Raw genomic sequence first — 288,358 nt, forward strand, 5'->3', positions numbered from 1 at the left:
TCCAGCACTGAATATCTAAATAATATCAACAGCCAGAAAATAAATGTAACAATTATTATCCAGCTGAAGCTAGATTTTTCTGCTGGTGCATCAGGAGCTGGATTAGTCCCAGGGTAGCGCAGAGGAAACAGGGGACAGAGACCTTTGCAGAGACTCGCATCCAGGTAGACAGAAGCGAGCCTGCTCAGCTGGAGCTCTGCAGTACCACCATGCCATCGAAATATGCTGGACCTCAACTTACACATACTGCACTTTCCAGCTGGGGAGATGCTTTATCTTAATCTCACTCTGAGTTCTATCGGAAGGCGCTGCCGGAGAGATGAGAAAGCCCGCGTTCGCGCTGCTGGAGGTGTGAGGCTGTGTTCCAAAGGCTGCAGCCCCTCTTTGCGAGAGGCGCGGAGCTGGGCTGGCCGCTGAGTGCGGGCTCCGCTCCGTGCCGGCGGCGGTGGGAGCGCTCTGGCCGCCGCGGCCCCTCCTCGCCGGGGCCAGCGGGCAGCCTGCCCACCCTGCCCCGGGAGCGCCTGCGGAGCGTCCTGAGAGGCTTAGTCACTTCTGTACTGTGCGTTCCCCACGCTGCGAAGCATTTTTTCCCGCAGCTGGGAAACACCAAGCTCTTCCCTCAGCTCGAGGTTAATCATCTGCTTTCAATTAACCTGTGACCTCCCACGCCCTGGGCGCTGTAGCTTTAACGCGGGCGCTGGGAACGGGACAGCAGTGCCAGGTCCGGCCTCGGAGCTGTCGCGGAGCCCTCGCTGCCGCCTGCCATGGAGAGCCGCAGCCTCCTCGCCGCCCTCCTGGCCACTGCCCTCACCGCCCTCCTGCCGCTTCCCGCCGCCTCCTCGGGCCACCGCAAGCTCCTGGTGTTCCTGCTCGACGGCTTTCGCTTCGACTACATTGATGACAGCGAGCTGAAGGGTCTGCCGGGCTTTCGGGACATTGTGAACATGGGGGTGAAGGTGGATTACATGACCCCAGACTTCCCTAGCCTCTCTTACCCAAATTACTACACACTGATGACAGGTGAGTACTTGTATTTCTGTGCTGTGATGCTCCTCAGAACTGCCAGCTCCCCGTGCCGAGGTGGCAGGCAGCTTCCTGTGACTTTTTCTTCCAAGTAAGATATAAAAATAACCAAAGTCGTGCTTTTAGCTGGGAGTTTAAGAGCACTGTGGCATTACAGCCCAGTATTGTTTCTCTGAAACATGTTCCAAATTTGGAAATGCCACCTGGAACTAATTTTTGAAGTTCCCTTTTGCTCATCCAAGATGTAGCCGTGTCCTACCTGCTGCCGCCTCAGCATCACGGCCAGCTGAGGCTCCCTGGTGTGAGCACGAACGAGGGGCTACTGCATATATATAGAACATAGAAACAACTGGGAATGCATGGAAAATAAATACAGAGACTGTTCAGGGGCTTTAATAAAATGCATGCGAACTGTGTGGCTACACAAAGAACTTATTTTCAGTCAGCAGGTCTGTTTTGATAAGTTTAGCATTACATTTCTTTTTAAACTGTTCTTCTCTTTTGTTAACTTTGCTCGAAGTCCTCATATCTGTAATAATTCAAAATAGCCAAATAAGAAAAACAGTCAGGATTTTTGCTTTTACTCCCCTGCAGTTTTTCAGAATGTTCAGGGGAGACTCTTAGAAAATTGAGACGACAGTCATAGTTTTCATTATGCTGACTTGCTTTTAATTTTATGTGGAGGGACACGATTACAGTGACACTAGGAAGGTGCAGAGAGTAGAGCTGGACTAATTCCTTCAGAGACAGACACCAAGGAAGCAAAAGTTAAGTATAAAAACACAACAAAACAGATCTCTTTTCTGGAGTTTCTACTTGGATTTTTCTCTGGAGTTATTGAATAAACGAGAGGTTCCACCTAATGAGGAGGAGTCAGAAAATCTTTTCTCTCCTAAGATATGTGGCATCTTCCACTATTCTTGGAACAATGCAGTGCCCAGTGATTCATATACTGCTTGCTGGGAAAGCAAATAGATGCCATTGTAAGACAAAAATCTGACATCAGTTGTGCCCAGCTTGTTTTGAAACTGCTTAACCTCTTCTCTCTCTCTACCAAGAGAAACTTTCCTCTTGCTCATCTCTGATCAGAGAAGAATATAAAACCATCACAGAGTTGGCTTTGATTCTTTTTCATTATTTGGTGCAAATATATGAATGCAGAATAAATGCTGTGACTGAAAATAGAGGGGTTCCACCCTAGGCCATGTTCTTTACTTGTACATAGACAAACTGACCTAACACTTCATAGGTGTGAAAAAATCTTTGGATGAACCTGTTAAAGAGAAGAAGAGTGAATGACATTTTGTTCCTAACCACATTTAGTCATCATTCCTACTAAGTGTGTATACCTAAAGTGAAGTCTGTAGTCCTCAGCCTTTTGAGGAGTTTTTGAAAACCTCATATTTTGTACTCACAAAGAAGGAGTTTTGTTTAGGTGATGAAACACCACTACTGGACTTTTCATACTTTTAGTAGAGTTCTGCACCTCAACCTGAAGCAATAAGACAGTCTGTGAGACTCAACTCTTCTTGCAAGTCTCACAGACTTTATGATAAGGATATCAAATCAAATACAATTGAATTGCAAATAGCAATTCACCTTCCCAACACATGAGTCACAGTAGTATTAAGTAGGTCAGGAACCAATGGAGGACTAAGTTTAGATGATGAGCATTGCCCAGAGGAAGATACAAGACTGGCCTTGAGCTGTTGAGGTGTTATTGAACCCCATGACTGTGTCTTGGCATGACAGCAGGGTAAATCCCATAGCTGCACTATTCTTACCCTTTGGGGTCATGGTGCCATTTCCAGTGAAAGGAGGTTTTATGGGGTGGTGGGGTTAGGAGTGCAGAGCATGTGGCAGATGTAATGTTAAGCTGTGTTCAGTCTGCATCCATTAAATTTGCAAAGCTGACACAGGTTTTGGAGAAAATTCAGCATGGGAGGGTGACACAAGAATCCTGCCATAGTGACCTGCTTAGGAAATGGCAAGCTGCTGTCTTCCTGGTGCTGCTGTAAGGGTATGGGAAAACTTTCCTCACATCTCACCAGCCATGCACCCCCTCTGCTGCAGCCAGACACAGCTGTAATGGTCTTATTGCCGTTTGTGACTGGGATGTCTGCGAGTTAAATGCTACCATAATTTCTTCTGGGAAATCAGGAACAAATTATTCTTCGTGTCTTGTCCTACACTGCTGTGTCAGGAGCTGCTAAGATAGTCAAATTTTAATTTCCAAAACGTTGTATTTACCTTTGTAGTATATTGGTATCTTTCAGCTAAATCAGTTTAAGAAATTGCGCATTCCCACCCCTTGCTTGTTCATTATTCATTCAGGAGCATTCATGGCTGCCAGGTCTTGGACAACATGTACATAAAAGTGTTGTAGTTCATGTGTATCTGGCTTGCCGCTATTCATTCTCACAAGCAAGGCCTTTCCCTTCTTCCTACTGCCTTTCACCCCACGTCCATGCAACCTTCACTCCAGAACGGTTGAGTTGTTACTAAATGAGATAAGTTCTCCCTCATTTCTGTGGCTTTGGAGGAGGACAGTGGACTCTGCCCCTCAGATACCATCACTGTTGGGACAGGTCAGTCTCCTCAGACATGGGCTCACCTCCTCCTCCTCCTGCCCAGACCCACAGGCAGAGGTTATGGAGATCAGCAGCATTGGCCCCAGTGCTTCTCAGTGCAGATGCCAAATAAATACAACTATAACTGTTGACCAAAAGCCACATATCTAAAAGCAATTAACATATGCCAATGAGAAGCACACCCCTTTCTGCTGAGGCGAGGTGCTGGGTGAAGCACTGACACAGCAGGACAAATAAGATCCAGCCTGGTGAAATCTTGGAAGGGAAGCATGGGAGGGAGGTGACTTGCTTGTGGTTGTCCAATGCTGCAGGGATATGGCAGAGCTCTTCATGGGTCCCACTCTCACTGCTGTTAACCTGTGAGAAGATATTTGTTGGAGCTTCCCCAGATCACACAGAAAGCCTCAGCCCAGAGCCTGCTTAGAGGTCTTTTCCTTTCCTGCACACCTACCACCACCATGAGAAAGAAAACCAGAGCATAGAAAAATGTAAAATCATCAAGTAATTCAGTTTGGGATGAAGCTCCAGTCTTTCTGCAAGCCAGAGCATGGCATCAGGACCTGTTATTTGCTTGAAGAAGCATCAAACAAAAGCCAAATCAGGGCTAGTACAAAGGGATCTTGCTGACAAGCAACCGGAGAAGCTGTTTTGTTACAAAAACCTGGTGCTGGGCAAGGTAGCTCAAGGATGTGCTAGCTTAAAATCCAACTCTTTGAAAAGCAGTCTTCTCTAGCAACTTCCTTTATGCTATGTTTCTTAGTATTGGCTTCTACTGTGGCAGAAAGGCTTGTTTTTAGGTGGTTGGGTTGCTTTCTGAGTTGCTGAACTGAATCCTACCTGGTGTCTGGGCTCTCCATGGTACAGTTACAATATTGCAACTGTTGCCCTGGAAAACATGACCTGAAGAATTAGGTAAAAGGAGATGCTGCAGCTGTGACACAGCTTTTTCAGGACTCTTTGTGGGCTTGTCAAAGGAGGGAAGAAAGAGTCCAAATACATCTATTCAAAAAGGCTCCCTTAATCATACCATATTTGTTTTGGAAAGGAAGGAATTAAGACCACAAGCCAGCTCGAGCTGTTATCCGGTGGGGAGTTTTTAATTTTTCCCTTTCCCTGCTGTGGCCTGGCTCTGCAGGGAGCTCTCATGCCAAGATCAGTGGAAAGTCTGAGGTCTCCCCTGTAGCCACTACAAGCAGGAGTTACTGCTTCAGAGCACTTCATGCCATATCTGTCAAGAAAAGCTGCTCATGGTCTGGTTGGGTCTTCCTTACCTGACAACCTACAGGTGTTGGAGGGGTGATAAAGCACTCCCTGCAGCCCAGCTTTCCTGGATTCTCCCCCAGCTGAGAGCACTCAGGGGTACCTCACATTTCCAGCCAGCATAAACATGAACAGACAGTATCACATCTGACACAAAAATCCAGAAAGGATTTATTTTCCAAGATTGTAACTAGAAATTAGGTCTTTCTGGCAGGTCTTCCATGTGGATCTGCCAGCTACCTGGTCAGCTGTGCAGCCCCACATCCAACAGTCATATTTCACTTCTCCATGGGAAGCAAAGGGAGCTCCTGATTGCAGAGATGGGTGGGGAACTATTTGGAGAGGAGCCAGTGAGGAGCCTCCATGTACCTCTTTGGACAGGACCTGATCTTAAATAAGTAGCAGAGGGGCCGTGAGGTCCCCTGAAGCTTGAGGGGTGGAGGAGAAGGTAGACTAGAGGACATTTCAATCTCCTGCACACGGAGTGAGGGCTGTGGCCTTTGCAGAGATGTCCCACGCTTGCTGTAACACAGTGATGACATGTTTGGGTCTTGTCTAAAATACAGGGGTGGTGTGTGTTTTCTCAGCCACTGCAGCCCATCCCTACGTATGCCATCACCTCCTCCTCTGAATAGCAGGAGGGAATGGGGCAATATGGCAGAGTTCCCACAGATAGGTGGGAGGTCCACTCTGCCAGACTGAATTTCACTCACCTTCCATATTTACATCTTCCCTTCACTCCTCACTCTTGATGTTGGCATACTTAACTGCTGAGGGCTTGGGTGGATGATGCCAAAGTCCAACAAACAGTCTACACCTGTTTGCCCCTGAGCACAGCAAATCAACATACACTGTGCCCCATTTATTCCATGTTTTCTGGGAGAAAATACCCTTTGGGCTCCAAACCCTGGAATCCTCTGGAGTCTGGCTGATGTGCACACATACTAGTATATTTACTATTTACTGCGAGAGGTTTCCTGATTAAAAGCACAGCAGCTCCAGGCTCCTCCCACTCAGCGCCTGAAGGAAGTCCAGTCTGGTGATGGTTCTAGTGGATGCCTCTTTTCTGCTGCACAGTTAATGGCATCCTGACTCCAGCCTGGTCCAGAAAAGGATGCTTACAACTTCTGTTCAGCAGTTAAGCAAGTTCTTAACTATGTAAGCGATACCTGCATGTTTTCTGAGGCATAAAAAATGGAAGGATAGGAGTACAAGAGGGAAGTTTATTACATATACATGACCTATCTCTACTTCACTGTCCAAGCTTTGAAAAGATCCAGAAGGACACAAAGTACATGATGAGTGACAAGGGAAAATGGCTTTTTTTTCTTTTTTGTCCTCTCAAACAGCTACAGATGTCAGCAGCAGATATTTAAAATGTTCTGTTTGTGAAATACAGCTCTGAAATCAAGTATCTTCCTTTTCTTGTATTCATTAGCTTTTAATTTCTAAAACTCTGTGTTAGGAAGCAAAAAGAGTATGAATAAGTCTGTGGTAATACTTTTAACTGGCAGGGAAAGGGTACTATCCCAGCAAGAATAGGCTGGAAAAGATAGTGGGAACCAGGAGGATTTTAATTTTCACATTCTTCCTCTCACTTTGTTTACTTCCCATCTGCAGAAAGGCTGTAATGCCAAGCACCAAGATTTTTCTCTTTCACACACCAAAATATTGCAGAAGTCTGTGTTTGCTTCCTACCAGTTAAAAAAATGGAAACACTTCTAAAGTGTAGAACAGAGTTTTTTCTAACACAAGTTCACAACACTACAAATTAAAATACAGAGTTTTTTCCTTCTTATTAGCTACAATCTCACAGCTCACAACTAGTGTACCTGCTACCAGCTATTAGTGAAGTAGATATTCACATCTCAAGGTATTTCTTAGCCCAGAGCTGAAGTCACTGCCAAAGGCTCATACTCTGTTTAATAGTGCAGGCAGCAGCTTTGTCCATTGTTCTGTCCAGTACTTGGAGCTTCTGTGCCCTTGAGCCACACCCAGATCTGGGGGTTCAGGGGTCCCAGAGTGATCCCTGAGCTCACCACAATTCAGGAGAGCAATCAACAGCTCAAAGTCCTGGCTCTACAGTGACACAAGACCTGACTTCCCACAAGAATGCATCTGCAAAACCTCAGCCAGATGATTTATTAGCTATTTTTGTGCACCCCACCTCTGGCCCCATGATGAAAGAACTCAAGAGTTTCAAGCTCTTACTAAATGAATCCTCTTTAGGGGAAAAAAATAATGTTGTGTATAGCAGAGATTTTTTTTTTTCCTGTGCTTTTGGATGCAATCCTCCTTGAATTGCAAAGTCTTGCCTGATGCAAGCTAAGGTGTTCATGCTTTGGCTCTGTCTGATTTTAGAGGTCATAGAAATTTGAAAAGATATTGTGAGCAAACTCCTTTGGAACATGAATTGTCCATGCACATCATGCAAGTACTACTTTTTCTTCGGGGTCTGCAGATGGCAGGGCCACTTTGCCCACGCCAGTGTTCCCCCCAGACTTCTCATGAGCTCTGGCATTCTCTGGGCTACTTAGGGTTTAGCACGTGGTCTGTGGTCTTTCTCATCAAAGCAGAGCAGGTGAGAGCCATCAGGGGAACAGTAGAGCAGGGCATATATCAAAGCTCAGTTTCTGGGGAGAGCAACCACTATATCTGCTCCAGAACAGGAATATGGTGCTGGTCCTATTTTCTTCATCCTTATGGGAGGCAGCATGAGCAGAGGGGAGCATTTCCCAAGGCAAGTCATCCATCTGTTTACATGGAAGAAATTAACTCTTCCTCAGATTGTATAGCCCTGTGGCAGCCTGTTTTATCATCTTCCTCCCTGACTCTTATTACTTTCCAGAGACTGGGGCCATCGTGGTGGGACATGAGAAGAAAGGTCTCACCATAGTGGCAAGGCATATATCTAATATTGCATAGCACATTTAGCTAAATGCATGTACTGATGTTCACCATCAGATTATGGTACCTTTGTTGCACTGGCTAAGACACACACTGTGGGTTCTCTGATAAATCTGATTTGCTCAGTGCAGAGATGGCAAATTCCCCAGAAGCACACACTCTGGCTTCTGGATCTCACACGCGGCCAGTGCAGGGTGCACAGCACTCAGCGTTGCTGTGCTGCTGCTGTGGGTGGCCAAGTGACTGTGTGCTTTGCTGGTTTTTTAAAATTTCGTCTTTGTTTTGCAGAGATTCATTTGAATGCTGATGAAAGTGCCTGGAAACATGGGAATGTGCTTTAGACAAATGCTGTATGTAGTGTCCAAGTAAGCTGTAGCACGCAGACTTGCAAATGCTTTTGCTGGCTCTCTTCCAGAAGGATACAGCAGTTATCATATTCTTGGGAACTATACCCTCTTTGTTTTCCTCTGTTGCTTGAGGAGGGAGTAATTTTTACTACAATTACAGTGAGTTTAAATAGTGACATCTGTATGCTGAAATTGCTTTCTGCCCTGTTTCTATTTTTGAGACTCCTAAGATAATGTTTGATTACAGAGGAAAGCTGCAGTAATGGAAGAATAATAAATTTGGAATGTTATGGTGACTCTCTAACACCACGCTGCTATTTTGAAAATGATTCAAAAGAAGCACATCAAAGGTAATTTTCTTAGGCTGGAGAAAACAAGTAAAAACAGGATATAAAGAAAAAGGGTTGGACAGGTAACCCAAAAGAAACTTGAGAAATGGCCTTAATTCTGTGAACAAATATCCTGGGGGAAAGGGGGCGGGGGCAGAAATGCCTGTTATTCTAGAGCTTTTCAATCTGGTAAGCAAGGCTCAGAATAGCCATGGTTGAAGATTAACAAAGGTCAAAAATAAAATTAGAGATCAGGCATACTTTTGAACAGTGTTTACTGATGACAAATATTGGGAAGAGCAACCCAAGGAAGAGATTAATTGGTTGATTATTGATGTCTTCCAAGAAGTTCTAGGGTCTTTCTGAGACACAGGCCTCAGGTAAGCAGACATGAATGCATTAAATTGTCATGTCTTCTGATCTGTTGCTCACCTGATCTTTTCTGATCCTGTGAACCACGGATGTCTGAAATGAAAACTGATGCCTTATAGTCTTCTGGGCCTCTCTTTCAATAGTAAAAAAAAAGGATTTGGAGTCCTTAGAAAATTGAGCTAATCTTATGTGGAGAACAGAACACTATCTTCTGTATCAGTTCAAACAGTTAATTAAACTTCCCAACAATACTACAGAGAACAACCTCCAATCTCTTCCTTAAAAATGTGGACAGACAGCAAACCTTTAAGTCCTATAGGATCAGTAGCAGCTAGAGCTCATTGATTCTTTGTGAAGACTACACTATACATCATACAGATCCCTAATACATAGATTTCACACTGACAGAGCTTCAGCACTGACCTGTAAGTTTCCCGGGCTGGCACAAATTGCCTGCTCCAGTTTATTAGGTTGATAGATGCTTAGGAACACATGGACTTTAAGAAGCTGAGGTTGTCCTGTCAATTGTAGGGCTGCAATTTTCATGCACTATAGAGTCTTCCTTCTGTCTCTTTTGAGACTTACAGAAAAGAGAGCACTTGGCAGCCTGAAGAGAGCAGATTACTGACCATCCAATCCACCAGTTCTCCTATATTAAACCTGTTTGGCTTAATGTGGTAAGTAGTGACTGCCACAAACTGGGACCACTTTTTTCCCTCTGGGAAGGAGGAAATGTTCTGCATAACTGAAATACTTTTTAGTAGGGAAGGAGAGTTCAAAATCCATTTCAAGATCACATGCACCCAAAGTATACAGAGTCCTCTGCTTGAAATGACGTCTTTTCAGAACACGAATACTAAGGTTATTTCAGTTCTGATCACCATGCTCAGGCTCAAAATAATCAGAGCCTGTTATCTGGATCCCTGCAATAACATGACTCACCAGCTAATGAGGACAGTGTCTATCACATGCTTTAGTCATTGCTTTTTAAGATATGTAAATAAGGAACTTCCAGTACAACTTATTCTTCAACATTTCTTTTCCCATTTCTGTTAATTCATCTTCAGAATAATTATTAAAATACAGCATCTTCTCTTCTGACAGTTACAAGAAGTAGAAGATCTCTCAATTATTATATACTAGTTTCTTGTAATATGAAGTTGCCCAAGGGTCTCTCAGACACAGTAAGAGGCCTGAACATATCTGATGAAATTATTGCTGTGCCCACAACCAAGAACAAAGCATGATCATTACAAGAAAAAAAGAGAAAAGCTAACAATAATGGAAAATAAAAATAACCTAAATGTGTTTGCCTAGTTTTCTCCTGCTTGCAGAAAAAACAATGTGCCCTATGGATAAAGGAAGAAGTGTAAGTTTCTCAATATTTTTCTAGATTGTGGTTGTATCACCTTCTGTTCACAGCTTGCTTTCCACAGCCCTCTGGTTGTGAGTACTGATGGGTACCTTAAAATGGCCTCAGACTTGGCAGGCATTGGATGTGTAGAAGGAGCCAGGTATCAGCCAAACATGTGGTGCTTGCAGGCTGCTGCTGACTTAGTTTGTGTGTGAGGCTGGGTTGAAATATTGAGCAGGACACAGGGTGCAAGGCATGTTTCTTCTGACCTCAGCTGTCTAAAATTTGGCTGCCTGAAGCTGAGAAAAGGCTGCAATCTTTCTCTACCAATAATTGAGAGTGTTTGCACCTCCATGTACCTGAGATGCCTGTCTTAGGGTGGCATGAACTGCTTTCTAGACATGACTCTTCTTATCCATTGATTGTGAAGGGAACACAGGAGCCTGACAAGCTTCAGCAACTAACTTATGGGTGTCTGAACTGGGGGATTTAGTAAGCAAACTGGAGCACCCCAGTGAAAGGTAAGAGTCAGGGAGATGTTCTGAACAAGAACATCTTCTTCAAGGTAAGAGAACCCAGAATTCAAGACAGGGCTTTTCAGCTGATTTGCTGGATGATCCAGTAGTAGCAATGGTGGTGCTGCCAGCATCCCTCTACTGAAGAATACCAATCTGATTGTGCTGCTTTCTTCTCCACTCTCAAAGGTCGCCACTGCGAGGTCCATCAGATGACTGGAAACTACATGTGGGACCAAAAGGCAAATGTATCTTTTGATATTGGTGTGAATAAAGAAAGTCTGCTGCCTCTCTGGTGGAATGGATCAGAGCCTTTGTGGGTCACAATGATGAAAGCTAAAAAGAACGTTTCCATGTACTACTGGCCAGGTTAGTATGTGAAAAATTGCTACAATGCAGCTTGACAACTGAGCACTACATATGCTGTAGGAATGGCTCTCTAATACAAATATAGATAGAAATACAAATAGAAATTTTATGTGCTTTACTAATCAGAATAGAAATTAATTAGATTTTCTTCAGTCATGATAATTTGCGTATGCTTAGAAAGGAGAACACTGAAGTGTCACTAGTGGCAGCTTTCCACTAAATGCTAGCTTCAGGAGGGTGCTGCCTTGAAGGGCATGCCCTCCTCCATCAACGGCTTGTTCCTCTTGCCCACCCGTAACTTCTGCTATGCTGAGTGGTTGCTCCATGAATGGTTCATGGTCCAAACAAAGTTAAACAGTAACCACCCTCCCCCAATGCTTCTTTGGTTTTAATCTGGAAATTAGTAGCTGAGAGCTGAAGATGATCTGCTCTGTGGGGACAAGAAAATACAGCTGAAAGCAAAGCATCCTTGTCCTCTGGTCATCCTTCATTGTCAATTCATCTGTGGTCCCAGTTGCTCTGAGTCTGAGCCATTCATTTGGAAAGACTTGGCCTTTCTGTTCCTCGTTTGTTAGACATTGGACCACGAGAATGACTAGGGATGTGTAATAACAAGTCCTTTTTAACAAACAGAAATATTGTATCCCCTTAGGGCTATGTCTTTAGGGACTCATATGGAAATAGATGTTCCAGCTGAGCAACCAGACCAAATCCCTTTCAAAGCATCCAGTTTCTCAACTTTTTTACCTTCTAACTGATACCTACGCTAAGCAGTCTACAGATATCCTCAATGTGCAAGAGTGGGCTGGAGGACCAGAGTTAGAAGAGCTGTACTGAATGCAGACAGTGCCAGCAGGGCAGTGGCAGCTGACTCACGCCATGGGCTCTTGGCCAGCTCGTCTCTGCATCCCAGTGAACATGTGCCTGGCCACAGTCGTTCCATGCAATGTGGCCAATGGTGTCCTGGCAAAAAGCCCACGATTCTAAGGAATGGAAGAAAGAGCAAACCAAGATGAAAAACATTGAAAAGCCATCCAGAGTGTTTCTACAGTACTGAAGAGCAAAAAGGTCTGAGGGTAACAATATTGCCTTTATGGACTCAGAGGCAAAGAGTTTACATCAGCCCTGGAAACATGCTGCTTCCTACTGAAGATGTCTCAAGTGATCTAACAGCAAGGCAAATAGTAGGATATAGAAATTATAAAAGAATGTAGAAATTCTTCTAAAAGTTTACAAAAATATCTCTTTTTGTAGACTATTCATTTTTAACTACTATTGTAATTGCTCTCAATAGGTATAATTACATACTGAGTAGATGTAACAGCCTATGGGAGAGCTGCTGAAATCCAAAAAAGCCAGTATCACTTTCCAGTTAAGTGCCTTTGGACTTTACCTAGCTCCTTCACGTTGCCCTTTGAGCAGTGTTTCCCAGGGAGAAAACACGAGGTGTATGTATATGTATCCCTATACATATACGTATACCCTTCACTCTGCCTGCTATTTCTAGCTGAAAATTGCAAAGAACAAAAGAGACCCTCTTTTCCCAGTGCTTATGCTCCCATGTGTATGCATTGAACTCTCTTATGACATGGAGGGGGAATTTTTGCATGATCTGGTATTTTAGCTGTGGACTGTGACATGTACCTCTGTCTGTCCTTAATTATTTATCTGTGATGGCTGACCTTTGGCAAAGCCATCAGTGCTTCAGTTCAGCAAAAGCTGAAGCCATGTTTATTTTAAGGGTACTCCAAATGCAACAGAATTTGTTACAGTTTCCCTATATGATTTTTTAATAACCATTTTCCTGTTCCATAGTAAGGACAAAATCCATTAAAAAATTCTCAATCTACCATTTTAAAGCTTAAATTCTTAACAAGCCATTTGAATGGGAAGCAATACCAAACAAAATGAAAATAAAAGTCCAAGACTTAATAATCATGGTGAGTAGAGGTCCCACAGACATTTGCACTGCATACGATCTGCTACTAGCTATTCGCTTTCCAGCTAAAAATACACTACTGCTTAGTAATGAATCTTGCAATTATGATAAAGATCCAAACAGGAAAAGTTTGGGAAACTCTTAATAAGAGCTGCAATATATAGCGAAATTCATCACACTGTTCTGGAAGATGCTATTTTGTCTTTAGCCAGCAGTAAAGACAAACAAAATCAATGAACCATAGCAGGAATGCACTGGAAATGTCAGAGTGCAGATTCCCAGGATTAACTTTCACCAGTGCCATTTCCTCCTCAGAGGTAGTTCCAAGCTTTGCAAAGTCTGAAACTGCAAAATCTGCTACATTTTCTTCCCTACATTCCTCTCTTGTGCGTAGTCACTGCCTAAACAAATACAATCCAGACCCCAGCACACCGGAATAGAGAACAGGAGAGCCCTCAGATGTGAACAACAATCCCACAGTTTTATCTGTGAGTCTAACATAAACCCAGCAAAGACAACTCATGGGCAGAACACATCTGGGATCTCTTGACTCTAGAAGCAGAGGAGCCAAACTGTCACCATGCTGGGGGTCCCAAACACCCCTTCTGCCAAAATATAAGGCCTTGGATTGTAGGGACGTTTTGCTCCCTTCTTCATGCTCTGCGTGGGGTGAAAGGCGTAGCCCCGCTCCCAGGTTGCCTGTCTGAAGCACTGCTGCTCCAGCAGGTGGAGAATGCCTGGAGGAGTGCAAGAGCATCCAGGCAGTACCACTGAGGTCAAAGCTTTGGAGTGGTCCTCACCCTCAGCCCAGTAAGTGGTGTCATCCCAGATGCTCAAGTTCCTTCATTTTCCAGCAGCCTATGCAACTACTTCAGCTGAAGTGCAGTGACAACTTTTCTAAACACAGAAATGAGAGGGGGGAAGAAAAAAGACTCTAAACTCAACTTTTGCCATTTAAACACAATATTTACCAGACCATACAGCTAGTCTGGAAAGTGTTCAAAATCTTCTGTTATGACATGAAGTGTCCAACTCTTAAATAAATGTTTAGAAATGTAATTTAAAGCTGGCAGAGATTCAGGTCTCCATGTCAGATAGATAAAGAGGGGCCCATATATCACTCTGAAAGAAGTCCTTACTCCTCCTCCAGTAGTTCAGGTTTTTAAATAAAGGTTTAGCATCATACAAAAGTATGCAAAGGTATCTAGCATTACATCTTAGTAAATACAGCTTAACTACTTGTAGTTTAACCAAGAAAAATTTAGCATTCCCTTTGGCTGGCTCCAAATCTGTTTAAATTTCCTTTCCCATAATATCTAAAAGAGAAAATTTACCATCTTGTCCTGGTCTTTACCAAAATGAAATTCAAATATTAAAGGGTCTTCATTGCCAGTATTTTGGACTTGTAACAAGGCTCAACATGAAAAACCCTAATTTAAGTTCTATTCATCATAGAGACTTAAAAAAAAAAAAAAAAAAGAAAAGTAAGCTCTTGGTATCAAAGCATCTTGAATTTCCAATGGTACTGTCAATGAACTGCACACTCAAAGACCACTATTTCATGGCCAAAATGATTTCTAATTATTGCTACCCTGTAGTCTTTTACATCATGCCCGTTACTTACTTGACAATTTAGAAATAGCAAAGATATCTCAGCAACTAAAATATCCCAGCTCCCCAAGAGGTTAATGTTCCCAGTTAAAATTATCTTGTGAGTAATTCTGAGGAGTGTTATTTGAGAAAATTACAATCTGATGTCAGTATCTGAAGAAAAATGAGGCAAAATGATCATATTAGTCACTGCCTATGAGCAGTCATCCACCTGAAGTAAAACACAAGGCATTTCTAATGACTTTCCAAATGCATTCTTAACTTCTTCCCTGGTTTTGTAGACAATCTTGAGCCAGACTCAAGTATGAAAGGAGAAATTTGCTCCAAAGTTCCAATTCAGTCCTGAAATACCAGCAAAGCCCACAGAGGACTACTGCATTGCCTCTAGCATGTGAGGTTGCTGAAAGCCCTTGTTTTGCTGCTGGTAGCACCTAAGACATCCTACAAAAGACTCTGAGAGAGGAGCTCTGTGCCCTCAGGGAAGAGGACTTCCTGGATATGACTTCAAGCCATTCACGGAATACATTTTTCTGATGATTTGGTTAAGTATCAGCTTGGACCCATCTCTGCTGCACAGTGTAATATCTTGGGGATGTTGTGTGCAGATGTACAGAAGTTTTATTGTGCGATGATCTAGACAGTCCTTGTCAAGTATTCTGCTGGCTGTTTATCCAGGCTGCAGACAACTGTCATGGTGGATCATGGTGGAGAGATGAACACTAGGGTATCTCCATGCAGAAAGTGGAAGATTAAGTCATGTGTTTGGGGCAATAGGGGAAGAATGAAAAATAAGCACCATCCCATAGTTTTAATAGAGATAAAAATTAGATAGAGGTTCAAGAGTAGGCAAATTCCTTTTTTACAGGAAAGTAAATCAGTTGACTACATTTGATGTTTATTATTGAAAATAATTAATCATAATGGATGGGATCCCTTGAAACATACAAAGCATGTGGAGACCTGGGAGCCGCTACCACAGGCAAAGAGACTGAATCTGTCATGTGCTATGGCCCTTTAACTTTTGGAAAGAATAATTTCCATCTGACTTATCTGGCTTTCTGCAAATCGGTGAAGATTTAAAAAATTTCCTAGGCCTAAACATTTAATTTTTTCTATTTTTTCATGGTACTCCTGAACCATCACATCAGAAGACTCCTAGCCAGCTTGGCCGGCAAGTAGTGTGCTTTTCCCTGTGTCCCAGTGTCACATCAGTGATGTGAGCTCATGGGAGCTGAGATGCAAGACTGACATACTGTATATTGAGTGTCCCAAATCTGTAAATCACCTCTGATAGTATCTCTGCTTGCTCTAGGCCCCTCTCTGTACTTACACCTCCTTCTCATGCCCCAAGTAACAAGTCAGCTTATGACAGCTCTTAATGCCCATCACTTTCCTCCCAAAGGAGAAGCAGAGGGACCCAGATATAGATAGATTCAGGCTTTGGCTTCGAGCTGCCTTTTTGACAGACTATGTTGCTGTATACAGAGGCCATTTTGCAAAAGGTGTTTTTTTTTGTTTTGATTCCTCCTTGTGCCCCAGGAATACATCAGAAAATGCCTAACTGTGATGGGAGGACTCTGGGGTTCTGGAGTGATAATTCAAATTAATCCAGTGTTTCTGGAAGCATACTTCTTTTAAATATTAATATTATTCAGCAACATAGTAACTGGAGAGCAAAAGGGCAAAGAAACCTCACAAAAACATGTTTTTCTATGTTCAGGGCCATGTTCTCCTGTAGGATTTGTCGCCATAAATTTTTAGGCCACAAAACAGACTTTATTTTGCAAGGAAGGCTGCAAGTTACCAAGAGAGTTAATTGGTTTACACTGTTTTAACAAGACCTCCTGGGAAACAGATATAATAGTGGAGAGCCAGTATCACATAGTAAAATAGAGGTTTATAGAGGATATTGCAACATAAGATACAGTGTGTCTAACTGGAAAGTATTTGCTGAACTTTCAGAGAACAATATATAAATCTACTATGTTGGAAGCCTGGAAATGAGGTTATATGGCCCCAGAAGTTAAAATATAAACAAGCTAGTGATTTAGGTGGAAATGGTCTGCCATTAGGGAATCACACATTTTATTGTGGGAAGGTCACACAGAGACCTTCCTTTTAGAAAGGGAAATAAAAGGATCCAATGCACCATTTCTTACAAGCACTTGTCAAACCAACCTCTCTCCCCTTTTCCTTTGCCAGCCACATGGTTCCCTGCAGGGAAGGCATAAGGTAAGCAATGTCACAGGGAATTTACAGACTTGAACTTGGACAGCAAGGTGTGTGGGTCTGTGATCAAGGTGAAATAGCAGAGCTTACCACATTTTTTGCTTGTAGGTTGCGAGGTTGAAATCCTTGGAGTCAGACCAAGTTACTGTCGTGAGTACTTCAGCGTCCCAACAGACAAAAACTTTGCAGATGCCATCAGCGATGCCCTTGAATCTCTGTGGTACGTCACTAGATTTTTTGCAGTGTGGGTTTTCCTCTTTCTGGGACAAGTTTATGGATTTACTATCAGGGAGATTTTCAGGATTGGCTTCCAGGTAGGAAGATGGGGGCCGAAACTGCTTTATAGTATTATCATAGAAACACCATAACAGAAATAGGTCCTTATATTAAGAATAGAGGGAAAGATGTGCTCCTCTGTTTCTGTGTAGGCTGCAACAAGGAGACATCCGGATTTATAATTTTTTTAAATAAACAACTTCAGGATGAGCCTATGCCTGTCTGTTCACTGACATGCAAGGAAAGGCTTTGAAATGCTTGTATTTAGAGAGGGAATTTGGAAATCCTGAAATTCAGTTCCAGTCCCTTGTTTATGAGACTGATGCTTTGGCTTTTTCTTCATTTTAGAACACCTCAAGCAAAATATTTTCAGAGTGGCCATTCCTTTTGTGCAAATGTGAGTATAGAATAGAGTAGAATAGAAGAGTTCAATTGGAAGGGATCTACAAAAACCATATAGTCCAACTGATGGGCATATATCTCTCAGACAACTCCTAGGAAAAATGTATGCTCCAGACCCAGCTTTCAAGTTCCACCGTCTCTCATCCAAAGAGTTACAAGAGACAATTCCACACAGGCTGTAAAATCAGGGAAGATAGCAGCACCACCTACATAACCAATGCCTTACCTTGGCTATAACTAAGCTCCTCCTTTTAAAACCTTGTTGATTCTATAATAAATTCGCTCCTAGGAAACCCTTCTACTTCAATACTTGCAACTGCCATACCAATTTGAATCTGAAAAGTTTTGTATTCAGATGCTGAAATAAAGGCTCCAAAATTATGAGAGTGCTGGTGGAAATGTTGCTCCCAGTTGGACACTGGGTCCTGCTGCACAGGTGCTCACAAAGAAGTGTTGTTTGCAGCATGGGCTTTGGGCTTAGACAGAAGGTGTATGAGACCACGTGAGAGGTTTTATCCTGAAATTATTTAGCTTAGATTTAAAGAAAGTTACCTGCATGTGACATAAGGAAGCCATATGTGCCATAGAAGGCTTTCCGGAGATTTTGCAATGTTTTTAATTCAGTTAATAAAAAAGGGAATGGAAGATAATAATACAGACACCAGCTCTTACTGTAGGAAGCTTTTTGGACTGGATCATTTTCGGATGGGTCAAGATATACTTGAAGCTTCCTGCCTCGTTTCTGTGAAGCACAGTGTATAAAACCACTCAGTGCTGTTTCTCAGCTTTGTAATTGTGAATACGGTTAAAAGTGTGACAGAAACTGTTAAAAGTACCAGCCTTTCAAGCTGTTATTTTGGGTAGCTAATTCAGTCCAAGCCGCAAGACTGCCTGTTGCTGTCTGCAGTGGAAAAGGCAAGGGACACAACAGTGTTGGTGGAACAACTTGCAAGAGGTGAAAGCTGATGATTTCAAGAAAAGTAAAAATACCTGCCATGAAGATGTCTGCCATAAATACCAGCTACAGACTTCTGAAGTGCCCAAATCCTACAGATCATCCCAGCACGGCAGGAGGTCCTGTCTCTGGTGTCTGTTTACACACCATCCCTGGTGAATTTCTTCCCGAGTTCTTTTTCTTTAAACTAAGTGCCCTGTCTCCAATAAGGCAGGAAAGAGGAAAAATGAATGATCTTAGATAAAATTAATAATCAGGTTTGGGTGTAAATACTGCAGGGACTTAAAGTAAGAAGGGAAGGTAGAGAATGAACAGATCAAAAATCTGTTAGGTTTTCCTTACTCTTTCTCTCATCCACCCTCTTTGTTTATTTCTTTAAGATTTAGAAGTAGAAGTTCCATGCTGCTGAGACTGCCCATAAGAAGTAAAGCCTCTGAAATGCTTTTATTGTAGGCATATTCGTTTAGCAGGATTTAGCATCTCTGAGTAGAAGAGTCTCGAGCTTGTCATCTATATCTTTTGCAAGTGCTTTTGACTTTTGAAGCTGTTTAAAGGCTGGCAAATGCAGTGTGTTTCCTTTCCACACCCTAGATAATTGGAAAAGCCCATTAGGCTGAGGCTGCCCTTACCTATATGTGAGAAAACAGCCTGTGGCAAGGGCAGTCTGTTGCCTGGAGCAATGCCTTGCTCAGTAGCCCTAATGGCAGCTATTAGTAGTTAAAGAACTGCACTTAGGCTCCCACCAAGCAAACCTTGCAGGGACTCCAGGGTAGATAAGTACCTAACTCATCAGGGAGCCACTGAGCTTCTCTTACAACTGAAGGAAATCATCCTTCAGCAATATTCTCCAGTCTCTTCAAACAGGTGCTTCAAGACCACTATTTGGACCAAGAATATTCAAAACAAATTCAAGCACCTCTTTTTGGCACGGGAAACTACACCCTTCCTTGCATCTTTTCAACAACTGTAACCTAAGGGCTGATGTAATCTACCTACCTTCCTGAAGAGGTGTATTCACGAAGACTGCATCGTGCTTGCAAAGTATGCTGGTAGAATATAAAATACTTTTTGGTATTGCCATCAGTGCTGTCCGGCTTTCTTCAGCAATATTTTCTAAGTCATTTATTTGTAAAGTTACTGGTGATGGAATAAGACAGGACTAACAGAAAGACAGAATGCTTCCCCCATGCAAACCATGATAAGGGTTTTCTTAGAAAACTTAGAAAACCCTTTTTTTCGTAGAAAACAAGCAAAAATGGAAACAAAGTCAAACTCCAGACGTGCTGTACCAAATCCTGCAAAGTCCTAAGCATGCTGCATTACTGAATTTGTCCCATTGACGTAACTAAATATTCTTCCTTACAGCACTGAGCCCTCGCTGAGAAAACTCACCATGGCCTAAATGAGATCACTTGTTTTATGCAAAAATCTCTTTCTTAGCTTCTATCTTGATCAAAATGATCATTTACTTACTGGTGAGAAGACATAAATTAGTTTAAGTAGCTCATAATACAGGCACTGCAGCAGAAGAGAACTGTTCCAGTAGGTTCAATGATTGTATATGCAATAGAGAAATTACAGGGTTAAATTTTAGAAAATCATTTATGCCTAATACAGATGGAGAGCGATGCTTCAAATGAAACTGGGGAGAGGGTAAGGCTGCTTTAAAATTATTTTAAAATCTTTTAGAGTGAGGAACCACACTGTTCTGCAGGGCCAGAAGTGGAGAAATTCCCACCACAGCAGGTACCTTCAGCTTCTCACAGGACTGCTCCTCTGAGGCCTTCTTCCAACTGAGAAATGCAAATGACAGACCCTAATACGTTCACTCAGTCTCTCACCTCTGTTTTGCCTCTTCTGTCCCACTCATTACACCAGACTACCCAGGTGTCTTTAATCAGAGATGCTGGACTAATAAATCTTTCTGTAGGGATCTTGATATGGATGAGCACATGTAATACAGATGGCATGCTCTGCCATATATTAAGTACAGCACAAAAAGACTGGGTTTGAACCTCATGAGTATAGGTTTGTGATTTTATCCACACAACATCTCTCAGGGAGATTTATAGTGAACAGTAAAGTAGTCATGAAAATGAAATTAAGCAGTGATGTGTGCGCTATCCCCACTAATTAGGCTGAGAGCAATCAGTGCAGTAAAGTGTGATCACCTAAACTTGTGCAATTCTGAGATTCTGCAATTCTTAGTTTCCCTTGTTCATGTTCCTGAATAAAAACCCGCTTCTAAAATCTCATCCCAGTTCATACTGCCTGGTATTTTGTAAGGCAGAGCACATCCTGAGTTGACCTCTGTGGTTTGGAAGACCTCACACAGGAGAAAGCCAGAAGTGCCAAACTTTAATTAAAGCATTTGACTGGTAATTCCCATAATCCTTTTAATAGGGGCATTCAGCACAGAAATCAGAATTTCTTTGTTATTAAAGCCTTCCTAATTCAAAGAGGTTAGTAGAGGACTGCCAGGCCAGCCTGAGCTTGTACATGGCAGTTTCCACCTGCTGCTTCTGATGGGAGTCTCAGCAAACTCTGGAGACTCTGGGTGAATAATGAGCCTAGCAGTGCAATAGGTGGTAGGACTGTACAGGCTGGAAGCAGAAAATGGGGTTTTGTGGCCCTGTATGGTAGTGAAGACAATGCCAACAGCCAGGAGGTCTTCATGTGTGTCAGCCTTTCACTCCTTGCCCTCTCTCCTGCACCCAGCAACAACAGTGCCGAGATGGCCGCGGTGTACTACGAGCGCATTGATGTGGAAGGCCACCACTATGGCCCTTCGTCCCAGCAGCGGAAGAATGCTCTGAAGGAAGTGGACAAAGCCTTGAGCAACATGATCTCACTCATCAAGGTGAGTGGCATCCATAAACTCAGCTCCAGGGTGCCTACAGAAAAGGCTTTAAAAACTGGTCTTTGTGGCACTGCTGAGAGTCTATTTAATACCTGTAACTGAATGCAGTGGCTGTAAATTTTTATTTCCTGAGAAACAGGCTACTGAGGTCATGTGGAAGTCAAGGCACCATTACCCTGATTATTATTGTCATTGATGGCATTATAACCCTCCTGGTGGATTTATACCAGTAGCCCCAGGAAGCCACAAACCAATATACATGTTTCTCTGTTTATGACTTGTGTTGCCAGCTGAACTTTATTGTAGGCAAAGGAATCAAAATTGTGTGTTTCCTAAGGTTTGTGGAATCAGACGATTAACTTTTATAGTGGTTTTTATGACAGTATCCAGAACTCTGTACTTTAAACTTAGTTTTAAAGAAGCATTATTGAAATGATTTTGCAGCGAGAAAATCTTTTGGGTAAATGGCAACTCTATGAATATTTCTGACAATGATAAATGCATGTTGGGGTTTTTATGTGTTTCAGTGAAGAGAGGAATATGTATCTTCAATTTCACTAAATATTAAAAGCTCTAATGCTAAGTGCTCATGTTTGGGTAAGAGAATGGTATCATAGCAAAATTGCTGTGTGGCCTTGTTTTGGAAAAACTCCGGCACGAACCTCTCAGACTCTTCTAGAGCAGCAAGTAAAAGTGGAGCACCATTACGTGTGGTGGCAAAGCACATTGCAGGGTGTTCATGGACGTGATCCTTCCGGTTAACTTCCACAGAATCAGTGGAGGTCAAAAGGTGATTTAAATTTTCCAGCAGGCACAGACAGTGCAAAGCTCTTACATGGCCCTAAAAGTTGTTGTGCGCTTTCTTCACAGAGCAAAGGCCTTCAGAATGATATCAATGTCCTCCTCTTCTCTGATCATGGGATGACAGACATCTCTTGGACAGATAAAGTGATTGAGCTGAAAAACCATATCAATATGAGTGATACCATACAAATGAAGGACCGAGGTCCTGTTGTGAGCCTCTGGCCAACTCCAGAGAAGCATGCAGAAGTGAGTACAGCCTAGTTGTACCTCTCAGCTTTGTGTTTTCTTAGTTTTTATGCCAATTGTGTCTTCTGTTTTCTCTAAACATCCAAATACTGCTCTCAGAGATGTGTGCAAAAATCAGCTCGTATCAGGAGTGAGACTTGGATCCTATGACACCCTTGTGATGCTGGTTTCCAAAGGAAAGTCACACCAGGAAAATTAAAAAGCATGAACTTTCATTGTTATATAGCAAGGACATGAGCTTTTAAGCCCCACCCCCATTAACTTCTGATAAATAGCTAAAAGATTTTAGCTCAAAATGCACTTTTACGATTTTATATGTATTAGTCAATTTACTGACACTCTAGCTAGGATTTTCAAATTATCTGAAGCAGGTTCAGGCACTCATATTCCAGTAAACTCCCACTGAGAAACCAACTCCATTAGACCAAAATTGCAAAAAATACTACTTTACAATACTTTCCTTGGAGGAAATTTTGATGGAGCATATTGGATTGAGTCAACTGTAAAAGCTCAATTCTAGAACTTCAGGGTTTTAAGGGATAAATTAAAACAACAGAGAAAAGGTTTGGAAATCACTTGGAAAAGAATGAAAACGTAATTTCTCTGACTAATAGAGTAGTACATTATAGTCTAACCAGAAACCAATGCATGAGAAGTCATTACTGCTGTCCTCAGAATATAGGTGAGTGAATGTACAAAATGGGAAAGCCATTCCCCAGACAAATAGTTTTGGTTTCTACATTATATTTTATACAGTTACAGTATATTATAGCTTGTGCAATTTTTTAAAAGAGAATATTTGCTGATCTTTGCACCCAAATGGTCTCTTCAGGAATTGTGTGTCTGTGATATTGTGAACATTTTAAATAAGTGCCAGAACTGAAAGCTGGCTTAGAGGCATGCATGAGCAATTCACTCACAAGTGCATCACAGGGGATCACAGCACTGATATGCTTAACTCAGAGCTCCCTGTTTTTGTAGGCCAGACCTTCAAACAAGGGCAAGTTGCAACTTCACACAGTCGTGGGGTTTCATCCCACAAAGCTCTTCAGCACATGCTTCTCTCTCATTAAACAGCCTAATATACCTAAGGAGAATAAAGTACAATGACTTATACTATGGTTTTGTTTCCTTCATTTCTTTTTAGGATTTCTTACTGGAGGGCTGCTTTTTAAGCAAAATAAAGTCAGTTTTCAGTTTCCCAATAGCTAGATTCTCTATTTCTAATGAATTTTAAGGAGCATGTTTATGAGTTGGAGATATTATAACATAGTGATTATCATCTCTAAGAATTACCCCATTTCAAAGTACTGGTGACCACTCTCTAGCCCCAGTCACAGTGGGAGGAATTGTGCCATCACACCCTGGTGCTGTCCTTATGGTCACTGCACATCAGTGCACATATCTGGCACACATATGCACACACAGGGGTGACTTAGCTGAAAGGCTAGCGAAAAACCTTTAATTCTGAGCTATTTATTCCTGAAGATTATTTATATTTAACTTGTTAAAGAACAATGTAGAGTCTGCAGACTCCAATAGCTACCTTCTCTTTGGCATATGAACGTCTTTTTCAGGCATTTAAAATCTATTTTCTGAATAATTTGGGGTGTAATGACATTTGTGTGATTATATTCCAGACAGTGTGATTAATATTAATAAACCACTTGCATGGCATTGTGCAGATTCAAAGCTGCAGGCTTTGGCTAATTAATCTCACATCAGATAACTAACGAAGCAGATAACTGAGCACTATCAATGTCTTGATAGAGATTGACTAGGTAAGTGCAAGAAACACAGGTGAGGTGACATTCATTCTGCACTCCAGAGCACAAAGAGGGAATGAGTGGCAGACACTTAAGATGATATTGGTTTTCCACATCTGTACACAGTCCACATGGTGCCTTTGAGTGTCTCACCACTTCACTCACTGCCTCCTGTGAATGTGTGGTTTCTCCTGGTCTGTTTCTGTAGGCCAGTACACTCACATGTATACATTTGTGAATGTGTGTATTATAAATACATATAATACATGAATTCATGCATTCCTATGCATTTATGATCTGAGTTTTCAGAGTCTCCTAAGCCACATAAGCAGGTTTTGTCCAGCCATGATCTTCAGACAGGTAAAGTCTTGGGTTTTAATGTGCTGATAATTAGCCATTACAGGGATTAGCCATCTTGCAAGTTCAGGTGTTTACATGTACCCATGAGTGTATTTATGATCTTTACAGCCATATGGTGTCCTAACATTCATCTGTTTTGCAGATATATCAAAAATTGAAAGCTGTGGAACACATGGATGTTTATAACATACAGGATATTCCAAACAGATTTTTCTACAAAAAAGGAAAATTTGTGTCTCCACTAACTCTCGTGGCTGAAGAAGGATGGTTCATAGTAGAGGTAAAGTATAGAAGCAAAATACTTAGACAGGAGTGTGAAAATGTACAATATATTGCTGATCATTGAGTTAAAGTCAATAGACTCACTACAAAACTGATGTCAAATTCTGCTGTGTGCTTAAAAGAACTTAAAGGTATTGCAGCTATACTAAAGGCAGACAGTTAAATAGTCGAGATGCCTCTTTTTTCTCTGTTGACATAAAGCAGTAGTTCTTGTTTTTCACATTCCAGTTTTGTTGCCTTACTCTTCTCCCCCTGCCATCTACTTCCATTTCAGGCACAAAAAGAGTGTTTCCATTTCAAGTCCTTTTTATCCCTCCACTCAGCAGTACCTTGTGGCAACTTTTCCTTCTGCCTGGCTTTCCTCCCATCAGACTGTCCTAAAAATGCCCCATTTCTCCCAAGCCCACCAGTCTCAAAAGGGTCAGACAGGAGATTTACTCCTCAGAGATGCCGAGTGCACACACCAAAAACCTGGGAACTTGTTTAGCAGAGAACCCAGGCATTAAGATTTTTTTATACTAACTTATTTTCTTGCTATAAATTGTTGTTATTTTGTGCTTTGTCACTACTGGGCACCACCACATTACAGATAGTAATTGCAGTTCAGCGCAGCTCAGAGGGTGAGATAACTTTGTATCTTCTAAGGAGGTAAACTGAGCAGTGGTGTTGAGTGATTTGCCCAAGGCCATACGTACCTTAAGTTGGCAACAGAACCACAAAGTCCTGGGTTTCTTTCATGTCCCACCATAGTCAGTGCACTTCATTGCTTTGCAGGTTATTGTAACCTAGCTGAGCATCTTCTTTCATGGCCTTCAGAGCTATTGCTCACCAAGCTTTACTCAGCACAGTCCACACTACCACATTTCTCACTACCCAACCTGAATTTAGCATAATAGTTTCTACAGCTAGATAAAAATGCACCTCTAAAAAAACTGTTGGCTTTTAAATACAGCTGGGTGAGTACCACATTTCTGATTGAAAAAAAAAAAAAGTAAAAAAAGCCAGAGTTAAGATTTAGACAGGTAAAATCAGAATCTGAAACATTTTCTCCAAAATTATTTAAAAAAATTACAACTAAACTCTTTTGTACAAAAGTTCAAAACAGAACATTTTTACATAATCTGTAGAAAATAAAAAAGCACTTAAAAATCATTGAAACTCTGACAAACCTTAATAACAGTGCAGCAAACACTGCTGCTATGATAATTATTTCTGTCTCTCTGCCCATTCCTTCCCATTGTTTCTGATTTTCAAGAATGTCCTCTCATTAATGCTGTCAGATTTTCCTTCTCTTTGGTACATTTTCATTATCTGTGAATGGGATATGAAAATGAAAGTTTCCTGTCATGGTTTTAAAGAAATGATTGAGCCTTCTATTATACTTCCTGCCCAAACCACTGAAGAGAGGATGTGCAGCTCTTCCCTGACATGCTCCCAGGGTATTTAACTCTCTCTTGGCTAGTGGATAGCTAAAAGCGGTTTGAAAAAGGGGATTTTGTTGGTGGTGGTTTTTGAAAGAGACAAAGGGGTTGTATCTGGAAAGCTGTTTTCCTTATCATGGAGCACAGGAACTAAAGGCCATCTACAGTTTGGTTAAAGCAGGGCGAGGAGGGATTTCACACTGTATCAAAGCTGATCTGCTCATATCACCCTGTTCCCTTCACATGACTGAGTGGCCCCCATTCTTTCGGCCTAAGATACCCTGGCTGCTCTTCTGGGCAACGATGTGTGCTAGCCCTCAGGACTGCAAGCTCACTCTGTACCCATCCCAGTGTACTTTCCCAGCATTTAGACATCACTTGAAGCACATTTCCTAAACATGCCCACTCAGGCAAAAGTCCATTGTCCACAGTCTCAGAAATGCCTGTTTCATTTTTGACAAGGATTGCTAGCCCAGGCTAGCAATGAGTACTCATGTCTGAGTACGAAAATTACATCTCAGACAAATTCTCCATCCCATTTGGACTTGCAAGGCCAGCATATTGGTGTGCTGCCAGTGCTCTGGCCCCAAAGAAGCCCCAGGAGCTTGTGGGGTTTGCTGTAAGGCACAGCCTGATGCTCCAGAAGAGCATTGCTGGGATGCTTGAACAGCCCTGTCCCTCAAGCTACTGCTGTTAGTGTCTCCATTTCCTGAGCTCTCACTTCAGCTGCAGTTATGAAAGTCAGCAGTATGTTTTCTGACTCAGCTGGCACCAAAGATGATGGAAATGACTGTGCCTTTGCACATTTGGTTGCGAGTAGGTGTTTCCTGATGTCTGGGTGGGTTATGGAAAGCACACTACCTCCTTCTGCATTTGATATTTCTGGAGAAGCAACTGTATCCAGGACATCTGCTAGGGCCATGGAGTGGTGTAGGTATGGCAACGTTATGATGCTGCCAAAGAACCATCACAAATTTAGTGTGACCACTTGTCTGAAGTATTCCTAATGCTGTACATGTTGCCTGATGGCAAGCAACACACTTAATCCCCAGGAATCACTGGAAGCTGCAGCATAAGGAAGTACTATGGTAGGAAGATGAGAAGTCTGCTCCTTGGCTTGCTCTGAGCAGGGAAATAGATGGGAACAGGAAAAAAAAATTGGTAGCTAAAATAGTTTCATTTAATCTGGAACAGATTACCCAGAGAAGCTGTGGAGTCACTCTCACTGGAAATGTTCAAGAACTGTCTGGATGCAATGTGATCTAGGACAATCCTGCTTGAGCAGGGAGGTTGGACCAGATGATCCACTGTGATCTCTTCCAAACTGACCCATTCTGTAGTATTCTGGAATTATCTGGTACACCTGTCGAGTATTACAATGAAGAAACAGGGGGTTCTCCTGGAAAATAATTAGAAGAGCTACACCTCTCAGTCATCACTTTTGCTGTCCTCAGTGCACAATCAATTTTCTTTCTTAAGGAAGAAGACAAAAACCAGACTAAATAAATGTTTATAAAAGGAAAGGGATCCTCAGTTAATCTGCTTCACCATCTGCAGATCTGCAGCAATATTTGCCCAAAGTGGGAATGTGGGAAACTCTTCTGGGGCATCTTCTGTCCTCCTGTGCCTGAGTGTGAAGGCCAGACCTGGACACTCTAGAGGACTGTCTGCAGCTCCTTCTCTGTAATTATCAGAGAAATTAATGTCATGGGTCTGATGAACTATCAGTTGATGTTCTTTGTTTAAGTGAAATTCCTGACATTGTTTTGGGGTAATGTGGAATGCCACATCTGTCTGCTGCTATCCCTAAGGAGCATGGGACAGGACAAACTCATGGACAGGTTGATCAGCTCCTAGGGACTGCTGCTCTGACAGATATGACACTGTCATAGGTAAGAACTGTTAATACAAAGCAGGAGGAAGGAAGGAAGGAATTTAAAACAGCATCTTAAGTGCAATATGGGCTAGAAAGAACAAGATTTATAACAACAAATTAATAAAGCAGAGATCCACTGAGCAAGGAAATAAAACAGAATCTAGGCCACAGAGAGTGTGACTGTCTCAGGTCAGAGCCAGTGTTCCTTGGAACAAACCTCATTGCTTTAATATGAAAACAAGTAGGGAGAAGAGATAATAATTAGAAAATATCTAGTAAGGGTGATATTTGTATTGTTAGGCTTACTAGCCAAATAGAGCAAAAATGACTTATTTTTCTAAGGTGTCAATGGCATGTGGGGCGGAACAACACCCCAGCAAACCCACTGGGAAGTGCATGGTGCTGGGTGGAAGAGCAGTGCTGCAGGCATGGAGAGAGGGATAGCACCTTGCTGACATGTATCACATATGACTGTGGTACTTTGTGCTTGTCTCCCAGCTGGGAGGTGGTTACTCACTGTGACAGCAAAGGCATGGGGCTTGGAGTGGTGTAGGTATGGCAATGCCCCTCCTGGGGATGAGCTCCTGTGCAGGTCACAGCACAGTGTGGAGGGCTGATGGGGTAGAACAGCACATGGAGACACAACAGAGCATCCCACAGTGCCCCAGCACAGCCCAGCAGGCAGGCACTAACCACTCTCTGCTGTTGTCACCCAGAGCAGGGACAAGCTGCCCTACTGGGAGAATGGGACGGGGAAGAAGGAGGCCTGGCAGAATGGCTGGCATGGCTACGACAATGAGCTCATGGACATGAGAGGCTTCTTCCTTGCATATGGACCAGGTACAATGCCATCATCCCTGGTGTTCTACTTCCCCTGCAGCCCCATGGTCCTCACCCCTGCATCCCTGCGGCCCCTGGCACATCAGGACCCTGATGTAGCACTCTGCGACACCCAAAAATTACAAATAGATGGCAGGATTTCCTCACTATGGAGGGTTTGTTGTACTGCACCTATTTTATACCTGAAGAAACAAGGCAGAGAGATGTGAAGGGATTTGGTCAGCCTCTCTCTGATGTCCCAGTGTAGTTACTATCTCTTTGCCCTGTTTTCCTAAATTTTGGCCTAAACTTTCAATTCTATCTGAAACACATGAATCCTGCTTTTGTTGGGGGATTCAGACTCACTATAGCACTTCCTTTGGGAAGGTTGCAGCATACCTCACGCACCTGTCTGATGGGCAGACACAAAACTCCTGATTTCCACTTCATCAGGCCCTTTAAACAGGGCAGAGCACCAGGCTGCAACTGCAGACAGGAGTGAAAAGCAGAATGTGCAACACAATTATGTCAGGCTATTATGTCTATCAAGCACATACAGTAAAGTAGCTCCTGTACCTAAAAATTCACCTATTTTTTTAGTTTTTAGTTTTTTTAGTTTAATTTAGTTTTTAGAATAAAATTGGTCTAGAAGTAAAAATAATGAATAAAATTGTTTAAAATATTTTTGCTGAACTACATTGTAAATTACATAGCATGCCACATTCTAGCCTGGTAAGTCCCAATAAAGGCAAAGGAACCCTTGCCCCCCAGCACCCCACATTCCAGGGACTGAGCCCAAGTTGCTTAATGCCAACTCCTCTCTTTTGCCTGCAGATTTCCGATCCAACTACCGAGCGCCTCCCATCAGATCTGTGGATGTTTACAACATCATGTGCCACTTGGCAGGAGTACAGCCAGTGCCCAACAATGGCTCCTGGTCCAGGGTGGAGTGCATGCTCCGAAACACAGCCCCCTTGGCACCATTCCCCCCGTGCAGCAGCTGTGTCCTGGCACTAGCTCTGCTCTCCCTGTTCACCAGGCAGATCTCCTTACTGTGATCCCTGAACAATGTCAGTCAGTGTCACCAGCAACTCCATCCTTCTCCGTTTGTTTTTTTAAAGTTCTTCTTTTGAATAATAGCTTCATTAATAGAGCGCTGTCCCCCACTCCTCCATTGTGCTCCACCAGGCATGAATCTGACCCATCCTGCATTTATGATGGTTTTAACATGAAGCCATGTTTTCTGCTGCTCCAAACACAACCAGGGACAATGCTGTCACTCACCTAGATTTACAGTGCTGGCAGAATCCTGGCTGGCTATTCATGAAGTTTTCTGGTGGGTGCACATGGGGATCTTTGAGCATCAAACACATCTCACGCCAGCATCTTTCACTGAGGAGCTCACCCTGGTTTGCCATACTGAGAAGTTCAGGAGTGGAGACCAACTTCTTTGCATTTAGCCGGGTTCATCCTGGTTCAGCCCTTCATCTCCAGCTCCACCAGCAGCAGAGCCCCATCTCCTTACAGCACCAGCCAAGCCCTGTCTATACAGACACAGCTTTCAAAGAGCCAAGAGCTTTGCTGAGGGACCATGATGCCGAGAGAGGTGGGTCAGCAGGAAAGCAGTGAGAACATCCTACTTCTCTCAGCCTTCCCTTTATTTTCACCGACATGAGTACTGGCTCTGCCCATTTCCAGGAACAGGCTTTCCTCACAAACCACAGCAGAGGGGAGGGTTGGGAAAGACAAATGTGAAAGAAATCCTTGACTTCAAAGCCAGTGGGAAAATTAATAGAAATCTGGACACACAAGGGTGAGGAGAGCATAGGATGAGGAAGCCTGGCATTTAACAGCCTCTCTGGTGTTATGTATCTTCCTGGTGAAGATAATATCATCTGATCACATTTTGATGTTTTATACCCAAAAGAATTTCTGAAGGCTTTTCAAGACTTACTGCTCTTCCACCAGCTTTTGCTCTCTATACCTCTGCCTGGTGATCAGCACATTTCCCTTTATTCTGCAGCAGGGAGAAAGGTCTACACTGATAGATCTCCCACTCTCCCAGCTAATCCTGGTGATTATTTCCACGATGGGCCATCAAGCACAAACAAAGTTATAACAGCAAAGTTAAATTAAACAGCAGGAGAGGATAGAGCTGTTGCCAGAGGTGCCTTCGGGAGTGCACAGCACTTTGTCTGATACAGCTTTGAACCAGGAGTTTTTAGCAAGAAATTGCCTTTGGAAGGATTGAGGTCCCTCCCCATGTAAAACAAACCTCTAGGACTTACTACTCTTGTGGATCCAGAGACAAGCACGATCTGGGTATGTGTGGTACAGTGCATTTAAGGGTGAATGATTACACTGTGGGGAAAAAAAAACAAACACCAAATTAAACTTGACAAAAGACTTCTGTAATAGCTGTAAAGATTTATGTAATGTATTTTTAAAGCTCAAGTGAACCATCAAATCAATTGGGAGAAAAATGGAAAAAATCAGGCTCTGTTATTAGACTGTTGAGTATAAAAGGCAATTTAGTGCTTTCGAAGCATTTGCAGTAGCTGTAAAACAAGCACCTATTGTTCAGAGTTCCCTGTTGCTCATTAATTGACCAGGCTCAATGAAATCACTGGAGCAGATTTTTAAAGAAAAAAGATAAAAATTTTAAAAAATCAGCATACAAGATAACCAAATTACCAAATTTTGCCTGAAAATCATCAGGATAGACACCATCAGTGCCTGCTAACACCTCCACAATGTTCCATTTTAAGTCTTATCAGCAAACAGAAGCCAAGGTCTTCTTAGAGAAGAAATGTTTCTAAAGGTATAAGGGTATATTCAGCTTCTCATACAAACAGAAATTGAAAATACCAAATTGGGTCCCTTGAGTTGTTCTGTGGATGGCCCATGACACACGAAACCAACACTGATCCTTGTGAGTACTTTGTGTAACTCATTTTTGTCAGTGTCCACATGCAAATACTGAAGGGTAAATCCAATTGCAATATGATTTGTTTGAACTTCATGCAAGCATTTTGTGTATGGTAAAAGTTACTTGGTCTGTAAAAGGAAAATTTGATGGCAGACCTTCAAGGAGTTCACTAGCTTCAGGAAAACTACAGCTCATTATTTTTCTTCCTCAGAAATGTCATACCTCTGAATCAGTTCACGTTCTCATTCAAAAATCAAGTGTCTTAACTCTTGCCTATTTTTCTGTATACTATGCAATGGAGGTGGGTGTATTTTAAAACCTATTTCTGAATGATGTTTTTATACAATGACTGATTGCGAATGAGTGAATAATTCTAAAAATGGTGTTAGAAAAAGCACTTCTTTGTAAATAGTGTAAGACTTTTGAAGAAAAAAAAAAGCCCAAAACCTTCCCTTCAACACTTTGCCTTTCTTGTCTAATTGCTGCATCAAAGTGTGATAAACAGTGTTTGAAGCTTGTGCTGGTTAATTATCAGAAAGACGAATGATAACATTGTTTAGAAATGGCAAAGTTGTCAGCATGTAAATTAAGGACATTAAATGCATCACACAAGATGATGTAGCTTCTATATGCAGTCCTTTTTTCCAGATGTATTTCATTTTTTAACCTTTTAAGCATCCATTCAGGAGCATGTCATTCCCACTAGGCAACGGACATGACAAAACATTTTGCACTTCTTAGAAGAGAAGAGGTGAGCCCTGGATGCTCTTTCCAGATCCACTTCTCTAAGCCCACTGTGTCAACATCAGATCAGCTGTTTGCACAGAAATTAAGAGCATTGTCACTGGTAAGAGGCTGCACTAGGCTCAGGCTCTCCAGAGGCCCGCTTTCCCACTGAGAGATGGTGCAAATGTCAACAAGACCTCAAAAACCAACACTACAGGCCTCAAGGACAAGGGGGCCCTACTCCACTCTAAGCTCCACAAACCAACAAGGTCCATGGAGGAGACTAATTTAATAGAAATAAGTCTCTAAGCCTATTCAGTAGAATTTATCTCCTTTTCCTTATGTTAACTGACCACAGAGCAGGGAGTGGTTGATGGAGGAGGACCAGTGTAGGTATGCCAATGAGTCCTTTGGTTCACAGCAGGACTCCCTCTGAACCAGTAGCACTGCCAAGGTCTGCCAGAGGTGCTCCCCTCATGTTCCATGAACATGGGTCCTCAGAAAAGGAAGGTACTGAGGGACTGCCTGCACAGGAATAAGAATCAGTCTGCTCCCCATGGCAGTGCCAAAAGTGGTAATTTCACAGCTAAACAAGCTGAGCCCTTTTTACCAATGACCTTGGGGGCCATGCAAATGTCATGGCTGGCTAAGGCTCAGCGGGTGAGCCCTCCAGCTTTCCTCCAGATGCAGCCTGCCTTGCCTGCACAGACTGCAGCCTTGTGGCGACACTTCCTCATTGGCACAGACACCGACCTGCACCCTTCACAAGTACAGAGACTTCGCAAATAAGGAGTGAATGAGAAGTTTTTGCCGTGCTGGTCATCTTCCTTGTCTCCTAACTAATACATCACAATATATCACAAAATCACAGAGTATTCTAAGTTAGAAGGAACCCACAAGGATCATCAAGTTCAGCTCCTGGCCCTTCACAGGACCATCCCCAAGAATCACGCCACGTGCCCAAGAGTATCGTCCAAAGGCTTCTTGAACTCTGTCAGGCTTGGTGCTGTGGCATCTGTCAGATATTAACCCATACACCTCAGGGCGAGGTGCAGGCCAAGTGAGCTCAGGCCACTGGGAAGTGAAAGGCATTGGAAACGTCACATTATCATATTTCCTGCCTGGTGTGTCCTCAGCCCGGCCAGGTGTCTGCCCTAGATGCGGGAATGTCTTGTGCAGCCACACCACCGCACCAAGGCTGCCGCATGCCCTCCGTGCTCCAGGAGCTCCACGTCTCTCCTGTACTGAGGAGCCCAGAAGGGGACACAGATGTTCCCACACGCTGCCTCTCCCCCTCGCTCCCCCGTTTCTGGCGCGGGCAGCCCGCCAGGCCGAGGCGCCGCGGCCGCAGCCCCTCAGGGCCCTCGGGCGGGAGAGCCCCGGGCCCGGCGCGGGTGCGCCCCCTGCCGGCCTGCCCGCAAACTGCACGCGGCACAAGAGCGAGCCTTGCCTTCAGTGAGGCGGGAGAGGACTGGGCCTTTGCCTTTTTTCTGCGTCTCTCATCGCAACTTTTCCTCTTTCTCCCCTCTAACTCTCCCGATACCCTTTGTGCTAGGGCCGATTCCTCACCCCAAACCCGCCGCCTTCATGTAGCACTCTGGGCAAGCTTCCCACCTGCTCCTGCTCCTGTTTCCTGTTCCTGTTTCCACAGCAGGATGAGTGGGCAGAGCAAGACCTTCACGTGTACGTGGCTCTAAATGATTCAAGAGAGGAACCAGCTGCATGTACTCCCCACTCTCAGGCTGCATCTCAAGCTGCCTGTGTTGTCATTACAGCCTGATCCCACTGGTGGGAAACAAAACAGATAAAAGCAGGATGGGGAGGGAGCAGGGGGAGTGACACACCTGTTGCTCTGCCTCTTGTGTCCACTTGCAGCTTGGCTGGAGGTTGAACGCAGAATCCTTGGGTCAGATGTCCCAGCAGTGGCACACTGTGAACTCTGAGCTTTTGTCAGAGCAGGGGAACTCCAACTAAAACAGTCACAGAGTGGGCTGAGGTGGGGGAAATTCAGTGCCCACTTTCCACACCAGCACAGATCAGGGCTTACCTGAGCTCCAGGGAGCTGATTTTGATCCTCCCTTGGTCGCAGCAAATGAGGCATTTTAGTGCCAGTATTGTACCAGCCTTCAGGAGCAAGGGGCACCAGTGCATGCATAGATGATGTTCCTCTGTCCATCACCAAGGGGCTGCAGGCAGCCAGCCCCAAAATGTCAGCATTCTCTGCTGGGAATTCATGTCCAACCAATTTTCTGTGGCTGCCACAGTGGGCATTGAGAGCTCTTGAGCAGCTTTCTGTTTTTCCCAATAAATTAATAATACACTAAAACATTACTCATCACTTAGATACATTGTTCGGTGAATATTAATTAAGCCTCAAAATTGGCTGGAGACACTGTCATTGCTTCCTTGCCAGATAGAAAAAGGGAGGCTGAGGTGGCGTCAGGTGTTGCAAAGGCTTTGGAACACAGGTCAGGCTTGCAGGGGGTCATCCACAATCCCTACTGAACAGTCACTCACCCTGCTGCTTTCACTGGGCTGCCTCCATTCAAAGGCTCCTGGCCACATAAATGTATATAACTGGGCCATGTGTCCATTAGAGGCAGTTTTAACCTTTCTTCACTGGTCCCACATGCTGCTCATCCTACATCATTAAAACAACCACTGCATTGGCATTCACTGTACCCTCTATTCAGGTTAGTTTTACCCTGCAAGGACATGACCATAGAAAATGACTCAGCATGAGCCTGCTTCTGATTTCTGAGAGGTGCCTCACACCCTCTACATGATCCCTGGGCAGAAGGAGGCTCTGACAAATTAAAAATGAATTTTTTGGGAAGGGCTTATTTGCTTCACAATGTATCCACCCATCCATCCATCTGTAAATTGCATTCTTCCTTGGTATTTTTTCCATGTACCCCCATGGTGGAGCTTTGGGATGCAAGACTTTGTTTCCTTGTTTTCCAGAGTAGGCAGCAGTGTGGTTTTCATCTTACAGCTCATTCACTGTCCATGAGAATGCAAGGGCTGAGAGAGGGGTAACCTTGCTGTCCTCAGCTGAGGAGATTCTGTAAAATAGAGGGAAAGCAGCCCTTGCCCATCCACAGAGGGATTCTCCAAGCACAGCTATAACAAGGAAGTAATTTTGGGTGTAAAAACTAACATTCTAAAGTAGCCTTCAAATAGCAGCTGTGAAAGAGGGAAAAAAAAAAATTTGAAGAGGGCATTCAAGTTTATGAGTTGGATTATACAAACTGCTTGCTTATATTGCTGCAGGGGCTGGGTGAAACATCCTAAAATATCCCTTTCTGCCTTAATCTCAAGTGGTTCCTTACAAGAACACTTCTGCCAAAGAAATAGATTACTATTTTTCCCCCCTCTAAACAGAATAAACTGGTGAGGGCAACAAGCTTTCTTTGTGTTTCATACAACTTCTTTCTTCAAGAAGAACAAATGGGATGAACAAACCCAGGTCCTACAAAGATGATACTTAATATCTATAATGTGGGGAGCTTTCCAGCAGAAGACAGACTCTGCTTTATGCAGAAATAGCTGAGTGCAGCCTGTAAAGGTCTAGCAATTAATCACGCGCTTGAAGAAATACAACACACTTATAGAGGCTGATTTTAAATGCTTGCTGCTCCAGTTTGGACAGTGACAAATTAAGGCCCCCACAAAAGCAGGTGTGACTCTTGAAGAAGCCCTCTGAGGGCAATTAAAAATGGGAAACCAGCTGGTAACTGTGCAGATGTGACAGCTGGGGCAGCTCAGGAAATTAATACAAAGGAGGAGGATGGAGGAATAAATGGTGTAGGAGCAGAGGCAATAAAAACAGGACCTGCTCTCCACAGGGGGTTGCTCCATGGCAGGTGAAGTGGGATGGGCAAAGTGGTGGCAGCCACATATCCCCATTGCACTGGAGAGCTGCCACACACAGGCTTCAAATGAATCCCTCACAGAAGGACCCCAAAAACTAGAGGAGCTGCTGCTTTGTGTGTCACACCATTTCCCCTGGTGCCCTGGGGTCGGCTGAATTCAAGGATGTCTGAAACAGATGGCCTGGGCACATCTGAAATTGTCTGTGGTACCCTGTGATGGAAAAGGCAAGGGATGAGATCAACAGTGGATTTTCCCAAATGAGCTTCAATGAGCTCAAATCCAACAGGTAATGTCCAGCCAGGTTTCACATAAAATGCTTCATTGTTCCTGGTCAGTTCACTGTCTCCAGTGTTCACTGTTCTGAATCAGTCAAGAAAATGGCTGTTTGTCCCATTGAAAATAAAGGAAAAAATTCAGATACATGACAGATTATAAGGAATTTTTAATTTTCCATTAGGGGTACCATTTAGGAAGTGTAGCAAAATTATAAATACCACCATGTAAACAAACAATGTATCAGTACAAACCAGAGCTACTCATCCCATTTGGAAAAAGATATCCCCATGATTGTCATCAGTTTCTCAGTGCTGTTCCTCACATCTACTCCTACCCTGCCTTTCTCCACACATCCAGTGTGTGTGAGGCATCATTGGGACAGAATTTCCCTTCTACCAAAGTGCAGGCTGGAGAACTGTTCCTATCAGTCTGTTATTCTAAAGTAATTTCTTGATAAAAATCTCTTTCCTGTTGTGAATTATATGGACTACTTCTCAGAAAAAGCTGTCAGCACAGATCACTATACTTTTTTGTTGGTTTTTTTTCCCCCTTGTCCATAGGAAAGGTGTACTCCTGTTAATATTAAGATTTGGCATCCTTCCAGGAAGCTGAGCAAAACAGCATTTCATTTGAGACTGCTGATAAAAGGGCAGTGTAGGCAGGGTCTTTACCAGTTTGAAACTCTAAATAAAAAGATCTCTCTAGTGAAGAGCTGCTTGGCCACTTGCCTGACTCTGTGAAGCTGAGTCTTCTCCACTCTTGAAAAAAAATCTTGTTTTGTTGGCCCTATTTCCAGCATAGTGTTGAAGCACAGGAAATTTTCTGTGTAAAAGGAGCTCTCCTTCTGTGTTCCCTTCCAACACTTGCTGATTGTCGCCAGTGTGGGTCGTGACAATCTAGCCAGAAAAACCAGTGAAAATCTAGCCAGAATGCCAAATAATAAGGCAGGTGGGCAGCTTCACTGTGAGAAAGTACCATCCACAGTACCTGTATGCTTGGGCACATGCAGTCATTGCAGCACAGAGATCCCCTCTGGCCTAACAGCTTTCATATGATAAATGCATCCTAAGACCAAATAAATTCTTTTATAACAAGCTCAGCACCCAGGGTCTCAGCCAGGGACAAGGGTGCCAGCTGGCCAGGAACAAACCCAGCCTCAAAAAGCAGGAATTTTTGGCCAAAAATCCTGCAAGGGTGGGAGAAAAGACGCAATCAGAGAGAGCCACGAACACAGCCTGAGGCTCTACTGAGCACACAAACAGCAGCCACAGGGTGGAGATGATCTCTGCCAGTACTTTTCCTCTGAAAGGATGGTAATGGGCTAATTTGGAACTGGCAATGGGTAAACAAAGAGAAGATACACGATGAATCTTACAGAATGGTCTGAACCTGTTCTTTATCCCCCTTCCAGTTCACCTGACAATCACAGCTAGAAAAGGAGAAGTCCTCAAATGATGTTTAAAAGGTTTCCTGTACCAGCATGGCAAACAGAGCCAGCAGCAAAACTTCTCTGTCTCCAAGAAGGGACATTAGTTTCTGGATCAACAAAGGTCCACCCATCTCCAGACAAATGTTTTAAATGCAGTGAAAGAGGTTTTCAAAGCTGTTTGTCATTCTGTAAAGCTTTAGTTTTCTGGGACTTTATTTTTCTTTACTTCTGTCTGAAAAATAAGTGGGTTTCTCATTTTGTTTTTATTCCTGTACAAACTTTTGATTTGGTGAAACTTGTCTGCTGCCTAACAGCAAAGCATGAGAGATAATTGTCTCTCAATATTGGGTTATAGATAACAATAAAACCATAAAGGCAATATATATTGCCTGCCTTAGGTTTGAGGACTTCTGAGTTGGTCCATCATGAATTAATAATAAATCTCCAGGGTCCACTGGCAACTACTTAGAAATAAAGCACTGTGGTTAGAAGACAGAATGACTTTCTTTGTAAGTAAGATGGACGTGGGGAGGAGAAGATAGGCCACTAATCCCATCTATACTAGATGGGACATAGCCCATGATGCCAGGGAGGGCTCTGGGGAGCTGCCAGCCTGCCAGGCACAGGAGCCATGGGACAGCAGAACAATAGAGCAGAGGAGCTTTTTAGGTTTCCTTTTCTACCTTGTGGGCTGGATGTGTTCTCCTCCTCCATGGGGCAAGGCAAGTGGAGAGGGCTCCAGTTGGGGTCCCTCTGTGAACTTGGCACCTCTGCCCCTCAGTCTGGTCACCAGGGTGGCCTTGTGCACTTGTATCATGACGGACAAAATGGTTCCTACCCCTCTCCTTCTCATGGTACCTGCCCTGATACTTCTGCCACAGATTTCATCTGACCTCTGCCTCAACCCAGAGTCCCCTGGGAATTTTCAGCACTCCTTTAGAAGGAAAGAAAAAAACATACTGTTTTGTCTAGGTTAAAAAAGAAGAGGGGGAGAAAAATAGGTGGTTACCATTTTACTGAGCTGTGCCAGGGTCATGCTTTAGGTGAGTTTTACAGCTGGACCAGTTACAAGTATCTTGAAGTCATCACCAGCTTGTGTCACAAAGAAGCACATGAAACTGCAGCAGCTGGATGCCCAACAGGACTTCTCTGTTCATGTTGGGCCTGAGCCAGAGGCCTGCACTAAACTGGACAGAGAAGAGCCCCTCCATCAGCACAGCCTCCTCACAATGGGGGTGAGTGGCAGCAAGGGGCTGGGGCCCCACAGCTCTTCAGGGAGGAAGCTGAGACTGGGGATTTGGTTCAAGGCTACTGAGCAAGGAACAATGGTGTGGAGACCTCACTGTGGAGGCAGGGATATTTACCATCTGCCATAACCAGAAAGTCAAATGTCCCTCTCTGCTGTCCTTGTCCCTGTCATTGCCCATAATCCTAAGGCACCTAGCCCAAAGGTTTGCACTTCTGAGTCCTTAAGTACGCAGTCTTGATGCCTGCTCCTGGCAGTCACTGCCCAGTGGTGTGTGCGCAGTGTGTGCATGGTGGAGACAGCAACAGCAGGCTCCAGGTACATGGCTCATAGGTGGGGTTTGCATCCCAACCTTTCCAGTGCACAAGCTGCTCTGTAAAGTTCATTACTTAGGTCCTCATTTTCTAAAAACCCAGCTAATAGGACCTAAAAAGGCTGTAGTGCTATGGCTCTGCTCCTGATGTGCATCCTCTGGTAGAGAGGTTTCATCAGCAAGTGGTGCAGCCCATCTGTGCTGAGACTGCAACTGGAACCACAGCAGGGTGCATGTGTGGATGCCCAGGACAGCCCTTCCTGGAGCACAGCCCTGCTTGCAGCTAAAGTGCCAGTGCTGGTGTACCTTTTGACTTCTGCATGAGGAAAGCCTACATCCTCAGAGGCCCCTGACTCTTGCTTGTCCTCTCACTACTGCTGCTACTTTGCAGCTTCCTGCTAGAGTGACCCTCTTTGGCACTTTCATGGCAACTGGCCTAATTTTACCAGCAACAAGCAGAGGGACAAGAGGAAAGAGATTGAGAGAACTCAAAACAAAAGGCTTCAGGTTTCCCTAAGCAACCAAGCAACCAAAGCATGTATTATTTTAGTGTATGCACAGTCATGTTGGTAAATTTATTTACTGTCTTTGCTTACTTTCACATAGCTGGCAGAACAGGGTTAGGTTTTATGTGCTTATTAGGATGAGAGATAAGAAAAAAGTTGTTAAATGGAAGTACCTGGGATTTCCTGTTCGCTGTCCCCATTCATCACTTCTGTGACAGCTGGGCTAAAAATACTTTGCTAAACATGAGAACCTACAGGCATACAAGGAAGTTGCTTATAAATGCAAGCTCAGCCATTTCCACACAAAACCACAGGCGGTTATCAAAGCCCCAGCATCAGTGACTGCTCAAAACCCTTCTCTCTTCAAGTACCAGCTACAGTGAACAGGAGTGTCAGAGCCATGGGCTCCTTCCCTACAGTTTAGGAAAGACTATTAAGTGAAGGCCATTTTCTTCATATACATTCTGCAAAGCACAGCTGAATAATTTGCTTTTTTAAGCATTTACCTGAGACCTTACTTGATGCCCAGAGGAAGACAGATGTGACCTGGTGTTCCAGTACACTTTGGGGCTTTGTGTCTCATCTTTGAGCCCTCAAATCACAGAGATGCTGGACAGAATAGCATTTAGTCTTTAAAAAAAAACAGGAGCAGCAGTCAAAAGGAGGAAAAGAACAGAAAGGACTAAAATATGGGTGTATATTTACATTCCAAAACATTTTTAAAATTAAAAACTGCAACAGCACGGCTTGAAGGGAAATGCTGACATGAGCACCTATCCTGAAGTTGACCACATTTTCTTCTCTAAGGTCTTTGTGATAAGAAGAGAAAGTAAAAAAGGGGAAGTAATGGAAAAGTAGGAGAAAGACTCTAAGAATGACATTTTTAGAGGGGAGGATGAGAAATGGGCCAGAAGACTGTTGTGTCAACTAACATGTAGTGGAAAAAAACCTCCAACCTGAAGAATAAAAGTCAAAAAGAAGCAGAAGATGAGGGGATTCAATAGAAGAAGGGTATTATAGAAAGTAAGTTGTGAGGAAAACAATAGACTAAAGAAACAGTTGAGAGGCTGATGGAGAAAAAAATCTGAAGATCTTTCAAGAGTTATCATATAGATGTAAGGTATCTGTAGGTACAGAGGGATGTAAATCTACTCAGTCCTCTCTGCAGAAAAGCGTGACCTAACAGCAAGAGTGTACTTCCTCAGCCAAGCAGTGGCCCTAGATATTTTCAGTATGTTACAGGCCATGTTTGACCAAAAAAATATCACTTGATCAAGATCTTCAGTTTACCTGTCAGCAGAGTAATTATAAAGAGAATTCAAGCCAGCCTTGCAAGCAAGTTTAAAGTGCAAGGTTTGGTAACTTTGGACAACAATAGTTTCTTTCTAGGCAATTAATGATTAGTCTACTTTAGCACCTAAAATACAAGCACACCGTAAGGATAGAAACAAAAACAAAGTGCTGTGTTAGGGGGAAACAGTGCTTGCAAACTTCTCCAGTAATACTGAAAAGGCCTTGAAAGTCTGAGTCTACCAAAACCAAAAACTGACTTTGCCTGTGCAAAGCACTAGGTCACTGCTGGCATAAAGTCCTAACCTAAACCTGTCTGGTTTTGGGATTTTTTGCCCCCATAATTCAAAATGCATTATTTCATGAAGATGAATTACAGTGGAAGCAGATGGATGAAGAGGTATGAGCTAAGACTAGGAACAACATGGTAGCAGTATGTGCCACTAGCAGCTGACAAGCCAAGGTGCTTAAGACAGCACCTACTTCCAAGAGATGCTGCTTTGTTTTTTACCTTATAAATGTTGCAAATTCCCATGGCTGACCTTGGCAAACAGCAGCTCTCATGGCACAGGTCTGGCAAATCTCCTGGACCCTAAATTTGCTCCAAATCCTCTTCCAGGTGATGGCAGAAGGTTGGAAAAGGACACTTGTGTGCTACATTGTTCACTTAGGCCTTTCCAATCAGCAGCTATCAGTTTTCTTGAAGAATGTGAAAAAAATTCCTTGCTAGAACCCTCTTCTTGGTATGCACCAAGTCCTCCTTTAGCTCATGAGGATGGAGAGGAGAGTAAAAGAGGGACCTGACACCTGTTGCCCTTGGCATCAGGAGGTCCTAATGGGTGCCTCATTTCCTGGAGCTTGGGTGCATCTCAGCTGGGCACTCACATTCAGTGGAGATCATACTTCCCCTGCAGCTGTCAACTTCATGTCCAGTCTAAGCCAGAAAAAAAATTTCTCCCTTGCACTCTTAATGGCCCAAAGAGTTTTTATAAAGCATAGGGGAACACAGCGAGCTGTTACAGTGTTTGTTTATCTGAGACTTCTGGTTTGCTGTGCAAGGTTTCCTAAGTGAGGGAGTGAAACAGAATGTTAAATGGAAATATAAGTATACTCTCTAAAAACCACCGATGAGTGCAAAGAATCCACTTAGAACATATAACCAAATGTTATTTAATATTTTAAAAAGTAACACAATCCAAAATGGATATTTCACACAACACTACATAAACAACATGAACACAATATTACCATATGGAGGGACTTTCAAATATAGACTTACAAAAATCCCTGTCCTTTTTTTTTCCTTTAAATTATTATACTAAGCATGACAAGTAATCATCATTTACAATATGGTACACTGACACAATAAAAACCATGTTACAAATGTGCTGTTATAAATCAGTAACGTTAGGGAAGACATTTCATGAACTGCAATTATTTCATATGAAATACTATACAATATAAACAGAACATCCATCTTGGATGACCTTTACAGCAACCAGAGACCAAGTAATTTTTAAATTTTTTTTTCAGTGCAAACACATTTATACAAGGCAGTCTTGGCTGCAAAACTCCCTTCTAACATACAGTAAGTCCCACTTGCATTTATTAACTCATTTAAACCTAATGCAACAGCCACATTCAGTCACTCACAGAAAATTACCTGCAGAATTATGATCCCTTTAAACTTAAAATCTCCTCCACACATAAAAGTAACATCTGTGCCAAATACTCCAAGGGCCCTTTCATACTTCTGGGTGGGTATCCTTTGGGTGGCTCTAACCGATAAACAACAGGAGGGCAGTGCACCACATGGAAAATCACCCTTCCGAGGTGGGGCACACTGGCGCTGTCACGGATCCCGGCTGGGTGGCTGTGCATTTCAGCAGGGATTCAGCCCAGGCTGCCCTTCCAGAGCCAGGTGTGTGGCCTTCTGCTCCTTCTCTGCGTTTAGTGTCTCAGGGTGGGGGGAGGAACACGGAAACCCTCAGCTCAGAACTGAGCTTCAATGGAGTTAACGACCCATTCCCATCTCTCTCAGATCCTCGGAGATCAGGGGAGTTATGCCAGATTGACACTTGCATAACTGAAACCAACGTTTAGAGCGCCACTATGAAAGAAGTGTGATAGTCCCGTTTTCTTCTAGCACCAGCTTGGCTTTTGGTGGGTCCACTGCATGTGTCTCATGCAGTAATGATGCACTTTACTTATGCTGGGGGGAACATTTTAGATATATAGCCTTTTTTTTTAAAGAATTTCGTAAAAAATAGAACTTTTCTCTCTAATACTGTACAGTTTTCTTCAGAAGAGCAAAGAGAATTGTAAACTGCGGATATGACACCAGATCAGGAGTGCTATTTGCTTTCTCTGTACAATTTGAACAACTGTGTTGGGAAAAGCACTACAAAATGTATTTGAAAAACAAATTTTTAATTAACATGACTGTTTCTAAAACCACTGCTGCCAGTATGACTGCAAACTTGTTTTTGGAACTGCTAATCCAAAAGTGTCTGCAGGGCCATAAAGTAGTTTCTTACTTAAACAAACTGAATGCATCAAAAGAATAATTTCAGAATATAAACATTAAACACTTTGGTAACTGTTAAACCTACTTCAGTAACTTTAAAAAAGCAACTAGTTAATAAGTTCCTCTACAGACTCTTAGCCTTTGCTTTTTCCAATGGGCCCAAACAAAAAGTAGGGTCAGTGAACTTTGCCTACCTCACAGGCAAGTGCTTCAAGACCCTCAGGCAAAAAGGTGTGATTTAAGTGCAAAGTGTTATCTGCGTTCATGATGGCCTCTGAATACTGGTTTGCTGGTTCTTTTTCCTAATGAAGACTACTGCTGGCAAGCACTTAGGCCACGGTTTTCATTAAAATATTTGTTTTCCAATACATTTTTTTTTTTAAGTTGAGTGAACGTTGTTTCACATATAACAGTCATTTTACAGTGGTCCTGGGAGTCAAATGGCTAATGATTTCTTCTAAATTTTAACTGAAATATTTAAAATGGCAAAAGTAGCTCAACTGATGATTGTATATTAATTTGCATCAGGATAATGGTACTAGGTTTGCTGAAAGGTGTTCATAAATCGGGATTTGTATATAATGCGATCTGCTTAGGTTCAACTGCCACTTTCTTCCTTTGGTTTTTGCAAAAGTCTTTCTTTCTTCCCTCTTGAAAGGTGGCTTGTTGCAGCTGGCTACTTTTCAAAAGCCAGATTAATTTTTCTTGGAAACTTGCCCATGTTCTTTGAACAATAGGCACATACCTCAAGTAGGGACCCTGATACTGCTCCCAGCAACGTAAATTAAAGGCTGTTGGTAATTTCTGTAGGAGCAAATGTTTTAGATGCACACAATCTAGAGACCAGAGTGCATATCATTAAAGGAAGAGCTGTTTTAACACCCTTGCCTGTTCAGAGAAACCATGACGTACTAATGTTGACAAAGATGGAGGCAGAATAGGGCCCCAAGTATCTGAAGGCTGCCAAGAAAATACCCAGAGTGTCTTCTGTTAAACCCCAAACTGTCAATCATATTTCACAGACTGTAGATGTTTCTAATTTGCTAAATTACAAATACATTTTCAAGTTCTACCAGGCAGAAATTTTAGCAGTAACTGGGGAGAGGATGGAAGGTTTCAGCCTCCCTTTCACTTTTATCCCAATTATGCAGCCTTGTCAAAGTCTTTAAGTGACTCATCTGAAAGCCATCTTTTTAACATTGTAGAAGGAAACTGTGGCAATGGAAACATGATGACTTCATATGCAAGCTTTGACACACAAGAGAACGCCATGACCTAATGCTTCAAAGTTTCTAACCTTGCTTTGTACAATACACTTTTCATGTTGCTGCATTTCATCAAATTCATGGAGGTAGTTATATGTGTAAAAAAAATTACCATAAAAGTAACATGTTGTATTATAATAATACATATTAAGTGTGCAAAATGCCGACAGATTTGTGTTGACCCTTTACAGTTGAACACAACACAGATTCAACCTAATCTAACTCTGTAAACCTTTAAATTGATACATTAGAAGAATGATAGATAAGCAACCACATAATACAAGGCTATGATTTCATCAAAGGATTAGGGTGACATAAAGCACTCAAGCTCCACTCTCGTGGTTTTGTTACCAGAACCTCAAGATGGAATTTTCTTATTTTCCATTGTTGATTTTAAAAGGAAAAAAAAAAAAATCAAGATTAGAACGTTTCTATGTGAAACTTCTGTTTACATTCCATATTCCAAGAGTCACATTAATATTGGTACAATGCCATGTCAACATTAATATGACATTTATATTGTCTGCTGGTCTCTGGGAACCTTAGGAAATAACATACTATACAGTTTATAGGTATGTACTGTCACATTTTGTTGGAATTACGTCTTCTGTACAACCAGCTGCCTGCACAAATTCTGATTAGCTTGTGACAAACAATTGTTTCCCCAAAGGTGAAACCTGTTTCTGCTCTTCACATTTTAATACTGCCATTAGTACTTCAGATCATCACTGTAAATTTTTTTACCATTTTGACATTTTTATTTACTGAATCGATACATACTACTGATGCCAGAGCTCCTCTCAGAAACCAAATCACAGTCAGCCACTGCATAGTATATGACAATTCCCCACAAAAACTCTGACTCTACAGTTTGCATGGAATAAGTACGGCTGGAGTTACATATTGAATAATAAGATGCATCATGCAAAGCATTATATGGTAATTAGAGCACATCTTGGAAGGTATGATAAGGCAGAAGGCTAAAGGCCAAGTGACTTTGATAACCAACCAAAAGCACAATAATTTCCTTTATGTGCACTGAAAGGTCTTATTGCTCCTATGAAATGGAAATCATACACTGAAATCAATGAAAACAGACCTGTGCATTGACTGGGTAATCTTGACAGAACTGGAAATCGATTGTGTCCAAAGTTAGAAAGCTGTTTTAGAAGTAAATGAACTATATCCAATGATGTAACATAAGGCTGAATCGTCAGTAAAGACTTCTGATGACAACAGAGAACGTAAGTGAGGCTCAAATGACTTTGTATACAGAGTAATAAATGTCACCAGAACCTGATGAAAATACTGGGTTTCAATATGTACAGTTGGGTTTCATACCTGTGTACGACAAGAGCTAGACAGGGCAAATAACCCTTTTCTGTGAAACAATTTGGGCTGTTGCACATTTTAGTATCTTTGTTATTCTTCCACCAGTTTGTCTATTCTGATAAAAAAGTCAGTTTGTTGCACTACCAGGTTGCACGAGTAACAGAGCAGAATGTGACCCTGTACCTAAAATTACTCTTGGAGTTTAACTATCTGTAGAATTTACTCTGCAGTAATTAGCATAGTACTAATTACATTGAAGTAACAGTTTAGGGAGAGCAATTAGGATGTACCATGTCTGCAGGACTCGGATTTCTACTGCAAACCAAGTGGACACATTGAATTTCTAGAAACTAAGTATGTCCATAAAATGCTAAATTGCAAATAACATCCACTGAATAAAAAGGCCAGAAGTTTATAATTCTCTAAATTTTGTTCTCTGATAATCATTACACTGTATGCTATTTTTAATAGCCTAATTTAGGCACTCTATTTAATAAGCTACATAAAATAGATTTATGTCCTTCCACTAGAAAGAAATCAATTCTTCAGGCCATACTTGTCATTTATATCATAAAGGATATTTTTGTTCAAAGAAATTAGTTATCCTGATTCCTATATTAATGGCAAGTTGCAATACCAGAAGTGACACGAGAATTAATTATCTTATTTTAAAATAAGTGAATTATATTGAATACATTTAATATATTTTGTGTCACTCCACAAATTGTGGCTCCATGACAGTTAACATCTTTCCCTTCCCTCCCCACTCCCCACTCTATGCAAAGGCCCACCTCCTCACCAGTGACTATGGAAGGTCAAGTAGCAAGTCTCATTAAGTAAACACCTCTCATGTTTTTGAAACAAATGGAGGAGCCACCTCCCTTCCCACCCTCCATATCTGGAAAAAAAGCAAATCAAAACAAACCTCAAACCTTTTACTTGCTTAACCAGGTATTTGCAAAATTGTGTCACAAAAATGCACAGTGAAAATGACTGATTAGTATTAATTCACATATAGAGCTGAGGTCGTGACTTGTCATGTTTGGCATTGTTTTTCCTCATGGTGATCCTGGCTGGTTACTTTCAGCAGTGGCTCAGTTTTCGAAGAAAAAAATGATGAACTCTGCAGCAGAGTTTGGCCTCTGACCAGGGGCATCACACATCTGTGGCATTTTTTTAAATGAAGTTGGCAACTGCATGGACATTGAAAATGCAGATTACACTTACAGTGTCTAGACTTTCATATATGTGCTCAGTTACAATTAAGTGAAGCAAAAAGTGTACATATTATCCCTACTGCTATTCTGTTGCTACAGAGCCGCAAATGTGAAAAGCAATACCTTGAAATAAATACTTCTTTGTTGCCCCTAGTCTACATAGCAGCACAGTTTAAGTGAACACTAAAACTGTGGTTGAGATGCTTGTTTTATTTTTCCCCAAAGATGTAAACATCAGTCCCAGTGTCGTAAACTTTGCTGTATAGGATGAGACAGACGATCTGAGGCAGGCTGACTATCAGACACTAGTGACAGAAGCTTGCAGGCAGTTACCAGGTTTCTGCAGTTTCTCAGCTTCACTCGTGGGTGGGTCTGCAGTGGCTCGGAAGTTGAACGTTGGTCCTGCACCACCATGTGCAGGGCTCAGAGCAGGGTTCTGACGTCTGTTGCTTTCAACAATACTTGAAGTGTTGGATGCCAGGCTCTCACGAGTACTGGAATGGAAAAGAAATATATATACACACTCATATATGACATGCCTATATATCTATTGACCAGACAGGAAAGGAGAACAGAGTGTTTTATAATAGGTTTCCTGTGTTTGTATGTAATGTCACGTCAATGAATCATTTAATTTTGACAGTACACATATGTTCCTCCAAAATGTGTCCCAGGTGCTCAGCAGTCATCATACCGTAACACAGGTATTGCACTAAGCACAGCTGAGACTGTCACACAAACTGTAAGCTGAACCAGTATCAAGCATCTGGATTTTTCACTCAAGGAAACAGTTTCCATCTTGCACTTGGAATGTGCTAGTTTTCCTGACTGGTGCAGTTTTGCACAAAACTAGCTTCATAAAATCAGCTCAGTGACTAGGCAGAGCTAGGACAGCAATCATATAACACAGCATACTCCACTGTCTCCTCTTCTACCTATGTTTTTGTACACAAAGTATTAAATAAAAGTTTTACTTTACATTAAATCCTCGATGCCTCTAAGTGCAACACTTCAATTTTGCTTTGCAGCTGAGATGATTGCAACTTACCAAGATAATGAGAAATCTTAACTGGCTGGTCTGTGATCTTGCCCTGGACAACAACTAGTGCTGCTATTTCATTCAGAAAACGGACAATGTTCCTTTAGTTCTAGTATATCATTTAACCACAAGAGTGACAGGACACTAAACACTTTTAAAGATTAAGCCTTTTAATGATACATCTAACTATGAATGCAGAGCAGCTTGTATTTTAGTCTACAGCTTTTAAAAAGCTCAGCCATGACATGCTAAGGCTACTTTTACCAGTACTGCTGGTTTTGTTGTCTTTACACTATTAAATCATTTTTCATCTCTAAATAATGTGTGCCTGTTCAGGAACAGATTTGTTTTCGAACATCCATGTGGCCCCCTGGTCATGTATCCTTCACCTGTACCCCTACTTCTTTGTAAAATGACATCACCACTTGCTATGGAGATGTTTAAAAAATACATCTAGAGGACTGAATCCAGTTATCAAATAAGCACTAAAAACAAGAATACTAATGACAAAAGTTTCATAGTCAGTTTAAAGTCAACCTAAATTTACCTGCTACTGAAAGGGGTAGCTCTTGCCTGCCTTGTGTGGATTTGACCCTGCCACATGTTTCTGTTGCTTCCCTGACTAAGCCTTGCAGGCAGCCAGACAGATCAGGGACCGCTCTCAGTTAAATACTAGCCCTAAAAAAAAAAAAGATTAGTGCTATCATCAAGGGAAGAGCAGGGATGCACAGCTTTAGATGTGGCAGGGGAGAAATGTGTCGATGCATGGCATAGGGGAAGGAAAAAACTTTTCCTAGTCACAGGGCAGATTTAAATAATCTTAAACTGACTGAGGCTGGAAAATCAATGAGCCTTTTAGGAAAACTCTCATAGATCTTTTAAACTGGTCAAAATGGATGGTACTGATATTCTTCTGCCAATGATTGTTTTAATTTCCATAGCTCCAAAGAGCTATGATGGGTGACACACATAGTAAATGATTCCTGTGAGCTGCAATGATGTATGGTGCACTTGTCTTGCTTATTTTTTAACTCCTCTCCCTCTGCTTTTTAATGAAAATAGATCTTAGTTTTCAGAGATGATTTAGTACTGTATTATTCTTTATGGGACCACCAATTCCAGATCTTCAGACATGCTCAACTGGTATTACAAACTGACCATTACAACATGTATACACAAAAATTGCATTGAAAATTTTGCATGCAGAGTAATGCCAAAAATAGCTTTCTTTAGGTAACAAAGGAGCAACAGTATTATAAAAGCCCTAAAAATAAAGGAATAAAATTAATCTTGACAGCTAGTATTTGCTATATATGACTTGCATAAAAGCAATGCATGAAATATTGAGGCTTTTTTTCCCAATGGTGATTAATATGTTCACACATTTTGCACACAAATACTTTGGAAGTCAAATGACCATTGCAAATCTCTTTAACTGCAGCCATTTCTTTCTGAATTTTTTTACTGTCCTTTTTTAAATTTATCAGACTTTAAAAACATATTTTACTTTTTTATAGTGTGAAATTGGTATTTGATTCCCCTAACAACATTGCATACTTCAGTTTGAATGGAAAGATACCACCCTACCCCAGGAAGCAGAGTTACATCATCAGTGGAGGTCAGAAGAATATACCTGAGGAACATTACCATATGCATGACCTGTTCTTATATTCTTCCCATGGCATCTGCTACAAGACACTGTCACACCTAGCTGAATCTTACCAGATAGATGCTGGATGGCTATTTTGTATTTCCTGGAAAAGGGCTGTGGAGTACATTTTTTATTATAAGGCAGGATAATAATAACATGGTACTTTTTAGCCAAAGTTGCTCATCTGTTTCCTTTTTGATTTAAACAAAGTGGTATAACATCACTAAATCCAGTATGCTCAATACATCCTATTCTCTTGCTAGCTAAATTTAACATAAAACAGAAATTTCAGCTTTTGTGTAAATAATTAGGGAAGAAAGTGTCTATGATTGCATTAATCAGAAACACAAGTTTGATATTCAGCTAGCATACAAAAGAGTATTCCAAGAACTGATTTTTAATCCAGTTGATATCTTATCCCGGAGGTGGCTCTCATGCTGTACTGAGTGAGACAGGCTGAGCAAGAAGCAAACACCACAACATGCTCCCCCACAAAAACTGACTCTAAGTATAGCACTTCAACTACTGGAAGAGATCACATTTTAAAAAGAAAAGTGCAAATAGTTTAATACAACAGTTCTATGTGAGAAAGATGTCAGGCATCTGCAGAACAATCAATAACAGAAAGCCTTCTCAAGCTTCTTTTTTAGAGTGGACTCAGTGTTAGAGGCATGATTTACTCAAATTATTTTTCAGGTTTTCTACTCAGAAAAAATATACATTCTCTAGAAGCCTGCTGTAGTTCGATACATCACTGCAAGCTGCATCAGGCTCACTAATTTCTGTCATGTCATTAACATAAGTGGGAGTAAACATCAAATCCAAAGGAATTTCATCCAGAGTGACAGGACTTCAACTGAAAATGAAATTTTCAACTGAAAATGAAATGAATAGTCCTGTGTAGAAAAAGGAAATCCTTCACATGCCTTTCTGAGAGCCTTTTCTATAGATGTAAAAAATATATATATATACTTCTGAGGAACAAGAACACCATTTACAAGGGAAAATAAAACAGTGACAGAAAAAACCAAAAAACCCCATTTTTTTCACATAATACAAAAATCAGTCTTGGAGGTTTTATTTTTAAATACAGGCAATAAATAATTTAAGCTTAAGTAGGCCACTCTAAGAAAACTACTACTGTAAATTATTTCTGTGTTCTTAAGAGTTATTGTTCTGAAGTCTGATGAGTTCCTATGCAGGCCAAACAAAACTGGTCATGCTCCATTCCATCAAGGACCTAGGACTGCCAAAAGTCAAACAGACAACGAAGAAGGCTGGCGTAAATGATTCCTAACCTGGAAATGAACTTGTGAATTCTCCAGGGCAGGGAATGCACCAACTCTCTCCTCCCTACACTTTTAAGACTTCTAGCACATTGAGGCTTCCACGATTCCTGATATCTCTGAAATAGTAATTACTAACCAGCACCACCACACATCAACATCTGGACTCTTTTCCCAAGTATCTTAGACAAGGCACCTCTCTCTCAGCAGTGTTAAGTCACACCTGAAGTTCAAACATCCTAAGCACTTTTAACTTGTATGGGGTGTAGCTACTCTAGTCTCACCAGTTTGAAATGGTGACTAGATACACTTTCAAAATTTTTGAAGAAAACAAACAGGAAGCCCGAACACAAAATAGTATAATTTGTTTTCCTTTTTGTCTGAGCCAAAGGTTATGCCACCTGGTCATGCCTAGTCTTTCCATTAGTTTGATGGATTAGGCTGATGGTATCTTAGAGGGAAAGGGAAGAGTATGCAGGAGCTCATCCCTTTTATTCTAAAGCAAATACAAATTTAATACAGAAAAAAAATGATACAGGGAGGCTTTCAGCAAACAGAAAATGAACTAACACAGAGTCAATGCCGCAAATGGTCACTGGTTTCTTACTGTATGGTGGGAAACTCACACATCTGAATAGAGGATTCCAGGGCTGTAGAAAAAACAGTCTGAAAATGTGTGCCTTTTTTTAATACAGCCCTACATTCTATCTCCAATATCACACACCCATAAAACCATAAATGGAACTTCCTAGTCTGTAAAGCTGCAATGAATGTGACAGTCCTACCGTGGAGAGTTGAACCCGCTGTCCACAGTAATGCTGCTGCTGTCCATGCTGTCCAGGCGGGCTGAGTGGGTGGCCCTCTGGTTGTTGCTATTTTCTGTTTCCTTTGGGGTGAGAAGAGTAAGGTTTTTCTCAAACTTTCGCTGTAGATCCCTTTCCTTTTCTCTCTCTAGGAGCCATTGCATCGTACCAACATCATCCCTGTTTTTTTCTTCCTCGGCATTTTTGTTGGTTCCTTCCTCTGAGTCATCATCATCAGATACGTTGTAGTAGTCAAAAGAGGCCTCCTGGTTCCCGGTTGTCTCTTGCTGTCTCTGAGAAACAGGCATGACTTGTGTGACTGAGGTTACCATCGCTTGTTCAAGTTTCTCACATCTGACAGGCAATGTGTCAGAGGGGGTTTTTTGATGGGGCTTTAGCAGAGGTGTATTAGACTTATGATAACTATTCACAGAAAGAGTGTTGTGCAGAGGCTTAAAGAGTGTATCCTTGCTGAATATTTCTTTCCTTTTATCAAGGCTGCTTGACTCAGTGCTATGGTGTTGAACCAGCCGCCCGTTAGCTATCACCTCTGGAGTTTGGCCAGCGATCACTGAACCACTGCTTGGGCCCTTTGGGGACTCCTCCTTGTGCACCCCAGGCTCCCTAGCAATATGTTGAGACTGTCTTTCTGTGGGAGCCATTTTTTTTAGCCCATCTGTCCCTGTTAGTGTATCATGATCCTCTTTATTCTTTCCCAGTGGTGATGGAGCAGTAAGCACAGTCTCACTGGATGTGTTGCACTGAAAATAGTCATCAACTGCAGATTTTGTTGTGCAGGAGTTGAGCTCACTATATGATGGCAAATTGTCTGTAGGCTTGCCTTGTTCCAATAGGCTACAAGAACTGGGGGTCTCTACACTGCCACCGGCTATTTCAGGGATGCAAGTCTCTTTGTAGCTTGCAGATGAAATCAGAGCCCTTTGATGACTGAGCGACTGAGATGGCCTTAAGGTACTATCATCAATGTAGGTTTGGCTAGTTGTTTGGTCATCTGGGCTACAACCTTCACCTATATCTTCAGGTGTGCCTAAAGTAGCTGAGCCCAGAGGTCCCTTGGAGTTATCCATGGATCTAGACCTTTCTTTAGCTTTACTGGACCGCTCATTCCTTGATCTTCTATCCTGTGTATGGCTGTGGCTCCGATGGACCTTGGAATGGGAGCTTCCCCTGGAAGGTTCAGGGAAAGGCATTTCAGTTCTTCTTTTGGCCAGTTCACCAGACACATCCCACTCTGGTGTCATGGGAAAGTGAGATTCAATCATGTTAGGATTGCTGTGCATTATATAATTATCTCCCTTGTGTTCTATTATAAAACAGCCTTCCCGTGGTGATCGAGTCAAGGGATCATAGAACTCATACTCCCTTTCAGCAGGTATATCCAAATGAGAACCATCTGATGGGTCTCCTTTGGATACCCGGGTCTTGCTGTGCGACCTCGATTTCCCATGAGATTTTCTGTGATTCCTACTCTTTTTACTTCGTCCACTGTGGTGAGCTGAAGACCCTGCTTTGCTTCGTTGAGCTTTTTCTTCTTCAAGTTTCTTCATTAGTGCAGTGTGTCTCATGACATTTTCCACAGTCAAGTCTGGATTAATGCGCCTAATAATCTCCATTTCTACCTCTCTAGGTATAGTGGTAGGGGTGTCCTCGTCCCTTAGCGGCCACTCCTCTGGAGGAAACTGGGCAGAGAAATTTGCCAACTGTTTGGTCTTATCCTTCTTAAAACTTAATCGGAATAATTTGAGTCCAAATTTCTTAGACTGCTTTTCTACATCCTTAGGCTTTGTGAGTGTCTCTGATTTATATGAAAAATTGACAGTACTTTTACTTTTCTCAGTAGGTGGGACCTGACATAATGAAGGAGGACAGTATGAGTCTTTACAGTCTTTTGCTGATTTCCTCTGTAGGGTAGATGCATGCATGCTGTGCATGTCTTCTCTGCAACAATGGCAGGAGTCGCAGTGGTTTTTGGGTAGTGTTCGGTCCCTGACACACCCCGAGGTGGAGGGAGTTATAGTTCCTTGCTGTGGAGAGGTACATTGAGACCTGTCAGGTATCCTCTCATCCAAATGGTACCATTTACTGTTAGTTCTTATGAGAGATGGTGTTATAAAGTAAGTCTGTGGGGTTACAATGAAATAACCATCCGGAGTTGGGTATATTTTCCTCTCCCGTACAAGCATATTCAAAGTATGTCGAAGGATTTCTGGACTGGGTGTTGGAACGCCTAGAAATAATAGTAAACACATATCAGGAAGTGCATAAAACTGTGTAGGACTCTCTGGTTTCCCCCCTCCCCAACAAAAAGCTAGTTTTTCCAATGTGCAAGCTGGAATATGCTGAACAAACAACTCCAGTAAAGCATTTTGTTAGGCATTCTCTTCTCTGTTTATTTCTCCACTTATCTCCTATACTTCAGACATATCAATTATTAATTAAATAGCAGGCCATTAATAAAGTGCTAAAAAAAAAAACCCAAGAGAATTTCGAGTCACTTCCAATGCGCAGGTGACCTTAAGCTACACGATGGAATCACTGAAAATCAGAGTGTCAAGGGAAATATTCTACTTTTATTCTTCTTCCAATGAAGTATTTATATCCAAATTCACCAGAACTATTCTTATAATGCCTTGTCACATATAAAGCAGTAGTTATTTGCTACTTTGGATGCCTAAGCAGTTTTTCCAACAGAATACTACACAGAAAAAGAAAAAAAAAAAAGCAGGTCCTCAAACTGTCCCTTTATCACAAACCTGATTTAACTGATTTGCTCTCCCATTAAAATATGTTTCCACTACATCAGCTGCTCCAAAACAGAGACATCCTGAATGATACAGTTCATCTTACCCAGCAAGTTTTTTCCATTAGGCTCGAAGTTACAGATTTTGCTCTCAAAAATTTGCTTCTCAGAGTTCCTTGTCCTTTAGGTGAGATGCAAAGGACACTAAGTGCATGTATGGCATACTGAGAGAGGGACAAGTATGACCACCCTACATCAATGGCATATGGTAGACTTGGCATTGCGAGCCAGATCCTTCCCATTACCAGTGCACCTGCTGGATTCAGTGGTGCTTGACCAAGTCTTCAGTACTTTATTAGATAAAACACTAAGTTGGCATGTTGTGTATAGAAGTTCCATCTAGAGCTAAGGAAAAACAACTTTAGTTCACAAATTAGTTTTAAAAAGTCTGTTTATGCTGAATAAAAAATTAAAATAATTCCATGTCATCAGTGGAAAAAGCTATCTTCAATCAATACATTTTGTTTCACTAAAATGTATTTTAATTCTGAGTACTGGTTTACATTGTTAGAACTATAGACTTTTTTGCAAAGGCTGGGATGATCTATTTTAAACATAAAAAGTTAATATTATTTATTCTGGGTCTTAGTTTTAAACAAAAGTAATTAAAAAAAAAAAAGAATCAGAGAGCAACTTAAGTTGGAAGATAACTCATGAATTCATCTGGTCAGCACTCAAATCCTGGCCAATTTAGATGAGGTTGGACAGGACCTTGTCAAGTCAAACTCAGTCTTGAAGAATAGAATTTCAGTGCATCCAAAAACATTTCAGTGAAGCATATGCTTTTTTACAAAAACACTTCATGGAGAAATCTCAGCTGGGATACCTGCCACAAACACAGTATTTCCAGGAGCACACAGCATCTGGTCACCAACTCTCCTCCAACACGTCAAAGGTTGGAGCCTGCAAGCTCACTGATGTCCTTGTGACAGCAACACCCATTAAAAGCAACAAGAAAAAGAATTTGTACTAATTCCTTAACTCATCCTCTTTCTTGCAACTGGGTTGGAGGCAACATATTCTTATGTCTGACTCAGAGTGTTGTTTGAACTTAGTGACAAGACCATACTACTCATATCCATTCCTAAAATCTTAAAATGGAAACAGCAAAGGGTTAGGAACAACATGGACATGAGTGAAAGCGGTTACAGCACAGAAAGCACCAAGGAGAAATACACAGGGACATGTGCTGGTTTTGACTGGGGTAGAGTTAATATAGTTCATGCACAGTCCATGGAGCTGAAATATTGGGGCCACTTTGGATGCAGGAAGTGAGAGGTCAATACAGGATATAATTTGAGAGCATAAATGAGAATGAAAATTAGGAAAAAAATATGGAGAATCAGGAGCTTGCATTTCCTCTCCTTTTCATGCAGGTGTCCACAATTTCTGTAATAATCTGAGCGAGAGTAACAAAGACCCCCAGAACCTCTAAATGAGTTAACATGCCGGAAACAGCAACAGGTGGGAAAAGATGAAATCCTGAGAGCTGGGGAAAAAAATGGACTATTTATCCTTAGCCCAGAATTCTGAATCTCTCTAGACTGAAGTAAACAATATGTGAGCTTCTTCTGGATTATGAGAAAAAGCAGGCTGCTGTCTGCATGAGCTTTTGATAGCACACAGGAACATCAAGAGTGGTTTCATTCCCTGTAATAATAACCAGTGGTCATCTAACTCTTCATTCCTGCAGTGGAGCTGCTGTATCTGCTTGGCCAATGCCACCCCTTTGACATGATGACTTGCATCATGACAAGAGGTGGATGACCGCAAAACTCAAGCTCATTTGTTTCTCCATCCTGTGCTGAATACACCCTTGCAGGGTCTAATCATGGTCCAGCTCAGGTGCACTTGGCTCTGCAGCAGCCAACCAACCTCTGTTCCTTCCTCTACATGAACAACCTGTCCCATCCACTGCACTTTTCAGAAGCTTGCAAGTAAAGACTTCAACATGTACTTACCTTTGTGAGAACCTAGTTCTTCATCCTTATTTTACTAAAAAGACTTTTAACATACTGTTTCAAAAATGTCACAACACAAATAAAAGGGATGAAAGTATTTCTCCTGGGAGCTTAAAGAAATGTTAGGGAAAGAGACTGAAATGGATGTACTGATGTTTAACAGCAATTTAGGCAGAAATCCACTGCAAATACATGGTAAAAATAATAATGCTTATTTTTCACCCAGTAAACCATAAGGGCTACAATGTATTGGGTGAGTGTTTAAACACTGGATGCACAGTAGTTACATTAATTGAGTAACTCCTGTGAATGGAGAATGTGCAGATAAACACCAAGGGAAAAAAAATTAGCATGCCAGGCAGTCAATGATGCTGTAAAGTTAATTGTGTCAGCCTTCTCTCTGGAGTTGAAGCCTATCATTTTTATCACTCCCAGCATACAGTCCGGGCTGTGGTTCACTAAGCTAGCAGTGATGACAGCAGATACAGATCTTGGAAGCTCAGCACTGTCAGCTAAGAGTAACTATGGGTTTTATTCCAAGTTCTTTTAGGTACTTATAAAAACAGAAACAGACCCAAACTCAGCTTAGGCTTTCCTCTGTGGCCAACAGGAGCAATGATATTAAAAAAGGAACAATGGGATCCAGAGTGAATACAGATTTCTTGGCTCCCTCAAGACTTTCCTCTTTAAAGCAATCTGCCCACATAATGTCTATACACGACCTACCCCCCTGCATTCAAAGGTCTCCTTATGGTCTCCCTTCCTCCATTAAATAAGAACAAGGGAAAAAACCCAGTGGCTTACAGATTCTAGCCCATAAAATATTGCATGACAGCAGTGGTGTTATTTAAGATTATGTAGTCGTTTAATAATTCAAAAGCAGAAACTGTCTGGACACTGAATCATCAGACATGTACATTTTCTGTATCTCAAGAGAGTCTACTATGCCATCCAGTGAGCTTCCAGACAGAAGATTATGTCTTGTTTGCTGCTCACAAAGCACACTGACCTAGAGTGAACTCAGTTAATGTAAGACACTTCTTTTAAGTGCTACACATATAATTCATATATTTAAAGAGTGAAGTTATAAAGGTGATTGTCAGAGGAATTTGCCAGCTTTCAGAAAACCGCTTGCTTCAAAAGCAACCTAGGAGAATACACAAGTATTTTCTACACCGAAATTCTGAATGTCTTAAAATTATTTAAACATGTATATGGACAAAATTGAGGAGGCAAAAAAAAAGACAAATATCCTTTTTAAAGGCAGGACAGACTAAGGCTTGATGTTGTCTTCTTCCAGGTTCATACAAATAAGAGGGTCTGGTTACCAAACAGAGAACAGGGGTTACATTCTTAGCTCCTTATACTGGATTTCAAAGATTTACATTTAATGTATGGGATTTAAACCATGGTCAATAAATTACAAAGTAGGGCTGTACAACCATTTCATTGTTTAAGTTAGAATAATGGAAGCACATGCAGGAGCAGCTCTCTTGCTTCTTTAAAAATCTGACAAATAACGAAAACCACAAATAAGATGTGCATTATCAATACAAACTTTTTGAATAAAATAAATTCATGAAAAATACATCTGAAGTAGTACTTAAATGGTGTTAAATCTGCTAAAATGATTTTCTCCTGAGCTGATGCTAAGGCTTAACAAGGGATAAAAGAAATACTCTGATTGGCTCATGAAATACTAGTTAAAGATGTGGAGTGGTTGCTATGTGATGTTATAAATAATTAGCATACCTTATTTCAGATAGAGCCATGGCCCAGATTCATGCCTGCACAATGGCTCAGCAAACTAGAGGGCTAGACAGCAACTGTAAGACCCTGCACTACAGAAAAGGTTTTATTATTCTTAGGCACATTTGAGAATAGCATCTGGGGTCTTAGGAAATTTATCTTCACCATGAAACTCAGTGAAGCATCTGTTCATTAAAGCACAAACAACACAGGCAGACAAGTGCTGCTACAAGAGGAGATACGGAGAGGTTATGTGATAATAACAGACACATCTACAGTGGCAATGCTCTTCTCTCCCTCAGAGCATCAGCACCTACTTAGGAAAAATAAACTATCAGAATATGAGAGGACATCAGGTATTTTACAGTAGCCACAAAGAATACAGATACTCAAAGTGCTACAGCTGATTTATTATAGGGGTTTGGGCAAAAGTGAAAAGTGTCATCATAAGAAGTTCTATTTATTGGAAAGGAGAAAATTTTTTGATAATCCTCATGCACTGAGAGAACATGTACACTTCCTATGTTAAATATGTCATGGGTGGGAGAGAAAGGCATTTCTCTAGAGAAGGAGAAAAAAATCGGGCAACAAAGGGTGCATTTTTTTTCCTTCAAATAATTTTCTCTACATTTTGGGAAGTGAGGTTATCTTTTTTTTTTTTTTAATCTCATGTGAGAAATTCACATGTTAATGGCTAGTGGGGAAAAAAAAAAAGGCAGCAAGAGACTATGTGCTAACTTGCCTCAGGCTTCGTCTGAGCAACGTCTACAAAATAATCCAGCCTATTGAATTATTTTTCATGTTTGGTTCTGTCTAACAAGAATAGCACAACACACCAAGTGAACTATAATCATGCTCCCAGGAAACTCAAGGGATGCCACCAATAAATTAGCATTTCGACCATGCAACAATGTTTATATAAAAATATTGATAAAATAATTGAAAAAATACTTGCAATTTATGAAATTCTTCTAGTACATAACATACATAAAAATGATAACTTGGGGGAAAAAAAAATCATCAAAATGAATTAAAAGAATTACCATATGAGCTGTGCCTTCTTTGAACTCTAACCCTTACAATTTTTACCACTATTTTCAAAATCAGCCTGATAAACAAAACTACAAATAGGGAGAGAAAGCCAGTATTTACAAAATATGCTTGCAGTATTTTTTTCAAAGTGCAATTATTAAATGTCAGATAGAATTGTTTATTCCAAACACAGCTCTCAATTAAGATTTATATTTTAAATTCTCAGAACTCAGTATCAGTTATAGCAAAAGACATGTAAATTTCAAGGCTTTAAGTAACTCTTGCTCTAAAATGTAAGCAAAAAAAATTCCAGACATCAAAACATGGCTATGGTTAGGCTGCCTAGATGAGACAGATGCATCAATAGCTTTCCTACTGAGGTATTTTTAATTAGCTACTTTTTTGCAGCTATAAAATAGGTACAATGGAGAAGTTTCTCAACTACTTTAGAGAACTGTAAACTCAGTCACAGGATAGGTGAACATCTTGCCCAGGATCACACAAAGCACAAATGAGAAAGTTCTGCTCTCCTGAGCAGTAAACCCTCTGCCCTGCACTTTAGTGCTTCAATGTAAAACGTCTCTACAAGATGCATTTTGCATGATTCACCCACTCCAGATACAGATGGCCAGAAGAGAAGCAGCATGTTCAAGAGTACATTCTTGTTATAGGATTCCCGTCTTGTGATATTACAGTATCTTTAACCCAAGACAATTTCCACTTACCATTTGATAAATATCAAATGCTGACAAGAATACCTTCTGAACAGTACACCAGCATTTGTGAACACAGCAAGTGTATCTATGGCTCTCCAGAACATTTAGTTTAGTTGTGGAGATGTCTTTTTTTGTGTGTTTTCCAAGCAAGGGGGTACAGAAGCAAAAGCCAGAACTGTGTCCAAGAAGGAGCTGAGGACTCCTGGAAAGCAGGCTGACATGGTCCTTTCACTTTAAATATAACCTCCCCCTGAAGCAGGCACATCATCGTAACTGGACTCTACGACTTGCATCAGGCCACACACTGAGAGCCTGTCCTAGGTGAAGGAAGCCATGGAGTTGTGTGGGAAACCTGGTCTTTAGGAGAGAGGTCTTTATGGAGACCTCCATGAGGTTACCTCTTCGGAGATTGGACAATGACACCTGAATTGGTTGAATGATGTCAACAGAACTCTTATGAGCGAGCTACAACTGGCTTGAAAGCCACAAGGTGAAATGAGTTTGGTCTGGCTATGACACATCATGCTTTGGTCTCCATAGCTACTAAAGAAGCCCTGTACTCCTTTAGCTATGATGATAAAAAAGGTTATTTTGTGAGAAAAATCACAAACAAGCTTATTCTGATACTCTCTGGAAAAAGAAACAAGACAATACTTTGTTATTTAGTACCCCAAGTAATTTTTATTACTTACATAAAGTCAAGAATTTGCCCTGCAAAATTCATTTCACATGAATGGTCTTATCAAAGAGAACTCAATTCTCTATATGTTTAAGAATAAAGAAAAAGTTCCAAAATTGGAACCCTAGTGTCTCCTTTTACTTTTGGTTAGAACATCAGGATTAGTCAATATTCCCGTGCAGAAGGTACTGGGGTTTCTTTAACTGCCCTTTTATAGACTTGCTCATCTGACCAATGATTTATTAATGACCAGTTACCTGGGAAGCAGGTGGTTAGGTGCTCCATTAATGCTTCTTGAGTGACTTGTTTTCGGGCAGAGTTCATTGCTGAGATGGCCAGGCAAAGGATTTCCCCAAGTGGAATAAACTGTGACTGAGTGATGGGAGACATGCTGATGGGTGATACATCACCTGTAAAAAGACAAAAGATGTGCAATGAAGCACTTTGTTTAAAAATCTGCTCATAGGACAAAAAGGAAGAGATACAGCTGGTGAAAATTCAGAGATCTCTAGTTTTTGTACTGAGCTGGGGATAAAACTCTTACAATGGAGACCCATCCGTCAGCTTATTTCAAAACTTAAGACACAGAGAACTTTGGGAAATGGGAGATATACACTATACATAGTTTCTCAAATGGTACAATAGACTCAGAAAAATGCCAATAAATTAGCACTTATGGTTGTAAAGCCTGCTGCTTAACATCCTACTAAGTAACTGCACAAACAAAATAGTTGCATATATTTCTCTGGATATAAAAGAGGAAAATCCATTCCCCTTTCAAAGTACAGATCACCCACCATTTCAATTTGATAAAGTATATTTTATTAATAGTAACAAAGACCAAAAAAAGTGTTGCTAAGTTAATGAATAACATTTTAACTCAGCTGATAAAGCACAGAACACTTTTCATAGGCTCAAAAACATCAAAATACAAAAGACTGACAACCTGAATAAACCTCTCCTCAATCTACGTGTCGAATGTCTTCGTACAAATTACATATTTTTTTGGAAGAAAAGTTTTAATGGTTTTCAGGACGCCTGAAATTTAAGTTGGTTATAACTTCTCTCATGTTGTCTTACAAACTGTTCATTAGCCTGTAGTTTAAAAAAAAATCATTAAAAGATCTTGAAGTTATGGGAGAAATTACAATTTTATAATACTAGCATGACTATATATATACAAGCACATTTTAACATGCTTTAGCCAAGTACATAAATCTTTGATTCTGCTCTGTAACTCTTCTTGAACTGGTAACAGCTCCCCAGTGATCTCAAAAAAGAGGAAAGCAACAGGCTAAAATATTTTCCTTGCCAGTGGAAAAGGAGTGATAAAGAGTAACAGACAGAACAAAGGGTGCTTAAGTATAAATCCTATTCTGGCCACAGGTCAGTCAATAGCCAGGGATTAAGAGCTACCTAAATGGCTTTGAAATGTCAGGAAAGTCAACTTATTTCTGCTGTCACAAAGCAACACCTTGTGATCAAATCATGAATCAAATTACTAGAAATTAATTCAAATTTTCATTCTTAATTCAGAAGATCTAATATTTGCCCCATTAATTCTATATTCCTATTATGTCTACTAAACAAGAGCAGCAGCTTATGAAATTGATTATCAAAATGCATTTACTCTGGCATTATACTCAGTGCTTTGGAGAGAAAAAATTGGTGAGAGTAGTAAACTGCATAGCTGTCTCAACGAGACTTATGAGCAATATTTTTCAATCACAAGCTCTACAATCTGCTCTACAACAGTGATACACATTACCCAAGACACAAGAATGATTTAAAACTACACATTCATGCTATGCTATATCCTGATTGCTTTTGCTTAATCAGGCCTGACCAGATCAATGCTGCATTCCCTTCCCAGGACGACAGCATTCTTCCAGCTTCAACAAAGTGAAGCCCAAGATCCTCCTCATTCTTATCTCACCATGGAATTATGACTTTAAAATATAACATTCTCTGGACATTTTTTACTCAAATACACCTGAAAGTGTATTTTCTAGAAGTATATTCCTGCCACATGCATTACAGACAACGGCAAAGAAGATGACACACAGCTTACAGGATAACATGAGAGATATGCTTCCATATGACTTGGGAGCAACACCATTTGTTCACTCATCATTTGAGTATGGATGAAGAACATCACAGTCATTATACTACTATTTACTAATAATTATATCTGCTTAAACTGTTCATTTATCTGTTTAAACTTGTTCACAGACAAGTCTTTGTAATCAGACAGACACAAGTTTACCAACTTTGATCACCAGTCACCATACACTTTGTACAGGGGATCAGTTTCTTTAAAGATTAATTTCATGTCTAAGAAAAATCAGAATTAAGGTAAAAATTATGCAGATTTAGCAAAGTAATTTAAGAAATTACCATCTTTAACACAAAGATTATGTGTCATGGGTATCCTTGTGAGAGCTACTGAATTGAGCTCAGTGCAATGTCAGACAGATTGGCATATATTGGCCAGAGTTGAAGTTTAATCTTATCAGGTTCATTGGACACTGAAATGGGCTCTCTGATGTCCTGGTTTTGCCTCGGATAGAGCAGCTTTAAGGGCATCCAGGTAAAGGGCAGTAACTTCTTAATTGTTTTATCTGTATCATTAAAGACCTGGCAATTTCTTAAACCTAAGCAGCCTGGCAGGAATATCCCTGTGCCTGTTCCCAGCCATGAACTCTCAGTGACACCTACACAGGTGCCAGGATGGGAAAGTAGGTGGAAGACCTCTTTCTTTCCCTTGCATGGGAATGATCCATTCACAGCAAGCCAGAATGATACTTAGGATGTAAAGAATGTACATACTGTACAGCTTCCTGAAGTGAGAAAGGGACTCAAGAAGTTTTATACTTGAAACTTCGTTCTGCAGCTTGTAGCTGCCCCCAGAGGGATGCCTGAACAAGAACTCAGAAAACAATTGATCTGCTCATGCCCAGGAGCAGCCCATCCCTCTCCCCTGACTGCCAAGAGCATGCAGAGATCCACCTCTGAGATCACTTCCAGTCGGGACTTCTTAACTTAAAACTGGCTAAGTGCAAGCGAAGAAATAATAAAATTTGCCTGATCTTAGTAACTTTGCACAATTCTTCCTTTTAAAGCAGGCCTTCAGCATGGAATTGCTTTCTAGGTTAGTGAGCAGAAAACATCCAGTCTGCACTGAATTTGACCTCTGCCTGCAGGACTCCTGTCACCAGGAACAAGCAAGGAATTCCCACTGAAATACTAACTGTACCTCACATAATTCCTCAATACAAAATATTCAGTATTGGTTCCTTAATATTAACACAATTTCTAGCACAGCATGTAAGAGTTAGTGTACCACAGTAACACACATCCTGCTTGCAAATATTTGGGAGCTTGACAACCATTTAATTAACTACAAACATTACTATAATTGCCCATAAAATCGTAATTTAAATGGCTTTAAATGAAATAGAAATGTTTAATAAATATTGGTTTATGTGAGGGCCTTTCTTGTTTGTTAGGGAATATCGTGAGTTAAGCCTTATTCTTTCCCACAGAGCGCTCTTCGACCTTCTTCATTATGACAAGGAAACTGTCGTTTCCCCTCTGCTGTGACAGAATGATCTCCATAGCTAGTTGTTCATAACTGTCTGCTGGAGATAGTTACCAGCTCTTGTTTAAAAAGGCTAGCACATATTTTGAGCAGACCTAGTGACAGAAAGTCAAACTCCCCTTACTCAGGGAAGCTCTAATTTGCCAGATTTTATCTTGACTGTCCTGTGGCTCTGGAATATCACATGCACTCTGTGATTATACTTAAGTCAACAAACTTCTTTGATGCACAGTAACAGCAAGTATCTTGCATCTATGAGATGATATAATATATTAACATCAATTACACACATAAGTACTGTTAGGCTGTTGAACAGAAGGTTTACTACAACTTCTTTAGGAAAGATCTGCTCGAAAAAAAAAAAAAAGCAAATATGCTTTTCCTAATTTTTTTGAAGACCACATCACTTACATAAAACATCTAGCATATGGCTCCTGTTAGCTCTAACTGATGCTTGTCTCAAGCAGCTTTGTTTTGAAATTAAATTACTAGCCTCAACTTTCATATGTTTGTGTTCCCAATTAAATGAAAACTGGAGCTCAGAGAAAAGTTTTCACCAGCTGACTGCATGTTTTGTTTAAATATTACATATATATATATATATACACACACATATAATAGCTTCAGCTCTGTTTCTGCAATGTCTTTCCAAACCCCTCTCTAAACAATTAAAAAAAAAAAATAAAAAAAGCTTTTTAAACTTCTTGTATTAAGTGACATCCAATTTTAAAGAATGTTTAAGCACATAAGAAACAGTGAACAGGAATTGTACTCATTAATGCCTTGGGGATTTGTATCACTAGCCTGGGGGGAAAAATTATTTTTATTACTTAGAACAAAAGATTATGTAGCCCATAAAATAAACACTTAGCTTTTACATAGCACTTTTCTTCAATGGTTTTCAAATACTCTGAAAAACTCAGAACCATAACTATCCTTAACATACAGATGAGAAATTGACGGTCTAACATGGCTGGGAATAAAAATTCTCACATCCTGAACCACCACCAGCCAGAACTTTTCCTGTGCCAGTGTATCAAGTGAGTCTGTCCTCTGCAAGTCTGGGTAACAACATTTTGTGAGAAAATGAGGCAGACTACATTCTGTACTACATATCAGCAATTAAACTATCAACTACATACTGATGACAGAATTTTTATTAGTAATTTTACTGCTGGAAAGAAGTGGCTTGGAAGTCAAACTCTTTGTCTCATGAAGTTTGCATAAAGATTACTTGAAAAATCACCTCTTGACTTACAAATGGAACCAATTCAGTAGAACCATTGTGAATGAATTAAAGAAATTACAGTGCAAAATCATAGTACATTACAATTTATACACCCTATTTCTCTGAAACAGGGAGAAGACCCCTGATTCACACTCTGCATCCTGTGAAGTACAGGAAGTCAAAGCCCAGTTTCACTTCTTCAGACTCTCAATACCTTTTTAATCTTTTGTTTGTTACAGCTCAAGACAACCGTTAAACATAATTTTTAGCCTGGTTTCCACAGAAAATGAGACTTGCACAATCACAGTCTGTGTCAGGGAGGTTGAGCCTCACTAGACAAGAGTAGTGATTCTAAAACAACTGTTTGCTACACTTTACATCTATACAGAGCTTCAGGCATAGCAACCTCTCACTAGATGGGACAGAATCCAGTCAAAAAGCATCTATCAAGGGAAATCTGACTCACTACTTTTGTTGCTTACAGAATGACATTATTAATCAGAAAACACTGAGCCAGAACACAGTAACTTCATGGCATCTCATGATTGTAGTGGTGGTTGCAACAGAAATCCCCTACAAAAATTTTCTTGCCAACATCCTATTCTGATCAACACTTGCCTATGATTTCACCCTGGGAGGAACTACAGAAAGGTCATTTTCAAACAAAACTATTGTTAATGGGCAAAGGAGGGCCTAGAATATTATAATTTTTTTCCCAATATACTGAAAGCAAAAAGTCTCTTCTAGAAAAAGTACACTTTCAGATTGACTTAATTAATGAAGCAACAGATGCTGAAGTACTTATATGTCTGGCCTGGGCTGCACAATTACCCCCTTTTTGCCCCAAACCCCAACTTGACTGAATTATACTAATTAAAGAATACTTACATAGATGTAGCAAACTTATTCTAATGTGAATTCACAACAAGGATATATGATTGCCATTTTAAGTTTGATGTTCCCATTTGATTGAACAAAAGGAGAAAAAAGGAAGAATATGCAGATTTCTCTGGTATTGACCAGACTACTATGAAATACCTTGAATCTGCACTAGCATGCTAACAAAGAAAAGATCACATTTCACTCGCAAAATCAGAAACAAAGAAAATTAGAAGTAATGTTGCTTGTGCTGTTTCCAGACACAGCCTAAATCCTCCTTTTAAGCTACATTTCCTGGAGTATTTTATGAAAAAAGCTGCAGGTTGTGTTTACTGGCCAGCTACACATATTAGAGGACTGGTAACAACAATAAAAAAATACATTAAAGATTTTTCCATTTATTCCTATTTAAGAGCAGCTTAAACAAAGGCTCAACAAATGCAGGAACGCATTCATTCACTAACCAGCAAGCTCCTTCTGCATATCTGAACTGCACACCCACCAAAATAAATAATGAACACTTCCAAGAATGTGACCATCCCAAATCTACACAGCCTAAAGAAAACATGTCAAACTTAGTATAACCAATATAGCAAACCTAAACAGAATTCTAATTCCTTACTAGTTACCAACTTCAACTGTGCAAACTGATCTTTTTAATCATTCAGACTCAGGTAAAATCATGATCTCCAGGTTCACCGCGTGGCACTAACTTTCAGAAACAGGTGCTAAATTACCCACAGTCAGCAGATTTGTCTTACATGTATTCATCCTGTGTATTTCCTGTGATTTAATTTTCCTTTTCTTTGTTCATGTCCTGTGGCCAGCTGCCTCCTGATCCAAAGTGATATCCCAGCACGTGTTACAACAATGATCGTAAAAAGTTTCTGCTGGAGCACGGAACTTTCCCAGAGGATTCAGTTGAGGAGATTTCTGTAGCGTTGCTTGTCCTGGGAAGGAGGTGCGGGGGGGGGACTGCGTTTTTTTAATATATTGTGTGCTTTAGAATGTGTTTCCCCAAACAATATTTTTCAAATGTGTTTTTAAATAAATGTTCATGTCTATATTCCTGGCACACAATATGTTAAAAAAGGGGGACTTACCTGAACCCCTATGGTCTGGTTCCATGCTCCAGTACAGTATCCAGAGAAGCTGTGATGTAACAACAATGTGCATATTGGGGCCTTATATCACTGTGGAAGCTGGCTGAATGCAGCATAGGTCAGTGCCACAGGACCTGAAAGAAGAAAAACAAAGCATGCTTTTAGGCATTAATATGCTAAACACCCACCTCTTAAAGCAGGAAATAGGGGTATACTTAAGAAAAAAATGCAGTTATCTAAGCAGGTCCACTGAAAGGAACATTATTTCACGCAATTCTCACATAAGCATGAGAAATAAATGGTTAAGAAATTACAGAGGAGGTGGAGAAGAATCTAAAAGGGACTACAAATATAACTCCCACACAGTGTTTTGAAAACATCTCTTTCTCTTTGCCCTGTTTTCATGGAATGGCTGAAATCACGTTCTAATACCACCCCCTGTTCCGAAGGCACTCACAGTCTTTGCAAAGCACCTCTCCACTGCAGTGCCTCAGGATTCTGCAGTGTCACTCCTCTTCTCCCTGGCTCTCTGCAAAGTGAAGTCATAGGAATGGATCAGCCAACCTGACTTCTCACTACCCTGCCCAGAATCCTTTGTGAACTGAAATGAGTCATCGCTCTGAAAAAATCCACAGCGCAATGTTCCAGGTTTCTCCCTGTGTCTGCGCTGGCTTCTTTGTCTTTGAAATGAAGTGCCTATGCTTCTGGAACAGTGCCCAGCTGCATTGTACAGGATAACAAGCCAGCCTTCTCATTAAGTGGACAAGAAAGCTATTTACATGCATTAGCAAAAGCAAGTTAAAGCTTTAACCCTCTAGTCAAGATAAAAAAAATCACCCCTAACATATCTTCTTGATGTAATGCACAACTCCCCCTATACACAGAAACATAAATGCACAGACATACATTGACATACAGATACTTACACAGCGCAGTATTTTCTTTATTCACTGTTTATCATGACACCAATTTTAGGTCTATTAATCAAAAAGAAAAATTTACTCTCTTTTGTCAGTCCTGAAGAACGCTGCAGACCTAAATGTAATAAGCAGCTCTGCTGTACACTAGATCAAAGTTTTGCTTCTGTGAACTATTAATCAAAAAAATTAGAAGCAGTGGACAAGTTCTTGTGAGCTTATTTTTCATTATCCCATTCACCATTTGGGCTTAAAACAAAGTGAGCCCTGAAACCATGCCAGACAGAAAATGTCAAACTGCTCCAAGTGCCGAGGGCCAGCAGAGCTGCTTCAGCTTCTGCTACCACTGACAAAGAAGGTAAGGCTCAGAACGAGGTCACTGTGTCAGGATCTCACTCCCAGGGCCGGATTTTCCTTTGCTTGGTGAGGATATGCTAAGGTAAAGCATCAGGAAGACACAGAAGAAATAGGAATAGTGTATGAGATGAGAGACAGCTGCTGCTGTTTCAGAGGAATATTTTTTGATTGTTCTGAGATTTAAATGTTTTAAAAGGAGGAAACATTTAAAATTGCCTTTACTGAAAAGTAACTATTTCTAGTCATGACCTAATCATCAAAATCAGACCAATATGCCAAAATGGAGGTGCAAAAAGAAAAAGTTTTGCAACAAAGCACTTTTTAAAAGGTTCCTACATTCCAAGCATTTTGAAATAGTTTGAAGCATCGAAGGCACATAATCCATAAAATTTTGAAACACAGAATTTTAGGACCCACCTGTTCTATGCTGGAACAGGCAGTTCTCCTACATGTTTCCCCAAATGAACACACCAGGTGCTCAGGACTGAATTAAATACGAAAGTCACCACCTCCCTGGCTCCACAACAACCCTGGCAGAGGAGGAGTCCAATCAAGCCTAAAACAGATCTGTGCGTTTCAAGAGGACAAGTGAATAGCTGGGTTATACAACTAACAATCATTTTTGGTTACAGGTCTGTGGTGGTTGTTAGGCAGCAAAGCCATATAGCAGATTAATTTACAAGTGTAAGGTTAACAGGATGCTTTGCCACACTGGCAGTTACACAGTAGCCATAATCTAAACATTAAAAGCTGGGGGCTTGCTAAACACAGTCAATTTTCGTTGGCCTGAAAGGCCTCCTTCCAGGAAATCTTCCTTCAGCTTTACAGTATTTTTGCCTTCCCTGGAGCTGCAGCATCAGCCACACCACCTCTAATGAATCCAACTTGGCATTTACAATGTTTTAGGTTCCCTAGGATTGTCCTTTGGAAATTCAGGTTGCCTGCTAAGTACATACCCATTTTACAGCAACAAAACCCCATGAAGAAAAATTTAAAAGTGAATTAGAACAAGCACTTACTGAAAGTAAAAACAACAGCTTCAATCTTCTTCCCCTTTACACCAGACAACCTTCATGCAAAGCTAAATGGGCTCATGCATGCAGCACTGTTTTCACAGACATGGACAAATTCTTGAGGCAGTAGTCTTGCAACTAATACCAAAGTTAAAACACTGGCAGAAGAAACCTAAAGATAATACTGCATTCTAGATATCTTTTCTCTCTAACAAATTTCTCTAGCACCTGAACCCATATTATATGCTCAGGACCAACTCAACTATTCTGAACAGACTAATACAACTACAAGCTCTTCCAGAGACAATTCCTCTTGCATGTGTGATGCCTACCAGGTACCTGGAATGCACCAAGCATGCACATGTGTCTAGGGTGCACAGACATTGTGTGTGCATTCACCTAGGCATGCCTTTGCTCAAATTCATCAGTTTACAGCACCATTACACAGCCCTTTAATCAGTATTAACAACAGCAAATACCTGATACCTTCAAGCATAGCAGAGAGCAAAAGTGAGAGACCAGCAGTAGGGAAAATATAAATGAGAATGTTTAGAAGAGCTGAAGTTGATGGACAAACCAGTGCTGCCTTCATCAGTGATGTTACAGCAGCGTGGCCTCACAAGAGGAAGTCCTAGCTTAAATACCACATGCACTCCCCAGCCAGGGCAGATACTCTGTTCCTCCATCCCACATCTCCCCCTGCAGAACAACAGAGGTTGGTACTAAAACAAAAGCTGCCTTACTGACAGTGTACAGTACAAACACACCACATATTTCTTTCTGTATAATTCCATGCATATTCATGTGCATCCAAGTGCACCAGTAGAAAATACAGTATAGCCTAACGCCAATCTCCATCACACACTGAGGAAGCAGATAAACTAAAAATCTCAATTTCTTTCTTTGCTCACACTCCTTTGTCAAACTTTACATTAGCTTGGATATATCCTTCAGTCCTCCCAAGTCCAAGTCAGGGCCTGGGATTCCTTTCCTTTGCCACAGCAACTTCCCGATCACTAAAGGGAAACTCAAGACAAGGCAAAGAATATGCTAAAATGGCACACACACACCCCCACACACATGATAACACATGACAGAAAACAAAAAACCTTTAAAAAGAACATGGTCAAAAGAAGCAAAGAAGGTTATCAAGGGTGCAATTCCATCTCGCCTGTACCAGCTACCCAAATTTCACAGGCTAAAATCAGCCATCAGCGCTCAGCAATCGTAGGGACCATAGTTATCTACCACAGGATCACAGAATATTCTGAGTTGGAAGGGACCCACAAGGATCAGCAAGTCAAACACTAGTAAATAGCTCATAAAGAGACCAAATCTGCAACCCTGGTGTTACTAGAAACATGTTCCAACCAACTGAGCATGCTGGTCATCATGATCACCTCTACAAGAACCTACTTCACAAAGCAGGAACCACCCAGACACTATACTAGCAGCACAACCCATGAACCCTGTGGCCTCAGAAGAAACTAGATTAAGGAACATCAGAAAGATACCAACTTACACTTCCATGTCCTTAGGAACTCTCTTAATACTAGAAATTTTGACATATTAGTGCTCCACTAACAACAACTTACTTGCAATATGCTAATAAGTTCCGCTTGACTTACCTGAACAAATCTCCTGGTTCTTTAAGAAATCACAAGAGGAAACATGATCAGGGTATTAAGTTCACTAAAATCCCAGCAAGTAATGCCCATCTCTTTTTGTGCTAATGTTGTCTAGGAGCTAAATATCTTTTCGCTTTATTTTTTTTTACTCCTGCTGCTTACACCCCTATTTATTACCAAAGAACACACCTCCCCTCCTTCAGATCTCATTCCACTGGCTTTTAAAAAAATCTCACTCTTCTAGTGTTCTTTTGTATGTCTGCCCTTCCTGTCCCTTTAATCCTGTTAGAGGACTCTTCTACATTTAACTTACGTAACTTTCCTTTAAAAGCAACAACCAGAATTCTGCACCATATTCTAGTGTTCCAGCTAACCTCCCACCTGCATTGGGTACCAGGAAATTAGAATTTCCTTACTTTTAATGGAAATAGCCTGCCTTATACCCTGCTTTTTCCCCCACAGCTGTATTTTATTGGTGGTTTGTTGTCACCCTACAACTGAGCAAGCAGTTTCAGTTATCCTTTTTATGCTGACCGCAAGAGAGTTTGAAGCAAATATTCCTAGTTTTGACTCCCAAGACCATGATCTTTAATAGCTCACTCTGTGGATATGATTAAGGATCTCTGATCATCCAATTCTTCTCAGCTGTTATCCATTTTCAAGCATCTCTGCTTACCACATTCTATAAAAGAATCTCAAAACCTAAGACAAAAAATAAACAACGCTTTAAGTGTCACCTAGTGCAGGACAGAATCACTACCCAGTGTGACACTTGCTCATACAACCACCCAGGAACCAGCATTTGAATGAAAACATCAAGTCTTAATGGAAGAACCAAGGCAACCAATGCAACTCCCTCCCCCAAAAATCCCACTAGGTAAAACAATTGTGTCTTTTTAGAATTCAACTACCAAATGAAGCTTTTTAAAATTATAGCTCACTAGAAAGTATGTGATATTTTAAACCACAGAGATTAATTGTCTAACATATTTTGTTGCTAGGACCACAAAATGAGAAGGGAGGAGGGTTTGGGGCTTTTTCATAGAAATCTGCTACTATCAAATTAATTTGACTAATGTTAATGCTATATTGTAATCAACCACACCAATATCACACCCCCTCAAAAACAAAGCCTGCCTGTTCTCTGGCAGCAAATGCAAGAAAAGATAGAAGCATTTAAAAAATCTGACACTAGAGGAGGTTTGGCAAGAGACAGTAGGCAAATGAGAAACAAAGGAAACAAAACCCAACAAACAAAGATAAACCTAGATGTTTTCTTATAGGGCAGAAATTTTAAAAACACATAGAAAAATACTCCTTTCCAAACACTGCTGAAAGCACAAAACATGGCTGTTGAAGGTCTTAACCACATGTTCTTCACTATCCTCTTCAGTTTAGCCAGAACACATTTGCAGTGTGGCTGGAGATGCTGCAGCAAACATTCAGCAATAATCTAGTCAGAAGAAAAAATTCTTGAAAGGTGAAGTGATAATTAGCAACACAACCCAAAGACACAGCACACTCTCTCTCATCTATATTGACTGCTGTAACCATTGAAAGATTTTCAGCCCAAAGACAGTACTGCCATGGTTACAGCTTTTCAAACCAATAGTGATGACTGGCAGATAACATGAGGTTAAAATAAGAACCTGCAACACTGAACACAAGTCCCATGGTACTGCAGCAGCCTTTAACAGCCCGGTTTTTCCTGGCTAGGAGAGAACTGATGAAAAGGCCAGGCATGGAATCAATTAAATTAGTGCCAAAGTGCTTTTAAAAAGAAAAGGTTAGATACTCCAAAGACTTAGCAGTTGAGAGTTTACTGGGTCATTTTTTTTCCCTGTGGTCAAAAGCAGTTTTCAATATGGCTGGAGTACCTTTAAGAAGATGTACTTTAAAGTGAAATTGAAATATTTTACACCTCAATACATGAAGAAGCTATACTAGTATATTCTGCCTCTAAGTTCTACCTGCATGAAGTAGATGCAATGACCCCTGCTTCCCACAGTGGTTCCAAATTCTTTCAAATTAGGTCCTTTGGTCTCTTCTGTGTGGGGATTAGCTGTGAGGATGGGAATAAAGGAAATGCCATGGCACAACAGTTCAGCAACACACCGAATCTGCTGCCTTCCTCATGCTCATCAGTCATCTTAGAGGAAGCATTAGAAATCCAACTGCACACATTACCACTAGTGTATACTGCACCTTAAAGGGAAATGCCCTTGTTCCAGACAGAAACAGTTCTTTTGAGGTCTTCAGGGACTGGCATATTTTGACTATTTATGCCAATGAGTATGGCTATCAGCAAACCCAGCAACTGAAACCTACCCCCCCAAATAAGTGGCAGTACCTGGAACCAGGGGTTCCCACAATTAAACAACTCACTGGATGAAATATTTCCATCCATTTCGCAAATTTTTTATTTTTGAATTTTACTGAGCGCTTATTTACAGGAAGTGGTAAACTAAAACCTAAACTAAGCTAAACCAAACCTAAAACGAAAATTAAAATACAACAGATGTTTTACTACTGTTAAAACAGTAATACCTCTCTACCTACTGCTCCATCACTTTTAAATGAAATTTCAGGAATCTGAAAATTGCCCTGTACCTGAGCCATAAAACCAAACACAGTATCTAAAAAGATAAAATTACCAATTTCACAGAGTAACCTCTCTTGCATGACTTCTTATGTACCTCCTCATTTACAGTCAGAAGTTTAGGCTTTTAATTTCCACTCCTGACTCATCTAACGCATTCACTACTGACTCCAGCAACATGCAGAGACCATGCTCCTAAAAAAGCACAAAACTTAACAAATTTAAGCACTATTTTGTCAGTGCTCACTGCACTGCTTTATACTACAGTGCTGATGTCACTATTCTGCAGAATTGCTCAGCTGTTTCACTCAGCTGTCGTTAGTCCCTCCTGAAATCCTCCTCAGCAGTCTTAATGAACCTGAACAACTGTGATCTGACAAGACAGGGTTACCACTTCATTATCCATTCCATCCTTCAGATTTTTAATATAGCTATTAAACCCCAAACATTTGGTATTGATTCCCAGCTGCACAAAGCACGATTAACCATTTAGAGGACCCAGAAGTGGCCATCCTTCTTTTTTCTCCTCTGTATACTAAACAGAGCTTGACAAGACTTTTCTTTTGGACTTTAACCAAGCATTTATAAAGCACTAGAGCGTGGAGTTCTTGTGCTCCCTGAGTGTCGCTATGACCCAGTTTTCTGAAAGATGAGAGCACATAAAAATAGTTGTCTCTTTGCCCTCTTATTCAGTATAGAGACCTAAACTAGGATATCAAGGCTAGATTCCTGAGATGACCTCAGCAGCTGATGATCTCACCTTTAACTGAACTAAACCAAAAGGCTAGCAAAAGGAGCATCAAGATAATTTCTTTAACAGATTTCACAAGTAACCAGAGGACACAGTGAGAAAAGATGTATCAAAAACTGTTGAGATCAAAGCATAGGGGTTACATAAACCCAAGCTCCGAATTACTACATCTTATGCCATAGCAAGATAGTTATTTTCTAATACACATTTAAAACAAAATAACTAATTTCTTGCATATTGTCATGATGTTGTAATTCCTTTCTCTTGGCCATAAGAAAAAAGGCCTTATAGTAACCATCATATTCTTTCAAAAAGCAACCTCCACAGGCAGCACTTTAACTCATCCAGATCTTATGGGCCTGAGGGTACCTCCCGCTTAACACAGGTAAAAAATGTCTCAGTCAGAACCAGAGCTTGAGAAGGCTCTCTGCTTCAAAAGCATTTCTGATTATTAGTAAACATGGCACTGCACATGGTGAAGGGGATGGTACATGCCCCTCTCTCACCTGGCCACCCCCTTTGTGAGGCTGGAACTGCTGCACAGACCAGCCCTCAGAAATATCTGCAGGGGATGCAAGTAATTCTGAATGCACTTTTTGAAACCCCTGTTGTTCTTCCTATCTAACTTGCAACAAGTTTTAAAGAGATTATATAGAGGCTACCTGAAGAAAAACCTAGGCTATAAAGGTTGAATTAGCAGCAGAAAAAGACAGGAGAGAAAAACAAGAAAAAATATAAGAAAGAAAGAACACAGGAAAGGTTAAAAGGAAATGTGAGGAAAGAGGTGATTTTGTTTGATTCTTGAAGCAGGCAATGTAGCATCTGAGGCATTACTTCTGAAAGAAGATTTGTTAAATGAATCTAAATGCTTAGCAGGGCTAAATGGAAGCAGAAATAACAACCAAATGATAAGAAATAAAACTAGTACCTCCAGCCTTAAGAAGGCCGGGGGAAAAAATAAGGATCTACAGAGTTGCTGTAATAAGCAAAGAAATGAACAAAGGACAGTTGTTTTGTGACAGCTGATCTGCATGTGCTCTGCATCCACTTGGTGCTTGCCTTTGTTTTGTTTTCTGGGCTGATCTTCAGCCCCTGTCACACAAAGGATTCAGTGAAAGCCTCCAATCAAAGTCTCAATTAAAAGCTCTAAAGAACAAACATATCTTTCGCTGCAGCCCCAAGGCTGAGCCCAGGTGCCAATGACCCAGCAAAGGCAGCATCCCCAGCAGAGTGCCAGGCTCCTGCCAAGGGTACCTGCATATTACTACACCACCTTGGAAAGAGCCCTCCTCCCCTCCCAGTGTCTGCAACAGGCAGAATATGGAAGAATTTTGTTCTAAAAAAACCATTTAGCTTCATAACCAAAAGACTGCTTCTAAGTTTTTATGACGAAAGATCAAAGCTAGGGGAAGGGTGGGAGCTTACAGGACAGTAAAGAAAGCTGAGGGTAAATCAGTAGTGTGCATGCTAATAAGACACACATACAACATCACTAAGGGAGTATGTTAATGTTTTGGGCAGTCTGAACAGAAACATGTGAAAGCAATTAAGCATGTCATCACCAATACTGTCTTTAGAAGTGTTCTGCTGCTTTATGAGCAGCTCTTCAAAATACACATGCACGTGTAGTTTCATACAAAGATGGTGTAATCCACAAGAACTTGGAAATGTGAGGCTACACAAAGGGTGTCCTGCATGATCTGCAATGCCTATGTATAATGCGTGTGAATATTTGCTTTAAACTGTGGTATTTCATTTCTGGTACTGCATTTAACTGAGCTATTCCAACACAGATTTGTTATGCAGTATCCAGTTTGATACATGATTGGAACATAATTTGGAGAACACATGTGTAACAGGATAAGATAGAAGCTGACCTCAGGGCTTTGGTCTAAAAGACTAATTTACTGTCAGAACTATCTTGGTGTAGCTATACCTAGGTAAATAGCCATTTATTCTGGAGTGTTTTCTTTAACCTGATTTAGCCTACACGACTTCCAGAAGTTTTATCAATGAGGTTGGTAGTACACACATAATCCTGCTAAATTCATCTGCATGACCTTTTGTATCATGCATAAAAAGGTGAAAGTTAAAAATTGAATTATCAATAGCAAAAATAAAATACTAATTGTTACAGGCAAGCATATGTCTTCCTGTTTTCCAATCATATGACCCCTAAAGCATTCAAAAACTGGATGCTTAAGCAAAGGAATTAACTTTTTACTAGTATTTTCTTTTTCTGGGTTCCGATACCGTCAGTCTTCAAGAGTATATAACCATTGACATTTAGAGTTGCAAGCACTATTTCTGTAAAATCTCCCTGTTATGGAAAAAGGCAGAGATAGTAAAGGAGCCAAATGTGGCTTCTATTGCCATATGTTGTTTCTAATATAATAGTCACAGCTTGAGTTTCAAAACTGATGTAGATTTTCATTTCCCTTTATCTCCATTGAGTGCTGCTGTACTATCAGTACTTCTTAAAATCAAGACTTACCAAGAAGCCTAATTTTAGGCACTCATTTCTGGAACATGGCACAAAAGCTCACACTCAAATGTAAAAAGAATCCAGGCATTGAAGATATCTGGAAATACCTGAAAGTCTTGGACACATCTCCTTCACAATTCAGTTTACAAACAAGAGCCTAAAAGTCTACTTTAGGGCACAGAGGTTTGAATGTGATTTACATATCTTGTGCCTTGTTCCTGACAAACATTATTCAATGGAAGTTTTGATGTAATTAATGTTTCCAAGAAAAGTTTGGGAGTTGCAAAATTATACTCTTAAGAGGCATACAGAGTAAGGAGTTCTTGCTTTTAGAGAATATATTACTGGTATTCTTCATATCTTTGGAGACTGAGCATACAAAAGCCTAGTGTATCTTCCCAGCGACAGTTTTCTTCCTGATAACATAACTTCTTTCAAGGGCAGAAATTACCTTGAAAACATAATCACCACATATTTTCCCCTCACACACAGCCTCTGATTGTCTCATTCATCACCTAGGTAGACAGACATTACGCAATTCTGTTTGCCAAATACTGCTCCTTAGGAAGCACTTGCAGAATATCAAAAATATATAAACTGACCCCCAGGCATCCAGAATGGGTCATCTTCAACTATGGCTTCTACCAACAGTGAAGTCACAGCACTGGCTTTCTGATATCACAGCATTCTCTGTAGCAACAGCCTATGAGGTCACAAATAAAGGATTATCACTTTGTTGCAGGATTAAGGGAACTAAGAAGCTGGTCTGTCAGAAGATGGGTTTTGCTCCCAATAATGGGCATTAGGAGAATGCTGAAAATAAATAGGTTGTAAATTGTCTTTGTCTGGCATGCACCGTTTTACCGATAATACTGTAAAATAAGGTATTGCTTTCATTAACAGCTCCTAGGTAATGGAATGAAATGCAGGCTACCTCCTGAGCTTTTACATGGGAGATGAATTCTGAAACAACTTTCATATCTTTGGAGTCCTCAGTCATTTTATTTTGCAAGTGTGGACATCACTCAGACCACTCTCCTCAAGTGGTCTGCTGGTTAGTTTATGCACAAGTGTTCAAAGCTATTAATAAGTTTCAGAAAGCGACTAGAAAAAGAATACAAAAGGAAGTCTGGAAATATCTGCTGGGGGAAGGAGGGGTGAAAGGAAGGATGATACCGGGTGGCAACAGACTTACTACATTATTCACAGCAATCCCATGATCCATGCAAGCTTGCACATGCAGACCTTTCCCATATTTTTGAAGTAATTACCCGCTTTTTTAGATGCCTGGAAACTCAGGCTGCCCGATGTCTGAAAACTAGCTACTATCCGCATATAGTCTTATCTCACATGTGCAGCAGGTCCAACACATCAGGTGTACTATGCATGCATAATTTATCCCTCAGGGACTGCCCCAGATTTTAAGATTAAGATCTAAAAATCCTAAAACAGCCTGGCTTGTAATTTTCAGTCTGACCTGTGATGCAACCAGCACAAGCAATTGTACAGTGTGAGAGTATCTTGCAACTTCAGGAAGATTTTTTACTTAGGCCCTGCTTTCAGCTTATGGGAGCTGGAGTGAGATATTGCCAGCATTATGAGTGTAGGCACTAATACCAATTTCCATTCTAAAGCTGGAAGAAAACACTGGACAGATTTTGCAGTAGCTGATCAAGGCTTCACCTGGAGTCTCACTCACCTGTCTGGAAAATTTATATTTCTATTTTGCAGCAGGACAGCTATTAAAAACGTTGAGAAGAAACAACACAGAAGGAGCGACGAGATGTTTCACAGTGTTTTAAATACGCTTTGAAATTTTGAAACCTATTTTAAAATGTTGTTTCTTTTGCCCTCCAGCACTAGCAACAAAGAACCTCAAAGGAAGTGCTTTGATAGACTAGACTTACTCGCTTTGCCACTAAGCTCTGCAGCTTTCTAGGGCTGTCAGGAGCGGCCGGGCTGAGCCATGCCGTGAGACACGAACCACCGCGTTCAGCCAGCGCCGGGAGCGCCCCGGCCGCCTCCGCGCCCCCGAAACGCTGCAGAGACGCTCAGCCTCCACCAGCACCGTCACTCGCTGCCGGCCCGCTGCAGGCAGCCCGCGCTAATGCCGAGCACCCGGGGCAAGACACCACCCGCGCCTCCCGGGGGAAGCGCGGCCCCGCAGCTACAACCCGCCCGCCGGCGAGGCGGGAGCGCAGCGCGGCCTCCCCGGCCCCGCGCTGCTGACGAAGCTTTTCTCGCTCAGTGAGGAGAGCAACCGAGCCGAACGGGGAAGGACCGCCCGGCCCGGCCCGGCAGCCCCCGGGAACGCGGAACCTGCGAGCGGCACCTCCGGCAGCGCCGAGGCGCGACAGCCCGTCCGCTGCCATGGCAACGCGGGGCCCGTTCCCTACCCCTCCCTTCCCGAAAAGCTGCCAACGCTTTAGGGCCCCGAAACAGGGAGAAAAAGCGATATGCGCCTAGGCGGAAGATGGGACGTTACTCCCACCTTTGCACATTTTCAACCAAAACCCAGCGCAGTGTTCTCTTCCAGCAAAGGCCACCCACGTCCCAGCCATTTTGGATGCATGAGCAACTCCCACAGGACGTGCACCCCTGTGTGCTGCTGCTGCTGCCTCAGGAACGGCCAAAATCCCAGAGAGGGAGAGCTCAGAAACAAAAATAAAAGAAGCGGGGTTTTGTGGATTGGTTTCTTTGGCCTGGAGGTCGTGGGCCATTGTGTTTTTGTATAAGGGTGTTGATTTCACATTATAGTAATGCAGATTTCCGTCACATTCATTCATCTGTGAGCACTCTGTCCTCACAAGAAACCCTGGGGTTGCTACTCCGAAAAAGCAGTACAGGCACGAAAAACCCTTTGCCTTCCTGAGAGCAGTGGTGTGATGGGACATGTGCTGCTAATGCCAGAAATAAATTGAACAGCTGCTGCAACTAAATCCACCTCCTGCTTCAAAAGTACTTCAAAATACCCATCAAGTATTTTATGCAACTTTTCATGATTGATCCAAGGTTTTTGTTGTTTTGTTTCTAGAGTTTAAGGAGGTCAAAGGACAAACAACAAAATACTCCTCTGTGGCTGCTATTGAGTAGAATTTGAACTTGTGTAAAAACTTCAGCTGATTAGCCAGCTACATTTAGAAGGAAGTTATTGTCTAAAAGGGCAACCATTAGAGAAATCTTTTTGCCCAAGAAGCAAAGAAAGACCTACTGCCTCTATTTTTAACGGATGCAGAAGGTTCTATGACCAAAATAGGGTTTGCCAAAACAGTGATCAGCACACATGCTGAAAACCACAGCTACAGAGCAAATCAGAAAGCTAAATCAAACCACCTTCTCCACCTCCCTTGGTTTCATCAAAAGCAAGCAGGAGAATTAGTTTATGAAGGCAAATCACAGGGTAACAATAGGTGCCTGCTGTGGATCCTGAAGGTGAATTTGAACTTGGCTCTGAACCTGAGGCTGAGGGCTCTCTTCACAAGTGTAAATGCGCATCTTGGTTTTTAGGGCCGGTGTATCTCATGGTCCTCAGGCATCAGCAACATGCACAGCCTAACCACACCTAGCTGATGGATATTTAGGAGAAAGCTAAAGCAGTATTACAGTCACAGTAATTCGGTGTTTGGGACACAGCTGGGCAAACACTGGTCAGACACAGGAGGTGTTTGCAGCATGCTGTGGTCAAGAATCAGCACCACGACCTCATCTTCCTCCAGTGCTCAGGCACAGAGGGAGCTGAGATCAGACTAGCAGCCAATTAATCACTCATTCAACATGAATTTCATTATTCCTCTCTTTATAAGCTCACTTATTGCTGTTTTAATTACTTAAGGAAGATGCAAAAAACCTTTTAATTCCAAACTTTGAGATACAAACCATTACTGCAGATAAGGTGAACTAAATAGAAACTTTCCACTTGAACAATGGATAAAAAAGATCAAGAAGGTAACTCAGCAGAGTAATATCAATTTTGAAAGGCAATTGACAACCCCTCCAAGCAAGACCAAGAACTACTTGATGGCAGCACAAGTGCTAGGATCTCCCTCACCCTGTAACTACATGCTGGAAATGCATACACAATATCCACAGGAACACTGACACTGCCCTTTCATAATAAATGAAGAGCTGAGTGGGAAAAAACAAACCAAACCAACCAAAAAACTCCTCTATAAGTCAAATTTCCCCATGCCAGGCAGTATAAAAAAGCAAGAGCAGGTGATTCCTATGATCATGCAACCTCTGGCATAGAGGAAATCCTAGGCCAAAATTCAGCATAGGAGCTACAATCCAAGACAGTGCAAAAAACCATATGACCATATTGTGTCTGAAACATTTTCTAGCCTGTAAATCAATTTAATGTAGAATTGCTTTGGCTTCTCTGCCAATAATCTCCAAGACCTTTACATGCTGGCAATTGTATTTCCTTCACTAATGCCACTGACATCCATTGCCTTCTCTACAAGTCAAATATGAGGAAATGGTTCTTTCGTGGATGACAACAGCTCAGTCTTGCATTTTAGAAGATCTGGAAGACTGGCACTGCCTGAAGGCCTTCACAGCCAAGCCCAGAAAGAGACAAGATGTTTCAGATACAATTGTTATCTGTAAGGCCATGGAAGCAATAAGATCACTTCCACTTGCAATCTTCAGCTTAACATATTCTTCAATTACTGCTATTTTAAAAATTCATTTGGAAAAAGAAAAAAAAAAAGGCTCATAATGATTTTATCAGTTTTGGTGATTGACTTTGGGCCCAACCACCTACCTTCAATTATTAAAGATTTATGATCCCCTTTTCCCTCAAGTACAGGAGGAAGAATTTGGCCATCAACCAGGAAGGACAAGCTGGAACTAACAGAAGTGTATCTGGATCAGATTCATGCTGCCCATGTGGGAAAGCTCACTGACCATTCACATAGTTTTTGTGGTCTGCCTTGAACACTGTGGTTCAGCAATTACTTACTTCACATTCACAAAGCTGCCCAGGTCAGAGAGCTTTGGCCTGCCTATACAGGCCTTAGTACATGTCATATCTTAGATGTACATTTGGCCCCCTTACAGTTCATTTATTTTGAAATTTAAGTATCTAGAAAACCTTACTGAATAGTTTAAATATAGCAAAATAGTATCTTCCATGCCAGAAATCTTTCATTTATAAGAGAGCAATAGGGTTAAATAGGAAATAAAAAGACGAAACATACTTGAAACACTCATGTCAGATGTATGATGGAAATCTTGTACTCATCTGTGCTAAAAACTGACAAGAAAATCTGGAAAATACTGTTGAATATCATAATTGCTACTTCAGATGGCCTGAGGAATCCATCACCACACTGGTGGTATCCTGTGGTATTTCTCCTTTGTTCACAGGAGAATGAAAGTCCTTGCACAGACAAGTCATCATTTGTCAAAGCATTCACCAAAGATGCCTAACTACATCAGAGCTACCAAACCTAAAGGCTATCCATTGCTCTCCTCATCCTGGCCAGGCCAGCCCACATTTATGCTTGATCTGCTCTCATGAGTTAGTTTAGGGAGCTAACCTAGCAGCCAGCTACTCCTGCCAAAAAAATAAAAATAAATTTAAAAAAATTATGACAAACTCTGACTGGATGCCCTGTCAAGACAGAGGAGGATCCTGTCTCAGGGCAAAGTAGGAAGGCAGTCTGTCACAGGCAGTGGAGAAGCAGGATCTCCTGCTCTGGGAGCCAGCAGTTATAGGAAAGAACTGCTCAGTTATCACAAAACTGCATGGTAATATGGCCACTCACCACTAAAATGACTGACACAGTCACCATCCTGACACCAGGTCCATGTGATAGCTAGAGTTTTCAAAGGGCTTTAAACAGGCTTACTAAATTCCATTCATTTTCATGGCATTCAGGTTAAGGTCTATCAGCACTGGCTTCAAATACAAAGGGCAAGTTTTGCAAAAGCAAGCTTTGTTTGTCATACCTGACAGACCATCAGGACCTGAACAAAGTAAGGACATGCAGCTGGAATAAACAAGGATATAAGTAGCAAACACACATTCCAAGAATATGTTTAAAAATAGTGCTGTTCTTACAGAGACAGCATGCACCCATTTTCATGAGTAGTTCCAAAGATCTGGTAAAAACCATCACCTTCAATAACTGAGCTTCCCAAGGAATATGGTCTATTAGACATCAGATACTGATCCTTCTAGTAGAAAATAACGTGCAGAACACAAGAAGGATCCTGCATTTCTCCATCCACTGCTAGAATACCTCCCCAAAACACAGATGACATAGTCACAATGAATGGCAGACATCCTACTGTGTAGAATACAATTCCACTGATATTAAAATGTATCAGAAAACCATACTTTTTTAAGTATTAATTTTAGAAAGAGGGAGAAATATTTTGACAAATGTCAGAACTTCCTGTTATGGCATTCCTACAAGAAGTGTTTCTTTCTCTCCCTTCAAATTGGTTCGTTCTAAAAGACTGCATTAGGTAGAGCAATATTTAAAACATTTAAACAGTCAAATTTGAAACAAACCATCCTGCTGAAATTAAGTGTTCAATGTGATCTAAAAATACTGGGTTTCAGATTTTCTTCTACATGAAATCTGTCTACTTTGGAGCTCTGTTTCAAATCAGGAAATAATTTCCTTAGAATCCCAAAACCTCCACAAAATAGAGCTCTACTACTCAACTGTATGCAAGCCTCAAATTTTATAAAACAAGTTTCAACATATGTCCTTACAAGAATATCCAGCATCATGTATTTCCTCATGTGAAACTTGAGATACTTAACACATTAGTTTAAAATGAAATCTTTCATTTAGTCTGAGCAGGATTGAAGCATTTTTGCCTTGTTCTGCATCTCAATCTGTGTTTTATTAATTTATCTTTTGAACACAACACTTGATTGACTTGCATGTGTTTATAAATATGTATGTACAACTCAGAGTAGGAAAGCAGCAACAGCATTACATCAGCCTCAACACCTGCACCATGTTGACTGAAGCAGAGAAGACTGTCTATTGTTTCTCTTTCTTATTAATGTCTGCCTTCCCAGCCTTAGGAACGCCTTACTGCTCTGCCAGTAACATAAATCATGCTGACTCTCTCTGACTTGCAATTTCCACTGTGACTGGAGAGGCAGATCTTAAAAGAAAAAAAAAGAAACAAACAAAACCTCAACCAAAACCAGTGAAAATATCTAACAAATATTCTTATGATTTTTATAATGACATTTGCCCCAAGTGTCCATTTGTGTGGAAAATGTTTAAATTGCTTCATTTAAAAAAGTCTACAGTCCTAAGGGAGCTTTTAGAATTATACACAAAACATTTTCATGCAGATGGAGGGCATTAAATACTTCATGCATGCAAGAAGAAAAAAAAGCTTTAAGAAATGTTTCAAGAAGAAAAGAAGAAAGCAGGAATATTTTAAGTCTGAGACAGAGATCTTGTTCATCACACTCACAGAGAAAACAAACTGAAAAGAAACCAAAAGGAAACAGCTGATATACTATAGAACAGATTCTCTCCAAAAACTTAGTCAGCATCTCAAGAATTCTTCTTCAATGCTAAAATGTAAACCTTAAAAAATACCTAATTTTGTACCACAGAAATTTACTACTTTTTAAGCTAAGCTATGCAGTTAGGCAGAACAAACACTAAGGTTTGTTCTAACAAACACCAAGTCAGCCAGCACTGGGGGAGACAGTCACCATACATCACCCAGAAAACAGCAGTTTCAGCAAACAGGAAATCCAGATTGGAACTGAGACCAAAACTGCTAGACATGATAGCAGTGAGTAATGGCACAGTCTTCTAAGAGGAAGAGTGGGAACAAAATCTGGTTTAAAAATGGATCACTTATGGAAAGGTTTGATGGTCACCTGCAGCACTTGCAAGAGGTGGGACTCAAAGAACCTCAGTGCATCTATCATCAGAACCAGGCCCCGACCAGAAGGCAACTGTGGGAAGGATGTTAGCTGGAAAAGCATCTGAATACCTGGAAGACAGGCTACAAAGGAGCAAGCATTAAGACAAACCCCTGCAGGGCAGCAAGATTGCTTTGAAAATGTTTGTTTTTAATTTCAATCTTGATTCTGAAGTGATAACATCATGCCACAAGCAAAGAAACCAGAATGGCGATGTTGTCTAGAGCATGATTTCATCCTCCCCACCTTGCAAGTTGCTTATCAGCTCAGGACACTGTCAAGCTTAGCAGCACGGGCTTGCTACTGGAAGAATGTGGAGCTAGCAGGGTTTTTCAGGTCAGGCTGGACCTGGTACAATGCTGCAGATTAAGCAACTTCAGTGAATGAAGTGAGAGTCTCGAGAGCAGCCAATTTGCTCCTGGGAATAAGATTGGAAGCACCTAACCAAGCATTTAGGTAGGAAGGGACTGCCAGCTCTCTGTTCGTTTCTACTTTGATGTTCAAGGGATCAGAAAGGGTAACCTTTCTGGAAATGAACAAATCATACTAAGCAAAGTATTCTGTATAACTCGTTTCTGAAGTATACAAAAATACCCTGGAAAAATGAGTTTTGGTTGCTGCATGGCAAAAGCTCCCAAATTGTTTTAAAGATCTGCTATGGTTTTGTCTTAAAGCTCATCAATGCTCAAAGCCCATGAAAAGCTGTCATTTCCTCACTGCTCACGAACATACCAAATAGCAATATTAAACAAGTATTGTGAAAAGGGGATCCAACTGGTGACAGGTTCTTGAAACCTGGACACAACATTTAGGCATTTGTCACTTCTGTTATCTTAGGCCTGAGCTCTCCTGTTAAGAGTAGATTATCTGCAAGTCTTTCTACTGCCTCTTATTGGAGCCCAGATCCATAAGAGCATAATTTAATATTCATTATCTATTACCAATATGTAAAAGAGACAAGTCCTGTGACATAATTCCTGCCTCACACAAAGTGAAGCACATAACACCAGCTGTTTCAAATGTCAATTTAATGATAAATAATGTCTCACAAAACAAGGTAGACATACCACTGGAAATGTCCCCATGCCTCTCTTGTATTGGATGCATCATTCTTGTAACCTTGCAACAGTCAGGGCTATTCATTAACCAGCTATTAGCTGAAAAAAATAAAATATCCATTAAAAAGTAGCACCAACTTTCTGAAAGTGCAGTAAACTGAGACACAGGTAAACTTTCAGAAGCAGAAAAGGATTTTAGCTAGAAACTTCATCCTGAACCTCTTCTTTATCTAACTGGATTTTTTTACTTTTGTAGAAAGCTGCCACAATAATCCAGGTAAATTCTGAGCATGTGAAAAGTTAAAAAAGAAAAAGGAAAAAAAAAAGGAAAAGAAAATTATGATCTTTCAGGAATACTCTGGATGCCACCATGAAACCTCTTCAGAAAGAGAATTCCTTATATTGGGAGTTAATTTTGTGCCACCTTCTATTCTAAACCAAAGGATGCACACAACAATATATGGGTGAAAGTGATTTAAGATGTGTTTCTAATAATGTTTGAATGAGGACCTGCTTCTGGAATTATTAAAATAAAAATTATTTCCATTTGTAAAAGCCATTATCCCTATTCTCTGACTAACCCCTTTGCACCCCTTTAAAAAGAGGGGAAAAAAGCCAAAGCAAAACCCAACCAAAAAAAAAAAAAAAAAGAGAAAACAATTTAAATGTTTTGATGTGACAAATGCCAGACTCCAAAGCTCATAAATGTACTTGAACAATGCATATGAAACTCTCATCCCAGTAGCTTGCATCTTCAAATAATTTCCTGAGCTCACTCAAGATGCAAGCACTTTAAATGTACAAACATGGAAATAACCTTCCAGCTCTTGTAAAGAAGATAATGAATGACAGTTAACTTTTTACTTTCAAGATGACTCTTAATCATTGCTCCTGTAATTTTACTTTCAGCCTCACCCTGTCCCAATCCTGGCATGTTCTGCTCCAGAACACACAGAGAGATCAGAAAAGCTGTGCTTAAGATTCAGAAAGAAGATAAAAAGTACAGGTGATTAGAAGTGTGCTCTATCCTGCCTGAAAGGATGGGGGGAGGGCTGATAGTGATGGGGGACAGCAAAAGAGCACACAAGAGCACATATGATATAATAAGAAAGGGAAAACGTTCTTCCAGAATGAGATGAAAAATGAAGGAAACAGGGGTAAAAGGGGAGCAGGAAGGGATCTAAACAGTTATGAAGAAAAAATAGAGACAGTTTTAAAACTCATGAGAGAAAAAACATCTACAGCTTTACGGAAATGGATGTAACTTTTAAACATTTAAGATAAAAGGCAAGCAAACAAAAGATTTAAAGTAAAAAGTGAGAGAGACCTATCCTGAGTGGGTTTCCAGTAGATGCTGACACCGTGCATTATGAAGCGCTGGATTTTAAAGGGGAAGGTGTCTCGAAAATTATTTTCCTTTCCTCCTCAAAGAAAACCAAGTCTATGACCAGGGCAAACCTACAAGTAAACAAGCATCAGCACCCTTGACTACCCAGACCAAAGAGACAGAACTAACAAGCTCTTCACCTGGCTATGGGAATGAAAGGATGGCCCTTTATGGATGGGACGTGGAAACCACTGCTAAATAGGCAGAGCATCCTGAACACATTTTCCAAGCATCTGTTTGGATACAGGCCTCTGATGATGGCCTGGAAGATGGCAGGACTGGAAGCAGGGTGGAAACCACAGCCTCCAAATGCTGCTCAGCGCTTCTAATCACAGGATAACCTGGTGGTGTGGAGAGGAAGAACTTCTACCCCAGTTTACAGCAGAAGTCAGAATTCCTCCCAGGCAGCAGAACCTTCACTTCATTCCCACAACCCGCTATCCAAAGCTAGTTCTCAAAAACTTTTTTGGGGGTTGGAGGTTTGGTCGTTTTTTGTTTGTTGGTTTGGAGGGGGTGGGTGAGATTTGGGGTTTGTAGGATTGTTTTGAGGGTTTTTTAATATTTTATTTTTCTTTCTTGGTCCACTTTCCACTTTTAGGGTACAATTAAGGTTCAAAGTCAAGACAGAAAGGGAACCAGCTCTGTGTCAGCAATCAGCTACAAATCCTGTTAATAGCTACCCATAATCTCTCCCAGTCTAGGCATGTAATCTACCTGAGAGGTAAATTAATTTTCCAGTGGTTGCCTCCATGGGTTACCAATCTCTATTGCTTGTTAAACATTTAGTTACACAGGCATAATGTCTCCTGAGAGAGAATACACAGCCAGGCATTACACTTCACCTCCATGAACCCCATTCTCTTCATAGCAGAGCTTGTACCTCCACACAAGGAATAAAAGCTTAGTTAGAAATGAGAAGCCCTATTTCCCCATGTACTAGGACATCCTTTACTTTACATATTTAAAGAAAAATACAACTGAGTACAAGCAGCCAGAATTAACCTCAAAAGGTTTTGGTGGGGTTTTTTTTCTTTCCTTCCAGTGTTTTTACTTGTTAACAAATCAAGCTAGTTTCACAGTCTGTAAGTGTCAATTCTCAGGAAAAAAAAGATCAGCAAGTTATAGTCACAGCTTTTAACAAGTTCTCAAAGTTCCATAATACCTCATAAAACAAGTAGCACTTACATCCCCACCACCCAGCACAGTGATCCATATTGAACATGTGCCACAATCACGAATGCAAACCATTTCCCTTACAGCACTGTTCAGTCAAGTCAAACTGACATGCAAGAATATGGTACTCCACATTTCCATTTTTCCCTTTTCCCATCCTTAGCGATGACAGGTATCAGGTCTGTAACCCAGCTTTGTCTTGAACAACCCTCAGGCAAACATTAAGGGGTCTTGCCTTGCAGACGTCATGAGGGATTTCACCTGCCACTATGGTAGGACGGTTCTGGTGATTCTGGTAGCCACAATGATTGGGAGGCAGATAGGCAATGTCCATTATTCTCCCAACATCTTGGGAAAACAGGGATTAACATCACATCACTAGAAAGATGTGGCCTAAATACTAAACAACATCCTACAGCCTCACTGCTGGCAGAACTACTCATTCCACAGTGGACAGGCCCTATCTTACCAACAGTTTTCTCTGTTTATACATACACACACATGCACACACAGGTTCTCATTATCAGACAATGGCTGAATGATCAAAGTTAGGAATCACTCCTATCTCTTTTTGCCTTGTTGATATTTCAAAAACAAAAATCAATTAAATTTAGGTATCATTTATAGAAATTGTTTTTAACGCAGCTGTTCCACACAGGGATTGGGAAGCTCTGCTGCAAAAAGAGGGAATAAATGCTCCCAGGCTCCCAAAGGATGATTTATTCCTCACTCCCCAAATTCAAAAGTGAGGTTTCTCTTGCACACAATAGTTAATAATCTGGATTCTTCTTTGCTGCACTATTATTTCACTGACAGAATTTACTGGCGATATAAAATGCAGGAGAGTATTTTATTCTGCATGTATTTTGCACCTCCATCTCTTTTGCATCTTACTTCTCTTTCAGTAGATAGAGTTTAAGGCTTTGCAGCATTTACAATGCTTTATTTTATGTGTCCAATACAATAGGTACCCAAGTGCAATAAAAAATAAATAATTACAATAAGAAAAGAAGGGCATTTTCTCCTCAGCTACACATCAGGCACCTGAATTTAGGTGAAGTCTCTGTGCTTGTAGAGTCAAGACTTGAATTGCTGGTCATGGACAGGTCACTGACAATACAAAAGGAGAGCCGTGTTGTGTTGGGATAGTGAGGAAGAGCCAAGTCCAAGACTCACCCAGCAGAGGTCAGGCTAAACCAAAACTTCATTGTCATTATGGGTCCTAAGAAATTGTCTCTTGGGTCCTTCCCACTATTTCCCCTCAGAACCAAACAACAAGTATTTTTACAATGTGACAGACACCTAAGAATTACTCTGAAAATCAATTTTAAACAGCAAAGACTTAAGTATGTTGGACAAAATACCATTGAAAAAGACTAAGACAAAAACATCTGACACAAAACATTTGAAGAAGTCAATATTATTGTTGGACAAAAATGTATTCATTAAATGAAATAAGAATGAAAATCCACTGTAGCAACATAAACAAAACATTGTGCATGCTCTCCAAGAGTAATTCAAATGAATTTTGTGCTGATACACAAAGCATAGTAAATGCTTCTAAAAATATACATTGATAAAAGTATTCATAATTACAAGGGGAATCATGAAGTGTCTCAAGAGTTTGGGAGTCATCTGTCCACAAAACTAAAACAAAAGCATCATGCATGTGATTTAGCACTCAGCACAAAAAGCAGAAAACAGAAAACACTTAAAACAAGACTCATGGAGATAGAATAAAGTAAGCCTCCATAATGTACTCATATGCATGACAAAGAATCTACATAGGCCCCTACAGCTTTCAATTAAAAATGTGAAAATACTACAAAAACCTAACAAAGGAGATGGAGTGTTCAGTATCCCAGTAAATTGCATTAAAACAAATAGTAGAGAGTGTACCAAAAAATGCACAGAAAAGCTAAAAAGTGCAGCATCATATATGTCTGTGTATTTGTGATATGTACACATACATGCAAACATGCATTACTTGTTAAATAAACTTTTCTTCTACAGTCAACATAAGTGTTGGGGGCAAGGTTCGAAGCATGTGAATGAGATTTTAGTACAGGTAAAATGTTCAGTAACATTTCTTACGACAGTTAATAGTAGAACATTGCAGATAATGCTAATTACACCCTGAATATTATTTGAATCAAGGGGTTTGACACATCATCCAACACTAAGTATGGCAAGCAGCAACACTGCATTTCACAGGGGAAGATCAGAGCTGTTACACATTCATTACCTTAAGGAAGCAAAATGCCCTAAGTTTGACCTAAGCAGTTGGTAGGCAGTGGGTTGTTTATGTTTAAAATGTCTAAGTTTACAATCCAAGGCAATGAATTTTACAGTCTTTCTTGTTGCAGCACAGACAGCCAGCACTCTAGGTTATGCTCTAGTCTCCTTTAGTTGCCGCTTACCAGAAAATGCCAAGATTGGTGGAAACAACTTTGGATTGCCTCTGGGCCTCTCCCCTTGCCCTGCTCTGTGGTCTCAGAAAGGTTTGATTACAACTGTCTCCCTGAAGCTGCAGCATGCAAAAGTCTGATCCCAGAATATACCTTCTTTCTTCCTAATAGTCACCCAACTCAGAGCTTGTGCACTGTCCTCTAAAGGCATCCCTAAAACTGCTTTATGGTCTCTGCACTGAGGACAGTTTACTTTCAAGCAGATCACAGGCCTTGAGATGCAGCTCTACTCCTCTTGTTCCACATTAAATGGACACATGCAGTCCAAACGTTTTCAATGACTGTATTTACTAGAAGTGGCTTGCAACCTGCCTGTATTGATATTTACACTTTGCTGAAGGGGTTGCTTTCAAGTCTCGGCTGCACAGAAAGTTTAAAAGAAAATGTCTTGCCTCAAGGGAAATACAGAGTTCCTAAATCACTGCTACATTATTATAGGACACAGTTTTATCCACATAACACATGCACACACCTTTCATCTCTGATTAAGAAAGAAAATATGGTCATATAAAAGGTACTGCAGGGATGCCAGAAATGGTTCTTTTCTAAAAGGAATCCTCATTAAACATGACTTCTTCAGCATGCAACTTCTGCAAGAATTGAAAAGACTACACCTGATATCCTAGAGAAGTAGCTTAGAGTGTTGTATTTATTAGTTCAACAAAAGTTTCAGCTGAGGATGAAATGAAATACAAATGACTAGTAAATACTACCATTACTCTTTAAATACCTCTTCTGCAAAGCCAGAATCAATTACAGAGATTGTAAAAGCTGGAACAGCCTCCCTCATTACCTGAAAACTACTAGAACTTGGGATGAAGTCAAAAGGGAGACACAATTCATGTCATGAAAACAAGACAGACATCACCAATGCTCCTCCAGACATGGCCCATTCATCTGTGCATCCTTCAGACAATTTTTCTTCTATCTGCTATGCCAGCCACCCTTGTTCCATCTTGCAGCTAGTGATTAATTACACTTCAGTGCAGCAATTCATCCAACTTGAACCTTTGAAACAGAAAGACACTGTAGGAATCTTATGCTTTCCTTTTTAAGTGCTTTCCTCTACTGGTAAAACTAAAATAAAGCCACATGGTATCAAAAGGTAGTATTTCTGACTGCCTTGTGGTACAGAGAAAAAACCCCAACGTGTTATGCATCTTCATATTAAGTACGTAGTTGTCATCACATCAATATTCAATGAATATTTTTTCAATGGAAACACTTTTCAAATTCAAACCTATAACACACGTGATACAAGCGACACTGATCTGCAGCAATGTGTGCTGATATTCCACTGATATTCCAGCTTAGCCCTTGCTGCACTTTGCCAACCATGGAAATGTCCAATTGCATTCTGCTTTTCCAATCCAGAACTCCTTGTACTGCTGCTATCACCACTTTGCTGTGTTCCTCCATGCTCGTTTTGACAGCTCATGTTAAAGACTAGCCAAAATGTGAGTCAGGTTTAGACAGGCCAATCACCTCACTCATACAAAGGCAATCTTTAAGCCTGCCTCAGTAAATGAAACTTACAGTTGTGAGAAAATAATGACAAGCATTCCCATAGGCTCATCTGAAACGTGGTGCTAGCTATGAGATGCAGCCGTGAATAATTCAAGCACAAGTCCACCTTGGGAGACAAAATACACAGGATTTGAGAACAGGGTGGTGTTTTCCCCTTCTGCTTTGTTTATTCTTGCCAATGTCACTACATACTTTCTTGGGTAATTCCATCAACAAGTCACAAAACTTGTGTTATATAACCAATAAAATCATCAATTTTTGCAACTAAAGAAAAAAAAGGCTAGATTTAACAAAATATTCTTCTCCATAAGAACATTAATGACAAAATGAGTAGTCCTTGAATTAGGAGTGCAATTTATTTTAGCGTGGGCGTCCAGCTTTTGCTTGAAGCCAGTGTGATTTGCATGTAGTACTCCCCAAGTAAATTAATAGAATTTACCTTGATTTTAAAAGCATTGTTTGAGCACAGATTCAACTCCTCTTGAAAGGAATGGTGTGGTCTCATAATGAAGAGAGTGGACTACAATCACCTGGGATCCCTTCCAATCTGGATTTTTCCCATGATCCTGATACTCAAGGTGTTCAGTCAGATGCCAGTCTGTACAGGCTATTGGGATGACTGGAGGCAGGGTCTGGGAGAGCCTGCACACTCCTATTGAATGTAATATAAGTTCCCATGCCAATCTTCTTATGCCTGTCATACAACACTCAACAGCAATCAGTATCAGTCTCAAATTTGCCAGTTTGGATATACCTGTATCCTATGACTCCTGCCATCACCTTGGATGTGTTAGCAACAGCTGTTCAAGTCACAGAAATATAAAATGTGGTCTTAATGCCATTAACTTATGTATATTTTGAATAGAATATTTATAATGAAGAATCAAAAGCCAGCTCTAAGTAGTGTTCTTGTTATCTTTCCTACTGCATTGTTAGATTTTGCTAGTGATGCTACAGAGTTTGTGCATGTTTGGGATTTTCTCCTTTGTTTTGCTGGCAAGACCAGGGAAGTCCCAGGGCTGAGACTGGTGGAGAGGCAGTGTTCCCAAGGACGGTACAATAGAGCAGTGTTTCCTAAAGTAGGTTATGTGAAGGACGAGCAGAAAGGCATCAGAGGGAGGGGTGACTGTGGAAAATATGGATGATGTCATCCTCAGCATGAGCAGATCTTTGAAAATACAGGGCAGTGATTTATTTTCCTGGTAGAAGATAAGGAGCTGTGCTTCCAAAAGTGGGGAAAGTGCAGACCTATCTCAATGTTTCCTTGTTTCACTGAATCCTTTTAACCAACTAGTTCTGGAAACATGGACAACTTGGTTATAAATGGCCATGTGCTCAGCCTTTGTCTTAAGCCTATGCCCAGATGACCCATTTTGCACATTTCAACCAAGAATAAAGTGACCTCATTTTCAAAAGTGCTGAGCACCAGCTGTTCCTATTGTGTTCACAAACCACACTATAGGTTCCTGTTTTCAAATTCTTGACCTCAAAAGAATTTTGAGGCAACAGAGTGGTTACATGTTCTTCCATTTGCCATATGCCTATTTATTTTAGTTCAAATGTAAAAGTCTGGGTCAGCTACTTTAAAATCCTGAATGCACTAAATAGGAACAAGTACTCTTGCCACTAGAACTTAAGTGCAACATAAGTGAGCCATCTGATCTTAAAAAAATATTTTTTGCATAGAAGAATGACTAGATTGAAAGTCAGAGTATTTTGACTTTCACTCCTGGTTTCTTTTTTATTTTGTTTCTTCCAATAAATGTCCTAAAAATGGGGGAACAATAGCAACCCAGATGCTACACCTGAATTAATATTTCTGGGATTACGTTTCTTTGGTATCTGCTACATGAAGTTAGGTCAAAAAATTCAAGATCATTTTGCTATAGCTTTTGGCTAGTGACTTTTCCCTAACAAACAGGTACTCTGTAGTTTCAAACTAAGTGGTTACTAAGTTGCCTAAGTAGTTTTAAACTATTACTTGAACATACCACTGTCATCTCCAGACAAAATATCACACTGCTTGTGCAAACACTAAATACAACTACCTTATCTTTCCCCCAAACCATAAAGCTTCAAATCAGCAACATCAACAAAACAACTTACACACAAATCACAAAACAAGTCATGCTGATGATCAGTGCACAATATCTGGTTTTGATTTTTAAATTAAGCTAGTTTTTAATAAAAACATAGCAAGAAAACCTCAAAACATATTGAACTTGCTATGATTTCTTGTTGACCTCTACTGAGAAGACACTGATTTGCATTGCATTGCACCCCAGCAAAATATTCTGACTATGTGTGAGGAAAGCACCACTGCTTTTGGGCATAAGTAAATGAAACCATATAGAGACAATGCATAAATGTACAAAACTTAGTAATAAAAAAACCCATAAATATTCTCTCTCTGAATACAGTATTTTAATATTCACAGTAACTTGAAGAGAAATTGATGGTACTCCCAAATCAAATAGATCTTGATACCTTGCTTATGTTAATTAGTCAGAGTTCTGCTTTGATTTGACTGTAAAATAAACTTGGTCTTGCTTATACTTTTAGCTCTGCCTGTGTTTTACAACAGCAGAAAGCAGAGTTGTGGGAAAGGAGCTTTCCTGAAAGCAGGGTCATTGGGTGGGGCCAAGCACCCAGAAGGGGGAGTGTGAGATAAAGGCAGGAGGGTTCAGAGTAAAGGCCAGGAGCAAAAATGTTTTGCTGCTGCACAGATGGACTCTCATGTCTGAGAAACAGAAGTAAAGCAGACATACTAGTAGCTCAAAATCAGCGGTTTGATATGCTTTTCCAAAATTTTCCTCATACTTGCTGACATTTTACAGGTCAAACTACCTACAAATGCCACAGGAAACTCTCTGAAAGTTGCTGGTAAAGTGCATAAGAGACGTAAAACTTTTATTTTATTTTGAAAATAATTCAGAATAGAAACTATCAGATCACCATGAGTCCTGAGATGTATGAAGGTGTTCGAGTAGACACCACAAGATAACAGTAAAGGAAACAAATAAAAATGGTCTCTTTATCTTGGTGACACAGTCTTTGAAATACAGCTTGTTTCCTTGGTGTGAGGAAGATTTGTCAGTGACCTTTTGAGAAAAAATGGCTACAAATCCTGCCAAAACCAGCTTATAAATCCCTTCACACATCAGTACTTTTGGCTTAATTTGTTCCATACTGCTGATGCTCTGAGAATCACCAGAAAGCACATCCCACCCTTGACCTCCAAAGCCAGACCACAGTATTTCCAAGTTTTGCACTAGTGGCAAGGCACAGAGATTTGCTACTGTCACAAGAAGAGCTGGCTGGTCGTGTTCGATGAACTATCCTAAGAAAAGCTATCAATTCCATATTAATTTGATCCTTAATGTTCTTCTATGTAAACTATAGCTGCAAACACAATGAGGTCATCTTCTATGATCATGAATGCATGACAAGCAACATAAGATTCCAACTTTCGTGATTCACACACTAAAAGAAAAAACTATGCAGCAAACATGATTTTCTTATCTACAAAAGCAGGTTATGTCTTTTCCTTTTTGAAGAACAAAACCAGTACAACAAACCCATCTACACCAAGAAATATCTGAGCATAACTATGATTTCCAGATCACTTTAAAGAAGCCACATATATACTCTTTATAAACTCTCACTGCTGCTCTGAACTGGTTTCAGGCAGCTTTTACAATTTTTCAACACAGCAGAAGCTATGATATATTCAACAAATTAGCTTGCACTACACCCATCCTTTCACAAAGGCTTGGTCAGACAGGCTTGGTGGCAGGCCATCAGCTCCTTGTGCAAGGGGTCTGAGAGTCCCACCACCCTACCCCTGACTATGTCACCCATACCCTTTTTGGCTGTGAAAGAGCTGACAAGAGGGTGTGCAGAGGATTTACACTCATGTAAGTATTTCTATACAAAAGACTTCCAAAAACTGCAAAGTTGAGATCCAAGTACTAAAGAGAAGGTTTAAATGCAACTACCAACATCACCAACCAACTACCAACATCAGTTCTTGCAATTAAACTCATTAGACTTTGGCCTTTTCCTTCTGACTACATTCGTGTCTTCAAAGATAAAGTAGTCAGGCCAAGAAAAATACCCAAAATGTTCACACACAAAATGCAGCTGCTTAGCATATGTCATTACCACACTGACTTCAAAAATACTGAGCAACTAAAACCTGCAAGCCACTTGGCTTTAGCTGGAGATAAATGCCTGTGATAAGAGAGGTATAATTGTTCAATGTAATATTGCAGCATGTTTTATATAAACATTTGCTAACACTGCACTTCATATATTTCATTTCAGAGTTGTAAAGTGCTGCTGAATATTCCAACTTTATTTATGGCCTGCTCCTGTAATATTTACACATCCAGTGTTCCCCTTGATGCCAAATTAAATACACTGTCCTAGCTTCAAAGTAGAAAGGAGCATTTATGCTTTACAACAGAGGGCATAGCCTACAGGTTTCTAGCAGTTACCCAGCTTATTCCTCTCCACTGCTGAAAGAGGAAAGGAGAAAATCAGAAAAGAATGTGTTAATTTGTGAAGAGAACATGAAATTGGGATTAAAGATAGCTTTTGCATTCAGTAAAATGCTTCGGGTTTAACCGTAATTTTTCTATAAGCTAACTATTAAGTAAATGAAAACATCTGAAACTGGGGCTCCCACAAAAGAGACATGTTTGTAGACTTCTTGGACAGTTTAGTTTCATAATGGAATGTGTGGTGTGACACTACTGTCTCTCTTAGCACTGCACTGCCAGTTCTTCTGCATCATAACTCTTGGACAGCCTCAAGCAAACTTGACAGAGAGGGGAGCAGCCTCAAAGGTCCTACGTTCCCACAAGTCTTGGTGACCCACCAAGAAGTGTACTGAGGAAAGACTGAAGCCAAAGCACAAACATTCAAAAAGACATCAAGCTATCTAGAAGGGAGAGATGAGAGAAAGGGATGGAAAACACAGCTCACAAAGACTTCTTGTTTTTTTGGTTTTTTTTTACTTTAATAGCTGGTTGTAACTACCTGGGAAAAGTCCTGCAGCCTCCACTCAAAGAAATCTCTTTGGATACTTCCGTTTTCTGCCTGCTTTTCTGCTGTAAAATCAAGGGGAGGGACTGCCATATTGCAATGACAGCAAGGCACAGGCCAGAATCATGGGAAGGAAAGGTAAGCTTTGTGATGTCAGACCAGTGACGTCAGCAAGGCATGATATCTCGCCACAAAACCTGGCATCCTGCCCTGATTTTAGGACAAGTAATTCTCAGCAGTAACCACTTCTGGCTCCAGCTCTTCCCCTTCTGTCATCTACATGCTTTTGACGTAAGTGCCTCAGGGTCTTCCCCTCCACTTGAGCACCAAGAGCTGCAGATCCACCCTTTCACCATTGTGCAGGGGATCACCAGCCTACACGCACATGGGAGACCACACTGAGGGCACCACTGCCACAGTAGTAACAGCACTCATTTCAATGATAGCTACTGCAAAGATAGGTATGGTATTACTCCATGTCAGCGTGGCAATCTTCCTTTAAATCAGACAATCAGGAATAAACCAACACTACTAATAAATGCAGCCTGCTGATTTTCATACTGCAAATGATCCGTGGTCTTCCCTGAGCATCATCAAGTGAAGTCCAATTTTGTTGCCTGGCTCTATCTACAGAAACCATTCTACTGTTGCCAGCAATGGACTCAACAGCCTTGCTTTTGCTCTCATGCTACAATAAACTAGCAATAACTCAGTTAAAAATCAATAGAATTGTACTGGTATACAAAGAAGAATCTGACCCCATAATCTATCAGGTCATTTTTAATGATCCCACAATTAGAGAAACCAAATTAAACATTTAACATTTGACCTTTGCTGCCGTTTCTAAATTGGCTAATGGAGATTAAAAGCACATACTTTTTTTCAAGAATTCACAAAAAAAAGGTTTCAAACCCAACCCTGCAAAGGACATTTGATATGTTTCATTGTGCACTAGAGTTTAAAATGCTTTTTTTTTTTTTTTTTTAATGTGGAATAGTAGCTTCAGACTCTAAAATTATGGACTTTGGAGGTACTCTGATTAAGCACCCACTAGACAGATTGGATCATGGACTGGAGTGGACAAAAGTCAGTGTCCTGTGAGAATCTCAGTGCTACTACGGTGTTTAAGAACACTTCTGCAAATAAAACAAGAAGTGACAAATTTAAAGACTGCTGAGAGGAAATTCTCCAATTTCTTTTTAAACTGAAGTCTATTATGAAAATTTTATCACTTTTTACTTTTTTATATCCCATATTGTCTACCATTTGCATTGTTTTTTCAATGTTTATATTTTACTCTTGCTAGGAAACACATCTCCAACATTAATTACAATTACTAATATCATGCACATCTAAATAAACACCTGCAGATGTACACAAAGCATAAACAAAATACACTCATATTGGTATAAAACCCAGCCTCCTCAAGTAAAATGTATTAAACAGATGTGCTCTGATGTTATATTAACATGTAATAGATAGAAATCTTCAGAAGAAGGGTGGAGATTAAAAAGAGAAGTTTTAAAAGGAAAGTACATGTAAATACATACGTATAAAGTAAAATTCAATATAACATGTATGAATTTATTATGGCACTCAGTACATGCAGCAAAGTTATTTTGTACATACACAGCAAAAAGATGATTCCTGTGAGCATCACTGAACGTGCATAGAGGATCTCTTATGAGGGCTGGACCATGTGCAGTGCATACACAGACAATCTCTGGAAGAATCACCACACAGTTATCTCCATCTGCTTCTACACAACATACCTGAAATTTATTTCAGAGAGCATATTTTTGTTATGCTTGTCTATGAACTGACAGGGCTTGGGAACATAATTTTGATGGATACTTCGGCAGCTCTCCAGAGAGACAACGGTGACTTGTATTCAGCTCTTGTCACAAATGGTGACTTGTACTCCACCAGTATTTTCAAAGGCAACCCACTGAGCACATGGATAGGGTTAGTTCAGGCTCATATGAAAATTCAGGTATGTGGATTTTGAAATTTATCCAGTCCAATTTATAAGCCTTCAGAGATGTTGAACATTTTGCTCCTGCAAAAAACTGCACTTTTATGGAGACACCCAATGTACCACAAGCTCAGAAAGCCATGGTGGAAAGTTATGGCCTTTAGCTATTAGCTGAAACAAGATTAATCCTGTGAGCCAGCCAACGCCTCCAAAAATAAGGAAAAGGGGTACCTTGGAGACATGAAACATTAGGACCCACTTCTGCATCCTTTTCTCAGGTCAATGCTGTCTTGAAACAGCAGTTCTGCTTTACCAGTAAGCAGAAGACTTGGAAACAACTAATGCCTTGGCACCAGATCCTGCTTGCAATTAGAATCAGGAGCTGACATTTTTGGAATGTCAAGAGTTGATATAACAAGAAATTCCTACTTAATGCAAAGCCTTTCATCTAGGAATGTGTCACCTTCAAGAAGAGACGGCTCACGAGGCTCAGAATTCAGAGGGAAAGGATAGGAAGGAACTAAGTGAAGAAAATTATGAGAAAGGAGTAAATGGAATTACAGAAATAATTAACAAATGCTTCTTTCATGACTTCAGAAGAGAATGTGTGATGACATGAATCCTATTAATATCCTAGTTACAGGAATCTGCAATGTATATGCTCTTTGGAAAGATGGGATTAATGTTGCCTCTTGACCTAACAGCTGATCTGCTGTTTTTCTACCATCAAAAAATACCAAGAACCTCAAAACCTCCCTCACGTGTGTGCATATTCCTCATTATTAGGAAAAGCAGCAAAAGAGGACAGGATGAAACCTAATGCTAGTTTAGTATTGACAATGCACACAACTCGGGGCTGCCACAGGGCAGCTCCCCTCATGCAAGGGAAGCAGTTGTCACTCCCCTACCACTGCCTGGTGTCAGAGTGTACCTGACAGCGAAACACAATGGGGACTGCCAAACAAATGGTATTCCTGCACCAACTGGCAAAGGATGGGAAGCATACTGGGGGGAGCACCACACACACTTGCTTTCTCTTTCCACTTCCTTAGATACCTGTTTGTGGTTATAGTTGGACACAGCAGAGTGGGCAAAACAGACCTGGGTCTTAATGGGCACAGCCACTCTTAGGTTGTTTTCCAGACACTCTTGTTGCTGGAAAAACATAATCCAAAACTGCTATTGAATGGCAACATAGACCAGAGCGGGTTTTAGATGTTATTTTTCTCCTTGCTGGTTCCCCATAGCAAAATAGCCCTCCCACAGTTATGCACAGCAATCACATACTTGCATCCATCCATTCAGGAGTACATAAGAGGTCAAATGCTCTGATCTGAAAAGCTGGGTTTGAAGCTAATTTGCTATTAGAGGTAAAGTGACACTTCCCATGAGTAACTGTGCTGTCAGACAATTTTGACACACCTAGTACTGACAAAGCTTGCTTTGACACCAACTCACTAGTAAAATTCAGTATCAACACCTTTTTGTATGCTTTCTCACCATTTGATCCACACCATCCTATTCAACTGCAACATTAATTAGTGAATGAATTATGATGACACAGCAATGTTGAGCTTTTTACCTCAACTCTTCTAACTTACCTTCTCATGATTTAACTCTAAATGCACAGTGAAACACTTCACTGTACTTAAGTACACTGCTGTGGGTGTGAAAAAGGCATCACTGCTAGGATGAAAAAGAATAACCATGAAAAGCCAAATGTACTGTACTGCAGAGCCTGTTGGTCTGTTTGGAACAGTCAGCACTGCGATGAAAACTGAACAAGATTATCATCTGGTAGGCAGAAAAAATGTTGTATCAGTTTTGAAATGAGCTCAGAGATATGCAAATGAAGGAGCAATAGTCTTGGTTTAAATACAGCCAGTTTAATGATTTAAATTGAAATCTAAGTCAAAACTGAAATCTAAGGGTGAGCTGGTAAAAGTGAAGCATCCTTCTTGTGACCAGAACACAATATCAGCCTTCTCTGGGAGAACAGCAACTCTGCCCACAACTCCTCTTTTTGTGCTCTGCCATCATGCCTGCCCTTGTTTCTGGTAAACCTGCCCCAGTTTCTCTAGCTGTCCAATCTGTGGCCCCAATTCAAAGGCAGACCTCAATTAAAAGGGAGCATTACTCAGCAGTTACAGCTACACCCTCCTCCACCTTTCCAATTCTCCTGTGTAGGCAAAGAATATGTGCAAGAGATATGGGTACATGCACAGTTCTTGGAAGGAGCACTGCTGTGTGTTAAGGTTTCCTACCTCAACAGTCAACTAAAACTTTGTGCACTTTTCCCACTAAAGGGCAGAGTCAGACCCTTGGGGCCTTAAGGTACATTCTCATGTAGAACCATTGGCACACGCACACAGAGCACAGGCTCACTAGGTATACAATTCATAAATGTACATAAATTATATTTTACTGTGCTGCACAACAGGCAATATGGCTGACCACATCTGGTGACAAGTTATTGTATGTGGCTCTAATATAAACAATACCTCACACAGCTACTCCAGCCTCTTGTGAAAAGAGGTAGATAAAAATGTGATTTTAAAGTGAGGTTTCTAAAACATGCCTGAATTTTACACCTATAGTTACTGAAGAATATTTCTGCATTTAAAATAATTACACAGACTGAACCTAAGATTGACTCAGAGGAAAATGCCTCATGATTTTAGCAAAAAACAAAAACCGCAAAATGTTTCATTTAGAGATGGCTACATATTTTTCCAACAAAACTAGAAGAAGTTGTTCAGAAACTGAGATTTCATTTAAAGCTGGAAGGAAAAAAGAATGCAGAAAACCATTTTTTGCTTCTCTGTTCTGTGAAAACATTTCAGTCAGATCCATTCCTATGCAGACATCCCATGCAAATACAATTTTAAGATTTCACTCTTGAAATTCAATGCTTATGGAACATTTCTATCTAAAGAGAAAGAAAAGTAACTACATCCATCTATAATGAAAGCAAAGACTAAAGATCTATTTGTAACATATTACAAACTCCTAGATATTCCCTGAAGATTGACTTCCTTTATTCATAATTTTTGACTGGACCAGTGCAATGGGAGGAGGTCAGTACATGGACAAACAGCCAGCCAATCTGCTCCCACCTGTGATCCCATCTCTCCATCTGTGAAACTGCCCTGAAAACACAGGCTGAGGGATCACTTGGGCCTTGGGTGAACTTTCCATGGCCACTGGTATTTGTCCTCCATCTCTCAAAGGAGATGTACTGCAAACATACCAAATTTACAAGTGGAGGTTGCAGCTGTTCCACACTTCATGTTAAAGCCAATAAACTTCTCCAAAGTTTCTGGACACTCTACTCACCTGGCCAGCAATGCAGTAATTGCACCTGAAAACACACAAATCTGAAGAAAACCTTGTAAAAAATATTTCCATTTCACTCTGTTTAAAAAAATATTTAGTTTAAGGCTTATACGTTGTGAAGCAGGCCACAGTATGGTCCAAGAATGCAAATTCTCATGAGAGCAGAATTTAGAATGTCCTATGAAAATGAAGAATGGTACTTCACTCTAAAATGCTGTGAAAATTTAAGAGGCAAAGTTAAGTGCCGCAATGAAATTTAGTACATCATCCTTACTGGCTTATAAGATAAACAGTCCAATTATAGCATTTACAACATTATCACACATGGTCAGAAGTTCATCTACAAATTAGGTCACAGGTCATCAACAGGAAATTCATAGGAAATTATGGAGGAAATGAAAAGAACACAAATGGGCAAGCAAACTAATTTATACAATCTAGGTTCTCCCAGCACAGCTTCCTGTGTTATGGTGAACTCAGCTTTCATACTGAACTTTGCCTTTTCCAGGCCACATTAAGTATTTCTGAACTGTCTATTATACTCCCCAAGCCTCAAAATGTGGAGGTCAGATTCACTAAAAAGAGCCATTCAGGCTTTTTTCTTTAAACAATATAGCTGGGAAAGGAAATAGTAACTAGAAAAGGTGTTTTGAGATCATTAAATGCAGGTTTATCACTATTGGCACCTCAACAATGGTTGTACAAGATCCTTCATTGACACAAATACCACAGTGAGGACAGATACCAACCAAACATAAGAAGACATTCTCATATTCCTTCAGTTCGAGCATCCCAGCCAAACTGCACCTGCACTCTTGATCATATTTGAGGAGATGACAAGTAGTATCTGGGAGCCTGTTCTACTCCCACATTAGACATGCTTTTCAAAATAAAATCTGGTCAGTAAGGCATAGGAAAAGAGAGCTACAGTTCATCTAGGTTATCTGGACAACTTTTGAAAAGAAAAACTGCTAAACAGAAGCAGTTAGTGCTTAATTGCTTAGAGCTGAAAGCACTGTACTGCCTATACCTTTAATGTATCATATAGAAACAAAAGTTAGGAGTAACTTCGCAAGACATGCAAAATGAAAGACTGGCAAGATGCCCCAGCTCCTTGCTCCTTTAGTTAAATAAAAAGACGTAGTACAAATGCGATCAACGTTTCCTTCAATCTTTTTCACAATACCCAAACACCCACACATGAAGTCCACAAAATAAAAGCAGTTCAAGGTCATTCTTACTCTGGTGCTTTCACACCCTATAAAATTCAATAAAAACACTGAGATCTGGTTTTTAAATATCACAACTTGAAATTTCTAGTGAACTGTGCATTTGTAGCTATCTTCTGCAGATAGTATTTCCCACTGAAGCAACAAGAAACACTCGTACACTTGAAAAATTATGGGAGTCACATAATCTACAAAAAACAGAACTATTTTTGGGTTGTGAGGAGTTGGTGGATAAGGTAGAAGCAATAACAGTACCAAATAACACTCATTCCACATAATTTACTGCTGGTATTATAAACAGGCTCTCTTTTTTGTCTTGCAGGAAGTGAGATGAAAAATTCTAAGAACACAGTGCTGATCTGGACACGGAATTTCACCTACAGAATGAGGACTGCTATGTTCACACACTGAACACACCTATTACTGGATGTCTGTTATTACCCACCATTACCAAATCAAAGCCTAGGTTGAGAAAGGATCCTTTTTTGTGATGGGCAATATTACATTATAAAACAAAGGAGAAGATTCTTCAATTGAACTGATTACAACAGAAGTGCAGAGAACTACAGAAACATTTAAAAGTACCCAAGAAAACAAAGTCAATGACTGATACAACTGGGAATACCTCCCTCATTTACTAACTTTCAAACCCAGTGATTTTAATCTCTCTTTGAGGGAAGGAAAAGGGAAAGTTGCTGTGCTCTTTATAATGAATTCAAGCCTGTTGAAAATCAAGTTTTCTTGTTCCGGTTTACCTTTTGCAGCCTGTTTAAAAGCTGCCAATACAGATCAGGATTCTGTCTAAACTAGACTGCTCTACCCACTCCATCATGCTGCACACCCAAATATACTTGCTGTAAAGCCAGGTCTTCCTTTTTCCCCGCCCCCCTCCACAGGCAATTTGAGCAAGATAATTCCAGCACCTATAAGTCATCCAAGAGTGAGATACAAAACAGCATCAGTAGTGCAGCCAACTCAATAAAATATGCTGAAAAAAGGAAGCTGGTAGCTATAAACAACTTTCATACCCTTTCATAGCTACAGGCAGTCACTCAGGAACAACAAATTCTGGTTTGGGAAACTTTTGCGACTTCAATATTCAAGCATTTTCTCTAGGACTACTCTGGTTGCTATAGGCCTCAATACCAAAAATTCTGCAAGAACAAGTACAGAAGCACAATTTTCTGAGACTCTTAGAAAAGCTTTGAACCCTTGTTTCTGGTTCCTGTTCAACTTAATTCATCTAGAAAAAAAGACCTATAAATGGAAGTTTTCAGTTTAAGTTCAGGCACTCGGGTCTCAGTTTTAACGGTCACTATCCTTTTTCCCTTTTCTGATAAAATTTTAACCCAGTGGTTAGACAGAACTGCATGAAGTATTAATTAGTTACTTCTTACAAGAGGCAATCTATATTTCTATGCTAAGATTTAGATCTACACCACTGAACCCATCAGATATCCAGTTTTGATAATTTAATGGCAGTTTTGTCATTTAAACTAATGGAAAGTATAATGTTTTTCAAGGGAAAAAACACAAATATAATTAATATTGTGTTATTTAGCAATTCTTGCACAAGCTCTAACTTAGCTGACAGTTTTTGGTCATGACTCCAATATAGTTTGGCCACTTCCAACTATGTAAAAGCATGCTCAAGGGGATCCAAAAGCAATAGTACTTGATTTTTTTTTCAGCACTGCTTTATTTGAGTCATGGCCCAGAATTTGGATGTTGATTCTGTTTTAATGCTATTCACAGAGATATTCTACAACCTGCTATGGGATATAAAGCAGAGTCATTCTAAAGGACCTTCCCAGAAAACTGAAAAGAAACCCTCAATTTTTGGTGGATTTCAACAACATGCTTAGCAAAACAGAATCTTTCTGGTCTTCTGATTGTACTTATGTGTCTTTAAACTGTGCAAACAATGTTACAAAGATGATAGTTTACTCCGAGATGAACCCTCCAGCATACAAATGAAGGCCTATTGTTGCTCACAACTGAGCAGGTCATCAAGCTAACCCAAGGTGATCTTCAGAATCCTCACTTTTCAGCCTCCTCCAACAAATAATGCATTTTACAAAGATGTGGCTCCTATTCAATTCCAAAATGGCAAGATATTCAACACCCTTCAGGTTTATCAAGTGTTGCCAACAGGGTATAGCTTCTACACCTGTGAAAGACTGGGAGCTACTTGTGATGAATCAGTACTGTGTTTGTTCTGAACCCCTGTCTAGTCTTGAAAGAGGAGCTTCCTGTATCTTCTATCATGATACCGAGTGTGCATACAGAAAAATTACTTCAATCACAGGACTACCAGAAAACACAACTAGAAATGTACTCAGATGCAGACTGACACTGCAATACAAATGTCAATGATGGCCTTTGGTGGCTTGATCCTGGAGCACCTCTGTGACCCCCAACCTGGCCAAAGGTCCAAGCAAACCAGCAGAGAGAACATGGAAATGCAACCAGGAACAACGGGCTAGGAAGGAAAAATAACCTGAAACTTAGCCCTGCAGAGATGAGCGCTCCAAACTGAGACAGAAACACAAGCTGGTCTAGGTAAGATAGGCACACACACAGTCTTCTCTTTCTTTCTTATGCTCATTCCTCTCTGAATTCACTTCTAATGCCATGAAGAAAAGAGAGGCTCTGGATCCTTACACTCATAGGTCACAACAGCCAGCAAGAGCAACAGGTACTCAAGTGCAGTTTGGTCAGCTGAAGGCACAAGCAGTGCTCAGGACAGTGCCCACAGCTTGGTCTAAAAGTGAACTCATGGGTATGCAGAAGATGTCTTGGTATCTGGTGGGCAAGGACCAGGCATACATGTGAAACAACACACACAAGCACAGCACTGTGTATGAGTTAATACTGCACATACAACTGCAGGGATGAAAACCAGGGCTCTACAGAAGCAGAGAAAAGATTGTCTTTTTGTATTCTTTTAGGCAAGAAACCAGGGAGAAAACAAAATTAAGTAGAAACTGTACAAAAATGATTGGTCCATGAACTTGAACCAAGTTTGTGGTCTGAAGACACAGCACACTTAGATCCTTCCCCCACATCAGGATGCAGTGAAAGTTCCTAATTCTCTGCCAAGGTAAGTGGATGCTACAGAGACCAAAAGGGATTGGAAAGACACAGTGAGCCCAACAGTAACCTCCCAAGCAATAAAGCAGGCACAGCCCCTGAACTAACTGAACAAAGTGACCCTCTTGAGGTTCACCAGTTCACCATAGACTGAAGCAAAGGAGATAGAGCAGGATCCAGGAGCTAAAACTGGTCCTACTAGCCGTTGACACCCACAAACTCTCAGTTTTTATTGTCCCAGTAATGGGTCTGGCCAAAAACAACACAAAACTACTCAGAATTCAGGGAGGAAAGGAGATTACATTAGTGTTAAGAAGATATATGGAAAGGTGTTTCTTAGTACCATAATTCAAAAAAAAAGTAGGTGATGCAATACTGATTATTCCATTAAATGTTAATTACAATTAAAATTAATTACAGCTGCTTTTAAGCTACAACATATTCCTTTAGATAAGTGAATTAACGGACAGGAGAACTGAATGAGATTCGTGTGTATCTGGCACTTCTCAATTATGTTAAATGGAGTTCTTCAGTTCATGTGTAACTATCTCCAAATATTACTCTGTAGATTTAGAGGTTCAATCTTAAAAAAAAAAAAAAAATACTTTGGACTCTCAAATTTGCTCAGATCACTCCCAAAATCCTTCTTACTGTTCAAGGAGCTTAAAGAGTTTGTCCTAGACTTTGCATCAAACATTCCTGAAAGAGAGGATGAGGTTATCTTTTCCTCCTACAAATTCTTATTTGCATACAGATACCATCAGTTGGATAGCAGGGTTACATACTTCTCTCCTTTCCCTTCTGCTTGAACTTGGTAATCAAACTCCAGTAACAGCAGGCAACACTGAGACTGAATATTACTCTTCAACTTTGAAGGACTGAAACCTCTGCAAGGAAAATGTAAAGCAAAGAGCAGTAAAATAACTGCACAGCTTTCAGAAGGTAACCTCCAAATGACCATCCTCTGGAATTAGTTTTTACCATTGCAGAAAGCTCTTCCTTTCTTCCACACATTCCTTCATGCTGTGTGTGTTAGACTGTTACCCTACACCACCTTCATCTCAAACTGACACGTTACCTCCAACACCAAAATTGTCAATTAAAGTAACTGAAGAAGGCTGCAGGAAAAAGTTTTCTTTCAAGAGTGTTACTCTGTTCCAGTAATATTTAATGGCTGGGTCAATCACAGGGTGCAGCTCCTCTCTCTGCTAAAACAAAATCCAGGACTTGCTTTTGTATTTAGAAGGAAAAAAGGGGAAAATAAGCAAGAAGCTTCCAATATTTGAAAAGCTATATATATTATTTCATTTAACTGTCTGGAGACCTCCTAAGTTGCATTAAGTTTTATCCTGCTTGGCAGCTATATATGATTTTCTTTTTCCCTTGAATTAAGCAGCAATAGATCAAAAACTTGAAGTATATTTCCCCCTTTTCAATAACAGATATTGTATACATGTATATGAATTGTATTGGATTCAAACTTTCAGTGTCTCTTTCCACACAAGGTCAAAGCTTTACATTGTTGTAATTTTCTTTTTCAGTTTTTTTTTCTCCAAGACAGTCTTCCACTGGGAAATTAATATTCTGCATGAACAATGAACTCCTTGCATGGCCTTTGAACCTAGTGGTTGCTAGGAGGCCTAAAGAAACCCTGGAGTACAGCCTATTTAATAGCACGTATCAAGAGATTATTCAGAAGCAAAAATGTGTGATTTTCTAAATTGTCTGCTTTTTTCCCTCCTTACTTCAATCTCCATTCATCTGTCAAACAATCTTTAGATTTCATATGAATTGCATCTGCATCAATTTTCTATAATTATGGGCAGTTTGTTCCCCGAGTATTGAAAATGTGACTGGCCAGCCACCAATGCTGCTTCAAATCAAGCAAATATCAAACTGCTCCTTACTCAGTTTTACTGAAAAGGGTGCTTAAAATCAGATGTGCTTCACCACTGTAACATGAGGTTTGCACTTCCATTATGAACATGGTTCTGCTTAGAGACTGTATTTTCCTCATACAAAACACCATAGCATCGACTGCAGCACCATTACTCAGTATTTCTCTGTGCTGAAAGAAATATATATAGCTCCTCCATGCTCAATTCAGGCATACTTGAATATTAACATTTCAAGCTTTTTAGCATCTTACTGCAGGTTGTTTGATCGTATGCATTTCCATATTTTCCCAAGCATAGTAATTGAGGCAAAACCCCAAGGTTTCTTTCCCACCCTCCACCTCCATTCCAAACAATGAGGCATTTAATTAAAAAGATAACCACAACAATGCTAATGGTGATGAGGTTAAATGGTTGGATAAACAGAATGCAGCCCTCTGAAAAGCCCATGTGTTTCAGGACACTTTCTTCCCTACAACATTCTGGGTGACAAAGAAAGTATTTGTATTCCTGATCCCCATAGTTTTTACACCAGTGGACTTCCTACAAATTTCCTGCATGGAAGAGAGTTCAGTTCAAATAGTGAGAAATGTTTAGACACAGTAGCTATTCTTTCCAAAACTAATATTTGGAAAGGCAGTGGACAAGGATCCTTTAAAAATAAATTAATGTGCCAACTATCCGTTATGAAAGAACAAATATATTTCCAGATAAAAGCCTACTAAGTTGTTGTTAGGGTTAAAAAAACCAACAACAACAAAAAAAACCCCAACAAAACCAACACATATTTGCTGATTTTATTTTTCAATATGCTCTTCCTTCAACAACTTTAGCAAATTAGTAAAACTTATGACATTTGTCCTTCATCTTCAGTTGTTGCAATTGAAATCAATGCCCTCTATATTCATAAACAAGTATTCTTGGTCTGGAGATTACTTTAAAACACCTATAGCAGATTAAAATTCTGTGCCCCCTCCTACCCCTCAAGGACACAGGTATCTGCCAAAAAATACAGGGTGACACATCTGATTCTGTGGATTGCTGGTGTTCAACTGTCTGGTTGGACTGTACCAATCTTACCAACATAAAGCTTTCACAGAGCACTTCGCTGAAGAATTAAAAACAAGCAAGAACCACACCACTTGGCACAAAATGCTCACGTGAGTTCCTTCTCCTTTAAATATGGGCTTTCACACTGAAAGAAAGGCCTAAAAAGTACTGACTTCAACAGAACTGACACAGAGTATCTTACACTGGGAATATCAGGACATTCACCCAGAACAACAAAAATCTTTGCCTTATTGTCAGATTCAGCTGTCCAGACACTTTGAACGGAACAAATCAACCACTCCACCACCATAACCATTCTCCTCTTCTTCAGCTGTTCAAGCATAAATTATCCTTGTTGTTTTCACTCACTATGTGACTTCCCAGGAACCAGAGCACCAATTATCAAAATGGCACTATATTCTTACACAGGCAGATTTTTCAATAAAATGCGTATTATTTCTCTTGTACTTGGGCATTAAAGAAAAAACAGTCACAAGACATTTTTTAAAACGTGAGAAACCAACCCTAGCTAAAGAGATACGTTTATTAAGGCCAGAGACAAGAAAGTGAGCATATGACTGAAAACCACAATCTTTGGCTCAATCTTTGCAGCAGAAATGGGGCGGGAGAAGACAGCAATACAGGGCTGGAGACGTTTTCAGTAATGCATTATAAATACCTTAGTTTTTTCCTTTAAAGGAATCTGCCTACTCAACCTAAATTGTGCCTCAGAGGGAGAAACGTGCCTTTGTGATAAATTAGAATTTGCCATCATAATAATGAAACGTTATGTCCTATCATCACAATAAACAGGCAGCAGAACAACAAAGGAGGTTTCCAGGATTTTCTGCTCCCGGCCCCCTCCCCATCGGCATTTTCCCAAGTCCTCTTTTGGGTGTTTATGAAATGCCTTAATTCCAAGGCCATTAAGATGCATTTCTGGATGGAGCAGATTCTACTAACAGTACTGAGGCTTTCCAAAATCTCACCAGCACTCTATCGGAGGCCAAGCCTCTCCCTGATGCCCGCCTTTCCCTGCGCTGTTTTTTGTTTTGTTTGTGCTTTCTCTTTCCCATGCACAAACATGTTGGTGCAGTGTCCATTATTTCCCTACAGCCCTCCTTGAAAGCCACCGACAAATGAATATACATGCACGAGTATGTTCCACCACATACACAGGTCTGATCTCCTTCTACACCTCAAAAAACAAATGCAAATGTGTTTACAGTCATTTTCACCACCACATGCCTTGCCATTGCAGAAACATGCAGCTGAAAGCCAGAGTCTGTAACAAGGCAACTGCGTTTGCAACCACAAGTAACCCTTTTCCTCGGAAAATGGGAAAACACGAAAGCCTGATGAGTTAACTAGAGTTAACTGCATTTAAAGAGGAATGTGTGCGAGAGCAGTAAATATCCAGCACATGCTTTTACGCACAAAAGGCGCAAAGGGCTCCATGCTCTGCACATCCAGTCATTTTTGTCTGCTCTTCCACAACAGAGATGCAGCCGTTTCTCTCATACATTTTATTTCACTCGACTAATAGATTTTAAACACCATATTGCGAGGACCCCGCTGTGAATCTTGCAGAGGTACAAAATGGTGGATGTATGCTATTTTTTTTTTTTTTTTTTGCATTATTCATAACAACTCAGCTTCCCGATCGCAGGCTCCCCTCCGTACCCACCAACACAGCCTTCCCGGCCAGACACACATCCCGAAGCAGCCTCGCAATAAAGCTCTCTCGCATACACAAATTATGTTACAAACCTGATGTCATGTAGCCCCGTGATGCCTGGGAAATAAAAGCTGGGGGGAAGTGCTTGTGCAGTCGGTAGTCCTTCTCGCTGCGGGACCTCATGCGGTCTGAGGCCCGGTCGGAGAAGTCGGAGCTAGGCCAGGCCCGCCGCAAGGTCGTACTCCGCGTCTTCTTCATCCTGAGGATGCCCGAGCCTACTCCTCCCGCCGCAGCATGGGTCAGGGGTGCGCGCTGCCGGGCATCAGCCTAGCGCGGGCACCGCCGGGGCGCAACCTGCGCGCATCTCGCCGCTCCCTCTTCTAGGGCGCCAGCCGCAGGTCCCTTCCTTTTTTTTTTTTTTCCCCCTCGAATGATCCAATTTTACACACGTCCCACAATGCATTACACTTCATTTGCAATCGGTCCGGCTTATAGCTCCCAGATTTGCGTGGAGGAAAGGCACGTTATGTGGCTTCTCAGGCAAAAAAAGGAATTGGGGGGAGGGGGGGGCTGAAGGGGGGCTGGGGACGAGAGATGTGCAGCGTGGGAGCTCGGGGGTCCCGAACAATGGCCCAATTCAGCCCGGCCGTGCTTAGCCAACTGTGAGCCCCGACACAAAAGGCCCAAACAAACGAGGAAAATCCCGCGGCCGCCGGCTGCGACCCCGACCGCGGCGCGCCCGGCACTGGGGAGGAGGCGGTAGCTCCCGGCGTGGCGGGAGGAGCGGCGGGAGGAGGAGGAGGGAGAGGAGAGGAGAGGAGGGAGGGCTCACAGACGCCTCTCGGCCGCGGGACGAGCGGATGCAGCCGCGACCCCCCCACCCACCCACCCCACCGCCGCCTCCTTCTTCCTCAGGCCCGCGGCGCCCGGGCGGCCGGCAGCGGCCCACGGCCCCCGGCAGCGCCGCGCCTCGCCATGGTCGGCGCCGACTCCCGCCCGCCTGTCCCCGGGGCTGGGTCGCCGCCGGGTCCGCGCTAGGGGCGGGCGGGGCGGGGGGGGGGGGCCCCGGGGGGGGCGCCGGGCGCTCCTCCCGCCTGCCCGCCCCGCCCGCCGCCTGCCCCCCGCCCCGCCGCGCCAAGACCAGCCGCTGCCGGAGCGCCGGGCGCCGCGCCGCCGCCCGGGCTCATGCTACTCCCGCCGGAGCCCTGCTAGTCCCGCCGGGCTCCGCGCTCCCCTGCGCGGCACCGGCTCGCGGGCGCCCGCGTACAAAGCCCCGTGTACGGCAGGGACCCGGCCCCCTCCCGCCCCGCCTCCTTTCCGTCCGTCCGTCCTTCTTTCCTTCCTGGCGGTGGCAGTGACGGCGGAGCGCCGGGGCCGGGTGCGCAGCGCTGGGCACCCCGCACCGCCGGGCTGCGGCCAGCGGGCCCGGAGAGCAGCGGGCAGGGCGGCCTTGCGGGAGAGAAACCAACCCTGTTGCCGGGTTGCCAACACCAACCCGGGTGCCGCTGCCGCCCCGGGCCAGCCGCGGGGCGAATGGACACAAGCGAGGGAAGGGCGCCGGGACAGATCTGCACCCCCGGGGCACCCCTGCGCAGAGCCTGCGGGATTCACCCACGCATCCTCCGCCGCCTTTCCCCATCGGCTCCTGAAGAACCGGCTCTCCCCAGGAGGGCCCGGTCAGTCACACCGCCACACTGAAAACCCACCACACTCCACAAGGGTATCCAGGACACCCGGGCTGCCCTCTTCACTGGCTGGAAGGAGGTTGCCCACCCTCTCACAGTGGCTCACGCGTCTACGCACAGGGCATCCCCTTGAGTGGGGCCTGGCCACCTGGGCATTTTATGAACTCAAATTAACCAGAACTGTGCAAAGGGACTAGGTTCCTCCTCTGCAAAACACCTCAGAGCACGCCTGGTGTCAGGTGCTGCCACCGTTGCCAATGGGGACAACTGCAATGCAGGGATGTGAAAATGTTGCTTTTGCAACTTTGTTAAATTACTTATAAATTTACATTTTGATAATTAATCCTTCTTAGAGTGGTTTGTATCACATTTCTAAGAGCTTTGAAGAACAGATTGTAATTTTGTAATTGGAAATTTTCAATAGTGGTGAACCAGTCAAAGGATGACCATCAGTGAATGAACTTAACATCAAAGCAAGTGGACCATGAGATATTATCCCTTAGCTGCCTTGCTGTATGGCTCCGAGTTAGTCACTTCAGCAGCCATCTCAGCCCATCTGGCTGTGCTACTGCCGGCAGCACACACACCGCAGAACTATTCAGGTGTTTGTATATGGCAGTGCCTTTCATAGGAGTAGAATATACATTAATGAAAATCAGCAAGAACGTTGAAAGCTAAACGCTGTGGGGTTCTTTCTCATTCAGTCTCATCTTTTTCCAACAGCGAAGAGCTAATAGGAAAGACATGTTTTCACTGATGCTTTGTATACTGGTAGCAACAGGAAAAAGTTAAGATGAGAAAAAAGATGGCCTAAAGCTCCTCTAATAAAAACACAAGATTTTCCATCATGAAACTTACTCATCTAGCAATTTACTCATCAACCTACGCAAAGCTTATAATAGAGCATGTTTTCACCCTCAGACCAGAAAAACCATAAGAACTTCTAGAATCGTTCCATTTTTCTCCCCGAAGGCTGAGGTTGGGGTAGATTGGTTAGCACTACCTAGCTAAGTCAAACCTAAAAAATGTACCTATTTTATCAGATGCAGAAGCAAATTAAATTCTATCTAGGAGCATAAATTCACATTGCACTATCTGAACGTTGAATGAATGATGGCTTTGCCCTTCCAGCAGTCAAGAAGCAGTTGAATATAGCTGGCCAGCTAACTTATTGCTGAACTCAACTTTTCTCCTAGTCTAGACACAGCCCTAGATATCAATCTGTTCCATTAAAAGAAGACATGAGACAAGAGACAGAGGAATCAGCAATGAGGAGGAAAAAATGAGGTCAAGAAGTAGAAAGACAGAACAAAGCAGGACACACACACAAACGCTCATGATAACAAACAAGGCCGCAGTGATCTTTACACTGGCTTTCTGTATAATTACCCACAACTAAAGTATTCTAACAAGTATCAAATAAAAAAAGATGGGATGGCTCTGCAACTGTCAGATAAAGCACGTCCCAATTCTTTTCAAGCAATTTGCTGTGCACTAATGAACTGGCAATAGTACACAGAAGTCTTTTGAGTGGCTTTAATTGACTTAATTTGTACACTTCCATGAATTGTCACAGGAGTAATACAGTACATACAATTAACACACGGTATCTTCCACTTGCCAGTTGTAGGAATTAGACTGGTTCATAGTTTTGGGTACAGATAATGATGTATTTTCATTGTGTGGTAATTTGAAATTAATAACAATTTGCTCCTACAACTATGAAAGGAGGAGGGAATGAAAAATAAGCACCTGTAGTGGTTTGACCATCTAGAAAGGTCAATTTTCCCTTCCCAAATGTGGGGAGATCTGTTTAAAAACAGTTCTGGAGGCCTTCTCTGAGTATTGAGATGTTGTTCCTGTGGTCAGGTAAAGTTACTTTTAAGTCCTCTCACAGTTATCTTGTTTGCTTTCAGCTTAAAGTCTTCTGACATGGTATCTGAAAAAGTACTCCTCTTTGAAGAGAGGAATTCAGAGCAAGTTTCCTCCTGCTCTTGAATTGTTTGAAGTCAAGTGTTGTTACTGGGATGAATCAAATATATAATTAAAGACCAAGTATAAGTTTTGGCTGTTTTCCTTGGAATAAGCTACAACTATGAGTTTAATTGATTTTTTTGCTTCAGTGGCCAAAATGAAATAAAACTATTTTCTTCATGTGATCTGAAAGCTCAAATTTAAGACACAAAAAAAGAAAGACAAACCCAAAATGAACAATCAAATCCACAACATTTTTTTCTGAGACATTTACGTTTACTTTTTTTTTTTTTTTAAATAAAGGAATATAAATTTCTGGATTCATATGGCTATGTCGAAGCAGAGAAAGGAAAAAAGAATTCTCAGCTATGGAAATTGTCTGGTAGAGCTTGCTAGAAGTAAGGAAAAATTCTTCTTCCAGGCAGGAATTGTACCAACGGAAATCTGAATTCTTGATAGCGATGAGAAAAATTGAGATGGCTTCAAAGCTTTTTGCTTGCAAGCTTTTTTGGTTTTTTTTGTTTTTTTTAAATTCATCCCTAATTGTTTGGAGAGGATTTTGGTTTGGGTTTTGGGTTTTTTTTTGGAGATTTTTTGTTTAACAAGGGAAAGATTAAACTCAGAAGCTTTTTATTGAGAATCAGATAAAGCAGTAATTTTTATAATTTGGTATTTAAAGTCCAACAGGAGCAATTTCTGTCTCGGATTACTAGAGGGAAAGATGACACTTTGATAAATAGACCATACAGATCTTGGGGAAAAAGACACTGAACTAAACCAAAATTAGGCATCCTGCCTCTCTCATAACCTAACAATTCCTTATCAGGAATTGGCAATATAACAGTAGTCATTTCAAAGGTATAGATTTAACACTATGAATTTCAAAAACGCAGCTTGGGTCCATATCAGACATTACAAAGGATTCTTATATGTTCAATCACAAACCTCCTTCAGTCCAAGTTCTTAAGAAGCCTGAAGTCTTTTGGAGAAACAATTCAAAATCTTTGCTTCTGAAAATCTGTTTAATCTTTTTAAAAGTGAGAAAACAAATATTACTAGGAATATCTATTAAATGTGATCTTCATAAACACTTATTAGCTGCTAAGTAGATCTGTTCCCATTTTGTAAAAAACACAGAAAAGGACATAACCAACTCAGAAGACTGTGGAAAATCAGTGGCAAATGCACTGTTAAAACTTTGGGATCTCAGCTCCCATTTCATAGGTTTATTTTTCCTTCTCTGAAAAATAACTATGTAGCAGAGTACAATATGGTGATCTGTATATATATATATGTTTCTTTCCATGTGTATGTGCATGCATGCTTGTGCATATATGGTAATTGCTCTCATGTAATGCGGTATTTCAAGTTTCAGCTGGGACTACTTTTTTTTTTCCTCCCTATGACAAACAAGTTTCCATAGGGACAGCAGCAGGCTTCAGTAAGAGGGTGGGCTGGTGTTACTGCCTTAGCTACTTCCTTGGCTTGGGGACTGACTGCATGAGGTTTTCCAAATTAAATAAGCACACAAGCCAAACACTGAAATAAAAAAGGCAAAATAATAGGACATACAAGGAGGAAAGCAATCCCCTCTGGACTAAGATGAGCTACACCTCTAAAAGAATTTTCTCTCAAACTATACATTCAAAGCCTGAGTTCTCCCTTACCCTGTCACTACCTTGCCTGTTGCACACAGCCTGAACTGGCTGCCACACGGAGGAAATTAGAAGGGCTTCACTTTATTACTGTCAGCTAAGCTGGTGCCTGACAAGCACCCAACACCACTGGGGGACCTAACACAAGATGCCAAGTGACACCCAGAGTTTTGTAGCATCACACCCTGCAGGTCTATGAGAGGGGTTCTTTCCTGATGCCCAGCTTCAGAAACAAACACTACAAATAACATTGGTAATAGTGGGACACACAGGAGACTTTGCACCAAGGAAAGCCACAGTCACCGACAATCAGGTAAAACAGGGAGCAGAGGGTCGTTCTGGAGCCAATGAAAACAAAACCATCACATTCTGTAACATCTTAAAAGCTGGAGATAGGATGCTGCAAGATTCTGTGAAGGAATCGCAGGGTCCTTGAAAGTAGGAGAGGGAGAGCAGAAAGGAATAAACAAAAAAATAAAGTGGGGAAAAAAGCCTGTAGTACAAGCAGTTGTAAAGCAGAGGAGGAGGAGGAAAAATGGAGTGTGAGAAGAGGTGGGAAAAATGTAATTATGAACTTGTGAAAAACCCCAAGCTCATGTATAACATCACAGACCTTGGTAATCTATGGGTTTATTAGATTTACAGCTCTGCATAAGAGTGTTCCTGAGAAAGTACATTGCCAGCATTTCTAACATTATAAATCCATGAAGGAGAAAGTTGTCCACTTCATAAAATCACCATTTTCATGTGTGGATTCTTGTATCTCTGTATTAACAATGGTGCAGAACTCAGACTCTAAAAGACATGCTTTTAAGCAATCCTTTACAGGTTAAGGAGGTCCAGCAATACACTGTAACCTTGTCTGTAGGAAGCACCGCTTTTCCCTTCCAAATATCTGTAATCAGATACACTAGCAAGAACAATCCAGAAAACTCACTCACACCCCTTCACATCAGTCCTTAGACTTCTGACACTAACACTATTAATCTGTCACCTCTCACTAGTACTTGTTACTCAAACATGCAAGAGAAGCCAAGTACTTGTAATCAATGCTTGTGGTCCAGGTCACAAAACGAGGCAGCATTTCTTGATGGATTTATTGGCAAGGGAAAAGCTGGGCTTGCCCAGACAACTCTCTTCTTGAAGAGAGCATTTGAGAAACTCCACCAGAAAAGGAAAGAAAAAAAAATCCCAAGGGCAAAGGTATAAGTGAAAAAAATTCCAAATACAAAAAAAGAAAAATGTTTCAAAGCCTATCACAAGCATGTCTTCAGTCTTGCTATCAGCTTGTGTTATACCATGGTAGTAATCCTGGCTTTCTTACAGCACCTCTTAAACTAGTTTCAGATCATATTTCTCTTAGTGTTATGCTTTGGGAATGTGTGATGACAGGAATGCAGCGCTGCTGCTGCGCACATGCTGTAGTTCACCGATTAATTTTTCTGTGTGCTGCCTTATGCGCTGTGGTATTTATTTTAACTTGCATGACTTTTAAGAAAAACCTGTCTGTGTAATGAGAAGAAAGGCTCCCCTGTTTTGGTTCATTTTTTCATGCCAGACCTTCTGATTGCATTTGTGCTTCCTCTGCACATAAGACAATTGATGCAGAAGGTTTTTCAATCTGGATACCCAAGTCTACCTAAAAGCCGGTGTACAAACAGGAACACTTGTAGGATACAGCTTTTGTTTTGAGGCATGCTTTCCCTCTCCTATTATCATTGACTCAAAGCAAGTTAGTTTAAATGGGTGAAAGCTGGGCTTGTAACTCCTCAGTGTACAAAACTAATGAGAGAGAGAGACAAGCTGCAAATCCTGCACAAATTTCCTCTCACATATAACAGAATTCTGGAACTTGGGGAAGTGGACTTACAGCAATTCAAATCACAGCTCAATTCACTCACCGGCTGTTCTTCCAAAGGATATAGTAGCAAAAGATATGCCAAAAATGTTGGCCTCAACTTTCTTGTTTTCCACTGGTGTCACATATCATTAGTACCCTGGTATTTAAGTAACATACTGATATATGGGGGCCAGCTGTACTGTAAGTTAGAATAACAGCCTAACCTTCTGCTTTGGGAGTTGAAACAATGGAGATCAAGAAGTGAACAGCCAGTGTAGATCCCACCAGCAGTAAAAGCCATCACAGATTATCCTTCTACGGACCAAGTCCCACACCTCTGTGTCTATTTACTCCCATTGCTCTGCAGAGCCTATGTTGCAAAGATGGCACCAAGCATGTGCAGGCCTTGTGCTCTTGTGCTACATCAACACAAAGAAGGAGATTCTTTGTGTCAGGTAGGTACTTTTTAATAAAAAAAATCATTAAGAAAAGAAAGCCCTTGGCAGTAAGAAGGGGGCAGTGTTTTGCATCTAGGATGGCTTGGATTGTCCTGCAAAGAGGACAATGAACATATTTGAAGGGCAGTCCTAAAAGCAGCATACCAAGGGAACTAAATCCCAGCAGCTGCTATAACACCACAGAACATTTGCTGAATAACGCAGTACTAAGGGCCCTCTCAAAATCCTTGCTTATACAGCTGTTCAGTATATTGAGTATATTTTATAGTTGCATATGTATAGCATGTACAAGAGGCAGAGACCTTTAAAACCTTAGAAAAATTGGGAGGCCTGAAAATAGGCTACTCCACCCTTTGTAAACAACTTCTTGCCATTCAGTTACTTCCATATGTGCATGAAGCTCTGCCTAAATTAAACAGGCTTTCAAAATACTGGTTTAGTACTGAAAATGTATGGTTTCTACCAATAAGTTTGAAGAAAATGTAAGCAAGACATAAACTTACAAGTGAAAAAGCACCAATTTCTCACCTCACAGTAAAGTAATTCAGTCACTTCTTGGATATTTTATTATAGTCTCACATTCAGAGGCTGCCACATTGGCACATACATTTGGGCATAAAAAAACTCTGGAGAGGAATTATAAGAACTGACAGAAATTAGATTACACTTTCCAGATACCTGACTCAAAAGCTTCTGGAAAATCAATGCAAAATCATCAGTCTGCTTGTTCTCTGGACCAGCTGTGAAGGTGCTACTCTTAGTTATTGGTTTTCAGTGGGATCCTGAAGCTTGTCCCTTCTCTTCTGATTCCACAGTAGCACCCATCAGAAGGAAAATTGCACCTACTCTGACTACCCCTGGTTACCACAGCTTGTTGCCATTCTCCACTTGGCTTTTGAAGCTCTGATATTACCCACCTGTGTGCAACCAGAGACAATTTCCCATTGCCCTGTTCAGATGAAGGTTTATGTAGGCACTACTTGCACTTGCCTCTCTGTAGAAGCTGTTCTTAGCACTTCTTCTGAATGCTGAGATTTTTGTATTCTAGTAGAGGAACAAGAAAAAGACATTTTATAGCATTGGGTCATAAACTTCTCCCACCACCTTGTAAGAAAGTTAAATTCTTTCTCAGGGGTCTAAGTGCAACAAAATAATTTTTGTCTTACTAAGTGACACCCTACACAACCGTAGCAATCTGCTAAAGCAAACATGTTAACCACGGGGAGCTCTGCTACTTTCTTTTTCTATAAATCTTTCTATAATGCTGTGCAGCTGTCAGTTGCTTTGTTATTAATTAATTTGGTTTTAAACACAAAGAGAGGCTTAAATCCAGGAGAGCACTGTTACTTCCCAGATTTCTGCAGGTCAGTCCTTTGACTCCTCTGTGGAGCTAAGCAGAAGGGAGCAGCACCCAAAGCCTTATCAAAATGTTTCTAACGCAACACTGAAGTGTCACATCATATACAAGAGCAATCTCTGGTGTGAATTTTTCAACCTATAACTTTCTGATCAGAGACAAGGATAAGAACAAGTGAAACATGTAGGTGTCATGAAGAAAAAAAAATCCCTTATGACAAAGGAGTATCATTGTGATAATCAAAATAAAATTGTGAAATTAGGAAAAGTAAATTAATATCAAAGTATAAAATTTAAGAAGAAAATTCCTTTCTAATTCTGAAGTGTACTCCTCACTTCTACCACAAAACCATACTTACATCCTTTAAAGCACATGAGTGGCAGTGGCATAGGATAAAATTTCTTTCAAAATGCTTTATGTATTACAACGAACTTTTGTAAGGCACAGAGAACCACTGACATTTAATATTTCCAGAAACCTAAAAATATCTTTCTCAAAAGAAACAAACATCTCAAGTGAGACCATTTACATGAAAGTAAAATTTCCTAGCATTAGAATTGTATTTGAAAGAATCATGTACAAAATTAAGAGCTAGAAACTCTAGTTTTCATTAAAACTGATCACTGTTGAGCTGAACTGAATAACTACACAAACCAACTGTGGTAAATCTTATTAGTTATGGTGATCATCTCAGAAACTTTAGCAAGGAGTCACCATGTTCCCATACATAAAAATTTCAAATGCTTTGTACCCCCAGCTGTTCCAGGAAACAACAAATACTCACGACAAACGTTTCATAGATTGCTGTACAAAGTAAACTCCAAATGCAAGGTGCTCAGTGACTTGCCTTTGATCTTTTTCTTAATGGAGGAGATGTTTAGTAACCTTTCCATCCCTCAGACAGTGTAAAGTAGATCAGGAAATCTGCCTTCACAACTGGCGGGGTTCAGATTTGTCAGAGCACGATGCTAATGTCAAATTGTTTTTGTCTTCCTCTCTGAAGATGGATCTTACTATTATCCCAGCTGATGGAACCAAGACAAAATAAACACAGACATTAGGACTGAAACAATGATAGACTATCTGAAAAGGCATTTAAGTGCCCACAGTCGTCCAAGGAGTAAAAAGTTATAAAAACAAGTACTTCTTTTTATTGCCCGTATCCCCATGTCATTGCCGAGGTACTTAAAAACCCACAAACCCTATGGATTTCTACCCACCGCATAGTAATTACTGAAATAACAAAGAATTGGAAAAAAGTATTTCCAAAGCCTGATGCTACTACTGAACTGCCAGTGAAAAAATTCTCACTAACACCCCTTAAGTCTATCCTCCTGCACTCCCTAATCTGAACACAAAAGGTTGGGTTTAAACACCCACCCCCCACACTGAGATTAAAACCGCCTGCAGTTTTCAGCTTCGGGCCAGCACTGACAATACTTTAAATCCTTGGCTACTGGCTTCGTGAAGACACAGCCTACAGTGAGTCCCCCAAAGTTCTTTGAAATGTTAAATACAAAGCAGGAGGAGGTCATAAAGGAAATATTCTTTACAAAAGGAATGGATATCATATGCAAGGTTTTCAAATACATTTCTCAGTTGCTTTACTTCCAGCCACCGTTTTCTCAATCCTGCATTGTATGAAGCTTTTGAAATAATATTCAGGAATTAAATAAAGCACACAAATTAGTGTTATAAACAGCTGCCAATATATGAATTTGCTACCTTTTAGCTCTCATAAATCTCTCCAATGAATATATTGTATCCAACTTCTTCTCTGAAAAAACGAATTATTTACCTAATAAATGGTCCTATAGCAATTACCAAAAGCTCAGTTATGTAAAAGTAACATATAGGTTTTATTGCATCATCTTCTGTAGCATCTGCCCAATTACTGCAATAGAAGCCAGTGTGGCTCCCTGCTGCCCTGGAAATCCAGCTATCTTTCTGCCAAGAGCCTTCTAGTGCACACAAAAGGAACAGGGATTGAGAAACCTGTTTTATCCCCTCTTATCCCATAAACTAACAAGCCTTTTTCTCCACTGCAGCTTTTCTCAACAAAACCAGGTAATTATGCAGGATGGGATTTTCAAGGTACGTAAAAGGAAAAAAATCAGTGAGTTTAGCATAGCAGCTTTGCCAAGTACTGTCACCTCAAACTCTGAGACTTGCATGCAGTGTGGGATGGCAGGCAAACACAATGATGCCCTGCCACTGACATAGGGCCCAGCTGTAAGCAATAAGCTTTGTGGTTCAAAACTCTTGGTAGGTGGTTACATTTTTCTGTCCACTTCCATTCTCCTGGAGGTAAACAGGATGGTAGGAGCCTTATTTCTGTCCCCTGTCTCACCCTGTGAGTGTCTCTCCTTTCTCATTTGGGTATCATAAACTCAATGAAAAAAATGAGTTTCACATTCATTTTTACAATCACTTTGAAGAACTTGTGTTTGGCTTGCTTGTCTCATAAGGTCTTATGAGCCCTATCCATACTAGCTTCTGACAAGATGTTCCACTAGACAGCCACAAAAACATCCCTGCCCAAATTTACAAACTGTGTACTTGAGGAGAAAAGTAACTGGTTGTCATAGTGATGTTCACAGTCTGAGAAGCCTTTGGACTTCAGTGTCATGAAAGGTACCAGGAGTTTAAAACCTCCAACTAGATCAACTAGATGAAGTGGTTCATGGAAGCAAGTACTCCAGCCAGCAGCAAATGTGTGCTTAAATCACTGGTGATCCTGAAAAACAGGCTGCTGCACTTCAAAGTTATTTAAGCTGTTTAATGTTGCGTTATTTGCAAATCGGTATAGCCCAGCTCACAGAAACTGTCACTGCCATGACTTATATGTATGTCTGACAAGCTGCTGTCCTCTACTTCTAGACATCAGTATAATATTGGGGTACCTTCACAGGAGGGCAAGCCTGTTCACTGAAATGTTCCAGCTACAAAAAAAAGACTGAAAGGTTATAGCAAGCTCAGGAACATCACATGCTTTTGGCAAGGTGAGATAGAGGAGGATGAAAGGCAAAGGAGGGTGAGCAGAATTATTGTTCCTTGATGATTAAACAAGCACAGAAACTATGATTACAGATCATAGACATCTTTTATAACATGCCAAACTAGTACACAGAGAAATGCCTCAGTAATTCAGTCATACAGGCAGTATTGGCTCTCCATAGTTTGAAAGAAGATGAGGGTCTTCTGAAACAGAGGCTCTGCCCTGACTCCCTGCTTTAGGCCAGTGAAGCAGAACAAAGCCTTTGAAGTATCTGGAGAACAGGCACTGCTGGATATAGCCCTGGCAGCCAAAAATGCTCCTTGCATTCAACCCTCACTCTTCATGGCAGGAATCAGCTCAAGATACCTAGTGATTCCTGCCTGTCTGTTGGACTCCTTACCCCTATAAAACAAGTAAGAACTTGCTGTAACCTGAACCTAGGCTTCAGCAAAGCATACAGCTAAAAAAGCATCCCTAAAGAAACCCTAGCAGGAAGGTCATTTATTGTTGAAGGAGATCAGGTCCATAAAGAGCTTCCTAGGAATGAGAAGCAATGATTCAACAGACACAGTTCAGTCTTGCCTTGCCTCACATTGCACATAGTACCAACTACCATCAGTCTGCCTTGTTTATCCAAGAGAAAGAGATAATATTTTGGTATTAAATGAAACTCCTGGTTCTCTATGTGCTCAACTAAAGTAACCAACCATGCATTACTTGCAAAAGAATGTTGGTGACTTAATAGTAATTGGGGTTTTTTAAAATCGCATCTTTCTGACAAGACTTGTCCATTTTAATGAGACCTATACCACTAACATTACGAAAGATTTTTTTTCATAATAGTATGAAATTGTATTCTTATTTCTGTGTTACCAGTCAAAGAAGTTTCCAACATATTTTATTTTTTCCCTATTTAAAGAAAAAAAACACTAAACCAAACAAGCACACTGATCTCTGAGCATGTGACTACAATAACACAGATTTCTCTCTTAGTGAACTGTCATGTTGAGCAGGCCATTTCAAAAGTGGCAAGACCTGGGTTCAGAAGATGTCTGAATGTATTTCTGTTTATCTTTACCACTTAAGAAAACTGCATTCTCCTTGATTGCTACACTTTGAAAATCAGTGCAAATGATTAATTTGCATGATTTCATGATCACTGCAGTGACTTCAGAACCAATAGATTTCAGTCCAAGACAAGCAGCTAGAAACATAAATTTTGCCATATCCAACTTCTGATGACAGTATCCCAACCACCCCAGAACATTTAGGTGAGAAATTAAAACCTTATCATTCATATAATAATGTCTAAGAGACTTAAGCATACCAACTGTAAGTGAATTCAGTGGTCAAACCCAAAAAAAAACAAATTCAGAAAACATTCTATCTCTGCCTTCTTGAAGAAGAAATATGATACTATGCACCTTTAATGGCAAGAAGTGCCCAATCCCTTTTCAAAGCAGAATCATAGTTTTTGAGTCAGTTATAGAAATGTATACAGCAATGTGAATGTAAGTTACAACAAGAACTACAAGCAGCAACACCTCCCAAGTAGTGAAGGTAAGCTATCAGGCACTTAATGCTCCTATTAATTATGTTTACACAAGTTTCAAGATATTCCTGCACAAGGTAGGGTTTCACATTTACTGAAAAGGGGTAATGAAGGTTACTCATTCTGGATGAAAATTAAATAACTCCAGCAACAAAACAGTTATTCAGACAAACTGGATAAATCATGTTCATAATTCGTGTATAAGTTCATGTTTTGCTTGGCTTTTTTGAAGTCAATTTTTTTCTGCATATCATGATTTTCAGAGTCAGAAACAAAACATAGACACTCAACATTCACAAGGATATCTGCAACAAAATAATTATGTGAAGGTGGCAAGCTGAAGCGCCTTCATTTGGATACATTTTTGTATCCAAAGAACAAGCAACAAAAACAGAATCACAGAGAGAAACAGATGGCCAGTGAGTTATCACTCCTGATCTGATGACTTATGTGGGTTCAACTTGTTTATTTACTCTCATATTTGCAAAAAAGTAACTTTCCTTATGTTAGCAGCAGCAATATTGTATATTATATATCTATTAAATACGCAGTTTGTACTTTTACCTACATGCAACAAAAGGGCATCAGGTATTCACCCTCTAATTATGGGCTCTCCTCCAACCATAAAGGTCATACTTGACCCTTCCCAGGGTTAGGGAGTTAAATGACGAATGTCTAACACCACAGCTTAAGAAAGGGTTAAAAGAGAATCAGTTTTACACTGCCCTGCTCACTGGCCTGGAGACAGGACAGAAGTGTTCAGGTCCTCAGGGGCAAGGAAGTGACTCTGTAATTACTGGCTATACCCTTTATATCATCCAGACTGTAATTACTGGCTACATCCTTTACACCATTTGGGAACTGCTACCTCTACCTCTCTCTGTGCACTACTCTCTGTTGATGCAACCCCCATGTTAACCTTGCATGATGTACGACAAAAATACTGTCATATGGTCCTGAAGCAACAGGCACCATTTGTGTGTCAGTGAGTCCTGTCAAATGAACCATCCTTGAAAACACAGATTCTTCTTAGATCACCTCACCCCTTCTTTAGGACTGATCTCATTATCTTCATTATAATTGCTCTCGTTACCTTCTAGGCATAGAAAAATAATGCAGCCTTTCTAAGGACATTAAATCCAATTATGTAAAAAGACAGTGTTGGGAAAAGAGTTAAAATATTTTAGCTAACAAATTGCTGAAAATCAGGAAAGTTCAGTCTGTGACCATTTAACCCCCCTGAACATCACCAGAAAGTATTTTCTAGCTGAAATTACAGTAATGCTACTGCCCTCAGCTGTGGTTAACCACCAGCCTTACAATTGTCTAGGCAGCTGATAACCACCTCCTAGCCTGCAAAGAGTAGGCAACGGACAAAGAGCTTCTGTGTTATTTTCCCACTAGCAAAGTTTCACTGTGTTCTTGTGGTGCAACTAAAGTAAAGGATTCAAAGTAGTCAGTGTAATTTTATATACTGGAAGAGTCCTGAAAGTAGAGAAAGACATTTTTCAGTAGATTCTTCAAATTGCCAGGATGTAAATGTGATGCAGAATGTGTTTATAGGCACTCTCACAGAGCAGTATGCGCAGATAAGATTGATGTAGGATGGTTGCATTGCTCAGCTGGTTAAGGATCAGATACTCTTCTTGGGTATAGTACCACGGGGATAGACAGGGGAGTGTCTTTCAATAAACTACTGAGCTCCAAGCAACTCCTGCAGCAATACCTCTGCAGTCCTGAGGACTTGAGTAGGACCACAGGTACAGCAGATCCCACAGCAGCAGTCCAGAGACTGAAACCCGAAAGAAGGAATCAGGTACAGTGAAAGAAAGCTGAACTCCAAGCAGGATGTTCCCTTCTGATCCACCAACATCTGGTGCAAGACAGCCTGGTGCTGAATCTGGCACAGCATCTGAGCCTTTGTGACAGTGCAGAGAATTCTACTCCCATCGTTCCGCCCACTCTGTGGTGTAGGAAGTGCTACACAGACAGACTCATGAACACCATCTGCTTACACTGTGGCATTTGACTCCCTTTCTCCAGCATGAAATATTCTGAGATGGTCTAAGCGCACTAATGCAATCCTACATTTCACAAGTCTCTATGTCATGAATCAAGAAACAGAGTCAAAATATACTTTTGATCTCCCACAACATTGCTTTTAGTTTTCTAACTGGATTTGCTTGCAGTTTTCTTAAAAGAAAAAAAAAAAACAAACATAAAACTCTGGGGGAGCATGAAACTCTTATTTCAATAAAAATTAACAGGCATAAACATATTCAATACTTACATCTGCACAGTAGTGTAAAATCTACAGAGGAAACAATTTATTTTTTTTTCCTATGGTACCTTTATTCATTCTATTACAAAGAAAGAACACTGAATTTCATACATTAATGCAAACACAACAAAAACTTCCATCCAGACCAGGAAAAAAACCTTTTTCCTAAACATGTGAAAGCACTAACCATCATTTTCCTATTCACATCTGCATTTTAAAATGAAAAGAAAACAAAAATTCCAAGTGCTTAGGTTGTCATGTCACTGGGGTTTATAAACCACACACAACTATATGGTCTATTAATTATAGAAAACACATATATTACTTACAGCATTTCTGTAGCTTGGAATGCAAGTAACTGAAATAGTCCCCCAATACACTTGGAGATACAGCAGCTAGTTAGACAGAGGCACACTCACTTTTTAAAAGCTGTTCAGTGATTTGCAGTGTCTTTCTTAGTGAGAAGGATGATATTTTTAAATTTATTTTTCACAAAAGTTCGAAGTCCCACAACTGCAAAAATGACTGCTTGGCTCTCACTAGGCTTCAGAAGCCCAGGGAAAAAAACAAGGAGAAAATCAGTTCCCAGCAGGCTCCAGCTGAGAGTCCTAACAGGAAACACCCCAGCACACTGCTTACTCTCTAGAGCGTCCCAGGGAATTCACCCAGCACCACGCTGGGAGCAGAGTTATAAAAAGTCCTCACATCTTCTAGTGCCAACCTTACATCTTAACAAGAGATTAAAAATATGTTCCTCATTCATATATTGTCTGTGAGCTATATATCCACTTTCCCTAAACCAACAAGCACAGACAGAAGGACAAGGTAGCTTTTGACACACACAGATACGAGTGATCCCAATCTTTCATTTATCTTTAATGCTAAAGTACCTGTACAATGTCTTTTAAAAAAATAATTGAAAGGATTTAAATTTTTTGCTCAACTTCATGACAAAACTACTTTGTTTGACATGGGGAAGAATGGCATTGGAAAAAGGGAACATACTTTTAACACAGCAGTGATCAAAAGGACAAAGGGATTATTTCTGATTCTCATAAGACACAGAAGTTGCCAAACTACGAAAAAATACTGAACTCTTACATGAAACCTGTATTTGCATATGGACAGGACTGGCTTGTTTGGGATGATTAAAGCCCCGCAGATCAAACCTCGAATATGTACTTCTGATTGTCCTCCAAGTCCAGGCAGGCCAGCCAGCCATGGGAAAAGATGTGTCCTCCAGAGGCTGGCAAAGATACGGCACCCACCACCCATCAGACCCTAGTTCCTGCTTGCTCCAAGCATCCACAGCATTACAGTACCCCCCGGCACTTCCTCACCCTGCTCTGCGCAGGCACTTGCTGGCAGAGGTGGCAAGATGAGCGCTGCTCAGGCAGGGCTCCCCTGGTCCTGCTGGACAAACCCCTGCCCAGCAGCTGTGGTAGGATGGGCTCCCCGTGCAGGGCTGGGGGGAATCACACCAAGACAGAGTGAAAGGCTTCTTCAAAGGTGCTCGGCCATGTCTTTGACACCGCCACTACTCTGCTGGACAGAGATGCGGTGAGTGTGAGACGTGCAGCTGTAACTCCCTGCCTTTCTGCTAGAAGACAAGACTTGACTTGGACTGGACTACTACTGTGGCCACAGGGCTTGTGCAATGAATGCACGTTAATTTAGTCCAGCATTCTACATTTTGGTGATTTGAATAGCAGATGGCGTTTGTAACCAGCTCAAATACCATGATTTCAGGATAAGACATAAAAGAAAGCAGCTATTCACCTTACTAATCTAACATTCTACACACTGGAGATGTATCAGTGAACCAACTAAATATGGGAGATCAGGGATGAAACGTAAATACCACAATTATTTGGTTCAAACCATTTTAGGAAGTTATTCAACAATAAAAAAAGTACAAGAAGGTAGCATTTGGAAACATTTGGAAGAATACATTTATAAATGAGGCTTGAAAGCCACCTGAAATAAATACAGCAGAACTCTTCCAGAGGTGGAGATTTATAAATATGATTTATAGTCTGATAGCTAAGCAATGAATGTAATCTGTCATGCACCTGAAATTGCTTTATATTTGTGATTCATTTGCACAAGAACTGCTTACCACAGCCTGATTTTTATTTATTTTTTTTTATAATTATAAGTCCATTAACAGAAAACAGAGGAAACTCCCCAGCAATCCCCAGAACAATCTAGACCAATATTTAGACTACTAAAGAGGCCAATAGTAGACAGCCAGGAAAGAATAAGGTGGCACTCACACTTTCTCATAAGAGTCTCTGTGTCCCTCCATTTTCAGCTCAAAGGATTTGCTGTGCCTGCTCTGGTTCCCCTATTGAGTAGTCTCTGCGAGGCCTCTCTGCCAAAGGCTTGCCCAGTCTTTCCATCAGCCTATGTTAACTTTTTGCACTCACAGCATCATCTGAAGTCCTGCAAGTTCTCTCTAGCATGAAGAATCACCTCCTTTTCCTTTTAAACCCATCTCCCTCCAGTTTTACTTCCCCTCAAACTATTTTAACTGAAGGAGTTCACCTCATCTCTTACCATCAAGAATGCTTTCAACCCTGACATGTTGTATGTAAATACAATGAACTTATTTTAATTTTTTTTTTAACCAGGCAAATTGCATGTACTCAAAAGATGGTGGTGATATAAACTACTTTTTAGTGTAGGGCTATGAAACTTATAATGAACCATCACACACACTTTTTATATCATACAGCTTCCAGAAAAGTTTAAATTATTTTGATCTTGAGAGAAGTGGTTACATCATTGTGCAAAATATCATTACTGTTGAAATCATCAAAATAGTTCTGTCTCCAGTCTTGTGGCGATTGGCAAGTTCTTCAGACTTCAGCCCTGATTTTCTAGGAGTTCACCTACATCATCATTGTAGGATGAGAAATCTGTCTAGGTCTTTCCCAACTTCACCATGATTTTGCCAGGAAACTTATGAGGAATCATAATGACAGTGATGACTGCAAATCAACTCAGAAAATGAGTTGACATAACAATTTAATTTTGTAGATATTTTTTTTTTTCAGAATGTAAACCTGCTGAAAGACTGCCTTTGGATGGGCCACCTCTCTAAATTTCCTGAAGAGAAAATGTAACAAATGTGACAAAGACACACAAAAAAAGTAGTAGTCAGTAATTGAGACACGCGAGAAGTACTCATAAGGCAGCAATCTGGGTAATGATGAAGGAAAAGAATGCAGAATTTTCCTGTACTTTAAAATACTAAGCACCACTTAGTGCCCTCTGCCGCATACAGAGGTAATATGCAAAGCACCACTGAACAATGACATCATCTGATATTAAACAACACAATATGCTGCATCTATGACAAATATTTATTTCCTTAATTGCCCTAGTTTTCTAAAAATACTAATAAATTATGCGAATATCTTCAGCACCAGCTTAGAGCAGGTGTTTTTTTACATTCTCTCTTCCCATGTAGTATCCTGTGTTCTGCCTGCAAGCAAGCTGTCACCTCGTCTCCCACATCTTACACAGTGGGAAATTCATGCTGAGTCGAGATGCCGGGTAGGGGGAGCATACAGCACCCTCAGCATGAGATTTAACCATGAGACACTCATGACAGCTAAGCAGCTCAGTGGGACGTGGTCTGCACACCACCCTGCCACTCCCACTAAACCCAAGGGAGTGGGAAGTGCCCATCTCTCCCTGCTCTCAGCTAAAAGAAATGAAACAAAGACAAACAAAAGGGAAGGTCAAGTCTGCAATGCAATTTTCAACCAAATAAATGTGCATTAAAAGTCTATAAAAGGTCTTTCATGCACAACATGGAAGAAGTAAATGCAGACCAGAGCAACTGCGACCCTGAAGAGGATTAATTGATTGTCAGACAGAACCAAGGAGGTCTCCTGATGTGGAATACAAGTATTTTAATCTGATTCTGAAATCTTATCTCCTGTTTTTAAGAAGATTAACAGAAATTCTTCTGCAGCAGGCTATTATTTCTGATCCATTTCATGAACTAAGAATATTTTCCAAAAGCAAAGTTTGTGCATTTTAAATAGTTTATTATCATTCTACTCAAAATCAAATTTGACAAAGTTGATCATGACTAAAACCTGTTCAAGGAAGTTAGGTCATAAAAAAATGTCCTTTGCATGCATTCACATTGCCTTAAACAGGCATGTCACACGTGCACAGACATGGAAATGTAAGATGTGGAAACATAAGATATCTAATTTTGCATGAGACATGAAGCATTCAAGGTCTCCAGGTTCTGTACTTGAACCAAAACTGGCATGAAGATGTTATGGCAGTAAAGCTGTTCTAAAAAAACTTTTTCCAAACTGATAATTCCTCCTCTAGCCTGGTTAAGGGAGATTTCATAGAAGGAGGAAGAATTATTTCATATGTCCTTTTCCTATCTTATACAGACTGAGTACAGGCAGACAGTTAATATCATTGCTGTGCTTGGTTCTGCCTGAGAAATCTATGTAACTGGCCATATTTCAGGCTTCTCCTTCATTTTCCCTTTGAATATTCCTTGAATAAACTGAAAAGGGAAGTACAGCCAGCTGGCTTCCTTTGTCCAGCTTCCTTCCCCCTGAAGGAAAGCATGGGAGCCATCCTTCCCATTTCTCTCATTTCTGCCCATAAATTAAGCTGGCATTGTGCCAGATAGTCCAGTTCTAAGCTCTAGGTATGAAATTAGAATTAGAATTTAGGTATGAAATTAGAAATCTAGGGGCTCCATTAGGGTCTGTCTGAAGCAAGAAGACCATGGTAGGCACCAAGTGGTGGCATAAAGTGGAGAAAAGATCACTGCCATCACTCCTGCCTCATACAAGTCCCCCTGATGATGCCTGGGGCTCTGCTCCATGGTCACAAGCCACTCCATCCAGCTTGTCCTGCAGCCCTGCTGAATGCATGGCATCTCTGCTGGATGACAGGAGTAGAGCAATGGTGATGCCAAACATCCATTTAAATCAGGGCTGAGAAGCATCACACATCAGGCAACCCTCAAGAATTTGGCAAGTCTGCTTTAGATCTGTGTTGGCTGGTTGAATTCAGGCTGTTCCTGTTTAAAACAAGCTAACCTGCATTTCATTGCTAAGTAAGGTTTTACCTGGGAGTGGTCAGCACAATGAAACCAACCCAGCAGCGTACAAACTGACACTCCTGCTTTTTCCTCAATGGTCAATTCATAATGAAGCTACCAGGCATCAGCTGAACATTATCTCTACACTATTAACCTCATGGCTTTTACTTGAGATGACAAATAATTCAAATAACTTTACATTTGTCATGAGCAAAGAGTACAAGTGCAGTTGCAGCACCTCACATGACTCAATTTGAGCCTTTAATCTAGACAGGACCTTGATCCAAGGGCAACTCAAATCAGTCCTCAAGTAGAACACTGCGTGGGATTCTGCTTGCTACCTGAGAAGGTAACGCAATGCACCACTTGTACACATGAATGCCTGCATCTTTCCTGTAGTCAAGGAAACATTTTTATTACGCTTTCATTTTTAAAAAGTCCAAAGGACATTGTTCTTCTGAAGCCTCTTGATAATTCTTTATATTATCTAGAGCAGAAACACTTCTCCTTCACACTGAACAGTAGAGAATCATGAAGACATGGGCTCAATGCCTCCTGAGCCCTTGGGAACCCACCCCCCACCGAAACCATCCTCTTCAGCAGGGTTTAATGAGTACTTCACAACCATTATTTTTGCACATAATAACCACAGTCACGAAGCAAGTCTCCCCTACAGCAAAAAGAAAGTATTTAGTAAGGATCCTGGCACAATTTCAGGTAAAGCATGTTAGTTTCCAGTTCTCCCTGTACCTTCTTACGAAAATATCCAGTCGGCAAGAAGATGTATGAACCCCTGAGGTGAGGCAATAATGCCACAAGTGCATTGCCTTGTGGACAAGGACACCCATCCCAGTATAACAGGCCAGACTCAAGCGTCCCTCACTGGAATCCCCAGGTATTTTCCCTCATATACCTGTGTAGCTAGTATGAAACAGAAGCCCTGGGGAAAAACAGTCACATATTTTGTCATGCTGTCAGCTGTAAAATGGCAACAGTAACATATCCTTCCTAAAGGCCTTTAGGGATCACACAGACAGAAAAATGTCACATACATTCTGGTACAGAGATAGCAAAGTCCATATATACATATATATCCCAGAAGAGGTTTTGTCCATCATAAACCACAGGCAGGAAAACATCAAAACTTTAGGTTGTACCAGAAACTAAATACCTGCCATTTCTTAAGCTGAAAGCAGCTGCCCTCAGAGATCTTAACTTTAGGTTTCAGCATAAAAATTTCCAGGGTATCTTAAGAAAAATAGAAAGACTGTTAATTACATGCACATCCTACACTAAATGCATACAGCCCTAAATATCTGCTTCTTACATTGTGGAAAGCCACCATCTCAGAACATATTGCTCTGATGGGTCTTGTGTTGCTTCTACCATTTTTTGCCCCCAAGAGTGTTTTGTGCCAAATTTACAGACTTTAAAAGTTATTCTTTCTTCTTTCCTGATCTTAACCCAAAACACTAATTCTCTGTGCAATATACTCAGTAATATATATGCAAAATACCTGTTGGCACCAGCAACCACTACATGACATAAAACTTAAACTAAATTAAAAAAAAAAAAAAATCAGATTAGACAGATTACATTGGATGTTGTCCATGGAACTTGATCCTGAACTTCAGCATGTGTCCTCATCTTGAGCAACATGAGATGAGAGGGGTAGTCTGTGGTTACCTTGTGAGGAAGCAGGAACAAGAGAGAGCTGCATCCCCAGCACTAAAGGCCTGGAGCATGCTCCTGGGAACTCCCAGCTGGAACTGACTGCTTTATCAACTGGTGCCCTTCAGCAAAGCACCTGAGGTATGCACTGGGTGCTGGGAAGTTCTCCTTAGTCTTGCAATTTCTTAAACAATTCCAGAACTGCTACTTTAAAGGCTGTGTGGTCAGACAGCAATCTTTTCTGACATGACTAAAGTTTCTCAAGGAATGTAAGCCACGGTAAGAAAATTTTAATTTTCTAGCTCTCTCTCTTTGTAAAAGCAGAACTTCCCAAGCCAAAGACAAGATACTCCCTTAAGCCAAAGGCAATTTATAAGCTGCTGCAAACAAAACCAGTTTTAGAGCTCCTCTCTCTCACCTCCTGCTTCCCCTAAAAAAAGGAAAAGCCCCAAGTGCTCATAATGCAGTGCATCTGGTGGCCTAAATATGGCTGTTACCAGATTCCCCACTGACATAAAGAGGTCAGAATCTGAGAAACTGAGAAAATGACTTAAGCTTCCACAAGAAAACTTGACCTGGAACAATTAACCTGAGAACAACACCAGAACAATGTCCCAGAAAGTCAAGACAAGTTTGTGCTGGGAAAAGTTTAGTACTTCAGGACTGCTGACAGTAAGTTCTCACATTTACACCTGACACAATGGATTCATCTGCAGTACTCCTAGAACCCATGTGAAAAAACAACTGGTTTTTGCTACATCATTTCTTAACCTCCTTATAAAAATGCTAGGAGAAACATGCTACCATATCCAGAACTTTTGGCATCTGCCTACTGTATAAAGGAAAACTTTGTTATGCAGTTGCAAAACCATCAAGCTCCTTTGAGAAACATCCTTGTCTTCCAGGACGCTTCTCACACTGAAACCTAATTACCAAGGACCACTTCTGATGAATCTTTACAAGTTTTGATACACTTAAAAATGTTTTCTTCAACTATAGTCAGCATTTTTAACATTTTTTTTTCCTCAAATGTGAGAAGTAACATAAAATACTGTGTTCTGTCCTTAAATAAAATTGCCTACACAGCTACTTTTGATCCATGAGTGCTTGTTCTCCCTCCCAATTTTCTCTGCCAACCACCCCTCACAAGACACACTCAGATTATTTGATTGGGGTTTTTTTATTAGCCATCTGCTGTGCAGATAAACACATGAAAAAATTACAAATCAAAGAAAGAGAGGCAGATAAATGGGCTTTCACTAACCTTTTGCCAGGGTGGGGAAGCTGAAATGACCTGTGAAGGCCGAGCCAAAGGGAGCTAAACCAGGCAGCAGGTTTGCTCCAGTCTGCTGGTGAGCAAGTGAGCAAGCAGGGAGAGCTGGTGACTTGGGAGGGAAGGAGGGGCACACCAGGGCAGATGAGTCATTAGCTACTAAATTAGAGAATAAGCATCTTGGAATTGCAAATAACTGTATGCAGTCTGGGAAGTGGAGAGGAAGACACACTTTCAGTCAAACTGCCCTGAACTGACGAACATCTGCATTTTTCACTCAGTAAGGCGTCTGCCCCTGCCTCCTCTGCCGGCTTACCCTGTGTGCCAGCAGGAGGCTTCTCCCCAGCAGCTGCAGACCTTGCTTTTGATTGGGAACACCAGCTCGGTTAGCAGGAAAGCACGGAGAGCTGGCATATGGTATGCACACCTGGGAAGGAGCGCTGGAGAGCCGCAATTGCTCCTGGGCATCCCTCATTCCTGCAAACCCTCCATTGTGGGAGGCGCTCTCTGCACCAGTTACAGGTCTTTTTATGGTCAAGATAGTTGCAATGTTGCCAAAATGCTGAGATTGCTGAAGCTGCTTTGATGGCCTAGGAAGGTCTGCAAAAGCCTGAAGCAAGGGAGACATGATTAGTCTCCATAATAAAATTTTCAAATTCTCTGGTGAGGAAAAGTCAACGAATAAAAAGCAAACCACAACCTCTGACCTACACCTTTGCTACCTAATTTTCTGTTAGAACATACCTCTGCTGACTGTAAAACCTAAAACTTATAATTATGAAGCTGAACACTTTTTTTATTATGGTTAGATGGTTATGGGTGAAGTAACTTTTAAAAGCAAAATGACTAGAGACCTTTCACAACCAGAATCTCAGATGTCATTTGAAAAGCAAGAGGATTCAGATTCAAACCCAACAGTTTCAAACCTGATCAAGACTGTGCTGAAGCCAGAACACCATAGACCTTAATTTTCCAAACAACACTTATATAGGAGAAGAGACTGGGGCTTTTTCAGCGGTGTCAACAAACCCCTCACTGTACTCAAAACATTTCTGGTCTAATATAACCAAAAAGTTGTGAGAATAATCAGATATTATTTACATATTATTATATTTATATTATTTTTCTTGTATTTTTTTATAAGTGATATATATTTATTTTTTACCAAGACTTGCAGGACGTGCTCCCAAGATTTCAATGTCATTGCTGCAGATTAATCAGGGTCTAACCCTCAGCCCACATGAAAATACCACCTCCTCACATTACCTCTGAATAAAATCATTAGCCTGAAAGCACCCCATCCTATTTTGACTGCTTTTTTTGTTCACATTTCCACTCACAAAATAATTCTTAATCCCTCTTTTTGAGCAGGCTGTTTCTGGTTTTTTTTTTCTGTAGCCACCAGATACCTCACAAGGTATGACAAGGGAACAGGTCATAGCATCACTGTGCCTCCCTGCCCTCTCCAGCAGCACCCTCTGCCCTGCGTTCTACGAGTCCTTGCTTAGTGGTTAGCATTAAGCTTTCATGACAGTGACTAACCTATACTTCTGAGAGTCTTTGGTGCCTTGCCAAGTGTTAGCAAATAATTATGCCTTTAGTGTTTCTGCTTCAGTTGATGCTAAGACTTGAGTTCTTTTCTCCTGCTAGCCAAAATGCAAATGCATATTGAAGTAACATGCGTCTTTTCCATTGTGATTTCTAGCTTTGCAATCTTCTACCAGTTAGTTCCACATATTTCTGTTTCTTTGGCTCTTTGTAGCTGATGTTTCTCTTTAGACACAGCTCTATAGCACAGGAGCACCAAATTTATTGCTATACCCCTCTCAGATCACTTTTTGAAGACAGAAATGTTACAAACAGTCTGGCACACCTTCAGTCTGCAGCACATCTATTCTGTGAATATTAAGGGAGACTTTGCTTTCCAGTCCAGTCAAACCAACATATTTAAACTGGTAAAGGGAAGGAGAAAAAGAAAAAAAAGGAATACTTCTGTAACATTGCATACTTATAAATAGCATGCTTTCCATGTGTGTCAGATATCAAATAGCTTAATGACAACTGATAACTGGCTGATTTCTGCAATCTGCCATCAGCTGCTATTTTCAAGAGAACATGAGCTATTCCTAATACCGTAGTTCAACTCCACTTAGTTGTGTAGGAAGCTTACATTTTTCAACCAGATGGCAGGTATATACTATTTTAACCAAAATCCTGTTTTAAGAACAGCGGTTGATATAATGACAGTGCTTGACAAGCCAAGAGAAATTTAAAAAAAAAAAATGTAGATAACTACATAATACCATTTAATATTTGCCTTTAAAAATATAACATACTTATGAACAGCAACAGATGGGCCAGGCAATCAGGCTGCATGACCTCATTTACTGGGAAAAACAAGGTGTTCAGTTTAGTTTTTTTTAATTTAAACTTCAGCTTTTATTTTCAAATATACTTTTCAGAATTAGGATGTGATTTTCTTCATGTGTGTATCAAGCCAAAAAGCCTCTTCTCCCTGAGTCAAGCAGGGATGAGCTATTTGGCTGCATTATAGTGTGATTAATCCATGCAACTGTTTTAACACCCAACAGAGGGGAAAAAGCCACCTCTAGAATACAGGGTTTGATATGATACAAATAACTTGTTGCTAAATATCTCTACCATTAGAGCAATGTCTACTAATTAGGAAATAAATCATTTACACTGGCATTTCTACAGTAGCAGAAGGCATTATCCTGTTCTTTTTCGCTGATGTCTCCTAAATAGCAACAGAAACACTAGCTGTGAAATCCACTTTACATCTCGCAGAAGAGAAGTAATTCTGTGTTTTTCAGAAGTGCTGTAGCCTGAACACATTTTTTTTCCACACCCCAGCAACAAACATCAATGCCTTTTGGGATCTGACCCACTGTAGTCTCATTTTGCTGCCCTTAACAAAGGACATGTTTTCTCCCCTCTGTACTTACATTTTGTCTGGAATCCTCTCTTCAAGCACAAATGGAGAATCAAGGGGTGAAGCAGAGTCTAGGTGACTGAGCAGCGCACTGAAACACCCTGGGTGATCACTGTGGCTTCTCCTTTCTGTTGTGTCAGAGACTTCCCTGTATTCAAAGCTCATTTCAGTGGGGAAGGTCCAATGTCCTACAAGTCAAACACACTGAGCCTTTAGATCCTTTAAAGCCCCACTATGCTAAAGCATTTAGCAGTAGATGTCTCTATATTTACTGCTGTCTTTTTTTGGATACATGCCTATGCAAGAAGGAAGCAAACTCTCTTTATATTTCACACCCATTCACACTACATTTTTTTCAGGGTGTTGCTGAAGAAAAAAAAATTCCCAAGCTAGCTCTGCTCCAAATGGCCAACTACACAACCATTTATTTTCCTCTGGTTATCCTGACTGAGTTATTTTCCCACACGTTCCTGATGTGGTGAATAACTTGTCTGAACAAGCAAGATAATGCTTTAGGCAGCAGATTAGAAAATGCAAATGTGCAGGGAGTCCTGTAGGCACCTCCTGGGTTGCATCCTGCCAGTGAGGCTTGGTTTTCTATCCCCAGCTGAAGCTGCAGGAGGTGCCCATCTCTCTGATGGCTTGCACTGGGGATCTCAGGCCCTGAGTGAGGTGCTGCAATGTCCCCCATGTCCCAGCCCTGTGCCGGAACATAAATAGTGAGAATTATTTCTGCCAGCAGTGGACACCAAGGCTCAGCCCTGCTATTAACTGCAGTGACAGCTACCAGGTTGCCAAATCCAGGGCAGACTATTTCAGCCAGGACAGATGTATCACTTACTGGGGAGAAAGGAGAACAGCCCAGGAGCAGCACCACCATTCCTGCTGCATCACTTTTATGTGGTTGTGGCAAAAAGGTCAAGAAAAACCAGGGATAGAGAGGGTTGGACTGGTTTTTGCACCCTGGATCAGCAGGATGGCTTTGCTTACCCCATACCTACCCCCAAAAAAGGACAAAGCAGGTCCTCATCGCTTGCACCCACCTCTTCATGGCAGGGAGCACCATGTAGGAGAAGTGTCCTAGGCTTGTGGAGTCATTACACACACACCTCCTAAACAGAGTCTCAAGAATATCATCTACAGAGAGAACTGTGCCACATATTTACCTCTGACCACTCTAAGTGCCACTTGGTAACAAACATCAAATACCAAGAGTTTCCTGGAACAGGTTGCCCAGCAGTGATGTGTTATCCACATCTCTGGAGACTTTCCAGTCTGACCTGACTGGATCAAGTCTTGAACAGCCTTGTCTGATCTCATAGCTGGCACTGCTCTGAGCAGGAGCTTCTGGAATCCTCTTCTCTTTGACTTCACTCAAACAAATGCGTTGCTGACCACTGACTCTCCAGCCAGCAAGTCCTCACATGCTCAGCACCCTCACAAGGATTTTGGAGCAAATTAACTACAAAAGCATAGCAAGGTGCCCTCCTCCAGCCAGGAAGCTCTCCAGACCAGGCTTCTCCTAATGACTAATAGCTCGCACTGAAGAGCTTCTAACACATATAGAGTTGGGAGTCAAAAAGTGCAGAAATAAACCATGTCTCAGTTATAAAGGAGGATTTTCTAGATCTTTCTGTAAGCTTTTACTTCTGCCATTTTGTCTGTAAGGTTTTACTGTAGAGTTTACTTTTTTTTCCTGCACTGATAGAAAAATCTATATGGAACTAGCAAGAATAAAGACATCACTTTTTTTAATATTTAGAATAACTGAAAATTTGTTCTCACATTAAAATCTTTACTGGAATTGGGAGTGAATTTTTCACATGGCAACAATGAAACAATGCTGGGCAGGAACACCCTGACACCTCTTTTCACAGGTCCTTCACTTGAAATTGCAGTTACAGTGATCTAAGTAGGAAAACAATTCTGATATTAAAAAAAAAAAAAAAACCAAAAAAAACCCACCAAAAAATGTAATAAAAGAAAACACTGTTTTCAGGTTGCAAGGAGATCTTGAATCACAGGTGTGCCTGATCCACAGAGCACACCCGGGCTGCTGAGAGGATGGGTGTGTCAGCTGCACTTCACTGTCCTCCCCTGGTTATGGCCTCACACAGTGCTCAAGAGCATGGCTGAGACACCCAGGGTCACATCCAGTGCAGAGTGGCATGACAGCTTCTTCCAGGCAGGAGCATGGTTAGGGACAATGGCAAGGTAGGAAAAAATCCTATTCCTGATGCAAAGACATCCCAAGAGCTTCAGCATCTCACAATGCCAATCAGTTTGGCTCCCTTCCTTCTGACTCATGCCCACGCACCAACACAGCTGGCACATGGCTGTGCAGGAAGGGAAGCCACGTTTCTCCCCTGAGGGGAAGCTTGATTCAGGCTAAAAGGTACTCTAGTCTGGATCTCAGAAGCAGTATCCACCTGTCCTCTCTAACACCAAGGTTTTTTAGTTCATGCCCTGTGCTCAGCCCAAGAGCCTCAGCAGTTTGGGCTCACCACACCTGAGCAGAAGTGGTCCCACGAAGGGCAGAAGGGTTTATGAGTGATGTACTTCAGATATTCAGAGTGCCCAGATCCCATTTAGAGTTTCACAGCAGGAGAGGAAAGGGGAAAAAGAGAAGAAGAAAAAACAAATTTAAAAAAAAACAATAGATGTGTTCACAGAAGCCTGGAACACAGACAAGACAGTAGCCCTGTTATCATTGCTGCAGCTGGTATAAAGACAGCACGTTTTCATGCTGCAGTCACATTTCCAGTTTCTTCTCAGACCTACCTGGAGGGACTGAATAATTTGCATCTCTCTTTTTCCCATATTATTTGCACATTCCACATATTATTTGCATTTATCGTGAAAGGGTGGAGAATAATAGTGCTTACTGCAAGAAATAAATACATTTAAAAAACAAATCAGTCAGTGCTGCCAGTCAGACAGATGCAAAAGTTGACAAAATACAGCCTTTCATTATTTTTTCATTCCAACCAATGCACAAAATACATGAAATATAAAAGAGTGCCTCACATAGATTTTTTCCAGCTGAATAGAGCTTTGACAGTCAAGAACACTGCATTTTTCACATAATAAAATGTGATTTTCCATCAATTTTACCAGTAATGAAAATGTAACACACAGAACAATCACTTGAAAGCCAAGAAGTTGGAGCCAAGGGTGAGGTTAGAAGTTGCAAAACTGGAAGCCTCAAGGGAAGAGAAGTGGTGGATAGACAAGAACTGGTTCTCTGCCATTCACTGAGTTTTCTACAAATGCCCCCTCTCCCCCCAAAAGGGCTCCCCCTCCTCCTGCTCCTGGTGCTCAATGGGAGGGGCAAGCCAGAGCAAAACCATCCATCTGGTTCCCATCACAGAAAGGACTGCCTAGACTAGCTCCTGCCAAAGCCTGTCATTAGCAATCAGCATGAGAGAGAACATGAGAAAACACAGCACAGCTAAGACAACAAATCTAATACTTTTAATACACTAATCACAAGGACAGTACTCAATTTTGTTCTTTATAGAAATATCACAAGAGTCAGATGGGTCATCCTGGTAGCCTCATTTGATCAGGGAAATAAATGTAACAGGCAACACAAATGTTATTTCTTATGCCATACTAGATCCCTCAGCACCTATTAGAAGCATCTACAGGAGTGAAATATGTCAAAGAAGGATAATTTGATTAAGCAGGTGCAAAGCCTTGTTACCTATTAATACACTTTGTTTCCTTTTAGCTACAGCATAATAGACACAGCATTTAAATCCTGATGCTGCCACTGTAATCCAAGATCTAGTCTTTTATGAAAGCTTGGAGAGATGACCATCAAACTTCTCATGTTCTCTTGCCACAGAAGTTAAGCACAACCCTTCCCACCTCCCTTAGCTATGCCAACCATGCAGAACAACGCCAGCATTTCCAGTTTCCACAAACTGCTTGCCTTGCATATCATCCTTTAAAATATGTTTTATCAGTCTTTCATTTCAGATAGCCAGTGGCAAAAATAAAAGCCAAACCAACATCCAAGCAGTCTATAGCAATGCCTCATACAGTACCTACAATACAGTATCTACAATACCTCCTGCTGCCATGGGAATGAAATACAGGGATATAAGGACCTTCTACCACTGGGTACTGCACACAGATGAAAGCAGAACTGCCAGCTGGACTTTGCAGGCACAACTTTCTCCCCACCTCAGCAATATCATCACACACTCCCCTAATTGCTGAGTAAGAGTGGCTGCTGATTATCTATCCAAAATAATGAAATCTGACTAGGGTCTAAAGTGATCTGACAGTAGGGAACAGAGAGAGGCAGTAAGCTCTATTCCTTTGCTGTTCTCCTAACTTGCCTCAAACCTTTAACCAGATCCCTCAGGAGTTTGTCCTCCTCCCCACAGGCTACACAAACTCCTTGTGTAGAGTGCTTCTCCAGGTCTCTGAGAGCCACATTTTCCCATGACTTTGACAAGAACTGCCCCTGCTGCTCTGGCACAATCCTGCCATCCTGGAAGAGCACACAGAAACAGACAAACACTTTGGGATCTCCAGGAGTGCAACCTGAGATCAGCACCTGAGTGCACCTGGAACCTTTGCATGGCTCCCTTGAGCACCTTGCACCAGAGTAACAACAGCACAATTAACAACTTATAAACACCTCCCCCTCCTACAGTTCCCTGTACTAGATGAAGGAGACCAAGAGGGACAATAAAGAAGAAACCTCCTTCGAGAAGAATTACCATGTCTCTGCCTAAGGATGACATGGCTCAAACTCCCTCATGACTGTCCCAGGCACATCACTGTCACCTGGCTTGCCTCTCTCTATCTCCCTGCTTTTGTTAGGCTGTTCCCACGCACATCTAAGAATATTCTGATGAGTGAATATGAATAACAGCTCTTTCTTCCTCCTTTCAGGAAACTATTTCCCCATTTGTTTCTCTCCTCTCCCTGCTTCGCTATTTAGCTGCGAATGTTAATGACCCATTTAAGAAGAGGAAAGCACCTTCTAGGAATGACTTGCCCCAGGCTATTCCATAGGCTGCTCAGAAGTAAATCCCATAATTTCTACCCTCTTTGGTAAAAGAGGAACATTCCCAGGACCAAAGAGAAGCACAAGCAGAGAGAGAGATGGAAAGGGAGAGGAGATTGTCATGTTCTCTTGCACACTTTGCTATGTTTGTTATTATTGTGCTTTAAAAAGTAAAGATCACTGGGATATCAGGGCTGAGCCCCAGGTCAAGTCTGCTCTGACTTGCTGCCATGTCAGTGAAAACCAATGAAAATCTTGATCAATGAAATCAATGAAAAACTTTTCAAAATGCCTTCTTTCTTCCCCTTTGTGCATTTATGTCTCAGCCTGCTACACTGAAGCTAAGACAAGCCTCCAGAGGCTTAGAAAGGCATTAGTGGCACATCCCAGGATGGGACCACACCTGAGGGCAAGGAGGCAGCTCCACTGCAGGAACCTGGCAGTCCTTCCCCCTGACCTGTCTGTCTTCATCACACCTCCTGCCCTTCATTCCTGCTGTCTTGGCCTGACACTGTACGCTCACCTGCAGGCTGGTAAAAGGCTGCATGCTGGTTGGACTCCTTCAGGTTGCTTGCTAGATCCTGGTGACCATTTCCCCTCCCAGGAACAAGATGCACAGCCATGGGATACAAGCAGGAACAAGCCATAGAGCACTGCACATCCAAGAGAGCTACAGAGCAGGACAAGGTTGAGAATGAGGACAGACAGCTCTGTGAAAAGCAGCTTTGAAGGAAGAGATATGGTGGAAACAGAAGTTGACCCCTAAAAAATGGAGAAAGAGCAAAAAAGGCTGTGGAAGGGCAACCCATCTGCTGCAGACTGAGCAGCTGGGATTGTGAAAGAAACAACCAGGTTACTGCTGATGGATTGATGAATGAGCAGTTCAATTCCTCTCCTAGACCTCCCATCATAAGAAGATGGGAAATGGTGTGTTAAAATCTTCACGATGTAGAGCTAATAGAAACATATCTTTCATTATCTCTTAGAAGATCATGAAGGGGTTTTCCACCCTTTCACCATTCTTCTCACCTCTGAAGCCCTTCCCATGTCTTTCTGTACTGTAAATCTACACTTTAAAATAGCAGAAGATGCTGTGTATAGGTAGCCAGCCTGTTGTTTAGACACAGTCAAACCTAAACAATATAAAGAAGAAAAAAAACAGAGGGGAAGAGACAGGCAGATGGGGTGAGCTGTGTAAACAGGCATTGCAGCCTGACTGTTATTGAAACATGCTGAAGCACCATTTGCACAACTTTTAACTCCCTAGTTTTTTACAAACTTAAAAATGCAAATGCAAAATCTGACTGCAAGGCAGAAAGCTGGGAGCTCAGGTTTCAGCTCAGAACTACATTCCCAGTGCTGTTGTACTTAAGGTTATAAAAATAATGAGTCTATACTGAAAAGGCCAATTTGGCATGCCTCTGAACTAAAGAAAAATAAATAAAAATTTATATCATTTGGAGACGCAGAAAAGGAAAAATAGTGCAAAACATGCTTTTCATCAGTTGATCACGTGTGACTTGTTTTTAAGTGACAACATATATACCATTTTCATAGAAGTGTTTGCCAAAAATTCAATAAAGCTTCTGAATGTGAAGTAGTACCTCAATACTGTTTGGTTACCCAACATTTGCAAAACAACTTTGAACAGATTTTAAATGCATAATCCTTGCTATTATATAGACTATGTACACTACACTTAGCAGAATAGTACCCAAAAACCGTAAAAATACATCCAGGAGTATTCATGTTAGAAAAAAACATACTTCCCTTTTCTTTCACTTGCAATTACTGCAAGGCCAAATGGAGCAGGCTGCAAGGAGAGGGCAAACACCCAGCAACACCTTGCTTGAGAGCACACCAAGCATGCAGGCTCTGCTCTCTGCATCCTTCCCAGAGCCTATCTGAGATCCCTGAGTTTAAACTAGATCAGAGCAGCTGAGCTGTGATGAACTACCCTCATTAATGCTGAACTTCTCTGTTTTGATGAGGTAAATGAATAATTATGTTTGTACCCTAAGTGGACTATAAATCACCAAGGCATTTAGCCACTTACCTTAGTACTGTCAAACACACTTTGCAATGGCCAAACACAATCCATATGATAAATTTATGCAGCTGAAGTCTTCAGACCACCAGTAATTTCTGCCTTAAAAATCCCCATGACTAAGTAGAGAGGCAGGACAAAAAGGAAAATAAGGCATAAGTAAGTACCAGAGACCTGAAGTGGCACAGATTTCCTGAAGACTATGACAAGCAGAGGCAGAATAAAATAATCCAGAGCAGAAAAGGCAGAAGTAATACCTTCAGCTTTGCATTTCTGCAATCATTGGGTGTCAGCAGAAAGACAACAATTGGTGCAAAACACGGGATCTGTGGAGGCTGAGCCACAGATCAGATTTGGAAAGGAATCTGCCTTGGTCCCCTGCTGGGACAGACATGCACCCATTGATGGTGTTTCAGCTCAGCTCACCTCCTGTGGGGTTCATCTGGGGATCCAGTAAGGGGACGGGTGCCAAAGATCCCAAAAAAATAGAGGGCCACAATGCATTGCCTCCCTTTTCACAGAATCACAGACTGCTTTGGGTTGGAAGGGACCTTTAAAGGTCCAAACCCATACCATGCACAATGACATCTTCAACTGGATCATGTTGCTCAGATCATCATCCAGCCTGACCTTGAATGTTCCCAGAAATGGGGCCTCTACTTCCTCTCTGGGCAAATTGTTCCAGAGCCTCACCACCCTCATAAAAATTTCCTTGTATCCAGTCTAAATCCCCCTTTTAGTTTAAAACCACAACCACTTGCATTATCAATAAATGCCCTGCTAAAAAGTCTGTCCCCATCTTCCTCAGGCTAGATATTAGCAAAAAGTTTTTTCACCCATAGGGCATTGGGAAGTGGTCACAGCACCAAGCCTGATAGAGTTCAAGAAATCTTTGAATATTCTCCAGCACCCGGTGTGAGTCTTGGGGATGGTCCTGTGCAGGGCCAGGAGTTGGACTCGATGATACTAATTCTTTAACTCTTATATGCCCCTTTCAGGTACTGGAAGGCTGCTCAAAGGTTTCCCCAGAGCCCTCTGTTCTCCAGGCTGAACTCTCAGCCTGTCCCCACAGACGTGCTCCAGCTCTCCCATAATTTTTATGGCCGTCCTCTGGACCCACTCCAACACGTCCACGCCTTTACTGTGCTGCCGATCCCAGAGCTGGATACAGTACTGCAGGTGGGGGGTCTCACGGGAACGGAGTAGAGGGGCAGAACCAGCTCCCCTCTTCCCTTCTGCGGAGACGATCTTCATCCTTGAAGAGGCCGGATCCGACTGCGGTACCTCCCCCAGCCCCGGCGGTGCGGCCGCGCCATCGCCGCGCCTGGAGGGGCCTCTAGCGGCTCCCGCCGGGCGCTCCTGAGGCACGCACCGCGCTCCCGGCCATCCCTGCCCTGAGCCTCCCAGGCTGCCGCAGTTGGTGAAAACGCAGCAGCAAAACCAGTCGGTGCTGGCGAGGATGCCGAGCCACCCGCGGCTGCCGTCAGTCCCGCGCCCACCGGGCACCGGCTTTGGTGCTCGCCAAGGCTTTGCCGTCCCCACCTATGGACGGCCCAGCCCCTGACCTCTGGAAGAGGCACCCCAGCAACTGGAGGGCCAGCATGCTTGGGGTGAGCAAGCTCCAGTCGGCCCAGGAAACTCTGATCTTACTTTTCTTCCGTTTTCCTGCAATGAAACATGGATTTGCAGCATGATCTGGGTCCCCTCGTACAGTATGGCAACATTCACCCATCGATTTGGAAAAAGGGGATAACAGCGAGGCTGAAGGCTCGGATGACTTCAGGGCGGTATTTGCAGCGCAACAGATAAACACCCTGCCAGTGTTCCCTGATGGGGAGGCACTTAGGCAGGCAGCAGTCAATTGCTCACGGAAACATTTGCTATGAGAGAATTTCCCACTAACACCAAGTTCAGCACAATCACAATAGAGTCACTTTTTTAACCCCGTTTAGAAGTGGAATACCAAAGGGAATTCAAGCCCAGGCCCCACGGCATTCCACTCACTTTCAAGCCCCTGTATTTATGGATAATGTCACTAAATAAGTCTGTTCAGGTGGGAAGAAACCTTAGGAAGTCTGCAGCTTCCTGCCCAAAGTGGGGCCAATCCTGGCTTCATGTGATGTTGCGCAGGGCTTGGTTACCTGGGCCTCAAAAACCTCTGGGAACAAAGGTCCTAGAGTCTCTTTAGGCAAGTCATCAACGTGCAATTTTCCTCATGGAGATATTCTTATCACAATATTCTCTCAGAAAATCCTACTCCAGTTTGCAATCCTTGTCCCTTGGAGCTGGTGACACCTTTTCATCAATTTTCCCATAGGTGGGGGCAGGCTGCAGAAAGGTCTCCTGCAAAGCCATCTCCTCAGGACTGAACAAACCCCTATCCCTCAGTTTCTTCTTCCAGAGCACATGTCCCAGGCCCCTGGCCATCAGAAACCCAGACATTTGACTGTTTCACACAATGAGCCACTCATATTCTAGAGAAAGCAACAAAAATGTTTAAAATACATGTGAGAAGCCACAGGTCCAAATTTCAAAAGTTCTCCAACAAAAAGGCAACAAACCTACCAGCTATGCATTTATTTAAAGGAAAGGCAGACAGCAGAGGCCATCTATGTTTAAAAAAATAAAAGCAACCCTCCTTCAAGGCAGCAGAGGGAACCTACTTACCATTTTTCACTTGGCTCTCTGTGAAATACACTTGAACATACTTAACTCCTTGAAAACTTAATGCCTTCAAGAGAAGTCATGCTCCAAAATGCTAGCATGCTTTATACCACAGGAATCTTCTGATTCACATACCAACAGGAGTATAACGACCATTTGTTTCAGGTAAATTATTTGCAGGAAGGTCATATTAGAAAATAACATGCTGAAGTCCCAGAGACTGTGCTCAGTGCCCAGCATTGGGGAGCACTACAAGAATGATTAGGACCTTTGTACATATTGATGGGAACAGCAATAATTAAATATTATGAGCTCTGAATACTATGCCCAGGTGAAGGAAGCACAGGAGGTCTATCTGGTCAGCTGGGGAGATTACTCTCGCAGCAGCTCTCCTCCTCTGCTACAGCCACAAGCCACATCCTTGGGCAGAGCTGGTAGGAAGTGCCAGTCAGAGCAAGTACTGAGCCCCAGCCCAGCTCTTGTACATGTTCAGGGGCCCTGAAAAGTCACTGCTGCATAAGTAGGAAACACAGCCTCTATGCAAAATTACATTTGTACACACATTTGAGTTGACACTGTCAAGAGCTGCCACCCAAATGCTGGCACAAACACAGCACCCCAGCTCAGGGACACCAAAAAAAACAGATTCAGCTACCTTTTAGAAATCCAGGATGCTGACACCAGAAACACCCAGCCAGACTGGTTAGCTGGCTATTCCACTCCTCTACATCAGAATCAGGATTTCCAGCCTCCTCCCCAAGTAAGCTGGAAAGATGAGCTGTCACCACGACAGAGCTGCATAGAGATATGATGAAATCACCAGCAAGGCTCCCATTGACCTCAAGTAAACTCTAGAACATACCACAACAGGCTCCAGAGAAATTCAACAAAGACAAAAATTAATATCACTACTCTTGGATAAGAAAAAAAGTAATTTATTGTTATTTTCCCATACATTTCTGGGGACATCACTTAGAAGCTTCTCTCCGACTAATGGCTAATGACTTTTTTTTCCCCATTGGTTATATTTCAAAGGTAAAGCTATCACACTTATTTAGACCAAGAAGGCATCAGAACAGTCACTGAACAGTGCAGACTCTTTGAGAACTACAGTTGATCTGGAAGACACGTCTTTATTGTTTCAGCTGCAATCAGTCGTTATTTTTCAAACTAACCAACACAGGAAAAAAAAAATCTCCATTACTCCTCAGCATGCCAAAGCATACTTGAACTGCTTCAACATGCTATGCTGGAATTAAAACAAAGAGTTATTTCAGGTTTGTTTTAATTCATTACTAATGTGTCAACTGTTTTAGGATCCTTTGCCAAGAGCAGCTACCCTTTGCTGAGAGCTAATGAAGTTAAGATCAAAAGCACTGTGTCCTGGACCAAAGCAATGTCAGGGATCAGGTGGAACTGCAGGGCTGAGCAGTGCAGTGCATGGTGTCTGGCAGAGATGTGATGTTTAAAGCATGGACCAGAAGTGAATTACAGTTTAGGGTGGTTGCTTACTGTACAAGATTGATTTCGCCAGGTTAGCTACTTCCTGTTTGGCTACCCAGGAGGGTGTACAGAGATCAACAGCTGTATCTATCAGCAGCAGGTCACTTCTCAGCTGGTGTTAACCACTACCTCTGTCTCTGCTTGAGACTCTTGCAGGAGATGTCAGCTAAGCATTAAGTATGGTTACAAACAGGATGTGCATGGTATGGGTAAGAATGCTGTGTCCTGGGTCTGCAAGGGTGAGCTGCAGTGCTGGGGAGCAGCAGGGAGCCCTCCTCCCTCAGGTTCCAGAGATCTCTACAGCCCAACATCACACAGGCTGGACAGCGGATACAGCTTGCTGATCCCCTGTCACCCCTGCAGCTCTGCACTTCTTGGAGCGCTTTGGGAAGAGGCTGTGAGGCACTGATGCCCTGCCAGCCTTGGAAGGAACAGCCAGGAGGTAATGAATTCAGTGTCAAGGGCAGCAGCAAGGCTGAAACGAACAAAGATGAATCGCACCCTGTGCACAAGAGGCTACCAAAATGCTTTGAGAATGACCCAGTGCACCATGACAGGGAGACAATCTGAACACAAACAAAACAGATCAGTGGAGAGACTTCCACCTGCACAAGCATGTTCACAACACAAGAGGTGTCACAGCACCCAGCCTGAGCTGGGACCTGGCTACAAAGGGCTGGCAACCAGGGTGCTAATTCATAATTCATCCGTAAACACCTTTATTTCTCTGGAGCTACATCAAGGTCTGGAAGCAGAAAAAACAGTTACTTCAAACCAAAACTTGGCACAGTGCCTCTGCTTGTGATTATTTAAGAGCCAACACATTCCCAGAACAGTTAATAGCTCTGTGCTCTGCTCAGAAAGAAGGACTCCACAGAAACAAAAGTGGAATAAAGAGAGAGGCAGCAGTGAGCAGTGGCACCAGAACACCAAAGTTACAAACCAGTTCAGAAATGGGTCAGGAATCAATGACACAAAGCTTCTGCAAGGACCTCCAAAGCACAGACTAGGAGGGTATCATAGGCGCAGTTCAAAAGGCAGCTATTTCCTTCTGCTATCAGCTCTGAGGCTTCAGATGGAGACTTTGCCCAGTCTGGGAAATAACCCTTTCAAACAAAAGGTAGGCATGTTTGGCACAGAGTCTGAGAAGCAAGCAACAAGAGCCGAAAGACATTTGGAATCATGATCTATAGGGAAAAACTCAGTTGCTTAAAAGGTTACAGAGGTGGCAAATACATCCTGAGAATATATAGAGACCTGAGACCAGATAACTGTTTGAAAAGGATGGTCAACAATTGTTCTACTGCACAAAGAAGAGCAAAACCTTACTATATATATATACTTTTATATATATATATATACACTTACTTTTATACACCTAAAAATTTTTGAGGGTATCATGAAAATATTTTTTGATAACATGGAGAGTAAAGGCCTAACATAGGATTTGTTGATGGGTTGTGAAATCACCTTCATCAGAGGTTTTGAAGATAAACATCTAGCCTTCTCGGGGGCAAGAAGATGGATTAGAAGATATCTTTAAGTCGCTTCTGGCCCTGAATTTCTAAGAGTACTCCAGTTCCATTGGTATGCCCTTTCTTGACAGTAGGCTTTGATTATTAACCTTAAAAAAACCAAAACAACCTTGTCCTTCATTGACTTCTGTGATGTCAATTCTCATTTTCTTCCTTATTTTATTTAATCAACATAACCTCTATATCAAACTACAGGGAAAAAAACTTCCTGTGGTCATACATATAATGGATATGATGGACACAAAAAAAACCAGCCCTGCCAGCTTTAAAACTAAATACATTGATTTATTCCATGATAGCATATCCTTGAGACTTGCACAACACCCCCAGATACTAGCTTTTCAAAAATAAATAGAGAATTTTGCTGGGCAGCAAAAAGTCAGAGGTGATGGGCAGCAGCGGATAATTGAAAGATTTAAAACTAATATGTAATAGTCAGATCTGTTTCCTGTTTCCAGAGGAATTTCCTGTTTCCAGACTATTTAAAGAAAATCCTGACAACAGAGGGTTTGGGGTTGGGTCTTTTTCCTATTAATGCCAATGAAAATAAATTAATAGGGCCAGTGTTCCTGAGCTCGTTCTTTGGAGAGGAGTGGCCTCTCATTTGCAAGGCACACAGATCACCCCACTGCCAGGTGCCTCAGTGGCTTAGCACCAAGTGATGGAGGATGAAGAGAAGGTTGTGGCACTGGAAGGCCCAGCAAGCACCCACAGCCTCTGCAAGAGGGCTCTGCCATCACCCTCTTCTTTCAGTTCATGATATAAATACAGAGGTCAACCCAGACTGACTCGTAGGAACACAGGAGCAGCAAAGGGCCCTACAGCCAGCTAAAAATCTCAGCCACTGCAATTATTTGATGAAATACCCAAAGACTTCTTTTCTCCAAACACAAAGCTCGATTCTTTTCATTCCAGCTGTTTTTGCTGTCAGAGAAGGAGAGGAAAATAAGATTTAAAAAAAAAAAAATTCCTAGATTGTTCACTTGTGGAGTATTTTGGTCATGCTGTCATTTTAGTGGTTTTCGTCTCTGCTCCAGGGTAGTTCAAACAGCTAAAAAAACAGGGTGGAAAAATCTGTACTGAAAGGTGCAGCCCTGCTGGAAACTGCAGGAGAGCTCTGACCTCCTCACTGTAAAAAAGCTTTGACATTGGAAGTGCACCTGCTTTGTACACTGTGCATTTTGTGAAGTTTTCATAGATCTTAAGTAGCAATAAAATTATTTTTAATTTTTTCTTTATTTATTTAAGTTACATTTGCAGGTTTTCAATGCTTAAGAAGCAAAATTCTGTCCAGGTTTGGTCTTGAACTAAAAAAGCATACATTTGTACTGTATTGCATCAGGATTTCACAGGGATTTGTGAAAGAACACCAAACTGATTGGTTTGCAGAGGGGTAAGCTGGGCCCAGGACTTTCACACAGGAGATCATGAAGATAGAGGGAAGTTGGCGCTTACTTGGGGACAGAGCCAGGCGGTGTGACATCCACCACTCTGCTCAGCTCACACATGCACAGGCCTGCAGCTGGGGACCCTTGCACAGCAGTAGAGGTAAAAAATACGCAATGAGGTATTTCCAGGGATGGAAGCAAGGTAGCCTGTGAGCAGGGTTCTGCTTCCTGCTCTCCAAGTGCCCACTTTATTCTTCCATACATAAAATGACACAGGGCTCAAAGCTGCACACTCCTAGTTTTCATTTTAATCAATGAACAAAAACACTAGGGCTCTGAAATTTTCCTGATCTACAAGTAGAGAGCAGAACCTGAGAAGTTCCACCAGTCTTCATAACACAGGAGTTTCCTGACGCTCCTCTTATTCCTGACTCCACAGGAACACACAGTCTTGCCCATCTGCCAGCTAGGCAAAGCACATTTAAGCAGGCACAAGCTTCAGGGAGAGGAAAGGAGTGGGACAGGGCTGCCACTAACGACCCTTCAACTCTTTGCGTCTCTCCTGTGATTAAGGGAACTGGAAAGATTTGTTATGGGGAAATATGAGGGATGCCCAAATCCAAAGAGGGGAGCAGGTGGCAAAGACAAATGGGTAGAGGAGAGGGGATAAGGTTTTTTCTAGCTACCACTTCACATGATGCAGGGTTACATATAGTGGTGGTTTTGCAATGCTTGTTCTGGATGAGAGCATTTTTTTAAAAAAATGTTACTTCCGATATTTGCAACATTGAAATTAAGCATTATTTTGTTATTGGTATTATCTCAGTTGTGGAACATTTGAGGCATTTGAGTCAATGCACAGACAAGTGTCAAAAGGATTGAAAAAACAGATTTCCTGCCATTTTTCGCATTGAAACAGACGCTCAATGGAAAGTGGCCTTTTCACCCCAGCTGCCAAAACCCAAATTGCCTATTGCAAAAGCTTGATCCATTTTTCCTGGACAATTTTTCCACCTGTTTCCTGGTAGGTAATGACACCCAAGAGCAGGGAAACAGCAGCGTTAAAGGGTCATGGTCATAGCACTACCCACACGGATCTGCGTGAAGTCTGTACTCCAGATTCCATTCCCATGGCAGATGCTTTTACTCCATCACACTCCCAGTTTGGATTTCTGCAGACCCAAAAGAAACCCATCCTCTCCACAAGCAATTTGCCAAGGACAGCCTTCCTGCTGCTGCCACCAAGGAGGGCTCACATGGAAATCAGCAAAATGACACTTTGGCAACATCAGCTTCCTGAGCCTGCTTAGAAGTGACCCCTCCATGTGATGGTCTACAGAAAGGCTGCCCCAGGCAGCCCCAAACACAGAAACCCTGGGTTAACATGAGACTCTCTTTCTAGCATCCTCAACAGCTCAATGTTTTTTTCTGCTCTGGAATTTCAGAGAAGCCCAGGCACAACCAAGCTAAGGACACACAAGAAGGTTTACAAAAGATTTTCACAGAGGCATTTGATTTTGTTCCCACCAGTTACAAGACTTACTTGCAGCCAGCAGCTATCATAGAGCTTGCCAGAGTTGTCATGATCAGAGCACGCAGAAGCTGTAAACATTACTGCATGCATTTCACAGAGACTATGGTATTTGCCATGATGCCATAGGACTCTCAGTGTGCAACCACAGCAGCATTCCCAGGATCTCAGGACTTGAAAAGGTATAGAGCTTGGGGTGTGTTTACTCAGCTCCATACCATTAAAAATGCTAAAAGGCAAATTCTTACCTCCTCACTCACTCTGCCTCCCTGCAGATGAACACCAAGATGGCCACATCAAGCCCCCAACAGCATCACCAAGAGCCATGTGAGACATTTCCTACCAGAGAAGGACCAAAGCTGCCTCCTGAGCTGCCCCCAGAAACAGCAGACATTGAAACAAGCTTGCAGAATCATGACCAAAAGTCAGGATTAATATAGCACAAGCAGCAGTAAGCTATTCAGCAATGTGAAACATCAAACCTCCAAGACCTGCAGTCATTCAGAAACACTGGGAAAAGGTAAAATTAGCTCAGATTTCAAAAGCAGCAAAGCAAGTGCAAGCCTGACAGCAAGCATTCTGTAGTTCCCGACCTTTGGAAAATACTGGAAAAGGTATTAAGCAGGGGGAAAAAATTTAAAATTAGTACATGCCTAGACTGCCTCTACCCTACTGTTTTACAACTTCCCCAACATACCTCTGCCATGAGGTGGAGGTGGCTGGCAGGGATAAGTAAGGAGAGCTCCTGAGGTCAGCAGTAATAACTTAAGTGACATGACTAATGAGAGAAGAAAACAGTAAGCCTGGCTTACACGCTCACCTTCATCATTGCTAACACCAGTGGGAAGCATTTGCCAAGAATAATCTGGTTTAGACCACAGCAAGGCATGGAGCTGCTACCAGACTCACTTCACTGGGAGAAATGTATGCAGAGGAACCAGAAAGGATATTTTCTTTCCAATGTCAAAATCATAGACCAGAGCAAGTTTCTCCAGTTCTTGGTACGTAAGCTGTCTCCCACATAAAACAAATGAGGACATCAGGTATTAAACTGAGGGCTTGCTGAATGGGAAATTTTAAGTGTGGGACGGTGCAGGGTTTTCCTCCCTCATCATGTACAACTAGTGGCCTGGATCCTGCATATTTCTGGCTTTTTGCACTGTGATTTAATGCTACAGTGACTTCAGTCAGAATTAGTAAGACAGCTTGCACACCTAGAAAATATTTAAAATGCAGTATTTAAAAACAAATTCTGGGTTTAGGCATAACTAAAAAAAAACAACAAAAAAAATCACAGTATGTAGGCTAGATGCTTGAAAAAGCTAGTGTGAGCTGTTCCAACACCATTCCTGCAAAAACTTTGTGATCACCATGAACTTCTTGGTGCACAAATAATTCCCAAAACCTAGGTACTTGCAGACCGCATGCTGAATCTAGATCAAATTTATTTGGGCCATTCAGATAAAAAAAGAAATTGCTTATGGCATAAAACCAAATACAGGGTCACTTCCACTTTGTTCTTTCACAGCTAAACCAATTTCATTTTATGTACTTAAACTTTTAATTGCTGTTGAGATACCATTTACATTTAATAGCTTCCATTTCACATAGAAGCTGTGGCAGTCAATGGAAGAGACAACAGCTCTATGGAGCAGAAGGAGGGAAGATGGTGGCGTACACACACAGAAAAGATATTGGCATCATCTCTACAAAACAGGAGAAACAGCAATGAAACTGGAAAAGGAGAAAAAGCAGAAGGGAAAAAGCAAATAATATGTCAGGTAGGTTACGCTACACAGGAAAATGGCCAGGCTGAAACTAGCTCACAGACAGCTGGAATGCTCCAATAGTCAGACTTTTTTCAGCTCGCATAAAATAAATTCATATTTCAGCTGTTTAAAGGAGAAATCTGTGCTCTCCATTCTATCTGGAGGCCATAACTTTGTTACTGGAAGATACTGCTTTTGGCAGAAACTGGAAAGAGCTCTGAAATCAAATATTTATTTGTTTGCAAATTCAAGGGCACTAAGAACCACTCACACTTAAATTTTCATTTTACCTTTGTGCCTATATTTGTATCTGTGCAAAACTTTTGGACCACCATTATCTCCCCAAAATTTTCACAGAGTAACACGTGACTCTGCAGTCAAGTTGTTCCTTTAAAACATTATAAAAATCACATGACTTTGAAGATCAGCTCCAACACCCCTTAAAGTCATTGCCTGGCACTTTCTGGTGGAGCAACCTTAGAGTCAGAAGACTAAGGAACAACTAATGACAGCATTGAAACTGTCTCCTCCTACATGTGGTTTCTACCCTGAGACCAGAACACACCACATACTTTTTAAATCCAAGGCATAAGCCTTTGCCTATAGGCTTGGTAGAATTAGTGTTATGCTATGACACAATACCATTCTTAATAGAAGTGCTCCATATTGCACATTTTTCTGAACTACTGGTCTATTTTCAAGGTTTGAAAATTTTCCTTTTAAACTTCAAATTTAAAATAGGTATCGATATTGTAGATATATTAGCTACTACATGTCTATCTATCTATCTATCTATTTATCTGTTCTCAGAAGGTCAGAACACCCCTGGACAGCACACACATTGCTGTCAGCCCTCTGAGGCTCATTTAGCCTGCCTCCAAATTTTGAAGTCTACTCCAAAGCAGATTCTGCCTGGGATACATTTAATCCTGTAAAAAGTAGTAACAACATGCTATCCATGCTCACAGGGAGTGCCTTAGGACCCCAGATCTGAAAAGTCATTCACGAGTAATTTGCTAAGGAAATAGAAATCGGTATTCCCACAGCCTGTGACTTGCTTCCCATACCACCCAGGGAAACAGGGGCACCAATATGCCTTGACCCAGACCCACGCGGCAACTGCTCAGGGCTGACGGAGGTGGATTTCACCACATACCTGTGACAACAGTTTACATGGATTAGCTGGTTTGACTCCTCTTTTGAAATATGAATACATCTTGAAATTACCTAGGAAGTGGCACTGCCTGTGTATCCAGGCTCCCTGGTCAGAAGAGAAAAAGGTTGGTTGGTTTATTCAGGTTTGAAGCATGGTTTTCCCCTGCAAGTCCTCATTCCCTTCTCCCCCTCATCTTTTGAGGTGGCCAGCTGACTAATGCCAGTTGTATTTGCCATTCTGTAGGTCCCAGCCCAACTGGCCAGGCTGGCAGCACTGCCCAGACAGATATGGGAAGTCCAGGTTTCCCCAACATGGGTGTTCCCACTGCACAGTCAGACAAATTGAGTACAAGTAGTAGGCCAAATAATTAAATAGCAAACTCATATTTGGTGCTTTTTATCCGTACACTCCAAACATATTATAGGAGAAGCAGTGTATTATTACTGTTATTGCTGTTTGCTGTATGGGGAAACTGAGGCATGGAAAGATGAATTTCCCTATTAGGTTCACCTAGTGGGTTGAAACAAAGCTTGGGAGGGGACCTGTTAGCACAAGTTTGAACCTAAATAGCAAAGAAAATGAAGTTATTATCTGCATTCCATCAACTGCTCTACCATATGGTTAGATGTGGGCATGAGTCCAAGCAAAGCACCCAAATGACTCCTTCAGCTCTAATGCAACAAACAAAACCCAAAACTTACATCCACATATTAATCAGTGTAATCCCTTAAGCTTTGCCTGCATTTCTGCTGACACTACCTTATGAGGATCTATGCTGAAAATTTAATGAAGGATAAACCCAGCAGATGAGCACTGTCTCTAATGCTACATACACCTGATCCCATCTTCCCAAAGCTTTCAGCTTCCAAGAGGGATTTTTTTCCTTTGAGTACAGGCTCTTTCCATTCCTGGTAATGTGGTACTTTACAGTGTACTTTAACAAAGCATTTGCTAAGAGCACCTTGGTTCCTGATTACATCTCCAGCACGTGTCAGGAGGATACTGCACACACTAATTACTCTTTATCTGAATCAGAGATTCTGAGATTTAACAATTCAGAGTCCAAGACACAAGAATGAGCAAGTCTTCTGTTATTAAATATTGTACAGTTTACCAAAGAGAAGAAAAAGGAAATGAAAACCAGATATATATGGCCTTAGTTTCCTTTGAAAACTGCTTTGTTCTGCTGCCCCACTGCTTGAAGTAGATGAACTCATGTACATCAAGAAATGAGGAAAATGAGCCAAGGGGTGAAGTGCAGGAGAGGGAAGGCTTTACATGAATGCCCTGTGCATAAGCAGAGATTTTTTGTATGTTTAAAATTACATTTTCTTGGGCTTCTGCCCTCAAATCTTGACTCAAGCAATCCTGGATTGCAAGTTCTGCCCTTGAAGACCTGCCAGAAGGCCTCCAAGGAGAAGCAGGGAGAAGACAAAAGGACATACCATGATTGCTCCATTGACTGATATCAGACAAGCGTGCCCAAACCAGAGTGAAAGCAGCTTCATGTCCCGCATCCAGGGGCTTCTTCTACTCTGTATTTTAAGGGTTTGGGCATTTTACCCAAGAAACAAGTGGTGACAATGTTAACTGTGCATCCAGGCTAGAAAAAGCAGGTACAATGACAAAAGGCTGTTTCTCCACGAAAGCTTACTTTTTATGTCCTCCATAAATTTGCAGACACCCTGCAAGTAATTTCTGAAGTGGTTCTTTTTTATTTTCTTACAAAGGTCAGCATAAAAATTTAACCACACTGACATGCAATGTCACACTACGGACAAGTTCATCAGAGCTGTTAAAAAATATTTCATTACCAGGTTAGGATGCTGTTTATTTCCTAGACTAGACTAAAATGTGGAAGCACGCTAATGCAGAAAGGTGCTCACCTGCCTTAGACCAGAAGGGCAAGACAAGAAGAACCAAGAGGAACAACAAAATCAGAGCAGTTGTGTCAAGGCTGGGCATTGACAGAGAGCTGGACCTTCTACAGAAATGGAATCTCCACACAAAGGAATGAAGGTATCCAGTGGAGACAACCACTGAGGGTATTTCAATATAGCAAAAGTAAGGCCCAGCCAACCCAGAAAGACATTGCAGACACACACAAGCGAGCCCTTCCTCACCAGCTCGATGGGCAAGGGTAAGGCAGGGAACAACACCTGGCAGACAGGAAGAAAATGAGGTAGAGCCTGGAGCAGCTGAAAGAGCTGTGCCAAGGGGCAGCCACAGCAAGTACCCAGTGCAGGTGAGCCGATGGTTGCACAGGCTGAAGGCCTGGGGGAAACAGGAATGTGGTATATGTACATGTGTGTGCGTGCGTGCCTGCATCAGGTGAGCCGGCAGGAAAGAGGTCTCAGTGATGATGGCAAGAGGTAATTATAGCCTGCAAAGGTTGGAGCTCATAAAAATGGAATTAGATTTCCTCGAAAGTTTGTAGCTGTGGATTTTGCACGCAGTCTGGACGCGAGGGATGAGCAGGAGACAGAACAACTACTCACTGTGTGTCCAAATGGGATAGGGCAGGCAAAAGTTGTGAAGGGATTAAGAAAAGGTGTTTGGGAGGGAGGCTCATACCACCAGTAAGCTACTGAGAGGAGCATCAAGAGAAAGGCAATGAAAGGCTAAGTGGGAAGCAATGAACAAGGGAGAGCAGGTGAGCAATATGGAAAGGGTAGCCAAGACCATGGAGCAGGCTGGCTTACAGCAGGCAAGGGACTGGACTGGCAAGATCCAAGAGGAATCTGCAGGGTAGACCAGAAAAGAGGCAGCGAGAACTGAAGCAAGGGCAAGCAGGACATCTGGAGAGGCCAATGAGGATCAGAGGCTAAGGAAGGAGGAGGTTTGAAAGCAAAGCAGTCAAATACAGATAGCAAAAGGTCACAGTGGCCTGGCCAAGAAAGGGTGTTGAGGCAGAAAAGATGTGAAGATAAATCAAAGTTCAAGGAGAAAAGTTTTGTCATGCACAGCAGAAATACTGTAGGGAAGAGAGAGGAAAAACCCCAGAACTTTTATATATCACTGATATCACAACCCCTAACAGACATAATCCACCGGCACAAGTCAGGAGTTTATACAGGTGTTTTACCTTCTGCCTGAGCCTGAAATACTTCAGACCAAACATACACATTTTACAGGGTATGATTAAACTCTGCTCTCCTTCCCACCCCTCTGCAGAGGGGTGCCAAGCCTGCCAAGATCCCTTTTACTTCATAATTTCCTTTCTTACTGCACCATGAAACTAAACTAGCACAGTAACAAGATTCAGAGAGACCTGTGTTTATTTCCTTTTGCTGTGTAGAACACAGTCCAGCCAGAACAACGACAATAATTATTTCCTACAATTATTACCACATTTCACACCCTTTCCTCTGGGTTATGAGAAGCAGCACCCCTTCCTTGACAACACCTACAGTGAGCTTCCTTCCTCACCAGAGACCTGCTGATGGTTTCATCTTTATGGGTTTTTCACTTTGTCCCCCTCCATAAAGAAGTAGGTTTTCATTTTCTACCAGAAATAACTCAGTCCTCAATTTCATCAGAAGAATTCACTTGGCACTTGTTAAAATAATTTTAAAAACAATTCAAAAATCTCATTTACACAATTATTGCCCCAATCTGAAGCAAAATTTGATTCTTCAAACCGTCACTAATTTCTGGCACAAGGCCCTATCTGGCCCATCACAAGTAACACAAGGCTGCCTGTTTTTCTGCACAGCAAAGGGGACTGTGCTGCATGTTCCCTGCAAGGATGGCTTTGGATTATCTTCCTCATCACTACTGGATGCTACAACACCATTCCCTTGGTGACACTACCAGTTACTTTGAAAGGGGTGGTCGTTCTACCCGTACAAACAAACTTCCATCACTCCAAATGCTCTAATTTAGACAGAAGGTATTTCCCAATCTCTTGGTGCAATTCTGAACTGGCTTCATTGCAGATCCTCCAGGGGTGTATAAACAATGAGCCAGAGAACAGCAGCCATTTTCAAGAGCTCTCCATCAACATTTCAACGAATTCACTCCAAGGGAATGTGATAAGAGCAGAAGGACATGCAACAAGGTCTTCACTTTATCTCATCTTCATGAAGAAGACTGAAACAAAAACACAGTTTGTTTTCCTGAGGCCTGAAGAGTCAGTCACAACTCACAAAGAAAAATATGGTCTGTGTGAGATCCTAAAACAAAATACTTTAAATCAAATAGATATGCTTTGCAGGTTACATTTAAATTCATGCACCTTATCTCTCTGTATGGGAAACAAATAATTTTGCAGGAGGAAAGTGCCTTATCTCAATTTGACCAAAACACCCTGTGCATTAATGGGGGTGATTTGAGGAGAGTTATGCAGAAGCTTGCACCAAGGGGTAAGAAACCTCTTCAAATAACAGTGCAAAATGAATATTTTGGAACCAAAAATCATCTTTTTCAGTATAAATGTAGTCTGATAGCTAGAAGACACAGGCACATCTTTGCCAGACACTTCCCATCCACAGGCCCAAGCACATCCTGCCTTGGATCCAGCTTCAAGTTTCCTGACCCACATACTCTTCCTCCTTTCCTGGTAACAATCTTAATTATAACTGAGATAAAATAGCTAAACGGCCACTAGCAGGCTAATAAGCCCAACATATCTACATGCCTAATTTCAGAAGATTACATCAAGCATTCCTTGTCGAGCTGAAACTGCTCACAGGACTGTAGGATCAGCACTTAAACAAAATACGTGTATTTTTTGCAGGAGAGAAAAAGCAGGAGGAGCAAGGACCCATATCGCCTTTAAACAAGGTCATGGGAGAAAAATACAGCTATTTCTTAGTCTTCTTTACCTGTCAGATAGGTCTAAGACACAGCCCAGCTGGACAGCAGCATTTAAAACACCCTGCATTCTTCACTGGGATAATTATACCCGCAATAGCTGACCCTCTGTTCTGCACTGCGTCAAAGGAGTTTACCTTTTGTAACATAAACCCAAGAAATGGCTTAGAGCAAAATGAGTTAGGCTTTACCAGTCATCCAGCAAGACACACATACCTTTGCTTCCACAAGGCGACTAATAAGCTGGACAAAGCCATTACAGAATCACAGACTCAATTAGGTTGGAAAAGACCTCCAAGATCAAGTCCAACCTACGAGAGAAGCAAGAGAGAGTGAAAGCATTACGCTTATCTTATGTAGTTCAATGCAAAGTGAAGATGCAGGCTGAAGATGGAGTGCTGCTCTGTAATAACAGTTTACCCACAGCAAAGATAAAGGCCTGATTTTACAACATTCTGCCACTATTTTAGAAGCAGAGAGCAAGTACCATAATGCAAACAGAACACCACAGGGATAAATCCTCCAAAATACACAGCAAAGCAACCTTACACAATGGCAAGGAGACCCACTGGATTCCACACTCATACATCTTACCTCATCTGGGCTTTTTAATGGGGAAGAATAGTTTGGAAGAAGAGAAGAATGGGAATCCAAAATGCAACTCACCTCCTCAAGAAGCCACTCTTGTCTATTCTGTTCACATTTTGATCAATAAATACTCTATATTCAATATCACATTATGCTTACAGATTACTTCTAAATATTCTAGACAGAGAATCTTTTTTACATCCTGCTTACACAAAGGCCAAAGCCCTGAAACCCCAGCCACAATCAGGACATACTGCCATCACCACAGCACAATATACACGCATACATGTGTAAGACCCACAGGATAACTTGCACTGGATTTCCTCTCCAAATGAATCTACAACCCAGATGTTCTCTTCACTTTTACTGTTTCTGTCCAATTTGTTTTGTTCCATTCTTTCTTCCCTCTGTTCTCCATAATACTATCACCAGACATAACCCGTACAGTTATGATTTCTGTCTGCCACCAATCTGATTGGCTGGGCCAGCCAGATCATGCAAAGGACTAAGCTCTGATACTAGGATTTGCTTCTGAAAGTTCTAGTTTTCTTAAGCTTGAAGACCAGATTTCCTTGCATGCAGTTGCAGCATAAATCCTCCTTAATATACAATCTTACTTCATGTTTGCAGGTATCAGTGTAATAAATGTTCTGTCAACAACCTGTTTGGTGCACTGCCCAGCAGACTGAAGCATAAGGGAGTGGTTATCCCAAAGCACCCATGGGATTTAAAGATTTCTCCCAGGATCTAGCATTTCACAAGGTGACTTGCCACCATAGGACTTGGTCTGGCTGAGCCACACTAGCAGGTACAAGTAAAGATTTTTAGAAAATTATTCAATAATGCTGAAGTCACCATAGCAAGGAAAAATTACTGAAAAGGAGTAAACAATCCAAAATTTTTTCTCCTCAGTCTGCCACACCAGCATCTGCAAGCCTTGTTTCTAAAGCTGTCATCAGTTTGTCTTGCACACAAGCACAGCAACTAAGAGTGCAGTCCCTAACATGCTCAGATCACTTCCCCAACAACTCAACATGAGCTGGACCTTGCTCCCTAAACTGTGGAAGTGAGCCCTTCCTCTGTCTCCACCATACCTGGCATTTTTGGATATGCATGACTCAGCTGTTTGTTTTCTCTAGGGCTGGCAAAGCAAAGCAAAGCAATTTCTGGGGATACACCAAATAGGTTGTGCCTGCTCTAGGTAAGTCCCAGAAGCACACTGACAAGCTCTTGCTTCAGCTCAGTGCATCCTGTCCAACCAGTCCTTGAGAAGATTTGGGCAGAGGAAGACTTCCAAGTAACTGCTTCTCAAACCATCACATAAGATGGTGTAAGCAAGGCCTCTCTCAAGTGAGCATCTTGCTGCTTGGAAATCCATTACTTATAGAGAGCCCAACTACTTCTGTCCTTCCTACTTCCTGTTGCATACAGTGCTATACAACAAGCCAAAATTGGGTTGTCATTCTTTACTGGCTGACCCAATCTTAAGGAGTGGCACCAACAGAAAAAAAGGCCTACTATGACTGTGTCATGTTATGTCATTTGCCATGCTGAATTTTCCAGTAGGAAAAATTAAAATTAAAAAACAAAATATTAAGCAACAGTTAGAAATGAGAAAAAATCCTAAATGAGCCCCTGTGTGAGATCCTGCAATCCACAGAAGTTCAGCAGGTATATTTTTTATTGTTAAATAGTTTCACACAGGTAGCAATAAAGTATTTTCTTCCTTTGTTGGAGGTGTTAATGAGCTGTTATCCTTGTCTTGCTCATGCTATTCAACAGACATGACAAAAGAATTCTCTACACTTCCCTACATTTGCATGTTATTCAAAATGTTTGTACTTCATGGTCACGCTTTGGAAAATATTCACACGAGTAAACATGACAGTCATTATAAGTATCCCTATGAAGAGACATTTAATCTCCTCTTCTGGCATTTGAAGAGATCAGGACCCAAAAACCACTAATATGCAGTTTGTTCCAAGCTCAGCATTTTTAAATAAAACAGCCCATTTTGAAATCAATACTGTAGCAAATACCTCCTTTTATACAGAGCCCCTGACACCAAGAACCTCTGGCTTCATGTAGGTCCTTAGAACTCTGTAATGAGCTCCTGGGAGGTCCCCAGGTTTTTCTTTCAGCAATGGGGGCAAATTCCTTAAACTCACTTTTCTGGTCCTTGAAGCAAATTATCAGATGAAGAAAATGATGCGTCTGTAAAAGTAGAAGGAAGATCGTATAATAGGCGGCATACCAGTGCACTGACCCCCTTCAACCCATGATGGGAATTCAAACCAGCATTTCCAGGCTGGGATCTTCTGCTCAATGCCCTGTGCTTTGGTTTACATAGAGGAGAGGCCCCTGTCTCCTGTGCCTACTGCCCACCTCTCAGCCAAGTCAAACCCGCACGGCTCTGAGACTGCAGGCCAGGTACCTACCCTGGCCCTTCAGACTCACTGGCCACTGGCACAACACAGAGCAGAAAAAGGAGCATCTCCACACACAGCTCCCATGAACTCTGCTGAGAGCCACCTGTGGCTACAAAAGCCAGCTTCAAATTAGTCACAGGGAGCCAGGAATGGTCTGGCAGCACACAAAGAAATTCTTGTGCGTGCCAAATTTTTCTTCTGTGAATGTATCCATTTATTCTGAAAAGTTTCAGGTTGGGGGGATGGGGAAAAGCTGTTCTGTTGTTTGTTTTTTTTATGAGAAATCTTTCATGTAAAATATGAAGGATACAGTAAATCTGAGATATTACTTCTTCACTGTTTTATTATGTTTTCTGAAAATACACCTCTTTTGCTTGTTTCAGACTTACCTTCTAATAATTTAATTAGATGCTCCCCAATTGTTATATCAGAAAAAAAAAAAATCCAAACAGAAAAACATAATTGCTCAAGTCATTTTCTCTCAGGACTCATAATTAAGTCAGCTTCCACAATATAGCTGCAACATGCAAAAATGATTCTCCAAACCTCAGGAATACCTGTCCATGCATCTTTTCTAGTTCTCTAGCTTTTTTTAATTGGTATTCTACTACCATCCATTTTATTACTTATTTCTTAAACCACCAGTTTATCGGAAAAAAACTTCCAAGCATACATTAAGTTCAAACCAAACTGGCAAAACACTGCAAGTTTCAAAAAATCAAAGAGGAAGCTTAAGCTCCTGCCTTTGTTCTATTTATTTCTACTCTTTTTACCTTTTTGTTATCAACTTGAGTATGCTCTCAAATATTTTCCTATTATTTAGACATAAAACATACAAGTACTTTGCTGCCTAAAGAAGGCTGAGCAAAAACCTTTGGTCCAGTTGTCTGGTCAGCCAGAATAAATACTAGAACTCCTGCAATGGAAAAGCTGTGACCTTCAAAGAAAAAAATAAACCTAACTGTAGTCACAAAGGTGATTCACACCCTTGCCTTTAAATACACCTAACAAACATGCTCTTAACAGGAAAAAAGACATTTTAATTGCATTCGTTGTGCATCTGCATTCTCAGCATTGTCCAGCCTGAACTCCTGAGTGCCAGGAGTGTGGGTGTCCAGGCCGCCACCACCACAAACAGTAATAGACAACCTGACATCCAACACAAACATGGGATGGGGAAGGAAGTTGTTTAAACGAGTGGCAAGTGGACTGAAAGAAGGAAATACAAACTGCATCAACAATAATTTTTTTAACATAACATCTATATTTTCCTCTCCTTGTTTACAATGCATAGTAATAAATTTTGCAAATTTCCAAAGAAACAGAATGATGCTTTTACTTTCAAGAAGTCGGGAGCTAACAGTGTGAGATATCTTGCCCAGACACTGCTAGCTAGTCAGAAAGAAAAAATTTAAAAAAAAAAAAAGTGCCATCTAATAAAGCCAAAACACAGACTCCTGTCTAATAAAGTTAGGCATGCCCTTACCAATGTATTAGTCAGACAGGCAGCTCTGGATTCTACATTTAGAAATGTAGAAAATCTTGTATATATTTGCCTGGGCTTGCAAATGCCACTGTATCACATTTCTAGCAATGCTTTGGGCAGTGTATTTTGTATGAGTTACACCATCAGAAAAGTTTTATAATCTTGCTGGGTTGGCAGCAAATTTTGCTTGCACATATAAATCGTTCAATTGTTTAAATGTAAAACAGAGTAACTAGGACACATGAGCAGAGAATTGCTTGATTTTATTCCATTGTCCCTTCTACATTTCACTGAAATCAGCCACTTAGACCACCACAAAGAAATCTACAGTTTGTGCAAAAGATAGTGCAAAAGTAGAAAAGTGAGAAAATAGATATTAAAGAAAGAATCAGACAAAGTGCAAAGTCTATGTTTCCTATATTCTTTTTCCCCTGTGTTTTTCTTAGCTTGAGGCATCTCTATTTCTCATTTCACTTTAGAGACCTTCTAGCTCCTACTATCAGTAGGAAATTCTCACTGATGGAAATAAATGTTGGCTCTTTCATGTAAGATGGGATGGGACGGTCTATAGTTCCAAAGTCTGCCTCTTCCAATAACCCACCAAGGTTTAAGTAACAGCTTCTAAAAGCACAAAGGTCATCCATCTACTTTGCTTCTTCCTTTAGCAAGACCCTTTTCAGATCTGCTGTGGTGCAGATGCCCAAATCCACTGAGCAGGCACACTGAAGACAGCCAATCTCACCAGGAGCAGATCAATAGATCTGTTGAATTAGAAATTGTAGCAGATGAGCAAAAGCACAAACTTTTTGTGTTCTCTGTGGGTTTACTGATGCTACCATGCAAAAATATATATATATATGGTATTTTTCTTTTTTTTTTTAAGTCACTTATTCAGACAATTAATTCTCTGCAAATCAATGAACCACATGTTTGCACAGCCCAAAGGGTATCTGTCAGACTGCAGAAACACTAAAAAAAGTATGAATGGTCAATGTCTCTTCCTCCCAACTTCAAGGCCTGCAGACTCCATTAAGCGCTTTCTGCCACAGCTGACATAAAACAGAAAACAAGAAGGAACTATTGCCTAAGAGTAGTTTGAGAGTCTAAACTCTGACAAAAAACATGACTTAATGAGCTGAGTAAAAAGACTGTGGTTGCACAAGGAGCAGGTCATCTGCAGACAGAAAAGTCACAAAAGAAGTGGGAAAATGATGTTATGAGAAGGAAGAAAAAGCACTTGATGATTTGTTTTCTATAACTTCCAGTCACCAAGTCATTACAGCCTAATTTCTCAGCATTTAAAATTAAAGAAAGGGTAGGGTTACCAGACATTTCAAAAGATCTATCAAGATTACCTAAAGCAGCTATTGCTGGGACTTTAAAAAAGTTTAAACCATGGATTAAGTGGTTCAAAAGAAAAAAGTCTTTCCCAAGACAAGAATGGTAAGAAAAGCTCCTATAAAAAGCTGCTGGCAACTATAGGTCTGTCAATCACCTTAAGGATCTGTCAAAACACAGAAATGTATCTGAGGCAGACTGGGGAAGGAGTTACACTTCTTTTTTTTAGACAAACACATTTCAACTAATGGCAACAGCTGCCTAATCTTGTTCAGAGCTGTGCATTCAAAAAGGTATCCCATTTGCCTCAAGAAAGCCAGTGTCCAAACAACATGGGTGGAAGAGACAGCCAGACGGCACTGGGTGCTCCCGGGTCCCCCATTACGCAGAACAACGGGAGGCAGAAAGACCAGGGGAACCTGTTAGGCAGAGCCAAGGCTCCAAAAGGACCTATCCACAGCAAAACACGTGGGAATTGGGGAAATCACCCACAAGTTCCACTAGAGCTGCTCTTAGCTGCTGCTGTCTTCAGCAGGGCATTACAGGTTAGATGATGGGAACAATTTACCCAATGTCATGGCTGTAAGCAAGAGGTCAGACCAGAGACCCATGGAGGTCTCTTCCTACAAAAATAACCTTATGATTCCACACATATTTGTTTGAAGACTATAATGCAGAGAAGATAAGGCAGCAGGACCACAGTAATTTATCCTGAACTCTCTTTTCCTCTCTCCTCACTCCAGGTCAGGTTTCTGCCTTTGAGATGGCTCATTGTGGGCTCCCATGTCAGAGCAAAGACTGTGTGGCCTCCTTGGTGCTGACTCACAGCAGCTCAAATCACTGTGGCAGTGCAGGTACAGAGGGAAGTTCAGCTCCTGCTAAGTAGAAGGAGGGCTATAGTACTGCAGCCAAACACCTGGAAACAGACCTGTGCCTTACTCAATGAAGTGTAAACAGAATGAAAAAAGGCAAGTTAGGGACAGCACTGACACATATCAACTCAAGCACTTCCCACATCTACCTTAGTAGATCCCAGCGGTTGGTTTCTCAACCCCATTTTTCCCACACTGTTTGGCATCATGCCTTGCCTTAACCATCTCATGGTTTTAAGGATCAAAAACATGCCCTTTACAAAACACATGGTCTGACTTCAAAGCATAGTATCACCATATCCATTCCAAGAGCCAACTCTACAAGGCTCAGCCCCAGCTAGCAACAAAATGCAGCCAGTGAAATTTCTGGAGCCATCAGGAGAGACGAGATGTCTCCAAAGAAGGTGGATTTTGTAGAAGCAGGTAGAGCAGAGCCAACAGAAGAACGATGATGCTGCTAGCAGTGAGACAGGTAGGCTGAGAAGGGACAGGCTGATCGGGGCACTTTATCAGACTGGTGTGAGCCTGGCACAAAGCCATTGCTGGAGAAGATGACAAGAGCTTACATGCTGGCATGAGCTTTTAAGCAGAGAGATAGCATTGAGAAAAGGTCAGTCATGGATAAAGGTAAAAGCCACGCTTGCTAAGTTCACAGAAAAAGAAATTCAAAAGGCAGGAAGGAAAAAGCCCTGAGGAATTCACTGCAATAGTTCAGTTTGTAAAGGAGAGTTACAGTATCCCAGCACTGCAGTCTGGATAAGACTGAGCTGGCTTTAATCTAGGAACTCAAGTCTCTTACAGTAGCAGCTCATCACAGGCTCCCTGAGCAGCAAGGGGAGTTAGACACTGCTGAAAACCATAATTACTGCGGGAATTGAAGAATGCAAACCACACCTGAGCTGGCTACTTCAAAACTAACTCAGATGTATTTATGTTCAACTGAAACACACGTGGGAAAAATCAAGGAGCCCAAGGCTGAAAGAAACCTTAGTCATCTTGCAGAAGCACTGAGACCTGTAGTTTCAGGAAGGGAAAAGAAAGATACCCCACAAAACACCACTTTTCTTTTCACCTCTGCTTTTCCAGGACAAGAGTAGGCCACTTCCACAGATGTACTTCTGGGCACTGCCACAGAGAGGAGACCCTGCCAACAAACCTTAAAAGGACTGCACTGACAAACATGCTTCACTAGAAGATACAGAGATGCCTTGAGGGGCAAATTTCATCTCTTCTTACCACAATTAGGAAAGAACAAGCCTGTAAGAAGCCATATACAGCCATACTAAAAGCTACAGGTAACATCACACAAGAATCATTATCTTGCAGTTTATTAAAAGAAACACTATATAATCCATGAGAGGCTCCAGCTCCCTTCTGTGCAATCACAGGTAGTGTTTACATGTCATATACCAGGAGTACAAGACCACAGACTGGGACAGTATGGCATGTCTCCTCTTACACGGACTGACCCACTGGGGCCTGCTCTCATTTTCTTAGTTAACAACAGGAGGAAAAAAAGCAAGGATAGCCTTTCCTGAACTATTACAGATTTATGGCTCCAGATTCAAGCCAAACACATGTCTAAGTATCTGTGATTGCAAACTCACCACAGCTCCACTAAAGCCTTCAAGACTTATGCATGCAACTCATTCATGGAGCAGGCTGAGGACTGCCACAAAAAGTAATTATTATTGCCCAAGTGGTGAGAAAACAGGTAAAGCAAATCCAGACAGGTTTTGAGCAAGAATTCTTTGCCTGGCTGCCTGTGTACAGAATTACCTCTCATTGACGAGTAACCTCTCATGTGTGTATCACTATAAAATGTTTTGAACTGCGGGAGCACCTAAGGACTTTAGCCCCAGCTCAGAACTGCAGTGCCCAGCACATCAGTGTGACAGAGCCACCAAGTTCTCTGCCCCAAAGGACCTGTGTTCTCAAACACAAGACAAAGAACAATGCTTGGACCAAGCTTTCCAGCCCGCAGTCATCAAACTCCCAGTCATCCCTGCTGCTCCAAAAGTTACCACCACAGGTGTCCTTGAAGAAAAGGTGACAAGGAAAAGGTGCAGAGCAAACACTGAGGCTCAGAGTAGCTGTCATAGATGATAAATTGTGAATTATTTGAAAGGAAAGTTTAGTAAATCGGCAGCATGTTGGTAGGGGAGCACAAGCTTCAGTTGTGTAGGTATCTGCACATTCAGGTATAAAATGCTGTGGTTGGCGAGGTCAGGAGTTTTCAACAGGAGTTTTCAGTCTGCATGTCCCCAGGTGATTTGTACTCTTTTCCAAATGGTCCACAAAAGATGAAAGTGAAAAGCACCGCTTACATTTGCTGTATTTTCACTGGAAACTTAGCAATCTGCAAACTAAAGAAAGGTGAGGATCATCACACTAGTGGATTGTCACTCACCAGGACAGGAGGCAGCATAAATGACCCAAATGGGTGCACAAGCCAACAACAAAAGTACTCCCAGTACAAAAAGAAAAATTGAAATAACACATCCCAGTTGTTAAATATTTTCCTACATAGTGGGAAAAGTTCTGTCAAAATTATTTCCTTTTTATCCCGGTCACTCATCACAAAAATCAACATTGAAGATTGCAGCTCACTTTTCTTCCATCTCCCCAGATGATTGGTGTCTAGTGGTTCCCAACAGACAGGATATGTTTCGGCCTTTCTCTCAACACAAACATTGAAGAGTCTGGAAAGACATCACTAGGATTAATTTAAGTAACCACTGAAACCTGAAGCCAAATGATTATCTGAGCAGAAAAATTGAAAAGACTCATGTGCTGGCAGACAGATGAATCTGCATTCCCTCTTTAAGAACAAATATGTCACTGAATGAGACTAGTTATTGACAGAGAAAAGCAGAACAATGATAGATGTAGTGATTCTGACACTAAAACATTTTACAGCCATACTGCACTTGAAAAGCAGCCAAGAAGCAAGTCCCTACAGACCTTCCAACAGCTATTTGGCATCAGCTTCACCGAGGAGCTCTATCTGTACACCTCTAGCAAAGAAAAACTATTGATAAAAAATACCTTGGAAACAAAACCAAAGACCTTGAATTAATAAGAAATCTATAAGCTAAAGACTACAAGCTATTGCCATAAATAAAAAATGACAAGAAGATAGCCACCAATTCCTACCCAAGGAAAGAAATCAGAATGATTGTAGGTCAAGTTGCCTACTTTTTCTGATTTTATTGAAAGAGTATTAATTCAGACTTTCTCCTCATACTTTTATTGAAGTATTAATTAATACTTCCTCTTCATATTTTCCTTAAGTCACCTACAAAAGCTGGGTCAGCTCTTCTGCTATTTATTTCTCGGAGTACTGTATACATCAAAATAAAAATGAAAAGAATACTAATCATGGATTCCCAAGCTTAATTCTCAAAGGGCTCCTGGTTTAGACACAGATGACCCACTCTGGGATTAATCAGGAAGAGATTCCTCTGGCAAATCTCTTAACAACAGTCAGGCAAATGCAAGAATATATGACATGACCATATTCAAAAATGTGAGTCCTCCCACCAGACTGAGAATAACTTTAAGATGGAGTAACTTAACTTACTGTAAGCACATGTGGGTATCTGTACCTTGTTGAATCAAGACCACTCAAAGTAATAGAAAACCTCTGTTCATACAGCACTTGAAACACTATATACACCCTCACACATATGTCTACATGAAGCAAGCCCAGCTGAAAATTGTCCTAAGCTTCCAGCAGGGAATACATAAGCACACTAAATTTATTTCAAAAACACTGCAAAGCTTCATGGCCCTATGAGCCCTACGCTCTTCCACTCCCATGTTGCAGACATATCCCAATCTCCTTAAAGATGGAGATATCATCTAGCTAGATCTCCTAAGAAAATGCATTAAGTACAATTAAAGTCTCTACTTTTCTCCACTTTTTCTCTCTCACTTTTCTCCACTGTTCAAAAACAGAGCAGACCTGGCACCTATCAACCTTGCCTCCCAACCACATGAAGCACTATGTCCAAGATTATCTGTTCATTTCACTAAAAGGCTGTCTGGCTTCCCTTCTCTTTTTGTCTCCCACTCTTGCCAGACTTTCATATTCATACAACAGGATTCCCTACAAGGCTGACATCTGGTCTGAACATAACTGAAAAACAAACTTTTTTCTAGAACACCTAAGATTGCAGAGATTTGGAGTTACTTTTCTTCTCCCTATTTTTATCCCTTAGCCCTTATCCTTTAGCTCTTTGTGACTTTTCTTCTCTGCAGCTTCTCACAAAACTAATTTTTCCCTCAAGCTGCCTAGGATTTTTCTATCAGTAACACCAATAAAATATTTTTTTTTAAATCCAATAGGATAATTGTGAAAAACCAGCAATAATGGCAGCAAAGTTTAGTGTCCTCAAAGCTTTTTCCCTCCCCACTTCAGGGACAGTGGGTTAATGTGGCCCCTTTAAACTCTTTTTTCTATGATTAAACAAGAGAGAAAGTTGCTCCCCACTTTTATTTATTTTCAATAACCCCATCTGCTAATAAGGCTACTATTCTGCTAATAGGACTACTATGTTAGATACTGTATTTGCTTTAAAATAGATCTTAAAATCCTGGCTTTCAACTGGTTAAACCACCTTGTGAGCATGTGACTAATCAGGACATCCCTATAGCCCAGGTGAGTTGCTGACTTCACCCAGCCAGACCAGGGCCACTCAGGTAATGTCAGGCACCTGTAAATATCTGTTCAGGTTCATCCAGCTGTCCATAATTTTCTCCTCCTTTGAGCCATATAAACACTGAGTAAGGGGCAGTCCACCAGGACCCCTTTCCTCAACTCTCCTTCCTGGTGCTCTCTATGTTTCACCCTCTGCTTTGCACTCTCAAGATGGCCCACATCAGCCTGGACACCCCCCTGGACAGGGACTACTTGCAAAGCCTTCCCAGGAGTAGCAGGCACACATAGTGGATGGAAATCTTCACATGGGTGCTGACCTACCCCTGACTTCACAAGCCAGAGCATCTCAACAGCATCCTCAGATTTAGCAATGTGTACATGTTTCCCTGAGCAGAGACGGTAGAGACAAAGGAGGCCCTTCAGGGAAACCCAAAGAAAACACTCAGCTTTCTCTTAATGCCAGCTATTGTTATTTCATCTGTCAGGGATGAAAAGGGAACTTGTTTGGGCACTAGCCCTGCAATATGCACAAGCAGGAGAGCAAACATTTAATGTCGATCTGCTAGAGTGGGAGTCAAGGGCATGGTCCAGTTCCACACATGCTGAAAAATGTCTGGAAGGCTCAAGAGCAGGCTAAGGACTACTGGCACCCAAAAACCATCATCAAAAGAAAACCACCTTCAAAACTACAAAAAAACCCCACCAAACATACTGCAGCACCATGTGGAGTTTACAGGACTTCAGTTACTTCTTTAGAGTTCAAACACAGTAAATTAACAGGCAATGATAAACCTTATTTATGTCAGGTTGATCCCTTTGTAAAAGGACACAAATAATAAACTGCTTATTTGCAGCAGTTTATTATGTATGCATATACATATGTATGCACTGCTATTGGCACAGCAGCTGGACTCTAACCTCAGGCACCCAAGGATACTGACAACACAAGGCAAGTAGACATGATATATTTAGTAGGCCATTAAGCCTTTCTACCAACAACCTGGAGAAAGCCTGCTGCATCCAGAAGTCTATTTCTCCCATATTCTTTGCATATAGAAAGATATCCATGGATATTCTGGCGAAAGTGGAAAATACAACTATAATCTTAAAAAGTGAATATTAATTTTTCTTCTTTAGCTGAAAGTTTTGCTAGACTTGCGATAGGGCTTTTTTTAAGAACAAAAAAATGTTTCCATTTTAAAAAAATACTCATTTTATAGCCCTTCAATAATACCTAAGACTCTGCTGCCAAATCTCAAATACACTGGCAGTACCCAGCTTGTTACAATGCTAATAATACATTGCAAGTTTTACAGCTCCAGTGAAAACATGGTCCTTGCAGTTTTGCTCCTTCCCAGGAGCCTCTGAACACCCAATGAGGGAAGACATTGCAGCACATGCAACTGCAAGGCAGCAGATAAGCAGAGTTACTGGAGCTGCAGTTACTGATGAGGATGGACCCAGCAATGCGACTGCCCTGCTACCAATGTGGGAACTGAGACACTTGCTCAGCCACAGACCAGACCAGCACATACCTTTATTCTCCTTCTGGCACCAGAAGGAGGAATCAGCCTGCCCTGTGGCCAGCCCAGTCCTACAGGCCTCTGTGATTTAGGCCATGTAATTGTGAAAGCCCTTGGGTCACCATCCAACAGTCCATTCTGCTCTCTCAGTGGGATTCCCCATACTGGAGCCACTAGTGCATCCTTCAGCATTCTCAAGCTCCTCTAAAGACATGCATGAGCCAGCATAGGTACCATCTGCAGCACTAACAGTTACCAAAAATTGCTTTAAAACAAAAGCTTTTGGAATATACCCAAACCAAGCTCTTCAGGTAGAAGCATTTTACACAATTACAGTATTCAGATTCTGTAAAGAACCAAATTTGGAGTTGTTCCCCAGAGCTTAAGTGAACGGCTGTGCACTTCTAAAAGAGCAATCTTTGATACACCTGCATATCTCTTTATTAATTATCTGACGGTGGAATTCAAAGTCAAGCTAAAAGGCTGCTGTGTTTTACTCTGACTTCTGCTCTTTTGGTATTCCATCCTGTACTCATGTGCAAGAACAGCAACAAAGTCTTATATTACATGGATTAGAATTATATCCAGCTCCAGAAAATACACTACAGAAGTCATTACTCTGTTTAGTGCACAGAATAGTAACTTGCTTTCATAAGAAAACCAAATATAGCTTAGTAAGTTGCTGGTGGTAATATTACACCATTGCTTTTCTGTTACAGGGGAAAAAAAACACAACTAGAAGAGCCCCTGTTCAGATTCCCTGGGTAGTTATTGACCTTTGAATGTGTGCTCAATTGCTACTGTGGCTCAGAACAGGACCCCAATTTAAAAATGAGGAGTGAAGACCTGCTCAAATATCAACATGAAAACACTTTGTTTCATCAAAATATATGTGTTTGTACATTCTTTACATTCAGATACTTCTCATCACAAGTCTCAGGTGAAATCCCAGGTCATAAATAGAGGGATCAAGTACAGCAGACAGAAGAAAGCATGTTTACATATTAGGTGAAGGGATTTATTCCAAGAATGTAATATCCCTAAAAATTTTTCCAGATCTGGCCCACCCAGGGAGCAGTTTCAACATTGGAAACCAGAGACTGCAATAACATTCCCAGCAGTCAACATAATTTGAAAATAATCAAAACATTTATGTTTTTGTATTTAAAACAAAGAAGAAAAATTTGGAGACAGCTTGAATTTTCAGAACCCTATTAAATCTCTGTTATTGAAGAAAACTCTTAAGAAGTTCCTTCCATCCTCACATTTCACAGCCTCAGTTTCTGCAGAGGAAACCACCATCTGGTAGCAGTTTTTATGTTCTCTGAACACTTCAGACTTTCCTTGACTACTAAAAGAAAAGAGAAGCCTGCCTATCATATTTGCCATAGCCAAGGGAAGGAGTGATGTTGCTTGGGAGGCAGCTTTTGATGCCAGGAGTTTTGGAGGATGCCCAATCCATCTGGGTTGCACCTTTTTTGCTACACTCACCAAAAGAGTGCCTAAAATGCAGACAAGAATGTGGCAATGCTTTGGCACATCCTGTTGGGGGACAAGCTGTGATTCTCCTGGTCTGCAGAAAGGAGGAGAGATTTATTATCCAAAATCATGGCCTGAGGGAACAGCAGCAGAACTGCTGGGAGAGAGCACCAACTTTGTTAGCATTGCCTTTACAAAAGAGCTGAAACAAAAACCTGCCAGTCAAGCCCAGGGACAGCAGTGTTTTCAGACACAGTTGACCCTTCCTCTGCGCCTTTCTCTGTGCACTGAGCACACATTTCTCCAGGCTTGGGGGCTGGAGCACCTCTCGTAGAGACAGACTGAGAAGACTCTGGGGAGGCCTCCTAGTACCTTTCAGTACCTATGGAGGCCTGCAAGAGAGCTGGAAAAGGAACTTCACAAGGGCAAGTAGTGATAGGACAAGGGAAATGGCCTTAAACTGAAAGAGAATAAGTTTAGCATAGATACTAGGACAAAATTCTTTACTGTGAGGGCAGTGAGGTGCTGGAACAGGTTGTCAAAATAAGCTGTGGGTGTCCCATCCCTGGAAGAGCTTAAAGCCAGGCTGGACGGAGCTCTGAGCAACCTGGTCTAGTGGAAGGTTCCCTGGCCATGGCACAGGGGTTGGAATGAGATTATTGTTAAGGTCCCTTCCAACCCAATCCATTCTGTGAATCAAAACTTATTCAAAGCAAAATGTTAAACTGTGGCAACATGCATAGAAGGTTTGTACTTTGTCAACTGTAAAATCATTACAGTTTGATAAGTAAAGTATTTATCAACATGCCTCTTATTAGAAAATTACAAAGGTGGACAAAAGAGGAAACACAACTGAGTTTTCATGACACAAAATGGTAAAAATGAGCAGGCAGGATGGAGGTGCCTGTGACCAGCAGCTCCATGGTTATCCATTGCATGGCCCCTGAACAACTCATTCACCTTGGTCTTCCTAAATCCAAAAATGACTATATAAAAAAGAAGAGTAGGACAGATGGAAAGGTGATTTAGTGACTGGTCTGGTGGCACATGATGCTGGCAGCCCAGGAGCCCACTTAAGTGCTGGAAATAACACCTGACAAGGGCTTCATTCAGTGCACACCCACTGTGCTGCTCCACAGCAAAGACAAGGGCCCTTTGAGGAAAGGAACGAGGAGCATTTAATTAAAGACCAGACCCTCATGCACAAACAAAGAGATGGAGAGAGTGAGAGATCTCTTGCTTTGTCAAAACCCCATGGCCAAGGGCTGCTCTCGGCCGCCACGGTTCCCTTACAGCTTTGCTTTTCACACAGAGCATGCACTTGCAAGGCTGGGTGACTTTTTTGCCACTGGAAAAGATGCTTTCCTATACAATGGTGTTCTTTGTGGGGAGGAAGGAGGTGGGGAGACAGTACTAGCTGGCTATTAACCTTATAAATCCTTCCCTTGAGTTGCACAATGAACAGCACAGATCTGTGTATTTGACTTCGCTTTTTCAAGAGAAGCTGCTTTGAGTGAAAAAATGAAATTAAATATGCCATATATTTTCTTCCCTTGTGTTCTTTTTACTTTCACAATACGTTCTTGATGACTAGCACTAGCTTTGCAGGCCATGCACAGTTTTCTTTATAGAGCAGAAAGCAATTCTGGTTCTAAGACCTCATTCCCACAACACAAGCACAAACCACATACTGAGAAATCAGGCACTTTATATGCAGTCCATACTCATTTAGCTCTTGTCTCTGTCTCCCCAGCCTCTGAAAGCTGCTTTTACAAATTACATTAAAGGCCCAACCCAACACTTGTGAGCAGTGAAGTTCTTTACTCAGGGTTGAGAGAAAATTCATAAGCACTTCAGCCTGGCCATAAGCTTAAGTTTACCCTTTTTGTTTCAGGCTGCAATAACCACCTCACAGATATAAAAAGTGCTCAGTGAATCTCTAACTGGCTCTAGGTTGGAGCGGTAGAGAAGGAGAAAAAAAAATTTTAGTTTAAATCCACTGAATTTCCCATGGTAATACGACAAGGCAAACAAAAGGTGTAGCTGAAGTCATTGGAGGTTTTATTACTATGAAACCTAATGCTCCCTCACTGAAGAGAAATTTTCATTCTATAAAGAGATAATTGGGAGGAAAGAAAGGAATTCATGATTTGTAAGTGTCTATAGATGAATAACGTTTAATGTCCAACAGTCTACACTTCACCATAATCATCCACTAATGACTGCAAAACTTATAGTGAAAACTACCGAACCTAAACTGGTGGGGTGTTAATTTAATTTTTTGGTGGCATGAGAGGATATGGCAGAGAGAGAAAAGAAAGGAAGCACTTAGCTCCAACTCCCAGCGTGGCAAAAAAAGTTTCCCCCCTATGCTTGGCCAAGCAGGAACAATGCACAACAGCCCAGCCCTGCCGACTTTACTGAATTATAACTCCTGCTAGTTAGTTTAATTATTGCACATACATTTCTTAAAAACCCCATCTGAACATCGGCTTCTAATTGGAGAAATTGCTCTGGGCATGGCCAAAGGGCAATTATAAAGTTTGGTCACTTCTTTTCAAGCAACAAAAGGGTATGGCCCTTCTGCAAAGTGTATGAAAACCTCTCAAAGATGCCTATTGTCCGTGACACAGAAATCAAGAGCAAGAGATACGGAAGGAAGTCTTATCTGGGAACACAAAAGGCAATGAAGACATGAAAATGAGGTGGAACATCCTGCTCTGACAGCACATAGCACAGGAGAGCTGAAAGGTTTAAAAAAAAAAAAAAATCAGCTTCCAGGATGACAAATATTAGTGAGTGCAAATAAAAGGTGTGTCAAAAAAATAAATCTTATTAAAATACTAACGCTCATTAAAGACTTAAGTTGCAAAAGTCTTGCAAAGTTACAAGAGAGCTTCCAAAGACAATGAATTTCATCACTGGACCTATAGATTTGCATAAGGCTTCCTTGACCCCCTAAATCTAGTGAGTGCTTGTTTGGGGATTCTGTTTATTCAAAGACTACTTGTGTTTCCCAAAGTTTCCCATCTGCCAGCTTAAAAACCTCGATACACCCAACAATTTCCTAATATCCGAATAACTTTGATCACTGCAAAACTGGTCACTGAGCAAGCTTTTATGGTGTAACCACTCAGTTTAAGAAAACTGCCAGAGGAGTAAGTTTAAAAGTCACACACTAATCACTTCATCCCCCATACCCTCCAGCTCTAAGATGTCAGTGCTATAAGCAAATTTCTCATGTGCTTCATATTCCTGCTGCATTTAATTCTAAAGTCTAATTTAATAATTCAAATATTCAGACACTGGAATCTCATGTGGATTTTAACCCATTCCCTTTATGGCTCTGCATACACCTGCACTGAGCACAATAGGACCATCCAGCCCCATTCACTACAGATTATACTTTCATGAACTTTTCATTATCAAGCCAGGATGACTTGGCTTGATAATGAAAAAGGTGGGAAGACTACTCAGCAGTGAGACTCTCCTTGTTCACATTTTACAATTCCAGCAGCAGAAAACATGCTATGCACACTAGAGACACAGTATTACTTCCTCCTCACCAGCTATTTTTTCCTCCAGTTATTATCTCCAGGGCCACCATAACCCACCAGAGCTAAGGCTCTGAACCACAATGAAAAAGAAACACCAGCAACATCGGCAGAGGTTTGCAAGTTGGGCTGCAGTTGTGATTTCTGCCTCATGTTAGCATTTACCATAGGGGAAGGGGAGTGTTGTCAAAGGCTCTCTAGTACCTGTGCATGGAGGTTGTGCAGCTGAGGACACTTTTCTGTCCCTTGCCCCATGCTAGACAGCAGCAGGAGGCTGGGATGCTCCCCTCACACCACCCTGGGGCAGGCAGCTGGTCGTCCAGCTACTCCATCCCAGCTGGACTCCAGCAGCAGGTGAGGCAGAAATCTGTCCCCACCTGTCTGCAAAGAAACAGCCAGCCAAGAAATGAGACAAGAACCAACCCAACAACTTATCACAGCATTGTCCAGATATTCCAATGGCCCTGGGGTGTACTGAAAGACCCCCCCCGATCAGTCCCCCCCATGCACACCCCGCAACTACCCAGGCATGGCAACCCCTATTCCCACCACAGCATGGGGACTACCAGCTGGACCAGAGCAAGAGAAACAACATCACCTTCATCAAAAACACTATGCCACTTTTTCCCCTTGACCCTACCAGTTATTTATTAACAGGAGTAAAATATTACTATTCTGCAACTCCCAGCAGGCAGGTTTTCCTATCAGCCTAAGATACCAACCACATTTTTTAAAGCTGAAAAGCACTGGGACTTCTTCTTTTTGTCTGTGTGTTATTTGCTGCTTTAATGAAACAAAGTAGATAATAAATAGTGAGAGTTCCTCAATAAGTCACAGCCATTTACACATTAGGTACCTAATTATGTTGAAAATACAATGACATGCATTTAAGCAGATGCTCATGCCCACAGGCCAAGCCCATTATTTTGACAATTCTTTAACTTTACAGTAAGTGCAGATTGAATCTACTTAGATACAAGACCTGAATTATCAATCCGGGAGTGGAAAAAAAAACAGTGGAAAAAAATAAAAATCAGTTCCTCCCATCATATTTAGCACAGCTAAACAAGGCAAGACTCCAACAGGTCCCTGCTCTTCTTTCATAGCCTTAAATCAAATGCTGAAAGGCATTTGTTATTTTTAAAGCCAAATGAAAAACTCTGGCTCCAGTCTTTTGTAAATCTGCAGCAAAGATAACCCCCCAAAGGAATGCATATTATTTGCACACCAGTGAGCTTACTTATTAACGTGAACTTCTAGCAAAAGTTTTGTTTCCATATTTTAAGATAGGCTACAAAGACTTGTTTACATTCCTTGGATGGCTTTAGTAAAGTCAAGGTCAGAATGCACCTTTCTACAGCCCTCCTGGGCAGCAGGCTGAGGAATGTCACCCAATGAGCAAGGTCCAGGGACACCCCCAAAATTAAATACTGACGCTGATACTCCATCAGGTGACAGGGCCAATTCAAAAGCTCTTCATCCTCCATCCAGCTGCAGCCAAAAAGCCCAGATGAGCTAGGCTGAGCAGCCAGCACTAACCACTGCCCAACTTCTTCCCTTCTCCAAATAGTGGTGGACCACACAAAACTTTTCTATCACCAGAACAGGATTAACCACCTGCTCTGCAACACTGTCTTGTCACCTGAGGTTCAGAGGAAAATTCATTATTCTGTGGAAAAAAGGTCCATCAGTTAATTTTTAACAGGGCAACTTGTCTTGACCTTCCCTCTAAGCACAGAAAAAAAATGGTAATATTCAAGTAAGTCTGATAGGGAAATAGTGAGTGACAGACAAGTGTCTGACAACTCTGCAAGAGACAAGACTGCTAATAACTAGAAACTGTAAGAGTCTGCATTGCTTGTTCTAAAGAACAAAGGTAACTAAAAACATTCAAAAGCCAGATTAAAAACAGGAAACTGGGAAACCTCGAATATTCATGTTCCATACTTTCCAGGAACCTTAGTCAGCTAATTTTTTTTAAAAAAAATAAATGCATGGAAGCATCCTGTTTCAAGGTCTGAAACTCCCAGCACAGAGAGAGAGCATCTCTGGCTTTGTGACCTGCTCATGGTGCCTGCTGCATAGGACATGGCTGATATAAATTGTATACAAGGAAAAGACAGTTTGCCTCACCATCACTACAGCAACCATGACAAGTAATTAAGCCAGCAATAAAGAAAATTCTCACAATTTTCCTTTACTCTACAAGAGAAGCTGCATGTTTCAAGTTGTGATGAATGTTGAGTTGCCTTAAATCCTAAGAAAAATTTCTGCTCTGCTGTTCTTCACAGCTCTCCAGAATACCCACCAATATACTAATGCACCAGTATAGCCACAGCTTTGTATCTGAGGGTTTGGGGTGGTAGGGTGGTGGTGGAGGGTTGGGTTGGTTTTCAGCCATGTTTGTTGGGTTCTTTTTATGTCAAAACAAGTGCTGAAACATTTTTGCTCTCCATGCTAGGATTTTTTCGTTTCCTAGAAAAAATTCAGGATGAGGTGCGCTTTGTCCTAGGCCACTGCGCACTGATGGGACTCCCTTAGGGAATCACACTGTAACTGGAAACTTCAGCCCACCTTAGCATAACAGACTTGCCGTTTACAGCTCCAAAAGCCACCTGCCTTGCACTGCAAAAAACCGCATGTTACTCATCTCCTACTACTCCTTCTCCCTGTGAAAGACACCTTCACAGCAACGCTGGGATACAAGTTTGATCTAGCACGCAGAGCCGCACATAAAGTAATATACTGTTTTTAGCACACCTGGTAATACTAAACAGAACTTTTAACTCCCGAGCCAAGCAGCCTCCGGAGCATGCTGAGGCGGAGCCGGCCCGAAGGAGACCGGCGGGCATTTCATGCTGCAGGGGGTATATTCCAACTCTTCCAGTTTATGTTTTTACCCTCGCCCGCTGAAGGGAACCGGAGAACACACCTCTCCAACAGACCGTACAGCCGTGACCGGCAGCTCTTCCGGAGAACACCACTTCGCCGCATCCCCGTAATGCCACCGTTCCCATCCCGCCTCACCCCTTTCGCGAACACCCACTTTTGGGAGCTGAAACCCCGCGGCAGGGAGGGCCCCCCTTTCCGCCCCCCGCTCCCTCCGGGCAGCTGCGGCGGGTGCCCCGGGGCAGCTCCGCGGGCCCGGCCCGGCGGCACCTACCCAGGCACTTGATGTGGAAGCCGCTCGGGGGCTTGAGGGAGCGGCGCGCCCAGCCCTGCCGCAGCACCTCCAGGTGCTCCTCCTTGCCCTGCACCAGCAGCACCTGCTCGTCGATCCAGCCCAGGAAGAAGGTCTCGGCCACCGCCGCCGTGGCCCGCCGGTCCCAGAAGTGCTGCATGTTCTCCCGCTTGAAGTCCGCGAAGATCTCATAGCCGATGCGGTGGCGGCCCAGCTCCGCCGCCGGCCCCGCACACGCACCAGCACCGCCAGCACCGCCAGCACCGCCGGCACCGTCGCCTCCCGGCCGCCCCCCGGCCGCGGCGTCCAGGACGATGGCCAGGGAGTGCGGGGCGATCTGCAGGCACCTCTCCGCCCTGCGCGGCATGGCCGCTCACCGCCCGCCGCCGGGCACGGACACGGACACGGACACGGACATACCTCCCCACGGCCGCGCTGCCTCCCGCGGCCGGCTGTCCGCGCTCCGCGCCGCTCCGCCCCCGCCGCGGCCCGGCCCGGCCCGGCCCGCCCCCGGCACACCCCCGGCGCGGTCCGGTGCCGAGGGCCAGGCACGGGATCCCGCCGCTGTCTCCCGGCAGGGAAGTCCGCACGTCCTGCTCCCCACCTCACACTTCCCTGTCCCAGCACGGGAGCACCATCCCTAGAAAAGAAATGAGCGTGGTCACTGTCCCGGACGGTGGTTTAGGCTTCCCGGCACCACCCCCTCTCCCCACCTTCGGGAGACCCTCACCCCTCCCCTCCACGAGTGAAGCGTTCCCCAGCCACATACAGATTATCTCAGCAAGTTTTATAATTCCTTATGGTTTTGTTTCTCCCAGTGGCTACACACCTGTAAGTTACGTACACAGCAAGCAGCATTGACCCTGCCATGTTCAAACGCCTCTCTACACTCGCTGTAATTCTGAGTTACTTTGTGTCTTAGTCGTACTGGAATGTGGAGCAAGTGTAAGGTTCATTCCTAACTTCTGTAGCTTTTTTCCAGCAATATAATATTTTGCCTCCTCTGTGTTCTGGATCACCAGCTGCCCATGAGGCTCAAGGGAGGGCTCAGCAAAATTGAGCAAGGTGCAAGCAGAACTGCAGGGGTCCTTTCTGGCAGTGCAAGGCTGGCAGCTGGGTGTGCGTCAAGATGGTAGGTGGCTGCTGAGCTGCAGGTGCTGGCAGCAAGGTGCTGGCCATGCTTGTGAGAACCCAGATTTAGGAATTTCACTCCTATCTTCTATAGGAACCCTCAAACCCACAGCAAAAATGAGTCTCAATTCTGAAATTAGGGCTTGAGGAATGGTCTGTAGCTGTTGGACACCTTGGCGGTGTGTGAACTATAGGTGGCCTCAGCAGCAGCTCTCACAGTGCCCCAGGGAGCAGGGCACACCATGGCACTTAGGCCACAGGCAGTGAACCATGAGAATGTAGCAGAAAGACAAATGACACAAAGAAAACTACTGTAGAGAAGCAGGGCCAAGAGTGGAGGCAGAACAGAGATGAGTGAGAGGAGGGAGCAGGCAGCAGCCGCTCTGCCAGGCAGCAGTATGAGAGCTGTAACATTCCATGCTGTGCACAAACAACAATGTTCTACCTGTTGCTTCTGAGATCATTCACATCAACATCTCTTGACATACTTGTCCCCCTTAAACTATCACCCATTTGTTTCTAATCTTACTCAAATCCTGTGCCACTTTCCAGATAGTTTCATCCAATTGCTTCTCTGGGTTTCATTCAGTGCTGTCACTGTACTGTGGAAGGTCAAATTTACCAGTATCCCAAAGAGTTTTACAAGGAAAAAGCAAGTTGTATGAAACACATGTTTCCAAAGGGGAAATCAGAGGTTAAATAAATTTTCCATAAGCACTGTGAGTCATTTTGAGCCAGGAGCAGAAAGTATTAATACTGAGTTTGAAAGTCTCTATCCCTTCCCAAGTCTCCAGCAGAGCAAGATCTCAAGAGACCCCTCACCACAGCCAGGAATAGTTTTAATGTTGCTGCTGTCAGGATTTCAAAGGAGCTCTTTTATTAAGCTTTGCAAGAGGACACCCCTGGCACCCTCAATGTCCTCCAAAATGCTTCCCAAAGTTCAACCAAGCCACTGGTTGTCTGTTGAAAGACCTAGACTTAGTGTGTTGAAACTACTGTCATGATCTTGTCATATTCATGTTATTCTTACCTTGTGCCTTCCTCCTCTGCATTATATCAGCCTTTTATCTTGCCCATCATACTTGCATTTCAGTTCTCTGGGCAGGGCTCACCTTTGTGTTGCTTTTAAGTGGAGCACATCACATTGACATCTCAACTGCTGAGCAGAGTCACCAGGTAATTTCAGGGCTCGGATGAGTTTTCATTTTTATTCCTACCTGCAGAACAAAAGAGACAAATTAAGCCCTTTGACTGTTTTTAAGCTTTTGCACCAGATACATCCTGAACGGTTAGATGTGGAGTCCCACACTTTGCCTACAGCCCCCAAATCCCAAGTGCTGGCCAAATCTGTGATCCTTCTGTTGCCCCTGACACAAACGCACGTTCAGCGTCGCATGCCCGTCAGCCTTTGGTCATGGCATCAGTGTAGCTCTCTCCAGTATCTCTTTTTCCCTTCAGTAGTGACTTCTGAAGCAATTGGTGTGGCAAAACGTGCCATACAGTCATTTTTCTCCTCCTTGAAATAGTGTTTGTGGGCCTCTTCCCTACCCCTGGCTCGTTCTCCTATAAAGGCTTGTCCCCAACCTGTTAGTTCTCTCCCACCCTGCTTTCAACACCTTTGCCCTCACACCACTTCAGGCCTCTTTGCTCACAGGCTTCACCTCCTCCCTCCCACCCTTCCTCTCCTTTTCAGCTTGCTGCCCCTCTCCGCAGCTTGCACACATGTAGTGTCACACGCATGTGATGACAAGGCAATGAAAGAGGGCATGCAGTAATTTGTCCAGCACTTGTCAGAGGAAACTGGGGCACAAACCAAAATACACTGTGTGCTAGAGGTTAGGCGCTGTCCCCACAGAAGCCAGTGCCAGGATTGCCTAAGAAAGATTTTGAGGGCCTGGTTAAGAAACTCCCAGGCCTATCGGCTGTGGACAACAAATATGTGACTGAATAAACTGTTCATCATTCATTACTTCCATTTTTTTCCATCTCTTCATTGAGTCAAACATTTTTTATCCTCAGAATTTGGGGTGTTTGGTTTATTTTTGTTTGTTTACATTTTTTTACTTGTGGGTTTGGTGTTGAGTAGTATCTCTTTAGTTTTCATTCACTCACTTCAAGGGACTTGTTCCAAGATATCAACATCTATAGCCAGACTAAAGCCCATCTAGTATTTCCCAGTAGAAATACAAGTGAGAAGACAGCCTACAATCTTCTTACGGCCAAATTATGAAAGCAGGTGAAGAGGAACTCCTAGGTGCCTCTGAAGTGTTTGGAAAGGCAGAAGTTTATGTTGCCAGCAGGAGGAAATCCCTGAAGATTTAGACATGTCTCTTTGAAATGCATCAGTGGTGCAGGAGGTCTGCAGGAAATGGTGTTGTTCATTCTGGATGGGAGCAGAAAGCCAAGCAAACCTGACAGAGCTGTGTTCTCTGGCTGTCTGTACTGACCCATAGCTCAGGAGTGGCATCTCTGTCTGCTGCAAATGTTGCCTCACTAAAAACTTCCTGGGAAAAAGGTATTCCCCCAGAATTCATCCAAAGCCACAGAATGGAAAATCAAGGCTGAGGAGGAATATATAGGGATTGTGTGTCGTTGAATTGTACATAATAAGGCAAATTTCAGAATTTCACAGCCTACCCAGAAAGTCAGCAAGTGATCTGCTTCAGACACAGTACTCAGGTAGTATGTCAGTAAGTGCCTTCCAGGAGAGGTTTTGAAAGACTATTTCCTATTAGGAAAATATTTTTTAAGTCTCTCTAGTAATTTTATACTAGTAGAAATGATTCCTTCCCTCCAACTGTCCATCCAGTGTTACCACCTGTTAAGACAATCCTGGATACTTCCCAGCCCAGTTGTCTCTTGTGGGAAGAAGCTTCTCTTATCATTATGTGGGTTTTCAGGTGGTGGTAGAAGCATGTTTGGCACAAAACCACCAGCTACAGGATGGCCTTTTAAAAAATTTCTGACAGGATATTTTTTTAAACATGTATACTGGTGGTGCAGTTGCACAGCTCAGAAATGGCACTGACTGCAGCTTTAATGAGACCAGAGCATGGAGACCTCAATAATAAATTTTAAGAAGAGTTATGCCCTCCTCCTGCCCCATTCAAGAGTTACATGAGCCTGGCTAGACTTTCCTGGACATGGAGTCAATGTCAGCTGGGTCTGGCTTTGCTGCTGCAGGTGCACAGTGAAGGGCCAGGAGCAGATGTGTTAGTAACACACAGGCTGGATGCTGCTCTTCTTGTCATACTGTGAGAAAAGCCAGGAGCAATCTTAGAAGAGTGAATCCTCTAAAACAGCAGGTCATGAACAGTGGTGGGAACTTGCACCTAAGGAAAGCAAAATGGTGGAAGGGGCATACTAGTAGTTGTTCCTTAAAACTCTTCCCAGAAATATGGCATCCTTTGTAGGTAAATATCACTCTACATTCACCTAGTTTGCATCACATGATGATACTTACTTGCCACCAAGAACTCCTGAAACACTACATTGTTTAGCTTCGCTTTTTTGTTATGGTAACCAGTTTTTGCAATTCAGGGATAATAATACTTCTCAGATTTGTGAAGTCCTTTGAGGCCTGCTATTAAAAATCAGCACTGTCTCTGCTCTGGTAGAAGCCAAGTACTTCTGTTCTCAGTCCTGTCCTGCCATCCTCCATCAAGAAGCCCTGCTCAGAAATCCTTGCTCAGACAGTGTTCCCAGTGAAGACAATGGGAGTTTCCTGCATGAAGAGTGATGAGCTAGGTCCAAACTAAACACCCAACTAATAAACAGAGCAGGAAATAGCTGACTGCATAATTTTTAAGCTCTGTGCTTTTACCTGACTCAGACACGCTGGCATCAAGAAGGATCCTGGGGGCAGGATGCGACCCAAGGGAGGAGAGGAGATCCCAGGTTATGGGCAGGTGTGTCTATCCTCCTCTTCAGGAAAATCTTTGGCAACAGTGCTAAACATTTGCAGCTAGGTGAGTGCTGCTTGGATAGGTGAGCTGGTAGGTAGACTATTATCTATTGTCTGCTTAACAATAGCCTACACATACTGGGGAAGTTACAACTGGCTAGAAGGAAAATCACCTCCCAGCAGCCACTGAAAACAAGTTCCCACTTTACTCACAGAATATGCGCAATACAGGGCACAGGTTTCTCACATTGAAACTCAGGTGCCTATGCTTAGACATGTAAATAACACAGCACTAAAACACCTGGATTGGAAAGCCCTTTTATTTATGTATGAATTTGCAAAGAGGGAAAAAAGACTTATAGATGCTTTTGAAGAAAAAAAAAAAAATGGTGTACAGCTGACAACAGCAGCGTGGGTTAAAGGGGCCAGAATAGATTTTCTGCACAGGAAATTCATAATTGTAAAATAATAGAGGCAAGAATAGAGGCATACTTATATATTTTATATTTATAGGGTATATTTATATCTTGACTTTCCAAATTTTTTTTCTAGTGATGTTTTTATGTGCCTTCCCACCTATATTTGTCTCTTCCCTGCTATAGTATTGATGATTGCTTTTGGCCAGATTACAGCCAGACATTAAGGTGGGGGCTTAGAGGATATATTTGACCAAGACTGGATTTATTTCAAACTCTGAAATTGTATTCTACTGAAGCCATAAAGGAATCAATACTTGAAGGAAACATACAACTTTAATTGTGGAAATGGCACACCAGTTTGCATTCAAAAATATCTGCTTGTCACATTGCCTTGCAAGAACTACTGAAAACACATTGAGGCAGCTCAGGCACTGATGTGCAAAAAGAACTAGGGTTTGTTTTTATGATTCCCCTACCAGTAATGGAAAGAGCTTGTGAATGAAATGGCCATTAATTTTCATGAGTGCTTTGGAAGAAAGGGCAATAAAATCTGTTTCTCCACCATTTTTCATATTTCCCTTTACAGCCTGCAGCCTGAGCCAGACTAGGAAAGGCATGTGGTTGATCCCTGGCAGATCTCGTATTGCCAAATTAATGATGCTAAAGTCAGACCAAGGAGATCAGAAGTTCTTCCCTAGCCTTAGCATTTTAATCTGAATTTTCTCTGCTTTGAATAGGTTTACTCCTACAGTCCCTTCTCATGTAGTACAAGGCAAGTTCTGTAGGTGCTGGGGGTAGTGCAAAACTGCACTCAGAACAAAATTCCAGTGAGATACCTATACTCCTAAGAGTATGCAAATGTAAATGCATACATAGGCAGTGAGATAAAGGGAAATCCTTGTTCATGTAACATGCACAGCCAAGAGCTCCAACCTGTACTGGCTCAGTTTTCCTGTAGGGACCCCATTAGACTGTGAGCCAAAATGAGCAAATGATGACCTGTGACTCCACACTTTCATTTGAGAAGTACATTTTGTGCCTAAGCAAGAAAGCAAGGTAGGCAGAGCTGACCACTTCTAAATGAACAACTAAATTAACTCTTCTACTTTTCAGAAGAATTTAATCAGGAGCTGCTATTACAATGCTCACCTGGGGTAAAAAAAAAAAAAAATTAAAACAGGATTCTGCACCACAAGGCACTCTGCAGACAGGCTGATCCGTACACAGGGTGAGAGAACCAGAGCTGGACATGGATTTGTAAGCAGCATTTGCTTTCCTCTGGTGACAGAGCTGTGGGTGACAAGTAGACATTGGTCTGAGCTGAAGAGCTGACATGAGCTTGAAACGGGTAGGAATACCATGTCTCTAACTCAAACTGCAGCTATAAACAAGTGCATTGGTGGCAACCACACATCTCATCCCTGCAGGAAGAGGTGAGGGACTTCCACTGGCATGGGGGTAGCTGGTATGAGGTGCTTGAAGAACAAGTTGGTGCATTTTGGCTTCTCTGAGAATTCCTCGATCACAGCAGGGGAAAGTTCTATGGTCATTTATCTTGCCAGTTTTTGGATGGCAGCTCCTCCTTTCTGACTGGGCAAAGGGAAAGCAGTCAGTGTTGTTGGTTTCAGATGAAAGTCCTTTGATACTTTGCCCTGCTCTTTAGACAGATAGGCAGACACCCATATCGATACACAGCACAGGGATATATCAAGATACAAGGAGGCTCCACCTGTGCCACAACATTCTTGCTCTTCCTGCCAGGAAGCACAGGCTGAATGATGGGCTTGCTCTATGTACCCAGCCTCTGACATCTTCCCACCTTCTGTGCACTGATCCACCAACCATGACCGAGTTCAGAAAACGTGACCCTGGCTTACAGCCTCCCTCTGGGCATTCCTAAACCAAAGGCTTGTCTTTCCCACCCACAGAGCTTTGCAGGAAGAGGGTTTCTACAATCAAGCATAGGAAAATGCCTGGGGGAAGCAGAACTGACCCCTACCACTGTCTTTGCAGGCAGGGGAATGCTGGAGGCAACAAAGAATGTTGGATAACATGCCCACCTTGGGTTTTGATTCTCTGCTCTTCTTGCTGCTTCTCCAGCCACTACCAACCCACCAGCTCATCTATGTCTTTTCTCGATCAGAATACCAATTTTTGATGTTTCCTCACTTGATACAGATGCCTCTAGGAAGGGACAAAGTATCCCTGAGAAATAAATTACCATCATGTTTTGTTTGTTTTTTTCTCTTCTTCCTTCACAGAAATTTCTTTTTCCTTTTTCTCAATTCAACAACAGTCTGTCTTTTCACTTCAGGCCTTAAGCTGCTTGCCCTTGATGAACTAGTTCAGTCAAAGCCATGCTTGTTTTAAAAATATGAGAGTAACAGGCACCTTACATTTGCCTACAATAAACAACTATTACTTTTAAAAACAGACCAATACCTGTTACACCGTGCTGTGAAACATTCCCTCTTGCTGTTTTAACTGGTGAAGGTTGTGCAGGAACTGGTGAAGGAATAGTGCAGCAAATGTTCATGTGCGTAGGGAGAGAGGAAACAGACTCCTTCTCCAACAGGACCTGCCACAGCTCTTCCTAGTTTTGTGGCCACAGGACTGGTTTTGTGCCCGTCAGCTGAGTGCCAAGAACTGGCACACTTTCAGGTTATGGTGTCGGCCAGCCATCAGCTAGCTGCTTCACTCCTCCATCATTTCATTTCACTCAGAGCAAAGAGACAAATATGAATGCTGATGGGCTAGATGCTCGCCTTCAGGTCCCCTTCGGCAACGAGGAATTGGTGAAAAGGGGGGTGGGGTGGATGTAAGAGAATTTATTCCTGGTTTAATAGCCCTTCATTAGAGCTAAGCCTTCTGCATAAAGAGCAATTTGGCTCCCATCCCCTGAACATTGCTCCCTTGTATTAGACCTTCTATAATAGCTGTAATTACAGTTGCAAGCTCTGCTTTTATTTTATGGGAGCTGAGGTAAACCTGCCCAATGTCCCAAGTGTTGATCCTCAAGTACAGCCTGTACATGTCTGTGAGGCAGTGTCTCCATGCAGCGGGATCTAGTGGGTGAGTCACAGCAAAGACCTGCCAGTTTCCTCACTAGCCCTGCCTGCTCTCAGGACTGGTCTCTCTTGCAGGTAATTTTAAGCAGCCACTGTGCTACTCTCCTGCCTCTTCTCTTTGCTTTGGCTTGTCAGGATTAGACAGTTTAACCAATGACCCCAGTTGTCATCAATCTCAATATTGAGTGCACCAAGATACAGGCACTTCTCTGTGAAGACAGGCATTTATGAACTATTTGTGAAACCATTTTAGCTAAAGAAGACAGACAGCTCTATTTTCTGCCTAATATTGTCTGACAGGTGTGGACACACCCAAGGATGAATTTCTTGTCATCCCGACTAGAAGGTCAAGAGTCTACGTTTGACAGAGAATTGCCTTTGGCACTCCAACAGAAAATGAAAACACAGCAGCATCCAGAAAAAAAACAACAAACCCCTTTGTAAACCAGATGTGTCAGATTTAACATTTCCCAGAGCTTAATTCCTTTTAAATTATGTAGCTCCTCTTTGAAGATTATCCATGGACCCAACACCAGGCCAAAGCAGAAAGTTTAGCTTTTGTTCTTCTATTAGCCATTATCAGCTTACTGATAATATTTTAAACATCTCAGGCATGGTGGGCAGTGTCTTTCCTCTCTCCTCTCCCCTCCCTCCATTTTCATGCTTTGCCTAGGGACCTCTATGCAATACCACCATGTGTTTCCCTGCCATTCCCAGAATGCAGCTGAGATACACTGTGGAAGAGAGCAGGGGCTGACCTCAATCACCACAGCAGTGCTGTGGTTCTGGGGAGAGATCCCAGTCCCACCAGGATTAGGTTGAGCTCAGAAAGGAAAGTTCACCAAAAGCTCAAAGCTCAATAGCAGGACCATAAGACATATCAGGTAAGCTTTCCTGGGTTATTTCTTTGGCAATGCACTTTTCAGTAACTAAATCTGAGCCCACTCCATTGGCAAATGTCAGACTCAGGAGAAAATACAGTTTCCTGCTAAGGTAATAAAGATGATGTCCATAAATTAATTTTGTCTTGGTTTTGAAATCAGGTTCCCTGTTTGTAAAAAAATGGACACATCACTGCTTCATATTTGTGTAGAAGAGAATTACTTGTTAGTAGCCAAAAATCAGATCATTTCTTTGCAAGGAAGAGGTGGGAATGAGTAGTTTTTACCATGGTTTTTATGGGAAGAGCTTTGCCGGGGTATGTGTTAAATTTAGAAAAAAATCCTTTAGGCTTTTCCTTCTCTTTGCCATAGGAAATGCTACAAGTTACCAACCCCAACAGCCACCTGTTGTACTAACTGCTTCCACACACTGAAAGGACACATTCAGAGATGCTGCAGCAACTGCCTGTGGTCAACCCATACTTGACTTTTGACCCTTTTTGAGGCCAACCTACTGCTGCTTTCAAAGGCTGGGTGGTTTCCAGGAGGATCACAGCAACCCAGGCATTGGAAGGGGGGAAGGAGAGAAGAAATCCTAGGGTTTCCTTGTTTCCTTTTTAACTCACACTAACTCATTGTTCAAAACCCTTGAGGCGGTGTACCTGGAAGGACCCCTGTGGAGAACAGAGCTGGAGGCAACCCTGCTCTGACTGGCTGGTGACTGTGGCAATCCTGCTTCAGCATGTGCCACTGGATGGTGCTGGACAGAGGGGAGCAGGAACAGTTGGGTTTGCTGCTAATCTCAGCCTCAGCAGCTTTTGTTTTCAAACCTGATCTTTTTGACACACACAGCAATGCGCATGAAGTCTGTGGCCACCTGTGGGGATGTGTCTTGGTGGCACTGTGTCTCGCCCCTCATCCTTAGCTGTGGGCAGCCTTGGGGGAAACATTAAAGCACAAAAGGGTACAGCTGACAGCAGAAGAACATCAACGGGAGTACCCAGCAGGCACTGAAAACCAAGGACAGAAGTTAATTTGAGAATATCCTGGCAGACCCACTTCTCCACTAGTGCTGGTTTAGGTAGTCCTAGGAGTTTGGCTTCCATTCATTAACTTCCTCTTCTCCATTGCTCAAGGATAAGAAGGGGAGGAGGCACCCAGGCCAAGGTAAAGAGGGGATGGCTAGATCAGCCGTCTTCTTAAGGATCACAGTCCCAAGCAAATCTTCTTCAGGCTTCAAAGCAGGCAAGAGTACTTCACAGTCAGGGGTCATCACTACTCCTGGTCTACAGCTTCTCAGGATTCCTTGCCTAGTCCTCTTTCCATGGCCTGTTGGGTTTTTCTTTCATGCTGTTTAACCATTACAGACCCCAGCATTCAGTTTGTCCCTGCATTAATCTTTCAATCAAACCTATCTTCCTCTCAGCCTATGTAGATGGGGTAGAAGAAACTCCAAGACCTCCTGATCATGGTTTTCAGGAGACAGCCATTGGTTTTACAGCCTAAGAAGGCAGGTTACTTCCAGTGAAGTCATGCAGCAATAGCCTGCATTTGTATATCTCCTCACATGGATAAACTAATAAAACATCAAATTAATTTACCTAGAAATAGGACAGCAATCACAAGCCAAAGTTCACCACAATTATTTGCATTACAGTAACAAACACAAAACTTAATCATAGCTGTACATCTCTATTTCCTTTCAGAAAATACTATGCTGTCTACTCATCATGGATAGCTCATAACTGATCATGCACATAACTAATGCTGGTTTTCCTCTAGCAATCCTCTACACAAATCCCATGTCCTCCGCTCAGCAGAGCACGCTTCATCTCATCATGGAGTAACCGTGGCACAAAGAACATCATGCCAGTTCCCCCCAGGTGCAAATGGGCACAGGTCCTTTCCAGTCAGTGGAACAATATCAGGTTGCTCCTGCAAAAAGCATGACTTCTTGGGGAAATATAACAAACCCAGGAATTAGAAAAACATTTCTGTTAAAATTAGCTGGTGTACACAGTAGTACATGGCTGAGGGGATAAGAGCATTCCTCTCTCACTACCTAAAAAGTCCTTCACTGAATTAATTAATCATTCTTATCAGCATCCCTTTTGTTCCTGGGCTATAAAAGTACTTGAACTAAAAGTTTCTCAAGTCAAAATCCACTGTAAGTGATGAGTATCTTTGAGGTTATAAATGAATGCAAGCAATTGTTACGTTAGCCAGATGAAAGTCTTCAGTGGAAGAGCAGTGACCCCAAGAGAGAGTGAGATGTTACTAAAGATAACTTTTGTCTGACCTCTTCTCTGAAACCTCCTAGCCAGGTAAACATCGTATAAGGCCATTTTGTAGTAGATAGAGAATAATTGGCATTTTTCCTGGTGCTTGAAAGCTGGACTAAAACAACTTTATTTTGCTTTATAACTTCCTAATGTTGGTGCACAGAAAAACCATTGTATGGAAAACTAAACAGGGAGCATTCTGATATCTTTGAGAATATTTCTGTTTTCCTTCCCTCTGTAATTAGCATATGTGTTTTGATATTTATTATTACAAGTGTTTGCACAGTCAGTTGTAGACTATTTTGAGAAAGTAATCCATTACTGAACACGTATGTCCAAGTACCAAGCTTCCAGGAGATGGTGAGGTAGGATTCCTTGATGTCAGTTACAAAACAGAGGATGTAGATATCTATATATGTGTATGTATGTTTATACCACATTTCCAGCTGGTGACTCTGGAGGGACGAACTACCGGCTGCTGTAAAGCAGCTGCATGGTTTTGTTTACACTTGGAATGCCCCTGGCTGAGGGTGCAAGTCAGCCACCCCCACCTCCACTGCCCATTAAAACAGGTGCCAAGAAGGTTTCTATTATGGCATTGTGAAATCTAATGTAAAGAAAAATCAGGCTAAATTCATCCCAAGCTGCAGGCTATTGGAATGTCTTCTGTGTGGGACAAGGAACTGAAATATAAGGGGTTTTAGCCTCATTTGGGTATTCATTGTTGTTCTACTGGAATTTATTTATTTCACTGGCATACATAGTTATGAGTACATATACATGTATGCATACATAAAAGCTACATAATGAGAACCAACTGGATTCAACATATTTCAGATAATTACTTATTAAAATAGTTTGGTAAATGAGTAGTTTAAATATTGGTTAGCAAAAAAAAAAAGGTAAATAAATAAAAAAATTACAAGTTCAAGATTTACCCTTACCTACTTTAAAATATTAAAATCCCACAGTAATTGCTAAAGAGTACAGATAAGACAGAAAAGTTAAACTTTTGTATGCAAAATGATTTATGTGGGGAAAGTATGTGCATGTTCTAAAGTAAAACCACTGTTGGAGGAGGAACAGTTATACTTCTAGAAAGATTAACTGAAACTTCAGCCTTAAGGTCAACTTTGAACATTCCAATGGAATCACACACTTCTTAGCTACTTCTAAAAGCAGGCAAAAATGTGTCACCTACAAGTTTTAATTTACTTTCCAGGGATAAATGTCTCACTCTCAGATCATCCCATCCCACTGGCAAATTGAGATGATGGTAACCAACATGCATAGTTAACATAGTTTTGCATTGATACAACACATGCTACAAGAATGGCCATACAAACTTGATCAATTTGGCACATTGCCAACAAATAACATGTTCCTCAGCAAATTATACAGAGGTCTGCCATGGAAAATTTGACATAATTTTCTTGAAAATAACTAGAATAAAATATTTACATTTTGTTCAGGTGAGGGAATTATTATTGTCTTGAATAAATCTTTGGGGTATTTTAAGCTTTTATTCAAATACATCATGCCTGGGTTTGCTTCAACACTTTCCATCTCTTTGGCAGAAAAGCACCGAGACATGTAGAGTTTTAGTTTCCTAAAATCTTATTAATTCCTATTATTATTTGCAACATTTATTCCTTACCTAACCCATATTAAAAACTGAGCTTCACAAAGGCTGCTGTACCTCATCCTGCTGCACTGCACAGTCACAGCATCCACCACCCTCTGTGGGGTAAACAAACACAAGTCTCAGAGCTGTATGAAGATTGGAAATTTCCCTGAGCCCCGCACCATGCCTAGGTATTTCTACAGCAAAAGGGTGTATATGCATGTTCCCATGTGGGACAATGCTAAGCAGCATTCACTTCTAGACCAAGGCTGAGGGAGCTATCTCACAGAAGGCTTTAATCACCAAAATACATGGGCACAATTTCACAGGAGGTTCCAACACAATGTGCTGTAGAAACAAAGTAAGGGTTTTCCCAGGAGTACTTTGCCCTGAACAAGCAGAAAGCTAAGGCACCAAGGTGCCAAGGACATTCCAGTCACAGAGTTCTGGGGCCCTGGAAAGGCAGAGACCAGTTAGTTCCCTGACTAAATGCAGAAATCAGAGTTCATTCTAGAGGAAATCTGTAGAACTTTTTGAGAAAAAAGTGTCAAGAAATACAGTAACACCAAACAGAAGGCGCCGGTGCCCTGTGGAAGTCAGCACCCATTTGCATAGGCAAGCAAGCAAGCAGGAAGGCCACTGCCTGAGTGTGAAGGGAACCTACACACAATTTTCTTGAAAAGCAGTGAGCTCTATCCTGTTGAGCCTTCTCTGGCAGCAAAGGGAAAGGCAGCAAGTCACTTGCATGGATGACATTCTTGCCAGTAGAGAAGACTGCTGATGTCCAAAACTAGAGAACAGCTGGGATAAGTTTTGACGAGCTTGCATTAAGTCAGGATGAGACTATACCTATGTTATCTGAAGTCAGCTCTGTGGATTTTTACAAGCAGACAGATGTAGCCCAGCTACATGCTAGCCCTTAAATTTAGCAGGATTAAACAGGTTTTAGGTGACATTTAACACTTCTATTATGTTCTTAATCTCTAGGGTTTACTCCAGCAGAAGCTTCAAAGCAAATGAAACTACTTTTCCCCTTACCTAGTTCTATCAGACTACAGTACCCAGAACCACCCCTGCAGAGAGCTCTAAAGAAGATACTATCTGAAATTATTTTACACATTATATAAGTTTATTTTCTGAACTTCCTTTAAGCACAATGATTGAGATGTACACTTTTTTTTTATTGACAACACAACTCACTTTATAGCTATTCAACAATCATATTCCTGGTGAGGTAAGAAGTGTGTATAATCATGAACTATTTTACAACCCGGTGTGGCAGGGCAATGGGACAAAACTACTTGGTGGGCAGGAGCTGCCTCAGTAGCCCATTAAGCCAAGTGTCTGTCAGGGCACATGATACACTGAAAGCTGAGACGTGCAAAGCACTCTGCATGGGCATCCTGAATCTGAGAGAGCTAAATACAGTCCTGCACAGTTCCCTGTCCTCCACTTCAGTTAACCAAGTAGCATGCCTAATCCTTGGAATACAGCAGAGATTGCTCCTCTTAGCCATAGAAGTGTCGTGTCATAACCATCCCTGGAGGAGGATTGTGAAGGTACTTTGGTGTAAGATACCCATGTTACTCTCCTTTAGCCTAACTTCTTCCCTGAAAAGACATGAAGGGGCAGGAGCTCACTGTTTTTAGAAAATTAAGCACCAGAGGAGGTTTAAGGAAGGAGGTGCTTTTGAGAATTTTCCTACTTTAGCCACAGTAACCTCAGACCTGAAGGCAGGTCTGAGCAGAAGTATTCTTTACCCCCAAGGGGCTTCCAATCTCCCAGGTGAAGGCAGAGAAAGAATGAAGAGAAACAACTTGTTCATTAGGACATGCAAAAAGGAAGCTGGTAGAACCACAAACTCCTCTACAAATCAACAATCTGAGAATACTTAACACAAGACCCTAAAAATCAATCTAAAATAAAATCTTTCTTTTAAACCTTCACTTTTCCTTAACTTCCTAAAACAAGTGTTTAGTGTTTGAAAGCAATGAAGAAGGAACAGAGTACTTTCTCCACTCCAGACTTTGCTGTAGACCATATCAGAGATGATGGGAAATGTTCTTCCCCTCCCAAGCACTGAGATGGGACAAGTTCTCCCCATCTCATGCACCAAGTAGCAAATAAGGAAACTACAGGGCTAGGGCTAGGTCTCCAGCTCAGTAGCAGTTTTAACATGTTCATCTTAATTGTTTTTCCCTGAAAGCTATTTTTAAAACAGTCTATAAGCATCTTCTTTTCTTTAATACTTAATTAGTTCCAATTAAATTAGGCTACATTAGTGTAGTATACATTGAAGTGTGAATGGTGTTCATCAAAACACAGCAAATAATAAAAATTGCACTTACACTAAAATATATGTGAATATATCTCCTTAAGACTTGCAAAGGGATTTGGGTTATGAATCACAAACATTCCCCTCAGCATTAGAATCTTATGAGTCAGAAAGATAGTCATCATTAATCACTTCTCGAGCATTTTTAACAAGGTGGTTCCTGCTTGCTGCATGTTTTCATTCACATCAGTCATTTACATAGCATAAAAGGTGTGCCTAGCACTTTAGAGACAATTAACACTAAAATATTTGCTTTGTAGTGTTTACAGCTATAGTAAGATCATACAAAACAAGAAAAGATTCCCTTTGCGAATGAAAGAACAGGAATTGCAACTATGGCAAAGGAGCAAGCATTTTCCATGGTGTGGGATATGCCTGCATTTCTGCATTTCCATATTATTCTTAGTACTCACAATTTTAAGTAAGAACATATTTACACAATTCCCTTAAGACTTCAACATTATTGTAACAATGAAAGTATTTTAGGCCATCCCCTTTCTCAAAGGGCTAAAAACCATTGTTTGACTGTTTTGGGGGTGGGGGAAGGCACCCAATTCTCCACCAAATACTTGCACTACTTGCACCAACACGCCTTTTAAGAAGCAGTAACAGAGGTGCCAGCATTGCTGCAACCTGAGTGGCTACTTAGGAGAAAAAAACATCTGGAAAAGAAATGCATTTTCCACTCTTAAAAAAAAATAAAAACATACCTATTCCATGACTGGCACTTGGTTCAGTACATTTAAGCAAAGAATAAGGAAGGTAATTTGTTCTTCCCAGCACAGTTTGTCAGTCATCTTATCCCCATCTGTACATTGGAAAAACCCTCATAATACAACTACCTCTGCACTCCATGGAAAAACAGTATATCCTCATACATATTTTTTCAGGACTTCACTCATGCTTTCCTTCAAGTATCACAGCTGTTATTCTGGACTTCAGCGCCATAGATGGATGCATCAGCCCACACGTGAGATCAGAGTTAGGAAAAAACTGTGAAAGCAATGCAGTTAGGCACAGTTTCAGAAGTACTCTGTCACAAGCAGTTTATTAGAACTTCACTTTGACAATAAATAAGGTATTTCCCAAGCAATCAAAATGTAATTATTTAGAAAGTTAAACAACGCAAATTTTCACAATGCAACTTTTTATATATACATATTTTACTGTACTTTACACACCAGTTCATCCAGAGCTGTACAACAGTAGGATGTCTATTTTTTAAATTCATACAGCAGGAGACTATCAAGACATGTTTTTAACCTGGAAGCTGTGTGTGTAAAAGTAACCCCTAACCACATCAGCTCCAGGTTGGATAGCTCAACTGGTATGACTGAATCTCTGTTATTTAGACTAGCTGCTGAATTCAAAATTTGATGTATGGCTTACCCAGGAGAAATAGTGCCTTTTGAGAGTTATGGTTTTAAAGGACTAGTAAGCTGCTCAACTGCAACAGTAGGACAGAACCATTTGTAAATTACAGTGCTACTGCACAACCTGCTCTGTCTTCAACACAAGTGGCACAGGACAAACTTCTGTAAAAAATGGTAATTTTCAATGTTGTAAATCTCTTAATAGTAAACACAGACTTTGCACTTAAACTGTTAACTGTGAAAACATCTTTCAGTTTTGGTCAAATGAATTAGCATTTCTTCACTTAAATACTCGAGACACTTAATATGCCTCAATAATACTTTTAAAGACTTTGACATTCAAAATTAACTTCAAAAGAATGCTCCCATTAAATAAAGCACCAAGATTTCCCCATGTGTTTATTCCTTAAAGAAAGTCTATGAAACACTAGGTTTTCTTTAAACATTAGTTCTGCTAAGAGTACTAATTTCAAAATAAAATTTAATTCTTATGGTTTGATCAAAGCCATGTTTCCAAAGTGAGCTTTACATATTCTGTGCAACATTCCATTTCTTTAAGTGCAGAAGTACAGGTCTCAAAGTTACGCAGCTGCAATTGAGTTGTCATCTGCTTGACGACCCTGAGGCTTTAAGAAAATAAAGACAGAAAATTAAAAACAAAACAAAAAACAAGCCACCCAAACAAATTCCCCTCAAAACACCCAAACCCAATCAAAAAACCCATTCCCAGACAGAAAAGATAGACTACTAGGAAACTAACTCTGCAATACACTGTGTTGCCAATGTAACTCTGGTACCCAAGTGTAGCATTAAGCTTATCCTACTTCTAAAGGTTTCCAGTAGTGGCACAAACACAGGGGACATCCAACTGGAATTTCAGTTTGGCCTCATGAGTACTTGATAGAGGCCTCAGCTGCTCAACTGCCCTGTTAAATGCCTTCTCCACACACAGCTGCCCAGCTTAGTACAAGGCCTGGCTGATCAGAGCTCTGAGGATTACTACACTATAGATAACTAATAATTATTGAGGTGTAAATCAGGAATTAGACTGACAGTTTCTTGGAGGAATTTTAAGCAACATCACTAGAGATAGAAAAAGAAAGGAAGAAGTTTTAAAGAAGAAAAGGCATCCTTACAGTAAATTTTTCTAAGGTTCTGAGAACTCCAAAGTAAAGCACAGAATCATGAAGCTTGGGTGTCCACAGGAGCTTTATGAACACCATGCTTTTGAGAAAAAATGCCTCTTCTATTTACCTAGGAGGACACCCTGACAACCAGTCTTGAAGAGCCAGTGACTGCCAGCATACTCAAAAAGTAAGTTCTGCCTACCTCTTTTGGTTAAAATAAAACTGAAATAACGCCAGGCCTGTTTCCTAGAAACATGATTACAGATGTCTGAGCAAGTCCAGCTCAAATCATATAAACAAGTCTCTGGGCTCCTTGCTTGTTAGAAGTCTGAATAAACAGTGAACAAAATATTCTGGAGACAGCAGCAGGGGAATGAGAAACCTCTGTTTGGGGAAAACGGATTTAAATGATTCTTAAGGAGTCAAAAAGTCTGTTTTTCATGGCATGATTGAACTGATTCAAAGATATACCACTTATGGAAAAAAAAAAATCTAGACTGATTCACTCACAGAATGTGTTTTTAGAAGTTATTTAGAGAGGTGTGGGATGCTACAGTGTCTCTGAACCTAGTCATATGCGATGCTCAAACGCTTATTTCAGAAGTGCTATGAATTATGGTAATAAAAGTATTTGATTATTTAGCTCACTCTACTATGCTTAAAATAGAGGCAATTTTACTTCATTTTAGAGTGAGACAAGGAACAAAATAACAGGAACATGACAAACGCATTCAGTTCGTTCATCTAATGCTAACCAAATACATACTGCACTGAAACAGATTTCCTGAAGATTTTGGCTGACAACACCAATGCACAACACAAGATTTTTCAAAGTGAGTAACCCTGTTACAAGCTGGACACTTTAGTCTGCTTAGAGACACTCAGCTTTGAACACAGCTGGGTGGTTGTCCCCAGAGCCTGTGCAGCCCCAAGGGGAGCCTTTAAAAACAAGTCATTCCTCACACCCTCTTACCTTTACAAAAATGTGTGTCGGTATAAAACGTCTGAGCAACTGATTGGTGAAGTTTGGGAATCGCACCAGGTTAACGTGAAGAGAAGGTAACTGCTGATACCCAGCCATCAGAGGATAGAAGTTATATAACATTTCCTGCTGCGTGCCAGGAAGGATTCTTAGTCGGATCTTAAAAAAAGAAGAAAAGAAAGTCACAACCATAGGTAAGTTCTGTGTCCAAAAGCTCTGTTTACTTTCTATTTATGCACTGGTTACTTTCTGAAGCTGGAAAGAATGCAACTAATTTCCAGTTCTAGTTGAACTATTGCTTCTATACTGAAACATCATGTTACCCATCAACGACATGACAAATAGCTCCAGACAGGCTTCCATCTAGGCCTTTTTAAAATGGAGTCTGCATTCATATATTCTTCCAGACAGAATTTATCATACTTTAAACACCTAAAAAACAATGAGTTTGTCCTCTCTGTACATCAGTGGATGATCAATGTATTCCTCGCTACCAGATAAACCAGCAGGATCAGTGGATGTGACAATTCTGTACCTGTTTAAGGCCAGAGAACATGAAGGCATCGCTGGGCTCCACAGACACCTCCACATCCTGGACTAAATTGGTCTTATTTTGCAGGTGATATCTGACAGGCAAGGACTCTCGGACTCGACCAAATGATGGAAGATCTTCGGAAAGAAAGAAAGAAAGAAAGTAATCTCAAATAAAAAACACATCTTCAAGTTCCATTCAAAAAAAAAAAAAAAAAGGTATTGCAAAAAGCAGTGAAAAGTTAAAAAAAAAAAAAATGCAAGAACTAGGCATCTAAAGCACTTCTGACAATTTTTTTAAAAAACAGATTAAACAACAGAACACAGCTTCATTAGTTTTTCAGTACCATGTTTCAACATCTAGTTACAAGCCTCCCAGCTGCCAACACTGCCCAAGAATACTAACTGGGAAGCCACTTCCACTGCTGCTGACTATTTTCAGCTTACCAAAATCTAATCAGATACTGTCAGGAAGCTCTTTCAAAGTGTAACAGGATAGGAGGATAGTGGAAGAATCTCAGTACAAATGAAAACAAGCAGAGGAAAACATTGAAATTATGTGTGTTTGGTGGGCATTTCAATCCTCCTCTCCTTTTGTGCAGGTGAAGTGCTAGAAGAGAAGCATTTCACCTGCCAACAAACATCTCTAGCTCTCCAGCCTGTTTCTTCCTGGGATACACCCAGAACGTGGTGGATGGAACAACTGTTGCCACAGGCATCTAGAGAAACCTACTGGGAAGCCAGCAGAGGTAACTCCAGTCCATGTGCTGCCTTATAACACAGGTCCAGTACTATGTCAGCTCCACTGACAGCTTTTAGGAGAACACATTTGTGTAACTACCTACCTCCTCTTCCCTTCAAGTGGGGAAAGAAGAGCAAGCCTTGAGGCAGTTTCTTTCTCTAGCTCCATAATATTCAGCACCACTTTTCTGTACTCTGCTACAGTAAATTGAATCTCTGCATGCTGTAAAAATTTTGGCAGTGTTAAAAATTCTAAATGGGACATGTATGTTGCCAAGTTAATATTACCTGCATTAACATGGAGGGGAATGCTCTCTACAATCACATGTGGTAGAGTGATGACTGTGTTAACAACAGGTACACTTTCCACAGGTGAACTTCTGCAGGAAAAAGTCAAATGCAGACCATGTTGAATATTATACTACAGAAAGTATCAAGTAAGTATATAAACTAAATAATAATTAGTAGGTCCAAAGTCTAGATGGTGCTTGTTACAGGAAAATACAAAACTTTTTTGTTTGTTGCACTCCTCCCCACACCCAAAAAAACCCAAACCAATAACCCACTATCATTCCTAAAAAAAAATGAGCTTACTTCCTCTCCTTATTAAGGCAAAGAGATGCTTACCTCTTCCAGGAAATTATATAACATCCAGTTGCCACTCCACTAGCATTAGTAACTGGAGGACATCGAAGGCAAAAGCACTCACTGGCACTCTCACCTGTCTGTAAAACAACTATCAGCAAGACTTTGTTTAAAACCAAAGCATAAAAACAGCCTAAGCCACCAAGTCTAGAAATGCAATATGACACAAACATTCAGCCAGAAAGGCCTTTGAAGTGCTTTGCAAAGTATACCTACGTAATGTATAAATCAAATAGATTGGGAAGTGTTCCAATACATGAGAGGTTAACATACACAAATATATGTCACTTTACCTTCTGAACAGCATTATAATATTGTAATGTACGCATAGAATGAGTCACTGCAAATTTAGAGTTCATAAACACACACAAAAAGCAAAATAATGCCAATTCAAATTCTATACTTCTACAGCAGATTCCAAGACATCAGCATAAGATGCCTCTGATGCTTGAAAATTAAAATGAACATGGACGCATCCCCTTTCCCTCTCAAATGAGACCTGGGGAAGAGAAGGAATACAAGAAAAATATTCTTTTGGCTTTTCAGTGAAACTGAGTTCTCACTTTTTCTTCTTTTCTTTTTTCTCCACTCAAAAAAAAAAGTACTTTTCATGTAGAGAGTGATTTTTAAAAGGTACTAAGAAAATAGGTTTCAGTCTTTCAAAATTTATCATTAATATTTAAAAATACCCCATCAACCAAAAAATGGACAGCTGAATGGTTGATACCTACAGGGTTCATATGTCCTGGCACTTAGCTCTTTAGGAGCATCAACCAGAAGCCATGAAGCACAAGGTGCCAGAGGTGAAGATGAAATGTCATAGTTTGAAGACTAAAGGACCTGGAAAGTAATTGTTTTTAGCCAGGCAACCCTTGAATCAACAGAGCAAGTAGAGCCTTGCAAGTCCTTGATCACTTGAGTGGACAACTTCCCCACAGTCAGGCAGCCACCCAGAATACCTCATTGGATCCAAAAGTTTTGACAAAACACATAATTCACATCTCTGATGCCACAAATGCAAAGACAATGTTTTGTTGGAAGATTTTGGATCAGCTCTACTTTTAATTACTCCACTTATTTAACTTTGAGGCTAACACACTGTAGTTTTAATGGTTGAGATCTTCAAGATAATGTCTTAAAATGCAAGTAATAAGTTACTAAACTGCAATAATATTTAAAAAAAATACGGTTACTACCTGTTATTCTTTATAACCTACCCTTTCTAGCTTCACATTTTTCAGTTTTGTGACTGCAATCATGGACATGGATCACTGGCCTTTGGATACTGCCTCTATGGGACATACCTTGGTTTGTACCATATGGTACATACATTACTTTACATGGTAAAGTGTTTGCATTCCAGAAAGCGATATATATGGCCCAGAAACACTGGAAATATTGAATATCTTTTCATATGGATATGTAACAAGTTGCATTTCAGAAGTATTTTAGGTGCTTTCCCTCATGTCTATTTAATTTAGAATTTTGTTTACCATCCATCATCCAAGTCTATTTAGTTGACCTAGTGAAGCAGAACTACATTTTAAAGCATGCTGTTGTCCAAGTTGTATTCTGGCAAGCAACTAGAGTACTAAGCAGCTTTCTTCTACTTGCAGTTCAAAAAGAAAACACTATTTAAAATGTCCCCCTTTATTACTCCCAATAAATGCAAAAAGTATCCTCCCAATAGAGAACATACTCTAAGAAAACTTACCATTCTCCACAAAAGATTCCAATTGATCTACTGGGGTCATGGAAGCTGACAGCTGTAACTGGCTTGTTACAATCGTGAGAGGCCAAGGAGAGGCACTCAGGATGTCCGTCATCAGTAAAAATGGTATATCTGAAAATACTCTCTCCAAGTGCTCCAGCTGTCAAGACACACACAAGCTCTGACTATTTCTAACTAAATAGGGTGTGACTCCATAGTGCTGTGATTCCAAAGCATGAACAAATTTTCAAACACATACCTTTGTGGAAACAAATTTGACAGCAACATCAAAAGGAAATACTGTGTCTATGGTTACAGTTTCATCCTTTAGAGGCAATGAAAGGGATGGGAAGAAGAGAGGAAAAAAAGTTATATTCAGCTTAAGGCCTGGATATTGATGTCAAAGATTATTAATGTAAAGTTACTTTTTTTAAAATTATTATTTTAACCAAGTCCTCCCAAGGGAAGAAGGTATCTTTAAAGATATTTATAAATAAATATAGAAAACTTTTCTTCTGCTAATAATTATGGAACTGCTCATGCTAAAAAGAACTACCATACTGCTGATTTAGTATTTATTCTCTTCTGGAAAGGGTTCTAAGATAGCAATTCAATTTCAGCTTTTAGAATATTCTGTTTCACAAATTTATCTCTATAAAATGCAAATGGTGCATCTTTAAAACCTACCCGGTGACACCTGCAGAGGATTTCTTTCCCCTCAACAACAGTGTTGATTAAGTAAGAAATGTAAAACAGAAACATTCTTGCACCAACTGTTCCACAACGGATGTATATTGGTTTTTCCAGCTGCAAAATAAAGGAGACTGTATGAGCTATATCTAAACTAAATTAATTAGATCTAGGGCTGCCCAAAAGTTGTTAATATCTGACTTGGTCCAACAGGGCAACGGTAGAATGGGCATTATTTTGACCATAATGTATCTCCTACAATGAACAATCTGGATCATACAGAGAATGATTTTAACCAGAGCAGCACAACTCCAGCTGCATCACCAGATTTGTTTATTCCAGATTCTTGTCTGTTACTTAACAATACAAAAAAAGAACCGTAACTGTGTAATATACAACACAACCAACTTCTAACTTACTAGTCACTTCAGTTTAGTGCATATTTGATCCTCTACCATCTTGAATCACACTTGCTGACTATTATCTACCGTCCATTAAGCAGTGCATTTCATTAGCAGTTGAAATTAGCCTCTTTATTTCATATCTCCCAGCTGTATCATCAAACCCAGAACATACCTTAATCTCCAATTTAGTCCAAAAGGTGATCTCCTTAAAGGAATACTAAACTACATGTAAACAGTAGGCAAAATATGCCATAAGCATTTAATTTATTGGTTCAGATATCAGAAAGTAAACTGAAGTCTGTCTAAGAGAGTCTTTTATTAGTTGGTCCCTATTTTCTTGAGTGTGATATGGAAGTAAGGTTTTTTAAGCCTTGACCTTTTCCCCTGGTTGCAAGTCTCCTACAGGGATATCAGGAAGCAGTGCAGGAAAAGAGTCATCACATGCATCTGTTCCATGAAGAGTCACCTGAGTTTTCTGAGTCAGGTTGGCATCTTGCCCTAGGATTAAAAACAGTGTTCATATCCTAACAATAACAAAAAGTCAAAAAACAAACAAACAAGAAAATCTCAAAAAGCAATGCATGAGGAGTTAACAGAGTTCATTTTGTTGAGAGAATCTTTAAAAAGTACCAGCAGAAGATAAATTTGACAACACCTCAAAATTTTCCAAGTTGAAGCATTTGCACCCTTGCAAGTTTCTTGTTTCATCTCTTTGGGACAGGAAAAAAAAAAATCTCAAAAATCAGAAATCATATCTAGATGTTCCCTACCATCTATGTAACACAACAGGGCTGTGTGATCTAAGTTTTTCTTGATACTCTATAATGAAGTAGAAAGGAAGTTTCACTGTTCTGTGACTCCTTTGTTTTCAAGAATATGGTTTAATGATTTCACGTATTTTTTTAAACTTTTCTTTCAAGTTGGTGTTGAAAATACATAAAAAGAAATGTATAGATGTTAAACGACACCATTCTTCAGTCAGAGCTTAACTAGAATAATGGCATTACTGCAATTACCTGGGATAATTTTCAAAGCAAAACAAGCTACATCTTGCCAAAGAGTTACAACTGTGGAAAATACACCACCTTGCCTATAAATGAAATGTCAGGTTTCAATTGTTCTTTTAATACAATCACCAAACCCATACTGACCTTGCATATCCCATGTTAAAGAAATTAGATCGAGCAAGGAAAATAAAAAAAAACTAAGAAAAACAAAGACCATCTATTAAACACTGCTTCAGGAGCCAAGCCCAAACATCCAATTAAACAAATTTCAAGAATACTCCACTGACTTTAATGAACCATACAACACTATAGAAAACAAGGTTCTATTTCAGAATACATGGACCATATGGCAGCCTATATGCTAGTTAGTGGCTTAAAAATATTTTTGTCTTTCAGGATAATTGCTAAAAAAGAGGCATACTGAGAATAACATTTGGGCTTCACACACTGAAAACTGTCAGCAATTTCTACATACAGATAGATAGGACTTAGACGTACAACATTTGCATTTTTTTGCTTTGCTTTCTAAAAAGTACTGCTTCAGTGCTCCATTGCTCCCCAAATTTCAAGTGGTTTAAGAACCAAACCATTCTGTCCAGGGCAGGGAAAACAAAATAAGGAGGGTGGATGTGTGAGAAAATGCATAAAGTCTATACTTAGAAAACATTTAACTATCACTGTCTAGAGCTTTCAACTCAGTAAGAAAAAGATCTCTGGGGAAAAGGAAAATTTAGTTACAAGCAAATTGAATGAAAAGTTAGAAAGGAATTCAAAAGCTTTCACATTTTCTTTCAAACTTGTAAAGATTTATATTCTAAAAATACCCATGTAAGCACCACAGACAAGCAGTGGTTGAAATAATCATAACTGGAAGAATCTGTTAGCTGTTATTCTTACCACTAGTATTTCATCATTCCCAACTTTCACTTTGGTTTGGCTTTTAATTACTGCAAGAAAACTGCATGGCATCCACAAAAAGGAGTCAATTATGCGACTGCTGGATTAATAGAAAATTTCCCCAAATACCTGGCTTTAAACCTGCTGTAAGCTTGACATCTTTGGCCACCGTCTCCTCATGTGACTGGACTGTCACAATCAAACAATACATTTCATTAGTCAGGGCTGGAGGTTCATGACGCAGCTGAACAGAAATGTTCGGCACTCTAGAAATAATCCTTTAAGAGAAAAGACTCAGTTACTGTATCTTTCTTAAATAACCTGCTTTTAAGCCTAATTTAAAGGAGGCTAAAACACCCTACTGTTTAAGAAAGCTCCCACAACTGGTGGCCTATTAAACTAAGAGATGTGAGACTCCTGAAAAACAACATGATGGGAACAACTCAATAAAAAAAGACCAGTTTGGATCCGCAATTACTCACATCGTGCTTGCCTGAATAGTCAACGTGTCCCAGTGCACTTCACTGTCTGGAAGCTTAGGTCTTCGCTTGAAGGACCGTGCTGCCTGCAATGCTTCTTGAGATGAGGAAGCATCTCCCCCTCCTCCTCGCCAGTTCAGAATCACACAGCGGCCAGATTCATTTCCCAGGATCAAATCCACAGAAGTGATCTGATAGACACAAATTTAAACATCTATTGGTGAGCCTTCCAACCACCTATTATAGGAAATAGCTTTCCAGCACACACAGGCATAATAAATACATGTACCATCAAAAAGCTTCTGACAGCCTGGGGACTGAAAACCTCACCACCCCAGGATTTAATTTAATGAAACAGCAGTGGAAAAAGCATCCATGTTCAGGTGAAAGCAGTGTAATAGGCTGAAATTTTCTACCCTCCCATAGTACTATACCACCACTCCCTTTTTCAGTACTGCACATATTATAAAAAAAGTTAGAAAATTTCCTGAAACAATCCTTCAATTTTTGATTGTCTTTGTGTTTTGTCACTGTCAATAGTTTCACTCACTTTTGTTACTCAGTTTCAAGAATTCAGACATTCAGAACTGCAGTAACTTTTTAACTGGTGCCAGATTAGATGCAGTTTGAGTTCACTGTACATAACAGTAAGAAGGGTAAAAAACAAATGGACAAACCTCAATCTTCTTTCCTACATCCTCAGTTTTTGCAACAAATTTGAAAGAGAACTTTCTTGTTTTGCCAGGCACTAAGCACATCGTTCCTTGTGATGACTGTTCTAGAATATCACTTTTCTGATAGGCTTCTTCAACAACACAGTATTGATTGTAATCCTACAATGGAGGAGAGGGGAAAAAAGTTGATATATTCAGACAGAACACATCTTTAGAGTGTAATGGCAGTATTGCAAATATTAAAGCTCTGTGCTCTCTGTGCTACTGGATCAAACTGTGTTTTTCGTACTTTTCACAGTATCAAAGTTAGACTAGCAAGTAATTACGCTGCAATTCTTTGACATAAGATATCCATTATATTAATATAACTTCATGAATTAGGAGAAATAAGACATTAACCTGATCCTTCTGAAACCTTAGCAAGTTTCATAAAAAATTCCAGATATGACAGATGAACTAATCTGCATTTCAGAGTCTTATTCCAGTATCAATATACTTGTCAAAAGCGACAGATAATGCATTAAAAACCCAAACATCTTTCAGCTTAAGTATTAACATAATTTTTGGAAAAACTTCTGATCTTTTTTTTAATGTTTAAAACCAATAAGATATTATTCCATTCTTATTATCAGTTTCTATCATTAGGTCAGTGATAGTTAAAACAGAGGTACCTGATTATTGAAACTGATGCAGAGCTTGGAAAACCTGATAGGATGAGGACAATCAGCTCTCAAGTATACATCAAACTGCACAGGAACATCAACATGAAAACTAGGAGCAAGAAATTTTGCTTTGCACTGTACTGGAATTAAAAAAGAATAGAAAAAGCAAAAAGAAACAAGAAGTGTTAAACATAAACTATAACATTAAATTCCAGATAAACTATAACATTAAATTCCAGAAGCACACTCCTGAAATGATTGTGGCAAGAACTGGTCTGTGTATACTCTTACAACTCTGTTTTGCAAGCGGACAAATTTGGCTACTAACACTGTCACAGAAATCCACTTTACAGCACTTGGCCAAAACCTTTGCACAGGAGAGGAGATGCAGATGCCCACCAGAAAATAGACAGTCCTGTATATTTGGATGTCACTCATGTTGCCTTTTCAATGGCAAATACTACTTTGCACGCATTCTGACCTCTTTCCTCACAGTCCTACTTCAAAGCACACCAGAATGTCAGAGGTTTCCCAAAAAGCAGGGAATTCTTTGGCAATCCATATCAGGGATAAGAGACCACTGACTTTTCTCATTATTTCTTATCTTGTTGATTTACACAAGGAACAGTGCAAGGCTGGAACAGTGTTGTTAGTTTTAATACACCCTTCATATTTTCATCCTAATTAATTATTTTCAAGGTATAACTACATCCAAATTTATGATCTGGTGTAAATTTGCTTTTTTACTTACCAAATGGTATAAAATCTTGGACTTCTATTGTAAAAATATTACTGCCTGCCAAGGACACACGGTCAGCCCACAATTTCTGTGATGCTTTCACAGCAGCAGTGTCACAATCAGGTTCAGGATCGGGGCTTTCATTCTATATGCAGCCAAAGGATTACAAAGAATGATAAAAGAAGGTTACCAGACACTGACCACTCTTAGGATTATTTAAAAGGAAGTTCTGCCACTTACCATCAGAACTTTTATGAGATTTTTTTCTATTCGAGACTTCTGATCTTCTTTAAGAGTAGATGCTAATAAAGAGAACAAAACAAAGATTACAAGACAGAAGCAAGGGTCTCTTTTTTTTTTTTTTAACTTAACAGTAAATCTTTCCCTCACATTGCATCTTTCAAATAACACATTCCAGAGGGAAAAAAATTCTAACATGAATCTACTACTAATGGACATTCCCATTTTAAATGTTATCTCTTACTTTCACTGGAACCAAGTAAAATATTTTTTGATTAGACAAGCATTTTGTAATTTATTGGAGCAAAGCCTCAGAAGAATAATACTTATACCTCCCTGTTGTTTATGTTTAAAAACAGAAGAAAGCATAGACAAGTTTGGAACATGCAAAGAGGCCAGCTCAGATAATACTAGAAAAAAACAACTACAGAAGGTGACAGGAAGAAACAAGGACTACTTAAAATAACCATTATTTTCTTGAAGAAAGGTAGTTTTCCATCATTTTCTAATCTTCAATACAAAGCAGAGCAACCTGGCTAGCTCTAAGAAGATGCAAACCCATTTTTACCACACCTGCACTAATAGTGGTATTAGCACCTTAGGGCCCAAAAGGGATCATTTCTGCACTGTTAAGCAGCAGGCATTACACAGACCCAAGTGCTTACATTGTTACTGTGGAGCCACGCAATGCTACATTTTTTCCCTAAAACATCCCACAAACTTATTTCATCAGCACAGGTCTATAAAGAATCTGGGAGACGCGTATTAAAGTCCAGAAAAATTGTGTTAGTTTTGTTACTAGGAAAAATGTTTTTCTCTTTTAGCTACACTACAGTTCTTTCCCATCCCAAACCTCAGGAAGTTCCTGTTACACTATTTGAACAGTGTCAAATGAAGCTCTGTGTCTCAGATACCCTGACACAGTCTGTTTGAATGAAAGGAATTTGATAATAGAAGAGAAAGGCAACGCAACTCCCAGCGTAGCACAGCAGTCAGTAAAAATCCAGCACAAGTACACAGTTATTTTGTAGTCAAATACTTTGAAGTACTGTAAGCACTGTGTCTGACAATGATTTGTCATATTTCAAAATATTCTTAAAATAATACCTCTGCCCAGTAGCTCTAAAGAGTACATTATATAATCTTTCAGCTGGGCCATCAGATATGAGCATTTGAGTGCTGTTGTCAATATGGAAGTGAGGAGGGTCCACCATCCTTCGCTGCGATATTCACACATAACATAATCCAAGAGCCTGCAACACAGCAAAGTTGAGAGGAAACAAGTTATATTCACCAATATTTTTTAGAAGCTTGCATTTATCTGGTATCATTCAAAATTCATCTTCACTAATACAATGCTAGATTAAAGTCTACTGTTTAGACAAGGCAATGATTTATCAAAACCAGCATGAAACTATGATAAAGAAACATTTATTATCTGAATTTTCTATTTGAAGCTAGAAAAACTTTCACAAGAGAACAACAACCAAACTCATCTGTATTCACATAAAGAACTAGCAAAACAGCAACTGGACAGAAGTACCTTAGTCCAATATTGCATTAAAAATATGCCTTACTATTGAATATGCAGTAAGTACTTAGGAAAGCAAACAAAACCCCCACAATAAAGTCCCCTTCCAAACTGAAGAAATGTAATGTTCCTTATGCCAAGATGTTTCTTTTCTCTCCTACTTCCTATCCCGTTCCTATCTCCCTTCAAGGGTTTCATTTCAAAGGTCCAAACATATGCATCAACCTTTATCAGGCAAAACTGATACACACCTTAATATGTTCCTAATACTGACCACTGTTTGCTGTTACTAGCAAAGCAAAAAAGTGACATTTTTAAACTCCTCCCAACTATTTAAGACAATAATTTCTGCCTACTTCAAAAAATCTACCTAACATAAAAAATGCTTGTTCATAGAACAATCAGTCTTGACACAAATTGATCTTTATCTTATCATTACTCTCTTCCATGTAAAGTCCAGTCAGCTATTATCGAGTAAATACATCTCTCCTACTTCAAACAAGAGAGACAGATAGACAGCACTCAATCAATGAGCTAGAAATAGATATTTGCCCAATATGCCAATTCCCACAACAGCTCAGAGCAGGAAGTTTTTATGCTGTAATAACTGACTCATCTGTCTTACTTTCTTTAATACAAGTGGGGCTCATAGACTCAATAGCTTGTGCTTCAATCACAGCCAGATACAAGGAGCATCTCACACAAGCTTCCAACATTATTCCATAGCAATAAGACATGGGGTCTCAGTGAGAAGATAGCACATAAAAGAAGTAATCATGAATCATACTCACTTCAAAGCTTTGGCATAATCTTTAGCATAGTAATATTCTTCTCCCATTTGAACCACTGGGAAAAAAAAATTAAAATTCCAGATCACAATTGAAAGTCTGTGCAAAATTAAATTTAAAAAATGCATCTGATTATCTATACTCACTCAAATGACTTTTCATTCTTGGACATTTGTATTTCTTGAACTGTGCGACAGCATTACTCAACAAAGTGATTATTAGCTCCTAGCAGATAAAACCATTACTGATATCATTATATATGCAAACATTAGTGCCATGTTAAAGAAACAGATTTTTTTTTTTTTAAAGAATAAAACTTACCGAGTGAAGAACATTTTTCTCTTTTAACTGTAGAGATAAAATCCCCATCTTCTCCTTTTCAGGATCAGAAAGATCAAAGCCTGCATAAGATGATGAAAAAATCCATGAAACCTGAATTCTGTCCAGACCCAAAGGGAACAATTTATAACATGTGCAATATGCAATGCAAGCTTCAACTCAATCACACATTCTTTTACCTCACAGGCAGCTCTGTCTCCCTAGAATGGAAATTCTACGACACAACTATCTTTCCCCTTGTTTTAAAGAATCTACCCAAAATCAGAAAATTACAGTTAAACCACCGAGTCCATATACTGCATCTTTTAACATTTAACATGTGTATGTTAACACAAATTATCCCTTTTCTAATCTGATCTCAAATAAGGATTCAAGCTTATATTTCTGTAGCAGTAGAGAAACATACTTAATATTCCTTGCCGCCATGGTCTTTGCCCATAGAAGTCAAGCACTCCAGTTTGTGTTTCCAGGGGATCCGGATTGGGATATGTCACAGAGGACTGTAAATTCAAATGTGGTAATTAAAAAGGTTCCTGTTTAATTTTCTGCCAGGCAAGTGTTAGAAAGACACTAAAACAGCGCCCCCCCCATATCCTAGTACTAATGCTCTTGTTTCTCTGCTTCCCATAAGTCACCAGACAACAGTGCATATATAAATATACTGGAAAAACAAAGTGAGTTTTCAAGTATCCAGAGATGTAGAAAGTACATTATTAAAAACAAATTTAAAAAAATAAAAGTCAGAATTATTTGTAATAACATAAATACTAATGCATTTTCTAGGGCAACTTTTTCCATATATTACAAATACACATAATGTTAACAATCATCACAGACACATATACTTCCCTTGGATTTCATTTACACATATTACAGATTGTTTTACTTCCATTTAGGACTACATTAGCAAAGTCGCTATCTGGTTAATTACAGAGCATTTTTCCCTCCCAACTTACATCATGGTTACAAAGCATACTTGCTAGTTGTTTCCGTTCCTGTGCATAGTAGGCTGCCTGCTGGTAATAGAAACCTGGATTCTGAGTTTGAATTGCTGTCAATCCCAGCTTAATTGCTTCATCAAACAAGTCACCAAAAGCCTGAAACCTGTTTAAAAAACATTTATAACCAAGATTATGTACAGAACAGCAATATGAACTGAAAGGTACCCTACAAATAAAAGTTCTGGTTACTCAAGGCATGTGATATTTCTCTGAACTTCTGCATCTAAGTTCTATGGCTGCATTTGTTTGTACTCTGTTCATTCAAAGAGAAAAGTAGTCAACGATCAATGCAAAACAGGACAGTGTATTTTATGTTCTTGTGTATCTCTTAGAGAACCAAGAATTTTTATCTTCTCTAGACAAGTAAACTTTCTGAAGTTCACTGTTTATCTAAAACACTACTAAGCAAAAACATACTGTTTAGACATCCAGGCAGCATGCTCAAAAGCCAGTTCTGCACTTCCTATTTTTTTCTTGCACAGGTCAATATGCTTCCTGAACTGTGCAATAGCATCCAGTGGAGTATTATGTTGAAAACAGAGGCGACAGATCTAGGAAAAAATAAAAAAAAGATGAAAAACCACTGTTAGGCTGCTAAGGATTAGCACTCAACCCCAGCACTCCCCCAGCTAATATTAAATACTTCTGAAGGGAAAAAAATTGCATAAAAAACAAAGGAAGAAAAATAAATGTAAACCATAATGTACTACACCTGAAACCATGTGGCCCTCTATTTCATCTAATGCTATTTATCATCCCCTTCTTGCCCAAGACATCAACAGAAGAGTGCATAACTTACTGCCAAATATAACAGGGAATTTCAGAGCCTCTAGAAAGATCATTATTTTGAAGCCTGCAGTCCATAAATGGAATTTCATGGAATACAACTCCAAGATTTTTGTAAGTGGTGGAATAGTTTTGCTTTACCTAAAATCCCTCAAAATACCACAAAAGCATGGACTAATTTTTAGAGTTACTTTCTTCCCCCTAACAAACAGTAACTGAACTATATTGGCCAAAGCTTTGCAAGAAGATAAAAATATTCCAGGAACAAGCAGTCCTGGTGCTCATTCTCCCTGCACAGAGTGAGAGTTATAGTCCAGTCTTTCAGAAGACTGCATCTCAAATGAACTCAAATTATTCAAGATAATCCTGAACTTCAGCTAAGGATCTTTCTTTTGTGTGGAATTCAGAAGTCTCTGCAAGTCTGAGCATAATTGGTGTTCCAATGATAACTCTTTCTAAACCATCTCTGTAAAAGCAATATAAAACTGAACTTTACAACCTTTCCCCATTAAAGGTGCATCAACTTTTTTCTTTCACATAACAGTTGTCAAAGACTAGAAGTACAGTTGTTACCTTGTAATTTATAAATCCTGCCATGGTCTTGATTTCCAGCATGTTTGTTTCATGAGCCCTCAATTCATGCACAAGATTATATGCAGTTCTATAATTCCTAAGCAGGAATAATTAGAGTTAAATCACACATGATAATAAAGTTCTAGAACAGGACTGCCAACAGTGAAAAGCAGCCTTCCAACCAGAGCATTCTTCCCAGTGAAGAACTTGCCCCTTATATACATGTTTAAATAATTTTGCATTCAGGAAAATATTTGTTACAGTTTATAGCATAGCACAGCAGTAATTTGGGGGAGAGAGGGTGGGGGAAGATAACATGAGTCTTACTTGAGAGCATTCTGTGTATCCTGTTTCAGCTCACTGAAGAAGGCTATTTTGAACTGGTGTCTAACAAACAAAAGCTGCAAAACACAACCAGTGAACACCATTCACAAACATCCAAACATACCTCGTTACCTACAGAGATACAGGTGGTAACTTCAGAGGTTTACATAATACAGCACTTGACTTGAAAAACTGACTGTGCAACTGTTTCCTAATAGTTCTGGCACCATGAGCGGTGATCTTTCAATAGATTTAATCTATTCAAAGCCTGTTATCCTGGCAAAAGGGAAAAGCTTTGTAACACCCCAAAATCTCTATGCCAACAGAGCTGATTGTGGTTTGGAGCTCACCACTTGGATTCCAGCTTCCATGAGAGGGAAGCTGGCAATCGCAACAGAACACAATGCGTCTGAGTAGATTTGAAAAGCAAAAGTTAAAAACTGAAACTAAGTGTAACTCTGAGTACCAAATATCTATGGGAAGCACATCCCACAACTTAAGATACTACACTCAAATAGGTTAAATCATGTAGATAAATGAGAAGTTTTTCTTTTTTTAGTCTGAGAACTCAACTTTGCCCTACAGCTCTTTTAAGGAAGATGTGAGAAAGACAAATGTGAGAACAAAAGCAATCAAAATTAAAATTTGAATTGCAGAAAATAGATACAGATTTATGTCCTATATTTAGAGGGCATCTCAAATTGGAAGTGGGGAATAAAAACATTTAAGCAACAAACCCTTATTTTCATGTTTTAATATGCAATATAACTTGCACAGTAATTCAAAAATAGGGTAATATTACCTGATGAGTGGTTTTGTTCAAGAACTCCTTATGAGATTTAACTCTTCTTATTTCCGTATAATAGTAAGTCTGTGCGTGCTCATAGAAAGCATTTTCCAACCTGCAACAAAGTTGCTCATAAGTTTCACAAAGTTTCTCCCACATGCAATGATATTCCGAAGTTCTTAAAAATAAGTTACTTTTAATCATGTTTACTTTAGTGTTGGCAAGGAACCTTGTGGTATTACTAAACTCCTCTTTAAACTACCACACAGGGTAACAGTCTGCAGACAAAAACCTTTCACAAAAGGGATAGTAATAAGTAGAACAAGTACGTTTGAGAGCTTTATATGCTAACTTCTCATACAAAAAACTTTAAGATAGTCTCAGAATAAGTTATTCTGATTTTGCAAGGTAATAGAAAGTTGAGAGATGCCCCCAAATCAAAAAAAGAAAATCCTGCTGAGGCTCACAGAATATGTCTGAACAGCATCTTATTTGCTGGACTGTGGGGGAAAGACTGTGAAGGAAAAAATAGCAGTAAATAAAATGACATGGGTATAGACTAGGTTTCATCAGTCCTGTCAAATATCAACAGCTACCTCGGTTGCAGAGATAACATTGGAACTTGTCTGCAAGAGAAATAAGCCAAGGCAACTCACAGGGGGAGAGGACAAAGAAGACAAGAACACCAAAGGCAATATGAGACTGAGAAGGATCTAAAGAGCGTATGTTGTATGATCAAGAAGTAAAATCAACTAGAACAAGATCACAATTCAGGAGAGGAATACATGCAACAGCACTGACAGAGGCAGGAAATAAAGGCTGAAGCGCCAGTTGTGTTATTATAATCTCAATTTATCACCAAAAAAAAATATGAAAAGCTAGAAGTAATAGTTACTCTATTTTGATCAATTCCAGTGTCAGCTTTTGAGCAGCATGGATTGGACAGACATCATATTTGCAACCAGACAGATGCCATTTAGCATAAATAAAAAGAGAGAACTACATGGCCAAGAAGTGGAAGAGGGGAGAAACCAAAAGCCTGCTAAGACTTAAACCTAAAATCACATTTGTATGGAAAATAATTTAGAAGCAGCAAGGCAAAAACCACTGTAGAAGTAAAAAAGCCAACTTCACCTCCACCTGGGGAACATCTTGGGATATCTAATAATACTTCTTTAAAAGCATCATCCTTGACTGCCATTACTCAACCCCACAGAGAAATGAAATTGTGGGGAATTCATCAGAATAACCTGAAGAATTCCAGCAAATGGGTAAAACATTCACTGCTGGTCTACAAAGAGTGTGCCACATAGCATTCATCTCAAGCTATGACCTCTCAAATTCTCCATTAGAATAATGGAATTGTTTAGATTGGAAAATACTTTTAAGATCATCAAATGCAACCGTCAACCTGTTACCAAGTCCACCACTAAGCCCATCCTACTGTCCCTAAGCACAGTATCTATGTGTCTTTTAAATACACCTTCAATGGTGACTCAACCTCTTCCCTAGGGCCTGTTTCAATGCTTGATAACCCCTTTGGTTAAGAAATTTTTCCTAATATCCAATCTAAATCTCTCCTGATGCATTAAGACATTTCTTCTTGTTCTACATCTTGAAGGGAAGCCCTGGGCAAGAGATCAACCTGCACTCCACTACAGCCTCCTTTCAGAGAGCTGTAGAGAGCAATAATGTCTTCCCTGAGACTCCTTTTCTCCAGACTAATGACCTCCAGCTCCCTCAGCTGCTCCTCATAAGGCTTTTGCTCCAGACCCTTTGCCAGCTCTGTGGCCCTTCTCTGGACACACTCTAGCACCTCAATGTCTTTCTTGCACTGAGGTGCCCAGAACTGGACACAGCACCACATAGATTTCCACCTACTATCTCCACTGAGCTAGCAGAATGAAGGCCCTCACTGGCACACCAACAGTCCAACACTGGCATGCTGACCACAGGCTTATTTTTAGTGAAACTGGTTTTATCCCTTTCTCACTTTAAGACTAGTTTAAAGCCCCTTCAGTAAGCTCTGCTAACTCTTGTGTGCAGATCCTTCTTCCACTTTGAGACAAATGTACACCATCTGCTGCCAGCAGGCCTGGTGCTGTGTAAGCCAACCCAGGGTCAGACAGGGGTTTACAGTCACTTACCTTATAATATAGCCAACAAGATGATCAGTGTGTGGAAGTACAAAGAGTGATTTTCCAGAAAGGTCACAAGCATTACATAAAGCTGCAGCCCTCTCTGATGCAATAACATCTTCCCCTAGTAAAGTCAAGGAAACCATAAGTAAGTGGTATGTGGTGCTGCAATGTCAAACTAGCTCTAAAAGCATAAAGGTCAGGTTTTGAACCTTAAGTAGACAAAAAGTTCTAAACTGTATTGAAAAATCTAATGAAGATAAAATAAAGAGCCCATTCTTTCTTACTTTTTTCAGAGTACTATGTGCTTCACCAAACAGAACACATTGCAGAAACTTTCTATCAGTTTTCAGCAAAAAAAATTACAAGTGTGATGTAAGTTTTTCATCTCTCACAGAATTAAATATCCCGTGTCTTTTGAAATACAATAGCATCCAGAAAAAACAAACACATATAGCAGCAGAGCATAAAACAAAAAGTGGTTTGCCAGACACTAGAAAGCAAGCAGTAGTTCTACAGAATGTAAAGTGTATCATATTTCACAGTTGCAGGTGGCTCCAAAATTTTATTTATTAAAACCAAGTTAAGATGAAAGACTCCTGTAGGTACCAAATATCCTTCCTCTAAGTTCTCAATGCTTTTTACTGGTTATCCTGATCTCATGCAATGTTTAAAATGCAACTTGCGTACAAGAAGGCAGGTCAGATTATTATTACATAAACCATATCTGATACTGTGTATCAAAAATGCACTTGCACTTAGGAGGGAGAAGTCAGGGATAAAAGTATCAAATATTTAGGGTCAACTGTTCTGAATGCTCTTTTAATCCTTATGCCTTCCTGCAGTCACAGTGTATTTAATGAATATAGATGACATCAGATGAAGAACTACAGATAATGTGACAAACCAAAGTCAGCCCAGTCCACTGGGCCTTCTGAAAAACGAGAACTTCACAACTGTGCATAGAGTTTTCAAGTACCTGGAGGCAATGGTGTTTTTTTCTGAATCAAAACCACAGCAACTTTGGTATTTCTTCCCTGCAAACTTTGCCTAAACAAAAGACAACATAGCACAGTGTCAAGGTTTCGCTTCTTATTTCTGAATAACCAGAACAAAATAAGATTTCAGTCTAGATGGAAGCACTGGAAGAATGCTACAAAGGTGAAAAAGCCAAACAACATGATATGCTCCATCACTCAGAGAACGCAGTCTTCCCTCTTTTAGGACAGAACAATTGTGCTGAGTTCAGAAAGTAAAATTTCAGGGGCTGTTTTTACTTATGTAAGTTTTACAAATAAACCATTAAAAAAGTTCTTTACTATGAGTTGTATATTAAAATTCAAATTTCAAGTTCCCCTTCATTTATGTTTAAGAAAAAAAATTATATGTTCTAGAATGCAAACAGATTCTGCAACTCACACTTATATTAGCTTGCAGTATATTATGAAACAAGTGAAAAAAAAATCTACCTGACAATTTCAACTCGAGTAGCACACTCCAACTGTTTTTCCTTCCACTGTGGCTCATCCCAGTCTAGTTCATAGAATACCACCACAAGTGCTGGAACCAAATTCAGATGTTTGTTCATCCAACCAGTCTTCAGGATTCCTTTTGGAATATACCACTCATAGGACGTCCTCTGAAAATATTGAGGATATTGAAGCAAGCTACAAAATCCATTTACAAACAGAAGAAAAGGCATAGCCTCTACATTCTTCCCACTGACATCTTTCCTTGAACATTGTCCCCCTCAAGCCTTTGCTTCCTATTAAGCCATATCCCTCAACAGCTCAGGCATCAGGGCCTGATGTCTGAGATATCAGCAGCAAAGAACAACAGATTCCAGGAAGACTGGAGAAGATCGTCAAGTTCAGGAACATCTCATACACTGCCATGAAATGCTAGGCTCAGTTGAAAACAGTCTCAAACGGTCTCAAACAGTGCAAAGACACATCAGTTCAGATTCTTTGTCTTTGCCAGCATCATGGAATCATGTAGTTTTCCAATAATTAAACTCATTCACGTTGCTTCTTAATTTACTATTGCAAAGCAGAGAGAATAGCAGACATAATCCTTCTGCTGTGTTTCACTCAGTTTAAGTTAAACGTTTTATAAAAGAAAAGATTTATAGATTAGGTTAGGGTTTTTTCAGAAGACATTAAGTATCTAGTTTCTCCAAAGTCAAATTTTGGGTTTCATTAAAGCTTAAATTTTACACAGTACCTTAATGCTATGTAGAAGAGGAACAAGTACTTTAAAAAGTAAACCATACGGGCTTTCTCTGCTTCTGGCTCATGAGCTAAGGCGTCCCTAGATTTCCTATCCACCCACAGCGCTCTATAACAACGACCTCGGCTTCCCCTTCGACCTCACAATTTCCCTGACTTGAAGCTCCCCCACTTCCCCTCCAACACAGGGAGAAGAGGCAGCCGAGGTCCCGCAGAGAGCGGTGCCAGCCGGCTGCACCCCAGGCAGACTGGAGCACAGCCCTTCCCCAGAGGGAGCACCAAGTCCCGCATTCCGGCTCCCGGCGGCTCGTGCTGCTGGGGCAGCGGGCCGGGACCCCGCCAGGACAGGGCGCAGCCGGGCCCGGCACCGCTCGCTACCTTCGTCCTGCACTTGGGGTACTCGTGGTCGCCGGGCAGCACTTTGAAGGAGATGGGGACGCGGTCGGCTCTGCGGTTGGCGCAGAAGGCGTCCCACACGGCGCGGTGCACGGCGTTGTACACCACGTCCAGGCCGGTGAGCGTGACGAACGCCATGGGCCGGCAGCACAGCTCCACCGGGAAGTCCCAGTGAGTCGGAGGGGTCATCCTGCGCCCGGGACGGCGGCCTACAAGGCAACGGGACGGCGGCGGGAGGGCGGCCCAGACCGGCCGCAAGAGCGCCCGGCTGTCCCGGGCCCGTGCTCCCCGTAACGCCGCTCACTGCGGCGGGAAGCGCCGGGAAGCGCCAGCTGGGAGCGGCCGCGGGTCACGGGAGGCGGCGCGGGCGGGCCGCTGCCTCAGGAAGCGAGCGCCGGGCAGCGTCAGAAGGGCAGCGGGAGCGGCCAATTGGCGCCTCCGCTGCACCCCTCGGACCAGTCAGGAGCGCCCGCGCGGGGACGTCACTGCGAAGGAGCCAGTGAGAGGAAGGAGGAAGCGCGGGGGGACGCGCAGCCGGCCAATAGCAGGGCAGGGGGCGGTGCCCGCCCTGCCCCGCGCTGCCCTCGGGGAAGGCGCGTCCGTGCGAGTCCGGCGGGGCCGCGCCAGCCAGGCCCGCCCAGCCCGGGCCGCAGCGGGGCCGGGCCGGGCCGGGCCGGAGGGGAGCGGCGGGGGGAGCGGGGCGCTCCGGCCATGGCGGCCAACGAGGACCAGGAGGTGAGTGCCGGACCGCGCTGCCTGAGGGAGAGCGGAACCAGGGCTGGGAGGGCGGGATAGAGCCGTGCGGGGAGCTGGGCGGCTGTCTGTGGCGGGGGCAGGAGCGAAGCAGCGGCCTCTGGAGAGGGCGAGGGTCGGGTGGAGGGAGCTGGGCGGCGGCGGGGCCGGGCACGGCGTCGCGCAGGGAGCGCGGCAGGTGCGAGCGTCGTGTCGGGGCTGCGGTCGGTAACCCCTGCTCTGGCCCGGGCTGCAGATGGAATTGGAAGCGCTGCGATCCATCTACGAGGGAGACCTGTGCTTCAGGGAGCTCAGCCCGGTGTCCTTCCAGTACAGGGTAAGGCGAAGCTGCACCTTGAAGTTATTTTGCTGCCTTGTAGTTGCCGTACCAGGGGCTTCTAAGCCAAAGACCTATCCGATGTGCAGTGAAGGATAGATCCACAGCGTTTTTTTTCAGGATCTTTGGTACAACGATGCTTCATAGCAGAAGGTATCATGTGTATGAGCCTGCTCCCAGCATGGGTTTATTACAGAATCACAGAAGGGATCAGGCTGGAAGGGACCACAGGGGGTGATCTGGTCCAACCTCCCTGTTCAAGCAGGGTCATCCTAGAGCACGTGGCACAGGATTCAGTCCAGTTGGTTCTTGAAAATCTACAGCGAGGGAGACTCCACAACCTTTCTGGAGAGTCTGTTCCAGTGCTCGGTCACTGCACAGTAAAGAAGTCCTTCCTTATACTCAGGTGGAACTTCCTGTCCATCAGTTTCTGCCCGTTGCCTCTTGTCCTATTGCTTGGCACCACAAGCCAGTTATTCCTGAGCCAGGCATCCCACTTGTATATGTGTGCCCTACATAGCCAGAACTGTCAAGCCCTCTGAAGGAGCCAACCTGCTGTGTAATATTTACCCTAATAGGTCAGAAAGTGAGAGATTTATAGAGATGCTTCTATGTACAATTTGGAGCTTTTGTTGAGTGCTACCTACAAGGTTCCAGTCTCTCATCCAAAGACTGTTCGTCATGTCTTGTTTACCTGCTAAAGAGAAAATCCACAAAATGCTTTGGGCATGTGCACTGGTACAGTCTGGTCAGAAGAGACATACAGGGACTGCTGAGCTCAAGGTACACAACTGGATTCTGGCATTAAATTCTCACCAGCTTTCTCAGATTTAAAAACCTGGAAGTTCTTCTGGGAACAGGCTAAAGCAGATCTTTTGATGTCCAGAAAACTTTACTGATAACATCTTAGGCACCCATGAGACAGAAGGGAGACTTCTGAAAATGCCATATGCCTGTTTCAGGGAGAAACCATCTAAAATCACCTTTCTGTGACTTCTCAAATAACTTGAGAATAATGTCACTAATTGTAATGAGATACAGCTCAATTAATTAGTAGCACTTAGAATCCCAGCCATGTAAGAGCAGCCTTTCTTCATTGATTGGATCATTCTTAATAAATTTAATTTATTTGAAAGGGGAAATATGACATGCCTACAAGCCTAAAGTGTGTCATTTTACATTTCACTAGGTTTGGTCATTGCTGATTTTTATTAGACAAAAAAGAATTGTCAAAAGTTAGGATAACTCAAATACAAGAAAACTTAGTGTCATACAAAGGTGATAATACATCTTTACCATGAAGAAGAATTTATATTTTGAGAAGTCATAATGCAAGTGAGTGCATGAGAAGATAGAAGGAATTTGTATGGCTGTGCAGGATTTGCTCTGCACACAGGCAGTCCTTTCCTGAGAGACCACTGTGAACCTTGCAGCCACTTCTGCTCTTGGTAGAAGTGGGAAATAAACTGCAAATGCTGCTTTGAAAAAAGTTGTATATTCTAAATTTAAAGTGTTGTTTATTTCACCACTAAACAAGTGGTTTTGAATGCCAGTTAGTCCAGTCTGCTGAAACATATATTGTAAATAAGAAAGTAGCAATTTTTTGTTTACTTTTTTTTTTTTTAATATTGAAGTACCATAGTCTTACCTTGATTAGGACCTTTCTTGTAGACACACTTTATTCTACGTAATTAGATGAAGGCTGATTTTTATAATGAGGCAAATAAGGGATAATTTTGGGTGGTTTTAGAAATCTTATTGTGCTAGTCTTCCAAATCCTCATGTTAAACAGTTATTTCAGACTGTATGTCTATAGAATGCTGTAATTTATTACTTTTTTTAATGCAGACTCATTCTACTGACTTGTTAAATCTTTTACTGCTCACTCTTTCGTACAGGGAAATAAAATATCTGTAGGCATGAGACATAAATATTGACATTCTTACCCATTATTTTTGCTATCTTAGGTTACTAGTTTATTATCGTCCTTATTTCAAGGATTTCTGTGCTGTGGCTTGTTTTCTTATTGCTCTGTGCTTAGATGTGTGGGGGGAAAAAGGCTTCATATTTTCTGCTCTCATATGTGATAGTATAATATTTGGCTTGAAGATACTACAAAGTAGCTTTTAAAACAAAGGAGTTAAAAAACCCCAACCATAAAAAAGAGATTTGACAGTTTCTGCTGCTTCTTCAAGAATGGAAACTGCAGGGTAAATGTTAATATTGATGTCCAAAATTTAATGCTCTTTCTAGGTAACAGGTTTATTTTGTAACTGATAACTATCAAAATAGTTGTCTCCAGGAATTTTCATGATCTAAAAGAAGTAATCGACTTCCGTATTGGCTTTGTAATCCTCAGAAAGTGACTGGAAACTGTTGATTTATAAAGTTGGGGTTTTTTTCTCTTCAGATAGGTGAAAGTGGAGATCCCAAGGCCTTTCTAATAGAAGTTTCTTGGCCAGAAACATATCCACAAACAGCACCAGTCATATCAATGGATGCTTTCTTCAACAACACAATGTAAGTATTTGTGATGGCTTCACTCCTTGGTCTTGTGGTGGGGGCTCTTTGTTTGCAAAGCTTTTTACCTCTGTCTAGTTTATAGTTGAGTTTAATGATTTCTTTTAGATCTTCAGCTATTAAGCAAAGTATATTGGATAAGTTAATGGTAGAAGTTGAAGCAAATCTTGGAACTGCAATGACATACACACTTTTTGAATATGCCAAAGACAATAAGGAGGTGTTCATGGAAAACCAACCTGTTAACACTGTGGTAAGTAGATAAATTCTGATTTTAATTTTGTGCTTTTAAAACTGGAAAAAAAATACTGATTATTATAACCTGAATGCTTCAGAATTCTCTCTAAGTTGTACATTAGTCCATTGGTTATATATGTTAGTGGCTGAAAGTGGCACACAAAGTATGGTTCCACAATGCTCTGTGGTTATAATTGTTCTATTTGATAGTTATTTTGCTGTTACAGCAAAATGTTTTCAGCCTGCTGTTATGTCCTACAGGATAACATTAAAATGGAGACTTTGAGCAGAAGCAAAACTAAAAGAGGCTGAAACAGAGATGTGTCTGCTGAAGATTGGAAGGGTGGCAGTTTACTGCAGCCTTCCTGGGATTGCATAAGTGTACCTCCAGTGTCTTTTAAAGTAGTCAGGCTGGGTCAATTTGTGGCTTTTGGGTTGTGTAAGCCCATTGTTTGCCATGATGGTGTAGCAGATCTGCTTTGAGGAGGGAGGAAGGATTTTTATGTTTGAGAAGTCTGAATCCATTCAGACTAAATCACACTCCATGATTAAATCTTAAAAGTGAAAAAGGTGCCCTTTGCAACTAGAGGAGAATAATTCCAGTCCCTAACACATGTTTTTTAAAAGTACAGCCCTTGATTATATGTTGATTAAAAGCTGCAGGCTGCTTACAGCATTACTTCTTTCTGACAATCAAGGTATTTCAGTTTGTCAAGTTCAGTAATCACATCACACAGAGATATCCATGGAAATAATATGCAAAATATTTACAACCACTTTTATCCTTCTCAGACTTCAGTAAGCAATAGTATTTCAATTGGAACTCCTGATGTGCCACCAACTAAGAAAAAAGAGAAAAAGGAGCAGTTATCCAAAACCCAGAAACGAAAACTAGCTGATAAAACAGGTTTGTTCGCTGTAATAATCTTTGCTTTGATCAGTATAAAAATCCAAATTTTATAGTGGGGATACCTTGCTAGAGAAAGAGTAACTAGGAATTTGTTTATAAGATGAACTACTTTAAGTCTAAGGTCTCCATTTTATTTGTTTTAGATGAATTATTCTTGCCTGAGATGTTAGTTTTGGTCACAGGAACTTTCTATAGAGTCATGATTCAATTGTCATTATTTTATTTTATTTTGTGACAAAAATGAAATTTTCAAAAAGCACTTATGGAAGGAGAGAATTTGGGACCTCTAAAAATTCACTTTCAGCAAAAAATGCAGTTTCTTAATGGACCCTCATAAATAATTCACATTATTAAAAATGTAGTTTCTAAACAAAAGTATTTATTTTGGAACCCAAAGTAAAACGTCTAATTTAGTTTGCATTCTAGAAATATAACTGCTTCTGCAGATATTTAGTGCTTTCAATGAAATAGGATTTTGATTGAAGGTGTTGATTACTTCAGTTAATTTTGGTGTTCACCTTCAGTTTTCAATGATAGTCTGGATAATACTATCCTGTTGTAGCAATAAGTTGTACCCTGTGATAGCGATTTCTGGATATAATCTACCTAACCTAATGCATAATTGGCAAGCTTAATGTTAAGTGTATAAAGGAAAAGCTGCATAAAATTTAGTTCTTTGACAGAATTCATCGTTGCTGGTCAGCCCAGCTCATATTGGAGCTACCTTCTAAACTGAATTTCAGGTGGACTGAGGTGTTTTTATTTTAACTGAATTACTTTGAATTGCATAATCAGAGAATTGCCAAGGTTGGAAGAGACCTTCAAGTTCCTCTGTCCAACAGTCAACCCATCACCATCATAATCACTCCTAAATCTATCCCCAAGTGCCACATCCATACACCTCTGCAGTCCCTAATGGGGACTCCACCACCCTCCTCAGCCACTTACTGCAATACCTAACTACTCTTTTAGTGAAAAATGTTTTTTTGAAATCTAATCTGAACTTCCCCTGGCACAGCTTAAGGCCATTTCATCTCCTCCTTTCACTTTGAGGTTGGTTGAAGAACACTCTGTGTTTAAGACATTAAAATCTGTTTCTGTCCTCATGGTTTCAGAGTGCAGAAATTGAGGGGTTTGGATATTTAGAATTTTGTGGGTTGATTTTGAAGAAAGATAAAATATTTCCCTTAGCCTGTGTGTTGAAATTAAAACCTTTTTCTGCAGATAACAAAGGGGAGCTTCCACGAGGATGGAACTGGGTTGATGTAATTAAGGTAAAGTGAGTGTATTATATACAGTATTGTGAACATGCTGTGTATGTAAATTAAAAAAAATATTTGTACTTATATCTGAAGAAAACTGATCTGATAAATTTTTTCTTACTTTTCTTCCTATGTTTGGATTTGACTATGATGTCTGATTAATTTCTATATGTGTCCAGCATGTAAGTATTTTCAAGTTCTTTTTTTTTTTTACTGTTAGAAAGATTTGTAAGAAAGAGTAAGAACTGCTGCTTATTTTGGATTCTAATTTACGAATTTCTCAAAAGCTTTAAAATGCTAGTTCTTCTGAATATTAGTCTGAAGGACTTCACTCTTTGAACTTCATTTGTTCCTTTTTTTATTTACTGAGCATTTAAATTTTAATTTTGTGATGAGAGGGCTTTGCTAACCAAATGCACTACAAATATTTTGTCTTCATATGACAAGTAGATTTTAAAAAAAGTAAGTAGTGCTGCCAGGTTCTGGAGGGCAGTGGATAAGTAAGAAATAAAAGGGAGCTGTCCCAAGTGGGAGCACCTTGCTATCTCCTACAAGCCTCATTCTCTGCTGCAACTCCTCCAGTGAATAATTCTTTTCTATTTGCTCCCTCAGTATTGATTTCTTCCACCCTCTTATCTTTGCTGATTCAGTGAAAATCACTGCTTGACAATTTTGAAAGCAAACTATTTTATTTTACACAATTGAAGTAATAGGCAGAGTCCTTCTGAGTTAAAAGTGTCTATTTATAGTGGATGTCTTGGTTTTCAGATAGATTTCATGGTAGGCATGCTACTTTTAATAACTATAAGCCCAGCTTTAAAAGGTGAGAAATACTAAGTTAATGTCTGTTTTTATATTGTCTAAATTTCTATATGGGAATTCTTTCAGAGATGTGTGAAGATAAAGTTCCATTATTTCATCGTTATTTTTTCTTTTTGAGAGCTTGCGATAGAGCCTTCAAATTAAATAGAAACTGTGCCCTGAGGTTTTTCTGGGGTTTGTTGTTGTTGTTGTTTGTTTGTTTATTTGAAAATCAACTTTCATGATCAGGAAATAAGCCCAGTGTTTAAGCTTAAGAATTAACTTTTGGTACTTTTCAGTCTCTTGGTACAGTAGCATAATCAGTCTGTATTGTTATTTAAGTATACACGTGTTCAGTGTGAGATGGCAATAATGTTCTTGTTTCCTAATAAATGGAATGGCAGTCTAAACTTTGAATACTTTCTTTTTGTGTCTCTTTTATAGTTAAGCAAAACTGGTTCTAAAGATGATGAATAAAGGACTTTGGTACAAGGAAACTCCACCTTTTAAAACAGTGCAATTCTGAGTCACCATCTCTCTCTTAATAACTTTCATATTTGTTGAAGTAAACATTTTATAAAGCTCGATTTCCTAACTTGTAAATCTAGTCACACAGGTTTATCTAGAGACCATGTGGTCATCTTCAGAAAAATCAACAAACTTGCCTTAAATGAAGGTTGGAATGTGACAAAGGATATAGAGAGCCAGTGTGGTGAAGTGAATAGTGATGAAGTGTTTATTAATTTATATTTAGTCTGTAGTAAAATCCTGCTAAAGTGAACCCAATGATACTGTAAACATTTCCTGATGTTCTTATTCCAGTTGAAGAAAAAAGGCACTATAACAGTGATTGGTTGCTTGACAGCTTAATTCATCAAAATAAATTATTCCATGGAAATAAGACCTTTGTCATTTGTTTATCTAGTATGAACTAGAAGGAGAACATAGAAATAGTTGCATTGCAAAACAGGCTAGAGCTTGTGGCCTGGTTTTCACTAGTTACTGGCTGAAATAGTAAATACTAGTGAAAGCAAGGCCAAATATTCTAGTCTGCTCAAAAATGAGTGGTTATAGCAGGAGTGCAGCTTCTTTATCTTCACGATATCCCATCTGTTGGTATTTCTCCAATGTGCATCTTTACAGACAGTGGGATGTCTGAGGAGGGGCAAAAGTGCTTTCTTGCACGTGTCTCGAGTGCTGGGATTTTGTAGCTGCTTCATTGAAGAAACAGGCATTCTTTGGAGGGATTTGCTGACTAAGTGGTGGGACAGTGGAAGTCAGTAATCCATCAAATGTATTGGGAGAACTTCTTCATGAGAGCTCCTTACTTTCTCCTAATCTGCTCTCTGTATAAGGAGGAGAAGTCATCTTTACTGTATGAACTGTTACTGAATACAAGATGCCTTAATGTCCTTTATTATTTTTGTTTGTTTTGAGATGAACTTTAATAAATACCTATTTATCTGCTGTGGTATGTGTTTATTGTTTTAAATTCTGCATTGCCTACTGCACTTTTCACTTTGCAAATTTGAAATTGAAAGGACTCTATTACAAAGCAAGCATTCTTAAAAATTGCTGGAAGAATTCTATCTTCCCTCTTGTGATATGTTTACATGATCTTCAGGGTGGCTGTGTTTGTTTTTTGATAGGGGGGTCAGTCACTTTACCAGGAGCATAGGACAGTATCCATTGTGTTTAGTGGACACAGAGCAAGTCCAGTGTCCCTTCAGAAGAGTGTGCTCCACTGTGTACAGCATCCATCATTTCAGAAAGTCTGGTTTCTTTTTGAACTCTACTCTGGTGTAGTAAAATGTCATAAGGTACAAAAGGCAGGGCTTTTTCTAAAGCTTTGCCTTTGACATGAACCGGAGGCTCACGGCTGCAGTCTGAGCAAGAGCACCCGGCGCAGCATGCCAGTGCCAGGAGAAGTTGCTCTGGAGCACACAGTGAACCTGCAGCAGGGAAGGGCATTTAGCTTCAGTCTCTAGAGCACCAGGACAGGCAGGGCTCTATTCACAAGTTCTCCAAGGGGAATTGACATGTGTTTGCTGGTATTCTTGGTACATAAGTCAAGTTGCTATGACAATTTATCTGAATAGATTAGTTAGGGAGGGTGGGGGAAGGACAAATAAGAACCAGACCTCTTGCTTTTTATAGTGTTACTGTGTGTAATTCGTTAACCTTATGAAATGCATGATTTTTCATCTATTCTGCTTGTAAATCACATGCTGTCATGAAAATATCAGAGTCTCCTCTGGTTCTGTTAGTAAATGTATTTACTTTGAAGTCTACTTTCATAGGAAATACTTTGCATTGAAAAATTTTATACCCATTTTTTGCTTCTGTGTAAATTGTGAAGGGTAATTTGTGTCTTTTGAACCGTTTTCTGATATGCTGTGATGGCTGAAACAGGATAATTTAAAGAATCTGGGTACTTGATATTATGGGGAGGCCTGAGCAATGATAAGTGAGGGGAAGGAAAAATGTAATGATTCTTACCAAGCAAGGCACAGTTGTAAATAAGAGACCATGACTCCTGAAGGAATTCTAAACACTTGAAAGACCCACTGCCACCTTCTTCTTTCTTTTTTCTTTTTATAAAGAACCTACTGGCAGTAGAACATCAGTGATTACTCAGTAGAACAAGAGTCTCTTGATTGTAGGGCTACACCACCTATTTAAATTAATGAGTTTTGCAGTTTAGAGCTTTGTTTGGCAGGAGAAGACAAGTGTCAGTACTAGTAAGAGTAAATTAAATGTAGCAAATGTCCAGAATGCTGAGGTACCATGACCAAAGATGCCCCATTGCACTCTAATGTATCAAATTCCAGGGAGTAATGCAGACTGCCCTTAAGTATGTTGAATACAGAGGTGACAGCTGTGATTAGTCAGCAGTGTGTGCCTACCATCTCCTGCTCACCTCCTTGGCTAGCCTGACATAGATACACTATGAAATCAAGGCTGATGATTTCTGCAGTCCTGCTCTGACTGGTTCTGTGTGGGGTGGATAGCTAAAGAGTGTCCAACTGATGAGCAATTACATTTTGGTGAGTAAAAGACCAGTAGGAAAAAAGCCAGCATTTCTCCATAGAGGACCTGTGTCAAAAGTGCAAGTGTAAGGATACTGTCCTCCTGTCATCTAAGACACTACAAATTATCTTGGGCTATACTGTGAAATTTGTGCTGTGAAAATCCTTGAACTGGTCTGAACCAGAAATAATTTCCCTTTGGAAATTGTTTCCTTCAACAGTATGGCACCCTAAGCTCTTGCAGTTAACAGCAGAATGCAGTGCGGAGATGTTCATTCAACAGAGAAAATACCAGAAGTGTGAGAGTTCTGGGTGGATTGGAGGAGGAAGTGGATGGGGGAAAACATCCTTGTATGCAAAACTAGAAGAGCATAGGGAATAAATATTCATTGCTGCAGGACAACACAACAAAACAAAAGCTAAATTCTGGCATGAGTTTGGGCTATGGTAAATGACAAGAGGATTGTAGATTTTCTTTCTGTTGCTCTGATTTCTTTCACCAGCATGGATTGGACTTCATCTTAGAATGCGTCTGTTTTGTGGTTGTGAGAAGAATTTCTGTTTGCCTGACTGTTACGTTTCCTGTTGCTCTCTTTCTGAGCCTGTGTAAGCAGTCTCTGAAAGCCTGGTGTACTCTCTGAAATAACTTAAGACAAAATATATTGACTAGGCACTGGAAAAGCATTAACTGTTTGTCCTCTCCTTCAATCCAGAGCAAGGTGAGGAGTGACTCCAAATGGCTTAATTACATAAGACATAGGAAAATCTACATCCAGACACTTGTGTCCTGTATCAGACTGAAAATGTTACATAGCTGTCCCTCGCTACTGTGTCTGAGCATTCATGCCTGTGGTTCCTACAGATGTTGTGTTTAAAGTATTCATGCTAAAAAGAGGGCAGAAATTTGAAAACTGTTACTGTGGTGAGCCACTAGAAGCTGTTTATGTTGTGAGATGGGATAAGGTTACAGCAATGAGAGGGAAAGCCAAGCTGTAACTACAGAGCCTTACTGGAGAGGAGTGAGGTTGTCTCTGAGGGCAGTGTTTCTTCTGCAGTGTCTGTATTACTGCTAATGATCAGAAAGGGAAAATTAACCTAGTCTGGGTTTGGAAGTTATCGTTCAAGAAGCAATATAGAAGGAAGAAAGAAATCTTTTGCTCAAACAATCATTTGCTGTAATGTCATTGAAAGACAATAAACAGCCTTGCATGAATTTGCTCTTCAGAGCAGAATCTTACTTTAAATCAAGTATCTCTGTCAGTAATGCATTTTATGACTTCCTGCAGGTAAAACAAAAGTGAAGAAAGCATTTTTACGTGGAGAGGTGTTGTTCCACTGTAGAGAAATGTTTGATCTCTGCCTATAGTGAAAATTATGCTTCCATTGACCTCGGAGACACAGATTTTATAATAGCTCAGGGAAAAGGTAGCAGCCCATCAATTAAAAAGTACACAGCTTCTGTAGATAATTAACAAATTTTGCCCAGCATTATCAGTTTTATATTCTTCTGTGAGGATCAGCACCAGAGTATTACCAGGTTTTAGTTAACTGGCATATTGCATAATTATGGTTTTCCTTTCCCCTCCTCATGCCATATGTCTTTAGATGATAAAAGTACAGAATGTCATATAGACATTTATTTCCAAAATTAAATTGTGCTAAAGGAAAGGAAATAATCCTACTCAGAAGTGAGGATGTGCCAAAATTAAAGCTGCCTATGTGATGTTTATATGAAAAAGAATTCATAGGAAGATTTTCTTTCTGTGACTACATGGTTTTTTGGGTTTGTTTGTGGGTTGGTTTTTTTCCCCAGCAGAGTCCAAACAGATGGTTAGTGCTTTTCATCCTAGTGTTCCTGTTAGTGGGAAAGCAATACAAAAACTGAGTTTTAGTACTCTCCTAAGACTGAAAAGAGAAAAAAGTTTTCACTCAGTGAAAATAAATAAAGTAACAGAAATGTCCCTGGAACAAAATGGACCTTTGAACAGGATGGCCAGGTATTGAGGCAAATTAATTTGCTTAATAAAACTGTCTGGATCTGAGCGGTTTAATCTACTTTAGAGCCTATATTCATGTAGTGAATTTGTGACTTAAGAAATGCTAATGGATATTTTAGCTTGACTATACAGCTATGTGACTTAACCATTGCTTTCAATAAATTTCTGTTACAGAAGTCAGTGCAGATTCTAATACACTGTTAATGAGCTGTAGTTCCATCCCATTTCATTTCAGGGAAGGAGAGGAGGTACAATGTTACTGCTCTGGGTGAAACAAATTCACCTGTATGCTGTCAACAAAGGGCTGTCTGGACTTGGTTTACAATCGGTCTAAAAGAGATTAAATGGCAAAGTTCTACAAGATAACTAGTAGTTTATCTTAAAATGGATCCATTATTTCTGTGTAATTCTTTTCTTTTGTTAACTTGCTTATTATGATATTTAAAATGCTCAAAGTATAAGCGATACATTGGCTTATTAGCTGGTGAGGATATGTATAAAGTAACTAGTTGTGTACTCAGATCAACAAGAACAGTTTCCTTGTATTTCTTAATTTCATGGCATGGTGATGATTCTCTAGTCCTTTTCATGGTGCATTCCTACAAGTAATATCCCTCACTTGTTTTCTTCCTAGCAAGGGCAAAAAAGGGTACTCAGCATCACTGTGTGTGTGTTTCCTTCATAGCTTTTATACAGAAAGGTGTATTGGGTAAGGGAGGAAGAAAATATAAACTACTGACTGGTATTTATGCCTCATGCCTGGAATGAATTAAGGTAATTTGTGTCATGCTGCATACAATATAAAGTGCAAGGTACAGTGTGTCACTCCTGTTTTAAATGTATGTACTTGAAACCTCTACTACAATCTCTGACTGGTAAAAAAATGGGCAAAATCTCTGTGATTATCACAACACTCTTTGTTTCACAGACACAAGCTCTACTCTGTTAGATGCTGTACTCATGAACACAGAAGAAGCAGGGCAGGTCACTGTCTTGCAGGATCAGGAAATGGGAAAGATATTCTATGAGGAGACACATGCTAAATATGAAAAGCATATACTCAACTTCTTTCGGTATCTGTTTAAGGAGAAAAGATGACAATAGAAGTCAAGAGTGAAAGAAGGAGGAAGGAACAGCTTGAGTCTGAAGCCCTAAGAACATGGTTGGTTAGTCTTCTAAAAATTACAGTTGATAAACATATGTTGTTTTTCTGTATGTTAAAATATCTCTTAAGGTATTTTAAAAGATGAGAAAATATTTTTTCAAGTGTTAATAGTAAACCCTTGATGGAAGGAAAGAATGTCGCCAGAAAAAAGTTATACACAGGAACCAATCTAGAAATTTTGATTTGAAGCTGCAGGATTCTTGAATATCAATCAAATGGAATTTCTGTTATGTGAAGAAGTGGAGACAACTCTAAAGCCTCATCTAAAGCTTTATCTTTTCTGCAAGATTCTGAGTAGTTTAATATTTTGAGTGTTGCAAGCTCAGGATTTTATCTGCTGGAAGGAAGGGGAGTGCACAAAATTTGGGTTTAGATGTACATTTTGCAAATTTAAATCCAGCTCATCAGTATTTAAATCTCCAGTTAAATGTGTGTCTTGTAAGCAGAATGGTTAAAATGTGATTTGCCATGCATGTGCATATACACAATCTTGGTGAGGCACATCATTATATCAAATCACTTCAGGTATCAGAGTACAAAGATTAAGAATATCTCTAAGAATACCTATCTTATTTGAGAAATACTTTTCCTCTGACTCATTCAAAGCTTCTGCCATCAAACACAGCAAAATAATCGTAACAGCAGAGACTTTTTTATTTTTTATTTACAACAACCTGATCTTAGTATACTTATTTGTGCTAGAGGCAGAAACAAATGCATTAATGGAAAAATGCTATCCTTGTTTATACAACTACTGTAAAGATAAAAGTTATAATTCCAGCTGATGGATCTGAGGTGGGGGGGCTTCCAGGTGGTGTCAGAAATTATCACCATCGTGTTTCGCTACATCTGGAAATTCTGAAGTATCAAAATGAGATATCAAAGATTTGTTGTAAGGTTTTCTAGATATTTGCTTTTAATTTTGGAATTGTATTTAATTTATACTTTTAGGGTACCGTAAGTGCATTATTATTTTTGGTATGTAAAGAAAGGGCATATTGTAAATCTAGAATACAAAAGAGGAAGGGACAGTAATACAAAGTCTTTACTGATGCACACCATAAGAAACCTGGTTCGTTTGTGCTGTATGTAGATTAGGTTTGTATTTGTGTCCTTGAGTATGTGGGTTTTTTTCATTGTTTTCAGGTCTTATGGGGCAAAAGCCTGATAATCCCATCATCTCAGGAGTATTATGAAAGAAAATCTTATAATTACTTAAAGGTATAATTGGAAGAATTAACCTAACTGAAATAATGCAAAAGCAGACACTTGTGTTGCATCTCATGGGGTATCAAAAGAGATAGTTCTGACCAAAAAAGCAGTGCAGACAGATGGTAATCAGGCCGGTGTTACTCAGCAGTTTTTGGGAGCTGGCAAATCATCAAAAGTATAAATGAAGTTCATTCTAACAGAGAGTTGGACTCAAACATTTCAGATGAGCAGTTTAATATGTCATCTTCATCCCTCAATAGAAGGTAATAGAAGGAAGCCAAAATAGAAGGAAATCAGATTTGACAAGCAGGATTTCCCTCTCATGAAGCTGTGTTGGCTGGGACTGATGGCTGCACTGGCCTCCAGGTGTTTTTCAGTATCTCCCAGAATAATCTTTTCCATTATTTTACTGGGCACTGAAATGAGACTGACAGGCCTGTAGCTTCCAGGGTATTCCCTCTTGCCATTCTTGAAAATCAGGACAGTGTCACCCAGATTCCAGTCCACTGGGATCTCTCTGGATTCCCCAAACTACTCAAAAATCAAGAGAAGTTTTGCAATGACATCAGCCAGCTCCTTGAGGATTCTCAGATGAATCCCATCAGGCCCCGTAGATTTTTTAGGGATCCAGCTGAAGCAGCAGATCCTGCTCAGGGTCAACTGGGAGTTAAACACTCTTGAGATGAGCCATGGTCTTCCATCTCATGGCACCGAAACCCTCTTGGTCTATAATCTGTGTTGAAGACAGAGGCAAAGAATGTGTTAAACACTTCTGTCTGGTCCCTGTCCCTGTTTGGGAGGTAACCATCCTCAACCTGTAAGAGGCCAATGTTATTTTTCACTGCCTATTGCCATTAATATATTTGACAAAAACCTTTCATTGTCCCCGACAGTTCTGGCCATCTTCATCTCCAGCTGAGCTTTGGCTACACAAATTTTCTCCCTACAGTGGCAAGAAACATCTTTGTATTCTTCCCGTGTCACCTGACCTTGCTTCCGCTGGGCATACACCTCCCCTTTTTCACCTAATTTCCAAGAGAAGTTTCCCTGTTCAGCTAAACTACACCTTTGCCTTGTCTGATTTCCAGCATTTGGGAATTGTTGCTCCTGTGCTCTTAGGAGGTGATGTTTAAAAAGTGACTAGCATTGATGGACCCCAACACCTGCAAAAACATTTTCCCAAGAGATTTCACTAACTAGTTCCCTAAGAAACCTGAAATGTGCTCTTCTCATGTCCATTCTGTTGCAAGTACTTACAAACTGCAGCCTACCAAGTGAATGCTGAATTCCTTCTGTTCAGAAGTTGTTCATTAAAGAATAAATATGCATTTCTTTTCTTCCAATCTGTTAAGAGATTAATTTATTTTTCATTAATCTGAAGGTGATTCACTTCTTTAATCAATGGAAATCTAATTGCTAAGTGCTTACATGAAAAAAAATACTGAGTCTGAAGAGTTGCCTTCAACATTTTATCGTGCATATGAATCATATATTTAAATGAGCAGTGCTTTTCTCATTATAGCATGAAGTGCAGAATTGGAAGATATTATCTGAAGGAAAATATTCCCTGAGCCTTTATTGATGATGCTGGTTACACTGCCATCAAATAGGCATATGAGATTTTATCCCCATCTTAGAGATGGTGTAACTTTCCCAATTGAGATATATACTTGTTAAAACAGAGGTAATAAGTCTCAAACCCATATCTGTCCATCTGCCAAACTGTGTAGCAATTTGGTAGGCTAGAGCTGCACCTACCCAAAGTAATGGTGTTCTTTAATCATGCTTTATGATTAGAGCAGCTTCTTAACTTTCCAGTATGTTCTCACAGCTTGTCTTTTAGTCATGTTCATAACACATTTTTCAGGGATATTTTCAGCAGAGAGCTGTGCACAGGCAGCAAGCTAAGAGCAAATGGCTGAGCACTTTCCAGAAACTGCATAACATATTTCAAGAGTATGCTCTGGTTGCTCTCAGAGAGGAAGCATCCGCTGAGCTTCTGGAGACAGGTGAGACTAGAAACCAAAAATTAGGAGAAGGGCATTCAGCCAGAATGATCAGCAATACATTATTTCCTAAAACAGGGGACAGATTCGTTTCGGTAATAAGTTAGAAGACATCATCAGTTTTGGCACTCCTCAGAATCTTGTGGTAGGACAAGCAATACTTTAGTGAGAATGTCACCACTGTAATAAATATGTAATATAGATGTTACTTCTCTATAACCCTAAATGCCTTTTCCTGTTCAATGTGCTTTTTAATCCACTTAAACATATGCAACTCTTTTTACAGTCTGCAGGCAACTCTTCAGGCTCTCCTTGAGGACCTGAAAGCCTGGAGTTTGGCCAAACAAAACACATGCTGTGAAATGCTATTTAACTGCAGAGAATAAAATTTCTACTGCAGAGTAGTCTTAATAACACAATAATAATTTAACATTTCATGAGCTTCTTAAAATGGATCTTTTCTGGGTTTTATATTAAGAACAAAGGAAAATCAGATATTTTCTCTGAGTGGTTCAAAGTGGTTGTACATCAGAGCTAATGAAGTCACTTAGTACTTCCTTCTTAGCACAGAACTATGAGTGTTGTAAGCAGGTTCATACAAATGTGCTCTGTCCCCAGTCCATGATACATGAGCAGGAGAATTCAGAAATTTCCAGATTAATTAGCCAGCAGAGACCACATGGAGGGTTCAGTCCTCCATGTCTAGAAACATGTCTGTCTGTACTGTATATGACTTGCATGTAAGCCCCTCACCTCATAAAAACCTTATGTTACTTAATATAAGTGCAAACATACGAAGCAGCATAAGGGGAGAGGAGCTAATTAAAATAATTCTGCAAGAGGTTTCTAGGGTATTTTATCCATTGCTTAGAATTCCAATTAGAATTACACATCTTCTGAAAAGCTTCTGATATCAGGTTATTATTTGTACCTGAAAGTTGGATGGTTTCCTTTTTTAAAAAGAGAAAAATGTTCATAAGAAAGAAATGTCTTCTGTAAGTTCTACAGTTTCTTTCAGAATGGAAGTTTTGATATAAAACACATGCCTGCAGCTTAATTATCAAGGAATCATAAAATGGTTGGGAGGGACATTTAAGGGTCATCTAGTCCTACTCCCCTGCAATGACATCTTCCACAGAGCCTCATCCAATCTTACCTTGAATGCTTCCAGGGACTGAACATCCACCACCTCTCTGGGCAATCTGTTCCTGTGTTTCACCACCCCCATTGTAAAAATCTTCTTCCTTATATTCAGTCTGAATCTATGCTCTTTAAGTTACCCCTTGTCCTAGGACAACTGTCCCTGCTAAAATATTTGTCCCCATCTTTATTAGAAGCCCCCTCTAAGTAGTGACAGGCCACAATCCAGTCTCCACAGAACTTCCTCTTCTCTCAGCTGAATGACCCCAACTCTTAGTCTTTCTTTATAGGAGATGTGCTCCAGCCCTCTGAGAATTTCTGTGGCCCTCCCCTATACTTGCTTCAACAGGTCCATGTCTTGTGCTGGGGACCTTAGAGCTGGATGCAGGGTTCCAGGTGGGGTCTCATGAGAGCAGAGCAGAGGGGCAGAACCCCCTTTCCTGCCCACACTGCTTTGGATGCAGCCCAGGACATGTTTGGCTCTGGGCTGCCAGCACACATTGCCAGGTCATGTCCAGCCTCTCATCCACTGAGTTGTCTTTAAATGTAATGTAATTACATAAGCAATTTAATGAATAGGCTATACAGTTGTTTAAATTGGTCCTTAGCTTGAACAGTATGGTTGTGGTCCATTGAATAATGAATTTACATGACCATTCTTGTCCCAAATGTTCTCATACTCAATTACAGTTTTCTGACAGGAACATTGCGTGTTTTTTTTTTTCCCAAAAAACTGTCAGTATGTGATTCAGACCAACAAACAACCTTCTGAATGAAAGAAAAAACAACACAGGGATGGAAGAATTAAAGTCTGATTTCCTAGTGCCACTTGTGAAAGCAGAAATTTATGATTCATTCTAAGCCTTTTCTATCAGATTGCTGATGTTTGCAACATTTCCATGCATTTTTATGAGGTAATCAAAATTTAAGTACTATTTTGTAGGGAGGAGAGGTTACTGATTTTATTTTAACATAAGAATTATCACAAGTTGCCATTAATCATAACCAATGTATTTGGGATACTGCCATACAGTCTGCACAATGTTCTTGTGGAAGGACTTAGATTTGTGCCCAAGCATATAAATTATAAAATATGCTTTAAGTTTCAGTTATTTCAGCAGGTAAATATGTGGGCATACATGTTTTGTAGGTAAGATATCACAGATTTAAAAGCATAGTTTTCTTTTTCACAGAAACTAAATTCCTTTTAACAAATGAAGAATCTCTGAGGAGTGAGGTTTGCCAAATAATGAATATTTTCTGAATCCTGCCAACAAAATGCTTTTTAGGAAGAGCATCAAACTTTATGCCATTGCTGTGCTTCAATCCCAGCCAGCAGCTAAGTATCACACAGGTGTTTGATCACTCCATCCATTCCCCATGGTGAGGAGAAGAATCACTAAAAAAACCCCAAAGTTCATGGGCTAAGAACAGTTGATGAACTGAAAAATAATGAAATATACAACTAAAAATAGTAATAATAAAAATAATTGTAACAAAAAGGAGAGAGAATAATAAACCCCAAAAAGGACAAGAGGTCCACAGTCTAATTGCTCACCACCTGCTGACCAATGTCCAGCCTGTCCCTGACCAGCCCTTGACCAACTTTCCCTGAGCTTATGTCCTGAGTATGACATTCCATGGTATGGAATATCCCTTTGCCCAGTTCAGACCAGCTGTCCTGGCCATTCTCCCTCACAGCTTCTTGTGCACTTCCTCACTGGCAGAGCCTGGGACGCTGAAAAATCCTTTACTTGGGGTAAGCAGTGCTTGGCAACAACCAAACATTGGTGTGTCTCATACTGAATCCAAAACACAGCACCACACCAGCTACCAGAAAACAAATTAACTCCATCCCAGCTGAAACCAGGACAGCTCAATGTATCAGCAAAGAACAGAAATACGAGCAAATGTTCTCATAAAAAACCCTGTAGTTCATTTTAATCAGTGTTAGATGCTGAAACCAGTTTCTGCCTGGGCTGAAACCCCCATCTCTTATCTGAATTCAAAGGGACTTCTGTTCTGATAGGAACTTTGCATCTTCTATTTCTCAGCACATATGTGTGAAGTTGCAGCCTTAACTCTGATCTCTGTTGTAATCATTGCTCATCCAGTATATTTATGTGTATTTTAAGAAAAATATAGCAACCTGCAGGTTCTTTCACTTTTGGTGGTTACCTTTAGCAGTAATTGCTGGTCTCTGGAGTCTGCATTACCCACCAGAGGGAGCTGAAGCCAAAAGCAGTCTGATTTTCATAGAATCATACAATCGTTTAGGTTGGAAAAGACCTGTGAGATCAGAGTACAACCAGTAGCCCAAGTCCATCATTACGCCATGTCCCTAAGTGCCACAGCTACGTCTTTTAAATAACTCCAGGGATGGTGACACAACTTCTTCCCTGGGCAGCCTGTTCCAATTCTTGGCAACCCTTTTGGTGAAGAATTTTTTCCTAAAATCCAATCTGCCATCTTCTGGAGCAACTTTCAATACCCAGGAGGTTGCCAGGTGAAAGTCATCTCTTACACTTCACAGAGCCTTTGATTTGGGCATTTGTCCTCAAGTTAGCTTGGGAGCAGATGGTGACCAGGTAGGAAATAGGGTTTGACTCCCTGTGCTAAGTTATTACCTCTTTTGGGAACCCTCACTATAGTCTGTCAAAGCAGGCAAAGCAAGAACTTGTGATGTACATGTCATTCTTTGGTTTCTATGTATCCTGTTCTTCTTGAGACATGAATAAAGACACCAGAATTGTACAAAATAGGAATGACTGAGAATAAATAGTCATCCCTAAGAAAATTAGGCCAGGTAGAAGCAAGTGTGAATAGGTTCTCTGAGTCTTTAAAAGGAAATCTCTCAAAATTCTTGACTGTAAACAGTACTGACTTGGGCAATGAAGCAGGAACTCCTTGTAGTGTTTCTTTTTGGTAAACAATTGGTCAAGGTGAAAGGGGATTTATTGTTCTAGTTTGTAAAATCATAAGATCAATTTGTATTTCATTGAAAAAATAAATCTGCTTTTGACTTAGAGTATGGGAGGAGTGCTGATCCTTGTAGACAAATGAACTTTTTTCTACACATTTCCTTCTGCACTTGGAATAACTCATCCACAGAGAAATAAGTAGATGTTGAGACACAGAGATTAACAGCAGAGAGGTGGTCAAGAAAAGCTTCTTATACCATTTCTGAGTTGTAGCTGACCACACAAAAGTAGTCTTTAGGAAGAGATGGAGTTGACTTCTTTATATGAAAAGGGCAGGAAAGCTCACACAGCTAATTATAGTTTAGCAATTATATACAAATCTGGTCCCTACTGCTTCTATGGTACCTGCTGAAGTCATTTGTAATTTTCAGTGCTATGGCATCATTTGACTTCTGCAACATGGTTAATCTATTGGTCATGAGAATTGTAACTGACAGGAGACAGAAACTTCCCTAGGTAGTAATTAAATTTGCTTTCTACAATACCAGTTATGGCTTAATGGCCTCTTAGACTTCCTAAGGCATTTTTTTTTTCAGTTTCAAAATCTTGTCCTGCAAAAATTATAACAGTCTCATCAAGTAACCTGAGTTTCAGCTCAGGTTTCTGTTCCTTGATGGTATTTTGTCATGTTCTTCAAAGGAAGGTACGAGACAGTTTATATCAAATTGCTGTCTAATGAACTTTTGCTTAGTTAATTGGCTTCCTCAGTTAAAGATTACCTTATACACTGGAGCATGAGGTTTTAATACCTTTTCTTAAAATGTCTAACTTATGAAGGGCTCATTATCAATTTTTTTTTCAGCATTTCAGAGAGGAGGACTTATTACAGTATTTATTTTGCTTATGAATTTAGTTAATAATAGGATAATTTGTTAGGACTTTTAATAAGTATTTTCCAACATTTGGAATGAATCTGTCAAATGTAGAAAATAAAAAGAGAAAGGTAAAAATTTAAAAATTATTAGCAGGAGACTCATTACTTGCAAAACTGAAACAAACCTTAAACTGTGCAGTTTACAATTGTGTCTCTCAGCAGTGGCTGCTGGATAAATTGCACACACTTTTTATGTCCACTTAAGGATTTTCTTAATTAAAGAAAATATAATGGGAGAAAATTCCACAACTCTTTTGGATGATGAGATATAATTTCTTTCACAAGTTAACTAGCTATAAAATGACCCTTCACTTTGCTTTTTTAGGGGTTTTCTCATTACTTTTTATGTTCCTCCTAATTGTTTCTGACAGCTTTTTACTTCTCTCTCTGTACTTCATTCCTGCTGTCATTTCAATATCTGTTTCAATTCTCTCTTGTTTGGATTTATTTTTCTCTTTTGCTTTGTGTGTGGGTTATACTTTCACATTCTCTGTTTTCTTATTTGACTTCTCTTCCCCTTAGAGTTTCCTTGCCTCATACTTCATTCTGGAGTCAGGAAAGGGAAAGGACTACATGCCAGCTACAAAGTCAGGAAATATACTCAGCTCTGTAATTTTTTTTTTTATTATTTCAAGGTTTTGATCTGATGGATTCATGTCAGTTGATGCATGAAATACCCCTTTCTTCAGCAGATACAACTATATACAGGAATTTCTCCATACTTACATCAGGAAATTCAGTCAAAGATTATATTCTATGCGTTTATAGACTGGTAGAAAGTATTTTTCACCATTGAGAATTCAGTATTAAAAAGTTCCCCTTCATAATTCAATTGAACATCAGTCTTCCATCATTATATTTTTGAGAAGTCAGGTCTGTTAATAATTTCTTGATATTTACTCCATTGCTGTATAATTGATATATTGTCACTATATAAACCAATTCCAAATTTATAAGGGATTCCAATGATAAATTTTGTACGTTTGATTTCTCTTGTCTCTTCAGCAACCTTCTGTATCTTCCACTAACAAACTGCTACTCAAGTACTTCTTCCAAACATAATTTGAAGGGCATTCTTTCCTGGTATGCAGCTTTATGTTTCTTGAGATTGTCAAACTGAATTTTCTGAGAACTAGATTTGTGCTAATGCAGAAATGTTCTCTCAGTTGGTGTCATATTCCCAGTGTCAGCTGGGGGTTCATTATAAATCTTTGCTGTGTAAATACTGTAGTCATGTAAAAAAAATAATGGGTTTCCTAATGCTAGGAAAGGATGGTCATAATTACTTATGCAGTATGTTGCTTACGCAGGACTTGAAGGATGAGGTTTAGGACAAGTGTCTGCCACTCACATTAATTTAATTTTTCAAAAGTCACTGGCAATACTCTATATTAAAGACAGAAATAATTTGCAAAGGTAAATCCAGGAGTTAATTGCTAGGAGTTAAGACAAAGTGTTTGAAAGGAAATGGATGAAAAGGGAAGGAAGCAATAGACCATACATACAAGAGATTGTAAAGTGCCATCCAAAGTGCCTGCTGGTATCCTTATTCAGTCCTTTTATCATTGGAACATCTGAAGTATATAAAACTAGATTTGCAGATGGTGATGACACTGAGAGGACAGCAAATCATAATGAACATTGCATCTAGATTCAGTGCAGACAGAGACAGGAGATGGGGCAAAACATTTTGAAAATAGCAAAATCAAACCACATTAAAAATCCCAACTACCATACATGACAACCTTTTATAGAATTAAAACATGCAGTTAACTGACATATTTAGCAATATGGTAGTTTTTATTCCTGAACTGTCACTGCCAGAGCAGTCCTCCCCTTTCCAGTCATGTCATAGTTGCTATGAAAAGTGCAAATCTGGCTGCATCAGAGCATGTGGGGGTTATTTGGTACCTTGCTCATTGCGCTGATTCTGACAGTATAGGACCTGACATTGTCACATACCTCTTGCACTGGGTTGAGTATACACATCTGGAAAGAGTTCAGTCTTCCTCGCACATGCACTTAAGTCTTCAGGTTTTATTTAGTAGTGTGATACATTAAGGCTACAGGTATGTTTTTGTCTGTTTTAATTAACACTTGTTTTGTACAGAAATAGAAAAGACAGGGTATTTGGTGCTAGCAAAGGAGATGTGGTTGTTAAATCGGTATGTTAGGATTCTGTGGCCGCTGTTCAGGGAGAAGCTGTAACTAATGACTACTTCCCTATGATCTTTAGCTAATAAGTGTGTAGTAACTTTATTCTTGCTTCTTCAGAAAAGGAAATTGTGCCCAGTTTTTAAAAATATTTTGGCAGTGGCCCATGAGGTCTTCTTTTCTAAATTCTTCTGGAGTCATCTTTTCTAAATTCTTCTGAAGTTTTTGAAAATCACACTGGAAGCCTTTCAACAACTTCAGGTGTCTAATTCTTCCTGGGCTTTTAAAAGTCTGGGCTTTTACCCACAGATTTTTTCATCCAGCCATGTTGTCTGAAAGCAGGAGGTTTCAGGTCTTTTACACCTCCATGAAACCTTCCAGATTCTGGTACCTGCATCCTTTCACGCCCAGCAGTTGCTCCAAGAGCAAATCCTGTAGTACTCCACTACTCTCAGAAGGGTCAGCAGGGCTGACTTCACTTTACCCTGACATAAGTTAGACCCTAAAATATTATTGATGGAGCATGTTTTCTTTTCAAATAGTCTTAGAGAGTTTAAAACAATTGCTGATATAAAGTGCCTCCCTCCTGCTATGAACAGCTCTGCTGTTCCTTACAGAGCAGCAGGTAGAATATTTCAGTGTTAGCACCTTTGTCTACTCTCACACTCTCCAGGGTTGCTGCAATGACTTTATTTGCACCTGCTTCATTAATCATCTGGATTATCATCTCATGGCATTAATCCATGTTGCAGACACTACTGAGATAATTCTCTGGAATGTGAAGACCATAGGCATGTGGCCCAGTTCCTTTCAGTTCACCCCGGAGGTGAGTGGTTTCACTTCTGTTGCCATTTTTTAATAAAGGAGAATTGTTTCTGATTTCTGAAAGGATCATGCAAATGGAAATTTCAAACTATTGCTACTGTTGTTTCATATTCTATTTCAGTAATCTCTTCCACTTTACCATGGCACATTATTTCACTTCCTACCGTTTCACATAAACATCTGTAACAAAGTTGCAATGAAAATCAGTGTGCCATTTGATTAATGAAATTAATACCAAGTGACTTGAATGCCCTGGAATAAATCATGTGACAAAGGAGATGGGCTTAAGTTGTGAATAAGTGTATTCATTCTTGTGAGAATACGAGTGATATGAACCAAATTTAATGTGTATTTTTAAGATAATTTAAATTAAGCTCCAAATATTATGAATGCTGTTGATCAATGAAATGTATTCTAATCCTAAAAATCTCCACATTCTGGAAACCAAGGTATGATTTTCAGTGCTGTCTTCAAGCTTCTGTTTCTATCTCAATAGTTTACCGGTAAACTGAATACTGATATCAAAGATTTATAATTGAATATACATTTTAGATCTTATAAATAATAAGAGATTAATGAGTGTATTTGATGGCATTGAAGTCATAAAACCATGGCATGTTTCAAATAATGTTATGTGCAGCTTGGCTCAGAAAAAGATACCTGGAAACATTCCTTGTGAACACAACTGTTGTGGTAAGACAGTTGAAGAGAGAAAGTTTTGGTGATTTCTACTTTCTCTATAAGCCACATTACATCAGGCTTTACACACAGTGATCAGTACCCTGTATTTCACCTAGAAAGTGAAATGTTCGCCACTGCAAACATTGGTGTACCTGGCTTTAGTGTACTTATCAAAAGGGCAGATAGCAAAATTCAGGTAGACTAACTCCCAAAGTTAAGCAAACTCCCAAAGCAGTCCCAGTTGAACAACCACAGACACATGTTAAATGCAGAACATTCTATTCCTGTGCTATAAATGCTTTTTTTTTCAGTTTAACCTCAAATATATAGGTGTTTCCCTTGAACTTCTTTGTTTAGCTTTTTGTGATGGAGAACCTACCTTCAAATGGAACTTGTCTGCAAAGATCAATAACAAGACAAAAAATACAAAATAGAATTTGAGAAATTGTGACTGTATCAAATTGTTCCAGGCAAGTTCAAAATACATAGGTTTTTGATGTTTAAGCACTGCCTTCCTTTCAGGTGAGGACAGGTAGCTGACAAGACAACATGAAAAGCATGATGTTGCCTTTGAAAACATGACTGAAACCTTTAAAAGTTGGTTTTGCCAAAAAGGATGCACAAAAAGTACTACTTTCTGCAATTTGTGCCTGAATTGCCTTGCCTGTTTACACACTGCAAAGGGCTGGATTCAGAACTTATATAAATTGTGAGCATTGCTGGAATCATCTCCTTCAAAAGCAAGTTAAACATAAAGCATTAGCCAGAGGACTCATCTTTGCAAGACCTTGATGTGGTGACTTTTTTAGGCCATGTCTCAGCCAAATTATAGTAAAAAACAAAGGATTTTTTTTCTTAATTAAGAAGGCTCAGAACTCCAGAAGTGACCTCTTGATTCCCACTTGGTTTCAGTGAGACCAGGATTTCAGCCCTGTGTTGCAACTGGGTACATATACAACTCTGCTGGGGAATTGGAAGTCATTGTCATAGAATGGTTCAGAAGATATATAAACCAAGCCACTTCAAACTTTAAAACACAATGGTGACAACACTGTAGGCAGAATAATTACTAGTCATAAATTATGAATGTTTTGGGGTATTTTTGTCTTGGAGATGTATGCAGGAATCTCATTGCTGGAGTGGTTACAGTATTTTACACAGGGAAATCAGAATGCCATGCTGTTAGAATGGAAAAGGTAGAAAGCTTTGATATTGTGCCAATGAGGGATACAAAACCCTTTGTCTTTACAGACAAGGGATTTGCCTCTCCCAGATTCTCTAATAGTCATTTTTCAGGTACTAAACACAAATTTACTGAGAAAGCAAGTTTAGGGGATATGCGCACTTATGGATTTTTTTTATATATTTCTATAAAACCTAACTAAACAATATATGTCTTTAGATAATTTATTGCACAAAGCAGGCAAGACATTTTAAAAATATGTTTTTACTAGATTCCTTTAACTTATGACCTTTTGAAAAAGTATGTGAAGAAACAAGGTCATTACATAGTTCCTTGCCAAAGTAAAGAGTACAGGATTCCTGAGGGAGGGCTACTGCCTGGCCTCTCTGAGAATAGGTAGGAGTTTGTCTCTGGCACTGACTGCAGCATCCACGAAGTTTTATATATAGAACAGACCATATGTTCATTCTCTTTACAACTAACTGCTAAATACTTTTAATTAGAATGATTGTTCAGTCAACCATCTTATTTTCTTGAGTCTCAATAGTTATTAGCATAAAGGGTTTAAAAATCCATCAGATACTCATAGAAATCTCTAAACAAAGTTCAAGTCTGAAAATAAGCAATTCTTTATAGTGTATTGTGAAACTGAGTAGAAACTTTAAGACTGGTTAAGGTCAGCTTTACTTCTTAGTTTCAAAGCTACTGTGGGATCTGATGTGGGAAATGAGAGCTAAGGCCCCATTTTCCAGAAAGAGGAGGAGACAAAAAAAGTCGCTTTCTGGAGATAAAACCCTCTAATAGCAATAAAGACCTCACTGGAGCAAAAAGATGCAACTCATTCTTCCCTGTGCTTGTTGGACTGAGTTGGTTTTCCGTAGTGTTTGTGAGGTCTGTGAGAAATGTTTGGATAAGATCTTTTGGTGCTGTTCCCAGAACATGGTTCATGTGATATCAAAGAATCCTGATGCTTTGCCAGGGACCTTTTTGTCATTGGGAATTTAGAGGCTGGGTTTGCAAAGAGTTGGCTGAGCTGCAGTACAAAGAAAACTCCTGAGCAACCCATTCAGGCAAGCCATCTTCAGTCAAAGGCCACCAGGGAGCTGTACCAGCAGGCTCGACCCAAAAGAGCAAAAGAAAGACAAGTGACAATTTTAACTTCTGCAACACTGCAGAGCTGAAGCTGAAACATCAGTTATCCAGGCCATGGATTTACACTGAAATATGAATTACTGGAATAACTAAATGAGATCATTGTAACCTTTCTTAATGCCAGACTGTCTTTGTATTGAAGCAAGGAGATCAAAGAGATGAAGACCAGACTGATGTGCAATTATTATATTCCTTCAACTGCAAGAATTAGAGACTCAAGCTGCCTGAGAAATGGGAAGCAGGGATTTTGACTGACCTCACTTAAATACTATTTCAGTAGCATTTAGACATGAGTCTAAATTGGTAGTTTCCAATCTTTTTTTCCATCTGTCATCCATAACTTTTCCTCACTGACATGGCAGTCCCAAATTAATGGGAGGTTAACATACTAACAATTTTCCTCACTACTTCCATTCACCTCTTAAAGTCTGCAGTTACAGACAGCATATTTTGACTTAATCTCCCACTGCTGCACGCAGTACTTACTTTAGGTGCAGTTTGCCACCACATGCTTACAATACACAAAAGATGTGAAGGAAGCAGGTTTTCCAGAAGCCTTACATTTGCAGTGATGACCTATTAGGTAAATTTGCATCCTTCCTGCTTAGTGAAGATGAAAAGATGTAAAACAATATCCTAATGGGTCAAGTTTATACAGTTTCAACTCACATAATACTGTTTTGCTTACTGATGAATATGTTATGTGACAACTGCTAGAAATCTGAGAAGCTATTTTGACCAATTTTGTCTTCCATTTTTAATTATTATGCCACGTATTTTTGTATTGATTTCATTCTATAGTTTCTATTACGATCCGGTATCAGGACGGTCTAAAATAGGTAAGTGTTCTGAGGTCATAGCCATAATTAAGGCCACTTTTTAGTTGCTTAATTTACACTGATGATTAAATTTCAAATCAGGAAACATTGTTTTTCTTCCTAAAGATCGGGTTTAAATTGTAATTAGAATCTTATAAATTTATTTTGTTGTAAGCAGAATTTCTTTTTTCACAACTTTGCAAACTTTATTAATAATCTTTGCTACTTACTGTCACCTGCATATCTTGACTTTACCATGAGCATTTTATCTGACCTGCTGTAGGTATTCTCAGCCCTGTGTTCATTTGACATGATTCACTTTGATTTTTCTTAGCCATCATTGCATCTGGTCAACAGACAGATCAGCTGAAGAAGTTATTACCAGTGCATGTGTGTACATACACAAAAAATTTTATATGTCCATATGAAAGGATTTATGTCCAGAGATTTATTTGGTATTAAGGTTCATTGACCACCACCAGTGCCACTTAACTAATTATGAAAGCAAATATGCTAAGATTGAGAAAAGGGTACATATTTTTAATTAGATATAAATGAGATAGAAAAGTGCAGACAAATCTGTAGAAAAGTTTTTGAGCTTGTGACTGACTTACCACATGATCTGCCTCTCCTTACATCAGTGGGTTCATGCCATGTACACCATGTCTCTGAGTTCAGTGTGCAAGCCTTGTGCCAACTCTGCCTTCTTGAAACCAGCCCATCTATCTTCTAACATTACTGTCTTAATTTACAACTGCCCCTATCTGGTGCTTTCCTGATACACTGAAGAAAAGAAAATCAGTTGTATCATACCATGAAACATAGAAACTGGAATGCAAAGTATTACTTATTTCTAAGTTTAAATATACTTTTCATGATGAAAAGTGACTGCTGTATTTATAAAAAAGAGTTTGCATTTCTACTCAGAAATTATTAGCACAGTAAGGATTACTTACTATCTTATCTGAATAAGTTGCTAAAAATTCATATTCTCAATTTGCCAGCTCCCTCCGCCAAAAATTAACACCAAAGAAAATACTTTGAAATGTTATTCCAGTGTTTCTTGAAAAGGTTGAAATCAAAGCAAAGTATCCAGGACTTCTGCTTAAGATACATGAACATCAGATTTTCTATGAACTGCAGATAATATAATTATAAGAATATAATTTTGTTATTAGTTTATTAACTAGGTACAGCAAGTAGAAAGTGGAGCTGAAAATCCTTTTTGGAGGTCATTTATTTCAATGTTGCCAAAATTCATTATTATTAGGCCTTTCTTTCTACTGTAATGGCATAGATGCATACAAGCATCCCTATTTTCAGTTCAGCATGTGGGTGCTACTGCTGTACAATAGCTAGAATCTTGTGCCTGGGTAGTTGTGTTCTGCAGCCACTGCCTGAATTGCCTGGTATCAATAGAAACTTCCTCTCCCTAACCCAAGTTTTGATGACCCTGGGAAATTACACCATTCCTCACATCCTATGCCTCTAAATGCTCCTCAGTAGTGGATCTGAATTTCATTAGAAAGGAAAGGGTCAGCCCCCACTTTCTGCTGCTGGGGTAGCATCACCTTCCCCACAGGTCAGTTCACTTTTGCCAAGGGAACGCAATGAACATGGAACAAGTGTCCCCCACAGCTGGCCACTGGCAATGCTCAAAATGTGTCCCTAGGGAGGGAGAATCTGAGGGCTCTGCTCCCTTCCTGTCCTGCTGACTGAGAGTAAGTACAACATTCTTCAAATGACTTTCAGAGAGTAGTTCTAAGGGAAAAGGTTAGAAGAAAGAGAAATACTAAATTAAATTCTTCTGGAACTTTACCTGGGCCTCCAAGGATATGTCACAGTCTTCCCACAGCTCAAGAGCTCCTGATCCAATCCATCTCCCTTGTCCAAGAACAGGATCAGTTACAATAAACTGAAGTCAACACAGTTGTCTAGTCTGACTTGTAGCATCGTTGTCACTGGAGATGTTTACTTTCCAAAATAATATATTCCAGTGCTTCACTGTCACTATGATTAGACAGCTCATTTTTTTGTTTTCTTTTCTCGCTAGTGTCTTATTTAAGCGTCCAGTGCTCCATCCAAGGGACATTAATTATGGTCCTTTTCACTTAGACAGATTGTCCCTTACCTTTTGAAATCAAATTTTCACATTACTGAGGATTCCTGACCTCAGTCCTCTCATTTCTAGGCTCTATCATTAGAAGTCATTGTCTTATATATCTTTTCTCTATCTTGTTTGTTTGAGCTCCCTCCACCTTTAAGTGTGATTTCCAAAATTAAATAGCATATAATTACTGAACACCTGAAAACAGAATTCCTACTTAGTCATCTCACAAGATTTGGTGGGTTTTTGAGGCTCTTCTTGCTATTGGCACAAAGTTAGCAACATGTTGATCTTCATCTCTTCACATCCTAGGGGTTTTTATAAATGATTATTGTACTATATTAAATAATCTTTGAAGTGCTGTTCCTTAACACTAGTATCAAATTAATATTAGATACATTTTTCTGACAGACATTTAAAATTACTGTTTTTTTCTATATTTTAAGTTTAAAAATTACTGAAGAATGAGCCAGATTTGTACTGCTTGATGATTGCATATGACACCAGGAGAACTGGGTTTGGAGTCATAATGGAAAATGGGTAAACTCCTGAATATATTCCTCTTTTTTCTTACATGAATGGTATACTCCAGAACCATCAAATTCTTCTCCATGTCACTTGGTCAAAAAGGAAAAATGAGGAAGCTGGGTAATGCTGATAAGGTAACTTCACGAAATGCAAAGAATAAGTTAATAGATTTTGTGCTTCCGCTGATAAGGCAAGGATTTATAATGTTTGCAAAACTTGCTTCAGCTGATCTTTTTAAATGACTCTTGTGTCATTTCCGTACACTCATTTGCATCCTTTCACTGTGATAAAACCATGGTCAGTTATCTTACCAGGTTTTTGCTACTTGAAGTCATCACACAAATATATAAGTATCTACTTATATGTTCTCATCTTCTAAACTGGAAATGAGCAGGAATGTTAGGCTCTCATTGATAAGGAGTTGCATGATTTATTTGAAATTAGGCTTTGTTTTGTGTCATCTTTAGCAAGCAGTGCATAGGACTCTGGTTTTAGGTATAACTATTTGTGAATGACCCCCTCTTTTCCCAGCTGAAGTAGGTGATGACCATTCCACTCTAGACAAAAAATCTAATCACTGTGATATAAACAGCACAGGGAGACCCTGGACTGAAGAAGATATAAGCATCAACCAAAATAAAGACCCCAAGTGAAATGTAGTGATAAATGCAGCCAGCCATCTCCAGCTAGCCAGTAAGATTTGAGTAGAAGGTGATGTGATTCCAGTGGCTATATTCATATCACAATAATACTTAGAAAAAATTTAGTCTTTAATTCATGAACAGTAGTAATGAGAGACAGCTGAGAGATGTACTGCATGCCATTTATTTAGAGCTATTGGAAGACCAGTCAACTGTCTCATGATCTGGCCAAGCCTAACAGCTCATATGGTGATCTCTAGTGAGTTTTATTTAGGGTTTAAACAGGGAAGTGCTTGAAATGATACACTAAAATAAAACTATGACAAAACTATTATATAGTCTATTCTAATGGAGTTGTTAATATCAGCACCACCTTCAACTGAAACCTATAATACTCCATTAAATATCTGCCTACATCATTCAAAAGCATGGCAGAAATAGCAATACCACAATTACTGCTTCAGATACTTCCCATGGAGTGACCCATGATACCTAATGGATTCTGTCAGCCGTGTTTTAGAACCTTAAGTTAGATTACTTCAATTAGGATACTTTAGTTAGGATGCAACCAAGCCTTCAGTAGAAACTTAGCCATTTTACTGAAAACACAAGCAGTATCTTACCCAGATGAATTTACCCTCTCATTACTCAGTATTTGCATGCCTGGCTTTAGTTCAGGAGCTTGAGCCAGTGTTTCCCCTTGATTTTTTTATTCAAGGTAAAAAAAAAACAAAAACAAAAACAGTTCTAACATCATTAAGCATTCATGGGTTTTAATTTTTTTTTAAATAGAGCCAGTCTTTGATCAGAGACAGAAGCTGCTAAGTGCAGATTCCATATTTTGCCAAGGCTATGATTTAAAATTTCACCTTAATCTTATCTGTTACAGGCTTTTGAATAGGAGATAAAGTACCTGATGAAGAGCATGTCTACACACCACCTCTTTGGAGAAAGAGGCAGAGTGAAAAGCCACAAACTCTTAGAAAATATCAGTTAACATAAGTGGGAAAGTAAAAAGCGTTCGAAAGCACAGTCAGCCTAAGGAACTTGGTTTCAGCTACGAAGATTTGAATGGAAGAACGTAATTTTTACATTCATCAGGTAATTCCATTTAAAAATCTGTGCCTAATTTAGTAAAAAGGCAAACTAGAACTATATTTGGGGCACATTTTATATATCTTTATATGCAGATTTACTTTGGCCATAAAGCTCAAGTAGGAGCCTTACCAAGTGGCAAACATACTAACACCTTTTTCCTACTGAGTTTTTTGACTAAACTTCTGTCTCAAATTTGTATTCCAAGAATAGGAGGAGATTTATTTTTTTTTTAAATCCTTCATCCAGCAGTAGAATTGATGCAGGAATGTTTCTGGGTACTCTCAGGACATTCATCTTCTGAGCAATCTGCAAGATTTGAATTATTGTAAGTTTTAAAATTTCTTTTCAGTTAATTTAATTCTCCTAAGTTTTAGCAGCTTTTTACAGTTGGCAGTTACTGAAGCTGCAGTTCAGCTACTCCGGTACACTTCACAAAGTCAAGCCTTTAAAATCTGTGGATGCTTTCTTGTCTGCTATTGTACCTCATGCCAGCAACTACAGATGATAAGTCATTAAATACAAGACAGAGGGTTGTGAGCAAAAAAAAAATTTATTAAATATGAGACTTATGTCTGACCTGCTTCACCCAATTTTGTCTCTGTGGCAACAGCCACAAGCATGTGACAAAACATTTGGGATTTTTCTGAAGTTTACATACTTAAAATGTCACTTTTCAAGAATGCATCATCTTTTATTCTTAAGCAGGTTTCAAAAGTGCAGAGCATGTTTACAGGAAAACGAATCTTGTGAATGTAAAGCTTCACCAGATAATGCATTAAAGACCCTCCGAACAGTGGGCACGGCCAAAAGTTGCACACATCTCTGTTCACTTACCTGGTCTGGCTGTGCTTTGGGAAGGGGCAAGTCAATCTTCTGAACACAAGTCTAGAATACTCTGGTATAATAATCACTAAATCTATTGCATGTTCTTTACTTAAAATGATCCAGAAGAACTGTTATAGTTTACTACAAATATTTTAACTGTGCAAGATGGGAAAGACTCAAAATTATTCTTACCTTCTATTGCTACATAAAATGTAATCATACTGTAGACAAATTTGCCATGCTGATGCATACTATCATTAGATTGCAGATTACTGGACTGAAAATCATAGCCAAAGTATATATTTTTATTTAGAAAATCTCAACTGTCTGTTTCCATATCAGTTCATCTATTATTCAACATTTTAAAGTTTTATGAAATTAATACTTCTTCACCAATGAAGAAATTCTGATGACCTGATACTCAGAAATACAAAATCATTTACTGTATCTTAAAGCTCTCCCAAAAGCCATGTAGTAGTGACATTATCTCCTGTGTCCCAGCTCTACTGGTTAACTTGTTGTCCTGGGGTGACTTTATGATACTGGTATCCCCAATCGTCTGGTTTATGTTATATATTAAGTTCTGCACCTTTAAGACTGGCTTTGAGAGCAAGAGAGGGGGAAGAAGAAGCGCGCAGTTTGTGTTAAGGAAAAACATCACTCCCACACATCCCGCTCCTGGACTGTTGGTGTCTGCAGCACGGACAGACAGCGGGACAGAGCTTCTCTCTGGCTTTTAGTTAGTTTTAGCTAGCTGAGGCAGAGGAGTTCCCTGGACCTTTGTTTGGTTTTTTTTCCCAATTTTCTTGGATCTGTGCAAGCCTGCTCTGGACTGAACACCCAGCCAAACCCCGGGAGCTCACGCCTGTGGCCCACCGGGGCCTGGGCCTCGGCACTTTCCAGCGCCGGAGGGACTGATAAGGACCTGAGCGAGCTGAGCTACACCACATGAAAAGGACTTTTTTCCTCCTAGATTTGCCATCCCATCGAACAGCAAGAGGTTTTGTTATTTAATATTACTCAATTTCTGTTAAATAAACAGCTTTTTCCACTTCTCTCTAAGGAATTTTTTCTTTTCCCGGACCAGTTAGTGGGGAGGGGCATTTCCCTGGGGAAATCCCCATTTGGAGTTTTCCTTCCTAATTTGCCCTAAACTAAGACACTTGTACAACTCCAGTGTTCAACTGGCAATTGTTTGTTATCTCAATATTACACCCTTGGGAAAAAAAAGTATTTTTAGTTTTCCTTTTTCTTATACACTTTACTATCTGTATTTATGTTCTTGTTATCTGTTCACGGGATAAAAGCTTGGGATCCATTTGAACATCAGAATAAAAATTTATCCAGTTTATGAAGAAGTACCTTATACAATGATCATCAAACTCCAGCTGCTGGAGGAAAAGGCAAAAGCAATCCTACTTGCAGGCACATAAAACTAATTATACTGGCACTGCTTTTTTATCATCTTTCTCCAGCAACAGGTATGTTACTATTAAACATTTTCAATGCAAAATTTATACATAGGCAATAATGTAGGAATGTAGTGGGCTGCAGCTCTAGTACATTTTTGACAAGTAGTACGTATCTAGTACATATCTAATTTTGATATTGCCTTGGTTTTATTTGAGAAACTATGAGGTTTTTTGTCTTTTAAATAGAATATTGAGGACTTGAACTTTCTGATGTGGTCAAAAAGAGCTTTGGGAGCTGACAGGCTAGGGAGTATGCAAACCACCTCGTCTGCCCTGCTTTGTCCCTGCACTGAATCAATGATCCTGGTTACCAATCCCTCCCCTGTGCCAGCCACCAGGCTATCCAGGCTATTTTAGTGGATCCAATAAGACATTCCTTAGACAATTAAGGGCATTCTTCAGGGCCTGAAAAACACATAGGCCAGAGAGGACAGGGTCAAAAATGGTCAAAGAACAAGAAAATGGAACTAAGTAAATAGCAGTACCAGATCTTCATGCAAATAGAAATTTGGGGGCTTGCACTGTTGTTGGTTACCACGGGTTCTGTTTGCTCTAGACTTTAATGTCCATTTATATTCATTCCCATCACTGACATCCTATGCATTGTTAACCTCAAGCTGTATCTCCATACAAGTCTGAGATTCTGCTTCTGCAGCACAACTGAAACACCTGTGGGCAAATGAATTCACAACCTCCATCCATTTCCCTCTTCTCTCCATTAAAAACAAGTAAGAAGAAAACAACCAAAATGCACACAAAACCCCCAAACCAACAAAAAGACTTGAAAGTGAAAACAAAACCAAAACAAAAAATGAAAACGACAAAAAGCCCCACAAAAAACCAAAACAACACCAAGAGCAACCAAGCAAACAAAAAAAAAAAAAAACCCAAACCCAAAAAATCCAAACCCAGTACTGTTCCTCCACTGCCAGCAAATGCAACCATTGTGACCACCTCATGTTATCCCTATCTGGGCTGTTGTCTCCCAGTTGAACCTCCCTGTATTCCTTACTGGAAGGTTACAGTTGCAAGTCAATTGCCAGTCTTTCCCCAGAAGTATGAAACAAGTTCACACACTTAAAATTGGTCAGATTTTTATTTATACTGCACACTCATCCAATTTGCCTCCCACAAAAATATCTGCCTTACTGATACCACAGGGGGACAAAATGAAGTTCTGGGTAGCATCTACAAGCCTTCCATTTCTGAGCCTGACTGGTGACCTAAATAAAACTTTTCAGTATTAGGTTTTTCCAAGATGTAATTTATACTATGGCTGTCATGAGTTAAGATAGTAGTTGCCATGGAGCTTTAATCTTTTTTTAGGCTTTAGTCAAAGCAAGCTGGAAATCAGTATGCTGGGTAGAACCCTGCTCAATAGAATTTTATTCAAATTGGGGCAGGATTTAATCCTAATTTTTCTGCTGAACATTGGTATCAAAGAATAGAATTCATTCTATTTTCTTCTCTTCCTCAAGAGATGAAAGTTTCCTTTCCAGATTCTTAGATCGTGCTACATTCAACCCAAAAAGTAACCGAGTTGGTTCCCCTCTATTCCTTCAACTGTAAACTCTAACTTTCTTCTAATCTTTATGTGCACAGCTAATCACTGCAGTGAAATTCATTCACCAGTTCTTCCATTTGCAGTGAAGGCATTCTGTAAGTATATGAAAGCAAAGCTTTAGGGAAGATTTTATTTTTCTATGCACACACTAATCTCTATACTGAAAAGCAGGCCTGTGAAACAGAAACTACAGTTTGAATCTATGTCTGTTCTACTTATAACTCCCTTGATGTGTTTAAGAAAAAAACCCAGAAGTACACAATGCATGAAGTGCATCTCTGAGAAGTACAAAATTTGCCATGCTATAGCCAGTAAAGCTGTTCTGGAACACAGCTGCAGCCGAACAGAAATGCAATTCAGTTTAATACTTGCATTTAAATCTTAATGGTTGACTTAAACCTGAACTTGCCCTATGCCAGGTAAATTAAAAGAAAGCAGATCTAGGTGGAAAAAATGCAGAATTTTTTAAAATGAGCTTTTAGAACTCTTACCCACCAAAAAAATTAGAAAGGATTCAGATGAAATCTTAACTTGACCTTGTGACTTGGATTCAAAAGCAAATGACAGCTTTGAATGAAAAATTTCCCAGAATTTTCATTAAATAAAACTGTTTACTGCCCAGCTGTAGTGGCACTGCATAATCCTCAAGCTGTTCCAAAGACTGCAGAGTAAACAGAAAACTGTCACAGGAGAGAATTTCAAACTCCTTTCAACTCTTTCATGGCATGTACTATAAAAGAGGCATGATAACAGGAAAAAAAAAAACCCATATTTTCCCTTCTACAGTATGTAAGTGTGGGACTTGAACACTTGCACATTAACATATGTTTATACCACTGACAGCAAAATGTCTTACCTAACTAGCATTGGACAGAAGAACAATTGTGGGTTTGAGTGAAAGCTCTGCTCATCAACTTCAGACGATCAAATGCAAAGACTTGTGGTTCTATTTTTTAGTCTGAGGTGTCAGTATCAAAGACTTGCAGAGATACTGGAGATGAGACCTCTTAATAAAAGAAATATACATTTAGACAAGAGCAAAAAATAACTCCAAGCCATTAACTTGCTGATGTGGCCAAACTTATAAAAGCCCATCTCAGCTCTAAAAGGGTATCCAAAACAAAACCCTCATAAAAATTCAGGGAAGAAAGAGGCACCCTTACCTCTATTCTGAACCAGTTTCGAGACCTGTCAGTATCACATTACCATTTCTGGATGTGTAGATCAGTTAAACCTTGGAAGGGAAATAGTTAAAACTAGTTTGAATACAGAAGTATTATCATAATGCTGCAAGTATCAAGATGGCCTTACAATAAATATAGAAGGCAAGTATTAAATTGCCTGTTTTGCTTTCAAAGCAATATGCTTGCTCTTGTGTATTTGTGTTTTGCTTTAAAGCTTATTTCATCAAAATTAATCAAACCAGTCCACAGGACAGTGATCAAAAAACATTATTGCTCCAATATAGTTTATTTTAAATAGCTTATGGGGATCTTTTGCTGCTGATGGAACCTGCATTACTTCAAAACTGAAAGGCAAAAAGAGCTCAGAAGAGCACCATTTTTTTAAAAGCTATAAGAAAACAAGATGTAACTAGGCTGAATTAGGATGCAATAATTTTCAGCATTAATTTTCAAGAGAGCCGTTAACTGTGTAGTCACATATACTTCTATCAATTTCCAAAGTATGTGTTGCCCAGATTAATTTTTTTTTTTTTTTTTTGCAAAAAGATAGACTTACTTCATGAGACCAAATACATATCTTGAAGAGGAACTGTTTAACAGTATTTTCTTTTCATTTTGACTTCACTAACAAAGTTCATCCCTTTAAGAAAAGTAATTCAACATTAAGAAGCAACATAAGAATTCTCTACTTACCTTTCTGATTTCATACAAGCATCTTATGTACATCTTCAGCAATTACCATTGATCTTCTTTGGGAATGGATAGAAATCCACAAAATTTAGGTTTGGTTAAAAGAAAGGGGTGAAAGGCTAAATACCAGATAACATCAGATCTTTTCTCATGTATGTCTTGACAACAAATTAGCTAGATCGTTTAAAATAAATAATTGCAGAAGCACCTAGTATATTTGAGGGATGCTGCTAATTTGCAATATAAACTGAACTATTGCTACATTTAAGCAATTTTTCGTATTTAGGCAAGCACGTGCCATTTCTGCAGCACTACCTTCACTGGAATCCTTGAGAATTCCTATTCATTGCTAGAAGGGTCATTAGCATAAAAGAAAGCATCCCTATATTAGATATTTATCTGGACCACTTTGAAAATCTAAAATATCCTTTCTGTAACACCCCAACATACACTTCCTACTTCAGCAATTATTTCAGATGAACAATTATATAAGGCTCACAGATTTCCTCTCTGTATTGGAAAGTCTTGATTTATCCAGTACAAATTCAAGCACTACATTTCCATATAAATCAGTAACATTAATAATTACAATTTCATTTGTACTTTGTTCTACAACTTCGGTGCTTACTTAAGCAATGTTTATTTTTTAATACTAGGGAGAACGTCCATTTTAGGTAAACATTAGATGTTCATATAATTCTCAAGACTTCAAATCAATCTTCTCAAGAAGGAAATTTGAGAATCCTTAAACCATAACAAATAAAAAAGGAGTCAAATGTTCAGAAGACAACTTACTGGCACTTATCTCCAACAGCTGGTCTGATCATTCTCCATCAATAGCCACGATCCAGCCCCTCAAAACTATTTTTGCAACCTGAGATCAGCCAGTAGGCCTGGAAAGCAAGGTAGGGACAAGGTTTACCCTCTGTCCTACCCTACTGATGTTCAGAGCTCTTACAGGAGTTTCCTGCAGCTGTTTACTCACTGTGGTACAAGTTTCCCTACTGGAGCACTACTCCACTTCATAAATCTACAATTTTAGAGCAAAAATCCAAACCTCTGCCTTTATACTCCCCAGTACCTGGTAACTACTTGCAAATGCTCAATCCTGCTAAGGAGTCAGATCATACCTGAGGAAACAGGCTTGGTATTTTACTTACCTTATAACAGTGAGCATGCTGTGCATTGATTTGTGCAATCTGGTCCAACAGCACCAAGGCTTTGTATCCTGCATGGCACATTCTACCCTCAAGCCCCAGCTGGCACGGCCCTCTAGTGGAGATGCAAGGAGTTCTGATGGCATTCATCCATCCCAGCTTGCTTTTGCTCATCTGCCTGCCTTCTGGGCTGCTCTCAACTCAGCACAACTGATTTCTAATCAGGCTTGGCCAGAGCTGGTGTCACTTTTCCCTCTGTAGTGTCAAGGGAAACCTCAGCAGCAAGGAAGAGACCTACAGTGAGCACTGGGAACCTACCCACAGGTAGCCCCACAGCCAGCCCTGCAGAGCTGCTGCCTGCCTTGCCAAGCCCACAATTTCAGTCTCAAGAGCACTGCAGAGCAGGAACCCTAGGACTGAGCTTTGGTACCCCACTCACTTCTCCATTAGCATCTCCCATTGCAAAGGAGCAGCAACAGCTGTTTTCATCTTTTCTCCACCTCTCCTTTAAGGCATGGGGGTAAGGAAGTTCACTTTTAAGTACCACCCAAGTAGTTTTCAGATACTACCAGCATACTTCAGGACAACGCTCTTACATCACCTGTCAGAAACCTGCTGGGATTTGTCTGTTTGGCTCTGTGCCATGCATGCTTATGTTTTGTTTTTTTATATTATCCATTAACTTTTTATTGAAAGCTTTTGCCTTCAGGCTTTTAAGGTAGTTGCCCAAGTCCAAGAACTTTGGTGTTCTGCCTAAACTCAGGTTTGGCCACATGCACACATAAATACTGCTTAAGGAAGGGCAAGGTTTACACCCCAAAGAATACCAGTCATGTTTCAGCTCTCTACAGATCAAGTATAATGAAGATTCCACCACATTTCCTGTTCCCTGAAATCTTAATATTCCCTCCTCTCAAGGGATCCTTCTACCATCTCAAAGCTTATAGAGAGATCATGTTAAATGATAAATACGATATCAGGATGCTTGACAAAATCTATTACCAAAAATTGAATACACACCATAATTATATCATACCCAAAAACTGACTCCCAAGTATAGTCACAAAGACAAGAGTTTAATGTTGGCAAAAAAGAAAAATTTAAGTTAGTGGTATTTTCTTCCTTGCAATAACATACTGGTCATATGAAAGTCACTGGAGAGGTCTGCTTATAGCTCGGAAGACTTTTACAGTTACAGCTGAATTCAAAACCCCCAACTCCAAGTGCATGATGTTAACACAAAAACTGAAAATGTAAAACCTGGGATAAAGAACAAACGTAGTTGTTAAAATGCTAGCAGAGATGTGAGGCCTTTCAACCTCTTTACCATAACATGAGTTCTTCAGTATCTTTCCCATCACCATTATTTCAGGATTCGCAAGGTTCTTTTAAAATACTATTGGGGTTAAATTGAAACCAAGCGCCATCTGCTTGTAATGTCTTCTGTGAAAGGTCTGAAGCCACCCTGTTTCAATTATTTGGTTATTCAGTGCAGAAAGTTAAAGATCACAGAAGGTATAACAGCTTTTAATACTCCATTAATATTATAGATTAAAAATTATTGCATAGTCTTATGCATTTCCTAAAACAATGTTCTCTGGAAATGAAACATTTTAATATAAAAGGACCAACTCTTTAAAACAATTGTTTTCACTACCTCGACCTCCTATCCTTTTTTGATTTGTCAGTACATTTGTCCATTGTTTTCTCATTGTCTCCTCTGCACTTGGGGCAGTACCATTTTCCCTTTGGTTTGTACGTGAGTCCAACGCAGGAAAAGTGGAACCACTCAATAGGGCACTGTTCATTGTCACACCCTATCATTTCACCATAAGACACTTGGTTGCATAAGCAGTAAGTTGGTTCATTGGGATCAATTGCAAATTCTACAGGTGAAACCTCTCTCTCCTGTTTGGCTTTGGAACGTTTTTTCTTCTTAGAAGATTTCGATCTTTTCTCTTTAGGTGGCTGATCATCGCAGTCATCAATACCATTTGCTATGTGGCACAGGTCGCGGCTTTCGCTGGTTCGCTGGCGACGAGGTCTACGGGAGGATCTCTCTGGCTGGCAGGACTCCATCTTGGCCTTTTCTAGAGGCTTTTCGTTCTCAGACAGATCTTGAAAACACTGAGAGTGTGTTTCCATTTGACGGGCTCTATTCTCTACCAGTTCTAGCATCTGAGTAACTATTTGAATTTTTTCATCTCCAAGTTCTTGACTGTTGATTAATGCACGCTGAAGATGCTGCTGCAAGCGTTTCTTCTGCACAGGATCGTTTTCTGACTTGTATTTTTCATAGACATCATCTATTTCTTTTAAGGCTTCTATAAAATAAAGATAATCATAGAAATAATTACACAAGATGGAATACGCTCGAGAAAACAAATATGTTTCTAACTGATGAGAAATAGTACAAATCTTAATTATACTATACCCTAGTGGGTTGGATTGAATGTATCATTCAAATGCATGTGGTCATAAAATCAGTGTTTAAGGTCACAATCTGTTGCAAGAAAAAATTCTCATGTTCTAAAAAGAGCAAGCTCATTTTAGCCATTGGAAAAAGAAAGGATAACACAAGAGAGGGGAGACTATAGTTGTTGAGGCATGGGTAATCCAGATCCTCCTTCCACCTGAAACAGGAGGAATTTCTCTTATGAGTCCTTACCACAGTAATTCCAAAACCCTGGCCAACAAACCAAAGCAATAGCTTATTTTATCACATCAAGAATCCTGGAATTCATAGAATTGTCATGTTCATGATCTATAACACTCCAAAATTAGTTTATCCAGGTCCTCTGCTTTCCCCTCTTATTCATATCAAGGTTTGGCATTACATTTTCAAGTAGACATAGTTATAAAAGGAACATGACAACTGAAGTTACATAATAGCAAATTTACAATCAGAATGAAAATCAACTTACACCCCTCAAAATACTTTCCCTATTACCAAAACAAATTACAGCAAGCTGCATTTTAAATCAGGGTTGAACTTTTCAGAATAGGTGACCTTCTCTTCAGTGCTTCATAGGGTATTTTTAAGCAACTAGTAAACGAGTGGCTCACAGTTTGATTTCCAAGCTTTTCCCCTTCCAAGTCACGCAAAATAACTGCATGAGTTGCTGTGAATCTTTCGTTATATTTAGTTCCAAGAAGCAAGTTTAATGAACCTGAATATAAGATCAGTGTCTTATAAATCAGTCTGTACTCTATTGTTCTATATTGCTGGATTTTAAAATAGTATTTTCCAAGCCAAATGTTACACTAGATCTACACATAAAGGACAGAGAAGCTCCAAAGAGGAAAGGAAATAATTAGAAGAACTGACATGAAACTTGATGTACAGTGTTAGGTACAGTATTGGTTCAGTCAGAATTTAGGATTTTATTTGAACAGGAAAGGAGTTTATAAATGGTTCTAAATTATTTACTTCTAAAGCAAAAATTATGCAGTAAAATCTACCTCTTCCTAATGATATGCATATAAATAATTTGCTTTCATTTTAAAAGATTTTGTCTGCACTGTTGTGAAATGATTCAAGCTTGTTATCTCAACATCATTCCTAGTGATTTTTTTCCTGCTGATATCTTGGAACAGTAGCTTAAGCATGAATAGCTGCTTTTTACTATAAATTCTGAAACCTGTATGAAAACAGAAGCCAACTGCATTTTGTTCTGTTCCAGACTTTCACTAAGGCAAGATAAAGACCACTGCTCTGCCTGTCCAGTAACTCGAGCTGTATTTTCTAAAGATCAGCATTCCAGCTACCATTTAGACCATAAACGTTGTTTCCCTGTACCTTCAGCTGCATCACTTGCCTGTTGCCCTGACAAGAGAAATAAAATTTAAAAAAAAAATCTTACTCTCAGCCCCTGAAAAACACGGAGTAAGGTACTATGTATGCTGTTGAAAAAGAAAGGCATAACCAGAGTACAGTATTATACAGCCATACCATCTCCCACCCCTACTTAATTTTTTTGGAGGCAGGAGTGTAGATACAGCTATACAGATTACCTGTATTGGCAATGCCGTACCCAGAACCATCCACAATAGCTGTTCTCTTGTTCATACTGTGACAGAGAACAACATTCATCCTACATCGGTTATTGCCTGGATGTAGCCTGTAAAGATATGCTGAACTTTACATGGATCAACATCCACTGAAGAGAGCAAAGAAGTTTTGGACTGACAGTGATAGAAATTTACAAAACTTCTTGTGAATCCCCAAAGATTAGACAAGGCACTCATGCACCCTAATAAACAGCTCTGAAACCTCTGTTTAAAAAACAAAACAAAAACACAAACAAAAAACTCCAACCCAAACGAGGACCAAGTGTTCATTACAGATAATCTGATTAAGTTTGGTGGAGCTAATAAATGCTAAAACGATTTGTTTTCTAAGCACAAGAGTGACTTTTGCCCATCTCCACAGACCATCACTACCTTTTAAATTAGCTGAAATAATATGGCATTGCTTTTACATTTTCAGACTTGGGTCTAAAATATTTTTATCCCATTTTCAAGGTTTTGAAGAATTTTTGTTGTTGCTTTTTTAAAACAGTATAAGGCTTTGGTTAAAACTATCAATAAACTTCTTATATGGCCCAGTATTGTATTAGTGGCTGGATAAATACATAGAGGAGATACAGTCTAAAGAATACATTTAATCTATTAAAGGCTGAGTGAGGAGTGCTGGCTAGTCACCACGAATCAGGAGGTAAAGAGCCAGCCTTGACTAGGAATTCAAAATGCTGCAGGCAAGTCTGTGCCGTTTAAACTTTAAATCCCAGGCAATTTACAAAAGCCTGGTTTTATGTGTCTTCTCGGGTAATTAGAAAGATAATTGAAAGAATCCCTTCACAACAGCAGCCTCCTGAGGCGGCCCTTCAATGTCTAAGAGGCCTTGACGGTCCCCATGGTCCCCTGCTGCCCACGCCGAAGGAGGGAGATGCGGCTCCAGTGCCGACTCCACGGCTTCAACTTCCTGCCTCATGACAGGGGCCGGCCGGCGGCTGCCGGGATGTGCCCCTCAAACTCCGCGGGGCGCAGGGTCTTTAATCGGCATTGAACTTGCCTTCCAAAGGAACCGTGCCTTCGCATGAGGTTTAGGGCAACTTCCCGCTCCACAGCCTCCCTCCACGAGCCCAGGGAACGCTGCTGGCGCTTTATGTATCCCCGCCCCCACCGTGCGGTCTACCGTGGGACGGGCGCTGAGCTCCACCGGGACGCCGCCCCCCCGGCTCCGCACGGCGGGAGGAGCCGCGGGGAGGCCGATTTCCGCATCCCACCTCCGGCGGCACCGCCGCCGGTTGGGGCAGCAGGGCTGCCCGGCGGGGCGGAGCGGGGCGGGAGCGGCCCCACACGGCGGAGCCGGGGCCTAGAGCGGGCAGCGCGGCCTCGCCGGCCCCGAGGCGGGGCGGCCTTCCTCGGGACCGACCGGACGCCGGGAGCCCCGCGCCCCCGCAGGCTCAGCCCCGCGGGGCCCTAGCAGGGTTTCACCCCGGCCCCGGCTCCTCCGAGGCCGGGCGCATGTGCGGCGGGTGGGAGGCCGTCCCCTTCCCCTTTCCCCGCCGCCCGGTGCCCCGCGGCGGCGCCCACCTTGGCATTGCGTGTCCATCTCCCGCAGCAGCGACGCGTTGCGCTGGATGTCCAGCGGCAGCGACTCCACGCACTCCAGGTAGTCCTGCACATAGAGCGAGAGCAGCCGGGCCCGCTCCCCGCCCGGCCCCGCCGGCCCCGCCACCAACTGTGGCCCCGCCAGCATCATCCCCCCGCGCCAGCAGCACATCCGCCGCCGCCGCCGCGCCGCCCGCACCGGGCACGGGGTCCTTGCGGCTGCCCCGCTCCCTTCTCCGTCTTCTTCTCCTCCTTCTGCCGCCGCCCCGTTGCCCTCGGGCAGATGCGCCCGGGAGGCGGTGAGCGCTCGCCGGGCCGGGCCGGGCCGGGCCGGGCTGGTGCGGCCGCCGCTCCGCGGGGTCCCGCGGGTCGCGCGCCCCTTCCCGCGGTGCCGCCGCCGGAGCAAAACCCCCGCTCGGCGCCCCCGCCCCTGTTCGCAGCGCGCATGCGTGAGGCCCTGCCCTTATAAGGCGCGGCCGGCGGCGCTGCCAGGGGTTCGCATTCTCCCGCCTTCCCCAGGCACGTGCTTCCATTGGCCCCGGCGCGCGGCGAGGGGCGGGAGCGCGCGCGGGGGGCGGAGCCTCCGTTAAAGGCGCCCGGCGCCTCCGGCGCTTCCGCACCCCGGCGGAGCCGCGACCCACGCAGAGCCAGCGCGGGCTGTCCCTGCCCGCAGTAAGAGCCACCTGATTTATCTTTAAAGAAAAGCAGTGATGATTTGTGATGAGCTGCTATTTAGGGAAGCTGAGTGACGTTTTCATCCTGAGAAATCATTTCAAGAGTACTTTAAATAAAGTACTTTAAATAAAGGATCAACGAAACTTCGGCCTTTTAAAACCCACTCGCCAAACAGCAAATCTCCAAAATTTGAGAGTATCCTCTCTTTCCCATGCGCCCGGCAGAGATTGTATCAAATCTTGGCCACAACAATTATAGAAGGAAATAAAAATTATACTCTTTGTGTATATACTGAAATGTCGAGATTTCATCTCCACTTCTCTTTGAGACTTTTTTCAGGTCTTTACTTCATGAATAATAATTGATAAGCATCAGGAAAAGAAAATTAATTTTGTTGAGTCTTGAAACACCCTGAGGAAACCTGTATATTTTGCATTGTTTCATTTACATTTTAAGCATTAAAAAAAAAAATCCAGGGAAAATGCATATGGTAAATGTATCAAACAAACAAACAAACAAAAAACAATCAGAGATGATTGAATTCAGGAATGAAATTGAAAAGAAATAAATTCACATTCCCAGACCCTCTTCTGTCTTACATTCTTACGTCTAGTTAAGTAGCCAGCACTAAAAGAGTACCCATACTAATCTTGTAGATAGCATTTATTGACCTGGAGTAGTGGTGAAGCAGCATCACAGGTTGCACAGAGAAGTTGCATAATCTCCATCCTTAGATATTTTTTGAGCCTCCCTGGATGAAGCCTGACACAACCGATCTGGCTGTGAAGCTGGCTCTGCTTTGGTCGCCTCCCAAGGATCCCATCCAGACTTCTTTTTTCCTGTGATTTTGTCTCTGTGTGGTCTGCACCAAATAGCTCCAGGGCTAGTCCTACAGGAAAATGTGTCTCACATGATGGCAGTCTGCAAGTGTTATTTTCTTAAGACCCTAGTTCACAGAACTATTTAAACATTCCTAACTTCCAAGTTACACAACCACTGAACGTGAACATGTGTTCTACATGGCAGGGAGTTTCATATGTCTATGCCCAAGCTGTTGAGTAATTGTAGCTGCAGTCAGTCAGCTTTGCCCAAGTCAGCAATGTGTTGGCAAGGTCATAAAAATGAATGAAAACAAAGTTGTAGGCAATACTTTCAAAACATCCTTCACTACACTGATGTCACTTTGGCCAAAAAAACAGGAAGTCTGTAATTCTGTCTGTTCATGTTCTTAGGAGGGCACCTTCATCTTAAAATCAGTTTTAATTTACAGTGTAACACCTGTAAAACTAGCTGCTTTTTTTTTTTTTTTTCTTTTGTGCACTGTTACTACGGAGGTTAATGAAGCCTCAGATAATTTTTCACTACTTGTCTCATTTTTGCACAAATAGATTTAGGAAGTAGCCATAACCTAGTTACCATCAGCACTAACTCACTGAAAGTTTACTGTGTAGTGTTCATTGCTGTCATTTATGAGTAACTGAGGTAACTGAAGATCAAAATTTTTTATCTAATATTAACAGATAACACTTACTGTACAGGCAAAAAGCACTACCTGTATGACAGTGAAAAGGACCTGGATTAATATAAATGATACAATATTCTTGAGAAAGGTGCTGGCTCTTTTGAGGGAATGTGTTTCTGCTTAGAATAAGTTTGAATGGGTGTAACATTCTGCCATCTCATGAAGAAATAAAGCTAAGAAATAGGAGATTCCCCTACAGAGCAGAAAAAATAAAACAGAAAAGTTAATTCAAAATTAACATGTTATTTAAAATTAAATGTCAGTTACTATTAAGTATGAATTTAAACCCAACATTTTGGCATAATCTTTTTTTTCTTTCTCACAAGAAACTATGCATGCACTGTCAGTAAAGAAATAGCCAAGAAAGTAATTCATAATATTTGTTACAAGTGGTTTCTGTGCTAAAGGCTTGCTCTTTGTCACTCTGGGTGAACAGTATTAAAGGTACAACAGAGAACAGCTAATGATTTCTGAATGTAAGTGTTGTTTGCTGCTTTCAAACACTAAAATAAAAATTTAAAGTTTGAGGAACCTTAAGAATGCAGCAATGGCACTGGACCAGATTTCCCTAGGAAAAAGGCGGCATTAGTTTGCTGCATGATTGAAGCCTCAGGGGAAAGGAAAGCAAGAAGAGTAGACTGAATTCTCTGCTTTGCTCATGCCTCAAAATGGCTAGGAGCAAGCACAGGAGAATTTTGATGTATTGGGCTGAAGTTTTCAGGTTAATAGATAGTTCACAGATCCAACTATGTCCCTTCTTTCACTGTCTGTATGTGAGAATAATCTGGAGATAGGAAGAGGCATGGTAGAGCAAAACCTTGCTAATTGTAGAGATGAACAGGCAGAAGGATCATCCGTTTCCACCAACCCTCTCTGCTAAGTGGAAAACTGTCAGCTTGAGGTTGACATACACAGGGATGTAGTATTAGGGTGTATTGCATCAAACATATCTCCATAGTTGTCCAGCAAGGGTAAGGAATATAAAGAGGTTCTATACCCAGTTTATTTAGATTTATTTATATATCTCTCTAAACTAATCCCAGTTTTTATGGAGAATAGATCCCAACTGTTTTTGTTTCTTTATAATTTATCAGTGTAGGTTTTTAAAGTCCCAACCAGAGTATTCCCCTTCTTTTTGTGAAAGATTATTTCGTTATATTACAGACTTTACTACAGTAAAAATATTACCAGAGATTTAATTCAACTAGTAATTTCCCCAATTGAAGTTTCGCCTCTCATCTTTCATCATCTTGATTTTACATCCTCAAAACACAGATGATTCCTGTCCTGTTTCACATAATAATACACAAGTTGGTTAGGGTTTTTTTAATTTTGGTTTGGGTTTTTGTGTTGTTTGTTTGTTTGTTTGTTTTGCTTTGTTTGGTATTTTTTGTTGGATTCTTTTTGGTTTGTGTGTTTTTGTTTGGCTTGGGGTTGTTTTTTTTTCTTCTTGCTTTCTATTGATAACCCAGGAAGTTTTTCAGGCTGTGGAAAAAAGAAAAAGCAGCATTATTGACGAGGACAAGTCCATGGGGGGCTGTAATTGTGAAAGACATTCTTAGCATTTAGTAGAAATGCTCGAAGGATGACAAGAGGGTCCTTCTTTTAAGCAAAATAACTGATTTTTGATTATATGTATTTCTTGTCAGAAATGCTTCTCTGGCTTCCATGGGATTAAATGGATGAAGAATCATCCAAGATACCACAAAAATAAACACATTAAAAAAAGAATGAGTACAAGCTGTATGGGCTTCTTAAGAGTCAGCTGAAGGAAGCTGTAGGCCATAGCAGAGTTTTGTACAGGCGATATTCTGGGAAGAGGCTATCCTTGCCAGAGATACTACTATGTTGGACCAGGTAAGCTATTCTCAAAAGCTTCTCTAACATCATGTCATCCAAAAAACTTCCTGTGATGCCACACATTGCTTTTTGTTTTCCTTAAAAATTAGGCTTGATTTATCTGGAGAATACAAATCATATGAATTCAACTATTACTATTTTTCTCTTTCATTTACAGAAGTGTAGAATACTTAAGACATGAACTGACATCAGAGCATTTCAATAAGATGATAAACTAAAGAGTAGATTTCCTGAAAATACTAGTATCTGCTTTTTTCCCCTGTTAGCTTTATCTTCAACTGTTACAAAGAGCTTTCCAGTACCAGGTAATAAATATCCCACACTTACCACGAGATGTATATTGTTCCTCACCTACAACATCTACTCTGTTTTATGCCAATATGCTATAAAATAAAATCCCTTCCTGAACCCAACTTAGTAACCAGTTGGCTTGTATTAACACAGGCAGCCACAATATCCTGCTCAATGTTTTCTTTAAGCAGATAGATTCAGCTTATTTCACCATGAGCAGACTGAAAAAGGGAGTAAAAAATGCAAACTAAGTTTACTTTGTGTTTTATTTTGTAATAACTTTATTTATTTTTTATGGTTCTTCACATTCAGTTTCCATACTCTAATGCCACAGCAAAAAGTGTTTTGAGAAATTGTTATGCCCAAGGCACGACGTGTTAAGAAATTCACTTACATTTGACTTCATTGCATTCATCAGAGCATACTGACACATTGTCACTTCGTTTTGAGTAGAGCCACGCTGCTCCTTTTTGAGGCTATCAGCTCTGTTTGGAATGCCCTCTGGAAATCAGCAGAAGCTGGACACTACCTGCTTCTCACAGGTGCTATGGAGCATGCTTGGCTGGCATAGGAACTGCAGCTCCTTAGAGGAGAGCCACTGCTGATCAGCTGAGGGGCAGCATCTGGCCACTGCAATGATAGCACCACATGGATAATTTCCTGTCATTTACAACATGGATCTGTCCACTTGTGTCCAAAATAACACTTCCCTGCTGTTCTCCAGGAAACTGCTTTCACACAGTAACTCTTCTTCCTCAGCTACTATTATAAAGCAGAAATGATCAGTGGTTTTGGTTTCCAGCTCTAGAACCAATCACCATGTGAAAAATCTCAGAAGGTGTGCAGATGATGTTTAGGGAAGCCAAGTTAGAAATGGTAACAAGGTAATCTTACTGCAAAGGTAACAACTGTCTTGCTTGTTTTACCTCAGCCCTGAACCTGATCCTCTTCCACCCTAATAAATGGAAGAATCCACATGAATTTAAGGGAAAAGAACCAAGACCCTTTTGCACACAATAAAGAAAGGATTTTGGTGTGTTCTTACCTGAGGTGCCTACTGACATGGATGCTGCATTTCTGTGATTTTGCTTCTCAGCATAGGTCATGTGAAAAACACATTCTTACTTCTTCCTTTTGTGAGTACACAAGTGCACCTCTGTAATCAAGGTTATGAAATGAGGGTGGGTAGTGTACCTGCAGAAAGTTTCGATCATTGATAGTTCAAGACATTCATAATATTCTCCCATATGCAGCTGTTATTTTTTCTTTCTAGCTCAGGAAATAAAGGTGGGAGTCATCCAGCTAAATATGTGGAATGAGAGATAATCTTAGTATAAATAGGTCTTGCTCTAAAAATGTCTTCATTGACTGTAAGGGGAGCCCAGGTCTCTTGTCACAGATGTCAGTGAAATGAATTCCACTCTGTATGCGAAAATGGGGTAATTACATGCCTATGATTACTATTTATGAAATTCAGAGTTCCCCTGAAAACTTGGACAGAGTTTTGACATTCCTCATTAAAACTCTGCAAAAAACAGGAGGAAGCTTCATTTTATTTCCCTGCTAGTGTGGGGTTTTTTCTCCTTTGGAACCAGCTTATCCTAGCCTAGTAAAAATAATTAATTTCTAGTGCAACTGAAAAATCACCACAAATAGCACCAGAGAGTAATTCCATATCTTCAAAATAACCCTGTAGCACCAATTCACCCACATTAGGGGTTTTCTAGTAGCGCTTCTGCTAAGCAAATTTCTCAGTACCATCACTTACTCCGAGTTACCAAAAAGTAGTATTGCCCTTTGCTATTAGGATATGACCAATGTACAGGGTTTTTTGGTTTTTTTTTTCCCAAGAACAGACAGAGTTTACATTTGTTTTATTATTCAGTTGTAATTGTGAGAAAAATTAATGGTTAAACAATATGAATAGATTCCTGCCTCTCAAACATCCTCTTCTTCAAAATAACGAGAAATGTGGCATTTACTCCAAACTAAAGCAGGCTTTAGGCTGGAAGACTGCTGTCAAAATATAGGCAACATCTGACTGAACATAGAACTTAGCTGCAGTTAAAATAACAGAATAGGTGAGGCTGGAAGGGACCACAGTGAGCCATCTGGTCCAATTTCCCTGCTCAGGCCGGGTCACCTAGAGCACATTGCACAGATTGTGTCCAGACAGCTTTTGAACCCCTCTAGAGATGGAGACTCTACAGCTTCTCTGGGCGATCTGTTCCAATGTTTGGTTACTTACACAGTAAAGAAGTTCTTCCTCATATTCAGGTGGAACTTCCTATATATCCATTTCTGCATGTTGACTCTTGTCCTATTTCTTGGTACCACCTAGAAGAGCCTGGCTCCATCCTCTTGACACCCTTCCTTTGGATACTTAAAGACATTGATAAAATCCTCTCTCAGCTCTCTCTTCTCCAGGCAGAAAGATTTGAAATGTAAAATGTAAAACATCAGAGGATTTAATAAATCCATTGGTCAGTTTTCTTACTAGTGACAAAATATCTTTTGCCCAATGTGATTAATCTCTATATTCATATTGAAAAGAAAGCTCCTTTTGCAGCCCACTTGGGCTTAACAGTTAATGTTACTTGACCACCAGTAGCAATGAAAACTTTAAAGGGCTACAGGCTCAGATGTTGGAGCTGAATAATGCTTTTTTAGTTGCAGGAATGTTACCAGAGGAGGAAAATACATTGGTGGTAACCACTGTCACTCACTCTTCCATTACCTTAGGAACAGGCAGTAGTGCTCAGAAATTATCATGCACGATTTTCATAATTAGTCTACAACATATTTGAAATTGTTACCAGGTATCAACATAAAACCTGTATTCCTAAATGCCCATCTGTGAGTGAATGTTAATTAATCACAGACTAAAAATTGAGGCATCCTGACAGCAGATTTAATGGCAGCATTGTCTTAAAAATGCTTAACCTACCTAATGGCAGTACATTTGCTGTGGAAGTGGCAACTAACAGAACCATCTAGAAGGCACATACACATAGTCAAGTTAATTGTTGTTACCTGAACAAAGAGCATGGCATATTATACATTATGCAAAAACATAGCAAAAATTAACATCTAGCTGAAAGAAAAATTTTAAAAGTACAGATATTGCTTTTATTTTCTCTGTATTTTGCAACTTACAAGCTCAAGGACAGATTTGCCCAGTGAAAGAGAGACAGCATCAAAATTCTTTTTCCCCACAGCATCTGGACCACTAGACCGTGTTGTGTCAGCTTAGTTTAGCCTATAGGCAAGAGAAGTTTGATGTTTGATGTATTCTCTCCTACTAACAAATTTGAACACCAACATTTACCATTACCTACAGGTGAAACCATTTTGTTCACACATGCACAGAACCAGTTCAAGTCATTAAGGTGCTATAGTGCAATTTTAGGGCCAAAAAAGAAAAACAAGCACACATCAGTCACTGCACAAGCTTCAGCTTGTCTCCACTAGCTTAACTGTGGTCTTCAGCCTTTGTAGCAGGTGCTTCACAGAGCTTTAGATATATCCTTTTAGTAGTTGAAACTGGGACACTGAGATTTCATCACAATTTCTCAGCCAAAAAAACAAGACTTCATAGAGCTGTGCCCCAGTTTAGTTGTTTCTTCGGGGATGGGTTCTTTGACAGCATTTTAATTTGAATTCTCTCTTTCCCCATAGATGTATAGGTGATTCCATGCAGGATCACAGGAAAAAACAAAGACAGATGAGTAGTTCAAGTGGCTAAGACACCAATCAAAATAACAGCTCAAGCCAGGTGGTTTCTGAGCCCCTTGCACACCCTTTCAGGGCTCTCATGTGAGGCAGTCAGAGCTGCCACCACCAGTTCTGCAGAGGTGCTCCCTGCTCTGCACACTTGTCTCCTCTGCCTAGTGTGGGCTCTGACATGGCTGGAAAGGGGTCACCATGAGGATATTGCTGGAAGAGGAACAGCAGGTGTTGGAAACTAATACTGCACTGAAACTAAAACTAAACTAACTTTGCAAACTGTCCTGTGCCTGCATATAGGCCACAGGTCTGATGCTCAACCAAAGATAAAGACATCATTTAGCAGACCTGGGCTCGCCACAGGAACTTCAAACACACCAAGATGGAATGAACCAGAAGGAAGCATTGTCTCTGGGCCACTTGTGAGCTTTTAGGGTAAAGTGACAAAGATAATTTGGGTAAGGTAATAAACCATTTATTTTGGGTCTGAGATGCCCGAATTTTATGTCATTTTGGGGATCTCTGACAGTGCTCTTCTGTCGTGTTTTGTACGCAGACATGACTGTAGTGCAGCAGAGGGCTTTATTCCAGCTGACCATGATGATGTGCTATGTGCTTGACATACTAGAGGCAAAAGTGGTACTGCCTATGAAATTAGTTCAGTTTTTCAGCACGGCAGCAGCATCTTGCATAGTTAGTACCTGGGAGTTGAAGCATGAGAATCTAATTAAAGTGGGCAAAAAACACTGGTGGCACGCACTGGCCTTCCCTGCAGAGAAGGTGGAGCAGGGGATGCCAGGGATAGGTATGCCCCGCACAGCACAGCCTGGGTAAGAGGCCGCGGTGCTGAAGAGTGTGGTTTGTACTCGGTGCTGTGTCAGTGTTTGTGCCGACGCCCAGACACCCACCGAAGCCTCCCGTGCTGGTGCACCATGAACTTCTGTGTGGTGCAAGTGCTCGCAGCAGAGTACTGCCATCTGGCCTCTTGCTATTTCCTCGAGCTGGGAAGGAGGGAAAGCCTTTTCTGGCAGGTAAGTGCTCCGTCCGAAGTGCCTCCCCGATTGAATGTGCTCACGTTGGACAATAGGAGGGATTGCCAAGCATTGGAACAGGCTGCCCAGGGAGGTGGTGGAGCCATTGTCCCTGAAGGTGTTCAAGGAAAGATGACATGGCACTTAGTGCCATGGTCTGGTTGACAAGATGGTGTCCGGTCAAAGGTTGGAGTCGATGATCTCAATGGTCTTTTCCAACCTTAATGATCCTGCACGCCAAGAGGCGCCTGAAGTCCAGCGGGTATGAGCACCGAGGGGCGCGGGGCCGCTTGTCCTGCACGCCACTGCCGGGGAAGCAGCGTGCTCCCGCACACGCTTTGCCGTGCCCGCGCAGAGCTGTGCCGCGCCGGGGAGGCACCACCCCGCCGTGAGTGTCCCGCGGGATGCGCCGCTGCGGAGCCCCCGCCCGGCAAAAGAGGATGGCCTGAGAGTGAGCCCCGTTCTGTTGGCGCGCCTGCCGCGCTACCTGCGTATCTGTGGCCGTGACGAGAGCCCGCCCCGCGCTCACCCGCTCGGCCCGGGGGCGTCTCGGCGGAGGAAGGCGTGAGGCGGCAGCGGGCGGGGGCGCGGTAGCGCCCGGCACTCTCTGCCGGCGGTCCGGGGACTTTCCCCTAGGCGGGCCCGGGGCCCATGAGGAACCAACGTCCTCCGTACGTGGCCTAGCGAGCAGGTCTTCAGAACATCCCGGCTTCCGTTAGCAGCCGACGACGGTATATAAACATCAACAGATAGGACAACTTCGAGGGCAGGGCGAGCACCTATTTGAAGAGGGTTTGCCTCCCTGCTGGCTTCCGCAGGCGATGCACAACCAGCAGGCGGCCTTGCCGCCCCCCGAGGGGCGCCGCGGCCCCGGGAGGCCGCGGAAGGCGGCCGCGGTGGCACGGAGCGCCCCTGGGAACACGCTATGCAAATGAAGCGCCTCGGCCCCGCCCCGAGCAGGGAGGGGGCGCCAGCATCGCCTTGTGGCCGCGGCTGCGGCCGCCCCGCTGAGGCCGCCGCGGCGCCCGCAGGCTGCAACAGGAGCGGCGGGCGATACACCCCGCACGGGTGCGCACCCGACAGCTGCTAACAGCAACCAGCGGGCGGCTGTCCGCAAGGACCCTGCCGTGCGTGCCGGGCTGTGCTAGCAGTCCCCGGAGGAAACGAGAGTCACTTTCTAATGGCTGCGATTTCCTACACTAGAAAAAAACGGGGTCAGTTTTCCTTTCGGTTGGTTGGTTTGCATTGTGCCCCTGAGCCAACTCTGCACACCTACAGTGTAATTGAAGGTGTTCTCCCTGGCCCTCGTCAGCGGAGTCTGATAGGTAAAGACCAGCAGCCCAGTCACTAGAGACCAGGACGGTACCTGGAGGAGAGGCACAGCGATTTTACAACTGACAGGACTGCACAAACACTTCTTGCCACAGCCAGTTCTCTCAATTTCTTTCTTTCTTTCTGCCTTCCTCTAGGGCTGATGAAATGTTAATGAATTCTCATTCAAATACTTGAATAGTGCTTATTCACTTGTATGTGAATCCTTGTATTGAGTTGCTTTCCATGCAGAATGTGAAATAAAAATAACACGCTTCAGGTCTTAGTTTCTATTAAGAGTAGCTACAGACTTGTTCTTTAATGATTCACAACCAAACATCAAAGAGGAATAACATTAAAAATTTTTTAGAAAGTAATCCTAAGTCAGGTCTTTTAAAAAAGGCATCTAGCACCTCAGCCTTTTAACACAATTGCCCTAACAGCCCCTTGAGGTCAGTGAATACTGAGAGCTTTGCTTTACAGACGAGAAACACAGGTTTTCACATTACAACACGTGCTGCAATTCTGAAACAGAGATCTGGAGATGACCAAACTAACAACAAAGAAAGCTGTACTACAGAGGGCACGGGATACAACTCCTGTCCCACAAGCACAGTTCTTATGTGTGTCCGTCTACCTGAACAGGGTAAGGACTTGAAAACAGATCTCACACTTCCCGTCATGAATACCACAGCTCCTAAGCACAGCATGAAGCTTGCCCTGCGCTAGAAGCAGACACCAATTCTTGCACTAATTAGCAATTTAGCACTCTGCATTCCGAACGCCGGGTGGTGCTCCAGGAATGCCAAGGGGGAACTCCTGAGAAATCTAACTAGGGCGAAGGACTACCGAGGGCACAGAAGCACAGGGGTCAGGTGGAGGAAGTTCTCAAGCAACCATCGGGAAGTGTGAGCGCCTCGCAGGCTTCTCGTGCTATGGACTGGACAGCCACTGCTGTTCAAAAGCTCGTAGGGTACAGCATAAACACCACTGTGGTTTACTCCCAAAATTACAAAATAACTGGAAGTGGACGTATGTACTACTGAGATCCCAGAAATTCCTATTCATTCCTTTAGTACTTGATTAATGGATCTGTCAGTCAAGTGTAAGGACACCACTAAATGATGCTAACTACGGTAATAGGACAAGATTAATTCAAAATAGCACTGAAGACATTATGTTTTTACAATTACATGTCATTATCCAATATACCAAAACATGCAGTTTGTGCAGGTACTTCAGCAACATTGAAAATAAAAGGTAATCTCCCACTTTCTTTGCCTCAAACTATTCTGTACAGGGAGTAAAAATGTAGCAAAGAGAAGGGCTTGATTAGAATGAATGCTTTACAATACACTCACTGTCTCCAGCAGACAACAGCATTTTCATTTTGCTTACCTTGGTGTTACAAAAGTAGAAATTTATATTCTACAGATCTCCTCTATCAGTTTTACAGTATTTCAGCTACACATCTAAGAAAACCACCTCATCCTTGTGGGATTACACCTTGAAGCCACCCAAAGCAAAGCTTTACTGAAAGTCTTGCAATGTTATTGAAATGGCTGGAATAATTAGTAGCCAAAGCCAAAATACTATAAAAGCTTATCACAGAGGTTTTATTGTTTTAGTAGCAGTCAAAATATACTTAGTATAGAAATCCATGTTCATTTGGAAAAAAAAATACCAAACGAAACTGTAAATTATACTTCACCATATAAATTAAATCTTAATTTACAGTTTTGGTGGGCAAAATAGCTGTGATTTGACTGCTAATTGCTAATTTTCCAATGTGATATTAAATGGGCTCTACCCTGATAGTATAATGTTAAATGGGATCAGGATGTCGCTTACATTGCAAGTGTTATGAAAACATCCCATAAAAATAGTCAACCAACTACTTTTTCTCCTAGTATGAGCAACAGTGAACGTTATGAGCAACAAGCCTGAAACAGATGATTCAACTTTTTGACTGAAATTTTTAAACAACTTTCAATTATTCAAGTATTATGGTCCCTATGTACACACTTCTATGAGCCTAGAAAAGATATGGTAGACAATTGAGCACACTACCATCAAATTGTAAGAATTACAAAAACATCAGGTTTTAAACAGCAAATTGTACCTTAATAGTTTAATTAAAAATAGAAGAGTTAGGTAGACTATTTTGCAAATACAACAGCACACTAGTGTGCTGTATATTAAGGCAATACCTTTAAATGTGCACTTGTTATCTCTAACAAGTTTTATACAATTGCTACCAAGTGAAAGAGCTATCATTGTCTTGCAAAACTGAGAAAGAAATACAAAATATCTGGAAGCCTACATTTTCAAAGTACAAAATTAACCTTCAGTCCTTGTGTTGAAATACTATACACAGTACAAACAGTGATTCTCCCCTACAAGATCTCACGAGGATTTCTTAAAGCTGGAGGCAAATTTGAAGGTTTTGACTCTTCATCCAGAAGCACCAAATCTTCAATTTCACTACCTTTGTATTTTCTTTTACATATCTTCACAATAACTTTCTTCTTGAGGAATAATTTCAAAGCTTCTCTTGAAGCCACTGCTTTGGCATTTTCCATACTTTTACCACAGCCAGTACCCAAGTAGACAGACTTGCACCTCAGTTCACAAACTATATTTTCTAGTGAGCTTTTATTTTGAGGCAAGTCTGCAAGTTCCTTCAGAGGAACAAAAGCAACATCTAATGTAGCTTTTACGGACTGAATAGATGAATTTAGAAGTTCTGCATGATTCACATTAGGACTGAAGCCTCCAACAGCAACCAGTTTCCAGGCTACAGCTTTGTAGAGTCTGTTGAAAAAAGGTTGTCTTTCCTTAGCATCTTCGCTAGTTAGTGGTTTGCACAAAGCCTTCGTGGGGCTTTCACATGCCTGTGAGCCACTCTTGGAGGCCAGCAGGGAAGCGCCTGCCTGAGCTCCACCCCGGGAGGGCCCTTGCTGAGCTCCGCTCCGAGCAGCCAGCAGCGAAGCTGCCACCTGAGCACTGCTCTTGGAAGCGAGCAGTGAGGATCCCGGCTGCGCACCGCTCCGAGCGGCCAGCAACGAGGCGGCCACCTCCGCACTGCTCTTAGAGGCCAGGAGCGGGGAGCCCACCTTAGCCGGGCCCTTGGAGGCCAGTAGCAGCGAGGTGCCCACCTGAGTGCCACTCTTGGGGGCCAGAAGCAGTGAGCTGCTCACCTGAGCACCACTCTTGGACACTGATGCTGGGGCATTCACTTGGGTTTTGGAAGAGAGCAATGCAGCACTTGTTTGAGGGGTGCTCTTGGTGGTTGGTGGCACTGCCGGCACCTGTGGGGTGCTCTTGGTGGTCAGTGGCACTGCTGCTGCTGTTGCCTGTGGGGTGCTCTTGGCAGCTGGTGGCACTGCTGCTGGCACTGCTGCTGCCTGTGGGGTGCTCTTGGCTGTCACTGGCACTGCTGCTGCCACTGCTGCTGCCTGTGGGGTGCTCTTGGCAGTTGCTGGCACTGCTGCTGCCTGTGGGGTGCTCTTGGAGGCTGATGGCACTACGGCTGCCTGTGGAGTGCTCATGGCAGCTGGTGGCAGTGCTGCCACCACCGCATCTGGCTGAGGGGTGCTCTCGGCAGCCAGTGGTGCTGCACTCACTGTAGTTTTCTTTTCAGGTGATGGCACATTTTCACACTTGCTTTCCTTAGGTGGGCTTGAGCAAGGCTTCTTTCCTGGCTCTTTTTCAGAAGAAGGTGGCTTTTGCTCAGCAATACTTTCAGCATTAGCAGGTTTTCCTTCTGTTTCTATGTCTGAGACTATGACCATTTCTTGATCTGAACTGCAAGTTGACTGGGAATTTTTTGGATCTTTGCTAGTACCTTTTTCCTGCTTTTTGGGTAAGGTGCTCTCTGATTCCTTCACTCCTTCTGCCTTGGTTGTTTTCACATCCTTTCCAGCATCTTTAGAATCTCTGCTTTTCTCAACAGCTTGTCTCTTGCAGGGCTCTTCTACCCCTTCTGCAAAACAAGTAAAATACGTGATCCTCTTTGATTTCTGCACTATAAAATACCCACACAGAGAGAAATCATCAAAAACCTTATAGCAATATTCTCTGTGAATTTAAGGGGCATATATTAGCAATGCATCTCAAACAGTCATTTCAATTATTAACCTACTATTTCAGTTTTTTGGGGTTTTTGGACAAAATACAGAAAATACTCATGAGAGATTTCAGATGCTGGTTTGGACCCATAGGCAAGTATGTATTTCTATTCTTGAAGTCCAAACCAGAACTGGCCAACATACATTAAATGGGCTATCTGACTTAAAAATAAAAGAAGTGTATTTTGCCTATTAATATCACAAAACATCTAAAACATTACTCTTGAGAATTACTTCAAGAAACTCAGTTTCTTACACAGCAACAACACCTAACTGGTAACAAAGGCAAAGTAACAAGAACGTATTTAAACTGGAGCACAGCAGCCCACATCGCAACACACAAATTATCAGATTAAAGTGCACCAGTTGTAGCAATTCAAAACAGCAGCTCTATATTACCAAAGGACTACGTATGCATTATGTCCATTTTAGAGACATTATATTAGAAAAAGAATAGCACAGAGAGAGGAAGCTATGAACGGGAGTTTAAAAAGTAAACTATTTCGACTACTTTCTAAGCCCGAGGCAAACCGAGAACATTCAGAAACAAGCATTCTCTAGACTCCTATGTATTGTCACAGCTATGATCTGCTAACCATTGCTACTTGATATGCCTCTTTTCTTCACCTTGGCAACCAGTTCGTCTCTCGTGGTGCGGACAGGCGCGTCGGTCACTTGGATGCCTTCGGCCATTTCCAGCGCCTTCTCCATGACCTGCGGCGGGTACCTGGAGGGGCGACAAGAGCAAAGGACGGAAGGGGCCTCGTCAGACGGTCGCGCCGCGCCGTCCCCCCCGTCCCCCGGCGCGTCCCGTTGAACTCACCGGCATCCCAGGAAGACGTGGTTGGCCCACACCATGGAGAGGGACACCAGGCGCTGCAGCTGGGCGCTGCCCGCCGCCGGCAGCTCCCCAACGTTGCGCAGCAGGAACTCCCGGCGGTACCGCCAGTGGTGTTCAGGCTCGCAGGCCCCGCGCAGCGTCTCTGCCCAGGCCGCCTCTTCCGCCGTCCGCCCCAGGGGCTCGCCCGCCGCCGCCTTCCCCGCCATCGCCGCCGCCGCCGCCGCCGCGGAAACACCCGCCCCGCTGCTTCCGCCCGGCACGCTGTGAGCTCACATCCGCCGGGCCGGGCGGGGCGGGACGGGAAGCGAAGCCGAGAGTCCGCCTCAGGCCTTGGCGCTGTCTCCGAGCTGCCCCGCTCCGCCCGCACATCGCGGGGTGCTGGGGGAAAAGCGGTGCTCTTGGCCGCGGCTACAATAACAGCATTGTGACTGGTGAAAGCGTGAACAAAAGTTCTGCTCTACGGTTTCATTCTTCCAGGCTTGCTGAGGTCGGAGTTCGTGGGGGGTCAGTTGGCGTTTTACCACAGAATCACTTAGGTTGGAGAAGTCCTCTGAAATCATGGACTCCAGCCTCTGGCCGAACACCACTTTGTCAGTCAGACCACTGAACTGAGTGCCACGTCCAGTCTTCTTTGAACACCTCCAGGGATGTGGACTCTACCGCCTTCCCGAGGAGCCTGTTCCAGTGCTCGGCAACCTTTTGTGTGAAGACACTCCTCCTAATGTCCTACCTAAGCGTCCCCCGGCGCAGCTTAAGACTGTGCCCTTTAACCCAGTCACTGGTTGCCTGGAAGAAGAGGCCGATCTCTACCTGGCTACAGCCTCCTTTCATGTAGTCGTAGAGAGTGATAAGGTCTCCCCTGGCTCTCCTGGCTAAACAACCCCGGCTCCCTCAGCCACTCCTGGTAGCACTTGTGCTCCAGACCCTTCACCAGCTTCATTTCACTCCTGTGGCCTTGCTCCACCACCTCAATGTCCTTCCTGAACTGAGTGGCCCATAACTGGACCCAGCAGTTGAGGTGTAGCTTCACCAGTGCTGAGTACAAAGGGACAATCCTTTCCCTATTCCTGCTGGCTACACTATTTCTGATCCAGGACAGGATGCCACTGGTCTTCTTGGCCACCTGGGAAAAATGTTGGCTCATGTATTGCTGGCTCGTGTTCAATCAGCACCCCCAGATCCTCTTCCACTGGTGAAAGGAAAAGGACCCTCAGGTCCTTTCCCCCTTTCCTCCTCAGTGTTGTCCACACAATCAGATTTGTTACCTGATGTGCAACAGGACAATAATTGCATACTCACGAGAGAGACAGCGAATATTTACTTGAGAGTTGCACAAGCCTGGGTGTCCAGTGGTATTCCACAAAACAAATATGCCCCTCCAGAATTTCTGTGCTGTTATTGCTACATAGAAGTTTGGAGTTACTTTCCAAGGGGTGCCCCTCTCTTATGATTGGTTAGTAATTTCCATACAATTGATGTAACCCCAGCTAACTTCTATCCAAGCTCTGGGGCAGGGTCTTCACCTGGGCAGGTAATTTTGGCAGGGACAAATTTTAATATTATAATGAGGATAGTTCAGGTATAGGATACATGGACCTTGAGTACTTGCCAAGCTAGCAATGTATGCATAGATGTACATCAACATCTTGATTTGCTATGTTCTTAAAGCCTGTGAATTCCCGGATGTCCTTGACTAAGGGATGCTAGCTGCTGCCTGTTCTCCTGATTAGGTCTCCTTTCCTGATGGCTTGCACCAAAGATTTAACCTGACTTAAAATAATCTTGACATATTCCATGTTTTACAACATTGACACAGTGTGTCACAACAGTGACAGGAAGGATGACAGGAAGGTAGTGGCAAGTACATGGGTTGTTGCGGCATTTTGGAGGAAGCTTTAAATGAGAACTGCTGGCTACAAAGGGTTCAGCTAATTGCTGTTGCAGCTCTGTAGGCTGTCTTTTGTTTGTAAAAGAATTTGTTTCAAAACCATTTGAACAATTCTCTATGAAAAAGCACACTGTGAAAATATCACCAGTTTCAGTCTGCCAAGATAGGGCTTGCTGAATCAGTGCAAAAGAGGGAAAAAATTTGAATTCTGAAGGGCTGTCCCTGGAGAGCTGTATTGATTTTTCCTCCTGAATTGAAAGTCTGGGTTTGCTTAACTTTTCAATTTTTAACACCTACATGTCATCATGAACTGAACTACAGGGTAGATTGCATTTAAGGAGGGAGTGTTTCTCCTTAACTGACTTAGATGTCTTATTTTGTGGAAGTGGTTATGTAGTGGTTTAACAAAGAGTACCTCTGTAGACCAAAAACTAGGTGATTAAAGAAATGAAGTCAGAAAAATGAAGTCCAGTGTACTTTTGCTCTTTATCTATTGCTAGAATGGAAGTGCTTTTCCCTTGCTTTCCTGGTTAGGCCAAACAATGTTATCTTGTGTCCTGGCAAGAATAGTTCAGTGACAGAGAGCAAGGGAACAGTAATGAATGGGATGGGGCTGACAGGCTCCCTGTTGTTTTCTGTTTGCACATAGAGGAAGAAAAGGGCAGAAAGTTTGTACCCTCTCTGATGTGGGTGTCTTGGAACAATGGGTTTGTTACAAGACAGTGTCAGAAAGTTTAGAAACTGTAGTCACCACATCTGTTTCAGTCATTAGTTGTATCAATCCCATGAGTGGTTGTCTGGTAATGTAGCTTCAAATGCAGGAAAGACATGATCTGTCACATTAGGGTTTCTGCTTAGTAGAGGTGAGGTGGGCCTGTCTCCTAGACCTCTGTGATATCGCAGTTCTTGACTTCATGGTCCAAACAGACCTTAGAAGGGAAGGGTAAATGGAATCTTTGGCAAACATAGGTTTGAGTTTGCACCTCAGCCAAGATGATCTATTCTGCCAGCCTGTTTGTTCACTCTTCAGTGAACCAGTTTTCTTGCTAATGAAGCTGGTTGTGACCTGACCCAGGCTTGAGATCTGCCTCTCAGAGACAGCAGGAATTCTACCAAGCCTGAGTAGCTGCGGCAGAACTGTCTGTACTCTTGCAGAAGAGCAAGCAATACAGACAAGAATGCCCTGTCCTCCTCCACAAGCATCTGAATTGCCAAGTGGACTAAGGACTAGTCCATGTTGAGCTGCTCATATACCAGTTAAGAGTGGGAGCTGGGGTGGGTTAGACTCCATAGGATGGTGATAGGAACATTTCATACACTCAGAGGGATCTCCAGAAGTCATATTGTGGTGTTGTGGGTTAATGACAGCCAAACCACAGGTGTAGAACTCCACACCTCAGAGCTTTGCGAGTGCTTCCAGTCACCCCCTGTGCATAAGTTCATATAGACTCACCTGTAAGTCCTGGGTTCCTACAAAATAATTGTTCTAGGAAGTGTTGGAGGCCCAGCAGAGCTACAGAGCTTAATACATTATCTAGTCCAAGAGTGGCTAAAGGATTGATTAAAAGAACAACTTCCTGCCCAGTTTTAGAGGACAAATTAACTGAGAACCATTCCACCTCTTTGCCCGCTGACTATATGTGTGAACACAAATATTGGTATCAGCTGGGGAAAAATCAGAAACAGTTTTGCATACATGTAGAATGGCTCAGAACAGTTTTTGGTTGTAGTGAACAACTTCTCTGGTCTGATACCTTTCTGGAACCTTATGCTTTAATTTTGGGTTAATTTTCTTTGGTGTTACTGCTGCATCAATGTATCCTTGTTGGTACAAAGATGACTTTAGAAAATGAGCCTTTTTTCTTCCCTACCTGTTTTTTTCCAGTCATAGTCTTTCTACTTTATTACTGTGTGCTTGAATCCCACTGGAAACAGGATAAATCCTACTCCTGGAGTATGGGATGGTGTGCAGACAAGCATAGATGTATACATGTAGTACTCTCTGAGCACTAAGAGACATACTGTATATCAGTTTGATGAGTTTGTGTATTAGAAAAGAGAGAAAAACACTGTGTTAATTTTGAAAAACAAAACAAGTACTATTTTCATTCTCACCAGGAAAGGCAATTTTGAAGTTAAACACTTCACTGATGGTGCTAATGCTGTGCATTTAATTTTCAACATTGGAAGGAAAGCGATGGTTTTGTTCCCATTAGGGAAGGAACTTCTAAATGCCATGTCGATAGTAGTGTTGTTAAGAGTCATTTGGGGTTTGATAATAGCTGCTTTTGGCAAGATACAACAAAAATCTCAAGGTGAATCATACCAGTGTCTATAAATCACAGTATTGCACCTGCACTCCTTGTATAATAAGTTTATTTGTGCCTTTATAAACCAGTGAATTATTATTTCTTCAAAGTCAAGTCCCACTGA

General features: G+C 41.0%; 6 protein-coding genes and 1 non-coding gene across 13 annotated transcripts; 2 read left to right on the forward strand and 5 right to left on the reverse strand.

The window, feature by feature from the left end:
• Positions 1 to 426: 426 nt before the first annotated feature.
• Positions 427 to 32,459, forward strand: ENPP6 (ectonucleotide pyrophosphatase/phosphodiesterase 6). Its single transcript, XM_005517654.3, has 8 exons — positions 427 to 1,020; positions 10,888 to 11,067; positions 16,955 to 17,066; positions 21,198 to 21,339; positions 22,210 to 22,389; positions 24,658 to 24,795; positions 28,811 to 28,934; positions 29,748 to 32,459. The coding sequence occupies exons 1-8, from the start codon at positions 765 to 767 to the stop codon at positions 29,969 to 29,971; spliced, it is 1,356 nt and encodes a 451-aa protein (XP_005517711.1). The 5' UTR covers positions 427 to 764; the 3' UTR covers positions 29,972 to 32,459.
• A 10,199-nt stretch (positions 32,460 to 42,658) lies between these two features.
• On the reverse strand, positions 42,659 to 184,682 carry STOX2 (storkhead box 2). 6 transcript variants are annotated; one of them, XM_088056658.1, is made up of 5 exons: positions 113,072 to 113,410; positions 87,129 to 87,218; positions 61,840 to 61,992; positions 52,607 to 54,872; positions 42,659 to 48,339 (listed from the first exon to the last, which is right to left on the reverse strand). In XM_088056658.1, exons 1-5 carry the CDS (start codon positions 113,235 to 113,237, stop codon positions 48,144 to 48,146), a joined length of 2,871 nt encoding a protein of 956 aa, XP_087912784.1. In that variant the 5' UTR covers positions 113,238 to 113,410; the 3' UTR covers positions 42,659 to 48,143. The 6 variants fall into 6 exon arrangements, with proteins under 6 accessions (XP_087912784.1, XP_014118447.1, XP_087912781.1 ...); XM_014262972.2 differs by lacking the exons at positions 87,129 to 87,218; positions 113,072 to 113,410 and adding exons at positions 68,394 to 68,527; positions 68,851 to 68,915; XM_088056655.1 differs by lacking the exons at positions 87,129 to 87,218; positions 113,072 to 113,410 and adding an exon at positions 184,298 to 184,682.
• Positions 184,683 to 200,979: 16,297 nt separating this feature from the next.
• Positions 200,980 to 224,120, reverse strand: TRAPPC11 (trafficking protein particle complex subunit 11). The gene is made up of 29 exons (XM_005517652.3): positions 223,735 to 224,120; positions 222,598 to 222,767; positions 222,108 to 222,178; positions 221,138 to 221,252; positions 219,006 to 219,105; positions 218,207 to 218,280; positions 217,880 to 217,976; positions 216,938 to 217,071; positions 216,476 to 216,623; positions 215,926 to 216,019; positions 215,502 to 215,581; positions 215,327 to 215,405; positions 215,184 to 215,238; positions 213,969 to 214,114; positions 212,862 to 212,923; positions 212,634 to 212,766; positions 211,892 to 212,022; positions 211,224 to 211,379; positions 210,550 to 210,737; positions 210,197 to 210,345; positions 208,540 to 208,661; positions 207,757 to 207,876; positions 207,329 to 207,394; positions 207,073 to 207,229; positions 205,341 to 205,449; positions 205,002 to 205,093; positions 203,977 to 204,110; positions 203,433 to 203,600; positions 200,980 to 201,958 (listed from the first exon to the last, which is right to left on the reverse strand). The coding sequence occupies exons 1-29, from the start codon at positions 223,939 to 223,941 to the stop codon at positions 201,914 to 201,916; spliced, it is 3,402 nt and encodes a 1,133-aa protein (XP_005517709.2). The 5' UTR covers positions 223,942 to 224,120; the 3' UTR covers positions 200,980 to 201,913.
• A 262-nt stretch (positions 224,121 to 224,382) lies between these two features.
• Positions 224,383 to 247,891, forward strand: RWDD4 (RWD domain containing 4). The gene is made up of 7 exons (XM_088057004.1): positions 224,383 to 224,487; positions 224,741 to 224,821; positions 227,232 to 227,341; positions 227,450 to 227,594; positions 228,371 to 228,485; positions 229,713 to 229,762; positions 247,862 to 247,891. Exons 1-7 carry the CDS (start codon positions 224,464 to 224,466, stop codon positions 247,874 to 247,876), a joined length of 540 nt encoding a protein of 179 aa, XP_087913130.1. The 5' UTR covers positions 224,383 to 224,463; the 3' UTR covers positions 247,877 to 247,891.
• A 16,198-nt stretch (positions 247,892 to 264,089) lies between these two features.
• Positions 264,090 to 268,904, reverse strand: ING2 (inhibitor of growth family member 2). The gene is made up of 2 exons (XM_005517650.3): positions 268,633 to 268,904; positions 264,090 to 265,358 (listed from the first exon to the last, which is right to left on the reverse strand). The coding sequence occupies exons 1-2, from the start codon at positions 268,820 to 268,822 to the stop codon at positions 264,688 to 264,690; spliced, it is 861 nt and encodes a 286-aa protein (XP_005517707.3). The 5' UTR covers positions 268,823 to 268,904; the 3' UTR covers positions 264,090 to 264,687.
• Positions 268,905 to 278,194: 9,290 nt separating this feature from the next.
• On the reverse strand, positions 278,195 to 278,461 carry LOC148184141 (RNase MRP). Its single transcript, XR_015772854.1, has one exon.
• An 892-nt stretch (positions 278,462 to 279,353) lies between these two features.
• CDKN2AIP (CDKN2A interacting protein) lies at positions 279,354 to 284,243 on the reverse strand. Of its 2 annotated transcripts, none has more exons than XM_005517649.3 (3): positions 284,020 to 284,243; positions 283,793 to 283,923; positions 279,354 to 283,051 (listed from the first exon to the last, which is right to left on the reverse strand). In XM_005517649.3, exons 1-3 carry the CDS (start codon positions 284,241 to 284,243, stop codon positions 281,463 to 281,465), a joined length of 1,944 nt encoding a protein of 647 aa, XP_005517706.1. In that variant the 3' UTR covers positions 279,354 to 281,462. The 2 variants fall into 2 exon arrangements, with proteins under 2 accessions (XP_005517706.1, XP_014118678.1); XM_014263203.2 differs by having other exon boundaries at positions 283,824 to 283,923; positions 284,020 to 284,158.
• Between the last annotated feature and the right edge of the window lie 4,115 nt (positions 284,244 to 288,358).

The sequence above is a fragment of the Pseudopodoces humilis genome, chromosome 6 (genome assembly GCF_049639895.1).
Source record: "Pseudopodoces humilis isolate 2021_Gansu_Grassland_sample_001 chromosome 6, ASM4963989v1, whole genome shotgun sequence".
In the NCBI taxonomy this organism is placed as follows: domain Eukaryota; kingdom Metazoa; phylum Chordata; class Aves; order Passeriformes; family Paridae; genus Pseudopodoces; species Pseudopodoces humilis.

What these genes read in the sequence shown, in the direction of transcription:
- TRAPPC11 (XM_005517652.3), bottom strand. Translation starts at nt 223,941, where the DNA reads ATGACCCCTCCGACTCACTGGGACTTCCCGGTGGAGCTGTGCTGCCGG. An exon ending in TTTAGAGCTACTGGGCAGAG is followed by an intron (nt 212,924 to 213,968) that starts GTATTATTTTAA and finishes TCTCTTTATTAG; the next exon opens with CATCTACTCTTAAAGAAGAT. An exon ending in TCAAATTTGTTTCCACAAAG is followed by an intron (nt 207,230 to 207,328) that starts GTATGTGTTTGA and finishes GTGTCTTGACAG; the next exon opens with CTGGAGCACTTGGAGAGAGT.
- RWDD4 (XM_088057004.1), top strand. Translation starts at nt 224,464, where the DNA reads ATGGCGGCCAACGAGGACCAGGAG. An exon ending in GCTTTCTTCAACAACACAAT is followed by an intron (nt 227,342 to 227,449) that starts GTAAGTATTTGT and finishes GATTTCTTTTAG; the next exon opens with ATCTTCAGCTATTAAGCAAA. An exon ending in ACCAACCTGTTAACACTGTG is followed by an intron (nt 227,595 to 228,370) that starts GTAAGTAGATAA and finishes TATCCTTCTCAG; the next exon opens with ACTTCAGTAAGCAATAGTAT.
- CDKN2AIP (XM_005517649.3), bottom strand. Translation starts at nt 284,243, where the DNA reads ATGGCGGGGAAGGCGGCGGCGGGCGAGCCCCTGGGGCGGACGGCGGAA. An exon ending in CACGTCTTCCTGGGATGCCG is followed by an intron (nt 283,924 to 284,019) that starts GTGAGTTCAACG and finishes TCGCCCCTCCAG; the next exon opens with GTACCCGCCGCAGGTCATGG. An exon ending in AGGCATATCAAGTAGCAATG is followed by an intron (nt 283,052 to 283,792) that starts GTTAGCAGATCA and finishes CTTGTTTTGCAG; the next exon opens with AAGGGGTAGAAGAGCCCTGC.
- STOX2 (XM_088056655.1), bottom strand. Translation starts at nt 184,682, where the DNA reads ATGCCGCGCAGGGCGGAGAGGTGCCTGCAGATCGCCCCGCACTCCCTG. An exon ending in CTTCCACATCAAGTGCCTGG is followed by an intron (nt 61,993 to 184,297) that starts GTAGGTGCCGCC and finishes GTCTTTTTACAG; the next exon opens with GTGATGTATCACCCATCAGC. An exon ending in AGCGGGTTCAACTCTCCACG is followed by an intron (nt 48,340 to 52,606) that starts GTAGGACTGTCA and finishes TTTCCATTCCAG; the next exon opens with TACTCGTGAGAGCCTGGCAT.
- ING2 (XM_005517650.3), bottom strand. Translation starts at nt 268,822, where the DNA reads ATGTGCTGCTGGCGCGGGGGGATGATGCTGGCGGGGCCACAGTTGGTG. An exon ending in GATGGACACGCAATGCCAAG is followed by an intron (nt 265,359 to 268,632) that starts GTGGGCGCCGCC and finishes TTTATTTTATAG; the next exon opens with AAGCCTTAAAAGAAATAGAT.
- ENPP6 (XM_005517654.3), top strand. Translation starts at nt 765, where the DNA reads ATGGAGAGCCGCAGCCTCCTCGCCGCCCTCCTGGCCACTGCCCTCACC. An exon ending in GATGCCCTTGAATCTCTGTG is followed by an intron (nt 17,067 to 21,197) that starts GTACGTCACTAG and finishes TCCTGCACCCAG; the next exon opens with CAACAACAGTGCCGAGATGG. An exon ending in ACATGATCTCACTCATCAAG is followed by an intron (nt 21,340 to 22,209) that starts GTGAGTGGCATC and finishes CTTTCTTCACAG; the next exon opens with AGCAAAGGCCTTCAGAATGA.